This window comes from Bufo gargarizans, chromosome 6 (genome assembly GCF_014858855.1).
Source record: "Bufo gargarizans isolate SCDJY-AF-19 chromosome 6, ASM1485885v1, whole genome shotgun sequence".
NCBI lineage: Eukaryota > Metazoa > Chordata > Amphibia > Anura > Bufonidae > Bufo > Bufo gargarizans.
In genome coordinates, this window is record NC_058085.1 from 90700692 (window position 1) to 90989049 (window position 288358).

The 288358-nt window shown below is 43.0% G+C and overlaps 1 protein-coding gene across 1 annotated transcript; it reads right to left on the minus strand.

The window, feature by feature from the left end:
- Window positions 1–24048: 24048 nt before the first annotated feature.
- Window positions 24049–228264, minus strand: RALY (RALY heterogeneous nuclear ribonucleoprotein). Its single transcript, XM_044298986.1, is given in 10 exon segments — window positions 24049–24376; window positions 30835–30983; window positions 31528–31641; window positions 32859–32889; window positions 32891–33020; window positions 40781–40828; window positions 52465–52537; window positions 65659–65928; window positions 155860–155931; window positions 228136–228264. Coding segments are annotated over 8 exon segments (810 nt in total). The 5' UTR covers window positions 65915–65928; window positions 155860–155931; window positions 228136–228264; the 3' UTR covers window positions 24049–24367.
- Between the last annotated feature and the right edge of the window lie 60094 nt (window positions 228265–288358).

Sequence of the window (288358 nt, forward strand, 5' to 3'; positions counted from 1 at the left end):
TGGCCCAAGAGGAGCTGGTTCTCGATCCTAACCAAACTCTCCCCACAGGAAGCATTTATTCTCCCAGGGAGAAAGGATATCCTGATCCAGGGGCCGGTTCTCCACCCTCATCCGGAAATCTTCAGCCTCTCGGCCTGGATCCTGAGTCCAACCTCCTAAGGCAGAGAGGTCTCTCTGAGGGTGTTATATCTACCTTGAAGGCCAGCAGAAAGAAGGTGACTAACTCCATTTATTTTAAGATCTGGAAAAGATTCTGCACCTGGTCAGGCGACGAAGCCCCAGATCAAACCAGACCAAATATACAGAGGATTCTGGATTTCCTTCAGAAGGGACTAGAGTTAGGGTTAAGTCCTTCTACCCTTAGAGTCCAGGTCTCAGCACTTAGCGCCTATTTCGATTCCGAATTGGCCAGCCATAGATGGATCCAAAGATTCCTAAGGTCCGCAGCCAGACTAAGACCGGCCCTCAGATCAAAGATGCCTACCTGGGACTTAAACATTGTCCTTAGAGGACTCACAGGTCCACCGTATGAACCCGTGGACGCAAGTTCCCTGAAGAATCTTTCTCAGAAGGTGGCTTTTCTTATAGCCATAACGTCAGCAAAAAGACTGAGTGAGATCCAAGCATTGTCAATAAGACAACCATATCTCACGATACAGGAGGATCATATCACCTTGAGGCTAGACCCTACGTTTTTGCCAAAGGTAGTAACAGACTTCCATAGAAACCAGGAGATCATTCTTCCCTCCTTTTGTGTAAATCCTAAAAATTCTGGAGAGGAACGTTTCCATACGCTAGACGTCAGACAAACAGTACTAAAATACCTAGAAGTCACTAAAGACCTGAGGAAGGTGGACAACTTACTAGTGCTCTTCTGTGGTAAAAATAAAGGGAAGGCAGCTTCCAGATCTACCATTGCCCGTTGGGTAAGACAGACTATTACAGACTGCTACAAGATCGAAGGCATCAGTTGTCCAGAGGTCATTCGGGCTCACTCCACAAGAGCTATATCTGCCTCTTTCGCTGAAAGGGCAGGAGCTTCCCTAAATCAAATATGCCAGGCTGCAACCTGGTCTAATGTTAACACCTTCATTAAACATTATAGGCTCGACTTATCCAGGTCTTCCGACCTCGCATTTGGTCGCAAGGTCCTTCAGGCCGTTGCCCCACCCTAAGTCGTATATAATCTGTTATGTCTCTCTGGGCCATCATGGTGGTGAAGTGGAAAGCCGGAATTAGACTTACCGGTAATTCATTTTCCACGAATCCACCATGACGGCATGATATCCTGCCCTAAAAAAGAGAAAAAAAAAAACTTTTGGTATGAGTTAATACAAAAAAAAACAAAACACTTTGAGTTGTCTCACTTGTAAACTGGTGGTTGTAGCACTATAATCTGGAACTCACTGGTGAATGGTGGTGGGAGGGGTCCTTTTAAACTTGTCTCTGTTCCTGCCCCTACAGAGGTCAGGGGTCAATCTCTCTTGGCCGTCATGGTGGATTCGTGGAAAATGAATACCGGTACGCCCTTTTTCCCGAGTCCTTAAGGACTCAGGGACGTACCGGTACGCCCTAACTTTAAATCGGGATTCCGGCGCCGCAGGGGTTAATCGCAACGGGATGCCGGCTGAAATCATTCAGCCGGCATCCCGTAACAACCCGTATCGGCGATTGCAGAAAACCGCAGGTCCATTCAGACCTGCATTTTTTTGCGTTTCCGGTCCATTCGGGTGTCCTGTGACCGATGAATTGGAAAAAGACTGCGATCGGTGGCGTGATTACACACCACCAATCGCAGTGCGAAGATTTGGAGAGGCGGTGCTGGCCCTGGTGCTGAACACTGCTGTCCAGGGTGCTGATTGGTGCAGGGGAGAGAGGTGCGAGATTCAAACTTTCTGCGCTCCTCTCTCCCCTCCTCTTCCTGTTCTGCACGAGCACCCGGCAGCATCGTCCAGCACCAGCTCCTGAGTCCCCCTAATTGCCATCCATCACCCTCCTGCACCCATCGCCACCCAGGTAGGTTAGGGTCAGTGAGGGAGAGGCACCGTTAGGCAGGGAAAGAAGGGAAAAGTTAGTTAGGAAAAAAAAAAAGCACTTTTATTCAAAACTTTCTTTGATCCATCAGACCCCAGACCCCCCCCCCTGCCACTTGCCCCCCCCCCCCCTTTCACCAGCCCCCCCACCACCAAATTCTTGGAGGCCTACGTACCTGGAAGGGAGGTCGCGGTTGATGAGTCTCTCGTTGCGTTCAAGGGGAGACTCAGTTTCCGCCAATATATTCCCACAAAGCGGGCGAAGTGTGGCGTGAAGCTATACAAAATTTGTGAGAGTACCTCAGGGTACACTTACAAATTTCGTGTGTACGAAGGGGGCGAGATTCCCGAGATGTCCCCCCACTCTGGGTGTTAGCGGGAAACTCGTGTGGGACCTTATGTAGCCACTGCTGGATAACAGTTACCACTTGTACGTGGATAACTTTTATACCAGCATTCCCTTGTTCAGGTCCCTTGCCACCAGATCCACGTTCGCTTGTGGGACCGTGCGGAAAAATCAACGCGGCCTCCCTGCCTACCCCCTCCAGGTACCTATCCCCAGGGGTGAGACCCATGCACTTACCAGTGGAAACCTGTTGCTGGTCAGGTATAAGGACAAGAGGGATGTCCTTATGCTGTCCACAATCCACGGTAACAGCACCACCCCAGTCTCTGTGCGAGGTACCACGGCAACGGTCCTCAAGCCCGATTGTATCGTCGACTACAATCGGTATATGGGAGGAGTTGATCTCTCTGATCAAGTCCTCAAGCCATATAACGCCATGCGCAAAACCCAGGCATGGTACAAAAAAGTTGCGGTCTACTTGGTGCAGGTTGCCATGTACAACTCTTTTGTACTATCCCGAAGCGCTGGCAGCACAGGGACATTCCTCCAGTTCTATGAGGCAGTCCTCAAGGCCCTGATCTTTTCGGACCGGGAAAGAGCAGGCCGGAGTACCTCGGAAACTGGAGGCGCCCGGATTGTCCCTGGCCAACACTTTCCAGGTGTGGTCCCCCATACTGGAAAGAAGGGACGAACCCAAAAAAAGTGCAGAGTGTGTCGCAGGAGGGGGATACGGAAGGACACCACCACTCAGTGCGACACGTGCCCCAATCATCCGGGCCTCTGCGTTATCGATTGCTTCAGGGAGTATCACACTTCCATGGAGTACAAAATTTTTATAATCCCCAACAGTCCACTAGAGAACATAAAAAACTATGGCTCTCAGACTTTGGAGACACGGAAACAATTATTTTTTCCCCAAAAAATATTCGTTTTAGTGCAGGCATCCTCAAACTGCGCCCTCCAGATGTTGTAAAACTAGAACTCCCAGCATGCCCAGACAACCTACAGCCATCAGCAGGGCATGGTGGGAATTGTAGTTTTACAACATCTGGAGGGCCGCAGTTTTAGGATGCCTGCCTAGTGTCTCCAAAGTCTGAGAGCCATACATATTGGGCATCGTCGCGTGCGTAAAAGTCGTCGCTATAAAAATAACTTTTGACCAAACGCCTCGGATGAACGGTGTTAAAAATATAAAATAAAAAAGGTGCCCAAAAAACAATTTTTGGGCAAAATTTCCATTTGAATCCTTTTTGCCGGTAATAAAGCAAGGGTTAACAGCCAAACAAAACAAAATATTTATTGCCCCAATTCTGTAGTTTGCAGAAACACCCCATATGTGGTCGTAAATGGCTATATAGCCGCACGGCAGGGCATAGAACGAAGGGAACTCCATACGGTTTCTGGAAGGCAGATTTTGATGGACAGTTTTTTTTTTTTTTACACCATGTCCCATTAGAAGCCCCCCTGATGTAGCCTAGACTAGAAACTCCAAAAAAGGGACCCCATCTAAGAAACTACACCTCTCAAGGTATTCAAAAGTTACTTTACAAACTATGTTAACCCTTTAGGTGTTCCACAAAACTAAATAGCGAATGTAGAAACAATTTTAGAATTAAATTTTTTTGTTACATTGCCTCAAAAAGAGTAATATAGAGCAACCAAAAATCATATTTACCCCTAAAATAGTCCCAAAACGGCAATCACCTTATCCCGTAGTTTCCTAGATGGGGTCACTTTTATGGAGTTTCTACTCTAGGGGTGCATCAGGGGGCTTGAAAGGGTACATGGTGTAAATAAACCAGTCCAGCAAAATCTGCCTTCCAAAAACCATATTACGTTCTCCTTCTTCTCTGTCCTGCCGTTTAGCCAAATAGTAGTTTACGACCACATATGGGGTGTTTCTGCAAACTACAGAATCAGGGCAACCCATTTTGAGTTTTGTTTGGCTGTTAACCCATTTTTTCCAGTAATAAAGTAATGGTTAAAATAGAAATTTCTAAATTGTTTCTCCATCTGCCATTAACTCTTGTGGAACACCTAAAGGGTTAACAAAGTTTGTAAACCCAGTTTTGAATACCTTGAGGGGTGTACTTTCTTAGATGGAGTCACTTTTTTGAAATTTCTATTCTAGGGGTGCAACAGGGGGCTTCAAATGGGACATGGTATAAACAAAACCAGTCCTGAAAAATCTGCCATCCAAAACCCATATGGTGTTCCCCTCCTTCTATGTGCTCCCGTTCGGCCAAACAGTAGTTTATGACCACATATGGGGTGTTTCTGCAAACTACAGAATCAGGGCAACCCATTTTGAGTTTTGTTTGGCAGTTAACCCTTGTTTTACTCCTGGAAAAAATTGATTATATTGGAAAATGTTCCCAAAAATTGAAATTTTGAAATTGTTTCTCAATCTGCCATTAACTCTTGTGGAAGACCTAAAGGGTTAATAAAGTTTGAAAAAACAGTTTTGAATACCTTGAGGGGTGTAGTTTCTATAATGGGGTCATTTTTGGGAGGTTTCTATTATCTAAGCTTCACAATATGACTTCAAACCTGAACTGGTCCATAAAAAGTGGGATTTTAAAGATTTCTGAAAAATTTCAAAATTTGCTTCTAAACTTCTAAGCCTTGTAACATCCCCAAAAAAGAAAATATCATTCCCAAAATGCTACAAACATGAAGTAGACATATGGGGAATGTAAAGTCATTACAATTTTTGGGGGTATTACTATGTATTACAGAAGTATAGAAACTAAAACTTTGAAATTTGCTAATTTTTCAAAATTTTGGGTAAAATTTTTATTTTGTATGCAAAAAAATTAACTTTTTTGACTCAATTTTAGCAGTGTCATGAAGTACAATATGTGACAATAAAACAATCTCAGAACGGCCTGGGTAAGTCAAAGCTTTTTAAAGTTATGAGCACTTAAAGTGGCACTGTTCAGATTTGCAAAAAATGGCCAAGTCCTTAAGTTGAAATAGGGCTGAGTCCTTAAGGGGTTAAGGAAAGTTTGTCAGAAAGCGTGGAAGTTAGGGAGCAGCATGGCAGACCTGGAGGTTCTGATGGTGGCGGTGAGGGATGCGGCGCGGCAGCACGGTACTGCGTGGCTGCAGGAACATCTCACTGGGGCTCTGAGCGGGGTTCCTGCCCCGAAAGTATCAGGGGAGGTGAGGACGCCGATCGGTTTCCCCGGAGCGGCTCAGCCCTGAGGAGACCCCACGGGTCAGGAGGCGGGTACAGAGTCCTTCTCGTGACCCACAGAGGCGATCGGCGGAACCTGCTCCCTACTCGGCACCTCGTCGCAGCGGGAGGTCAGTGGCGGTGCGTGTGGGGTCTGCGGGGGAGGCTCAGTTATCTGCCGGGCCTGCCCCCCAGTCCGGGAGGGAGACACGTGGTGGTGTGAGGCCCCTGCGATCCGCAGGACTGTGTGAGCGGCGCACAATGGCGGACTCACCTGCGGCTGCGGGGGGAGTCCTTCCGGAGAGTGGAGGTGCGGCCGGGCGGGAATCCGCTGCGGCCTTTCTGGACGAGGAGGTGGAGGTGGGATCGCGGGTGGAGGCCCCTGTGCGTGGAGTCGGACGGGCGCCGAGTGATGCAGCAGGGAGCAGCCTGGACGATAGTGCGTCGCGACCCCTGGTGGTGGGCCGGCGACAGGTACGGGCAGCGTCGACTAGTGGGCCTGAGTTGCCTCCGCCCCTTGTGCGGCGGCGCAGCGGGAATGGAGCAGGAGAGGAGGGGGTGATGTCACCGGCAACGAATACAGCTGGGACAGCGGTGACTGGGGCCAGGAGGTCCTTGGGGTCATCAGGCCGGCGCGGACGCATGGAACAGGGGTCCAGTTCACACACCCTCGCTAGGAGCCCCAGCGGTGGGTCATCATCTGGACGGATAATAGAAAGTTTGGAACCGCGCTGCTTTAGACTAGATTCCCCGGTCACTGATGGATGGCATTGGACTCCAAAACCTTTCCTTATCACCCCAACAAGGTCCGGTCTTCCACAGACAGTAGCCTCTATGAGGTTCAAAAGAATAGGCAAGATAGTGAAGCACCCCTTGTCAATTGGTTTTAAAACGTTTTAATCTACTCACAAGAGTTGTTCAACAAAAAGCATGTAACAGTATCGTTTTAAGATCGTCTCGTTCCTGCCCGACCCGGGTTTCGCTGCCTCGCTTCTTCAGGGGCGAACTGCGCATATGCGCATTAGGGCTCTTTAAATAGCCCAGCTGTCTCATTGCATCACTCAATGCTTATCCAGATCGTATCCGGAAAATACACAACACAGTTTTACATTGTACACTTTCAAAAACAGCATTATTTTTATCAAGATATTTACTATAATCAACCTGATCATAATCCATAACCACTCTTTTCTTATAACACAGTTTCACTATTATCGGCCTGATCGTAATCCATGACCACTCTTTCTTTATACCACAGTTCCACCTAATGGCTACATCTTCTCAAAACACACATTTTTCAAATCACTATTGTATATTATTCTCTCATCTCGTAGTCTTATTCCTCATCTTCTAATATCCCTTATATCTATCAATATTCGGGTTATCGTCATATAAGTTCCACCCTCTCCTGGAGCGTCATTCGAGTCCACCCGATCCCGCCTTCCTCATTACCTCTACCGCATCACACTGTAACGCCGCCCTATCAGGGCAATCCCACCCCTTGACGTCACTCGAAGGTCCTCAAAAGGCGAGATGGGGAGGAATCAAATAGCGCAACCAGGCTGAGTTGTTTCACAATATACACGGTTTCAGATCAAATTCAATGTTTAACCCACCTGGCTGCAGAGTTCCTAACTGATAGATCCACTCAACCTCTTTTTTATTTATTTGTGCTAGTGAATCCCCTCCTCGCCAATGTGGCTTAACGATCTCAACTCCAGCAAATTTCAAACCCCGCGGGTTTTTCTCATGTGCAAATTTGAAATGGGCTGATACACTATGGGTAATTAGACCTTTTTTAATGTTTCGTAGGTGTTCTTGTATTCGAACCTTAAGCTTCCTTATTGTCCTGCCCACGTACTGGAGCCCACATGGGCACTCCAGTACGTATATGATGTTCTCATTTTCGCATGAACAATTCCCTCTTATACGGAATTCCCTTCCATTTTGATTGGATATTATGTTCTTACTATTCCTCTGGCGTTCCTTTGTATTCCGGTTTTTGCAACCGGAATACAAAGGAACGCCAGAGGAATAGTAAGAACATAATATCCAATCAAAATGGAAGGGAATTCCGTATAAGAGGGAATTGTTCATGCGAAAATGAGAACATCATATACGTACTGGAGTGCCCATGTGGGCTCCAGTACGTGGGCAGGACAATAAGGAAGCTTAAGGTTCGAATACAAGAACACCTACGAAACATTAAAAAAGGTCTAATTACCCATAGTGTATCAGCCCATTTCAAATTTGCACATGAGAAAAACCCGCGGGGTTTGAAATTTGCTGGAGTTGAGATCGTTAAGCCACATTGGCGAGGAGGGGATTCACTGGCACAAATAAATAAAAAAGAGGTTGAGTGGATCTATCAGTTAGGAACTCTGCAGCCAGGTGGGTTAAACATTGAATTTGATCTGAAACCGTGTATATTGTGAAACAACTCAGCCTGGTTGCGCTATTTGATTCCTCCCCATCTCGCCTTTTGAGGACCTTCGAGTGACGTCAAGGGGTGGGATTGCCCTGATAGGGCGGCGTTACAGTGTGATGCGGTAGAGGTAATGAGGAAGGCGGGATCGGGTGGACTCGAATGACGCTCCAGGAGAGGGTGGAACTTATATGACGATAACCCGAATATTGATAGATATAAGGGATATTAGAAGATGAGGAATAAGACTACGAGATGAGAGAATAATATACAATAGTGATTTGAAAAATGTGTGTTTTGAGAAGATGTAGCCATTAGGTGGAACTGTGGTATAAAGAAAGAGTGGTCATGGATTACGATCAGGCCGATAATAGTGAAACTGTGTTATAAGAAAAGAGTGGTTATGGATTATGATCAGGTTGATTATAGTAAATATCTTGATAAAAATAATGCTGTTTTTGAAAGTGTACAATGTAAAACTGTGTTGTGTATTTTCCGGATACGATCTGGATAAGCATTGAGTGATGCAATGAGACAGCTGGGCTATTTAAAGAGCCCTAATGCGCATATGCGCAGTTCGCCCCTGAAGAAGCGAGGCAGCGAAACCCGGGTCGGGCAGGAACGAGACGATCTTAAAACGATACTGTTACATGCTTTTTGTTGAACAACTCTTGTGAGTAGATTAAAACGTTTTAAAACCAATTGACAAGGGGTGCTTCACTATCTTGCCTATTCTTTTGAACCTCATAGAGGCTACTGTCTGTGGAAGACCGGACCTTGTTGGGGTGATAAGGAAAGGTTTTGGAGTCCAATGCCATCCATCAGTGACCGGGGAATCTAGTCTAAAGCAGCGCGGTTCCAAACTTTCTATTACCTGTACTAAGTGTGAACACCTACCACACTATCCCGGAGCCTGCAGCAGCGCAAGTATTTGCCTTTATTGGGACTCAGGACTGACTTGCATTGTGTGTTTTTTCTGAATCATCTGGACGGAGCATGGAAGAAGGAGAACTGGAAGCGGAAACTTCTCAGGCGCAGGTGTCCCGATGGAGGAGGTGGTGCCGGATGCTGTGCCGAGTTTGTTTGGGGTCCCGTCTGCGACATCTAGTGGAGGAGTTGCGGCTGCTGGGTCTTCTTCCCAGGGACGGCCAGGTGAGAGGACGTCTGGACAGGCTGCTGTGGGGGCAGGGGTTGGGGGTGTTTTGACAAGTCATGTGGTTGGGGGGGTCTGCGGGTTTAGCGCAGGAACTGTTATCCGGTATGTTGTCTCTTTTGTTGCGTTTGGGGCAGGGCACCTCCTTGTCGCCGGCTGCGGTCTGGGCTCCTTTGTCAGTAGTTCGGGTGTGGTGGCTGGGGCGGAGGGCCTGGGGGTCCAGTCTGGGTCAGCTGCGTGCGCCGCGGTGGGGGAGACAGCTAATCAAGGAAGTGTGTTGGGAGACGGGGTTCGGTTGGCGGACACGGCTAAGGGTGAAGTTTACGTTTGTTTCGAGGGTCTGTTGGGGGCTCACTTGAAGCAGGAGGTTAAGGACAAAATATGGAGGGATGAGTATGTAGAGATTTTTTCACTGCTTCCGTTGGAGAAGTTTAATTTGGATAGGGGTAAACCGGACGAAAGTAAGCGAGAGGAGGAAAAGTGGAGGTATAGGCTCATTCCGCGTACTTTACAGAATTGGCTTCAGGCGTTTGCCATTTTTGCTAGTGTGATGGGGGAGAAGGCACCGGAACATTGCTCTGCGTTGTTCTGTTATATGGATGCCATTGGTGAGGCTCATCGGGTGTATGGGGGTGTGTCCTGGCTCAGGTACGATGAGCAGTTTAGGCAGAGGAAGGCGGTCAGGCCGAGCATCCGATGGGATCACAAAGACATTAGTCTTTGGATGAGATTGATGACGGCAACTAAAATGGTGTCTTTGCCCTTTTGTGGAGGGGCCGGGGAGGGGCAGGGGGTTGGGAGAAAGGGTTGTTGCTGGCAATACAACGAAGGTCATTGCCGGTTCATGGCCGACTGCCGGTTCAGACATGAGTGCTCCGGTTGCGGAGGCGCCCATAGTTTGTCCAACAAGGGACCCGAGACTGCTTCGAAGAGGAGTGACGCCGGTGAAGGTGGGAGAGATGGTGCCTTATTTAACCCCTTAAGGACACATGACGTATCGGTACGGCATGTTTCCCGAGTCCTTAAGGACACATGACGTACCGGTACGTCATGTGTTGTTCCGATCACTGCCGTGCGGCCGGCTGTGATCGGAACAAGGTGCCTGCTCAAATCATTGAGCAGGCACCTCGGCTAAATGCGCGGGGGGGTCCCGTGACCCCCCCATGTCCGCGATCGCAACAAACCGCAGGTCAATTCAGACCTGCGGTTTGTTGCGCTTTCTGCAGTTTCTGATCGCTGCGGTCCCTGACCGTGGCGATCAGAAACTTTAGTGTGGCGAAAATATATATTTATCACCCCCCCTGCACCTCTGAATGATTTTAGCCCGGTGGGAGGTGCAGGGGGGGTGTTGCGGGCGGTGGGGGCGGTGCGGGAGGCGGGCGGTGCGGCAGGCGGGATCGCGATCCCCCGCCCGCCTCCTATTGCGTAATCGTTGGTGTAGAGTGGGTATACCAGGGTGCCAGCACATTGCTGGCACCCTGGTATAAACGGCTGACATTGGTGATGCGATGTCAGCCGTTTAACCCTTTCCATACAGCGGTCCGTACGGACCGCTGTATGGAAAAAGTTAACAGTAAGAGGGAGCTCCCTCCCTCTCCGATCGGGGGGCTGCAGTGCCTTTGCAGCCCCCCGATGGAGAGGGAGAGAGCCCCCAGACAGCCCCCCCAGAGCCCCTGTCCTTACCCTTCCCCGTCTGCGCAGTTCTGACCATAACTGAGCAGACGGGGAAGGTTCCCATGGCAACAGGACGCCTCTCAGGCGTCCTGCTGTCCATGGTGCTGAACAGATCTGTGCTGAAAGCATAGATCTGTTCAGTGTAAGTAAAATATAGTACAGTGCAATATATATTGTACTGTACTGTATTATACAGACATCAGACCCACTGGATCTTCAAGAACCAAGTGGGTCTGGGTCAAAAAAAAAGTGAAAAAAAGGTAAAAATCAAAAAACACATTTATCACTGATTAAAAATTAAAAAAATAAAATTCCCTACACATGTTTGGTATCGCCGCGTCCGTAACGACCTGATCTATAAAACGGTCATGTTACTTTACCCGAACGGTGAACGCCATAAAAATAAAAAATAAAAAACTATGATGAAATTGAAATTTTGTCCACCTTACTTCCCAAAAAAAGGTAATAAAAGTGATCAAAAAAGTCGCATGTACGCCAAAATTGTAACAATCAAACCGTCATCTCATCCCGCAAAAAATGAGACCCTACTTAAGATAATCGCCCAAAAACTGAAAAAACTATGGCTCTTAGACTATGGAAACACTAAAACATCATTTTTTTTGTTTCAAAAATGAAATCATTGTGTAAAACTTACATAAATAAAAAAAAAGTATACATATTAGGTATCGCCACGTCCGTATCGACCGGCTCTATAAAAATATCACATGACCTAACCCCTCAGGTGACCACCGTAAAAAAATAAAAATAAAAACGGTGTAAAAAAAGCCATTTTTTGTCATCTTACGTCACAAAAAGTGTAATAGCAAGCGATCAAAAAGTTATATGCACCCCAAAATAGTGCCAATCAAACCGTCATCTCATCCCGCAAAAAATGAGACCCTACTTAAGATAATCACCCAAAAACTGAAAAAACAATGGCTCTTAGACTATGGAGACACTAAAACATTTTTTTTGTTTTAAAAATGAAATCATTGTGTAAAACGTACATAAATAAAAAAAATTGTATACATATTAGGTATCGCCGCGTCCGTGACAACCTGCTCTATAAAATTACCACATGATCTAACCTGTCAGATGAATGTTGTAAATAAAAAAATAAAAAACGCTGCCAAAAAAGCTATTTCTTGTTACCTTGCCGCACAAAAAGTGTAATATAGAGCAACCAAAAATCATATGTACCCTAAACTAGTACCAACAAAACTGCCACCCTATCCCGTAGTTTCTAAAATGGGGTCACTTTTTTGGAGTTTCTACTCTAGGGGTGCATCAGGGGGGCTTCAAATGGGACATGGTGTAAAAAAAAACAGTCCAGCAATACCTGCCTTCCAAAAACCGTATGGCATTCCTTTCCTTCTGCGCCCTGCCGTGTGCCCGTACAGCGGTTTACGACCACATATGGGGTGTTTCTGTAAACTACAGAATCAGGGCCATAAATAATGAGTTTTGTTTGGCTGTTACTTGCTTTGTAACTGGAAAAAAAAATTAAAATGGAAAATCTGCCAAAAAAGTGAAATTTTGAAATTGTATCTCTATTTTCCATTAAATCTTGTGCAACACCTAAAGGGTTAACAAAGTTTGTAAAATCCGTTTTGAATACCTTGAGGGGTGTAGTTTCTTAGATGGGGTCACTTTTATGGAGTTTATAATCTGGGGGTGCATCAGGGGGGCTTCAAATGGGACTTGGTGTCAAAAAACCGGTCCATAAAAATCAGCCCTCCAAAAAACAAACGGCGCACCTTTCCCTCTACGCCCCGCTGTGTGGCCGTACAGTAGTTTACGGCCACATATGGGGTGTTTCTGTAAACAGCAGAGTCAGGGCAATAAAGATACAGTCTTGTTTGGCTGTTAACCCTTGCTTTGTTAGTGGAAAAAATGGGTTAAAATGGAAAATTAGGCAAAAAAATGAAATTCTCAAATTTCATCGCCATTTGCCAATAACTCTTGTGCAACACCTAAAGGGTTAACGACGTATGTAAAATCAGTTTTGAATACCTTGAGGGGTGTAGTTTCTTAGATGGGGTCACTTTTAGGGAGTTTCTCCTCTAGGGGTGCATCAGGGGTCTTCAAATGGGACATGGTGTAAATAAACCAGTCCATAAAAATCAGCCTTCCAAAAACCAAACGGCGCACCTTTCACTCTACGCCCCGCTGTGTGGCCGTACAGTAGTTTACGGCCACATATTGGGTGTTTCTGTAAACGGCAGAGTCAGGGCAATAAAGATACCGTCTTGTTTGGCTGTTAACCCTTGCTTTGTTAGTGGAAAAAATGGGTTAAAATGAAAAATTTGACAAAAAAATAAAATTCTCAAATTTCCTCCCCATTTGCCAATAACTCTTGTGCAACACCTAAAGGGTTAACAACGTATTCAAAATCAGTTTTGAATACCTTGAGGGGTGTAGTTTCTTAGATGGGGTCCTTTTTGGGTGGTTTCTATTATGTAAGCCTCGCAAAGTGACTTGAGACCTGAACTGGTCCCTAAAAATTGAGTTTTTGTAAATTTCTGAAAAATTTCAAGATTTGCTTCTAAACTTCTAAGCCTTATAACATCCCCAAAAAATAAAATATCATTCCCAAAATAATTCAAACATGAAGTAGACATATGGGGAATGTAAAGTCATCCAAATTTTTGGGGGTATTACTATGTATTACAGAAGTAGAGAAACTGGAACTTTGAAATTTGCTAATTTTTCAAAATTTTTGTTAAATTTGGTATTTTTTGGTGCAAAAAAAATAATTTTTTTGACTTCATTTTACCAGTGTCATGAAGTACAATATGTGACGAAAAAACAATCTCAGAATGGCCTGGATAAGTCAAAGCGTTTTAAAGTTATCAGCACTTAAAGTGACTCTGGTCAGATTTGCAAAAAATGGCCTGGTCCTTAAGGTGAAATAGGGCTGTGTCCTTAAGGGGTTAAGGACGTACCCAAATAGGGAGGCGGCTGAATTGTTGCTTGCAGGTTTTCAGTGGGGTTTCAAAATTCCGTGTCAGTTGGTGGGTGATGGTACCGTTCCGCGGAACTTGTCCTCGGCTTTGCGTTATCCTGGGGTTGTGAGCGAGAAGATTGCTAAGGAGGTTGTGGCTGGAAGGGTCATGGGCCCTTTTATCAGTCAGCCGTTGCCGGAATTTTGGGTCTCGCCGTTGGGGTTAGTACCAAAAAAGGAGCCCAATAAATTTAGTTTAATCCACCACCTGTCCTTTCCGCCGGGTGGTGCGGTGAATGATGGAATAGCGGAAGATTTGTGTTCTGTTTCGTATACTTCTTTTGACGCGGCCGTGCGGTGAGTCCGTCACTTTGGGCAGGGGGCTCTGTTGGCTTTTCGATTGCTGCCGATCCATCCGGAGAGTTTCCATTTGTTGGGTTTTCAGTGGGAGGGGAGTTTTTATGTAGATTGTTGTTTACCGATGGGTTGTGCGATTTCATGTTCCCTGTTTGAATGCTTTAGTACTTTTTTGGAGTGGGTAGTAAAAAAGGAATCGGGTTGGAATTCGGTATTACATTACCTTGATGACTTTTTGTTTATCGGCCCTGCTGGTTCGCGGGTTTGTTTGGTTTTGTTGCGGACTATGGAACGGGTGGCTGCTCGTTTTGGTGTGCCGTTGGCCCCTGACAAGACTGAAGGGCCTTCAACGGCGCTTAATTTTTTGGGGATTGAAATAGATAGCATGGCTATGGAATGTCGGCTGCCGGTTGATAAGGTGGGGGATTTGGTGGAGGATTTGGCGTTTCTGGTGCGGGCTAGGAGGGTTCAGTTGAGGAAGGTTCAGTCGGTGCTGGGCAAGTTGAACTTCGCTTGCAGGATATTGCCAATGGGACGGGTTTTCTGTCGTTGGCTGGCGCAGGCCACAGCTGGAGTGTTAGTTCCGTTACATTATCTGCGATTGTCCTCTGAGGTGAGGGAGGATTTACGGGTGTGGCAGGCCTTTCTGGTGGATTTTAATGGTCGGGCTATGTGGATAGAAGCGCCAGTTTCCAACGTGGATTTGGATTTATTCTCGGATGCGTCCGGTTCGGGCAGTTATGGGGTTTATTGCGGGGGGCAGTGGAGTGCGGGGCCTTGGCCGGTGGAATGGCGGGAGGCCGGTTTTCTTGGGAACTTGGTTTTGTTGGAGCTTTTTCCAATAGTGTTGGCTACGGTTCTGTGGGGTGACAGGTTACGTAATAAGCGGGTAAGTTTTTACTGTGACAACCTGGGGGTGGTGCAGGTGATTAATAGTCAATCGGCCTCGTCGCCTCCGGTGCTGAGATTGCTCAGGCTGTTGGTGTTAAACGGTTTGCGGTTGAATGCTTGTTTTGTTTCTGTTCACCTGCCGGGGGTGGAGAACTCCATAGCTGATTCTCTTTCTCGTTTCCAGTGGGATCGTTTTCGCGGATTGGCGCCAGAAGCGGAGGTTCAAGGGCTGTCCTGTCCCCAGTGGCTCTGGAGCGTGGTCTTGGGGTCTCAGCTGACCTGATTCGGCGGTCTGTGAGTAGCGGGACATGGTCGTCTTACTCGGCGGTGTGGTCTCTTTGGGAAGGTTTGTTGGAACGAGTTGGGGGATGTAATTCGGTTGAGGAGTGGCAGACGTTATATTGGTTGGGGGATTCGTTCAGTGACGGGTTGTCCTTTTCGGTTGCTTCCAAGAGATTAGCTGCAGTGTCCTTCTGGTTGCGTTTGCGAGGTTTGGTGGACGTGACTAAGAGTTTTCTGGTGCGGCAGGCTTTAAAAGGCTATCGCCGTGGTGCTGTTCGCAGGGATTCACGGCGCCCTGTGTCTTTCGAGGTATTGTCGCAGTTATGGGAGCAGGCTGGGGTGATTTGTGTTTATTCTTTTGAGGTCGTACTATTTAGGGTGGCTTTTTCCTTAGCTTTCTTCGGGGTGTTTAGGATCTCAGAGTTGGTTTCGGCTACTCGTAAGGGGGCCGGAGGTCTGTTGCGGGAGGATGTTAGTATTTAAGATGGAGTGTTGCGGTGTAGGTTGTGTAGGTCCAAAACGGATCAGGTGGGAAAGGGGGCGGTTTTGTGGTTACGTCCTCTGGCGGAATCTGTGCTTTGTCCAGTGCGCTGCGTGGAAGAGTTTTTGGCGGTGCGGCCTGGCGGTTCCGCTTCTTTGCTGGTGCATCAGGACGGATCTAGTTTGTCTGTTTTTCAGATTGTGGCAGTGTTTCGGACATGTTTGAGGGCGGCGGGGTTGCCGGCTTAGGAATATGCGTCGCATTCGTTTCGCATTGGTGCAGCGACCGAGGCGGCCAGATGGGGTCTAGGGGACAGTGTTATTAAAAGGATTGGTCGGTGGGAGTCGTCGTGTTTTCGGTCATATGTTCGACCGCATTTGTTATATGGAGGTAAAAAGTAGATGTTGCTCTGGGGAGTTGTTCTGATGTTTGATGTCGGTTGTTCTTGTTTTGTTTTGCAGAGCCAGCGACCTGTTTGGCGTAGATTTTCAGACACTCTTACGTCTACTGGGGAGCCTTGCGGGCGGACGTGCGACGGAACGGTCGTCGTTTGGGTTTTTCTCCTGCGATGTTACAAGTACGGTGGATTGGGTTGCGGGGCCTCATGTGGGGGCGGGTGCTGCCGGAGTTTCAAGCTTACGTAGCATTGGATCGGGCACCTGACATTGTTGTACTACACGTGGGGGGGGAATGATTTAGGCGTGCGCAGGTCACGAGATGTGATTAGAGATATTAAGCTGGACCTGCTCCGATTGCTGTCACAATTCCCGGACTTGATTGTGGTCTGGTCCGATGTAGTTGCCAGGAGGACATGGCGGTTCGCGCAGTCAGTGGACCGTATTAATAAGGCCCGGGCGAAGTTGAACAGGGAGGTAGGGCGTTTTGTTCGTCGCCTGGGTGGTTTGGTGGTTCGGCATCAGGAGTTGGAGGCTGCCTCGCCTCAATTTCCGAGGGCGGACGGGGACCATCTTAACGATCTGGGGATTGACATGTGGGCTTTGGGTATTCAGGAAAGGTTTGGAAATGGCTCTCAAGGTGTGGCATGACTCCCACAGGTGAGGTGTCACCGGTGGTCGTTGGTGGCGGTTTTTGATGTGGGATCCTGGGGGGCAATTTATGGTTAAGAGATGCGTTAGATGGTGGAATGCGCGTCTATTGGAGTTAAGAAGCTGGTTAATGCGCCTCCTGTTCGGCCTAAGAAGGCCTAGGGGAGTTGTATACTTGAAATTGGTGGATCTGGTGTCCTTGGGTCGGTGAATGCGGCCAAGGGCAAGGAAAGTCATAAGTAACGGAGATTGGAAATAAGACGTGTTTGGGGTTGCCTCCCAGGATCTCTTTGAGGGATAACAGCCGTTAAAATGTTAAGATGATGTTTTGATATTATTGTTAGATAATATTTATGTTTAAAAGAAAGGTTGTAATTTTATATGTTAAATTAATAAAGGTGGCCTTTACGGCCATATTTTACCAACAAAATGGTGGTTTGTGTCTTATTAGGAAAAGGGGGGCTGTGTTATGGGAATGGGGTAGCCGGAAGGAGTTCTTCCATCCCATTAAGTCAATAATTGCACGCACTTCATACGTTTCAAAGGCTTTTCTCGACAATTACATGACATTTATGCAAAGAGTCAGTATTTGCAGTGTTGGCCCTTCTTTTTCAGGACCTCTGCAATTCGACTGGGCATTCTCTCAATCAACTTCTGGGCCAATTCCTGACTGATAGCAACCCATTCTTTCATAATCACTTCTTGGAGTTTGTCAGAATTAGTGGGTTTTTGTTTGTCCACCCGCCTCTTGAGGATTGACCACAAGTTCTCAATGGGATTAAGATCTGGGGAGTTTCCAGGCCATGGACCTAAAATGTCAACATTTTGGTCCCCGAGCCACTTAGTTATCACTTTTGCCTTATGGCACGGTGCTCCATCGTGCTGGAAAATGCATTGTTCTTCACCAAACTGTTGTTGGATTGTTGGAAGAAGTTGCTGTTGGAGGGTGTTTTGGTACCATTCTTTATTCATAGCTGTGTTTTTGTGCAAGATTGTGAGTGAGCCCACTCCCTTGGATGAGAAGCAACCCCACACATGAATGGTCTCAGGATGCTTTACTGTTGGCATGACACAGGACTGATGGTAGCGCTCACCTTTTCTTCTCCGGACAAGCCTTTTTCTTGATGCCCCAAACAATCGGAAAGAGGCTTCATCGGAGAATATGACTTTGCCCCAGTCCTCAGCAGTCCATTCACCATATTTTCTGCAGAAGATCAATCTGTCCCTGATGGGTTTTTTTTTGGGAGATAAGTGGCTTCTTTGCTGCCCTTCTTGACACCAGGCCATCTTCCAAAAGTCTTCGCCTCACTGTGCGTGTAGATGCGCTCACACCTGCCTGCTGCCATTTTTTTCCAAGCAGGTGTAGCCACTTTTCCCTACACATAATATTCTTCTTATGTGTGATAATATTAATCTACAGTCCACAAATGGGACAACTAAGTCCACACTGGTTATTCATGGGCTGTCCGCTATGGCAGAGCTGCTGCCAGTAGTGCTGCCCTGTGGTATTTGGCGCTGCTGGGGAAAAGTAGAGCCAAGCATGCAGGCACAAATTCATAGACCTCTGAGAGTTATAGGCTTCTGAAGAGTTCTGGCGACAAATGTAGGGGCTCTGTGCTTCTGTCTTTGTTTTAGCAATCGGTGGGGGTCTGAGCACCTGGACCCCCACCAGTCATAATTCCTGACATGCCCCTATAATATCGTAAAGGTTTTTAAAAGGCACAATTTAAAGGAACATTCTGAGCGCAACTGATACACTGGGAAATGTAGCAAATCTACAGTAAGGGAAAAATGGAGTAGTTGTCCGTTGCGGTCAATCCCCTTCCAGATGACTTTTTTTATTTTTTTTAATCCCTTTTGAAAATGTAAGCAGTGACCCGACTGGTGGTTATATATGACCCTACTTCTCCTTTTCACCAGTGATGATTTGCATATCGGCTCATGTCCGCTAAATCAAAGACGTCGCAAAAAGGAGTGACCGATCTGTAGATGGCTGTTTCGGGGTCAGTACAGAGCAGGGTACTAGTTGGCTGGATGTGACGCTTTACATACAGCTTAGGGGAAGAGTCTCTCGTCTGGTGTAAAGTAGAACTGGCTTAGTTGCCAATAGCAACCAATCAGATTCCACCTTTTAATTTGCACAGCTCCTTTTGGAAAATGAAATTTGGAATCTGATTGGTTGCTATGGGACAACTAAGCCAGTTCTACTTTACACCAGTTTGATAAATCTCCCCCAAGGTTTTACTCTTTGGAATTCTTTGAATCCATGTGTCATGCACCGCCCCTTTGGACGCCACTTGGGATAGCACATTTCCGTGTAGAGTATCTAATATATATAAAGCTGAGTATATGTATGTTCGCTAAAGGAATCCGCACCCTCGCATTTACAATCACAAAATTTTGCACAGCCGCCTCCTGTAACTCGGGGAACGTCATATACTATGTTTTGAGTGGAAATTTTCACCCCGCGCTTTCCAATTATTTGCCCAAAAATCTGCTTAGTAACCTAACCTGTTGGCTGTTGTGGCAGTTAGCCTGGATATTAATCAGGTTGCATATAGCAACCAATCACAGCTCAGCTTCTATTTTGCTACAGGTCATTAATATGAGCTCTGATTGGTTGCTATAGGCAATGAAGGACATTCTTAGTATAAGACAGCTTATGTGTAAGTTAATATGATTTTGATTGTGACGCTTAGCCAGTATTGTTGTAGAGGCTGATGTAACTCACATGACCTTAAGTGTATACTAATTATGTGGGATTTTATATACTGTCAATTAAAGACAATAATGCCCCGTAAGAAAAGGAATTTGATTGGGTGATTGTCATGAGATTCTAAGAGAAAAGCCATATAAGGGGGTGGGTTATTATGGAAATCATTGTTAACGAGACTGGGTACTGTGGAGATCACTGTTAAAAGGGGTGGGTGCTGTTGATGTTACCGTTAAGGGGACAGGGGACTGTGGCGGCCACTGTTAAAGGGACAGCTGCTGTGGAGGTCAGTATTAGGGGGCGGGGTACTGTGGAGGTCACTTTCAAGGGAGCGGGGTATTATGGAGGACACTGTTAAGGGAGCGGGGTACTGTGGCAGTCACTGCTAAAGGGGCGGGCGCTGTGGAGGTCTCTGTTAAGGGGGCAGAGAACGGTGGTTGTCACAGTTAAAGGGACAGTCTGCTATGGAGGTCAGTGTTAAGGGGCGGGGTGCTGTAGAGGTAATTGTTAAAGTGGCGGGCCCCTGTGGAGGTCACTGTCAGGGGGTGGGGTGCTGTGGAACTCACTGTTAAAGGGGCGGGTTGCTGTAAAGGTCAAAGTTAAGGGGGTGGGCTGCTGTGGAGGTCCCATTTTAAGGAGGCAGGGAACTTTTGGCGGGATAAGTGTTAATGGGTGGGGGGCTGTGGCGTTCACTGTTAAGGGGGCAGGGTGCTGTAGAAATCAACCTTATGGGAGATACTGTTGATATCTTTTAACGACATACAGAAACATTAAATGGAATAGATTAAATATACCCGTGCAAAGCCGGGTCCTTCTGCTAGTGTGTGTGTATATATAATATATATAGTGATGGCCAGCTTGCATGTGTTCGCGGGCGAACAATGCGAACTTTATATATAGGCTATCTGCCACTGAACCCTAAGCGGAGATTTAATCTTTGGGGGGAAAAAACTGCTAAAACAGTGACTGTGACTGAGGAATTGCGTTATCAGTTTTTCTGTTGGAATAATGATCCCCCAGACTTTTTTTTTTTCCAGGATCCTTTATTTACAGAATCAGATAGCACAGATTTTACACGCTTTCCATAGGTAGACACAATAAAGTTTTTACACACAAGTATATACTGCAGATCAGTGTGATCCTATCCTTCTCCACCCGAGTTTGGTGATCACCATCAGCTTTTCATTGTTATCACTATGCACTCACTTCCCACGTCACAAGAAAGACCCAGATTGTAACAGTACATTTATCCGTATTGAAATAAGGTATTTAAAAAAAGTTAGAAAACATTTTTTTTTTATCTTTATCTGTAATTACATCCCTTATATTTACATACAGCAGCTCATTTCTACCCTCGTGTAAATAAGTGACACTGTGTGACTTCCGCGTGACCAGTGCAAAATGAAGACATCACGACACAAACCTGCTTATTCTAAACCTCCCAAATCGGATGTGCGAAAATGTCTCATAGACCAGTGCAGGGCAATTCTGGATCGGTGTGCTGAACGATGGGCGAAATTTACTATGACCAGTGCATCCGTTTTCCAGCATAACAAAGTTACACACTTTCATTTTTGCGCTGAAATTTTTACATTTTCTGTCATGGCACGTTTTAAAAAGTGGTCAGGGCTTAGAAAAGGAGTGGCTTCTTCTGCTCAACAGATTTTTCGCAATTTACGCCACAAAAAAGCTGAAGTCTACACCAGCTAACGTAGGTTTCAGTTAATGACACACAGGCCGAAGACGCATCAAATTTATTAAGAGACCTGTCCCCTTAATAAATTCGGTGCATCTTACTTCAACAGACTTTTAACTGAGACTAGTGTAAGAAAACGTATAAAACCTCATTCACACGTCAGTGTTCCACATACGTGTTTTCCACAGACGGCACACGTACACATTAATTTTAACGTGTACATTCAAACATCAGTGTTTAAGCACAGATGCATGCAGTATTTTGTCCGTGTGTACAGATCCCTCATGCCCATTTTAGTCTATGGGTCTGTGAAAAACACGGATGCCATCTGCTTTTCATCCGTGTTTCACTGATCATAAGGAAGAGATGGTTTGAAAATTATTTTTCAGCTGCACATTGTCCTTGGAACAGGGAGGACACGCGGACCACACGCGGATCCATCATGGACATCTTCACGGAGGCATCACTTGCCACCTTTTCATGGATTTGAGCACGGACACGGACTTGCGTATGAGGCTTAAGTGCGAACATACCCTTTTACTTCTAAAACGCATCTAGAAAAAATGCATTGAAAACCGCATTCAAATCTTAAAAACCACATGTGCTTTTAAGTGCTGTTTTTGATGCAGTTCTGACCGCATAGTAACTACACCACACAGCGGCCATAGTGTATTTTACTGCCAAAACCATAGTGATTTCTTGGCAAGTACAGGTGAAGTATGTGGTTTGCTTGTGTTGTTCTCTACTGGCTGCAGCTACTCTATGGAGCCCCGGCCTTAAAGAGTAACTGTTTCATTTTTTTAATGAATAGTACAAGTGAATATAAGAAACTTTTAATATATCTTATCATAAAGATGCTTCTTTCTCCTCTTGTTAGGCTCCTCTCCTGCTACCCCTTTCTCTTTATTAACTCTCAATTTACTGCTCATATCAAACTTTGGTGAAGATGGGACGTCTGCTCACTGAAGGACCAGATAACATAGAAGTCTGAGGGGAGGAGGGGGAGGAGCTGCCGCAAACAGGCAGAGGCAGAGAGACTCACACACAGACTGCAGCTTGTTCGTAAGTGATTTACTCTTATTCACCTTTGTAATGTCTTCCATTACTGCTGCTGCTTCGGAGAGTGTGTTAGAGAGAGAAAGTGAGCAGTATCACATTATTCCTGTCCTGTGTATGGGCAGAGATTTCAGTCTCTGCCCATTAGCTAATAAAAAATAGAATTACAGATGGCAGAGGGAAAAACTGCTGTAAAAGGCCAGATGCAAATCATATAATGTCCAGAACAAGTGTAATCCTTCATGTGCACCCACAAGGCAGCCTTTTCTGAAAAATTATCTGAAATAACAGTTACACTATTAAGTCATCTGCCCAGTGTCTAAGGCAGGGGTCAGCAACCTCTGGTACTCCAGCTGTTGTGCAACTACAACTCCCAGCATGCTCTATTCACTCCTGTTGGAGTTCTGAGGAGCAGCTGAGCAAATGTGCAGGGGAGTTGTAGTTTCAAAGCATCTGGAATGCCATAGGGCTGCTGACCCACTGGTCTAAGAGTATGTTCACACAATGCCGTTTTGATGCAGTTTTTGCAGGTGAAACATGTTAAAATGTGTTTCAGCTGTGAAAATCGCTACCACAGCAGTGATTCGCATGCATGTGCTGTAAGGGACAGACTGGTTATAGACCCTAAAGGGAAATTTCCAGGTGGGCCGATGCCCAGGGGCCTGCCCGAGCCCTCCTCATGCCTGCCAGCTGGGTATATAATGATCTGATGCACATGGATCCCCTCCTGAATTCAACTATATCACCATCCTCTGGACAGTGATAAAGACTTGTTGCAGGAGTATTTTGTGGTATTTTGTTCTGCACTAAGATATTGCTGGCCCTGGCTTTTTCTGTTGCCCTATCTTCTGTAATTTTGGACCCACCTACAACATGGGGCCACTTTTAGGCCTTTTTCCAGGGCCTTGTTCTCAACAGACAGCACACAGGTCTCTTGAACTGTATTTGTGTGTTCAGATGTCTGCATTCTTCTGCAACCATTAGTCCACATGAATAACAAGAGGGTATCTACTGCTTTGGTCCATTTTGTAGACAGAATGTGACCATTCTCTTCAGTGGGTCAGTGAAAACCACTGTAAAAAAACACGAAGACACTTCCTGAACTCAGACCTTTGCGGATGCAAAACTCAGATGCCAAATGGTCCAGAAAACAGACACAGATGTATTAACCCTAAAGGTATTACCATCCAGCTCTCCATCTGTCACACCTGTAGAGTTAAAGCTACCCTCTGGTTCAAGAAAAAAATTCACATTTGCTGAGGAATGAACAGAACATTTACCTGGTGACCTCAGTTTTATGTTTTTAGTTGAGATGATGCTGGTAATTTTCAGGCTCCTCTTTTGGCATCCAAGATGGCCTCAGCATTTCTCAGACTGATGCACATTATGCATGGATAGTGCAAGATATCTCCTACTTGTCCAACCCTGCTCTTGGATTGGCCAGCACTGTTCATGTGAGCAGTTCTGGCCAATCCACGGGAACCGGGGAATGTCTTGGGATACCATATGCACAGTATGTCTGAGAAGTGGTGCATCCATCTTTGATGACCAAAGAGGAGCCTGGAAATTGATGGATCTGCATAAAAAAATTAAAAGGAGGTTACTGGGTAAGTGTTCTGTTTTTTCCTCAGTTAATAGGAATCTTTTTTTTTTCCTGAACTGAAGGGTCTCATTAATGATCATTTAACCTGGTTACCAGATTTCAGAACCATCTTCTACATATTAACAGCCCTGCATCTCAGTATCCTGGCGAAGACAGAGTGGCTTGTTGGAGCACCCAGCATTGATGCCCCACTTGTACCCCTAGCTACATGCCTGGTGTAAAGAGCATTAAGAGTCTGTTTGGTCATCATGAAACATATGAGAACGTATGTTTGAAGGTTTGGCCTCTGGTTCTCCATCGGTGCAGGTAAGGGTGTGTGCTTCCTTCACCGGACTGGTCACCGCTGTCTCATATTATAAAATGATAAATAATACTTCATGTTTTTACATCTTCAGAAAATCCGGCCAACACTCTGGTTTCTCCAGGAGGCAGAATATAGGAGTCCATATACAGAACCATAGCCGTTCCTCCTCAAAGATCAAAAGCAGTCTAGTGCAGCTGCAAGGACAAACAGAACTCACTTACCACATAATCATACAAGCTGGGATGCAGTCATGCTTTAATTGGTTTTTATTCAGTGTAAATTACTTAACTTGCATAAGAAGATTGAAAGCATGGCAACAGTATTTTATTTCTGTTTCCAAGGCTGCCCGTACACAATGCGGCCTCGGCAGCGGGATCCATATGCGGCACACCACTAATTGCCGCCTGGCACCTGTACATGCTGTTTGTTTCAAATAGCATTCACTAGCACAAACTGGAAAGTACAGGTGTGGATCCCGCTGCCGGGTCTACATCCTGTACGGGCAGCCATGTGGATTTTGTTGCAGGTTTGCCCTAGATTTCAATCCTTGCATTGTTTGGGGAGGAGGGGGGGGGGGTACTATCTCTCCTTGGGGAGAGCACCTTAACTGGCACAAGGAGACCACTTATAGACCATACATGCTCCTCTGGAATTCTGGGAAAAAACAGCTGTTACCAAGCTCTTCCTCTAATGCCACCCGATGTATGGCCTTACACCTGGAGGCATTAGAGGCAGAGCTTGCTAAGAGCTCATTTGCACCCCTTTCTTTCTAGAATCCTTGCATTTCAGAAAGAATTGAAATGCTAAAGATGTCAAAATCCACAGCAGAGGTCAATTTATGTGTGCATATGAAATCTTTAAAATCTCATCTAATTAGCTGGTATTATATTACACTGCACCTTAGGGTGCCTTCACATGCAGCAGATATTGTTGCATTAAACGTCTGGGACTGAAAATCGGTTCCATTCACCTGAATGAGGTTTGTAAAAATCAATGTTCTTGCCAGTAGAACAATCCCATGCAGATGAACTCACAACCTAGTGGGTTTCTTCGGAATGCTGAAACCGATTTTCACAACACAAGTGTCATAACAATCAACAGGATTAAGCCTTCCAGGTAGTATGCCTAGTTAATAGAGTTGATCCTGCTGACAGGTTCTCTTTAAGATCTCCATTCAAGTGATGAAATTGACTTGACTTATTTGACATTAACCCCTTTGCTATCAGTGCCGTACTGCGCTGGAGTGTCCAAATATGGCGCCCGCTCGCGTGTCCAGCAGGCATCATGGCCGTTCTCCACTGTTTTAAACAGCAGAGATCTGCGGCTAATGACTTTATTGCCGGTCGCAGTCATAAAAGCCTTTAGATGCCATGATCAAGTGAGATCACAGCATCTAAAGGGTGAAAACCCGGAAGATTCCGGGCTTCTTACTGGCACCCTCTGCGGCCGAAGAGGATGACGGTAATTTATTTTAATTTATTAATTTATTTTTACACTATTTAGACATAAAAATCTATACATATTTGGTATTGTTGTATTTGTGTTGACCCATAGAATGAAAGGGCACAGAGAACATTTGTCGCAAACCGAATGCCATGGGAACAAAACTTGTAAAACGGTAGAAGAATTTAGTGTTTTTTTTCCCAATTCCACCCCATTTGGATTTTTACATTGTATGCCATATTAAATGGTGGCATTAGAAAGTACAACTTGTCCTGCAAAAAATAAGCCTTCATACAGCTATGTGACCAGAAAAATATAAAAGTTATGTCTCAAGGAAGATAGGGAAGAAAAATGAAAACACAAAAAACCTCTGGTATCCTAAGAGTTAAGAGAACTATATAATTTGCAGCTTCAGTGTTTTTCAATCTTTTTGTCAGATGTTTCTATGGTATACTGAAATACAATTATAAGTCTTCTATAGGTTTTTACATCAAGTTTATGCAAAGACTCAATATTTTCTGTGTTGACCCTTCTTTTTCAAGACTTCTGGCCCTGGTATGCCATCAGCTTCTGGGCCAAATCCTGACTGATGGCAAATCATTCTTGCCTAATCGGTGCTCGGAGTTTATCACAATTTCAGCGTTTTTGTTTGTCCTCCTGCTTTTTGAGGATTGACCACAGGATCTCTATGGGATTGAGATCTAGTGAAGCTCCTTGGCCATGGACCCAAAATTTAAATTTGTTTTTCACAAGCCACTTAGTTTTCACTTTTTCCTTGTGACATGGTGCTCCATCATGCTGGAAGGAGCATCGTCTATCACCAAATTGCTCCTGAATAGTTGGGAGAAGTTGCTCTTGGAGGATGTTTGGATACTTTTCTTAATTCATGGCTGTTGGGCAAAATTGTCAGTGTGGTCAATCCCTTGAAAGAGAAGCAACTGCACACATGAATGGTATCAGGGTGTTTTACTGTTGGCATGACACAGGACTTGTGGTAGTGCTTACCTTTACTTCACTAAACAATCATTTTTACAGATGTCCCAAACAACCCATACATTTGGTTGTTCTGCAATGGGCCCACGGTTCAGCGTCCGGGGTATCCCTCGCCCCTTAGGAGGTTTCGACGAAATATGTCCTTCTTATAGAGCAAGTAAACATGATGCCAGATGCGATTAGCAGTGGAAGCACAAGGCTCTCCTTGTAGATGGTAATGTTGGTACCCAGAGGTAGGATTGCCAGAGTGGTGCAGGGTGGCCTACAGTCTCTGTAGATGTTATATACACGTGTCACGGTGTTCCTACCTGGATATCCGTGAATCCCAGATGTGATGTGACCCGAAGCAGTGCAAAAGGGGTAGGTGAACTTGGATGGTGGATGAGTAAAATAAATGGAGTCCATACTTTGTAGTAACATTGAACAGTTGCTTTTACTTGGCAGAAATTGATAATACAAACAGCTCCCAAACGATATATTGGTCATCAGCAGGGATTGGTTTTAACTTTGGCAGACAAATACTTCTCTATGACAATCTAAGCTCTGCTATGCTTGGCTGGATAAAATAGGAAACTCTTCCTCTTCTGCTGGAACTTAAGTTAGCTGTAGTCTGTCTCTTAGGCCTAGTTCACACAAACGTTTTTTTTGCGGGTGTACGGGCCGTTTTTTTGTGTTCCGTATACGGTCCGTATACGGAACCATTCATTTCAATGGTTCTGCAAAAAAAACGGAATGTGTTCCGTATGCCTTCCGTTTCCGTTTTTCCGTTTTTCCGTTCCGTTGAAAGATAGAGCTTGTCCTATATTTGGCCGTAAATCACGGGTCAAGTCAATGGATCCGCAAAAAAAACTGAACACATACGGAAATGCATCCGTATGTCTTCCGTTTCCGTTCCGTTTTTTCTGAACCATCTATTGAAAATGTTATGGCCAGCCCAATTTTTCCTATGTAATTACTGTAAACTGTACATGGCATACGGAAAAAACGGAACGGAACAACGGAACGGAAACGGAAACACAACGGAACTCAAAAACGGAACAACGGATCCGTGAAAAACGGACCGCAAAAAACTATAAAAGCCATACGTTCGTGTGAACTAGGCCTTACTTATAGTCCTAGGAACTTCTTGTCCTGGATTTAGAGTACCTCAAGCTTCGGCTCAGCTTGGGTGAAGGCAATGCAAGCCCAGGAGGGGTCAAGCAACCATGTACATATCGCAGGCAGGGCCTGCAGGCCTAGCAGAGCAGGCAGTGCTCTGCTAGCCAGCACACAACCTCTCCCTAAGGAGGGTGGACTAGACACGACCTGTCCCCACGGAGGGGAAGGCTGAACTGCCACTAACCTCTTCCTAACACAGAACTCTTCCCTCTAGCTACAGAGGGCCGGAAGGAAGCAGAAGGTTCCTCTCCAGATAAACTAATCCTGCCAGTGGTGCCACCATCTGGTAATTACACTTGAACATAACATTTTCAGGAATAAATATGCACATTATTAGGCAATAACATAAAATACATTGGATGTTATATATTAGCACATAGAAAATGGTAGCAAGGTGCCAAAAGAAGTGGTAATGGCACTCTGGGTCATTACACTTCTCATCCAAGGGAGTATCCTCACTCACAATTTTGCCTAAGAACACTGCCATGAATAAAGAATGGTATCAAAATATCTTCCAAAAGCAACTTCTCCCAATGATCAGGAGCAATCTGATGATGAACAATGCTTTTTCCAGCATGACGGAGTTCCATGTCACAAGGGAAAAATGATACTAAGTGGCTAAGTGAACAAAACATTGAGATTGTGGGTCAATGGGCAGGAAACTTCTTAAATCTCAGTCTTAGGCCTCATGCACACGACCGTTGTTTCATTCCGTATCCGTTGTTCCTTTTTTCGTGATTTTCTGCGGACCCATTGACTTTCAATGGGTCAGTTGAAAACTCGGCTAATGCGCCGTTTGTCATCCGCGTCCGTGGTTCCAGTCCGTCAAAAAAATATAACCTGTCCAATTTTTTTTTTCACTGAAAACGGTTCGCGGACCCACACAAGATTGTCATCCGGGTCCGCTTCCGTTTTTTTCCTATCATTTGCACGTCAAACTTGACTTAGACTTTTTTTTTACTTTCCTGGTCTGGTGATCCTCCAAAAATAAAGGAAGACACACGGAAACAAAAACGGAAACGGATCACGGAACAACGGAACCCCATTTTGCGGAACGGAACACCACAACGGTCGTGTGCATGAGGCCTTATAGAGAACCTATGGTCAATACTCAAAAAGCAGATGGACAAAGAAAAACACAGAAGTTGTGATAAACTCCAAGCACTGATTAGGCAAGAATGGGTTGGCACCAGTCAGGATTTGGCCCAGAAGCTGATATCCAGCATGCCAGGGTAAATTGCAGAAGTCTTGAAAAAGAAGGCTCAACAATGTAAATATTGAGTCTTTGCATAAACTTCATGCATTTGTTAATAAAAGTTGAAAAACTTATAAAATGCTGATAATTTATGCCAGTATACCATACAAACATCTGAAAAAAGATCAAAAATTAATAAAGCAGCAAACTTTGTGAAAAGTTAAATTTGTGTCAATCTCAAAACTTTTGCCCATGACTTCTACAGGTGGTACTGTTCTCACATGCCCATGAAAATTAGGCTAAAAAGGGGTCAACAGTTTCCTGTTAATGGTCACCCACCATTCACTGCTCTGTTAATAGGGCACTAGTAAATACATTGCATCTCCATGGAGCCCTACATATAGCAAAAATCCACTCCTTTACTCCAGTTGCCCATGAAATGGACATAATAGGGAATGTGATGAAGATGGGAGACTTATAGAGCTCAAATATTGTAAAAAAAAATAAAATATTCAAATCCCCTTTTTTTGTAAAAAAAAATAAAAATTCAAATCCCCTTTTTCCCAAAATAAAAAACAGTCTCCATTATAAAAAAAAAAATACACATCATGGGTGTCGCTATGTGTGAAAACGCCCATACTATAAAAATTATATGTAGACCTGTAGAATAAAAGTAACCAGTCAGTTTTATCGCACATTGAACTAAATTTAAAACCCGTAAAACTGTGGTGGAATTTCTATTTATTTTTTGCAATTTCACCCTATTTAGATTATTTTTTCCCGCTTCCCACTACATTATATGCAATATTAAATGGTGGCGTTGGAAAGTACAACTTGTCCCGCAAAAAACAAGCCCTCATATAGCTTTGTGAACAGACAAATAAAAAAGTTATGGCTCTGGGAAGGCAGGGAGCGCAAAAAGAAAACGCTAAAAAGAAAAAAACCATCCGGGCCTTAACAGGTTAATAAGTGTGGGAAATTTTCAGAGGGTCATTTCTCTAACAAGGGATGAGAAAGTGGTCAGCAGCAGATCAGTGAACACCGGAGAGGTATGATGGCAGGAATCGGCAACAGGCAGATTATACCATTTTTATTTGGACTATAGGTTGCCCTCTCCTTTAAGTATAGCCATAAGTAACCATGAAAGCTTATTGTCTATATTTAGACCAAAGCTCTGTGGCGATAAATTATGCAAATTATCACATTATATCACAGTGTGAAATTCCACGTGATATGTTATGTATCATAAACACAGAAAACACTCAACATTGTTGGATTCTTTAGCACTATAGTATTTAAAAAACCTTAAAGGGAAGGTAGTTAAAAAGAAAAAAAACAAGCACGCCAGAGTCTCTATAGTCAATATCACGGTCTCCTGCATATGCTGTGATTTTCTCCTGCACCTCTATGCTCACGCCCTGTTTTTGTTTTATCTTAAGCTACTAAGGCCTCTTGCACACGACCGTATGTATTTTGCGGTCATCAAAAAACGGATCCACAAAAAATACGGATGACATCCATGCGCATTCTGTATTTTGTGGAACGGTACAGCTGGCCCTTCATAGAACAGCACTATCCTTGTCCGTAATGCGGACAATAATAGGACATGTTCTATTTTTTTTTGTGCAACGGACATACGGAAACGGAATGCACACGGAGTAACTTGCATACCCATTGAAGTGAATGGTTCTGCATACGGTCCGCAAAAAAAAAAAACGGAACGGACACAGAAAGAAAATACGTTCGTGTGCATGAGGCCCAAGTCAAATTACTGTCAAATCACCAGCAATGTACTTGGCTGACTTTCGTAGGTTCTTATGGAGGATTTGCTGTTCTTGTCTTTCTCTACAATGCAGTTCATACCAGGTCATCTGTGCAGTCATCATGTACAAGCTCTTCTCCCTCGTCTCCATTAAGAGCCTCATCTGTGACGGTGTCGCCCGCTTCTGATGTGCTGTCATCTTGGGAGAACTCACTCCGGCTGCAGTCAGATTTCTTCCGTGATGCTATAGCTGGAGTAAGCAGCAGATGTTAGCATGCACTAAATATGCTGAAAAATATTTAACTATCCTGTAGGGTTCATGCACATGAAAAATACGGCCGTGTGCATGGGGCCTTACCAAACATCTACACAGAGATCAAGAGCTAATTCTGCACAGTTGTGGCCATATCGGAGCTTACTGCTAAAAAAAACAGTTAGGGCTCATACGTATGATCATAGCTTTCATTTCTATGGGTCTGCAGTTTTGAGTGATAAATTGCCCAACATTTTGCCTAAAAAGTTGCACTTCAATAGAGACGTGCGCCTATTTTCAGCTAACTTGTACAATATTTACATGTACATACAAATTAGACCAGTCTTAGTGAATACGAACCTGTCATACTTAAAGAGAACCACCAGACTAATAGCAATACACGTATTCTAATTCATGAAGTGCTGTGAGACAGACAAAGCAAATACGCGAGCTTGATAAATGTGCCCCAATGTTTATAGGGGGAATCCAGAAACATTTATTGAATATACCGTGACTTTATTCTGATTCCTAATCAACAAACCTGTGCATGGCTTCTGTTCATCCGTTATCTGCTCCAGCCTTCCTAGAAGAGCGTCAATGTTTGTCTTGATCTGGGTGAGTTCTGACTTGATGGCCTGAATCTCATTGCTTCTTACTGCAAACAGCAAGGGGAATAACAGAACGATGTGAGCATAGTTTAGAAAAATGTGGTTATGCCTCGAAAAGTGTATGATAGATCAGGAATAGGCAACCTCTGGCACTCCAGCTGTTGTGAAACTACAACTCCCAGCATGCATACTTTCTCTACTCTTTTCAGAACTCTCCTAGAAATGAATGGTGCATGCTGGGAATTGTAGTTTCACAACACCTGGAGTGCCGAAGGTTGCTATTACATCTAGATGATACATATCGGATCCAGGGTTGGTCAAACCGCTGGAACCCCTAGAGATCCTTAGAGCGAGGGATCTCCAAGTCCCCTCTCTGAATGGAGATGTAGTGCGCATGTCGATCCACCGCTCCATTAACTTCTGTAGATAGTGTTCAACCAGTCCATAAAAAAATGAAGCGGTAGATTGATGTGTGCTACTACACCATTCAGAAAGGGGATACCTCATTCTCATGATTGCTGGGGGTCTCAGCAGTTGGGTCCTCTGTGATCTGATATTTATCACCTTTCCTGTCCCTTCTGGGATAACCCAGTTAAAGAGGTTCTCTGGGAATTAAGAAAATGAAAATACTTAAATATTACTTTATTATAAATATATTCTCAAATATCATTCATTAGTTATAATGGCTCCTTTTGTCTGGGGGACAATCATCAGGGGAAACAAAATGGCCGCTGTTCCATTAGTTCACACAAAGCTTGTCCTGATCACACAGGAGGACAAGTTACTTTACAACTTTGAGGTAAAGAGCTGCCTCATCCTCCTCTCTACTTGTCAGGGATTATGATCCTGAATACAGATAAGAACTTTAGCTGAATCTCTGGGGAATTTAGTTCATGAGGAGACATGAAGTAGAGAGAGGACTGACAGAACAGGCTGTGGTAATGGAGACTGTAAACAAGTGCTGCTGCTCATTAGCCACACCTCACCCTCCTCTCAGGTCTCCTCGTCATCTCCATTCTCACAGAGATTCAACTGTATTCAGGATCATGATTCCTGACAAGTAGAGCAGAAAGGAGGATGAGACAGCACTATCGCTCATTGTGGTGAAGTAACTTGTCCTGTGTGATTTAGGACAGGTTTTGTGTGCACTAATAGGACGGCGGCCATTTTATTTCTCCTAATGATTGCTCCCTAGACAAAACAAGTCTTTTAATTCCTGGAGAACCCCTTTAAGCCACTTTCCAGGTCCTAAATTTATACTTACATCTCAGCTTAGCTGCATTCCCTGTAATGGCAGGCTGATCTTGCTAACAGTTTGACGGGAAGAGCTGATTTTACTCGTCGTACGAGGGGCACTGTGACACGTGGGCGCTTCACTGGCACTGCCCGAGGAGCGGGCGACACTCTACCTCGATACTCAAACAACCTAGAAGGAAGGGAGATAAAGAAGTCATGTTAGGGGGACATTATCTTATGTTTATTTACTCTGCAGTTATCTGTTTATAGGGGAATGCAAACTTATTCTCTGAAAGCAGCCATTTTCACATTTATTTTAACATTTCTAGAAACATTTCCATACCATATCGAACAATATTACTATGTTGCATTTTGCATACTTTAGGTTTTGAGTCTGGTTACAATTTTAATTTTTTTATTTACAGGAATCTGAGCCTGTTTAAAAAAAGAAAATGTATTGGCGGTATAATCCCTTTAAGGCCTCCTTCACACCCATTTTATTTTTTTTTATGATTGTTCACATTAATTTTAAGTATTTTTATTAGTGTTCACAAGCATTTTTGTGGGCTTTTTCTATCTGTCAGATTAAATACGCATTTTATCTTTAAAGCGACACTCCAGTTCAGGAAAAAAAAAATCTCATTAAAGGGGTTTTCCAGGTCCAGAGCTGAACCCGGACATATTCCCATTTTCACCCAGGCAGCCCCCCTGATATGAGCATCGAAGAATTTCATGCTCTGATGCTCTCCTTTGCCCTGAACGGAATCGCACAGGGAAAAGGCTTTTTTTTTTTGTAGATCCGGTGTCGTACAGGGCTCTCCATGGGGACTGCTAGGGGGAGTCTTCCGCCTAGCAGTGAGCCCGGTGACAGAACCGGCACTAATGAGTGGGTTTTAGCGCTACCCTAGCCTGTAAAAAGGTGTTAGTGATGTCACTGGCCACACTGCTAGGCAGAAGCCTCCGCCTAGCAGTGTAAAAAATATAAACAAACAGCCCTTGCCCTGCACGATTCAGTGCAGGGCAAGGAAATACATTGGAGCATGAAATTCTCCGATGCTCATATCAGGGGGGGCTGCCTGGGTGAAAATGGGGATATGTCTGGGTTCAGAGGTGTGAACCCCTTTAACTGGGGAAGAAACAGAGCACTTACCCGGTGCCCCTTTTTTCATTATTTTAGTTGTGGATCCATACATTCTCGGGTTCTTCTGCCACTATCCAAGATTGTGAGCATTGACAGCTCAAGACTCTTCCTACTTGTCCAGCCCTGTTCATGTGAGCTGTGCTTGCCAATCCAAGGGCAGTAGGAAGTGTCTTGGCATGCCAATTGCAGAGTATGCATTACATTGTCTGAGAAGTGCCCATCTTGGATGGCAAGAGAGGAGTCCGGGAATAGGCGGATCTGCAGCCGAAAAGATAAAAAAAGAGGTCACCGGGTAAGTACTCTGTTTGTTCCCCAGTTAGGTTGCGTTCACACGACCATTTCCGCAATGGACCAGAATAGGACATGTTCTATTTTTTTAAATTTATTTTTTGCAGGGTCACTGAATGGACATACGGATGCGGACCTATTGTAGTCCCATTGGTATGAAAAGGTCCTTATCCGATCCACATTTGAAATGAATGCCCCTTACATGTGATTTCTTTTTGTTCTTGAAACAGAGGGTTACATTGAGTCCTATAGAAAAGCCTACAGGAAAATGTCAGAAAAAACAAACAAACATATGGGTCACAGCGTTTTTGCGCAAAAGAACCCACACAGACACTTTTCAGTAAAACGCAGTGTGTGAAAGCAGCCCTGGGGCCCATGCACATGGCAGAACGCTGTGCACAGAGCTGTACATACTCCGTCCACCACTGCTACAGACTCTACAAAGAGATGTTCTCTCCTAGAAGTAATATTTCAGGATAGAATACCTCTGCACATTTGCAATGCGATGGAGCATTTCACAATTTTGTTGCATTCATACAGAAATATATATGATTCACAATTAAGTCGTGTCCACAAGAACTTCTCTCCAGCAGTCAGCAGGGGGAGCTGTGACTCCACACCTACATGTGATACCAGTGTCTGACTATCAAGCTGCAGTTTAAAGGGCTGTTATACATAGATGACCATTTTCATTTTATAGATAAATTCCTTCAGTATTCTCCCCCCCCCCCCCCCTCACCCTCACGTTTGACACCCATGGTTACTTAGAAAATTGCACAGTGGCTGACATGTTTGTATGCGAGCTATTCAAAGGTGAAGAAAGCACCTCGCTGGCCATTACACAGATCTTATACACATCATCCCCTGTGGGTCTACAATATATTGTTGTTACCTGCTAGTTAATGAGTCTGGCGCAAATATGTACTTCTATACTAATATGAACTTAAATGATAAAATTAGGGACATCTTCAATAGATACAGTATGTCTTCTACTGCTAATATCCAGTACAGAAATGTGGGCAATGTCATGATAAAACTATCGAAAGGGGGCAACATAGGGGCAGAGGTCTTATGGTCTCTGAGACATACTGTATGTCCTCTGACCTCTAGGGGAAACAAATGAGATTTGACAACTTTGGATCATAACCAACACTTAAAGAAGCACTAGCACAACATTTTTTATTTTGTTAGAAATTGTAGTGAAGGTAATATTCTTTCTAGTGACTACTTGTGAGTTATAACCTCCCTTCTGATCCTCAGCTGTGTCATGTGATGAGTTTTTTCCTCTAAAATTAGGAAAATAGGCTTCTATCTCATGAGTTTTTTTTGCCTTCCTCTAGATCAGGGGTAGGCAACCTCCGGCACTCCAGCTGTTGTGAAACTACAACTCCCAGCATGCATACTGGCTCTGCTCTTCTAAGAACTCACATAGAAATGAATGGAGCATGCTGGGAATTGTAGTTTCACAACAGCTGGAGTGCCGAAGGTTGCTGATCCCTGCTCTAGATCAACTGGATAAGACTGAGTTCACATCAGCAATGAGCATTTCCAATCTCCTGCTCGGTTATAGGAGCAGGAGAACGGAAAGGACGGATTCGGCACATAACTGAACCGAACGGGGTCTACAGGTCCTGTAACAGAGCAGAAGAACTAAAAGGTTGGACCAGGGGTGTAGCTAAAGGCTCATGGGCCCAAGTGCAAGAGTTCAGCTTGGGCCCCCTCCCCCTTCACTCAGCGCTGGTGCACCTAGCTTTTCTGCTGCCCGAGGCAAAAATTGAAACCCCCCCTCCCCCCCATGCCAAATTCTCAACCTAACCCCTTCCCTTCAGTCCTGCTGTTGAAGGCATTGTCCTCTTTTTACTACTGATGACCTATCCTCAGGACAGGTCATCAATATCAGATCGGCAGGGTCCCCCAGCACACCTGCCGATCAGCTGTTTGAAGAGAGGGCAGCGCTCATATGAGAACTGCTTTCTCTGGTCTGTTCACCTGCTTGCCGTAGCATTTGCAGTGATGAGCAGAGAAGGCAGTGCTCGAAAAAAACAGCAGACAACCCCTTTAAACACATACAGGTCCTTCTCAAAAAATTAGCATATTGTGATAAAGTTCATTATTTTCTGCAATGTACTGATAAACATTAGACTTTCATATATTTTAGATTCATTACACACCAACTGAAGTAGTTCAAGCCTTTTACTGTTTTAATATTGATGATTTTGGCATACAGCTCATGAAAACCCAAAATTCCTATCTCAAAAAATTAGCATATCATGAAAAGGTTCTCTAAACGAGCTATTAACCTAATCATCTGAATCAACTAATTAACTCTAAACACCTGCAAAAGATTCCTGAGGCTTTTAAAAACTCCCAGCCTGGTTCATTACTCAAAACGGCAATCATGGGTAAGACTGCCGACCTGACTGCTGTCCAGAAGGCCATCATTGACCCCCTCAAGCAAGAGGGTAAGACACAGAAAGAAATTTCTGAACGAATAGGCTGTTCCCAGAGTGCTGTATCAAGGCACCTCAGTGGGAAGTCTGTGGGAAGGAAAAAGTGTGGCAGAAAGCGCTGCACAACGAGAAGAGGTGACCGGACCCTGAGGAAGATTGTGGAGAAGGACCGATTCCAGACCTTGGGGGACCTGCGGAAGCAGTGGACTGAGTCTGGAGTAGAAACATCCAGAGCCACCGTGTACAGGCGTGTGCAGGAAATGGGCTACAGGTGCCGCATTCCCCAGGTCAAGCCACTTTTGAACCAGAAACAGCGGCAGAAGCGCCTGACCTGGGCTACAGAGAAGCAGCACTGGACTGTTGCATGTCATTCGGAAATCAAGGTGCCAGAGTCTGGAGGAAGACTAGGGAGAGGGAAATGCCAAAATGCCTGAAGTCCAGTGTCAAGTACCCACAGTCAGTGATGGTCTGGGGTGCCATGTCAGCTGCTGGTGTTGGTCCACTGTGTTTTATCAAGGGCAGGGTCAATGCAGCTAGCTATCAGGAGATTTTGGAGCACTTCATGCTTCCATCTGATGAAAAGCTTTATGGAGATAAAGATTTCATTTTTCAGCACGACCTGGCACCTGCTCACAGTGCCAAAACCACTGGTAAATGGTTTACTGACCATGGTATTACTGTGCTCAATTGGCCTGCCAACTCTCCTGACCTGAACCCCATAGACAATCTGTGGGATATCGGGAAGAGAAAGTTGAGAGACGCAAGACCCAACACTCTGGATGAGCTTAAGGCCGCTATGGAAGCATCCTGGGCCTCCATAACACCTCAGCAGTGCCACAGGCTGATTGCCTCCATGCCACGCCGCATTGAAGCAGTGATTTCTGCAAAAGGATTCCCGACCAAGTATTGAGTGCATAACTGAACATAATTATTTGAAGGTTGACTTCTTTTGTATTAAAAACACTTTTCTTTTATTGGTCGGATGAAATATGCTAATTTTTTGAGATAGGAAATTTGGGTTTTCATGAGCTGTATGCCAAAATCATCAATATTAAAACAATAAAAGGCTTGAACTACTTCAGTTGGTGTGTAATGAATCTAAAATATATGAAAGTCTAATGTTTATCAGTACATTACAGAAAATAATAAACGTTATCACAATATGCTAATTTTTTGAGAAGGACCTGTACTTGGAAAACATTACATACAGCGCTACAGAACATACAGGGTAATTTAGCCCCACATATGTACCTCTTTCATCCAGTGACTTCTCTTCTCTGATGTAGATATTCTCTTTTCTCTTCTCCTGTCAGACCAGACCACCGTGGTGACTTCTTTCAGCCGCGCCTCGTCTCTGCAGAGTTTAACAGACATCTTACTTTCCTACTTTTCCATCCTCCTCCTCACCTTCTCAACACCCCATCCTTGTCACCCCCAATACTGTGCCCACTGTGCTCCCAATGTTATCCTGCAGAAACAGTCCCCCTGAAAATACTGGTACCACACAGAGCGTCAGTACAAAAACACCCCTTTATATTGTGCGCCAGTACAAAAAATACCCTTTCAGATCAGAACCCCATATAAAACCCTAAATGAAACCCCCAATCTCAGACTAAACCCCCTTTAGATCTCTATGTCAGACCCCAGTTTTAGACCTCAAATCAGACCCCCTCATTAGACCTCCATGTAAGACCCCGACCCAATATCAGACCTCAGATAAGACCCCAATTAGACCTCCAGACCCCCAATCAGACACCTATACCCCATTAGACCCCTTTAGACCCCCAGTCAGACCTCCAGACCCCCCATTAGGCCTCTTCAGACTCCCAATCAGATGTCTATACCCCCATTAGACCTCTCAAGACCCCCAGTCAGACCTCAAGACCCCCCATTAGACCTCTCCAGACCCCCAATCAGATGTGTATACCCCCATTAGACCTTTCCAGAACCCCAGTCAGACCTTTAGACCCCCCATTAGACCTCTCCGGACCCCCAGTTAGACATCCAGACCCCCCCAGTGAGACCACTCCAGACCCCCCCAGTAAGACCTCCAGAACCCCCATTAGACCTCTCCAGACCCCCCCTGGGAGACCTCTCAAGACCCCCCAGTCAGACCACTTCAGACCCCCCAGTAAGACCTCCAGACTCCCCATTAAAACTCTCCAGACCAATAAGACCTCCATGTCAGACCTCAGATCAGACTGTAAAATAATAAAATAACTTACCTCTCCTGTCTCCTGCCGCCACTCTCCCTATCCTGGCTCTCTTCTCAGGGCCTTCGCTGCAGTCACCTGACCTCCTGCAGCGCCAGGTCAGAGTGCGCTCTGTACGTCCTGATGCTGCAGGCAACCAAGACACAGCAGCGCGGGCCCTGAGAAGAGTAAGCCGGAGGAGGGGTAAGTCCATTATGGAAGCGCTCATGGAGGGGTAAGTTCCATTATGGAAGCGCTCACTAGTATTACCTTTATAAGATGCACTGCATCTTATAAAGGGAAAAATACAGTATCACTGGGAAGGGGGGCCTCCTGGCTTAGGGGCCCAGCCTCTACTGCGACCGCTGCGATCCCTATAGCTACGCCACTGGGCTGGACTCTGATGTGAACTCAGCCTAACACAATGAACTTGATGGACATATGCATTTTTTCAGCCTTACAAACTATGTTACTTTGTTACAACGTGATGATGGGTGGTAGCATTCTCTTTTGTAAAATACCAACTCCCGACTTACCATTCCTATAAGGCTGCTCATACCTTTACTGTTTCCCACTTTATCCAGTTATATAGCATGGGCTAACCTGAGTAAGCTAATTGTATCTTTATTGAGCTGTTTTTAATAGGGTTGTGTCTCTTCAGCAAATAGCATTTATCATGTAGAAAGTTAATACAAGGCACTTCCTAATGTATTGTGATTGTCCATATTGCTTTGTTGGCTGGATTCATTTTTCCATCACATTCACTGCTCGTTTTCATGGTTATGACCACTCTGCCCAGCAGTGGTGGCCGTGCTTGAACACCATAGAAATAATAAGTACTAGCCTATGCACACTCCCACAGGCCCGGCCACCAGAAAGGCCGGCACTTTTTCCTTTAGTGTGTAAACACAGCCACCACTGATGGATTGCAGGGTGGTCGTAACCATGGAAACAAGCAGTGTATAATATGATGGAAAATGAATCAAGCCAGCAAAGGAAGCAATATGGATAATAACAATACATTAGTAAGTGCCTTGTATTAACGTTCTCTACATGTTAAATGCCACTTGCTGAAGTGAGACAACCCCTTTAAGCTGGTGCATTATGCATGTATGTATGTATGCTCGGTTCTGCTGCTGAATATATTTACAGTGCTTGGATCTGGTGCTGTATTTATATAATGAGCTTGGTTCTGGGGACAAATTTATGTTATGAGCATGTTGTGGCACCATATCTGTGCTATTACCTATCTTAAAGGGGTTGTTGCATCTAAAACAATGGGGGCATATCGTTGGCTCGGCTATTTCCGTTGGGCCCACAGTGAATATGAGCAGTGAGCAGGTCATGCGCGGTGTGCTCCCATTCATTTCTATAGGGAGAGCACTTGGTGGTGGCCGGACTGAAGTCCTCCAGCAACATGGCTGACCTAAAATGGTTATATAATTGTCCATATGTATTTTCATCTTTAAACATATCACAGCTGAAGTACTTCTCCATTCAGTGTTACCAATGATGCAACACATGCATCTACATGTGTTCAAGGTATTGTTAGAAGCAAGGTATGGCTGTTTTATTCCTTCAAATTCATAAGATGGATGTTTTGATCTGCAGGACACTCGCCTTCCCCCATGATGCCCTTTGCTCCTATCCTAAATATGATTAACACGTCCACATAGATCTTGTCAGCTCTCTCTTTCTGGGTTGGTTGGAGGAGTGAGCACAATTTTGTCGGCCCTCCTGTCGTGCTGCCTGACAATGCAGAGATGTGATTGCATTTTATAGGCTCTGATTTCTCTCCTCCCCCCGCCGCTTGAATGCAATTCACACTGTGACGGAGAACAAAAATAGGTCAGAGTGCATCCACGTAAGCTCCACTCACCTCTCATAAAAGTCATCTCTGTAGTAATCAAAGTCAAAATCGTAGCCGCTGTGGAGAGAATAGACAGAATTTTAAATTGCAAGCACACTGGGCCAAAGAGGCTTTTCTAGCTAGGTAGGGAGGCAGGAAGATGTCTACAAAGCAAATGATCTCCTGCAGCCTACTTCACGTACACGTTACCCCTGTTCCCCAGAGGATTCCCCCTGAGCCTTCCATTCCGTCAGCTTCACAGTATTGCCCCTGGTATCTGCAGAGCACTAAATTACACATTAAAGATGTCATTTATATGTAACCTCTTGTCTGCTGGGAGACTCTTCTGGCATTCCCGTCACATTTTGAAGCTAGGAAAAATATCTCTCGTCCTCTTTCCCACATCAAAGAACAATTCAACATAGCTTTCTCTATACTAAGGACTTATTAGAGGCCTAATGCAACACACCACAATTTCTTCTTCCTGATACATATAGAAGTGTAAGTATTGTATTAGGGATCCATCAATGGAATCCATACTACAAGCGCGTTGCAGATTTCAACCATTGTTACCTTTTGCATCTATACGTCAAATTTAGATATCAAGAATGTTGGTCTTGTTGAGTAGAAGTAATGTGATGTGGGTTCTCTTAGCATCCTAGTAGGGAACTGATACTGTATGTAGGCAAAACCCTGATATATTTTAAATGTCCGCACTCTTTTACTGTTGTCTACAAAAAAGTCTAGAAATGGTCATCTGTAGCTTGGTGATGGATTGACAAGTCAACCATAGGAAGCATAAATTTGCCCAACTGCTCTACTAAAGAAAGGTGAGATCATTAAAGAGCATAGTACTAATGACTAAATATTGACTTGCCCAAGGCAGGATCTCCTCCAAATCAAAGAGACACGGTCTCATTTTCCTATAGTGTGCAAGCACGTCCACTGCTGCTGGATTCCAGGGTGGTCATAACCATAGAAACAAGAAGTACATGATGTGATGGAAAAATGAGCCTAGCCAGCAAGGAGGGTATTATAGACAATCACAACACATTGTAACTTTCTCTAAATGATAAATGCCATTTGCTGACAGTAGACAAAACCTTTGAGGTTTTACACATATGGCAAGCTTTATGGAGCTGTAATAAGCACAAGAGATGAGCAAATTTCTCAAAAATGTTATTCTGCTTGTTCTCCAAATTTTCTGAAAATATTGGATTCGATCTGAATTTATTAGTGGTGAATCACGTTAAAAACTGCTATTTCCTGGCTGCAGAAAGCCTGTATAGTTGTGTAGAACACTGTGCCTTGCAGTTGCCTACACGCATAGGGAGTCTGCTGTGGTAGTGAAACAATACTGTCAGTCAGTATGACACGCACATGACAGGCGTAGCTCTTAAAATCACGGATTTAGACAGTTATAGGTCTAAAACTGACCAAATAACTCAAGTGTGAACTCAGCTGATCTGACCATGGAAAAAATTATGGGCAAGGGCCTGTTGCTGAGCTGACCATCTCAAACATTAGGGGTGAGGGTCTGCTGCTGAGCTGACCATCTAAAAGATTAGGGGTGAGGGTCTGCTGCTGAGCTGACCATCTAAAAATTTGGGGGTAAAGGTCTGCTGCTGATCTGACCTTCTAAAACATTAGGGGTGAGGGTCTGCTGCTGAGCTTACAATCTAAAACATTATGGGCGAGGGCTTGCTGCTGAGCTGACCATCTAAAACATTAGGGGTGAGGGACTGCTGCTGATCTGACCATCGAAAAAATTATGGTTAAGGGTCTGCTGCTGAGCTGACTCTCTAAAACATTAGGGGCGAGGGCCTGCTGCTGATCTGACCATGGAAAAAATTATGGGCGAGGGCCTGCTGCTGAGCTGACCATCGAAAAAATTATTGGTAAAGGAAGTCTGTCACCTCCATATGGCCATATACAGTACTTACATGGCTCTGTAGCACATCTATACAGGATTGTAACGGTACCTTTGTTCTTTTCTTTAGACTTGCACCAGCAGAAAAAACAAAGTTTCATTCATATGCAAATAAGCACTCGCAAGTGCCCAGGGGCGGTGTTCAGTGTGTAGGTGCCCAGGCTGCCCTGCCTTCTTTTCACTTTACTCCTCCCCAGCCTCTGCCTTTGTCCGCCCTCCAAGTCTCTTGCCTCATCGATAGGTCCGGACTTGGAGGGCGGGCAAAGGCAGAGACTGGGGAGTCTCTATCACCCTGTGTACTGTCTTTCCCCATTTCCACATGCAAAGCGTCTGCCTTCATTGTGAGTATAGCGAGCATTTCAGTAAACACAGAAGTGGGATGGTGACGCTGATAATAGCAGCATCACCGCTCGCCATCTGTGTTGATTCCTCAAAGTTGCGTAAAAATTCACAGAGGTCAGACATCCATGCCCACTCGTCGCTTGTGAAGAGTGACAGTTGACTGGAAAGGCGACAACCATGTTGCAGCATGGTATTCCACTACTGCCCTCTGCTGCTCACAAAGCATGGCCAACATGTGGAACGTGGAGTACCAGCGTGTGCTCATGGTGCACAACAGTCGGTGAGCTGGCAATTGCAAGCGCTGCTGCAGCGCTGCCAGACTGGCAGCAGCTGTAGATGACTTTCAGAAATAAGCACACATGTGGCACACCTTCATTAGTAGCTCAGGCAAATTGGGTTAGGTTTTGAGAAACTGCTGAACCACTAAGTTTAACACGTGGGCTAGGCATGGTATGTGTGTGAGCTTGCCGAGCTACAAAGCCACCATCAAGTTGCAGCCATTATCAGACACAACCATGCCTGGTTGTAGGTTGAGTGGCGAGAGCCACAGCTCAGTCTGGTCTCTTATACCCTGCCATAGCTCTGCGGCGGTGTGCTGTTTGTCACCTAAGCAAATACGTTTCAGCACGCACGGCCTGTTGCTGCTTCCCCACTGCAGTGCTACACTGCTTCCAGCTACTGACTGATGGCTGACTGATGTTGCAAGATGACAATTCAGAGGTGGAAGTGGATGAGGAGTAGAAGGGGGGGGGGGGGGGTTGCAGCCACTAATGTAGGTGATGTAAGTAGGGCCCGCAATCCTTGGTCGTCGGTAGCACTTGCGCCATCCCGTATGACTCGCTCCCGGCCTCCACAACGTTCACCCAGTGTGCTATAAAGGAAATGTAGTGTCCCTGGCCATAAGCACTTGTTCATGTGTCAGTCGTTAAGTGGACCTTCCCAATAACTGCGTTGGTTATGGCACAGGTGATGTTACTGCTGGTGTAAGGCGGGCCGGCACACCGGGCAAAATAGTGGCAGCTGGGGACTGAATGAGGGATGGCCGCCGCTATCAGGCTGCGTAAACTCTGTGTCCAGAAGCCTAAATGGCAACAGTTTCAGGGCCAGCAATTTGGAAAGGTGCGCATTTAGTGCTATGTCCTGTGGGTGGATGGCTGGGTATTTGCGCTTTCGTTCAAAGGCCTGGGGTATGGACATCTGTACGCTGCGCTGGGACACAGAAGTGGATGTGCTAGCTGATGGTACTTGCAAAAGTCCAGGTGTAGGGCGGGAGGCATTTGGGCCTGCGTCTTGGACAGGGGATTGGCCAGCACGTAACACAGGGGAAGAGGAGGCAGTGGTGTGACCTGCAGACACTGATTGTGGACCCAGGCATTCGGCTCACCTATTAGGGTGCTTTGATGCCATCTGACTGATCATGCTGGTGGTGGTGAGGTTGCTAGTGTTCACGCCCTTGCTCATTTTGGTACGGCATAGGTTGCAAATGACAATTCTTTTATCGTCTGCACTGTCCTTAAAAAAGCGCCAGACTGCGGAACACCTACCCCTTGGCAAGGGAGATTTCTGCAAGGGGGTGCTCCCTTTTGCCACCCCACTGCCTCTTCCAGCCTGTTGCGGTGCTGCGGATTCCTCCACCTCTGTAATGCTGTCCTCGCTCGACTTGCCACCTTCCCATATTGGGTCAGTGATTTCATCATCCACCACCTCACTCATCCACCACTTCCTCACTCTGGTCATCCTCCTGACTTGTTGACCTAACAACAACCTCACTTATTGACAACTGTGTCTCATCCTCATCATGAACCGCTTGAGACACTTATTGCGGTTGACTTATTGGCAACTATGTCTCATCATCATCATCCACCTTGTGAAACAGTAATTGCCGTTCCCCACCGCCATCTTCTTCTGACTGGATGCTCAAGAATTTGGGAATCAGGGCACAAGATCTATTGATGGTCCTTTTCAATCGGGTTTGGCGAGAGGCCCAAATTAAGGAATGGCGATGAAAAGAGCTCCTCGGAATATCCGAGTGTGGGATCACTTGTTTGTAAAGACTCTCCATGGTGGGAAAAAGGAGGATCATGGTCGAGGATTCTCTTGACCAGACTCTTGGCTACTGAGACTGGACTTTGTGGAAGACAGGATAGTGCTTAATAGTGTTGAGCGAGCATGCTCGGCCGAACACCACATGTGCTTGAGCCAGTGTATTTAAATGCAATTTAGCATCTATTTCTGAAAAGTTTATGCTGGGATTTGAACTCCCACAACCCCTTGTACAATAGCAGTAAGGACCTTATCCACTTAGCTATAAAGCTGAGTGCTAACTGTGTCAGAAAAACCCCATAGTAGTTTCTGATGTAGTGAATATTCCTATTCAGCAGAATATTTATTTTATATTTCTGTGCAGGTTAACATGTAGCTGTATAGTGTATATATATATTTTAGTAATGACACATTTATTTTGTGCCATACATTTTTTACAATTACAAAAATAAAATATAAAATATATAAATTAAAACTCTATTTCTGAAATGTTTCTGCCTGGATTTGAATTCCCAACCTTGATACTTTAGAGGCAAGGATGTTAACCTCTACACTATACAGCTACATGTTAACCTGCAAAGAAATATAAAATAAGTCTTCTTCTGAATACGAAAACTCATTACATCAGAAACTACTATGAGGTTTTTCCTGACACAGTTTAGCATTCAGCTTTATAGCTGAGTGGACAAGGTCCTTGCTTCTAATGTACAAGGGGTTGGGATTTCAAATCCTGGCAGAAACTTTTCAGAAATTATATTTAATACACTGGGGTGTCCCCAAGCACTGACTCCATATATATAGCTATATATGGAGTCAGAGCAGGGACTCCTAAGCCAAACTAGAGTCCCAACACCCTCCCCTCTTCAGAGCAGGGGTGCCTGGGGGTACTCCCATTGACGTCCATTGTGCTCGGGTGCTCGGTAGAACACCCAAGCATCGTGAAATGCTCTATTAGAGCACACTAGCACTTTTGTGCTTGATCAACATTAGTGCTTAACCGACTGGAAGCATTATCTGCTGCAATTCAACCGACCACCTGGGCGCACTGGTTTGACGTCAAGAGTGGTGTCCTGCACTGCCCTGCAAACTGGGGCATGAAGCTAGTTATCGTGTATGTTTCTTGTGCACAGTTTCACCGCGCACAGGGCCACGGACTCTGTGTGCACCATGAGTAGCACGGCCACTTCCCCGTCCCTTACTGCTCGCATTCCGCATGTTAAATGGTATATATACTTGCAAGTATGTCACACGTACAGTAGCACAGGTTTTGTAAGTGTTTGCGCAAATAAATTTGACTGAATGTCACTGATATTTAGGATGCACTAATGTTATACTGGAGATGTAGCGCAGGTAATGTTGTGGCGGTAATGCAGGGACCAAACAATTGCACGCAGGTTACGCTAAAAATATATATTGCTGCCAGATACAACAATAGTCCTTAATAGGAATTTTGGGTCTCTACAATAGCACGCAATTTAACCAACATGGCTACCGCATTACAGTGAGTGGCAGTACTTACCTGCACGTTTATTGGCTGCGTAAGAGCCAACAAACGTGCAGGGAGGAGACTCGAGCATTGCGCTTGAGCACATGCGGTATTCGGCCGAACACCGCAATGTGCCAAGCATCGCGATGCTCGAGCCGAACTGGTCTTCGGCCGAGCATGCTCGATCAACACTACTCATCACTACTTGCCAGCCTACCATAGGAAGCAGCGGATGTCTCCTCCAGATCTTGGCTGGGCAGTAGCTGCTGACTGTCCTCTAGTAGCTTATCCTCACTGTATAGTGGAGCTGAGCCCACAGCATATAATACTTGTCTGGCTGAGGAAACAGAAAAGGACAGAGGCAGGTTGAGGACAGGTGAGGGCACAGGGCCTGCTCCCAGGCCATGCCAACTAAGGGTTCTGTCTGACGAACCCACCGAATCTTGGCTGGAGGTGTCTGATGTCACTTGGGATGAAGTACATGACCAAGTCAACTATTCAAGCACCGCTGGGTTGCTGGTCAAGAGACGACCTCTAGATGACACCTGGAACTCAGGTCTCTCGCTGCAACCCCTGCTGCCATGCCCCCTTACTCTGCTGTGACCTGTGCCTGCACCTGAAACATTTAGGCCTCTGCCCCTCCCCTATGCAGGGCCTGGCACTTCTCTGTCTGACATACTGTTAGATCAAATAAATAAATATAAAGGAAATAAATACACCCCAAAAAAGGCAGTCATTTTGTCACTTTACCGCTCAACGGCTAATAAGCCATTTTTTTCCCACTAATACTCCACAAAAAAGGCTTTAAAACATATAACTGCAACACTCAATGGCTAGTAAGACTTTTTTTCCCCACTTATACACCACAAGAAAGGTTTTAGAACATATAACTGCACCGCTGAACGGCTAACCAGACCTTTTTTTCCACTAATACCCCCTAAAAAATGCTTTAGAACATATAACTGCACTGCTGAACGGCTAATAAAACTTTTTTTCCCCACTAATACACCCAAAAAAGGCTGTAATTTTGTCACTTCACCGCACAACAGTTATCAAGCCTTTGTTTCACTAATACACCACAGAAAAAGGCTTTAGAACATATAACTGCACCTCTGAATGGCAGCTCTGAATTTTTTTCACTAATACACCCCAAAAAAGTCAGTAATTTTGTCACTTCACCACACAATGGCTAACACTTTTTTTCCCACTAATACATCAGAAAAAAGGCTTTAGAACATATAACTGCACTGCTGGGTGGCTAATACGTTTTTTTTTGCACTAATACACCCCAAAAAAGGCTTTAGAACATATAACGGCACCGGATTGTTCCTATTACCCAGGCTGTACACTCCCCTTTTGAACCCTGTTCTCCTTTTATAGTGTGGAATAATTCCTCCCTATCCTTTCCCTACACTTCTAATGATCTTTCCCTGAACTTCTATTCAGCCCAAAAAAAGTTTTCCAGTTTTTTTCAGGCACTTTCCATAGCGCCTGCTAACGTCTCTCCCTGCACTAACTATACTGGAAAATGGCAGAATCCAAGATGGCTGAGGCTATTTATAGGGCTGTGACATCACAGGGCTGGCTGGCTGCTGATTGGCTGCATGCATGGCATTATGGGTGATCCCTCGTTCCCAGAGTTCTTTGCTCCATGTCCTAACATGTGCAGCAGCCATTTTAGGAAAAAAATGCGAATCGTTACCACAAAATGCGTATCAAATCATCAACTTCGATTCGCTCATCTCTTGAATGCCTCTGATTTCTTACAAACTTTTTTTTTCTGTCATATTCAATATGAATGATAAAATCATGCTAGGCAACAATGTCATATGAAAGACGAAATGGCCATTCCTGGTACAGAGCCGCAGGTTTTCCATGTGCTGCCGTACAGTGGCTTGCACATGGCTGTGCTATGCAATGAGAGATAGCGCTTTGAATCTTAGGAGATTGTTGGTTGAGCTGCAGCTTTTGCTGTAATTGTGTCTACCATTGCTGGAGCTGGGGGCAGGGTCGTAATTGTAATGCGGCCTTTCATCTGCATATACATATTCTGTGCTATGCATCACGCTTCCATCCCAAGCCCCTATTTGATTCCCGACCTCCGCACAGCATGATGTGGGTTACTGTAATGACACAGTTTAACCAATTCTCTTTTGAAGTCATCCGTAATTTACACTCAAAGCGGCGAGATTTTACAACTTAATGGGATTGGGTTTAGATTTTTTTTTTCTACCAAGGCCCTGATAAATCCTTAATATGAGAAATCCAATAATTATTTTAATTGCTTCTGAAATTACTGCAAGGCCGCCACCGATTTCTTTTATACTTTCAGCTGCACTAATTGGTTTTAAAGGATAATTGTGGCACGATAACCCTTTTACAGCCAAAGGGAAATCTCAGGCCTTTGCAAAAAGGGTATTTTATTGTAGCTTCCCGGGTTCTGTGTCAGTGGTTCTCAGCCGTAGTTTATCCACCAGCCTCAACTGAATGATGCTTTGGGGGTCATTTATCAAACTGGTGTAAAGTAGAACTGGCTTAGTTGTCCACAGCAACCAATCAGATTTCACCTTTCATTTTGGACAGCTCCTTTGGAAAATGAAAGGTGAAATCTGATTGGTTGCTATGGGTAACTAGGCCAATTCTACTTTACACCAGTTTGATAAATGCCCCCCTTGGTTTGAGCTCCCAGCCAGCCATGATCACTAGACCACAGGAAGGAGCTTCTGGTGTGTCACATAAGGCCAAATGGAAATTTTTAATGACATATTTTAGCAATTTTTAGCAAAAATTATCAATTTAGATTTCCTGGTGAAAGTCACAGCTATAGGCTGAGATAATAATAATTTCCTTCTCTTCCCATAGAACACTGACACAAAAAAGGTCCTGGATTAGAAAAAGGGGGCCTGTTTTTCCTCCCAAAACAGCGCCACTCCTGCCCATCGGCTGGTTGTGGTATTGCAGCTCACACTCAATAACTCAAAAGATAAAAATGATGGGAAGCAGCCTTCTCCCACATGTATGTTGCTTTACTAGTTGTGTTAAGTGCTCCCCTATTCATGACAGGTTGTTAACCACCTCAGCTCCCCTAGCTTAAACCCCCTTAATGACCAGACCACTTTTTACAATTCTGCACTACACTACTTTCACCGTTTATTGCTCGGTCATACAGCTTACCACCCAAATGAATTTTACCTCCTTTTCTTCTCACTAACAGAGCTTTCATTTGGTGGTATTTCATTGCTGCTGCCATTTTTACTTTTTTTTTTATATTAATTGAAATTGACCGAAATTTTTGCAACAAAATGACATTTTTAACTTTCTGTTGTAAAATTTTTCAAATAAAACTACATTTCTATATACATTTTTCTCTAAATTTATTGTTCTACATGTCTTTGTTAAAAAAAATGCAATAAGTGTATATTTATTGGTTTGGGTAAAAGTTATAGCGTTTACAAACTGTGGTACAAAAATGTGGATTTCCGCATTTTGAAGCAGCTCTGACTTTCTGAGCACCTTCATGTTTCCTGAGGTTCTACAATGCCCAGACAGTAGAAACACCCCACAGATGACCCCATTTAGGAAAGTAGACACCCTAAGGTATTCACTGATGGGCATAGTGAGTTCATGGAATTTTTTATTTTTTTGTCACAAGTTAGCGGAAAATTATTATTTTTTTCATTTTTTTTTCTTACAAAGTCTCATATTCCACTAACTTGTGACAAAAAATAAAATTTTACATGAACTCGCCATGCCCCTCACGGAATACCTTGGGGTGTCTTCTTTCCAAAATGGGGTCACGTGGGGTATTTATACTGCCCGGGCATTTTAGGGGCCCTAAAGCGTGAGACGTAGTTTGGAATCCAAATGCGTAAAAATGCCCTGTCAAATCCTGAAAGTACTCATTGGAATTTGGGCCCCTTTGCGCATCTTGGCTGCAAAAAAGTGTCACACATGAGGTATTGCCATACTCAGGAGAAGTAGGGCAATGTGTTTTGGGGTGTCTTTTTACATATACCCATGCTGGGTGAGAGAAATATCTCTCTAAAAGACAACTTTTCCCATTTTTTTATACAAAGTTGTCATTTGACAGAGACATTTCTCTCACCCAGCATGGGTATATGTAAAAATACACCCCAAAACACATTGCCCTACTTCTCCTGAGTACGGCAATACCACATGTGTGACACTTTTTTGCAGCCTAGGTGCGCAAAGGGGCCCAAATTCCAATGAGTACCTTTTAGGAGGGCATTTTTAGGCATTTGGATTCCAGACTTCTCACGCTTTCCGAAATGGGGTCACATGTGGGTTATTTATACTGCCCTGGCATTTTAGGGGCCCTAAAGCGTGAGAAGAAGTCTGGAATATAAATGTCTAAAAAAATTTACGCATTTGGATTCCGTGAGGGGTATGGTGAGTTCATGTGAAATTTTATTTTTTGTCACAAGTTAGTGGAATATGAGACTTTGTGAGAAAATAAATAAATATCAATTTCCGCTAACTTGTGCCAAAAAAAAAATCTCTGTGGATCCGCAAAACACATACGGATGTCTGAATGGAGCCTTACAGGGGGTGATAAATGACAGGGGGGTGATCAGGGAGTCTATATGGGGTGATCACCCCCCTGTCATTGATCACTCTCCTGTAAGGCTCCATTCAGATGTCCGTATGTGTTTTGCGTATCCGCAAAACACATACGGACGTCTGAATGGAGCCTTACAGGGGGGTGATCAATGACGGGGGTGATCAGGGAGTCTATGTTGGGTGATCAGGGGTTAATAAGGGGTTAATAAGTGACAGGGGGGGGTGTAGTGTAGTGGTGTTTGGTGCTACTTACAGAGCTGCCTGTGTCCTCTGGTGGTCGATCCAAGTAAAAGGGACCACCAGAGGACCAGGTAGCAGGTATATTAGACGCTGTTATCAAAACAGCATCTAATATACCATTTTGGGGTTCACTTCTGTATTCGGCGCAGGCGCAGTGAGTAAATGATGCGCTCCTGGTGCCGGATTCCTCACTGCGCCTGTGCCGACTACATCACAGTGAGGAAGCCGGCATCAGGAGAGCGGCCTTCACTCACTGCACCTGTGCTGTGCTGAAGACAGAAGTGAACGGCGCAGGCGCAGGATTTCATCAACGATGCGGTGGACCGTGGCATCAATCAAGAGGAGCCTCTAGGTGCTGATTTTACGCCCATATAGCACCTAGAGGCTCATTAGCATATTATAAAAGTGCTTATTTTACCAAAACGGCTGCAGGGACAAATGTTAGAAGCATACTGTTATGTAATGCTGACATTAGCGCATCGCTATATCAGTCAGATATATAACAGTATTTCTGGTGGTAGAAGCCCTTTAAATCTTCTGCCATGTTACTATAATCATTAGGTAGTGATATATCTGATGCCAGGGGCATAGCTATAGGGGTCTGAGTGGTAGCAATTGCTTTCAGGCCCCATAGCTAGGGGGATGTATCGCTGTCCTCAGGACGGCGATGGAGTTAGATACTGCAGCTGGCTATGCTCAAAGCCCTGCCCATTTCCATTAAGACCTGTCAGGAAAAAAAGTGTAGAATCTCTAGTTGCACCAAAATTGCACCTATTTGCTCTACTTTTTAGACAGATTTTAGGCACATTAGTAAATCTGGGCCATAGTTTGCACAACAAACATATCTGTTCCAATCATCTCCAGGAGGTTAAATGCACCACACACGGTATCTTCCTGTGGAAGGGACAGGAGAGCCAGGCTTACATGGCAGGACAGTCCTATACAGATCAGCCAAAATACCTCAAGGATGGGGCACATGTGGACAGTGTTTTTTTATTGAGAAAATTGATCATTTTATCTCCATTATGGAGGACTGGACTTAGTACAATTATTTAGTATTGGCAGGATTTTGTTTTGGGTGTGATCTCTTACCTGTACAGGGCAGCAGTGGCACGTTTCAGTACTTTGGGTCTCTGCGGCTTGGGCTCCCCAGCCATGTTGATATCTGTTGAGAGAAAGAATGACTGAAATTGAACTTCTGTAGTTTTCCACCAACAGAGCACAAGTGGATCCTCCATTGGATCTGGGTTCTGACCCAGATAGGCTCCACTGGCTACATAGTGAACCATGCCATTTAAAGCAGTTGGGGACAATTCTTATTGAGTTGATAGACAAGTGACCTAGTAGAAGTTATCAACGATAGGACCAGTGTGCACAGTGGATATATACAGTAAATGTTATAACAAGATGGTGTAGCCTCCGAAAAATCTTCTCTGTTGGGCTCAAGTTACTCCAGTTGCATCCTGCACCAGTTGGTGTCCACGAAACTAAGCACAAGTTGTTGGCCGCTCATGGTTCTTTTTAACTCGTTCTTATGCCTTGAGAGGACCTGTCACCTCTCCTGACATGTATAGTGGAGCAACTACTTGCATTCACCATGTAACAGCAATTCTGGAGCAACTATTCTTATAACTCTATGATGTGCTATTCCTTTATTATTCCTTCTAGAAGTTCTGAATGAATTACTAGCAGGTGTTACCAGTTGAGGGTGTGTCCCTGCACAGTCTGACACTATCCAATCAGTGCTGCCAGTGTCAGACTGTGCAGGGACACCCCCCCAGCTGGTAACACCCATATGGATCTTCATTGCAAACTACTAGCAATTCATTCATAACCTCGAGCTGAAATAATAACGGAATGGCACATCATACAGTGATAAGAATAGATGCCCTAGATTTGTTATTGCATGTGGAATGTAGGTAGTTATGGTTGAGGTAAAAGAATCCAGGAAAGCATGGTGGTTTCAGCAAAGTGTAGTTTGCTGAGGCACTTTTATTTAAAGTATTTTGTGTGCCTAGATTGTTATGGAATGGCATGTAGGTGTTGGTAGTGGGATGTGCCACCCCCCCCCCCCCCATTCCACTCCAGTACGAAACTTACCCCTAGCCTGAGGCAAACCCAGGTGTAACTGCTGGCCTCGTTACAGGGCTGAAATGTTCTGTCAGTATCAGAAGTCTGAAGGCCATGACCTTTTGGCTGGAAGGGCCCTGGGATAGTACCCTGCGCACGCTGCAATTGGCATCATGAACAAATATAGACTATTGTCAACTCGTACCTGCCCACTGCATAAGTGGCGTCAGCGTTACCCAAATCCTGCTCTATTGCATATGTGGCAAAAGTATGTCCTGTCCTTCTTCTTTGTGTCTTTAGGTTAGGGCTACACGGTGACAAAATGTGTTGCACAACAAAAAGGGTACAACTACATTACATGTGTCGTGTGACATTTATTGTAATGATAGTCTAAGGTGTCGCACTACGCCATGCTGCCACTGCAACGCGACAGTCGAACAAAAATCCAGCTAGGATGGATTCTTTGTGACTGTCGCGTCGCAGTGCGATGCCATAGACTATCTTTGCAATAAATGTTGTGTGATATTGGTGCAACACATGCCGTGTAGCCCTAGCCTTACTAAGCTGCTACACATTTGACGATGATTACACTGCTAGTGTTCTGTACATGCTGGTGCACATTGTAGCAGAACGCATGCACAGGATTTCATTCAGTGCATTCTGGAGGTGAGGCTATCAATTAAGTGCAGAGAGGTAACGTTGCTGGCCAAGTTCATGAATACGACTCTTACTGTGGATTCCTAACTGGTCATTTACACGTAGCACGGTAAAGTTTGTGGTTATAGAAGAAATGGGGCTTACTAGAATACTTCTCATGTGGAAAAATAATCTTTCCTTCACCGTACAGACTGTATCACATTCTGCGTGTTGAAACAGATGTGACAGGTTCCCATCAACAAGTTTGGTTATTCCATTTCATATCAGCTAATGATCATCTGGTGGAGACTTTATACTGAACCTCAGACGTTACAAAGTGAAAGAATCTATATAATCTAGAACAGGGATCAGCAACCTCCGGCACTCTAGCTGCTGTGAAACTACAACTTCCAGCATGCACACTTACTCAGCTATTCTTGTAACTCCCCTAGAAGTGAAAGGAGGATTCTGGGAGTTGTAGTTTCAGGACAGCTGGAGTGCCGGAGGTTGCTGATCCCTGATCTAGAAGCTACAATCCAGGATGAAGTTATACAAACCTGCAATAAGGAAGAAGATGGATACACCTGGCCCAGAACACCGTATAACAAAGTCTTAATGCTGAAAGGTAATTTTAAGAATGACTGAGCAAGAGGAAAGTCTGGGAATTGAAACTAAGAACTTTCCACCCATTGACACAATGACTTCATCTAGCACCTCAAGCACATGACTGTACAGCAATGCTCAGAGGCTGCATGGCTTCTTATTAAAGGGGTTGGCCCCTTTCTGATTACTGTTGTTTGTGCGATGATTATATGGCACTTATTAATACAGTCTTTGTTGAAGTTCTGCACCATTTTCTACATTTCATAAGGCATGTCCCCTTGTTTACAAAGCCTTCTCTGCTGTCCACACAGAGATCCTATCCATAAGATGGCTTCTGGTGGAGGGTTATGTGACCTCCATGTGATGTGTCCTCCATTCCAATACACTGAACGTTCTATCTGCACTTGAAATGGTGGGAGTTTAGGGCAGGTGCAGTGTGTGTGAATAGAGATAACACCACATGGAGTTGATTTGCCCGGTCACATGACCCTCCATCAGCGGCCATCTTAGGGACTGGACTTCACAGAAGATTTACCTAAAAAGGGGACATGGCTTATGAAACATTGCAAATGGCACAGAATATGAACAAGGGATATAATAGCAATTGCTATATAGTCTGGAACATGCCATCATTTCTTTGCTGTTGGATTTGTAGAGATTCCAACAGAAAAAACTGCCTAAAAAACTTCAAATTCTTTGGAAGCCTTATTATAGCTCTGTACATGTGGCTTTATTGCAGTCACATACATTATTCTAAATGCCTACATTTTTGGCCCACCCCCATGGACAAACTTCACAACTCTGCCCCACAGTAGACTAACTCCAGATCCCAACAAACAGCAATGTAGGCTATCAGGTATTGTAACTTCAATGGTAAAGATACGTCTGCCAATTGTAATGTTTTTGTTAAATAAGGTATAATTCTTACAATAATTTTCTTTTTCTCAGATAATCTCTCAGTTATTAATTCAGATAGGAGCATATATTTCCTCATATGATTGCAAATTGATAGACAGCCATAAATGTCATGAAATGTAAAGGGGTTCACCAGGATTTAACAATTGATGACTAGTCCCCAAGACAGGTCGTCAATATCAAATTGGAGGGGTTCCAACATCCAGCACCCTTGCCATTTATCCGTCTGCGTATTACACAGACGGAGCTACTCCAGAACAGCTGATTGGCTGGTATTAGACATCCTCCTGATATTGATAACTTGTCCCATGCATGAGACATCAATATATAAATCCAGGAAAATCCCTTTAAGCTGGCCGGATAGGAGCCATGTTACATTAAGAGTTTTTTAAGATGGAAACAAAGAAGGAATAAGTCACTTTCAGCAGTATTAAATGGTGTTTTACTTGATTGCCAGTTGCTCTACACATTTTTGACATTCATTGTGTTACGTTATAAATGCTCTGTCTTTTGTTCTCATGATCATGTCTCCAATGCTGACCTTGCCATGGCCCCTCTGATATATGACTTGCTGCTTGCTCCAGCTTCTGTCCTGTAAATCATGGCATGAAGCTGACAACCAGCTCTACAGCAGTAATGTGAGCATGGTTGTGCGTGCCAGGCCCAGAAAAATCTGCCATATATTATACCAGGCACTGCCAGGCCATGGAGGGCAAGCATATCATAGAGTGGAGAATCCTGCATTGGCTTGCAGAGACAGATTTAAAACATTCTAAGGAGTCGTTCTGAAGATTGACTGCTCTGTCCACAATGACCCAGTCACTGTGTCAATGTGGGTTTATAATATTTGCTTAGAAGAAGCTAGAGGAGCTATAATCTGTAGGCCTTCCCTAATAGCGCAGTGAAGAGCGAAATGTGCATCGAAATCCGAGAGTGGTTATAAAGTACATAGCAGATGAAAGGAAAAAAATCTTGAGGGTGTTTTAGCTCCAATTATGTGAGAGACCTAGAAAGCGATGAGCTTTGTTAAATGAATGCAAAGGACTTTTTAACAAAAATGTGTGGGTAGTATTAGCAAGTCTATGCAAATGTTATAGGGACTTCACCAAGACATTAGAAGTTATTTGGCAGGAGCACATTGACCCGAGTTTTATGAAATGAAATGGTGTGAACTTAATAGCGATGCTTATAGTCCTGAAAAGTTAACAAGTCTGCCATTCTACTTTTTTCTCAACAAAGGGTAAATCAGTAGTATTGAAATTTGCTGAGCCTGAGGTCCTAGACAGACAGAGTTATGGAAGTAATTGTCTAACACAGGAGAGCTGTAGAGGTTTTGGCAGGGCACATCAAGATTGGAAGACAGTGATTTGGCCCACACAATAGAGATGATCTGGCAACCATTTGAAGTAATGATTTTTTTTATAGATCTGAATATACAGCATAACAATAAAACCGCCTGCCTAATGTTGTGTAGGTCTCCCTAGTGCCACCAAAACTGCTCTGACCCTTCGAGGCATAAACTCCACAAGAGCTCTGAAATTTCCCTGTGCTATCTCACACCAAGACGTTTTCCTGAGCACAATTAGCTACTATGATGTCTCCTATACACAGCATACAAAGAAGAGATCCTGCTCCAATCTCTCTCTCTCACACACACAATCAGAAGCAGCAGAAGCATGGAGAACATCATGCAATAGTACTGAGAGGTGTAGCTGTGAATCAAGCATTGGGCGAGATAGAAACCTCACTATTAAACCTCACGAGTTAGTAGCAGTGTGTGTATGTCTCTCTGCCTCTCACATTGGATACCTTTCCGGGTACTAGGCTCTGTTGCTCATTAGCTGTTCTGAAGAATGTATTATTCGAACTATACGGCTGTGGTCACGGTATATATTTTTTCTTTTTGCCATGGTTCCACCTCTACCACCTGCATTTTCACACCCAGAGCATGTTCTAAATGTAGACTCTTTTAGCAGTGGAGAGGCATAGCATGGGAGGACGGGTCTGCAGCTGTACATCCCCATGTCTGGTCTTGTATGCATCCCCGCTTATTTGTATCAATTAACCTTGGGAATCCAGGAAGCTTTCACCAGTTGTCCTTCCAGAAACACTGCACACCAAAAACACCCTACTGTTTTGGAGATTTTTTGACCCACTAGTCTAGCCACCACAATATGGCCTTTGTCACAGATCCTTATGCTTGCCCATTTTTATTGCTTTCAACACATCAACTTCAAAAATAGACTGTTCTTTCTGCCTCACATATCCCATCCCTACTCAATGTTTTTTACTGCGCCTCACAGTGGTTTAAGGCTGGGGCTACTCAGAGATCTTGGGTGCAGCAGGGTTGGATCTTTTACGTGGGAGTTTCACTGCTACTGCATTCATTTTTTTGGTATCAATGCTACACTAAGATATTTGGTGGCACCCAAGATTGCAGTATAGCTTTAGCCTTAGGGTGGGTTCACATTAGCGTTATGGATACCTTTTATGTTTTCTGTTATAACATGGTTTGACGGAAGTCAAAACGCAATCCTTTAAGAGGCATTCCGTTTTGATCCTTCATAATACAAGTCCTGGTTTCCATTATGCAGGAATCCAGTCCTGCATAACGGAAACTAGGATGGATCCGTTATGCTGCCCATAGACTTGTATTATGACGGAATGCAAAACGGAAGCCTTTAAAAGGCATTCCGTTTTGCTTTCTGTCATAATAGAAGTCTAGGGGAATCATAAGGGATCCTTCTGGTTCTCGTTATGCAGAATGGACTTGGTTTTCCGTCTTGCATAACGGGAACCAGATAGATCCGTTATGATTCCCATAGACTTCTATTATGACGGATCAAAACGGAATGCCTCTTAGGCTACCTTCACATTAGCGCTTTTCTTTTCCGGCATAGAGTTCCATCACAGGGGCTCTATACCGGAAAATAACTGATCAGGCATATCCCCATGCATTCTGAATGGAGAGTAATCAGTTCAGGATGCATCAGGATGTATCAGGATGTCTTCAGTTTAGTCATTTTGACTGATCAGGCAAAAGAGAAAACCGTAGCATGCTACAGTTTTATCTCCGGCAAAAAAACGGAAGACTTGCCTGAATGCCGGATCCGGCATTTTTACCCATAGGAATGTATTAGTGCCGGATCCAGCATTCAAAATACCGGAATGCCGAATCCATCCGTCCGGTCTGCGCATGCACAGACCTTTAAAAATGAGAAAAAAATACTGGATCCGTTTTGCCTGATGACACTGGAAAAACGGATCCGGTATTGCAATGCATTTTTCAGACTGATCAGGCATTTTTCAGACTGATCAGGATTCGTATCAGTCTGAAAAATGCCTGATCAGTCAGAAAAAATGACATGCGTTTGCATACAGTTTGCATGATCAGGCAGTCAGTTCAGGCAACGGAACTGCCTGATGGAATCAAACAACTCAAGTGTGAAAGTACCCTTAAAGGCTTCCGTTTTGACTTCTCTCTTATGGATTCCGTTATTTTCCGTTATGACCATGTTATAACAGAAAACAAAAACAGAATCCATAACGCTGATGTGAACCCACCCTTAATGTTATGGCTGGTCGGTGTAAAGCCCATGACTTCAGAGGTCTAATGACCAAAGTGGATATATAATATGTTCCATACAATGTTCAAATTTATGATATTTTGCAATTGTGGCAAAAGTTGGACACTGTTATTGAACTCATTCCACTTTTATCATGGCTATAATCATGCACAGTGATGCTCATTAAAAGTAAAGGAGTACCCTTGAAGACGAAGCTGTGTAGGCCACTTATACACGTTAAACTGCTTGCCATATTTATTACACTATTGCAACACAGCCATTCTTCTCTGCTGCTAGATGTTTCTGTCTACTACATTTTGGGGCAGATTTACTATTAAGAATACTCCAGTTTTTTGGTGCATTTTGCATATAAACTGGCACGCATGCTTTGCATTACATTTACCAACTGTTTTACACACTTGGCGGCATGGCTTCACAGGGAAGGGACGTGGCCTAAATGAGCCGCTGAATGCCCAAAAATGCTCCAAAATTTGGGCACATTTTGGGAGTGCAACTACGCCAACTTATAGGTGGTGTAAACTGAGATTAGACTTGTGTTTGCACACTGACCCTTTTTTAGAGCATAGGCATATCTTTGCTGCAAAGACAGAACTTTTAGGAGCACAGACAGTTTTTTTTGGTGCATGGACAGAATTCTAGTGAAAATCTAACACAGAATTTATGACACTCCGAATTTACAAAGGTCCATGCACCATAATAGTAAATGTGTCTAAATGGGATTGGTATAGCAATGCACCCTGTGAGCCATCATATTAATATACTGCCACTTGCGTATTGTACACAGTTTGCTACTTCCATACTACAGTATTTCGTGGTCCCCACTATCCTTATACCAACAGGAAAGGATGGTTCTATAGGCTTGTTCACCACACCTAGACCCTGACACCTGCAGGAAGTAACAGATGAGATAATACTTTAGATAACCTCCATACACTGCCACGCAGTCACTGAACGATGCCCAGATATGTAGTGCACACATTGCCTACAGTAGTGTGGTTTTCAACCAGGGTTCCCAAGAATCTTGGGTCTCCGTGTGCCCTGATTAGGAGTTCTTTAGAAACGGCAACAACAAAAAGTCTTCCTTTTACAATAGGTAAGACAATCTGAGTCCAACTGTTCAAAGATGGTTTTCAAACCAATAAACTTATCTCTGCCAAATTATAGCACTGGGCAAGAATTATAATATGTTTTACCCACCTCTATACAAAGCTTCTTTGAGGCAGGAATGGCATTTGGGTAATAAGAATGGAAATCACTGACACTACCCCCCCTTCCCCATGTCCTGTATTACAGGGCACCCACCAGGTATCTGCTTCCACTTCATGTGCTACCTCTGACGAACAATCCCATAAAAAATTTTTATCACACATTAACAGCAAATATGTGAATATTTCACTTTTTATTTTTTATGAAGAACAGGTGGATGATTTGCTGGTTATAATTTTTGAAACCACTCCATGTACTGGAGTATCTACTTTCTGTCCTGGCTCGTTAGCTTCTTTCTTTGTTTGGACTCTTAGGCAGGTGTAATTACATCTCAGCCATGCGATTCACTTCTATGGGACGGCTCCTTACTGTTCAAATAAATAGAAAGGAGCCATCCCATTGAAGTAAATGGAACGTCTGAGATGTAATTACACCTGCTCACTGCTCCAGTTGTGAAGGTGAGCAGGTTCACAATGAAGAGAACACAGGGGCTCCCCAAAAAACAGCAACAAAAAATATCTTCCTTTTACAATAGGTAAGACAAACTGAGTCCAGATACAGAATGAAAAGAAGGCAGCGCTCTTTTAACAGCGGATCAGCAGGGTGCCGGGTTGGCCTTTCACTGATCTAATATTGATGATCTATTGATGAACAATAGGTCATAAATATAAATAAAGCGGACAACCTATTTAATCTGCAAGCGAATGTCTTATTGACAGCTGATTGACCATCTATTGACTGAGTTCTCTTGGATCAAATAAATTTTAGGAGCAATGCAATTCATACATATTGGATACTAGGGAGTATAAAGTGTAGTAAACAGAGCTGGTGTCAAAAGTCTGACAAATATCTAATATAGTTAAGATGGCTTTATCATGGGTAAACCCTTTGATACACTACATAATGATTCTGATGAGAGTAATCTACCATTAAGTGACTCATTTACAATGTAAAATGCAATCTTTCGCTAAATTTGTCCAAAAAGAAGATAAAAAGAAAATTTACAACACTGCTTTATGACATCTTATTGGAAATGAACACATGACTCAAGACAAAAGCATTACATGCAAACATTATCTCACCACCACAGATTATCTTGACAGGCTAGACAATAAAGTACCAGTGTTCATGCAACTCCATACTTGTCCTGAAAAACCCATCATTTATTGAGAAATATGTTTTTAGGAATGCTAACCTCAAGCTGTCCTACCTTGAAAAGGTTCTACACATTTAAGTAAATCCATACCTTCCTAGGAAAGAGGTGGTTATAACAAAGTACTGCTGTATTCCTTCCAAAGATCATCCACAGAGAGACCAAAGTGTTCATTGTCTCGAAATGGCAGAAATAAGAACTAATCAGCCTCACATATCAAAAGTGTCTCAAGGAAACAATGTCCTTGTTGCTCTGGACAAACAATCAGAATGGTTTATAGTATTAAAGCTGAACTTTGGTTGCTATGTGTAAGAAGATCATTTATTCTCTGAGACGTACAGGAGATCCAATGTCTGTTGAAGGTTCAGTTAACACTAATGTATGGTCCGAGCAGCTGGAAAAATTCTCTTCAAGTAAGACCTCTTAAAGACATTGGTGAATCCTGGAGGTGTGAAAGCCTTCAAGCATTAAGAAGAAAAACATGTTCATATCCACTTATTTCATATTTACAAAGTGACCTTAGCTGTTCACACCCAATATGTCACTTGTATCTGGAGGACAGACACACATTGAGGGACATTTCTTAAAGTACTTCTCAAGATAAACCTTCTATTCCTCTACTTTACATCTGGGCCATTTTTTTTATTTTTTGTAATGGAGAGTTGTTAGCTAATGGAGCATGACACATAGATCCTATAGAAATTGTAATAGTCACATTTAATCCTAAACAGAAGGAGACTTCCATTAGCATGCACATATGCAACCATGGCGTTCCTTCATGCAACTTAACTTACATAAACTAATTAGATTTCAGATAATCTGAGTTCAGATGGGACCCTGGAAAACAGAACGAGACCAGCATCTCTAAAAGGCTCTGCTGATGAAGAGGTTATTTAAGCAAACTGTATGTATCTTTGGCCTCATACATGGAATCCCTGTGGTTCTGAGCTGCAGAGCCCTGAGCATGCCATGTGCCATTGTATGCTGTCATATTAGACTTTATCCTTCCCTAGAAGCTCCATATTGTGGTTTCTAAAAGAGCATGCTACAATTTGTTTTTTCTCGTAGAATCTGACTGAGAAATCATTTGTATGAAATTGAAAGCATATAGTGGTATGGTAGTACAGTAGTAGTCTACTAGTACTGTATTATGGCTCAGGTGTTGTACTGAGCTATATTACCCTTTAAATAAAGTCCTAAATAGTAAATATAGGGATAAAAAATTAATGGGAAAAAATAACTCAAAACAAAAGATGCAGATCTAGTGTCTATCTCTTTAGAAACCTATGGAAGTTACAGTAATGTATATGCCAACCATAAACTGAAGTGTTCACTGAAGAAGATTAGCAAGGTTACTGAATTGCTCTTGTATATAAAAAAAAATCAATTGGAAGAAGTTGTTAGGGGAATAATAGAGGGATGGAGGAAAAATAACTTGAGTCCAGACCTTGAGATGAAGTTTAATGGCAGCTTTACTTGAATAAATGTTTCTCCAAAACAGTTTTCAGGCTTTGTCTTGGTTCAAGTAGGCTTTAGCATTAAACTGGCAGGCAAACTTAACTCTGCTATATCTTTCTCTCACTCTGCTGTACTAACAAGCTGACTGGATAACTTGGCTTCTTCTTTATGTTGCACTTCTCTCTGTAGTCAGTTATGTTTCAGCCAAGGAACTAATCTCCTGGCTCCTGAGGCTTCTATGCTTTAGCTTACCTGGCCAGCAGAGCTTAATGTGCTCTGACTGGTGTGGGCACACCTTCCCCTTGCAGGGGGTAAACTACACTACTTCTAACTGGTCCCCACCCTTCCTTCAGGAAATAGGGCTAGCCCACTTCCCTACGGGGGGGGGGGGGGGTTAGAATGGAATGGAACACTCCATTCTACCCACATACCACTCTGGGGTGTTACATGTAATAAGCTTTTAATTGTCTCATTAACTGGGTGACAACCAATATAGTTCTCAAATGAGTTATTGCCTTACTATCCAGTTAAATGGGTTGTCTGGTTTCAAGTAGATTGACCTGTAATAAATAATAAGTGATTATTCACCTGACAGATCCTGCGCCGTTGCTTCGGTTCTCAAAGCAGAGCTCTGTTTTCCCAGCTCCTGCGGTGATGCCACACTGACAACATGTGACAGCTACAGCCAATCACTGACCACTGAGGTCAGTAATTGGCTGCAGAAGTCACATGTTGCCAACGTGACATTAACGCTGCAGAAGCCCTGCCGAAAGAACTGGCAAAGGATCTTTCACATAAGTAATCATCTCTTCTTTATTATAGGTTGATGCCTTGAGTCCAGTATCCTCTTGAAACACAATAACCCCTTTAAGAAGTAACTGTGATTTTTTTATATAGGCAAATAAATATAAGAAGCATTGCAATATATGTTATCAGAGAAACATGCTTCCTTCTTCTCTTATCAGACTCCTTTTATGTTACTTCTCCTTCACTAATTCAGTTCACTGAAGATGGGCTGCCTGCTTACTGAAGGATCAGATTACATAGATGTCTATGGAGAAGTGTGGGTGAGAAGGAGGAGAAAGGTGGGGCCCATCACATTACTTGCTGACTTCTATATATTGACATATATGGTGCTATTGCTGCTTCTGAGTGAAAGAGGAAGGCAGAATCTATTTTCTACATATACAGTCTATAGTAGACATTATAGCACATAACAATTTGAGCCATTGTCATATAATAGCCAGATATAGTAATGCATAAAGGGGTTGCCCCCTGAGACATATTGTAAATTGTAAAAATACATTTTTTTAACTGCATCTAATTAAAAATTTAGTAAAGCCACAGAGTTACTCATTAAAAAGTATTTGTATAGTCTAGCTACGTTCACGGACAAAAAGTATTGGCTCAATAATACGTCTCAATTATGAGAAGCAATCACGGACTGAAATAGAGAAGCTAAAACTACAACTTTATTGGATATACACTAGGAATTTTAGAAATAGGTCTTGAGCACAGGGGGTGGACAAATATAATGCTTGTGAGTCACTACCCACCAGTTACTGCCACTGGGGTGGGGTGGGGGGAGGGGTTGTATATGCATATATCAACCTGGCTGTTGATCTATTACACTGAGCCCCGGCTGTATAGTGTAACTTCACTCGCAGCTGAGCCAGATGCCAACGCCAATATGACCTCAATTTTAGTGTATATCCAATAAAGTTGTAGTTTTACATCATTCCGTGATGTAGTCTAGCTACAGTTTTTTTCTTTCTTATTTCTCTGTTAACCTCTGTTAAACATTGCTAAGGGTGGACACACATGCTCAGTTGCATCCTTAAACTGCTGCCAGCCATATCCTCTGTTAGAAGCTGTGAAAGTTGCAAGGAGTGAGATCCATCACAAAGGACATGTGCCCCTGAAAAGGACAATCTCCCTGAGCTGTGATAGAGAGAACTATAGCAGAAACGACAAGCCCTATTAGAAAGGCACACGTATCTTGAGCTGCCAGCTTGAAATAAATCTATCAGAACAACTGAAGCAATGAATGAGATCTCTGGATCCAAGTGAGGTACAGGTTCTAGCTTTGAAAGATGTTCTCATCTACTACATGTCTGCTTTTTATTGGTTAGAATAATCGTTTGAAGCACATGAAAGGTTATTTTGAAAAAGCACCTGGAAGACCTGGTACACTAAGGACTTACTTTTAAAAGGTATGTTATCCTTTTTTATTTGAATGTCCTTTAATAACTTTTCTAAACTTATTATGCTCTCATGAAAAAGTATAAAGCATTCTTACTTCTAGGTAAGATGGTGGTATAGTTTTTTTTTTTTTTTTATCTTTTTTTTTAAATCCTGGGGCATGGTGAACTAAGAGAGGAGATCCCTGGGCTAAAAATAGCCCCAATGGCTAAGCACCACTGGGACAGTAAGAACCTCAATTGATGTCAATGAGTGCCCTGTCATGCCATGTTTTATCTTTAGGGTTCGGGTTTCACATATTCAAACCCGGGCAGAATGAACTTAGAAGAGCAAAGAGTCTACACATAGTAGTTACCTAGTGGATGGGGTCCTGCATATAGAAAATATCAAGTACAGGTATACCAGAACAGGGGTTATCTACTGGTGGATTCCATTGCTAGGGCAGTTTTTACATACCTAGTGTCTGTCCAGCCAGTACTCGTCCATTCTCCCCAAGAACAGCTCCTCGCGCGTGCCTCTCATTCATATACTGTACAAAAGCATATCCTTTATGCACCGAGCAGCCAACCACGCGGCCATACTTTGAGAAGATTGATTCCACATCACTCTTCTTCACCACTGCTGTGTTTAGGTTGCCAATAAAGACTCTTGAATTCAGGGATTTGGGATCATTTTTGTTGGTGATGTTGCTAGTAGCGGCTTTCAGGGACATTTTCTCCCCCGAGGCTGAAAATACAAAGAAGGGGTTAAGTGGCAGGAATAATTAGGTATGTGCTCTACTGTTAATAACATAGTTGCACTTTGCATGCAAAACTTGTGTGTGTGGACCTACAAAAATTAGTGACTGATAATTTGCTCTAGAAATCAGTCACCTGGACTCAAATTGTATGGTTTTGCACAAATTAGAACCACATTCTAGCATTTTTCTTTGAATTTTGCAAGACCTTTGATCTAAGAAGGTTTATAATCTGTATTTAATCAGTCTTCCACTCACCAGACTCTCCCCTCTCTAATCTATCCTGAACACAGCAGCCAGGCTCATCTGTCAAACCGCTATTCTGATGCCCCCTGCCCTGTGCCAGTCATTACTATGGCTGTCTGATACATCCTCCCTGTGGCAGTCATTACACTGGTTGTCCATACAGTATAGGATTCAATTTAAACTCCTTACTCTTACCCATAAAGCTCTCCATGGTGTTGCACCCTCTATTATCTTCTCACTAATCTCTGTCTACCATCCTACCCCTGCTCAACACTCTGCAAATGATTTAGGACTAACATTCACCATATTCCAGACCTCTAATGTCTTCCGAGCTGCACCAATTCTCTGGAACGTCCTACTCCAAGCAATTACAATTCCCAACATCCATAGTTTTAGGCGCTCCATGAAAACACATCTTTTTGGGTGGTTTATATCATCCCCTAATCTAACTCTTCTCAACTCACCTCCCCCCTTCCCTCAACCTCATCCTTCAGTCTGATCCATCATCCACCACAACCCATGTACTCAGAACCACTACAGATATCGGCTGGTGACAGCTCATGCTGCTTTATATCTGCTCCCCTATTGTGGTTGGATCTTTGTAAAAAAACAAGCACTGTATACCTTCGGTGTCTGCTCATAGATTGTAAGCTCTTGTGAGCAGGGCCCTCATTCCACTTGTTTTAATTGGTGACTTGTTTGTTGCTATATGATGTTGTTTATACATCCTGGAAGAGGTTGCCCACTATGAAAAAAGGAGATCTACTGTTGTGCATGGGCTGTGTGTGATATTGCAGCTCTTGCATAAATGTTTCTAGGCTGGGGAGCAGATTATAATTTTTTGCTAATCCTGGAAAACCCTCAAAGTGATACAATTCTATCTGCATGCAGCCATCTCTAGGGGTAGTTTTCTGCACACTGTTTTAATTCTTCATATCGATATATAATAGTATGCATGGGGCTCCTAATCTCCCTCTAGTGGTGGCTGCAGGCAGCTTAAATTTATCCTTTATTCATGTTAAATGACTTTTTAATTAACCATCAATTAACGCATTCATATTCAAAATTGGATAGACAGTCAGAAAGAGATCATATTGACCCCTTAAGACCAAGACAAGTTTGGAAGTAACATTTTTATTTTTAAATCCACCTGTTCCAAGACCCATCCAAGTTTTCCACTAAACAAACCATATGAGGGTATGATAAATAGACAACCCATCTTGTAGCATATATTATATGTTATGTTTTTGATGTTTTATATCTCATATTGTACTGAGTCTTATGTATATGGTAATGGAGGCTTCATTCCTCTGGCAATAACAACTCTGGAGCATCTATTCTTATGACTCTATGTCAGGGATGCTCAACCTGCAGTCCTAAAACTACAACGCCCACCATGCCCTGCTGTAGGCTGATAGCTGTAGACTGTCTTATCATGCTGAGAGTTGTAGTTTTGCAACAGCTGGAGGGCTTCAGGTTAAGCATCCCTGCTCTATGTGGTTTCATTCCTTTATTATTCCTTCTAGACATTCATGAATGAATTGCAAACTACAATAAAGGTCCAGCTGGGTATTACAATTTGGGGTTGTCCCTCCACATTTTGACACTAGCAGCACTGGTTGGATAGTATCAGACTGTGTAGGGACCCCCCCCCCCCCCCCAATTGAAAACACCCTTCTGGACCTTCATTACAAACTGCTAGCAATTCATTCATAGCTTCTAGAAGGAATAATAAAGGAATGGCACAACATACAGTCATGAGAATAGAGGCTTCAGATTTGTTGGGGAGGAGGGCACAAGTAGCTACCAGAACTGTCATGTCAGGAGAAGGGACAGGTCCTCTTTAAAAGTAGTCAGTTTTGCTGTATTTTGGTTGCTTTAGTCTTCCACCCTAGGTGGCAGATGTTCTGCATTACTGAATGGGAATTTCTGGTAAATTTGCATTACCCATTTGCATTGCAGCACAACAGTATTTGCCAGTACCAGGAAACAACAGGAAAAAGTGCAGCCATAAAAAGTGGACAACCTGGATCCATATAAGAGTAGAATATGCCCCAAGTAGTAAATGTTCTAAACATTGTACAACCACACTACGTCTCCACACCGCACTGGTAGATGGTAGATCAGTGTAAAAGAAGTGAATCCAAGAGACGTCGCTTCTACTATACCGTGCGGTGCATGCATGGCTGCTTCCATTGTTTATAAAGCGATAACTGGAAATTGAAATAAACATGTCATCGTCTTCAGGCTTTTACAAGACAATTAGTGAGATGTTTTAGAAGATTGAATTATCCTGCATCACTACACAGTTACATAAATTGCAGGCAGGGATGGACAAATCCCAGGAGCTAATTAAAAGACTTCCTGAAAATTACAATTTCTGGGGGTTAAGTACAGATACAGATCACACAACGGTCCTTTTGGCTGCATGTATGGTCAGTACATTTCACCAAAAACTTTAAAGGGGTTATCCGGGATTTAAGAAAATTAAACTACTAAAATATTACTTTATGATAAATAAATTCCCAAATACTTTTCATTAGTTTTAATGGCTCGTTTTATCTGGGGAACAATCATTTAGAGAAATTAAATGGCCGCCATCCTATTAATACACACAAAACTTGTCTTAATCACACAGGGGGACAAGTTACTTCACAACACTGAGCTAAAGAGCTGCCTTATCCTCCTCACTGCTCTACTTGTCAGGGATTATGATCCTAAATACACATGATAAGATCTTCAGCTGAATCTCTGTAGGAATGGAGTTCATGAGGAGACATGAAGTACAGAGACGAGGTGGGGGGATGGATAATGAGCAGCAGCACTTATATGCCGTCTCCATTACCACAACCCCACATTACCAGTCTGTTTTGTTCATCCTCTCTGTACTTCATGTCTCCTCATGAGCTCCATTCAGAGATTCAGCAGAAGATCTTATTAAACTGTATTCAGGATCATAATCTCTGACAAGCAGAGAGGAGGATGAGGCAGCTCTTTAGCTCAGTGTTGTGATGTAAGTTATCCCTCTGTGGGATTAGGACGGGTTTTGTGTGTACTAATAGGATGGCAGACATTTTATTTCCCCTGATGATTGCCTCCAGACAAAACAAGCCATTATAACTAATGAAAGGTATTTGGGAATATATTAATAATAAAGTAATATATAAGTATTTTTACTTTCTTAATTTTCGAACAACCCCTTTGAAGGGAATGTCAAGGGTTTTTGTACTGATGAGTTATCCCCAGAATAGGTCATCAATATCTGATCGGTGGGGGTCTGACTCCTGGCCCCCTGCCCATCAGCTGTTTAATGTTCTCTTCTTAGGCCACTGACATCACTTTCATTGATCACATAGCATATGTGCACAAGTGAATGGGCTTGGGCTGCAATACAATACACAGCCACTATATAATGTACAGCACTAGAGCGCCTCAGCCTTTTCAAAACAGCCGTAGTGCTGGGAGTCGGACCCCCAACCTATTCTAAGGGCAAGCCATCAATATACAAATCCCGGACAACCCCTTTAATCGATCCAAGCAGGAAGTAAAATTTAAGTGAAGGGAAGCAGTGATAGACAGTTGGATGGCAGAGAATTAGCAATGTATTTATGTCACTTGTCTGATGTAAATACATAGAGAAATATGCTGTTCAGAATGAGCGCCATATTTTTGAAGCATCTGTTCCACTTTTTCTAACATAGAAGTCAGAAAAAGTAGGTGAGACCAAAGGCGACTTTTTTTTATTATCTTTTTAATTAAAATTTCTTCCATTGAAAATTAAATGAATCAGAGGTTAAATGAATCAGAAATCTGGGGCATTGTGATGTGAGTTCTTGGAGTGTTTTGACGCATGTGTACTGGCAGATGCATACAGGGGGAGGGGAACATACAAAATTTTGCTATGGGACCCTATACGATTTCCACAGTGGAAATCCGCAGCATTAATTGACCTACCATGAGCTTAAAATTTGCACTGGAGGTCAAGTTACGGGCAGAAATTACAAAAATGTTTAAAATCTTATTTTGCTGCTACTATAAACACTGTGAACTTTATGCATGTAATTCCACTGTGGAAACTTTGTAGCATATCCATCACCAGTAGCCGTGCCATAACAAACTGCAGAATTGTGGATCACCTATGGCTAGTGTTGAGCGAATCGAAGCTAAATGAATTGACTTTGATCCGAATTTCAGGAAAAATTTAATTTGGCGCAAAGCCGAATTTCCTTGAGCTCCTCTTATCGATTTGCTCCCTGAGAGAGGCCATCACAGTCATCTTGATTGAAGATACTGTGCAAAATCTCTCACGTGGGGACGTATGACATCCCTAGGCCACTGCAAGATTTTGCGGGTTTCTTTAATCTCCCTGAGCAAATGGATAAGGTGATTATGTTTTTCTTGTTTTCCCCCCGATTAATCCTTAAAAGCCCACAATTGTAGCATCAGATGCCGCGATCAGTGATGAATGCGGCATCTGAGGGGTTCAATGGAGGGGGGCGGCATAATCGCCATTTACCGTCATTGCGTCAGCTGCATATAAAGGAATGCGCTTTGTGACAAACTAATTAATCACAAATTGAATTTCTTTGTGAAATTCGGCAAAGCAAAGCGAAATTTTCATAACTTCACTTGTCAGTACCTATGGCCATGAATCTCCATGCACTTCCCAAAGGGGTAATCTGCCTACGCTTCCTGACAACTCCTGAGGGGATTATGAAGAAAATGTCACCCTGCAGGTCCTGCTCCCTTAGTCCCCACAAAGCGAAGCAAAGAGCAGACAAAGGCTGACAATAATCTGCAATAATAAAAATAATGAACGTGATGTCAGGTCCTGTTTAGAGGTTCTGGGAGATTAAAGGACCTTTCTAGGAGTTCAGAATTGATGACCAATCTTCTGGATAGATAATTAATGTCTGGTCAGTAAGGGTCCAATTTACAGCTCCCCTGCAGATCAGATATTGATGATCTATCCTGAGGCAAGGCTATCAATATTAAACTCCCGGAAACCCCCTTTAAGGAAAAACCAGTACATACATGATATCTCAATATCTCATTACGTTTTCTCAATATCTTATTAATGTTTGCCTTCTCGTTTGTGCATGACTTATCGATTTGTATCCTGGCCGCAAACACATCAAATTTATGAGCAAAAGGACAAGTAATTCACTCTTCTACCTAATGAATGTCAGCAAGACCGATGCTGATTAGAGTTGAGCGAACACCTGGATGTTCGGGTTCGAGAAGTTCGGCCGAACATCCCGGAAATGTTCGGGTTCGGGATCCGAACCCGATCCGAACTTCGTCCCGAACCCGAACCCCATTGAAGTCAATGGGGACCCGAACTTTTCGGCACTAAAACGGCTGTAAAACAGCCCAGGAAAGGGCTAGAGGGCTGCAAAAGGCAGCAACATGTAGGTAAATCCCCTGCAAACAAATGTGGATAGGGAAATTAATTAAAATAAAAATTAAATAAATAAAAATTAACCAAAATCAATTGGAGAGAGGTTCCATAGCAGAGAATCTGGCTTCCCGTCACCCACCACTGGAACAGTCCATTCTCAGATATTTAGGCCCCGGCACCCAGGCAGAGGAGAGAGGTCCCGTAACAGACAATCTGGCTTCATGTCAGCAGAGAATCAGTCTTCATGTCATAGCAGAGAATCAGGCTTCACGTCACCCACCACTGTAAGAGTCCATTTTCATAAATTTAGGCCCAGCACCCAGGCAGAGGAGAGAGGTCCCGTAACAGACAATCTGGCTTCATGTCAGCAGAGAATCAGTCTTCATATCATAGCAGAGAATCTGGCTTCCCGTTACCCACCACTGGAACAGTCCATTCTCAGATATTTAGGCCCCGGCACCCAGGCAGAGGAGAGAGGTCCCGTAACAGACAATCTGGCTTCATGTCAGCAGAGAATCAGTCTTCATATCATAGCAGAGAATCAGGCTTCACGTCAGCCACCACTGCAACAGTCCATTGTCATAAATTCAGGCCCAGCACCCAGGCAGAGGAGAGAGGTCCCGTAACAGACAATCTGGCTTCATGTCAGCAGAGAATCAGTCTGCATGTCATAGCAGAGAATGAGGCTTCACGTCACCCACCACTGCAACAGTCCATTTTCATAAATTTAGGCCCAGCACCCAGGCAGAGGAGAGAGGTCCCGTAACAGAGGATCTGGCTTCATGTCACCAGAGAATCAGTCTGCATGTCATAGCAGAGAATCAGGCTTCACGTCACCCACCACTGCAACAGTCCATTTTCATAAATTTAGGCCCAGCACCCAGGCAGAGGAGAGAGGTCCCGTAACAGAGGATCTGGCTTCATGTCACCAGAGAATCAGTCTGCATGTCATAGCAGAGAATCAGGCTTCACGTCAGCCACCACTGCAACAATCCATTGGCATATATTTAGGCCTAGCACACAGGCAGAGGAGAGAGGTCCCGTAACAGACAATCTGGCTTCATGTCAGCAGAGAATCAGTCTTCATATCATAGCAGAGAATCAGGCTTCACGTCAGCCACCAATGCAACAGTCCATTGTCAGATATTTAGGCCCAGCACCCAGGCAGAGGAGAGAGGTCCCGTAACAGAGGATCTGGCTTCATGTCAGCAGAGAATCAGTCTTCATGTCATAGCAGAGAATGAGGCTTCACGTCACCCACCACTGCAACAGTCCATTTTCATAAATTTAGGCCCAGCACCCAGGCAGAGGAGAGAGGTCCCGTAACAGAGGATCTGGCTTCATGTCAGCAGAGAATCAGTCTTCATGTCATAGCAGAGAATCAGGCTTCACGTCACCCACCACTGTAAGAGTCCATTTTCATAAATTTAGGCCCAGCACCCAGGCAGAGGAGAGAGGTCCCGTAACAGACAATCTGGCTTCATGTCAGCAGAGAATTAGTCTGCATGTCATAGCAGAGAATCAGGCTTCACGTCAGCCACCACTGCAACAATCCATTGGCATATATTTAGGCCTAGCACACAGGCAGAGGAGAGAGGTCCCGTAACAGACAATCTGGCTTCATGTCAGCAGAGAATCAGTCTTCATATCATAGCAGAGAATCAGGCTTCACGTCAGCCACCAATGCAACAGTCCATTGTCAGATATTTAGGCCCAGCACCCAGGCAGAGGAGAGAGGTCCCGTAACAGACAATCTGGCTTCATGTCAGCAGAGAATCAGTCTGCATGTCATAGCAGAGAATGAGGCTTCACGTCACCCACCACTGCAACAGTCCATTTTCATAAATTTAGGCCCAGCACCCAGGCAGAGGAGAGAGGTCCCGCAACAGAGGATCTGGCTTCATGTCAGCAGAGAATCAGTCTGCATGTCATAGCAGAGAATCAGGCTTCACGTCAGCCACCAATGCAACAGTCCATTGTCAGATATTTAGGCCCAGCACCCAGGCAGAGGAGAGAGGTCCCGTAACAGACAATCTGGCTTCATGTCAGCAGAGAATCAGTCTGCATGTCATAGCAGAGAATGAGGCTTCACGTCACCCACCACTGCAACAGTCCATTTTCATAAATTTAGGCCCAGCACCCAGGCAGAGGAGAGAGGTCCCGCAACAGAGGATCTGGCTTCATGTCAGCAGAGAATCAGTCTGCATGTCATAGCAGAGAATCAGGCTTCACGTCAGCCACCACTGCAACAGTCCATTGTCATAAATTCAGGCCCAGCACCCAGGCAGAGGAGAGAGGTCCCGTAACAGACAATCTGGCTTCATGTCACCAGAGAATCAGTCTGCATGTCATAGCAGAGAATGAGGCTTCACGTCAGCCACCACTGCAACAATCCATTGGCATATATTTAGGCCTAGCACACAGGCAGAGGAGAGGTTCATTCAACTTTGGGTAGCCTTGCAATATAATGGTAAAATGAAAATAAAAATAGGATTGAATGAGGAAGTGCCCTGGAGTCCAATAATATATGGTTATGGGGAGGTAGTTAATGTCTAATCTGGACAAGGGACGGACAGGTCCTGTGGGATCCATGCCTGGTTCATTTTTATGAACGTCAGCTTGTCCACATTGGCTGTAGACAGGCGGCTGCGTTTGTCTGTAATGACGCCCCCTGCCGTGCTGAATACACGTTCAGACAAAACGCTGGCTGCCGGGCAGGCCAGCACCTCCAAGGCATAAAAGGCTAGCTCTGGCCACGTGGACAATTTAGAGACCCAGAAGTTGAATGGGGCCGAACCATCAGTCAGTACGTGGAGGGGTGTGCACAGGTACTGTTCCACCATGTTAGTGAAATGTTGCCTCCTGCTAACACGTTGCGTATCAGGTGGTGGTGCAGTTAGCTGTGGCGTGTTGACAAAAGTTTTCCACATCTCTGCCATGCTAACCCTGCCCTCAGAGGAGCTGGCCGTGACACAGCTGCCTTGGCGACCTCTTGCTCCTCCTCTGCCTTGGCCTTGGGCTTCCACTTGTTCCCCTGTGACATTTGGGAATGCTCTCAGTAGCGCGTCTACCAACGTGCGCTTGTACTCGCGCATCTTCCTATCACGCTCCAGTGCAGGAAGTAAGGTGGGCACATTGTCTTTGTAGCGTGGATCCAGCAGGGTGGCAACCCAGTAGTCCGCACAGGTTAAAATGTGGGCAACTCTGCTGTCGTTGCGCAGGCACTGCAGCATGTAGTCGCTCATGTGTGCCAGGCTGCCCAGGGGTAAGGACAAGCTGTCCTCTGTGGGAGGCGTATCGTCATCGTCCTGCCTTTCCCCCCAGCCACGCACCAGTGATGGACCCGAGCTGCGTTGGGTGCCACCCCGCTGTGACCATGCTTCATCCTCATCCTCCTCCACCTCCTCCTCATCCTCGTCCTCCTCGTCCTCCAGTAGTGGGCCCTGGCTGGCCACATTTGTACCTGGCCTCTGCTGTTGCCAAAAACCTCCCTCTGAGTCACTTCGAAGAGACTGGCCTGAAAGTGCTAAAAATGACCCCTCTTCCTCCTCCTCCTCCTCCTCCTCCTGGGCCACCTCCTCTTCCATCATCGCCCTAAGTGTTTTCTCAAGGAGACATAGAAGTGGTATTGTAACGCTGATAACGGTGTCATCGCCACTGGCCATGTTGGTGGAGTACTCGAAACAGCGCAACAGGGCACACAGGTCTCGCATGGAGGCCCAGTCATTGGTGGTGAAGTGGTGCTGTTCTGTAGTGCGACTGACCCGTGCGTGCTGCAGCTGAAACTCCACTATGGCCTGCTGCTGCTCGCACAGTCTGTCCAGCATGTGCAAGGTGGAGTTCCACCTGGTGGGCACGTCGCATATGAGGCGGTGAGCGGGAAGGCCGAAGTTACGCTGTAGCGCAGACAGGCGAGCAGCGGCAGGATGTGAACGCCGGAAGCGCGAACAGACGGCCCGCACTTTATGCAGCAGCTCTGACATGTCGGGGTAGTTGTGAATGAACTTCTGCACCACCAAATTCAGCACATGCGCCAAGCAAGGGATGTGCGTCAAATTGGCTAGTCCCAGAGCTGCAACGAGATTTCGCCCATTATCACACACCACCAGGCCGGGCTTGAGGCTCACCGGCAGCAACCACTCGTCGGTCTGTTGTTCAATACCCCGCCACAACTCCTGTGCGGTGTGGGGCCTGTCCCCCAAACATATGAGTTTCAGAATGGCCTGCTGACGTTTACCCCGGGCTGTGCTGAAGTTGGTGGTGAAGGTGTGTGGCTGACTGGATGAGCAGGTGGAAGAAGAGGAGGAGGAAGCCGAGAAGGAGGAGGTGGCAACAGGAGGCAAAGAATGTTGCCCTGCGATCCTTGGCGGCGGAAGGACGTGCGCCAAACAGCTCTCCGCCTGGGGCCCAGCTGCCACTACATTTACCCAGTGTGCAGTTAGGGAGATATAGCGTCCCTGGCCGTGCTTACTGGTCCACGTATCTGTGGTTAGGTGGACCTTGCTACAGATGGCGTTGCGCAGTGCACACTTGATTTTATCGGATACTTGGTTGTGCAGGGAAGGCACGGCTCTCTTGGAGAAGTAGTGCCGGCTGGGAACAACATACTGTGGGACAGCAAGCGACATGAGCTGTTTGAAGCTGTCTGTGTCCACCAGCCTAAATGACAGCATTTCATAGGCCAGTAGTTTAGAAATGCTGGCATTCAGGGCCAGGGATCGAGGGTGGCTAGGTGGGAATTTACGCTTTCTATCAAATGTTTGTGAGATGGAGAGCTGAACGCTGGCGTGTGACATGGTTGAGACGCTTGGTGACGGAGGTGGTGGTGGTGGTGTTGGTGGTACATCCCCTGTTTGCTGGGCGGCAGGTGCCAACGTTCCTCCAGAGGCGGAGGAAGAGGCCGAGGCGGCAGCAGCAGAATAGGCCGAGGCGGCAGCAGCAGAAGAGGTAGCAGGGGGAGCCTGAGTGACTTCCTTGGTTTTAAGGTGTTTACTCCACTGCAGTTCATGCTTTGCATGCAGGTGCCTGGTCATGCAGGTTGTGCTCAGGTTCAGAACGTTAATGCCTCGCTTCAGGCTCTGATGGCACAGCGTGCAAACCACTCGGGTCTTGTCGTCAGCACATTGTTTGAAGAAGTGCCATGCCAGGGAACTCCTTGAAGCTGCCTTTGGGGTGCTCGGTCCCAGATGGCGGCGGTCAGTAGCAGGCGGAGTCTCTTGGCGGCGGGTGTTCTGCTTTTGCCCACTGCTCCCTCTTTTGCTACGCTGTTGGCTCGGTCTCACCACTGCCTCTTCCTCCGAACTGTGAAAGTCAGTGGCACGACCTTCATTCCATGTGGGGTCTAGGACCTCATCGTCCCCTGCATCGTCTTCCACCCAGTCTTGATCCCTGACCTCCTGTTCAGTCTGCACACTGCAGAAAGACGCAGCAGTTGGCACCTGTGTTTCGTCATCATCAGAGACATGCTGAGGTGGTATTCCCATGTCCTCATCATCAGGAAACATAAGTGGTTGTGCGTCAGTGCATTCTATGTCTTTCACCGCTGGGGAAGGGCTAGGTGGATGCCCTTGGGAAACCCTGCCAGCGGAGTCTTCAAACAGCATAAGAGACTGCTGCATAACTTGAGGCTGAGACAGTTTCCCTGGTATGCATGGGGGTGATGTGACAGACTGATGGGGTTGGTTTTCAGGCGCCATCTGTGCGCTTTCTGCAGAAGACTGGGTGGGAGATAATGTGAACGTGCTGGATCCACTGTCGGCCACCCAATTGACTAATGCCTGTACCTGCTCAGGCCTTACCATCCTTAGAACGGCATTGGGCCCCACCATATATCGCTGTAAATTCTGGCGGCTACTGGGACCTGAGGTAGTTGGTACACTAGGACGTGTGGATGTGGCAGAACGGCCACGTCCTCTCCCAGCACCAGAGGGTCCACTAACACCACCACGACCATGTCCACGTCCGCGTCCCTTACTAGATGTTTTTCTCATTGTTATGGTTCACCACAACAACAAATATATTATTTGGCCCAATGTATTGTATTCAAATTCAGCGGGATATAAATTTGAGGCCTAGTATTTAGGCGCTGGGTGACCGGTATGGATTTAGTGACAGAATTAGACTTGGAAATGCACAGAAGCGTGTGTGTGTGAAGTTATTCTGAATGACCCAATGTGCACCTTGAATATTATATACCCTTTTAGGGATAGATTTCAAATAGCTCTGATATAGCAGAAACCACTAAATTATGAAATTGCTAAATTGGGAATTGTATTTCAACCCAGAACAAAAAATGTGCTTTGACGGACACTAAATATCTTGCCCAGCAACAACAGTACAGCGGTAACGAGAGATTTAGCAGGATATAAATTTGAGGCCTAGTATTTAGGCGCTGGGTGACAGGTATGGGTTTAGTGACAGAATTAGACTTGGAAATACACAGTAGCGGGTGTGTGTGAAGTTATTCTGAATGACCCAATGTGCACCTTGAATATTATATACCCTTTTAGGGATAGATTTCAAATAGCTCTGATATAGCAGAAACCACTAAATTATGAAATTGCTAAATTGGGAATTGTATTTCAACCCAGAACAAAAAATGTGCTTTGACGGACACTAAATATCTTGCCCAGCAACAACAGTACAGCGGTAACGAGAGATTTAGCAGGATATAAATTTGAGGCCTAGTATTTAGGCGCTGGGTGACAGGTATGGGTTTAGTGACAGAATTAGACTTGAAAATACACAGTAGCGGGTGTGTGTGAAGTTATTCTGAATGACCCAATGTGCACCTTGAATATTATATACCCTTTTAGGGATAGATTTCAAATAGCTCTGATATAGCAGAAACCACTAAATTATGAAATTGCTAAATTGGGAATTGTACTTCAACCCAGAACAAAAAATGTGCTTTGACGGACACTAAATATCTTTCCAAGCAACAACAGTACAGCGGTAACGAGAGATTTAGCAGGATATAAATTTGAGGCCTAGTATTTAGGCGCTGGGTGACAGGTATGGGTTTAGTGACAGAATTAGACTTGGAAATACACAGTAGCGGGTGTGTGTGAAGTTATTCTGAATGACCCAATGTGCACCTTGAATATTATATACCCTTTTAGGGATAGATTTCAAATAGCTCTGATATAGCAGAAACCACTAAATTATGAAATTGCTAAATTGGGAATTGTACTTCAACCCAGAACAAAAAATGTGCTTTGACGGACACTAAATAACTTTCCCAGCTACAACAGGACAGCGGTAACGAGAGATTTAGCGGGATATAAATTTGAGGCCTAGTATTTAGGCGCTGGGTGACAGGTATGGGTTTAGTGACAGAATTAGACTTGGAAATACACAGTAGCGGGTGTGTGTGAAGTTATTCTGAATGACCCAATGTGCACCTTCAATATGATCTACCCTTTTAGGGATAGATTTCAAATAGCTCTGATATAGCAGAAACCACTAAATTATGAAATTGCTAAATTGGGAATTGTATTTCAACCCAGAAGAAAAAATGTGCTTTGACGGATACTAAATAACTTTCCCAGCTACAACAGGACAGCGGTAACGAGAGATTTAGCAGGATATAAATTTGAGGCCTAGTATTTAGGCGCTGGGTGACAGGTATGGGTTTAGTGACAGAATTAGACTTGAAAATACACAGTAGCGGGTGTGTGTGAAGTTATTCTGAATGACCCAATGTGCACCTTGAATATTATATACCCTTTTAGGGATAGATTTCAAATAGCTCTGATATAGCAGAAACCACTAAATTATGAAATTGCTAAATTGGGAATTGTACTTCAACCCAGAACAAAAAATGTGCTTTGACGGACACTAAATATCTTTCCAAGCAACAACAGTACAGCGGTAACGAGAGATTTAGCAGGATATAAATTTGAGGCCTAGTATTTAGGCGCTGGGTGACAGGTATGGGTTTAGTGACAGAATTAGACTTGGAAATACACAGTAGCGGGTGTGTGTGAAGTTATTCTGAATGACCCAATGTGCACCTTGAATATTATATACCCTTTTAGGGATAGATTTCAAATAGCTCTGATATAGCAGAAACCACTAAATTATGAAATTGCTAAATTGGGAATTGTACTTCAACCCAGAACAAAAAATGTGCTTTGACGGACACTAAATAACTTTCCCAGCTACAACAGGACAGCGGTAACGAGAGATTTAGCGGGATATAAATTTGAGGCCTAGTATTTAGGCGCTGGGTGACAGGTATGGGTTTAGTGACAGAATTAGACTTGGAAATACACAGTAGCGGGTGTGTGTGAAGTTATTCTGAATGACCCTATGTGCACCTTCAATATGATCTACCCTTTTAGGGATAGATTTCAAATAGCTCTGATATAGCAGAAACCACTAAATTATGAAATTGCTAAATTGGGAATTGTATTTCAACCCAGAACAAAAAATGTGCTTTGACGGACACTAAATAACTTTCCCAGCTACAACAGGACAGCGGTAACGAGAGATTTAGCAGGATATAAATTTGAGGCCTAGTATTTAGGCGCTGGGTGACAGGTATGGGTTTAGTGACAGAATTAGACTTGAAAATACACAGTAGCGGGTGTGTGTGAAGTTATTCTGAATGACCCAATGTGCACCTTGAATATTATATACCCTTTTAGGGATAGATTTCAAATAGCTCTGATATAGCAGAAACCACTAAATTATGAAATTGCTAAATTGGGAATTGTACTTCAACCCAGAACAAAAAATGTGCTTTGACGGACACTAAATAACTTTCCCAGCTACAACAGGACAGCGGTAACGAGAGATTTAGCAGGATATAAATTTGAGGCCTAGTATTTAGGCGCTGGGTGACAGGTATGGGTTTAGTGACAGAATTAGACTTGAAAATACACAGTAGCGGGTGTGTGTGAAGTTATTCTGAATGACCCAATGTGCACCTTGAATATTATATACCCTTTTAGGGATAGATTTCAAATAGCTCTGATATAGCAGAAACCACTAAATTATGAAATTGCTAAATTGGGAATTGTACTTCAACCCAGAACAAAAAATGTGCTTTGACGGACACTAAATATCTTTCCAAGCAACAACAGTACAGCGGTAACGAGAGATTTAGCAGGATATAAATTTGAGGCCTAGTATTTAGGCGCTGGGTGACAGGTATGGGTTTAGTGACAGAATTAGACTTGGAAATACACAGTAGCGGGTGTGTGTGAAGTTATTCTGAATGACCCAATGTGCACCTTGAATATTATATACCCTTTTAGGGATAGATTTCAAATAGCTCTGATATAGCAGAAACCACTAAATTATGAAATTGCTAAATTGGGAATTGTACTTCAACCCAGAACAAAAAATGTGCTTTGACGGACACTAAATAACTTTCCCAGCTACAACAGGACAGCGGTAACGAGAGATTTAGCGGGATATAAATTTGAGGCCTAGTATTTAGGCGCTGGGTGACAGGTATGGGTTTAGTGACAGAATTAGACTTGGAAATACACAGTAGCGGGTGTGTGTGAAGTTATTCTGAATGACCCTATGTGCACCTTCAATATGATCTACCCTTTTAGGGATAGATTTCAAATAGCTCTGATATAGCAGAAACCACTAAATTATGAAATTGCTAAATTGGGAATTGTATTTCAACCCAGAACAAAAAATGTGCTTTGACGGACACTAAATAACTTTCCCAGCTACAACAGGACAGCGGTAACGAGAGATTTAGCAGGATATAAATTTGAGGCCTAGTATTTAGGCGCTGGGTGACAGGTATGGGTTTAGTGACAGAATTAGACTTGAAAATACACAGTAGCGGGTGTGTGTGAAGTTATTCTGAATGACCCAATGTGCACCTTGAATATTATATACCCTTTTAGGGATAGATTTCAAATAGCTCTGATATAGCAGAAACCACAAAATTATGAAATTGCTAAATTGGGAATTGTACTTCAACCCAGAACAAAAAATGTGCTTTGACGGACACTAAATAACTTTCCCAGCTACAACAGGACAGCGGTAACGAGAGATTTAGCAGGATATAAATTTGAGGCCTAGTATTTAGGCGCTGGGTGACAGGTATGGGTTTAGTGACAGAATTAGACTTGAAAATACACAGTAGCGGGTGTGTGTGAAGTTATTCTGAATGACCCAATGTGCACCTTGAATATTATATACCCTTTTAGGGATAGATTTCAAATAGCTCTGATATAGCAGAAACCACTAAATTATGAAATTGCTAAATTGGGAATTGTACTTCAACCCAGAACAAAAAATGTGCTTTGACGGACACTAAATAACTTTCCCAGCTACAACAGGACAGCGGTAACGAGAGATTTAGCGGGATATAAATTTGAGGCCTAGTATTTAGGCGCTGGGTGACCGGTATGGATTTAGTGACAGAATTAGACTGGGATATGGCCAAAAAATAACCACACTATTGCTGGTTAAATGCACTTGGTGACGGGCGCAGCTTGCCCCTGATGTAGTATATGGCCAAAAAATGAACAGACTATTGCTGGTTAAATGCACTTGGTGTCACAGCTTGACCAACCACACTACTGAGGGTTAAATGCACTTGGTGACGGGCGCAGCTTGCCCCTGATGTAGTATATGGCCAAAAAATAAACAGACTATTGCTGGTTAAATGCACTTGGTGTGACAGCTTCACCCTGATGTAGGCTTTAGCCAGAAAACAACCACACCATTGAGGGTTAAATGCACTTGGTGACAGGCGCAGCTTGCCCCTGATTTTGTATATGGCCAAAAAATGAACAGACTATTGCTGGTTAAATGCACTTGGTGTGACAGCTTCACCCTGATGTAGGCTTTAGCCAAAAAACAACCACACCATTGAGGGTTAAATGCACTTGGTGACAGGCGCAGCTTGCCCCTGATTTTGTATATGGCCAAAAAATGAACAGACTATTGCTGGTTAAATGCACTTGGTGTGACAGCTTCACCCTGATGTAGGCTTTAGCCAAAAAACAACCACACCATTGAGGGTTAAATGCACTTGGTGACAGGCGCAGCTTGCCCCTGATTTTGTATATGGCCAAAAAATGAACAGACTATTGCTGGTTAAATGCACTTGGTGTGACAGCTTCACCCTGATGTAGGCTTTAGCCAAAAAACAACCACACCATTGAGGGTTAAATGCACTTGGTCGCAGCTTGTGCTGGCGCACCACAAGACACAAAATGGCCGCCGATCACCCCAGAAAAATGTGACTGACAAACGGTCTGGGCAGCCTAAAAACAGTGAGCAATTGAGGATCAGCAGCTCAATGATCCACAGCTGCAGATCGATCAGTTAATCAAGTCCTTTGGAGGAGTTAATCTGCCTAATCTCGCCCTACTGTCGCAGCCGCAACCTCTCCCTACGCTAATCAGAGCAGAGTGACGGGCGGCGCTATGTGACTCCAGCTTAAATAGAGGCTGGGTCACATGGTGCTCTGGCCAATCACAGCCATGCCAATAGTAGGCATGGCTGTGATGGCCTCTTGGGGCAAGTAGTATGACGCTTGTTGATTGGCTGCTTTGCAGCCTTTCAAAAAGCGCCAAGAAAGCGTCACAAAAGCGCCAAGAAAGCGACGAACACCGAACCCGAACCCGGACTTTTACGAAAATGTCCGGGTTCGGGTCCGTGTCACGGACACCCCAAAATTCGGTACGAACCCGAACTATACAGTTCGAGTTCGCTCATCCCTAATGCTGATAACTGGGTCACCATTTTCCCAAGCTTCTCATAACCAGAGGTGTAGAAGGAGGAGATGGGGCTCCGTGGCAAAGATTAAAAAGGGCTCCTCATCTGAGGCTCGTTAACATTATCACACCCTCTAAACACCTAGGGCAGGAACACTTGGTGCTTGTTTGCCCCCTTCTCCTTTTCATATTTCTTGTGTTATTTCCTTATACACTGGTTTGCAGGACCTGTGGAGAGGAGATCTCTATGGTGGTTCTCTTCAACTGATTGGGGCCCTCTAGCAGCCGCATGGTCTGGCTTTATGGTACATGGATAAAGCTATTGTGACTGCCATTTATAATTTTCTATGATATTTTCCCTTAAATTTTAACTGCAGGGGTTTTCCGAGACTTTAGAACTGATGACCTATCCTCAGTATCTGATTGTTGGGGGTCCAACACCCGGGAACCCCGCTGATCGGCTGTTTGAGAAGGAAGTGTTGCTCACAGACTTCTGTCAGCTTTTCCTAGGCCAAGTGAGAACATGTTCATTGGTCACGTGGCCTAGGCGCAGCTCAGATCCATAAAAGTGAATGGGGCTGAGCACGATACCAAGCACAGCCGCTATACTATGTACAGCACTGTGCTTCGCAAGCACTGAGAGTGCCGGTGCCTTCTGGTCCTGGGTGTCAGGCCACCACTGATCAGATACTGATGACCTATCGTGAGGATAGGTAATTAGTTCTAAAATCTTGGAAAACCGAGGACCTGTCACTTGTCCTGATGTGTCTGTTCTAATAACTACTTGCATTCCCCATGAAATAATCCCCAATGCCACTGCTTTATTATTCCTGCTGTAAGTTATGAATCAGTTGCTAAAGGTTTGAAATGAATGCCCAGTTAGGGGATGTGTCCCTCAACAGTCTGACACTGGCAGCACCAATTGGATAGTGTCAGTCTGTGCAGGGAACCCCCCCCTTCCCAACAGATAACATTAATCTGAACTTTCATAGCAAACTTCTAACAATTGATACATAACTTCCAGCAGAAATAATAAATTAATAGCACAACATAGAGCCATAAGAATAGATGCTCCAGAATTGTTATTACACGGGGAATGCAAGTAGTTACTAAAACGGGTATGTCACGGCATGTCAACCAGTTTTTGGTGTAAAGTCCCAAAGAGTCAGCAATTGCACAAAGTGTTTGCTTCTTACAATATATTCACCAAGTGTAAAAAGTGGCTGTGGCTTACTACTAATGTTAATACTAAAGCCAGAAAATTGTGCCGACTGGTGCAAATCTACACCTGCTAATAGTAGGGTAGTTCTAATTTTCCAAAATGTGTCAAATCTATTAACAAGGAAAGGAGTGTCCCACGGGGCAAAAACCACCCGATGGTTCAATTGGGATGCAGGGTTCTTTATTGAGCAAGCGGTACAACGCGTTTCGGGGATATACCCCTTCTTCGGGGACAAATAACTTGCAAGTCATTTGTACCTGAAGAATGGGTATATCCCCGAAACGCGTTGTACTGCTTGCTCAATAAAGCAAGTCATTTGTACCTGAAAAAGGGGTATATCCCCGAAATGCGTTGTACTGCTTGCTCAATAAAGCAAGTCATTTGTACCTGAAAAAGGGGTATATCCCCGAAACGCGTTGTACCGCTTGCTCAATAAAGAACCCTGCATCCCAATTGAACCTTCGGGTGGCTTTTGCGCCGTGGGACACTCCTTTCTTTGCTGATCTACCGGCTTTCTGAGAGATTCTAGGCATCCCTGACCAGAAGTACTTGCATCCCGGGCTGCATACCATCCGTTATAAGGGACTCTCATTAACCCCGCATGTGCCTACACTAGAGTTGTGCCTATGTCTAGCACAACTCTGCAAGGTGAGCCTCCATTTTTGGAGATACTATTCCTTTTGCTTATCAGACGTTATTACCCTATGGTGCGCCATTTTTTGTTCTACAGCTGAACAAAGCCTTTTAGAACCACAAATCTATTAACAGGCATGCCCACTTTATCAGGGTCATCCTAACAAAAGTATTGGTATGCAATGAGTGGGGCATTTCTTGCTTTTTGTACATTACATTTTTCCCTTTGGCAGCACCCCCTGCTGTTTATCCTTCTGCTGCATTCAGAGGTGGACTAACATGCCCATCAGCTTCCCTGATCTCTTCTTCCTTTCAGTGCTGGAGCAGTGTTCTCATGGCAAAGCAGGTGAAGTGTTCCAGACACCTTCATTCATCCCTACTTCTAAATTCTGAGAAATGTATCTACTACCTCTCTAGACAGCGGAAAAATAAATTGTGGGGGCATTACATACAGTATGTATCTATGGAGCTACAGGTAAGGGACTATTTTCTATGCAGGTGAGAAAGGGGTTAACAAAAGCTAATTGCGATGCATCCTTGGAGATGCGGATGCTTGATTATGTCATTTGAGCTTCTGCCCACCCGCAGATAAGGAAGAAAGTCCTCAGCCTCAATAAAAGTCCTCCAGATATCATCCTAAAAAAAATCCTCCAGATATCAGCCTAAAAAAATCCTCCAGATATCAGCTTTAAAAAAAATCACAGACATATGTATTTTTTTTCACGGACTTTGGAAAAAAGTTCCTTATTTTTTGCGGACTGGTTGGCAACTCTGCACTTACCATTCATGAGTGCATGTAGTGGGGCATTGACTAGAGTAGGCCTGACATCCTGGGTTGACAAGGAGAGTAGGCCCAGGGATGGACAGGGCGAAATTAGAGGGGTTAGGGCATATTTGGATGTTGAAGTAGAAGGACAGGGAGCAGTGATGTATACCCTGAATAGAAGTTTTTAATTGTTGAGAGGAAGAGCGATAGTTTTCCACCAGAACAGCAACAGTTCGCCGTCTGCTCGTTCATATTTGATGGATGAGCTTTGTTTCTTCTTAAGGCCCCTTTACATTGGCCGAGTATGGTGCAGATGTTGGAACGCTTATTAATCTGTGCGAAACGCCCGTTCATCGGGTAATAAGATTGTTTGAGCGCCCCCTAAATTGTTGTTTGCCAGCAGCAGATCGTGCAGTCTGAACGGTATTCTGATGCCTGCAAACAATGATTCTGTATGAGAATGAGTGATGGCTAGTGTTGAGCGAATCGAAGTATCCAAAGTGGATTTCGATCAGAAATTCAGGGAAAATTTGATTTGCCCTGAAGCCTAATTTTCTTGTGCTTCATGATAACAAAGAAATTTTGGCTGAAATGGCGGTAAAAAAAAAATACTACTAATCTCATCCATTTAAGTGCGAAGAGGCCACTGCGGCCATCTTGATTGAAGATCAAGACATCTTGACTGAAGATCCCGGGCAAAATCTTGTGCGCAGCGACATATGATGTCATCATACACCGTGCAAGATTTTGCATGGGATCTCCAATCAAGATGGCCATGGCCTCTTCGCGTTCAAATGGTTAAGCTGAGTATTATTTATTTATTTTGACCGATTAACCCCTGGAAGCCCTTTTTTTTTAAAATCTCAGATGCCGCGATCAGCGATGAACGCGGCATCTAAGGGGTTCAATGAAAGGGGTGGTGCAATCGCCTTACCCATCATTGCGCCTGCTTACTTACAAATAAATGTGCTTCGTGATGAAGTCATTCCTCACTAAGTGAATTTCTTTGTGAAATTCGGCGAAGTAGCTGAATCTAATTTTTCAAAATTTCGCTCATCTCTAGTGATGGCATTAACGACCACTCCATGTAAATGTGGTCTCCTTCACTGATGAGCAGGCAATTGCTGGGAAGGAGTGCTTCCTTCCCAATAATCATCTGCTAAATTGGTTATGGTACCTCTGGTTATGGTCAGGGGCGTACATAGAAATCACTGGGCCCCATAGCAAGAATCTAAATTGGGCCCCCATTCCCCTTTTATAACCCCTCTCACTACCCATTCCAGGCCTCTCCCTTTGTTCCATGAACTATTCTTGCTGCTGTGTTTTATAATTTATGCCATCAGGGCCGGATTGGGATTACAGAACAACCCTGGCACACAAGAGGTATAATAGATGCAGTGTGTACAGATGTATAGTGTATACAGCAGTGTACTGTTATGTGAGGTACGAGGCATATTAGATGCAGTGTGTATAGAGTTATTGTATAGACAGCAGAGTACTGATATGTGAGGTACAAGGTATAATAGATGCAGTGTGTACAGATATATAGTATATATAGTATATACAGCAGTGTACTGATATGTGAGGTACAAGGTATAATATATGCAGTGTGTACAGGTAAATAGTATATACCGTAGTGTACTGATATGTGAGGTACAGGGTATAATATATGCAGTGTGTACAGATATATAGTATATACAGCAGTGTACTGATATGTGAGGTACGGGGTATAATATATGCAGTGTGTACATATATATAGTATATACAGCAGTGTACTGATATGTGAGGTACGAGGTATAATAGATGCAGTGTGTACAGATGTATAGTATATATAGCAGTGTACTGATATGTGAGGTACAAGGTATAATAGATGCAGTGTGTACAGATATATAGTATATATAGTATATACAGCAGTGTACTGATATGTGAGGTACAAGGTATAATATATGCAGTGTGTACAGGTAAATAGTATATACCGTAGTGTACTGATATGTGAGGTACAGGGTATAATATATGCAGTGTGTACAGATATATAGTATATACAGCAGTGTACTGATATGTGAGGTACGGGGTATAATATATGCAGTGTGTACATATATATAGTATATACAGCAGTGTACTGATATGTGAGGTACGAGGTATAATATATGCAGTGTGTACATATATATAGTATATACAGCAGTGTACTGATATGTGAGGTACGAGGTATAATAGATGCAGTGTGTACAGGTATATAGTAAATACAGCAGTTTATTGACATGAGGTATGAGGTATAAATTACAGCTCGTACCTCACATATCAGTCCACTGCTGTATATACAATATATCTTTACACATTTAATCTATTATACCTTGTACCTAATATATCAGTACACTGCTGTATATACTATATATCTGTACACACTGCATATATTATACCTCATACCTCACATATCAGTACACTGCTGTGTATACTATATACCTGTACACACTGCATCTATTATACCTCGTACCTCACATATCAGTACACTGCTGTATATACTATATATCTGTACACACTGCATATATTATACCTCGTACCTCACATATCAGTACACTGCTGTATATACTATATATCTGTACACACTGCATATATTATACCTCGTACCTCACATATCAGTACACTGCTGTGTATACGATATATACCTGTACACACTGCATCTATTATACCTCGTACCTCACATATCAGTACATTGCTATATATATTATATATCTGTACACACTGCATATATTATTCCTCGTACCTCACATATCAGTACACTGCTGGATATACTATATAGCTGTACATATTGCATCTATAATACTGTGTAATATATGCGGTGTGTGTATATATATATATATATATATATATATATATACAGAGCAGTGTATCGATGTGAGACATACAAGGTATAATACAGTAGATGCATAGATGCAGTGTTTACAGAAATATGTGGTCAGTTATACATTATGGTCACTGGGTGTGTGAGGTACATGAGGTAGTGGTCACTGTAACTGTCTGAAGTTTTATACATGAGTGAGCAATGAGTAAAAACAGGGCATGGGGGGGGGGGGGGGGGGGGGTAAAGGACAAGAAGTGTAGGACCTCCTCTTACCACTCCATTCCAGTCTGTATGGATCAATGCAGAGCTGATTGTGAAGTTCTAATACTTGCTGTTAGTGGTTGAAGGACCTGTGATGGTGTCAGATGCACTGTTCTAACCTGGGAACTACACTTTACACTGTGCATTTCCCTTACAGGACCTGCGATTACATCATAAAGGGCCTTTAGCTTTAGAAAGATAGACAGGAGCAATTAGAGGGGGCCTGTGGGCCCCTCTTCCTCATGGGCCCCATAGCAGCTGCATGGTCTGCCTATATGGTAGGTACGCCACTGGTTATGGTAAATATGGAGCTTAAAGGGCTTATCCCATGATTAATGTAAAAAATTAAAATCAGACATGATATAGGATATGGCAATCTCTAACAAAGCTAGAACCAGCCATGTACCTCACATGGATCCAGAGATCTCCCCATTCATTGCTCTATTGTTAGCCGGAGCATGTGACAACCTTGTCATGACCGTGTTCTGCTTCTGAAGGAAATTAAAACGGTTACAATGAGCAATTTATTAAAACAGAAAGGAAGGCAAATGATTAGATTTTGGGCTCAGGCTGAATGTGTCAGTCATCAATTAAGCATAAAAAACACTCAGTGAACTGATGGCTTGTTAAATGAAAATCATTTCGTGACAAGAGGCAAAGCTTTTAGGAATGTATTATTAAATCACCCAATTATGGGATTTCAACTGATGAATGAGAGACATTGATCTGTGCACTGTGAGCATGCAGCGTGTCTGCAATCCAGGAGGAGGAGCAGTACACATTATACACCCTGTAGGTATGGGACCTGCTGACACCAGGTTTAAAGGGGATGTCCCACGGAAAATATTCTACAGGTTTCAAACAAGCACCTGGATCTGAATACTTTTGTGATGGGATGTAATTAAAAATGTATTATTCAATAAAATATATCTGTATAGCGCCACTTGCTGTATTTTTTTTTTCTCATTTCTTTGACCTGCTCACTGAGATGGCCGCACATGCTCAGTTTCATCCTTCAACTGCCTCCTGAGCTGTGATAGGGAGAGCTGAGACACGCCCCCTTAGCTGTAGCAGAGAAGACACTCCCCTTGAGTTTTTTAGCTTGATGTAAATCTAGCAGAGCCAAGAATGGGAAGATCTCTGAAATCATGTGAGGTACCGGGCTGGTTCTAGCTTTGTTAGAGATTGTTATGTGCTATATGATTTCTGATTTCATTTTTTACATTAATCATGGGACAATCCATTTAAATAATCTACCTAATGGTATAAGGAGACTGTATGAGAATCAGCAGCTGTGAGTGTCGATAAACCAAAGCAGATATAATATAATGTTTACTTTGTAATATGCTAAATAACATTATTATACATGGAAAATTCCTTTAAAAAAAAATTAAGAAAATTCAGGTTTTAGGTAATGTTGTGGTACTCCTCAAAGATTTACTAGTCTCTGACTCCCTGCTCTGGAGATCTATAGGCCAGAACTAAATCCTTTAACATGGGCATTGCCATACCTCCTAACTTTAGAAAATTGTAAAGTAGGACAACATGTATGGAGCGCATAGCGTGCCACAGCAATTGTTTTCCTACTAGGCCCAGACTCGGACTGGCCCACAGGGGTACAGGGGAATCCCCTGGTGGGGCCCTGAGCAAGGTGGGCCCCTAATCCCCCACCCACTGCACAAGTGGCACATAACACAGTAGACTTACTGCACTACATACATATATTCAATGTACAGCACCTCAACCAGCCTATATTTATATAAAAAACTTGTTAGATTATTTATTATATTTTAATGTATCCGTACGGTGGGCCCCAAAAATAAATTTTACTTGTGGGCCCTAGGCACCCCAGTCCGATACTGACTAGGCCACACCTTTAACTCTCCCCAAAGCATAACTATACACACCCAGTCCCCTTGATTCCCCCACATAGTAATTATTCCCCCTTTGTGCCAGCACACAGTAATGCCCACATTGTACCTCTTTCAGAGTAGTAATGCCAACATTGTGCCCCTAATCGTAGTTTTCCCACATTGTGCCCCCTTTACAATAGTAATGCTCACATGTGCCACCTTCACAATTGCTATGCCCAGATATGCTGCCTCACAGCAGTTATGCCCAGATGTGCCCCTTACAGTAGTTATGACATATATGTGCCCCCTCACAGTAGTTATGCCCAGATATATGCCTCCTCACAGTAGTTATGCCCAGGTATTTGCCCCCCCCCTCAATAGATATGTTAAGATGTGCCCCCTCAGAGTAGTCATGCCAAGATATGTGCCCCCTTCACAGTAGATATGCCAAGATGTAGTAGTTATGCCCACATGTGCCCCCTCAGAATAGTTATAACCAAATGTGCCCCCCAGAGTAGTTATGCCCACTTGTGTCCCCTTCAAAGTAAGTAAAAACAAACAAACTGTTAAATACTCATCTAGTTCCTCCGATGATCAAGGCTCAGATGCTGGCACTGACAGACAATTTCATAGATACAAATCTGCTAACAGATGCCCTTTTATGGTGCTACAACCCTTTTAAGCTGTGTTTTTATTTTATATATTATATACTAACAAATTATGAATAATTTCCAGACCTAAGTGGTAAAATATTCGGTGTAAAGCCATGCCCCCAAAATTATACCCCATGAAAAACTGACCAGTGACTTTTTTGGTATGCAGCCAATATACAGTTGGAGAAGTTGATCACAATGGTACCTTGCTGTAATATGTCATATCTCTTATATATATAAAGATGAATTTCTGTCTGTCTGTTCTTTATGCACGGCCAAACAACTGGATTGATTTGCACCAAATTTGGCACATAGGTATAACGGGTGCTCTGTAATGTTTTAGACTCTTTAGGACGTACCATTACTAAGATATTCCTAAAAAAAATCACATCACATGACCTGTATTATCCAATAGAAGCTTGCAGGTCTTTCACTCATATCCTGCCATACACATGGTCACATGACCCTTATTGGCCAATAGAAGCTTGCAGGCCTTTTAGTCTTGACATACCCACAGTTTTACAACAGGTTTCCATAACAACCCATTTTTATTCACTGCTTTAGGCATTCTTTAAGGGGGAGGGGAACTGTGGAGGTCACTGTTCAGGCAAGGTGCTATGAAGGTCATAGTTAAGGGGGCAAGCTGCTGTGAAAGTCACTGGTAAGGGGGTGGGGTTCTGTAAAGGTCACTGTTAAGGGGTCAAGCCTCTTTGGAGGTCACTGTTAAATGGTAGGGCTCTGTAGAGGTAACTGTTATTGGAGCGGGGTGCTGTGGAGGTCACATTTTAAGAGGACGGGGCACTGTGCAGGTTACTGTTAAAGGGGTGGGCCACTGTAAAAGTCAATTTTAAGGGGGTAGGGGCTCTGTGGAGGTCACTAAGTTGACAGGGTGCTGTGGAGGTCACTGTCAAAGGGGCTGGGTTTTGTTGGGGGGGGGGGTCACTGTTAAGGGGGTGGGCCGCTGTGGAGGTCACTGTTAAGGTGGCAGGTTGCTGTGGAGATCACATTTTAAGTGGGTGGGGCACTGTGGAGGTCATTGTTAAGTGGGTGAGATGATATGGAGGTCACATTTTAAGGGGGTTTGCTGCTGTGGAGGTCAATGTTATGGGGGCGGGTCTCTGTGGAGGTCACTGTTAAGGCGGCAGGATGCTGTGGGGGGTCACTGTTAAGGGGGTGGGCAGCTGTCAAGGTCACTGTTAAGGGGGCAGGGTGCTATGGGGGTCACATTTTATGGGAACAGGGCGCTGTGGAGGTCACTGTTAAGGGGGCAGACAACTGTGGAGGTTAATTTTAAGAAGTGGGGTACTGTTGATGTCAATGTTAAAGGGGTGGCGCACTGTAGCAGGGGGGCAGTGTTAAGGGGCAGGTCGTAGTGGAGGTCACTGTTAAGAGTGACGATGAGCTGTAGAGGTCACATTTTAGGAGGGTGGAGCGCTGTGAAGGTTGCTGTTAAGGGGGCGGGCCACTGTGGAGGTTAATGTTAAGGGTGTGTGGCACTGTTGAGGTCACTGTTAGGGGGGCATGGTGTTGTGGGGGGTCACTGTTAAGGGGCGGGGTGCTATGGAGGTCACATTTAAAGAAGGTGGGGCTCTGTGGAAGTCAATGTTAGGGGTTGGGCCACTGTGATGGTCACTGTTAAGGAATCGGCGTGCCATGAAGGTCACTGTTAAGGGGGCAGGGTGCTGGCTGGAATGTCACTGTTAAAGGTGTATTCCCATCACAGACAATGGGGGCATATCACTAAGATATGCCCCCATTGTCTGATAGGTGCGGGTCACAACTCTGGGACAGCGCAGTGCAAGTCAACAACGTTTTTCCTACACAGAGTACACACTGCAGATTTTTTCGTGCGGATTATGTTTTGAAATCTGCAGCATGTTGATTAGGGTACGTTCAGCATAAGAACAGAATTATGATATGAACCAATACGTTTTATTTTGTTGGGTGGGTTAAAGATGTCCAACTCTTCATTGGGAAACTCAAGTGGCATAAGTTTTATAAAAAAAATCATAACCAAGAGGAATGTAACAGACTGGGTATTCCACCTGAGGATCTTGAAGGGATGCGCGTGGTGGAATCCTTATTGTTGGAGAATGAAAAAAGTCAAGGCCAAGGTCGATTTACCAACCTTAGGCCCAAGAGTACTAAGATGCCTCCCACACAGGAAACATCTGTTATTGATATCTTCTCCTGGTTGGTTATTGAAGGCCTGGAGAAATTACCATGGGGAACAAGTGGAACTAGGAAAAACTTGAGGGGTGATGAAATGAAATAATTGAGGAGGCTTAAACAGGATCCTGAAATTATCTGCAAACCTTCAGATGGTCACTGTTAAGGAATCGGCGTGCCATGAAGGTCACTGTTAAGGGGGCAGGGTGCTGGCTGGAATGTCACTGTTAAAGGTGTATTCCCATCACAGACAATGGGGGCATATCACTAAGATATGCCCCCATTGTCTGATAGGTGCGGGTCACAACTCTGGGACACGCACCTACAACGAGAACAGAGCGAGGAAAGCTGTAGCTGGAGGACCCTGGGTTTCCTGGGGTCCGTCCACCACCAAGCGCTGCTCCCTGCTGCTCCCATAGAAGTGAATGGGAGCGCACCACACCTATTTAGGTAGCCCCATAGAAATGAATGGAGGGCGGCTGCCCATGAGCAGTGCGCCCTTCGTTCATTTCCCTGCTTCGTTCTCCTTGTTCCACCTCTGGGACCCGCACCTATCAGACAATGGGAAAATATCCTAGCGATATGCCCCAATTGTCTGTGATGGGAATACCCCTTAAAGAAGGTGGGCTGATGTGGAGGTCAATGTAAGAGGTGGGGTGCCGTAGAGGTGACTTAAGAGGGTAAGGCATTGTAGAAGTCACTGTTAAGGGGGTGGGGCGCTGTGGATATCTTTTAATCACACACACAAACAAATAAAATTGACTAAATATACCTGTGTGAAGCAGGTTCTTTGTGCTAGTATGTCATATGTATCTATGTTCTATGTTGTGAGGCTATAGATACAATTAAAAGTAGTGCCTGCTTGCCCAGAGAACTGGGGCATGCACTCTGGACTGGATACCCAGCGTTAGAAATGCCACTGGGACTGGGCATTTATTTTTCAATAAAATAGATGACCACCCCACACTTCGGTCTCTATTTATCTTAAAAGCGGATCAAGCATGTTGAAATCCAACAATGGTGTAATCCGTAATCACTGAGAAAGTAAGCAATTTCCCCAAAACAGAGTTTATAATTGCTGGATGCAATGTATTCTCTTCTCCTTTGATGCTCCTAACTTTTTTTGGCATTGGTAAGGCAATACAGGTTCAGGGCACTAAGTGCAAGAGGGGGGTCGCTCTGTGTGATCCAAGTCAGACTTGAACTGATCCAGTCATTTCTATAAACTATTCATTTCACATTTGGCTCCCGCTAATGATCACCTTTTCCTCTTTACTCTAACAAGCTCTTAATGAGCTTCAGGATTAAGGACATTATTGCTTCTCAGTTGATTCTTCTATGTATATTTCAGACTTAATGTTAATAGCAAAACTTTCATGACAAAATTATTGCAATACATTCCTATTAAAATGCGCAGCACGCTCCCCGGGCCGCAGCTCTTTTATAGCTTACATTCTAATATGCTTAATGTAAGTCTACACGGGACAACCAGTCTACTTCAAGTTCACATGTCATGGATTTGCGGCGCAGAATTGCATTGCAAATCCACATGAAATTCCAGCACAGTGCAAGTCAACAACGTTTTTCCTACACAGAGTACACACTGCAGATTTTTTCGTGCGGATTATGTTTTGAAATCTGCAGCATGTTGATTAGGGTACGTTCAGCATAAGAACAGAATTATGATATGAACCAATACGTTTTATTTTGTTGGGTGGGTTAAAGATGTCCAACTCTTCATTGGGAAACTCAAGTGGCATAAGTTTTATAAAAAAAATCATAACCAAGAGGAATGTAACAGACTGGGTATTCCACCTGAGGATCTTGAAGGGATGCGCGTGGTGGAATCCTTATTGTTGGAGAATGAAAAAAGTCAAGGCCAAGGTCGATTTACCAACCTTAGGCCCAAGAGTACTAAGATGCCTCCCACACAGGAAACATCTGTTATTGATATCTTCTCCTGGTTGGTTATTGAAGGCCTGGAGAAATTACCATGGGGAACAAGTGGAACTAGGAAAAACTTGAGGGGTGATGAAATGAAATAATTGAGGAGGCTTAAACAGGATCCTGAAATTGTCTGCAAACCTTCAGATAAGGGGGGAATATTGAGTCATTCTATGTATTGAAAGATGTTCTACTCCCTCCTAGACAATAGGGACTGTTACAGTATTCTCCCCTCTGATCTTACAAATGCAATTGCGGACAAAAATAAGCAGTTCTATGGGGGTGCCGGCCGGGTGTATTGCGGATCCACAATACACTACGGACGTGTGAATGGACCCTAAGTCTCTTGGAGTAGGAGCTCTTAACTGTGTTTCCTTCCTCCACACTGTCCTAGCTAAGACTCCTCCCCCTGTCAGGAAGAAGTACCAGCCCACTCCTACCAAAAGGGGAGGAACAGGGTGGTTAACCCTATTCCTGCTAACCATGCCTTGTCATGCTGGTGTATGGTACATAACAATACATAACATAACTAGCCAAACAATTGCAGATACCCCAAGGTCTGGGGGTACTGCACGTGATGTTTGCTGATTGAACTTTGTGTCAATGGCAACAGGTTCCCTTTAAAGAAAAATGAAGGGAAGAGTTTAATCATATTCCTGTATATCTAAGGTCATTACAGACCCTGAATATAATAGGCTTCATTCACTATCATTCACGCTCGGTGATTGTATGCATATTTTACGTGTGCTTATAATCATTCATTTCACTGCCTTTTTAATTAAATGAAACAAGTATATTCATGTCCGTATTCCTTCACCTCCATGCGTTATAGCAGGCTTTATAGCAGGAAGGAAATTTGTTAACCCAATGATGTGTTACTCTGTGCTTATTTAGTCTAAGAGCTATATAACATATCACTGCTCCGAGTTTACTAGCGATAATGGTGTAATGAGGTAGCATGCTAGCGCTATGCCATAGCCTGTGATTATGTTTGCTGATGGCATTTGGTCATTTGTCTGTCTTATGATAGTATTGCATAAAGTGCTTGTTTATTGTATATGGCGGTTGACTCCCTTTAAAGGGGTTTTCAGAGACTTTAATACTGATGACCTATCCTCAGGATAGGTCCTCAGTATCTGATCGGCGGGAGTCTGACACCCGAGAACAGTGTTGCCAACCGTCCATAAATTTCTGGACAGTCCGTAAAAATAGGCCACTTTTTTCTTGTGCCTGGGGAAAAAAAATGTGTCCGTGATTTTTTTGAGGCTGGTGGTAGTTGACTAGGGTATTTTGGTGGTAATTATCATCATTTTAAAGCTCAGAGTAAATACAGTTATTTAGCTCTAAGCAGTATATTAAAGGGGTTATCCAACACTATCAAAATGTCCCCCATATGCCGGACCCCTTACAATGAATATACTTACCTGGCTCCCCGCTCCCTGCGCCACTCCTGGTCCCCGCACCACCGCTGCTGCTTCTCCCCGTGAGCAGATAAAAACATCTTGTGTCGGGGAAGGGGAGCAGCCAGCGGCAGGAGGTGATGGGGACGAGCCTTCCTAGCATCACGTGTGAAGCTAGGGAGGCTCGTCTCCATCACCGCCTGCCACTGGCTGCTCCCCCCGACACTGGATAGTTTCATCAGCGCACAGGAAGAAGCAGCAGCGGTGGTGCAGGGAGCGGGGAGCCAGGTAAGTATATTCATTGTAAGGGGCCTGGCATATGAGGGACATTTTGATAGTGTTGGATAACCCTTTTAAGCTATAGACATGTACTGTATTACTTATAATCTTCATAGTTTATTATGATTTTCTAACTTGTCGTTAGAAGTGAATGTTGGCTATCCGTGATTTGAATTGTCCAGAAAAAAAGAACATTTCTGTTTGTCAACCCTGCACGAGGCACCAATGCCTTCTCAAACAGCTGATCGGTGGGGGTCCTGAGTGTTGGACCCCCACCGATCAGATACTGATGACCTATCCAGAGGATAGGTCATCAGTTGTAAAGTCTTGGGAAACCCCTTTAAGTACATTGCAATGGGTATGTGTGTGTGAAAATGACATTAGCACTGCTTCGTTTTTTCGGATCTGACACTTTCTGGAAGTTAAAAGGTTTCGCTTAAACCTATTTCTAATCTCCACTTCAAAACAAATATTGTAGACTACAATACCAGTCCCATTAACTAATAATAGGGCTGATTTGTGGTTTCCATAGTAACTGCATCTCCATGGCCTGAGGCCTACAAGCTTCATCTGTTTCCATGGTGACGGAAATGAGCCTTGTCACTCTTTCATCATGCAGTTTTGTGGCCTCATGCACACAAACGTATTTTCTTTCCGTGTCCGTTCCGTTTTTTTTTGCGGATGGGATTTCAATGGGTCCACAAAAATGAGGACATCACACCGTGTGCTATCCGCATCCGTATGTCCGTTCCGCAGCCTCGCAAAAAAGCCTCGTCTTCCACTGTATGCATTAGGGTCTATTCACACCTTTCTTGGAGTGTACGTTCAGCAGTTGTGCTCCTGGCACACACGTCAAAAGTGTTCATAGACTCTTATGGGCCAGATGAATGCAGAAAGAGTGTCCTTTGGGCATCCACTGGGCTGGTATATATATCAGTATACCTTGTATAGAAAGGCGCTAATCACTGCTTTTTTTCTTATCCAGTAGGGCTGGATGGATTTTTTTTACAGGGGCTTTTAGACGACACTGAAGCATGTGTCACAGACATCTTGCAGTTTGAGTGAATTGATTCGACCGGTTCAGAATTTGTACCACTTTTCCCATACGGTTCAAATTTTAACGAACCAGATTTTTTGCGATTCTTTTTTAACGAATTACAGAGAGAGAGAGGAGAGAGATAGAGACATGTTTTCACACGTGGATCTCTCCTCTTGATTTTCCTGAAATGAACTGCAAAATATTTTGGTTTGTTAGAATCCAATTTTTTTTAAAATCAGGATGAATTCCATATTGATAGAACAGATTTGCTCACCTCTAGTATCTACATTTATAGATACCTCCATGTGCTTGATTGATGAATTTCCCCACTGTTTTTGGTGGTAGCCGCAAACTGTTCAATGGGTGCTTTTTTTTAAATATGATTTTATCTGTTGCTGTGTTTGCATTTCCATATAATGATTCTCTGAAAAAGAGACATGCAAGCTAGTCTCCTTTCCAAAAGAAAAGAAACTGTCTCATACCAGGAATCCAGCTCTTCTGGGTAACTTCCCTTTGACAATGCTGAGCAAAGAAACTTTGCTTGGCTGCCCGAGAGGCTTTGGTTGGGGTGCTATTTCTTTTTATGGAGGTTGCTGAGTATGAATGAGGAGCATCATAAGCCAGCCAACTATCCTCTAGTTTTCTGGGGAAAATATATGAAAATTTGCATTTTTTTTTTTAAAGGTACATTAACAAAACAGTAAGACCATACATCAGACAAAGGATAAACATACAAGTATATACAAAAGGCATATGGTCAATGCACTCACGTATAACACAGAAACTCTAATTGAAAGGTGTACAGACGTAAAAGGCAGTAAACCTGTAATTTAAGGTCACTTCAGCATAGCGTCAATATAAAAAAAAAGTTAAGAACTTGAAAAAAGAGATCCTAATTTAGGGAAAAATAATAGACAAGGGAGGGAGGAAGGTTAACCCCTTAGTGACCACCCATATGTGTTTTTACGGCAGTCACTAAGGGTCCCCCGTGCAGCGGGGACCCGGCTCTCACATGAGAGCCGCAGCCATGCCCTAACAGCCCGGACCGGCAGGGCTGTTTAACACTTTACATGCCGCGGCCAATGGTGCCCGCCACATGTGAAGTGCTGTCAGAGGGAGCGGACTCCCTCTGTCTCCCATCGGTACCCCGCAAATGCGATAGGCAGATAGGCTTAGGAAAGCTAACTTGAATATCTTTCCCAGAAACCCAGAGGGGCCTTGCCTACAATACTCCACACTTGTACTATGCATATTCTCCTTACTGATAAAGAGTACCCCCAGACAATGCATATATATCGTTAAGAAACTCAAAGTAGCATACTAGGCTTTCTCTGTCTCTGTCTCTCTTGGGTGAAAGTGGCCTCATCCCTTTCTGAACTTGTGCTATGTCCTATTTTTCTACATGATCAGTGACAGTACAACATTTTACTGGTGTATTTTGTTCTCGTATGTGGTTTATTATTGTAGCTTAAAGGATTTGTCTATGATATTTAAAAAATCCCATCGAAAGCAGCAGATAAGAGAAAAAAGTATTATTATGCCTCATTTACACAGTCATTGTACGGTCAGTGATTTCCATCAGTGATTTTGAGCTAAAACCAAAAGTGGAGCCTCCACAGACAGAGGGTATAAGGGAAAGATCTGCAACAGTTCTGGGTTTAGAACCGAACCTGGTTTTGGCATAAAATCACTGATGTAAATCACTGACCGAACACTGACATGTGAATGAGGCATTACTCACCTAAAAAATCCTCCACCACTTCAGTGCTCCTCCCGGTCTCTATTGCTGTTTTGCAGTGACAATATCACGACTACTCACAAGTGACCTCTACAGCTATTTTGATTGGCTGCTGCAGTCAACTGCAGGTAGTCACAACATCATTACTGCAGAACAGCAAGAGACCAACCGGAGCACTGAGGTGACGGGGGATTTTCCCTGTGAGTAATACTTCCTGTATTTTATTACATCCTCTATTTTCTGTAAATTCTTAAAATGTTCTGGACAACCCCAGTAACAGGAATCCAATAAAATTGTTAAAAATCAGTACAACATAAGTAATGTATATTTTTCCAAAGATATGTAGATTGGGCCCCTTTAAGCAGCATTTTACCGTATACAATATAATCAGCATAAAAAGCTGAGTACATTTGCAAATACATGACATTATTATAATATAGCCACATTCATAGTTCCATAGGGCGTAGCTATAAGGGAATCAGGGAAAGCGGCTGCTTTGGGGCCCATCCAGGAAGAGGACCAAAAGATTTTATTGTCAGAGCCCCCTCAACAGTATTATAAAATGATATAATATACAGGGACACTGTAGGAAACGGACGGAGTGGCTGCCGGGCTGGTCTGAGAGAACGATTTTGACTAGCCACAAGAGTGGGGGTTGCACGGGAGGAGGGTGTTGTGAAAAAGTTGCTTGTGGGGGGGGATTAAAAAATTTGCTATATGGGGTGCAGTCTAGTTACGTCTCTCTACACAAGCTTGGCACTACGTCCAGCAGGCCGTACCACAGACTTAACTCCATGCCAGCCCTCTTGCTGGCATAGATTCTAAGCTATTTACCACACTAAGAACCGTTGTGGAAATTGATAAATGAGTTGGGCCAGACGGCCTGACCGCTTCTCTGCCCACTCCACACTTTGGAAAGTGGCATAAGCAGGTAAAAATGAAAAAAATGTACATGGAGTGCAACAAAATTAGCGATGTATTTGCGCGACTAACGTGGCATAAATAGATTAGTAAATGTCTCCCATAATGCCCAGATTCACTGTGACTTATATGAAGCTCCTGCTTTAGTTTTTCAAAAAAGTTCAGCAGAATTTGTATGAAAAGAATTATGAGAACTTCATAATGTGCTAAGAAATGAACATTAATAAAATTAGAACTGCTGGTCAATGTGTAGAATTAGTATCAACACCAACACATGCATTAATACTGTACCATAAAATAAATAATATTCTTAAATAAATATGTATCTGTAATAATAGTATATACCTTATTTATATATAATAGTAGCTAGAATGCCAGGCAGTACAGTGTTCATACCACAAAATAAAATTGCTGTTAAATACTGTTAATAATTTAGTGTTCAATAAAATCACAATTTTTATTGTGCAATAAAATAAGTACAATTATAATTACATTAGCGTTATCACCCTGGAGTCAAATGAAAACACATAAAATTAGCATTTGTACCATAGCATAAGTAATAAAATTGGTGCCATTGGCACCATTATGCAGTACAATGAATAATTAAGGACTCTTTCACACGACTGTTTCTTTTTTATGTTTACAGGCTGTTTTTTGCGTTCCATATACGGTCTGTATACAGAACCATTCATTTCAATGGTTCCGCAAAAAAAACGGAATGTACTCCGTATCCATTCCGTTTCCGTATTTCTGTTTTTCCGTTCCTCTGAAAGATAGAACATGTCCTATTATTGCCTGCAAATCACGTTCCGTGGCTCCATTCAAGTCAATGGGTCTGCAAAAAAAAAATGTCTTCCGTATCCGCTCCATTTTTGCGGAACCATCCATTGAAAATGTTATGCCCAGCCCAATTTTTTGTATGTAATTACTGTATACTGTATATGCCATACGGAAAAACGGAAACGCAAAAAGGGAGCAGAAACGGAAACAACGGAAACAAAAAGTGGAACAAAGGATCCATGGAAAAACGGATCTCAAAATACTGAAAAAGCCAAACGGTCGTGTGAAAGAGGCCTAAGGGCCTAAGGGTTCATTCACAAGTCCGCAAAAAAAAATATGACAGTGGAGAACGGCAATTAGTGCTTCACGAGGTGGATGATGATGATGATGAGACACAGTTGCCAATAAGTCACCTGCAATTAGTATCTCAAGAGGTTCATGATGAGGATGAGACACAGTTGTCAATAAGTGAGGTTCTTGTTAGGTCAACAAGTCAACCCGAGAAAGGACAGCAGTACAGAGAGGGATGTATCCGCAGCACCGCAACAAGCTGGAAGAGGCAGTGGGGTGGCAAAAGGGAGAAGGCGAGCCACACCAAACAGGCCCACAACTGTTCCCTGGAGCACCCCCTTGCAGAAATCTCCCGTGCCAAGGGGTAGGTGTTCCGCAGTCTGGCGCTTTTTTGAAGAAAGTGCGGACAATAAAAGAATTGTAATAGTAATATTCTTTCCATAGGCCTATTGTGCAGCAAATTCCACTTAGGTCCCCACAGTAGTAATCCTTTGTATTAATACATTGTTAGTCCTCATTAGGCCCATGCCCCAGCCAGGCCTCATTGAGAATCTCAGAGAGCAATTTAATTGTATTACTTTCAGTAGTGCTTGAGTTGAGGCATGCATGGAGCAAAAATGGGAATTAGGAATAGATTAATGAACCCCCTTGCACCCCTGACAGGGTATGTAAAGTAACATGGAACCCTGTATGTTATGAGATCCTGCAATGTGTCCTAATTAGGATGCCATGTTTTAAAAGGTTGTCTCACTTCAACTATAACTTGTCCTGCAAAAAATAAGGCCTCATAAAGGTATATTGATGAAAAAACAAAAGCTATAGCTCTTGGAATGCAATTTTGAAAAAAATTGTGTGGTCACTAAGGGGTTAAGAAGTGGTAATACCAGTCAGTTTTTTTTTTTTTATGAAAGTGCGGACAATAAAAGAATTGTCATTTGCAACATGTGCCGTACCAAAATGAGCAGGGGCGTGAGCACTAGCAACCTCACCACCAACAGCATGATCCGCCACATGGCATCAAAGCACCCTAATAGGTGGCACGAACGCCTGGGTTCACAATCAGTGTCTGCGGGTCACACCACTGCCTCCCCTGTGTTACGTGCTGGCCAAGACGCAGGCCCGGATGCCTCCCGCCATGCACCTGGACCTTTACAAGCACCATCATCTAGCACATCCACTTCTGTGTCCCAGCTCAGCATACAGATGTCGATACCCCAGGCCTTTAAACGAAAGCGCAAATAACCAGCCACCCACCCACAGGCCATAGCACTAAATGTGCACCTTTTCAAATTGCTGGCCCTTGAAATGTTGCCATTTAGGCTTGTGGACACTGAGGCTTTCCGCAGTCTGATGGCAGTGGCCGTCCCTCGTTACTCAGTCCCCAGCCACCAATATTTTTTCTGGTGTGCCGTGCCCACCTTACACCAGCATGTGTCTCGTTTTAAAGGGTCAGCTCAGCAGCAGACCCTCACCCCTAATGTTTTAGATGGTCAGCTCAGCAGCAGACCCTCACCCCTAATTTTTTAAATGGTCAAATCAGCAGCAAGCCCTTGCCCCTAATGTTTTAGATGGTCAGCTCAGCAGAAGACCCTCACCTCTAATGTTTTAGAGGGTCAATAGCATGCCCTCGCCCAAAATGTTTTTGATGATCAAATCAGCTGCAGGCCCTCGTCCCTAATGTTTTAGATGGTCAGATCAGCAGCAGGCCCTCGTCCCTAATGTTTTAGAGGGTCACTAGCAAGCCATCAATCATTATTTTTGCAAGGGTGTGTATGATGCCCTCATTTATGTGTAATAAAGGACCTCCTTTATGTGATATACAGGTTGTATCGGAGTGTCTCTTCCTTGTAATTTTTGGCAGCACTTGCACTTTATATACAAGTAAATATACTTCGGTTTTGTGCATATTATTGTCAGTCTGTAAAGGTGGCATACTACACGGACAACATCTTTCCCAGCAGCAACCTGGGAGTCCAAGATGCATCCAGACATCCTCCCCATGCTGTTCCTGAACCATTTCAGTGGTGTTTCCATCAATTTCTGACCTTTTCCTGTGAACCAGACACCCTCCCTTCTTCAGAGCAGGGGGCGCCTGGTTTAATGCTCGAGTTCTCCCATTGACTTCCATTATATTCGGGTTCTCTGTAGAGCACTCGAGCATCCCAAAGTGTTCTACTCGAGCACCAGAGCACCCAAGCACTTTGGTGCTTGATCAACACTAGTATTAACATTATATTATTGACTGCTATATATTACCAAATTATCATCAAACATGGTTCCATGAGTGGACGAGACAACCCCTTTCCATATGCCTTAGGGCGGGCTCGCATTGGCGTTACGGAATTTAGTTATAGGTTCTGTTATAACTGAGTTAGGGCTCATGCCCACAAATGTAAGGGCTCTGTGCCCGTGCTGAGGACCGCAAATTACGGTCCGCAATGCACGGGCACAGACCTTGGGGCAGTCACATGTGGATCGTAGACCCATTCACTTGATCCGCATCCGATGGTCCGCACCGCAAAATATGTATGCGCTACTTTTATGCAGTGATTGCGGACCCATTCAAGTTAATTGGTCCACGATGCGGAATGCACACGGCCGATACCTGTGTATTGCGGACTCGCTGTATGCAGGCCGCAATACGGCCACGGGGGGCACATGGTCGTGTGCATGAGCCCTTATAATGGAATATAACAGAATTTTAGGACGGAGTGCAAAACAATAGAACTATTTTTTTCCGCCATGTATAACGGAACAGTTATGTGTCCCCATAGATATGTATTAGGACAGAGCAAAACGGAATGCCTTTAACCCTTAGGATACCAGCGTCGTACATGTACAGCGCAGAAATGCGGGACAGAAATCCCAATGCAGTACAGGTACGGCACGCTGATCGGGCGGATGCAGCTCTTGCACCCGCCCGATCAGAGGCAGGAGTCCGGCTGTCACTGATAGACCCCTGCTGTATGCTTTGGCATCGGTGAAAACACAGATGCCGGCGCATTTACCCTTGCACGGCCGCAGTGTCCATGGTGTCCATGGTGTCCCCGTGCTGCTGTGACGGGGACCCCATGGCAGGAAAAGCTGCCCAATGCCTTCCTTAAGCATCGTTGCTACCTTTCGGGAGAGCCTGTGAGATCCAGGCCCCTGGATCTCACAGGAAGCAGGCTGTAAGCATATTACAGTGGTATTACACTTACAGCCAATGCATTACAACACAGAAGTATTGTAATGCATTATAAAGGGGATCAGACCCCCAAAAGTTGAAGTCCCAGAGTGGGACAAAAAGTAAAGTGAAAAATAGAAGTAAAAAAATAAAGTTTTACCAAAAAATTAAGAGTCCTTTTCTCAAAATAAAGTTTAAAATTTTTTTGAAAAAAAGAAAAGTAGACATATTAAGTATCGCCGCATCGTCTCTCTAAAAAAAACTGTGCCCCAAAATTTTTTTTTGTCACCTTATATCACTAAAAGTGCAACACCAAGCGATAAAAAAGGCGTATGCCCCCCAAAATAATACCAAAATTTAACCATCCCCTCATCCCGCAGAAAATGAGCTCCTACCTAAGACAATCGCCCCAAAAATAAAAAAATAAAAAAATCTATGACTCTCAGACTATGGAGACACTAAAACATGATTTTTTTGGTTTAAAAAATTATTTTATTGTGTTAAATGTAAAAAGAAAAAAAAAAAAGTAGACATCCGTAACAACCTGCTCTATAAAAATACCACATGAGCTAACCCCTCAGGTGAACCACGTAAAAATAAAAAAAAAATGTCAAAAAAGCTATTTTTATATCACAAAAAGTGTAATACCAAGCGATCAAAAAGTCATATGCACCCCAAAATAGTGCCAATCAAACCGTCATCTCATCCTGCAAAAATGATACCCTACCTAAGACAATCGCCCAAAAATTGAAAAAACTATGGCTCTCAGACTATGGAGACATAGTCAGGATTCTAACCATTTTATTTCACAATTAAGATTTTAGGTGTTGGAGCAGGTTAGAAGACATAGGAGAGGTGGTGACAAAATAACCACTGCGTAGAGAAGCTTATTCATACCCTGGGCACATTGCAAATTTTGACTTAAAGTTACCTTTATTCAACCAGCAAGTAATTTTTTGACGGGAAATGACATAGGTGTCTCCCAAAAGATAATAAGACGATGTACAAGAGGCATTATTGTGGAAAAAAACATTTCTCAGCTTTTATTTACATTTGAGCAAAAAATACAAGATGTTCCGCACTGTGGAAAATCTCAGAGGACGTGGTCGGAAGCCAAAAGTGACACCTGTGCTGGCCAGGAGGATAGTTAGAGAGGTGAAAAAGAATCCAAGGATCACCACCAAGGCCATCCTGGTGAATCTGGGCTCTGCTTGTGCCAATGTCTCAAGGCAGACAATCCAACGGACACTGCACACTGCTGGGTTCCACTTCTCCAGATAAGGCACACAAAAGCTCGCTTGGCCTTTGCAAAAGCTCATCTGGACAAAGAAGACTTCTGGTCTTCAGCGTTATGGTCAGATGAAACAAAAATTGAATTGTTTGGTCACAATGATGTTTCCTTCATTTGGCGTAAAAAAGGAGACGCCTTTAACCCAAAGAACACATCCCCACTGTCAAACATGGTGGTGGGAACCTAATGCTTTGCGGGTGTTTTTCAGCCAATGGACCAGGGAACCTAATCACAGTAAATGGCACCATGAAAAAAGAGCAATACAGCAATACATGAGGATTCTCAATGACAACATCAGGCAGTCTGCAGAGAAACTTGGCCTTGGGAACCAGTGGACATTTCAGCATGACAATGACCCAAAACACACAGCAAAAGTGGTGAAGAAATGGTTAGCAGACAACAACATTAACATCTTGGAGTGGCCTAGCCAGAGTCCAGACTTGAATCCAATTGAGAATCTGTAGAGGGAGCTAAAGATCAGGGTGATGGCAAGAAGACCCTCCAACCTGAAAGATTTGGAGGTCATTGCTAAAGATGAATGAGCAAAAATACCTGTGGAGACATGCAAAAAGCTGGTCTGCAATTATAGGAAGCGTTTGATTGCTGTAATAGCCAATAAAGGCTTTTCTATTGTTCTGCTTTCCAGAAACCATATGGTGTTCCTTTCCTATTGTACAATGCAGTCTGCCTGTTACAGCAGTTTATGACCACATATGGGGTGTTTCTGTAAACTACTGAATCAGGGTAATAAATATTGAGTTTTGTTTGGCTGTTAACCCTTGCTTTGTTAGTGGAAAAAAAAATGGATTAAAATGGAAAATCTGCCAAAAAAAAGGGTTGACAAAATTTGTAAAATCAGTTTTGAATACCTTTAGGGGTGTAGTTTCTAAAATGGGGCCATTTGTGGGTGGTTTCTATTATGTAAGCTTCACAAAGTGACTTCAGACCTGAACTGGTCCTTAAAAAGTGGGTTTGGGAAATTTTCTGAAAAATTTCAAGATTTGCTTCTAAACTTCTAAGCCTTCTAACGTCCCCAAACAATAAAATGGCATTCACAATATTATCCAAACTTGAAGTAGACATATGGGGAATGTAAAGTAGTAACTATTTTTGGAGTTATTACTATCTTTTATAAAAGTAAAGAAATCATTATAAATAAAAATGAAAAAATTTTTTACTCAATTTTACCACTGTCATGAAGTACAATATGTGACGAGAAAAAAATCTCAGAATGGGCTGGATAAGTAAAAGTGTTTTAAAGTTATTACCACATAAAGTGACACATGTCAGATTTGCAAAAATCGGCCTGGGATTTAAGGTGAAAAGTGGCTCGGTAGTGAAGGAGTTAAAGGCTTCTAGTTTATATTCTATCCTAAAATTCCGTTAACTTTGTTATAACGGAACCTATAACAAAATTCCGTAACGCCAATGTGAACCAGGCCTTATTGGAAAAACCACAGCAAAGAGAACCTCCCACTCTGGAGGACTCAATGTGACCTTAACTTTCACTCACAAAAGCGTCAGAGCTTCTATTTTTATAGGACCCATGATGGATGCAAAAAGATCTATTTAGAATCTATTTTTTCTGTCCCATTGGGGTTTTTATGGGATAGAACACCTCAGCATGCTGTTGAGACAAGCGAAGTTATCAAAAGTTCGATTCACCTGCTTTGTCAAAGTTCACAAAGAAATTTGATTTGTTATGAATTACTTAGTCACAAATCACTTTCCATTGTATGTATTGGGTGCAATGATGGAGAGAGGCGATCACGCCACCCCCATCATTGAACCCTTCAGCGCTGATCACAGCATCTGACAGTCAACATTGAGGCCTTTCACGGGTTAATCATGGGTTAAAAAAAAAAAAAACATACTCACCTCATCCATTTGCTTGCAGCCAGCGTGATGATGTCATCACATTAGAACGCACAAAATTTGGCAACTTTTCTTAAATCAAGATGGGCGCAACAGCCTCTCCACAAGCAAATGGATGAGGCGAGTATGTATTTTTTGTTTCGTTCACATGAAGCTCAAGGAAATTCGCTTTCGCAAGTAATCAAATTTTTCCTGAAATTTGGATCGAAGTCCACTTCGTTAACTTAGATTCGCTCAACACTATGACCATCGAGAAATAATGGAAACCTGATGGAAAGAAAAATCAATGCAGATGAAGATCCTTAGGTTGCAACATGGGTGAGTGGCGGCCTTGTTCCGCGTGGCCATACCAGCCTCAGTGGGCTCCAATTAACAATTAACTAATTAATAGTTAATTGTTTTAATATATGCAAATGAGCCTCTAGGAGCAACGGGGGAGTTGCCGTTACTCCTATAGGCTCTGCTCTCTCTGCAACTGCTTCGCCCTCTGCACTTTGAATGACAGAGGCAGGCAGTGATGATGTCACACCTGGTCCTGTCAATCAAAGTACAGAGGGCGTGGCATTTTCAGAGAGAGCAGAGCAGAGTGTAACGGCAACTAACCCGTTGCTCCTAGAGGCTCATTTATTAAAACATCATTTCTCTCAGCAATGTGGGCACGTATGAACATGGGACCAACACAGACACCTTCAGCTGCCAAGTGCACATGTAACAGGTCAGCCAGTTTCATAGGTACAAATCCCCTGACAAATACCCTTTAAAGTACTGTGTATGTAAAGAAACCCATACAACGTCATCCATTTATATGAATGGGCGCCATGTTCGAAGTACTACTAGGGCAATATGTTAATGGACAGACGTTTCCCCTTGATATAAGAATGACAAAGTGTATACTGTTGAGTGATCATTCTGAAAAATGGAATGGGTGTGTTCCATGTTATATCTAGTTTTTCCCAGCATACTCCATTATAATTTCAAGCTAGTGACTTTAAATTACTTAAATTTTGTCATATATGGATTTTTCCTCAAGCATCTAACTTTCAAAGGCTCGATTGTGTTGACCTGAGGCAATACAGCCTGTAGTTTTGAGTCACTGTGTTTGGAGTTATGCGCTCGATGGAGCATTAGGCTGCGCAGGTGCTGGTGAACTGAGGCTGCGATGGGCAGTTGGCTGCACTTGTGCTATCTAGCGCTGTCAGTTGCCTGTTTGGTTTGACTATTTTTATCTCTTTTTGCTGAGGTTGGAGTCTTGTAATACTATTTCATATCTATAAAGTCATGTCCATATAGACATATTTTACAAATAAAATAATGTATAAATCTCAGCTTGTTTCCTATGTTGTGGCACAATAGACACATTGGCCCATATTTACTATGCTACGATTGCCACTTTTTTCGCAGTGTTTGAGTAACATTTTTTGTGAATCTCACTGTTATTCAGAGACACCAAATACAGTGACTTCTGACATCCGCAGCATTTCCTCGTTTCAGGCTACAATGGGAGTGTGGCCAGCTTCTGTCCACCTTCTAGATATATTTATAAATGAGATGAGAAATTAGATTCGGCTGCTTCTCCGAATTTCACAAAGAGATTTGCTTTGTGATTAATTACTTTGTCATGAAGTGCATTTCTTTGCATGTAGCGGGGGCAATGACGGGGAATCGCAATTGCACCCCCCCCCCCCCCTACCATCGTGGCATCTGAGATTATAAATGAGGCCTTTCAGGGATTGATCAGTAAAAAAAAAAATACTCACCTTATCCGAAATCATGCATGGTGACGTGGTGACGTCATACTTCACCGTGCACGAGATTTCGCCCGCTATCTTCAATCAAGATGGCGGCGGCAGGCTCTTCCTGTGCAAATGGATGAGGTGAGTGTGTTTTTTTGTCTATGGCTATTTTAGGGAAAATAAATTTGTTACCACGAAGTGCGAGGAAATTCGGCTTTGTGATTCACTGAACACTATTTATGAAGTTAAAATTCACGATTTTGGACATCAGACTAACCTGGCAGATCTGTTTACTTTCCTAGCTTCCTGTTTTGTTGAATAGGTAACTTTATTGATAATCGCGAATATTGGCACTTTGAGAATTCGCAAATATCTAGAATATAGTGCTATATCTTTGTAATCGCAAGTATTCTAGATTTTTTTTTTTCATCAGTACCCATGATCCCTTACTGCTTCTGGCTTGTGGGCCAATGAGAAGGCTGCAATATCTTTGACTTTAGGAGTAGTGTTGATCGCGTATTGCGAATGTTTTTATCGCAAATTTTCTGGTTGCCGATTTTCACAATCAAGAAATGACTGGAGATCACGAATTCTCTTCCCTCACCATCTAGTAGTGCACTAAACAGCTTAAATCAGCAAACATATCCAATCACGTGTATCTAATCCTATCATGTACAATACAGCCTGCCTGATAGAACATAGAAGTCAATGGCTGAGCAAAAAAATGCATGGTGCACACGGACTGTATACTTATTTAGCAGATGGGCATCTTGCAAAGCGCAAAACCGATATGGTCATGTGCATGAGACCCAATCCTATAATTTTCAGTCCTGTCTGTGTAAGGGTTTATCTTGGCCTTGTGATACGACCATGATCAGCCCGGGGAACACGGTCCGTTTGCAGGCTTTCCTGACCCAAACTGACTTTATCACAGAAATTTATGATAGAGCCAGTCTCTACCTGATCGGGGGTAAGTACATGATGAGGTGAGTGCACAACAACTGATCAGATAAAGACTGGTTGTATCATACATTACTATAATTCCCTCAGTGTAGGTCAGGGAAGCCGTGGTCGGCCTAAAAAATGTGTCTGACACATGGACCGGGACACATGCACCAGGACATGAGTGTCATCCACAGCGCCCCCCATTACAGTGTCATCCACAGCACCCCCCCATAACAGTGACATCTACAGCGCTCTCCATTACAGTCAATTCCACAGTGCGCCTACAACCGTGACATCGAGACATCCAGTCGTGCGCAGGCATCAGGGCAAAGAAAGGCAGACAGGAGGCGGTGATGTCAGTGATGACGCGCTGTCTCCTGCTGCAGAAAAGAAGATGGCGAGGATGCGGAAGAGCTCAAATAAGAGAAGGGCAAAAAAACATCTGGAGAACCTCTCTAAAGGAAACCAAATTGGGAAATAAAACCTTTTCTGACATATTTAATCATGATTGTTTTGTTTAGTAATGTGAAATTGAGCCATACTTGCATCCTGTACTTCCTGACAGAAGTATGTGATGCTGGTTGAGCCTTTCAGTGCTAGCCCATTCATTCACTTTAGACTTCAATTGAGGTCCTGCTACTCTGGGCATAGGTCGGGTTAGGTTTCAAGCAATATTTCTAAGATGTGGGTCCCCTAATAAAGACCTCTAAACTGGCAGCAAAATACATGGTTTGTGCATCTGCCAGCATGGCCAAGGCACAGGGGCAAAGGACGTGGGTCAAGAGATGTGACAGTCTGATAATAGCTAGAAGCAAGACGGAGAAACAGAGGTCTTGGGCTCAGTTTTTTTTTCCCCAGTAACTGATGTAAACTGGTGACAGTGATATCTACTTACATCAGTTTTTAAATCCAGTATCTATTGGCTACAAAATAAAATGAACAGATCATGAGGAGTTCTGTAAATACAAATAATCGTGTCACTATGATGCTAAGCTGGAACTGATGAAGACTGAAACGCGTGAATATTGATAAGTTGTATACGAAGCGCTGTAATTGTTCATCTGCCCTAATGTATATCGTGTTGCTTATATTGCCCATCATATGCTACAACACTATGCAGAGACCATTGTCACTACTTACCTATACAGTAGGTAGATGGCAATAGAAGGCTCAGTTCACATTATCCCTTATAAAATAGAACCCTGAAGGCTATAGTAGATCAGTTTGATGGTAGCTCAAATTGATACTGAGAAATTTAGTGAGAATTAATTTACTCTTAAAGGGTTTGGACACTCTCTTTTGGCGGGTTTAGCAAACCTCCCCTCCTGGGCAGACCTGTAAAGGGAAGCATTCTTATCTTCTCTTCGATGCTGGGCTTCTCGGCTCCATCTCTACTCGGCCTCGATTGCCTTGTGTAGGATCCCCCGCTGTCAACATCCACTTTGATGCCGCTGCAGCCAATCACTGGACCACTTGTGTCATGTCAAGCAAGGGGGAAGGGGGGAGAAGGTCACCATTGCACCAGCGATTGGCTGCAGAGCTGTCATAGCGGATGTTGAAAGCAGGGAACCCAAGTGAGGCAGCCGAGACTGGGAAGTAAAGAAGTTGGGACCCACACAGCTCCATAGACATAACTATAAAAAAGTTAGGGGGGGGGTCAGAATATGGCGATGCAAAGAACATTTTTTTCCATAGTTGTTGTTCTTTTCAGCATTAACCCGTAGGATACCAGAGCCGTACATGTACGGTGCTGAAAAGTGGGACAGAAATCCTAGCACTGTACAGCTACGGCGCTCTGATCAGGCAGGTGCAGGAGCTGCACCTGCCCGATCAGCTGCAGGGGTCCGGCAGTCACAGATAGCCGGACCCCTGATGTATGCGCCGACATTGGTGAAAACACAGATGCCGGCTTATTAACCCTGGTACTGCTACGGTCAGCACTGACCGCGGCACGTGCGGTATCCTGCCGGGTGCGGAGTGTCCATCGGGTCCCTGCGCTGCTGTGACGGGGACCTGATGGCAGGGAAGGCAGCCTGATCTAACAGGCAGGAATCTGTAAGTGTATTACAGTGTAATACACTTACAGCCAATGCATTACAATACAGAAGTATTGTAATGCATTGTAAAGAAGATCAGACCCCAGAGTGGAACAAAAAAGAAAGTGAAAAAAGAACTTAAAAAAATTAAGTTTTTAAAAAAAAAAAATAAGTTGCAAGTAAAAAAAAGCGTCCTTTACCCAAAATAAAGTACATTTTTTTAGATAGGTAGATATATTAGGTATCGCCGCATCCGTATCGACCGGCTCTATAAAAATATCACATGATCCACCCCGCCAGGTGAACACTGTAAAAAAATTAATAAAAACAGTGTAAAAAAAGCCATTTTCTGGTCACCTTGCCTCACAAAAAGTGTAATACCAAGTGATCAAAAAGTCTTATGTACCCCAAAATTATACCAATCAAACCGTCATTTCACTATGCAAATATGAGCCCCTACCGAAGACAATCGCCCCCAAAATAAAATATATAGGGCTCTCAGAAAATGGCAAAAGAAAAAAACAAGATTTTATTCTGTTAAAAAATGATTTCACTGTGTAAAACTTAACATAAATAAAAATTATAGACATAGTAGGTATCTTCGCATCCATAACAAAATACTCTATAAAAATATCACATTATATGCCTCCCAGGTGAATGCTGTGAAAAAAATTTTTTTTTTAAACTGTGCCAACTCGCCTTGCCTCAAAAAAAGTGTAATACCAAGCAATCAAAAAGTCTTATGTACCCCAAAATGGTACCGATCAAACTGTCACCTCATCCTGCAAAAAATGAGCACCCACATAAGACAATCACTTAAAAAATAAAAAACAATGGCACCCATAAACCTATCCATCAAAATTTGTGCTGCAAAAGCCATATGGCGCTCCTTCCATTCTGAGTCCTGCCACAGCAGTTTACCACCACATATGGAGTGTTGTCGTATTCAAGAGAAAATGGGTAAAAAATTATGGGGTGCTTCCTTTCTCCTGTTACCCCTTGTGAAAATGAAAAATTTGGGGCTAAAGCAGCATTTTATTGGAAGAAACAAAACTTTTAATTTTTACAGCCAAGTGTTTTCAAATTCAGTAAAATGCTTAGGGGGTCAAAGTGCTCAGTGCCCCCTTAATATATTCTTTAAGGGGTGTAGTTTCTAAAATAGGGTCACTTTCTGAGAGTTTCCACTGTAGGTATACGCCAGGGTCTCTTCAAAGACAAAATGAAGCCTAAAAACCATTCTGGCGAAATCTGCCTCCAAAACTCCAAAATCCATATGGCACTCCTTTTTCTTCTGACCACTGCCATGTGCCCATACAGCAGTTTACCGCCACATAAGGGGTATTTCTGTAAACTGCAGAATCAGAGTAATATATAGTGATGCTAATTTTCTGTTAGCCCTTGCTGGGTTGCAAGAAAAAAATTATTAACATAAAAAAATCTACCAAAAAAGTGAAATTTTTAAATGGTTTTGGAAATTTTCTTGAAAATTATAAAAATTGCTTCTAAACTTCTAAGCCTTTTAACGTCCTAAAAATAAAAATGACATTTACAAAATTATACAAACATAAAGCAGACATATGTGGAATTTTGATTGATAACAATTTTATAAGGTATTGCTATCTGTCTTAAAAGTAGAGAAATTCAAATTTAGAATATTGTGAATTTTTCCAAATTTTTGGTAAATCTTGGATTCATTTATAAATAAAGGTGAAATATATTGACTCAATTTTGCCACTGTCGTGAAGTACAATGTGTCATGAGAAAACATTCTCAGAATGGCCTGGATAAGTATAAGCATTCCAAAGTTATTACTACATAAAGTGATGTATGTCAGATTTGCAAAAAATCGGCCTGGGATTTAAGGTGAAAAGTGGCCCAGTACTGAAAGTGTTGAAACACAAGAAAAGCCATGTAAAAGTGGTATCGCTGTAATTGTACTGACCTACAGAATTGAGCCTACATATCAGTTTTACCACATAGGGGGCCTATAAAACTGTAGTGGAATTGCGTTATTCTTACAATTCCACCCCATTTGTAATTTTTTTCAAGCTTCCCACTACATGGTATGCAATAGTAAATGGTGCCATAAGAAAGTACAACTTGTCCCACAAAAAACAAATAATAAAAATAAAAATTTCAGCTCCAGGGAGGAGCAGGAAGCAAAAAATGAAATTGCAAAATCAGAAAATTGTCAGAGGCTGAAAGGGTTAATGGCATCTGTCAAATTTCCAAAGTTCTGGTATTTTTGACAGTGCTGTTATTCTTGCTTTTAAAGATACCTAAATTCTGATGGTCTTAAACACTGCCAGTGTGAACAGCGCATTAGTCACTGTACATCTAAATATGGACTTCTGTCAGGGTGGAGCTTAAAGGAGTTGTCGGGATTTTTTTTTTTTCATAAACAATGCCACTAGGCTTGAGCAAATTGAGCTTTAGATCATTGATCCGAAGTCGATCTGTTCAAGAACTTTGTTTTTGATGCTGTTTCCGTAAATAATTAAAATGTATTGGCTCTGAGTAGGTAAAGTTCATATTGCCAAACTACTTTGGTATTTCTATCTGCGTCTTTAAAAACATTTTAAAATAGTAATCGAAGTCGGCTCTGGTACAGGTTTGGTACCATGGTATGAACAAAGGAGATTTTGGACGACCTTGGTAAAAGAGTTGTTGTTGCTCATTGGGCCGGAAAAGGTTGTAAAATCATAAACAGTTTGAACTTCAACAATCCACAATCCGACAGATTGTGTACAAATGGAGGAAATTCAAGGCCATTATTTCCCTCCCCAGTAGTGATTACCCAACAAATATCAAGCCAAAAGCAAGGCATATAATAGTCAGCAAAGTCACAGAAGAAACCAAAGTAACCTCTAAACAACTAAATGCTTTGCTGAAGATCACCTGGACAAGACTGAGAGCTATTGGAACAATGTTTTGTGGATGGATGAGATCAATAGGACTTTAAAGGGAACCTGTCACCTCAAAAATACAAATAAAACTGCTAGTATTACCTTATAGTAGCCCCCAGTCTGTTCATAATCATATGTTTGATCCGGTAGTTTAATGCTGAATATCTTAAAAAAAACAACAACGATTTTTTAAGCGCCATCAGCGCTATCTTGCCGGTCAGCTTCAAGTCAAGGGGGCAGCGGCTTCCTTGCTTCAAGTCAAGGTAAGCACGCCCCCTAACCGTCCCCTCTCTTGTTTGATTAACTGCCTGAAGTGCGCTGCGGGATCGCATAAGCCTCACGAATGCGCGGTGCGCCGCTGAAAGTCGGCTAACAGCGGCAGCTGGAGACAGGATTGCACCTTACCAAGGAGCGCACCGCGCATGCACGAGACTTCTTGCTGTCAATCAAACAAGAGACGGGACGGTTAGAGGACGTGCTTACCTTGTCTTTGAGCAAGGAGGCCGCTGCCCCCTTGACTTGAAGCAAGATAGAGCTGATGGCGCTTAAAATATCGTTTTTTTAAGCTATTGAGCATCAGATTACCAGATCAAACATATGATTATGAACAGACTGGGGGCTACTATAAGGTAATGCTGGCAGTTTTATATGTGTTGTTGAGGTGACAGGTTCCCTTTAAATGAGAAGCTTTAGGTTAAATAGGTTTAAATGAGAAGCTTTAGGTTTTCAAACAAAGCAAAACATTGGCATTCCAGCATAAAAACCTCATCCCATCTGGGAAACACGGTGGTGGTAGCATCAAGGTTTGGGCCTGTTTTGCTGCAGCTGGGCCAGAATGGCCTGCTACGGTATCATTGATGGAAATAAATTCTGAATTATACCAGCTTCTAAAGGAAAATATCAGGACATCTGTCCATGAGCTGAATTTCAAGAGAACGTGGGTCAGGCAGAAAGACAACAACCCTAAGCACACAAGTCATTCTACCAAAGAATGGTTAAACAAGAATAAAGTAAACATTTTGGAATGGCCAAGGCAAAATCCTGACCTTAATCCGAAATATTGTGGAAGGAGCTGAAGCCAGCAGTTCATGTGAAAAAAAAAAAAACCATTAACATAACTGACATGACGCTGTTTTGTATGGAGGAAAGGGCTACAATTTCTCCAAGCCGATCTGCAGGACTAATAAACGGTTATTGCTGCACAAGGGGGTCACACCAGATACTTAAAGGTTCAGATACTTCTCCTATTCACAGACATAGGATCATTTTCCTGAATAAATAAATGACCAAATCTAATATTTTTGACTCATTTCTCTGAATTGGTTATCTTTATCTACTATTATCTTACTTATGTAAAATTCTGATGTAGCTTTAGGTGAAATTTATGTAGAATGATAGAAAATTCTGAAGAGTTCACAATCTTTTAAGCACCACTTTAGAGTCCAGGCCGGAAACCATTCAGTCAAATGTTCAGATTTTGGAAACCATTTACTGTGTGTCTTTATCCCTTAGTACATGGAGAAGATTCCTCATGAAAGGTCCACACATCTTGCTTATATTTCTACAAATGATTTTCATAGTTCTTGAACATTTCGTTGATACTCGGAAGCAATGCTAAATGTTCAATGTCTCTAAAGGCCAACCTTTGCCAACATTCTCGGCATTGGCTCACAAGGGTTAATGCCTCCTCCCTTCCTTCACTCCTAATAGCATCTGGTCCTCGTACTAGATGATAAAGTGTACTGCTGTCTCCAAATGATTTAATGGGTCGCTCGCTGTGGTTTGCTGAGCTGTGCAAGCAGATCGCTGTATTTTTCTGGCAGCTCGATTAAATCATGGAGAGGGGAGAACAGATCCATCTCTAACAAGCTGGATACAAAAACCATAATTACGCTGTGCAATTTGTTTTCGCAACCCTACTTAAATTGAACACTTGTTGACACATTGAAATTTGTGTGTGAAAATATTGGTCATTAGTGACTTCAGGTCCCCGCTCATTCAGTAGAGTCTCCTCAATGGCTTTTATGCCACTATCACTTCTTTCCAAATTTGTTTTTAATCTGTGTGATGTCGATGGTGTTTAGAATCCTCCTGTACACGGACAACTGTGCGGTAATGTAATGGCAAAGGAAGCCTGCTATTTGGATCAAAATTCAATGTGCACATGTTAAACAGCACTTACCGGTTGAATCCAGGCGTCACAAAACTCTTGAGCTACCAAATGGTTCTAGGTCTATTAATCTTGAAATTCGATGGAGCCACTCTAACAATTAACCACATATTTTTGTCACTCTAAAATAATTTTTTGAGATGTATTATTTAAAAATAGCAAGACATTCCTATGTGTATGGAAGATAGTGGTAAAAGCAGCTCTCTCCTCTTCCTCTGCTAGACGAGCAAGGATACCGCACCTGGCTGCAGTTGAGCAAATATTGGAAGAAAAATGTCATGAGGAAGGACCAAAATTGTCATATGGTCTGAAACGCGTTAACGAAACTGTCCTGTATGAAGATTTTAATAAAATAAAAAGTATTTTCTGCTTAGACGTGGAGCTGGATTTTTCTTCCAATATGTGTATGAAAGGGTAAATATGATGGTTCTCTCGTGTTAAGACCAGCTAATGCAGTAAACAGATACCAAAATCATTATCTATTGAGCCTAGCACTGATGAGAGTGATACTATGTTCTTTAATGGTTAAAGGGCATCTGTCAGCAGATTTGTACCTATGAAACTGGCTGACCTGTTACATGTGCGCTTGGCAGCTGAAGGCATCTGTGTTGGTCCCATGTTTATATGTGCCCACATTGGTGAGAAAAAAATATGTTTTAATATATGCAAATGAGTCTCTAGGAGCAATGGGAGCATTACCATTGCACCTGGAGGCTCTGCTTCTCTCTGAAACTGCTGCACTCTCTCCACTTTGATCGACAGAAGCAGGCAGTGAAAATGTCATCATGCCTGCAATGTTACAGAGTTGTATCTCAGAGGCTGTCCTAGACCCCTTAAATCCCATGAAGGGAAATCTTTTGGGACATTTTGGACAATGGTATGCTTGCAACCAGACTAAAAAATAAAAAATAAAACACTTTTAGAAAAGTTTGTCCTGGGATTTGATCTCATGACCTCTACACATCAGAGGCAAGGCATATGCCCTCACAGCTATGAAAGCTGTCTAGCTAGGAACTTAAAAAAAAAATATATAAGACTTCTACTGTAGGTAACTTTGCCCACTGTGTATGGATGTAGCAGAGCAGGGTGTGTTGGGGCAGCTGTCATGTGTATGGTTGTACACTAGGTATCAGTAAACTAAGTATCAGAAAAAAAAAAAACACTTTTAGAAAAGTTTGTCCTGGGATTCGAACTCATGACCTCTACACATTAGAGGCAAGGCATTTACCCTCACAGCCATAAAAGCTGTTGAGGTAGTTGCTTAAAAAAATAAATAAATAAGACTTCTACTTATACCTAGTGTACTGATACCTAGTGTACAACCATACACATGACAGCTGCCCCAACACACCCAGCTCTGCTACATCCATACACAGTGGGCAGCTGTCATGTGTATGGTTGTACACTAGGTATCAGTAAACTAGGTATCAGTAGAAGTCTTATAAAATAAAAAAACACACTTTCAGAAAAGTTTGTCCTGGGATTCGAACTCATGACCTCTACACATCAGAGGCAAAGCATTTACCCTCACAGCCATAAAAGCTGTCTAGGTAGTTGCTTAAAAAAAATAAAAATAAGACTTCTACTTATACCTAGTGTACTGATACCGAGTGTGCAACCATACACATGACAGCTGCCCCAACACACCCAGCCCTGCTACATCCATACACAGTGGGCAGCTGTCATGTGTATAGTTGAACACTAGGTAGCAGTACACTAGGTATAAGTAGAAGTCTTATATATTTTTTTTTATTTTTTTTTTTAAAGCGACTACCTAGACAGCTTTCATGGCTGTGAGGGTAAATGCCTTCCTCTGATGTGTAGAGGTTGTGAGTTCGAATCCCAGAACAAACTTTTCTGAAAGACATTTGAAATGATCTTGTAGTGAAGGAGATGATGTCATTAGGGGCGGGGTGCCATGAGAGGAGTCACAGTGAGGCAGTTGCAGGCAGCAGCACCGCACAGACAGCTTCCTCTCAACTGAAGCCGCCCCTCCTCCCTTAGCCTGCCCTGCACAGTGCGCTCCGTCTCCCCCTGTGAATCTGAATCTGATTCAGCCGCGTTCTCCTGGCTTGAGGCTGAAAGGGAACGGCGTTCCTGCCATGAAAAAAGTGCAGGAACGCCGTTCCCATGCGTTCCCCCTCCACTCGACCCCTGCTTGCAACCTTGTGAGAACAGTCTATGGAAGGCCCATTTTTTTCTGTTTCAGCATGGCTGTGCCCCAGTGCACAAAGTAAAGTCCATAACCTGAGTGAGTTTGCTGTAGAATGTTAGAACAACTGGCCCCCACAAACCCCTGACCCAATTGAACAATTTTGGGATGAACTACAACAGAGATTCTGAACCAGACTTTTATATCCAACATATGTCCTCACAAATGCTCTTCTAGATAAACGGGCAAACATTCCCACAGATATAGTCCAAAATCTTGTAGAAAGACTTCCCAAAGGAGTGGAAGCTGGTTTAGCTGCAAAGGGGGACCACACCATAATATTGTCTATGGATTTAGAATAGATTGTCATAAAAGCTCCTGCGTCGCGATACTTTTGTCTATATAGGTCCTCTAGAGCAGCCATGCTCAACCTGCGGCCCTCCAGCTGTTGTAAAACTACAACTCCCACAATGCCCTGCTGTAGTCTGATAGCTGTAGGCTGTTCTGACATGCTGGGAGTTGTAGTTTTGCCACAGATGGAGGGCCGCAGGTTGAGCATGCCTGCTCTGGAACAAAAGATGCTCTTTGCAGTCACTCTCCACTCTGGCTAAAAGGTGAAAGTCCAGAACTCCTCTCTGTTAACTTCAATCCCCTAATATGATATTTCAAAACTATTTTCTAGACTAGACAAGATCTTTTTTTTCTATTGAGTAACAAACCATGTTGCCTTAAGTTGCATGCATTTGGGTATGTTATCCACATGTACTTATTAAATGTTAACTAGTTTTCTACATATTTAGTTTCCTGTCTGGACAGTGACTTAAAATCTCTTGTATGAGAGAGTGGGTGATGACCAAAATGGCCACCATTGTGGCACTTATTGTCACCCACACTCTTGAATGAAAAATGTGCTTAGACTTAAACAATTTTGTTTGTTTCCATATTTTTTTGGATGGACATAATAGTAGTAGTCTACAGCAATTTATTATTTGGATTCGGTTTACATCATTAAAATGAATGGATTTGTTGCAGTATACCTATGAATACTGTTTTTGTTATTCAATCCCCCAACAGAAAGGCCAGTGGAGGTCTAAAATGTGGTGTGAATACATCCTTCTCTTACAATACCAGAGAAGAACTTGCATAACCAATTATGCATTTCGAGACGCTTTGAAACTAGGGTGTGAACTTCATACAGATCACTAGCCAAATAAGTTGTAAGCCAGCTTTGCCACAAAGAGATACTGTATCTCTGAGAAACAGCTAAACCACATTGTTAGCAACGTAATCTAACAGGAGAGAATTCAAGTGCCTGTATTTACTGGTGGAAAGTTATTTTATTCTTCTTTTGAATCTTCTTCCAGAGATAAAGGTTGCTTTTAGAATTTAAGACTTACACAGTAAGGGCAGATACCCTTCCTAAAGAATCGTACTGCTCAACCTTGTAAAAGCCTTCTTATGCCTACACTGTTTTGAGTTACTTGACATTTACTAACATTTAATATTTACCTCACTTGCGTTTTAACAGTTCACTTTTTTCACAGATTTTGTTTCCCACGTGATTTTCTCTTTGACCTTTCTCCTCCAAAAAAGTTCAGCAAGTTCAGACAGAAATTCGGTAATTTATACTGATCTCACAAAACAATGCCAATGTTTGCTGGTGGTTCTCAATGGTAAAGTTTCTAAATGATCTCTGCCATTCACCCTAGGATTGTCCCATCCTCCCCTGGTAAATACTTATGAGTAGAGATAAGCAAACTTCTGTTTTCAAGTACGATGTACAAGCTTGTGGTTTAGGTTATCTAAGAATTCCGTTATGAATTCCGCTATGACGGACTAAAACTTACGGTCCGTGGTAGCGGAATCCATAACGGAATTCTTAAACTTGAAAACAGAAGTCCGCTCAACACTACTTATGAGCTGTCTCAACTTGATAAATTTGTAGCTTCTAGGATGAACAAACTAGGCTAAGTTAACATCTGCATCGGAGGTTCCTGCACAAGCCAGCAAAATACAGGCTAAAATGTTTTGTCCAGCAGAATACCGATATTGATGGTGGAAACTTGACAGACCCTATTATAGTAAATGAGATCCATTAGGTGCCGGGAGTGTCTAGTATATACCAGATTTAGTGATTTCAAAACTCTTGCTATGCCTGAACAGAATACCATATGTGAACATGGCCTAACTTGTAGCTCCTGGGCCACAATGCAAAATATATCACAGACCACCCAACTTCCATGTGCAGTTAATTATACTAATGTCTTCTTATATGGCCACCTTTGGGCCGCCAAGACCCACATCTGTGTGGACAGACCCTATACAGGAGAACAAGGAGTCCCAACAGGTCAGTATGAAGCCCTTTTTGACTTTATGATGACCCATAATCTAACACACAAGCAATACTACTGGGGAAGAATACCTCTGTAGTATAGCATTCAATACTGTGTGCCACACTTATAACAAATCCATGGGAAAAATTCTATAAGCTGGAGTAAAACATTTGAATATATGGAGATACAGTATGGGCCCATATTGGGCTATAAATACCTTATTACAAATCTACAGGTATAGAGAAAAAGAAAAAAAGCGAGGGTTAATCCAATCTAGTGGATGACTCCAAGACATAGGATATAACTCGAGGCGCCAGTGGATGGAGAACAGAAAAAAACTGAGGCAGGAAGAACAAGTATAGCAGGGGAGGCAGCTGAAAGGGGTGTTCACACTGAAAGAGATCAGTGTGTAGGAGGAAGTAAACTCATAGTGTATCACGCCACTTTGCTCTAAAGCATCAGGGAAATTCGGCTACCCTAAAAATGATTCCTCTAGAAAATGTATCTTCTTTTAAGCAACTCAGCCTTAAAGAGATGTTTTGGCTATATCACCTTAATACACTAAAGCCCTTTGGCCTAAATGAGGCACTCGAATATGTTAACTACTGATGGGAGTCTTTTTTAGGTAAATTATTTTATTATTATTTTTTTTTTAGGCATCCTCTAACTACCTCCAAGTAACTATAGTAATATAACATTTCATGGCATTTTTTTTATATAATCTTATCTCATTCTTTTATATAATCTTATTTCACTTTATATGGGAGGATTAAAATACCTTTTAATAGTTATAATAGTGCTAATATTCTTAACCATAATACTGGGGCCAACAAAATTCTTCCTCATATTTATGTTTCCCTTTTTATTATTCTTAATGTTTTTTATCTATGTATATACATATGTATTTTTTGATTGTGATAATATGTGCGGATGTATGCATGCGCATGATCGCTATGGGCATGTATATGTATGCACATATGGGGACATATATGTCTTCTATAGTTTTATGAGATATGTATGTCTATGCATTTTAGGTGTACATTAATATCCGGCTCATATTTATGTGATTCCGATATGGTCTTAAAAGTATTCACACTAGTCCCCTTTTCAACTGTATTGTCCCCAAAAATTTGTACCACTTACCGGTTTCATCGCCGGACCGGAAGTCCATCTATGTGGTCCAGCGTGAGGCGCACAACAGGAACCGGAAGTCCAATATTGCGCATCTCGAGGGAGGAACCGGAAGTTTTCAGTGCTTTCCAAGTTGGAGCGCTTGCCGGGCCGGAAGCTCCAGATGCGTTCCAGAGTGGAGCGCATGGTAGACCGAAAGTTCGGCTTCCGTACCTCCTTTCAATTGGCTAAAGCCGCGAGCGCGCTTTCTGAAGGAGGCGGTCCATTATTCTCAGCGTCCCATGTGTTCCTCCTGGGCGCCAAAAGACAACTTATTGGCATTTTTACAGCCCTATATATAGGGCCACCAGGTAAAGACTATTATTGTTATCATAGGCATATGTCTATCTGTACCTGCTCCTGATGAAGGGGTTTGCATACCCCGAAACGCGTTGAGCCTTTTTTATAAACCTTTTTCTACATTAAAGAAGCCAAAGCCTTCAACATTAATACTGAAGTGAAGCCTTTCTTTCCATACTGGGCAACTATCAGTTTTGAAGACTCTACAGGCGCTCCTGGCTGGGGGGTTAGTGGTCCATGCTGGTGTCTTGAGTTTATCCAGCTGGCCACCCCCCGTGAAGTGAGTTAATTATTATCTTTGGCTACTTCATTATACCTACATATGGTTAATATATGTGATTATTTCCACTCACTGTGATTATAGGTATGCTATAGTGGTGTGTCTATTGTCCACTTACTCCCCTTTTTCCTTTTAGTCACCCTGATTAGGGTGAACGCCCAACCTTTATCTACAGCTAATTACCATTTGATCACTTTATTACATACAAAATATTTCTCTGATAAATTTTTTGGGTTTTGGCGCTTCTTATAGGGGTGTAAACTCCTTGACTTGTTAAGTCACTTTCGTTTATTACAAATCTGACATTTTTAACAACATGCATTTTTTGTTTCCTACGACGGTAAAAAGTAGAGTACAGCTCTGTACTGCCAGGAAGTAAAGCTTTACGACAGTTCTTCACTCCAGTGGTTTAGTCTTCTTACACATATCACCACATTAGGGTACGTCCACACAGGATGGACAGTGGAAAATCCTCAGTGCACCTGCTGGAATTACGAAACAGCAAAATCCGCCCACAAATGTGTTATTTAGTTGCAGAATTTATTATGTTAGTACTGTAGGTTTGCCACTGATTTCCCTCTTTTCTTTGAAAAGGGTGAAATCCACAGCAATAATTGATATTCCATGAATTTAAATTCTGTACTATAAGTCATTTGCTGATTCCATTGTGGATTTTTTCTGCAGCGCCTGGATTGCCTGGATGAATTTTCATAAAATCACATGTTACTGGTACTATAATATATATGGATGTATGGATTTCCTGCATGCCAATTAATGATGGAAAATCTGCAGAGCATATGCCTTTTGTGGAGATGATGTCCCCTACCTCCTCTAGCACAGGCTATATCCGTATCATATGTACTTGAGTACCAGTATAGGTGGGAGAAGTAATTACAACCCTTTTCTATCATACTTTTTTCATTATGTTGTCTTGGTAATGTCGACCCTGATTTGAGAACTGCCATCACATTTGGCATCTGTTTTTGAAAAACTGCCAACCTCTCTACTTGTGAAGGTCAAGTCTGAACATCACCTACTTTAATATTCCCTATAAAGTCATGTTTTCCGACAATTCCGAATACCACCAGGGTCCTACAGAAAACAGATTTTTGTTTTTATTTTTGCATTTCCGAAGAAAGAGTTAATTAGCGAGCCCATTTCTTCCCATAACACCAAACATCTCCCATCTGCTGGAGACTCATTTGTACCTTTAATTAAAACAAAAGCAGCCTTTGCTGAAGGTAATTACATTTTGGCAGCAGTTTCCTGGCCGGGTTGTTTGAAGTGCGCATTTCTTTGAATTGCAATCTGTCTGGGCCACCGGATCTGTGCCAGGTAGAAGAGTAGGTGGGCATTGTCCTGGTAACATATGAAATCTGTTTGGGGCCACTGTGTACTTAAGAGGCACACACAATAAATTGCATCCCTTCCTTCTAACATCTCCTAACCTAGAATTATATTACATAGGAGATGAGTTATGTTCTTCTTTGTTTTAACAGGGGAATATATGTTTTTTGTGGGGAAAGTTGGACAAGCTCATATTCCATTTCTGAGATAAGAATTAGAATTAACGTGCCGAAATACTACTGGCTCCTAACGCCAAAATAATTTATGGCTGGACGATAAAGGCATCATTTTAATTAGAAGATGACTCCGAGATGATGTAATTGGAAGGCAATTAATATAAAATGTTTGCAGTTTTAGCTTAGACATGTAACATTTAAAAGAACATCACCACAAAATAAACATGTGCCTATTGCAAAGCTCTGTACCAGTGGTTATTCCATATATTTCCTTTAAACAATATACCTATAGTGAGTGAGAGGTAACAGTCACACCTGGCCTTTGATCCTGAGAGGGCCTTATGGGCCCCTGTGCTGCTTGAGGAGACATTAGTATTATAAATGGCACATGACAGGCGTGGGTCCTTGTGCAGAGATTTTGTAATGGATCCAACACCTTAAAGGTGTTTTCCCATCTCAGACAATGAGGGCATATAGCTGTCTCGTAAACCCAGCCAGCAAAGCGAAGGAGGGCGACTGCGCATGGGCGGCTGCCCTCCATTCATTTCTATGGGCACGCTCGGCTATTATGGCAGGCCAATAGGAATGGCATTGCCGGCTTTATTTTTAGAGATAAGTGCAGATCCCAAAGTTGGGCACAGCACCTATCAGATAATGGGGGGCATATCCTAGCGATATGCCCCCATTCTCTGAGATAGGAACAATCTTTCAGATGGTTTCATGAAAAACAGTTGCCACAGAGAAGGCTTTAAAAAAAAACGGAAAAAAAAAACCTTACCTTTTATGTCCTTCAGGTGCAGCAGCACACTCCAGTCCCCACTGGTCCCATAGTAATGACATCACTGGCTTCGGTGACCAAGTGTACATAGACCGCACATGACTGCTGAGGCCAGTTATTTATATATTATGTATTATACAGCCCCTGCTCTGGACTAGGTTTTAAAAATCTCAGAAAACCACTTTAAATCGACTCCTGGCTTTATAATTCAGGCTACACGTGAGTTCTCCAGCATCTATCAGGTTGGACCAAATCTCTTTTGAGGTTTTCCTTTTCCAGAAACACTACTGATGGAATCTGTGTAACCCTTACAAGCTCAACTCTTTACTTTCTGTTGCACCAACATATTCTGTAGTGCTGTCCCCAGATTTCGATCCCTCAAATCACCCCCTGTGCCCAATGATGTCTCACATGCTTTAATACTTTTTCATTTAGTTTTTTTTTACATGTTTTTGATACATGTAGTTTGGACTGTAGTTGTCCAGTTGATTCAAATTTATACAACAAAGGCTCAGAATGGCATAAAATGATAAAATCATAGCAATAATACTCACTTTACTAATACCCTACCACTCCCCATCCCACCCTTGTGACCCCCTTGTCCGCACTAATCTCTACTTTCTGATCCATCTCAACACAGAAATACACAGTCAATCAACTGGCTGAGATGAGACAACACTGTGTACAGTGATTGGATGAACGTTCACATTTCCTGTGCTGTGAGGGACTAGAAAGCATTGGAACTGGGGCAGAGAGGGATTCATAAGGTTGACATTTTACTTTTGAACACCATTATGAGACAGGCTCTTTAAACAAGAGATAAGCTGTCTACAACATATTACTTTCCTAGGGTCATGGGCTTGGCTTCATTCCTAGTTACTATGACATGCTTGATACACATGGGCCTAAACAAAATTATTAATTACAATGCATGGTGTGTATTAGAGATATATTATACAAGATACAAATAAGATGCAAAACCTGGAAAATGTAAACAATTTTTTTTTGGGGATTTCTTTCACAAAACCTGTTGTGGTGATGTGTACGGGAGTGGATATCTTACTCAGATACCTCAGCTGAGTAGGATAGTTAGAATCCAGAGGGCTTCATTTTGTTTCAGCAGAACATCATTTTCTGGAGCTCTTTATTTAAGTTTGTATGGGCTGGATTTCTTTGGACTGGGAGATAAAATTGGCAGAGGGTTTTCCCAGTCTACACCCTTCCATCATAAGTGTTTCCTATAGCCCGAGGAATGCTGGGGAATAAATCAGATCTCAGAATATCAGTCTGGAGAGCTGAACTGTGTAGTCAGAGCCTGGAGACTGGCTGGCCGTGAGGCTGAGTGAAGCCTGATCTCCCCTTATGTGAACAGGACTCTATAGATGACACAGGAATTGCCTGTGGATTAGGTAGAGCCCAGACGGGCAGGTATTTATTTTTGCTTTATGTTATGTCATGCCAGTGCTGTAATTTCACTTCACCAAGTGACATCTGTATTTGCCGACCCCACTGCGAGTACAGATCCCTACACCGTGATTTTTAAATATATGCAACATTTGATGAACATTTGGTTGACTATTCAGTTTGCTGATTACTTAGTTGGCGCCAGGTATCATTAGTCTTAATTAGTAAAATATTGGATGTAATATGCTTTAAATTAGAATATATTTATGCAAAGTTGGAAAACATCACACTAAGGCCTCATGCACATGACCGTTCAGTTTTTTGCTGTCCGCAAACCGCGGATCCGCAAAAAACGGAAGCCGCCTGTGTGCCTTCCGCAATTTGCAGAACGGAACGGGTGGCCCATTGTAGACATGCCTATTCTTGTCCGCAAAACGGACAAGAATAGGACATGAAATAGAAAATAGCCAGCAGCACTCCGAATCAATTAAAAAAATGGTGGCTTATTGGACCCAAAGTCAGGCTATATTTTTTTTTGCGGAGCCTCGGAACGGAGCAACGGATGCGGACAGCACACGTAGTGCTGTCCGCATCTTTTGCGGCCCCATTGAAGTGAATGGGTCCGCACCTGGGCCGCAAAAACTGCGGCTGGGATGCGGACCCGAAAAACGGTTGTGTGCATGAGGCCTAAGACTACTTTCACACTCGCGTTTTGGGCGGATCCATCATGGATCTGCAAAAACTGATCCGTTACAATAATACAACCGCATGCATCCGTCATGAACAGATACGTTTGTATTATCTGTAACATAGCCAAGACGGATCCGTCATGAACTCCATTGAAAGTCAATGAGAGACGGATCCGTTTTCTATTGTGCCATATTGTGTCATAGAAAACATATCCATCCCCATTGACTTACATTGTGTGTCAGAACGGATCCGTTTGGCTCAGTTTCGTCAGACGGACACCAAAACGCTGCAAGCAGTGTTTTCGTGTCCGCCTCCAACGCGGAATAGAGATGGAACGGAGGCAAACCGATGCATTCTGAGCGGATCTTTTTCTATTCAAAATGCATTACGTCAAAACTGTTTAGGTCCGTTTTGGACCGCTTGTTAGAGCCCTGAACGGATCTCACAAATGGAAAGCCAAAACGCCAGTGTGAAAGTAGCCTTACAAGTCTATCACTTTGAAATATAGGAACTAACAGGGTTCTAAGGAGCCAGGAATGATGTTCATCACTGGCATCAATACAATTAACCAAAGGCACAACAATACCTTAATTCATGTGATCTCCAGCTTTCTGTTGGCTTGTTTCAATGTAATGATGCATTTAATTACTTTCATGGATTGATTACCTTGCTTTGCTATTTTCACCTGAAGGTGTAGCAAAACGTCTCTTTTCCAAACTAGCTACTGCCTTACAGCCGTATTTCTCCTTTCTGAAAACATATTTTTTATTTTTTATTATAAACAGGGCTGTGGAATTGGTAAACCAAACTTTTCATTCTCTGTTTTTACACACTTCAACTCCAGCTCCAACTCTTTAAACGGTTTCTCCGTTAATTAAAAAAATGAAAAAAATTACATATTACTTTATTATAAATATATTCCCAAATACCATTCATTAGTTATCATGGCTCATTTTGTCTTGGGAGCAATCATCGAGGGAATAAAATGTCCGCTGTTCTATTAGTACACACAAAACCTGTCCTAATCACCCAGGAGAACAAGTTACTTCACAGAACTTAGCTAAAGAACTGCCTCCTCCTCCTCCTCCTCTCCTACTTGTCAGGGATTATGATTAGTGATGAGCAGCAGGTGCCATATTCGATTTCGACGAAATTCGTGAATATTCGATAGAATATTCGTTTTATATTCGTCGAAATCGAATATTCGTCATTATTCTAGTTATCGTGATTAATATGCGATTTAAATAATCGCGTATTGCGATTTTAACTTAAAGGCTACTCTCCTATTGAAATAGCAATGCAATTAATTCAAGTTATAATAATCGAATTGCGATTTCAACTTGGACCTGGTTTACTATGGTTGGCTTGGTAGAATTAGCGAATATGACGAATGTATTCGTCATATTCCACAAAACGAAGATAACGAATGTATTCGTTATATTCCACAAAACGAAGATATTCTCCATCTTCGTTTTAGCTACCTATTCATCAACTTCGCTAATTCTAGCAATCGTATAGGAAAGTTTACTATAGAGACAGCTAAGTTTAATTCGCTATGCGATTATATTACTTAGCTTTTTTTTTTATAAATAGAATAATTATAATACCTGATAATTATTATAATTATTATATTTATAAAAAAAAGCAAAGTAATATATTCGCATAGCGAATTAAACTTAGCTGTCTCTATAGTAAACTTTCCTATACGATTGCTAGAATTAGCGAAGTTGATGAATAGGTAGCTAAAACGAAGTTGGAGAATACTTTGTTATCTTTGTTTTGTGGAATATAACGAATACATTCATCATATTCGCTAATTCTACCAAGCCAACCATAGAAAACCAGGTCCAAGTTGAAATCGCAATGCGATTAATATAACTCGAAGTAATCGCATGGCGATTTCAACTTAGTAATGCTATATTCCATATTTGTTAATTCTAGCCTAATATGGAATATAGCAGTGCTAAGTTGAAATCGCAATTCGATTAATTCAAGTTATAATAATCGAATTGCGATTTCAACTTGGACCTGGTTTACTATGGTTGGCTTGGTAGAATTAGCGAATATGACGAATGTATTCGTTATATTCCACAAAACGAAGATAACTAAGTATTCTCCATCTTCGTTTTAGCTACCTATTCAACTTCGCTAATTCTAGCAATCATATAGGAAAGTTTACTATAGAGACAGCTAAGTTTAATTCGCTATGCGATTATATTACTTAGCTTTTTTTTATAAATAGAATAATTATAATAATTATCAGGTATTATAATTATTCTATTTATTTTTTTAAAAAAGCAAAGTAATATAATCGCATAGCGAATTAAACTTAGCTGTCTCTATAGTAAACTTTCCTATTTGATTGCTAGAATTAGTGAAGTTGACGAATAGGTAGCTAAAACGGAGATGGAGAATACTTTGTTATCTTCGTTTTGTGGAATATGACGAATACATTCGTTATCTTCGTTTTGTGGAATATGACGAATACATTCGTCATATTCGCTAATTCTACCAAGCCAACCATAGTAAACCATGTCCAAGTTGAAATCGCAATTCGGTTATTATAACTTGAATTAATCGAATTGCGATTTCAACGTAATTCTCAAATCCAACAGTACATTCTAGTATATGGAGACGTTCCCATGGTGATGGGGACGCTCCATGAGCACGGAAGTCAGCAGAAGCGGCAACGGGCACTGACTGGAGCAGCCAGGAAGCCAGGAATCCTAAGGACAGGTAAGAACAACTTTAGGGAAGTGGGAAAGAAAAAAATATAACAAAAAAAACCCCGAATATTCGAAATATCCAATTTATAGCACTATATTCGAAATATTCGTGAATTAGCATAGTGCCAATATTCGCTAAAAGAATTCGATGTTCGAATATTCGCGCTCAACACTAATTATGATCTTGAATACTGCTGATAAAATCTTCATCTAAACCTCTGTAGGAATGGAGTTCATAAGGAGACATGAAGTAAAGAGAGGAGGGTAGGATGTGGCTACCTGTCCGTCCTCTCTATACTTCATGTCTCCTCATGAACTCCATTCAGCTAAATGTCAGCTGTATTCAGGCTCACTGGCGTACTGACCATAGCGGCAGACCACGCAGTTGCTATGGGGCCCGGGAGTTTGATTGGCCCCACCCCCTTTCCAATCAAAGTATGTCTCCCTTCCTCCTTGGCCCTGCAGCCACCCACCAAATCCTTTTGTCTGCTGTGCTCTGCTTCTTCCCCTGCCTAGTATCGCTTCAGCAGCAGAGCACTGTGTGTGAGAGAGAGGGCCCGGCAAGGTTAGCAGCACTTCACTGCTCTAACCTCCCGACCTCCGACCACTGACCTGGAGAGCCCTGGCCTGCAAGGTAGTATAAACTCCATGGGCTGTTGGGATTCCCACATCTCACAGCGATGTAAACAGCAGACTGCATACTCTATATGACCGTTATGTAGGAGCAGTGAGTTAGCAGTTGTGCTGGTGTGTGTGTGAATATGGCTTTTGTTTCAAGATAACGCGATGAGTTAAGACATTTGCATTTGAGTTAAGAATGTGTATGTTACCCCTGCTACATCTGTATTTATATATATATATATATATATATATATATATATATGCCCGCTAAAGGAATCCACACCGTCGCATTTATAATCACGAAATTTGGCACACTGGTACATCAGGTGTCCGGGAAGGTTTTAGATCGGGTCTCAGCTCTCCAGCACGTACTGTTCCTGAGATATTCCCCAAAAATACAAATATGGCACATCACATGACCTACATTAGTCAATAGAAGCCTGCAGGTCTTTCTCTTCATATCCCAACTGCAATATGCACGGTCACATGTCCCTTATCAGCCAATAGAAGCTCACAGGTCCTTAGTCTTCACATACACACAGTTTTACACCAGGTTTCCATAACAACCCAGCCATTTTTCTTCACTGCTGCAGGTCAGCTTTAAAGGGGCAGGGTACTGTGGATGACACTGTTAAGGGAGCGGAGTGCTGTGGAGGTCACAGTTCAGGGAGCAGGTAGGATGACCATTCAGGCCACCCTCAAAAGACGGACTTAAAAAACACGCCCCCAGGTCCCGCTAATCCACGCCCCAATCTGGTTAGGCCATGCCCCTCCCACTCCGCTGCTGACAGGGATTGAAAAAATGAAGGTAAAAATCAACTTGTCAGCTGCAGGGATGGGAGGGAGGGTGACTTTCTCCCTGCAGCTCATGCTCAGACAGCACAGTGCTGCTGTCTGAGAGTAAGCTGTTCAAAAGGACATCCCTGCGTGAGATATTCCCGAAAAATGCATTAGGCAATAGAAGCCTGGTCACATGGGGCTCGCAGGCCCTTAGTCTTTACACACACACAGTTTTACACCAGGTTTCCATAACAACCCAGTCATTTTTCTTCACTGCTGTATGTCAGCTTTAAAGGGGCAGGGCGCTGTCGATGACACTGTTAAGTGAGTGGAGTGCTGTGGAGGTCACAGTTCACGGGCAGGTAGGGTGGCCATTCTGGCCACCCTCAAAAGACGGACTTAAAAACCCTGCCCCAGGCCCAGCTAAGCCACGCCTCCTCCCACTCCTCAGCCGATGGGGATTGAAAAATGAAGTTAAAAATCAATTTCTGTCAACTGCAGGGGTGGGAGGGAAGGTGACTTTCTCCCTGCAGATCATGGTCAGACATCACAGTGCTGCTGTCTGAGAGTAAGCTGTTCAAAAGGACGTCCCTGTGTCTGTCCAGGCCCTGCTACGGACGGAGGACAGGGAGTCTGAAAGCCAGACTGTCCGGCCTAAAACCGGACCTCTGGCCACCCTAGGGGTAGGCTGCTGTGGAGGTCACAGTTAAGGGGACGGTGTGTTGTGGAGGTCACATTTTAAGGGAACAGAGCTCTGTAGAGGTCATTTTTAAGGGGGCAGGTTATTGTGGAAATCACTGTTAATGAGAGGGGGTACAGTGGAGGTCACTAATAAAGGCGTGGCTGCTATGGAGGTTACTGTTAAAGGGGAGGGCGCTGTGGGTGTTACTGTTATTGTGGATACTGTCGATATCTTTTAACATTAAATTAAATAGATGAAATATACCCGTCCGAAGCCGGGTCCTTCTGCTAGTATATATATATATACACACACACTCAGACCTGTTCACAGCTTATTCACCTCACAGTAGCTTCACATAGACTTCAAACCCCTCTAGGCATATGCTTGACATTCTGAAGGGGGGTTTGGTCCCTGCTCTTGCCTTATTACTATTTCTAATAGGGCAATGAGCGGCAGGACTGAATTCCTCTCAGAATTTGAAGTACGTATATGTCTATGTATTATTATTAATGTTGAGTGGACTTTGAGTGGTTTTGAAGTTCGGCCTACAAGGTTTAGGTTATCTAAGAATTCCGTTATGTATTTCGCTACCATGGACCATAAGTTATGGTCCGTAGTAGCGGATTCAATGACGGAATTCTTAGATAACCCGAACCTTATACGCTAAACTTCAAAACGCACGTCCGCTCATCCCTAACTATTATGTGTGTGTGTGTATATACAGACGTGGACAAAATTGTTGGTACCCTTTGGTCAATGAAAGAAAAAGTCACAATGGTCACAGAAATAACTTTAATCTGACAAAAGTAATAATAAATTAAAATTCTATAAATGTTAACCAATGAAAGTCAGACATTGTTTTTCAACCATGCTTCAACAGAATTATGTAAAAAAATAAACTCATGAAACAGGCATGGACAAAAATGATGGTACCCCTAACTTAATATTTTGTTGCGCAACCTTTTGAGGCAATCACTGCAATCAAACGCTTCCTGTAACTGTCAATGAGACATCTGCACCTCTCAGCAGGTATTTTGGCCCACTCCTCATGAGCAAACTGCTCCAGTTGTGTCCGGTTTGAAGGGTGCCTTTTCCAGACTGCATGTTTCAGCTCCTTCCAAAGATGCTCAATAGGATTGAGGTCAGGGCTCATAGAAGGCCACTTTAGAATAGTCCAATTTTTTCCTCTTAGCCATTCTTGGGTGTTTTTAGCGGTGTGTTTTGGGTCATTGTCCTGTTGCAAGACCCATGACCTGCGACTGAGACCAAGCTTTCTGACACTGGCTAGTACATTTCTCTCTAGAATTCCTTGATAGTCTTGAGATTTCATTGTACCCTGCACAGATTCAAGACACCCTGTGCCAGACGCAGCAAAGCAGCCCCAGAACATAACAGAGCCTCCTCCATGTTTCACAGTAGGGACAGTGTTCTTTTCTTGATATGCTTCATTTTTTCGTCTGTGAACATACAGCTGATGTGCCTTGGCAAAAACTTCGATTTTTGTCTCATCTGTCCACAGGACATTCTCCCAGAAGCTTTGTGGCTTGTCAACATGTAGTTTGGCATATTCCAGTCTTGCTTTTTTATGATTCGTTTTCAACAATGGTGTCCTCCTTGGTCGTCTCCCATGTAGTCCACTTTGGCTCAAACAACGACGGATGGTGCGATCTCACACTGATGTTCCTTGAGCATGAAGTTCACCTTGAATCTCTTTAGAAGTCTTTCTAGGCTCTTTTGTTACCATTCGGATTATCCGTCTCTTAGATTTGTCATCAATTTTCCTCCTGCGGCCACGTCCAGGGAGGTTGGCTACAGTCCCATGGATCTTAAACTTATGAATAATATGTGCAACTGTACTCACAGGAACATCTAGTTGCTTGGAGATGGTCTTATAGCCTTTACCTTTAACATGCTTGTCTATAATTTTCTTTCTGATCTCTTGAGACAGCTCTTTCCTTTGCTTCCTCTGGTCCATGTCGAGTGTGGTACACACCATATCACCAAACAACACAGTGATTACCTGGAGCCATATATATAGGCCCAATGGCTGATTACAAGGTTGTAGACACCTGTGATGCTAATTAGTGGACACACCTTGAATTAACATGTCCCTTTGGTCACATTATGTTCTGTGTTTTCTAGGGGTACCATCATTTTTGTCCATGCCTGTTTCATGAGTTTATTTTTTTACATAATTCTGTTGAAGCATGGTTGAAAAACAATGTCTGACTTTCATTGGTTAACATTTATAGAATTTTAATTTATTATTACTTTTGTCAGATTAAAGTTATTTCTGTGACCATTGTGACTTTTTCTTTCATTGACCAAAGGGTACCAACAATTTTGTCCACGTCTGTATATATATATATATATATATATATATATATATCTATATACACACACACACACTACTTATGACATCTGCATGTACTTTTTATGGTGGGGGGCCCAATTTTGAGTTTTGCTATGGGGCCCCATGATTTTTATGTATGCCACTGTTCAGGATCATAATCCTTGACAAGCAGAGAGGAGGATGAGGCAGCTCTTTAGTTCAGTGTTCTGAAGTAACTTGTCCTGCTGTGTGATTAGGACAGGTTTTCTGTGTTCTAATAGGATGGCTGCAATTTTATTTCTCCTAATGATTGTTCCCTAGACAAAATAAGCCATTGTAACTAATGAAAGGTATTTGGGAATGTATTTATAATAAAGTAATATTTAAGTATTTTCATTTTCTTAATTCCTGGAGAAACCCTTTAATAAATGACAGATGTCTAATGAATGATTAGCAATAAGAAATTTACTGTAAAATATGCTTATCACAGTTTTTTTTCAAATAAGCAGGGGCCTTAAAGTGGTTATCCTGAAAATGTAAAACTCTTTTTACAACTCTTTTGCTTGTACTTCTTGTGTTCTCTCCATCTACTAACCTACTTAAACCTGATATCTCCCTCTCGGTGTGCAACACCATGATCACTCGTAGGCAGCAGACCCGCTGTCTTGATCTTACGTTTGACGCTGATCTTTCCTTTACCCCCCTATATTCAGTCTCTCGCTTGCTCATGTTGCCTGCACCTAAAAAACATCTCTAGGCTCCATCCGTTTCCCACTAGGGAAACAACAAAAACTCTCATTGTCACCCTGATCCATTCCCACCTCGATTACTGTAACTTTCTATTAATTGGCATTCCTCTCACCAGACTCTCCCCTCTCCAATGTATCCTTAATGCAGCAGCCAGTGTCATCTATCTGTCAAACCAGTACTACAGTGCCAGTCATTGCACCAGTTGCTCATCCAGTGTAGATTCCAATTTTAACTGCTTGTTCTCACCCACAAAGCTCTTAACATTGCTGCACCCCCCTACATCTCTTCCCTCATCTCTGTCTACCACCCTTCCCGTGCTCTTTGCTCTGTAAATGATTTACGACTGACATCCACCATAATACAAACTTCTGATTCCTTGCTCCAAGACTTCTCCTGAGCTGCTCCAGTTCTCTGGAACGCCCAAACCCAAGAAATTTGGTTAAATCATAACATACACAGTTTTAGGCGCCCCCTGAAAACACATCTTTTTAGGGTGGCCTATCACATACCCTGATCTAACTCCTCTCCTTATATAGCCCATTTATCATTTCCTAAACCTGATCCTCCACCAAACTCTCCACTGCACCCATGCACCTATAAGCATTTCATATATTGGCTGGTGACTGGCTCATGCAGCTTTATATCTGCCTCTTTATTTTCCCAAGATAGGTGGACCATTGTACAAAACAAGCACTTTTACCTTTCGTGTCACCCCTACCTCCTTATAGATTGTAAGCTCTTACGAGCAGAGCCCTCATTCCTCTTGTAATTATTGACTTGTCTGTTGCTGTGTTATTTATGACTGTTTGTACATGAACCCCTGAACTGTACAGCACTGTGGAATATGCTAGCGCTATATAAATAAAGATTATTATTATATTATAGTAGTGCAGTGTTTGGAGTAAATGGGGGGAATTTATCATGAGGGGAATATTTGAAGTCAGTTTTGCTTGAGTCTGCATTGGAGAACTTTGTGCCACATTTATCAAATCTCCCAGGTTGTTTGATAAATTTGGCTTGTCCTTAAACCTAATATTTTTGTCTAGAGAAGCTACTCCAGTTTTCCTCCTCCACCCTCCTCGTGGAGTGAGATTGTGACTTTTTTGCGACTTTTCAAAAAAGTCGCAATGATAAATCTGGAGTGAAACTCATTAACATAGCTGACCACACAAACTACAAAACTGGAGTGAATTGTGTAAAAATGCAAAAAGTCGAAAATTTCTGCGCAAATGCATGTAAACAGTTGCAAATGCCCTATTTTGCGACTTTTTGACAGCAGAATTCTGGAGTGAAGATATGATAAATCAGGGCCATTGCCTTGGAGTAATACAACACATTCACTAAAATGAGCTATAGTAAAAACAGCGGTCCCTCAAGTTACAATATTAATTGGTTCCAGAACGACCATTGTATGTTGAAACCATTGTAACTTGAGTAATCGGTTCCAAAGCCCCAAAATGTCATCCAAGATAAGAGAAAATAAAGATTTAAGACAAATAGGCAGATAACTAAGATGAATAAAACAAGTCCTTAACATTCAAGAATAGCTAATAGCTAGCAACTAATACAGATATTTTACGAGAGAGGTGGCCTTGATTGGTAGAATCTGAGTCTCAAGCATTGTATGTTGAGTTTGGTTACAACTTAACGATGGGTCAGAAAAGACCATTGTATGTTGAAAATATTGTATCCTGAGGCCATTATATCTTAAGGGACTACTGTACAGTTTTTGCAGTGAAACATGTTCACTAACAAGGGTCTGGTAATGTAGTGTTTCCAGTAAAATGCAATTGCTGTGACTAAATGTGTCTAGAAGAAATACAAAACATTCACTAAAACAGGTGCTGTTTTTGGGTGATTCATCCAAAACTAATAGTCAAAATGTATTTGGCAAAAAAGTTTGTGTAATTTAAGACAAATCTGATTAGTTTAGAATCAGTTTGTTAATCTTTAATACAAAATATATCTATATGATGAAAAATTTCTAAATGTTCCTACATTTCTGTGAAGGTAAATAATCAATAAACTGTGCATTTAATAAATCAAATAAAATATTAATAAGAGATAATAGTTAATATTTTTTATTTTGAATCATAAACTGACAGTCCAACTCCACAGCCCTTATTATAATCATAAATGGTGGCGAAGAACAATTCCACAAAGAAGGGGATTCATTAAATTGAATGAGATTCTTAAAAGGTCTGTATTTTTGGTGACGGAACTGGGTTCAGCAGGTGTTCTGTGAAAATCCAAAGCCTAAGTCATAATAATAGTGCTTTGATTTAATAATGACCTAAAATAAAGTTATTTCCTTTGAGGATGAGCTTATAGCCTTTCCTTGATGCTTCTACTCCTCTCAAGTTCTGGTAGACTCTCATCTTCATACAAGGTATTTGTAACAGTTAAAGGAGATAGATGTTAAACGGTGCACTAAAATATGCTTCAAGAGGAAATAGGTGAACATATGCAACAATAACTACTTCTTTTGCAGAGATTTCTAAAACTAAATTTCCCCAATGTTTTATTTTTTAGTTACTATTAAAGGAAATGTGTCACTAAAAAGTAGATCTGCCAGTTAAAACCAGATAGCAGCACATATCCGCCTTTCCAAATATCTTTTTGAATTTTCTGAACATGAATATGGAGGTGGCCATCTTGCCTGAGCTGTTCTTAACTGCATTTTTTAACGGCATTAAGAAAATTGCTTTACGGTAGCCACATGGGCCATAGACACAGTGGTCAGGAGGTGACCCTATTGACTTCTATGGGAGAGTCTTCTAGGCATGATCTGTGACCTGTGCATAGGTCATTGTACAAGGAAAGAAAGCTCTGACAATCACCTATTGTGAATGGGGGATCCTGTCTTATCTGTAATTCTAACCCTGCCTGTAATGATATCACCTCTGTGTATATGTACTGCATGTTTCAGAGACTGTACATAGCCCTCTCCTGAGGGTTGTGGCGTAAGCTTTATTTGATTATCACATGATAAAATCACACTTGTACGAGTAGTGGAGATTTCCTCCAAGAAAAAAATAAAGTTCCTTGTGTAGGCACCTAAGCAGCAGCAAATAGAGTACCTACGAATACATATTATGGACCCATAGGAACTTTGGGGGAAATTTATTAAGCCTTCTACACTACAAAACTGGTGTTAAAAGTCACACATTATGGCACACTGTGACTTTTTGAAAGGAGGCCACCTTAGAGTGCCAGATTTACTATAAGTTACACATGAAGCTGGTGTATGCTATACCTCAAGTCTACCCCAGCTCCTAGCTTGTGTATTTTTTGAGTTTCCAGTGCATGGAGGTCCAGAGATAGGTCTAGTTTATTAAAAGGCATCTGCCTTTTAATAAACTAGGCACATCTCACTCTAGCACACAGGAGATGCAGACTGTCTTAGGAAGTGCCAGTCTTTATAAATCTCCCCTTTTGTTCCAAAGCAAATCCTTCCACATTTGCTTTACCAACCAACAAAGCCTTTAGATGAGTTAAAAGATATGGAATTAAATGTACATGTGAAAATTGACAAGTAGGTTCACGATTTACATGCTGTATACTACTTCTGTTAATGAATATTAGCAGTATATAATAGCCGAAGTTCCTCCATCCTACGAAAATTACATTATGTTGGGTCCAAGAATCCATCTTCTAAACCATAATCCATAGGACATATCCACCATGCCTGCTGCAATAAAATCTGTTGAGGCTGTATTACATGTGGATTTTGCTCTGGTTCACAATGGAATTTAACAGCACTAGACGGAAAGGGGTGAAATCCTCAATGAAAATTTGCTGAAAGAATTGGCATGCTGTGAGTTTGAAATCTGCACCGTTTGTCAATTTCCCCTCTACTTTGTTGTCTGCAGTGCATGGATGAGATTTGTTAAAAGCTCATCCACTTCGCTGCTACTGTGATATCATACGGATTTGCCACCTACAATTCTGGATCGAAAATCTTCAGTGTCTACCATGTGTGAATTACCAAATCCAAAAGCCAAAGGCTATCTTTTCCTGTTTGAGGTAATTTTTTCCTATTTGTTATAAAACATAACATTTAACATATATTTATTAAAGGCACATCCTCAGAAATCTGGCACCCGCAAAAACCATGAGTTACTTTGAATCAAACTGTGTATGCTCATATATTCGTCGACAGTTTATAAGGAAGAAATCAGGGGTCAACGCACTTACAATGGTTTGAACCACCTGACTATTCTGGGACACATCGAATACTTGAAATAAGGAACTATATAACTGCTACTAACCATTTGAAACCTGTGACTAACGCGGACATACTAATATATAGACACTATCCATCAGTTGATCTAATCAAGGATACCAAGTTTTTACCCATTTTTATTTCTCAATAATTTTATTGATAACTTTTGTCCTATATGGTATTTTAGCAATTTATGTATATTGTACTATTGATTTTTTTAAATATCAAATTGTAATAAATATAGTGTATCCAGGTGTTAATAGCGAGTGCCTGCTACTTCTTTTTTATACATATACAGTACAGACCAAAAGTTTGGACAAACCTCTCATTCTCAGTTTTCTTTATTTTCATGACTATGAAAATTGTAGATTCACACTGAAGGCATCAAAACTATGAATTAACACATGTGGAATTATATACATAACAAAAAAAGTGTGAAACAACTGAAAATATGTCATATTCTAGGTTCTTCAAAGTAGCCACCTTTTGCTTTGATTACTGCTTTGCACACTCTTGGCATTCTCTTGATGAGCTTCAAGAGGTAGTCACCTGAAATGGTCTTCCAACAGTCTTGAAGGAGTTCCCAGAGATGCTTAGCACTTGTTGGCCCTTTTGCCTTCACTCTGCGGTCCAGCTCACCCCAAACCATCTCGATTGGGCTCAGGTCCGGTGACTGTGGAGGCCAGGTCATCTGGTGCAGCACCCCATCACTCTCCTTCATGGTCAAATAGCCCTTACACAGCCTGGAGGTGTGTTTGGGGTCATTGTCCTGTTGAAAAATAAATGATGGTCCAACTAAACGCAAACCAGATGGAATAGCATGCCTCTGCTAGATGCTGTGGTAGCCATGCTGGTTCAGTATGCCTTCAATTTTGAATAAATCCCCAACAGTGTCACCAGCAAAGCACCCCCACACCATCACACCTCCTCCTCCATGCTTCACGGTGGGAACCAGGCATGTAGAGTCCATCCGTTCACCTTTTCTGCATCGCACAAAGACACCGTGGTTGGAACCAAAGATCTCAAATTTGGACTCATCAGACCAAAGCACAGATTTCCACTTGTCTAATGTCCATTCCTTGTGTTCTTTAGCCCAAACAAGTCTCTTCTGCTTGTTGCCTGTCCTTAGCAGTGGTTTCCTAGCAGATATTCTACCATGAAGGCCTGATTCACACAGTCTCCTTTTAACAGTTGTTCTAGAGATGTGTCTGCTGCTAGAACTCTGTGTGGCATTGACCTGGTCTCTAATCTGAGCTGCTGTTAACCTGCGATTTCTGAGGCTGGTGACTCGGATGAACTTATCCTTCGCAGCAGAGGTGACTCTTGGTCTTCCTTTCCTGGGGCGGTCCGCATGTGAGACAGTTTCTTTGTAACGCTTAATGGTTTTTGTGACTGCACTTGGGGACACTTTCAAAGTTTTCCCAATTTTTCAGACTGACTGACCTTCATTTCTTAAAGTAATGATGGCCACTCGTTTTTCTTTACTTAGCTGCTTTTTTCTTGCCATAATACAAATTCTAACAGTCTATTCAGTAGGACTATCAGCTGTGTATCCACCTGACTTCTCCACAACGCAACTGATGGTCCCAACCCCATTTATAAGACAAGAAATCCCACTTATTAAACCTGACAGGGCACACCTGTGAAGTGAAAACCATTTCAGGTGACTACCTCTTGAAGCTCATCAAGAGAATGCCAAGAGTGTGCAAAGCAGTAATCAAAGCAAAAGGTGGCTACTTTGAAGAACCTACAATATGGCATATTTTCAGTTGTTTCACACTTTTTTGTTATGTATATAATTCCACATGTGTTAATTCATAGTTTTGATGCCTTCAGTGTGAATCTACAATTTCCATAGTCATGAAAATAAAGAAAACTCTTTGAATGAGAAGGTCTGTCTCCATCCCTATTGTACTATGCATTCTGTATTCAGAATGCTATTATTTTCCCTTATAACCATGTTATAAGGGGAAATAATACAATCTACACAACCTTGAACCCAAACCTGAACTTCTGTGAAGAAGTTCGGGTCTGGGTACCACATTCAGTTTTTTATCACACACGTGCAAAACGCATTGCACCCACGTGATAAAAACTGAACAATGGAACGCAATCACAGTAAAAACTGACTGCAATTGCGTACCTACTCACGCAGGTTTGCGCAAAGCATCCGGACCTTATCCGGAGACGCTCGTGTGAAAGAGGCCTTATAGACTACAAACGTGCTGAGGGCAATTATGGAATAAAGTAGGGAAACTTTGTTGCAACAATAGCAGCCAAATACTGGTATAATTCGTTATAGAGTAATTAGGTAATGAATACCGCCACAGCACAGAGACTAAAGGGGATATGAAGGTAATATCCCTGCTGATCTCTCATAACAGTTAGAAAAATTACAGCAACAAAAAGCTAAATGAGGACATTCAAATGGTCACTTTTATTTTTAATACTGTTAGGATTTTGGGTGAACAAATATTAAAAATGACCTCAAACAGGAATAGATAGCCTTTGGCTTTGGGATTTGGTAATTTGAATGATTCCTGGGTCACATTTAGGGGGTGAGCATTGAATATACATTGTGTGAACATACCTAGATTTTGGTAAAATGTGCTTCCATTTGTTTTATAGCAACATTTTGGTATCCCAAAATTGATGAGCTAAAGGCATAGTTCAGCTGTGGTGAGTTATACCCTATGGATAACTATTAGATCTGTAGGAGTCCTACTGCTAAGATCTTCCGTGATCTTGAGAACAGGAACCCTGTACTCCTAGGGTCCCCATAAAATAAGTGGAGCGGCAGGTTGGGCATGTGCACTGTGGCTCCTGCTGCTCCATTTATCTCTGGGGGGGGGGGGGGGGGGGTATGGAGACAGACAATGGAGATGAATGGAACAGCAGGAGCGGCAGTGCACATAGCCAACCTGCCACCCCGTTAATTTAGGGGTGCTCAGAGGAGTACAGGTACCCGTTTTGTGATTGGTGAAGGTCCCAGCAGTAGGACCCCCACAATCTAATAGTTATCCCCTATCCTGTGGCTAGTGGATAAATTGCCACAATCGGAATATCCCTTGTATATATGCCGTGGCCCATGAGGAGCAGAGGATGGGAGTGGTAGTGACTGTGGCTGCAATAATAATTCACAGTGGCAATCCTCACAACGACCCTTTCTTGGGCAGTGATAGGACGGCGCACCCTTCCCTCAGGGCACACCCTAATATTGGAGCTCCTGTCTGATGGGAATTGGGTGCCCTTGGTGTTATGAGTGTTGTATAGGTGCAAGGCAGGAGATGTAGGTGCTGTGGCCAGTGAGTAGTACTGGAGTCAGTAACCAAGTCGATTACAGAAAGTAAACAAATCTCCCTTTAAGATGATTGGAGTAGTAGTCTCTGATCCACTTCTAAACACTTTGCAAGCCATTAACACACATAGCAAGAAAGTATGGTAGGCGCCAGTCTACAAACCAAAGTGAAAGCTCTTGGAGATGATCACCCTGAACTGTATTAAGAAGTGGTCTTCTAGAGGGGTGGTGCTCACAAAGAAGATGAGTATTAACGGGATTTGATGGAACGGAAAGATTGTCTAAGTCTAAATATAAGGATAGTCTTCTCAAAGACATGGAAAGGTTGTGCATGTTTCAGGTATGGGCTGCTATATCTGAGGTAGAGTGATGTGAGTTCTATGTGTATCTTTTAAGAATTCCTTTACATTTTTATGGACAAACTCATACAAAGTGGAACCTAAACTAAACATAAGACTGCAAGTTCTACTTGGATAAAATCCTATGCGCGGACAGACACAAACTCATGTTTCTTTGCTTCAGCACTGCAACAGTCTCTAGGCGTCTAATGCATATATCGTTAACATTTAAAAATTGTTGTTTTAGAGAGATTGTTGCTGAGAATAGATCTCACTATGAGATTTCTGGAAATAAAAGTGGCATATTTTAATCCATCAGTCTGTGTAGCGCTGTGCAGCGAGGAACCAACATCAGCAATCCTGCCAACTGGCGAGACGTTACATCTCTGGGAATGAGCGCTGGCCATGTCCCAGACAAATAAACCACTCACTACATAAGTTGCCTATGCAAATCAGTCTCATTATGTAAATTAAGCACGCGGGATGCCTAATAGAGTCCTGTGACAGGGATATTCCCTGCTGTGACCGAACTGGGTTTGTGTCTGCCAAGGACACGTACAAAGTAGATCATGGTGACATGAACCAGCGCACTTGCACCTCCCAACCTTTTCTTTGCCAACGTGTCTGCTAATGGCATTCATAGAAACTGTTTGTGCAAATCAAATCAAAAAAATTATTACATTCTCACATTTAACTTTTTCATAACATGCTATCCCTATTTAAATTGACATGAATTAAGATAAATGTGCCAATCCTGCTAACCCCCTCCCGTCGTCGACATGCCCCCTTTTCTCACCACATTAGAAAAGTGGCGAGGAGGAAAAGTTAGTTATGCTGCCAAAATGGCATGCAAAATAAATAGCAAATTTTTTACGCCACAGTAGTGGTGTAAACAGCATGTTAGATGCCACCCAATATTGTTAACTATATACTGTGCATACACATGACCACATGCCACTTAGTAATGGCACATCACTCATCTGCTCTTTCTTTGACCTACAGTCCCTCCAACCTCTTTACTCAATACCCTCAAATCATCTTCATGAAAGGTTAACCAGTTCTGATATTAGGGAGGGGGTTGTTGCTCCTGTTATTGCACACGTGCCATGCAAGGTATAATGAGTATAATGAGTATGAGTAAGTGTTAGTCCCACTGAGCCATATTTTCATTCTTCCTCCAGCTGAATTTAGATAAGAGAACCCTCGGCACAGGACAGGGGTGAACAACAAACACATATGGTCCCTGTTCAAGAACAGTATATGGGCCCCATGTTTTCTGATTGACAGCCAGCAGGATGCTAGGCTCATGGCTGTCCAGAAAATGCCTCACTGATGTGATGACCCACCAGTAATTGTGAGACCTGCATGACAATTAGCATAGATCTTTACATGTGATGTACAGTATACAGCAAAGGTTCATTTGCAGTACATGCGCTCACCGAGTAGACACTTATCGGAAAGGGATTGTTGCTATCAGGTTTTTAATCAGTGTAGTTACACGTGTAATGTCCCAGAGTGTCATTACCACTCCTTTTGGCACCTTGCTACTTTTTCCCATGTGCTAATTTATATTACCTACTGTACCTCTTGTCATTTCCTAGTAATGTGCATATTCATTCATGTACGGATGTAGCAGGGTTAACACACATGCTTTATGAGACATGTTATCTAAACTAAATGCAACTAAATGCGTTAAGCAATTGCTTTTTAATGGCTTTTGTTTCAAGATAACGCGATGAGTTAAGAAATTTGAGTTAAGAGTGTGTGTGTTACCCCTGTTACATCTGTAACTGGTTAAGTTCATGTAATTACCTGGTACACCAGTAGATGGTGGCAGCATTGGCAAGATAGTTTCCCTGGAGAGGAACCTCCTTACAGTATTGTGCAAATTAAAGGGAACCTGTCACCAGTTTTATGGCGTACTAACTAGGGGCAACATAAATAAGTGACTGATTCTTTTAGCAAAATGCTGGGTCACTTTCTTTAATTGACCCAGTCAATCTGCCAACATCTTGTATTGAAAAGCTCCAGCTGATAATGATGAGTCATGAATATTCATGAGCTCCTGACTCCCTCCGCCCACCGGCTGCTGAATGACAGTTTGTTTCCATAGGAATCAGCAGCAGGTGGGCAGGGGAGTGGCTATAGCTCTGAATTAAATATACACTGGACTCAATGACCTCACGCTGGACTCACTGACATCACGCTGAACTCAAATCAGCTCATTAGCATGCAGCATCTTTGTGTGTATATTATGAGGTAACCATCTGTCACACCAGTAAGTGAATACATCTAAGGCACTTTTTAGTAGTTAATGATTGTATATAATTAGTTAGATTATAATCAAATATCCACATGACAGGTTCCCTTTAATGTGAACACAAGGATTTTTTTCCCGTAAATATTGTTTATTCGAAGTAAAACTATTTATAGACTTATAAGCAAGGTTTAAATACTATTATTTTATATGAACTATGTCCTCCCTTTGCTGTAATCACGGCTTGAACTCGGCTCGGCATGGAGTTAATGACATTTTTACAATTATTCTTGATTACCTCCTCTCAAAACCATGCCTGAATTACTGCTTCCACCATCTTGTTTTTCGTCGTACAGTCCATCTTTTGTAATTTGACCTTGCAGATCGCCCATAAATTCTCAACAGAATTGAGATCTGGTAAATTTCCAGGTCAGTCCAAAATACTAATCTTCCTATCCTTGAAATATTTCACCATAGTCTTACAAATATGGCATGGAGCTGAGTCTTTTTGGAACATTGCATTACCGTTGGCTTAAACTTTCTCCAGCTCCTGAGCCAAACATTGATCTAGCATTGCTTTATATTTTTCACTATTCATCATTCCTTCTACTGGAATAAGTTTGCCAGGTACCGAGTAGGGAAAACAGCCCCAGAACATCTACATAACTGGATGTTTGACAGATAGAACAATATGGGCTGCAGTAAGTTTTTCATCCACCCTGTTACAAACAAATTTTGATCGCTGGCCCTGCACTAGAAAGTGTGTCTCGTCTGAGAACAGCACCTTCCTCCAGTCATTTTTGGTCCAATTGGCATATTTTCTGTCCCAATTCAGTCTCTTTTTCATCATAGGGGCAATCAAGAGTTGTTTTTTCTGTGGCCTCATGGCTTTTCTTCCATCTTTCTTCCAGAAATGTATTATTTCAGAAATTAGAAATGATCGAATATTATTGCAAAAATATCAAAAACGCTTAAACATAACCTAAAAATCATTATTAATTGTACGTGTTTTTGGTGGTAAGTAATGGCAATCATAAGGTTAAATGATTTACCATCAAGACAACTGTTAGAATGGACATAACGGTGTTGCCATAACCAAAATACTCATTATTTGGTCTTGTTCACAATAATGTAGTTCCATTCCAGCCCTCTCTAGAGAGGGAGGAGTTTAGTTAGTGAGTAGGTCAGTCTACCCTACCCCCTCGTGGGGAGAGGTTGTGTGAGGAGTCTTGTCTGACTTAACCCCTGCTATTTGAAGACAACAGGCCTGGTCCTGTCTGGACAGGTTCTGTTAGTCCTATGCCAGCCTTATCACTGGAGGTTGTGCAGTAAGCTTGAGGTACTTCAAAGCAAGGACAAGAAGTTCCTCTGATTCAAGTAAGAGACAGACTACAGCTAGACTAAGTTCCAGCTGAAGAGGAAAGTTCCTATTTACTCCAGCTAGCATAGCACAGCTGATATTGTTGCAGAGAAGCATGTGCCTGCCATTAATGCCAATACCTACCAAAATACCAATTGGAAACTGGATCACCATTTATGCCAAGTAAAAGCAACTGTTCAACGTTACTCCAAGTCTGGACTCCATTTATTCCACTTTCATTATCCAAGTTCAACTACCCTTTTTGCACTTGCTTCGGACTACACCACGTCTGGGATCCACAGACATCCAGGTAGGAACACCATGACACATGTATATACCATCTACAGAGACACCGTAGGCCATCCCTGCACTACTTGGGCAATCCTACCCTGGGTACCAACATTACATCTATAAAAGGGGACTCCATCTCCTCGTTGCTTAATCACAACTGGCGTCACGTTTACTTAATAAGAGGGACATATTTTGTAGAAACCTCCAAAGGGGCAAGGGAATCCCCCACTTTAAAGGACCCCTGGTAGAACCCGGTCCGTTGCACATGCAGCAATCTCCTCCACTGAATGGTGACGAGTGATGGCTACTGCCATAGCTCGTCTTCATACAGATTCATCATTCCTGAGCAACAGATCCCCGTTTACACACCACAATCTGCTGCCCAGAAATGTTGATTGAGGTGTCCGCACCAAAGATAATTTCACCCGATGAACAATCACTTTGCTTATTCATTGGGTCATCTGTGGTAGCGATGGGCCACCTTTGTCTTTTGGATATGGGTGTCCACCCATTTTATAGTGCTCCTCTTCCCAACACCTCAAGCTCTGCTTCCAAACTTGTTGTTCCTTGCAGCTGGTCCTACACAGGGTTTTGGTTGAAGGAAAACTTCTGTAAAGCATTTCTTCTCATAAGTCATTACACATCCTTCCAGAATCAATACACAGTTTGAACTCGATAAAGAACTTCATGCAGTCCCAGGGATGCACCTAGCCTTTCTGCTGCCTGAGGCGAAAACTGAAATGCCCCCCCCCCATGCCAATTTCTTAACTTAATCTCTTTGCCACAATGAAAGTGCTCATTGACCATGGCCCTTCTGCTGCCCCCCTCTTGCCTCTACCTGGTGCTGCCTGAGGCTTCACCTGGCCTCATTGGTGGTGCACCCCTGGGCAGTCCATGGACTCTTGTCACATTGCCCCTCCAGGGCCCATAAATCTATAGTACATCTTCTGTGCCATATCATAAATTCCTCTTGGGTGACACCACATTCCTCAAGCTGGAGAATATTCTGGCCCTGTGATAAAATAACTCCTTTTAGAGGTTACAGAGCCCCATAACACTAGCCAGAAGACATGGACATTGCAAGAAGACCACCACAACAAGTGTTTCCATTTGCGACCCTGCCTTGGCTGCCACAGTGAACAGGCCCCATCTCCAAAATCACTCCTATTAAATATTGTATGTACAGTCATAGAGGGAAGGCTGTCAGTCACTGATAGGACCACCTCCTAGACTTCAAAGCCTAGAAGGAGCAGCAATACAAATTAATTATATATAGGTTATACTGAATCTGTTCCTGCAAAACGATGGAGGTATGTTATGATTAGATATACGCTACTTTTTGGCATATATCTGTAGCAGATTTTGGTGCAAAGGTTATTTGCGGCAAAATCTGCAACTTTTGAGCCAGTGGGTACGGTGTGGGCATGCAAGAAGGCGGCCTGTTTCATTTTATTTGGCATAGAAAATAACTTCAATCTACGCCAGCAAAGGAGCTGGCGTAGATATAAGCAATATGCATGGCCAGTGCCTAAGTTATGTAGAGTCTGGCGCCTCTACATAACTTTGGCACATCTACCACTGACGCAGGGGTATTAAGACTGGCATCTAAATCACCAGCCTTAAAGGGGTTGTCCCACAAAAAAAATCTTCAAATTTTTTTTAGACTGGCACCTGGATCTGGATTCTTTTGTAATTGCATGTAATTAAACATTTAGCATAACCACCGAGTTATTCAATAAAATGTATCCGTATAGCGCCATCTGCTGTTTATTTTTTTATTTCTTTGACCTGCTCACTGAGATGGCCGCACATGCTCAGTTTCATCCTTCAGCTCCCTCCTGAGCTATGATAGGGAGATCAAGGACACGCCCCCTGAGCTGTAGCAGAGAAGACACACCCCTTGAGCTGTCAGCTTGATATAAATCTAGCAGAGCAATGAATGGGGAGATCTCTGGATCCATGTGAGGTACAGGGCTGGTTCTAGCTTTGTTAAAAAGAGGTTGTCATGTACTATGTGATGTTTGATTTTCATTTTTTACATTAATCATGGGATAACCTCTTTAATAAATGACTCCATATGTATCAATCTGCTCAGCTCCTTGCACTCTATAACATGCTGCCTTCAGATTACACTGCATTTTCATAGTGGTAGGTTCCCTTTAAATAGCCTATACAGCACACATATAGAGGTCAGTTATGGCCTTATGGATAAAACAGACCTGACTGCCATTGCTGACACTTTTTATAATATATCTCCAAAGCCTTCGTAGATGTGTTTTGGGCAATTGAACAAAGTCGTACCTAATATATACAGATACATAAACATTTCATTTGTATTGCTTTCATGTTTTAAATATTACTCTGTTATAATTACCACCTTCACCCTATTTGAGATAAGTATAAGCCAGCTTATTCAATTATTTTTCCATGTGAATTACCTTGAGTTTAATTAATTTCTCTTTAAGAAAAAATAAAAAACGAAAGAAAAAATCTAAGCAAAATATTCCAATGTTTTAATATATATTTTAAACAGTGCTATGTTAAAAAAAAATGCAAAAAATCATCTTTACCTGCTCGCTGAAGGAGCCAGAGAACATTCATATTTAGTAGGTCAAGTTCTATGCTGGGTTAACACATAAGGAATTTGAGAACTTCACTCTTTTGCTTCACATTTGGATGAACTTTTCTCTTGTACGTTCTTTTTGATCAAAGAAGAACCAGATCTCAGAGTAAAATGCACTCCGGCTCACTTGTACTGACATCTGAATAACAACATGTACTGGTGGTTGGATGTGCAAGGGGCAAGCAAGCAACAAAAGCTCCACGTCTTATAGAAAATTCAAATGTCTCATGTATATAATTTTAGATTCAATAATTTGATCTGTAGTCAGGGGCGGACTGGGAACTTAAAGTGGCCCTGCAAAAAATACTAAAAGTGACCCTTTTTGTAGTCGGGTCCAGACACAATTAGACAGGGCCAGCAATACCATATTGCGGCACATTATACCACCCCAGCAAAGCCAAATACCACAGCCCATCACAAAATACTGCCAGCAGCACAAAATGCATCCCCCAAAACTTCCCCTTGCTGTCCTTGAGGAGGGGTTGGGTGGCCCGCTTGACCATCGGCCCACCAGGAATTTTCCCTGTAAGGTCTATGGCCAATCAACCCATGTCTGTAGTAGATGTGTATAAGACAGCACAGATTTACTAATCCTGTTTAATATGTTGATGGTGTGAAATATGTGCCAAATTTATCACAGTGGCTCAGGCTGGATGATACATTTGGTTCATGGCTAGACTCTTTTGTCCATCTTTTTACCAACCATTGGTTGGCTTACTTTATGCCAAAACGTTGGCTCATGTTGTCTCATTTTGCATTTCTGCTAAGCCACAAGCTGGAAACCTGAAGCAGATGAGCTAGGCACAGCGGATTATTTTTGGCACCTTTACCATGAGGTAGAATCCAATTTTCCTCATTTTAAATTAAAATTAAAGGGCATCCATCAGCAGATTTGTGCCCATGAAAGTGGCTGACCTGTTGCATCTGTGCTTGGCAGCTGAAAGCATCTGTGTTGATCCTATGTCCATATGTGAATAGGAGAAAATGAAGAAAAAGGGGGAACCAATCCTTCGGCACTGCAAGCATGTAGAGAGAGGTCTTCAAAATAGTATTGATATTCCTTTATTTACAGTTAACGCGTTTCAAGGGTGAAACATACATTTTCTCCTCTTCAAGTTTCTTTGGTGCTCCTGTAATTGAGACCAGAAGGGACCAAGGCAGCAATCCCCTGGTGCTGGTAGGGCTATATACCAGCAAGGCGATAATAGCTGGTGTGACTCCTCGCAACAGCCTTCGGTAAGCACAACCATTACCTTTATTTACATACTTACCCAGACAATACCACATATCAGGCGCTCTTTTTCCCCCCAAGTTTTTTATGTATATGTCCATATGTGCTCACGTTGCGGAGAAAAATGATATTTTAATGTATGCTAATGAGCCTCTAGGAGCAATGGGTGTGTTACCATTACACCTAGAGGCTCTGCTTTATCTGCAGCTGTCGCACCCTTTGCACTTTAAGAGAGCCATGCAGGCATGATCACGTTTTCACTCCCTGGTCCTGTCAATCAAAGTGGAGAGGTCACGGTAGTTGCAGAGAAAGCAGAGCCACTAGGTGTAATGGCAACGCCCCCATTGCTCCTAGAGGCTCATTAGCATACATTAAAATATATTTTTTCTCAACACAGACGCCTTCCGCTGCCAAGTGCACATGTAACAGGTCAACTAGTTTCACAGGTACAAATCTGCTGACAGATGCCCTTTAATTCCTGACTCCAATTATTTCAATTAAAATGAACGCCTGGATAAAGGATCTATCTCCATTATTCTTTGGCATATGCAATTTTATTACTTTTAATATTTTTATATCCAGGCCCCATCAAACTCTATCTTGACCGCCACCACTACTATAGAGCTGAATTTAACGCTCCTACTTTATAATAAAAATTGAGATGACTCTGTCCATTCTCTCCCAGTCTATACAGCAAACATGAAAACTGAGCTACAGGAAAAAGAAGTGTCAGCCTCTCATGATTGCTCTAGTGGTTTCCTTTTTTATGAAGATTGTAACAGAACTCACTAAAAAGTTTTAGAAAATCTGTTTATAAAAAAGACATGATTTGAAGAACCAGGCAGCATGTGGCAGTGAAAGGCATTGATCGCTGTGTTACTTATGTGTAAATATGTTTACGTTTTCTAGAACTTTTGCAAAATGGTTTATTTCAGCATGATGCAAACGCATCGGGGGTCAGGCATTGTTTATGAGCGGCAGGCTCCTCTCGTACTCTCTACTGATTGACTGTTTTCTCCCTATGCACAGTAATATTTTAAGTAGTATATTTCTACAAGGCTAAAATATATTGACATGTGACCCACTTTTGAAATCAAACTTTGTCAGAGAGGGGTGCGTAAACGATAGGTTCCCTTTAAATAATATGCCATTTCTAGGTTTGTGTGGGACTACTGTGAATATACTGTACATCCTCAATGTGGGATCTCTTTGGTTTCGACTGCTTACCCTAAGAACAAAAGATCCCCTGATAGCGGCTCAGGAGAAGAATTTTTTGTGATATCCAATTTTAATAAAACCACTTTATTGCTAATTAAAAGACAATTTAAGAAAATGTTTAGAATCATTAAACCCCCTATAAGAAATTCGAAACTCGAAATCTCACTTTCAATTTATGTGGATCTTTCTATTAGTTAATGGTACAATATTTTTTTTTTATGTGGCATCATGCCGTTTTTTTTTTTAAAAGGAAAAACCTTTTACAATGATATATGGTCTGCAGAATTGTCTAAAGTGAATGTGATAAATCTACCTTAGTAATGTGGAAACTAAAACAGTAATACGTTCTCTTCATCATTTCTCCTCTCCTTCACCAGCAGTATCATCGGTCACCCAACTCCTCTCGCCCCTTCCACGAACACACAGTCCCCTATCCCTTATTTGCAGTTATGATGGATGAGACTAACTTTCCTCATCCATCCTATGAGCGGGTTCATTTAGGCAGGGGTACTGTTTTGGGTAGACTGTGCTCTATTTTTTCCCAGCTTCCTCTGGGTTGGCTCGATGGATGCGCTTCATTAAAGTCTTTTTTTTTTTTCCTCTCCCTTTTGTTGAGGGATCAATATTTTCATCATTACCACACTCACTCTCCTTATAACCCTTCCCCCCATCTGTACACTGTGCTGAGAGAAAAGGTTACAGAGAGTATATAGAAAGCGACAGTGAGGTTTGTCCAAGTTCACTGGTCACATAAACGTGTCAGCTTGTCAAAGAATACATGCTGTCGTTTACAGACCATTCACCGTGACATGGGCACATGAACGGTTATCTCTGATTACCTGAGGTACGAGTTTTTATCTTTGGTCTCCTTCATTTGCAAGAGTAGTGGCAAAAACTATGCCTCATTAGTGTTACTTAAGGTTTGTTTCCTTAGGACGCGCAATAGTCAGTTTTTTCTACTTGCATTTTTATAATCAGCTTTGGCGCCCGTTTTGTGAGACAACAGGAAGTTTATCCTTTTTAGTTGCTTTTTATTATAATTGGCTGCCAGAAAGACCCGAGAAAGGGTGGTGATGGTGTGTGTGCGCGGTGGGGGAATGACTCACTAATGACAGCAAATATTAACTTAAAAAAAACTAACATGGCTGACAATTAGATGACTTTCCATTCTAGAAATTGGAGCCATGAAAAGTCTAGAGTGATGGATTTCAGGAGTAAAATAAAATAAAAATAAAAATAAAAAAATACTGCTCTCGCATCCAGCAAGACATGATTCCAACTCCTGTCATACGTCTAGCTGTATTACACAGGCTATAGACCACAGTTGTAGACTGTGTAGACTTTCTGGACATTATATTACATTATGACATCATGAATCACATTATGACACTATTATGTACTGTATAGCGCTATTATTTAGGCAGTATTCTGACTATTACTCTGCATTTTTTTCTCCGTGTATGTATGGGTGAGGAATTGTAGTCATGGGGAAATGTGAACATTGATAGATCAGTGGTACTACTGCCAGTTTATACTTTGTGTGTCAATATATATGCTATTAATCTACAGTATATTAATTATATATTATAATTTATGCGCTAGATGTTAAGGGCATAACTACACTGCAACATGTGTTCCGCGACTATTTTTATAACGGTAGTCTATGGTGTCGCACTGCGACATGCTGCAACATGCTGCGACTCCATCTTGAATGGGGTTTTAGCGTGTCGCAGTCGCAGCATGTTGCATGTCGCGGTGCGACACCATAGACTACCATTATAAAAATTGTTGCGCGACATTGGTGCAACAAAATGTCGCGTGACAAATGTTGTCGTGTAGACCTAGCCTAATGTTATGCTTGTTTTTTTTTTATGGATTACAGACAGGATTACAAACTTCTTGAAAGATTGAATTATCTGTGCATCTGGCAATTACCCAGCAACACTGAATTTTGATTAATGAGTAACTAAACCCAAATGTAATGTTTCCTGACACTGCTGTCAGTTGATCTGGTGTTCGTTGTTCATGCCCTTCAGTAAATTTCTCCTATAACCAACTGATTTATGACCTACAATGAATCATCAAGCAATTTAGACATGATCTGTCCTGTAAAACCTGGATTATTTAAAATACAGTACGTTGGGTTGGAGTCTTGTCATCTAAGTGCCCAATGGAACAATCTTTAGGGACAGAAGTAAGTTGCTGGAAAGTACTAATTTGGTGACATTTATGCCCCTGTGAAATCAATGTCGCCCTAGGCGAAGGCTACTTCTGAAGATAATATACCATATGTTCAGTCTTACCTGGTATGGATTGTCTGCTCACAAATGCAGGGAAATATTTGATCTGAAGACACAGCAGATTGCTTATCACACCTATAAACAGAAGGAAAAACATGTCTGCTTAGATGAAAGGTGTATAACAGTGACAAAGAACCACTTTGTGGTCTGAACATTATTATTTTTTTATTCAGCTATATGAATAGGCAAATAGTTCTTATTGTGAGAAGGGGACTGGTTCACCGTGAGAATGTATTCTATAAATTATAGCCATTATGTTCTTCTCAATGATAGTGGTTGAGGTTAAGCAGACGAGAAGATCAGACTTTTGTAGATCGAGAAGATGTTTTTTTATGTGGAATAAAAATTATTTTAAGACCGTGATCTTCATGAATCTCTTGGTAACAAGCTTGTGGGTGAAATGAAATGCACTTATTTGTATTAGTAATCCATTAATGCTAATATGTAACATGTGGTCCTCTCCATTGAAGTTATGGAGACAGCCAAGCCAGTGACTTGAATTCAAAAGGTAGAATCACATTCAAGAGTGGTCACCTGTCCCAGGGGTGGATTGGGCATAGACCTTACAGGGAAATTTCCCGGTAGTCCGATGCCCAGTGGGGCCAAACAAGTCCTCCTCTCTGCCACTGGCTGGGTACATAATGAGGTCTCAATGGTAATTAACTATGTAAGAATCATATACCCATGTACATAACCAGTGACTGTGCACCTGACTTCAACTGTTGTAGCTGCATCTTACCTCCTAACAGAGATAACTGGAGGACAGGAGCTATTGATGGCCACCACATAGGGACAGCCACACATTGGGGCAATATGTGAGGCTGCACTGTGGTTCATGGTTTTTCTGGGATTGTATTTTACGCTGTGGTATTGATAACCCCATCTAGTTATGTTGCCCCCGTCTTCTGTTAATTTAGACCTGTCTACAACATGGGGCCAATTTTAGTTTTTTTTCCCCCAGGGACACTTTACGTTCCCAGTCCGTCCGTGACCCGTCCTCTTCTTCTCAGCTGGGTAGTATCACTGCAGGACCATCATATCACTGTAGGTCCATCATATAAGGTGGATTTGGAAGCCCCCAGGTCCATAAGGTGTTGAAGACACCAGCAATTTATGCAGCCTGATGAATATATAGCAGCAATAAGAAAGGTATGAATGGTTCCACCTTTTTGGTGTTGGTTCAAGTCTCTACACCCAGTGTAGACCTAAATATTGTTGGTCTGTCATCTTTCTTTCATGTTAGACAAAAGGGTAGTTGAAATTTGGGTTGTTTGGTGGTGGAGTAGGAAAGGAGTTCTGCTTAGGTTCTTACCTCCCTTGGGGAAGAGAGATAAGACCAACCTGTGCTTGGTGCCTCCTAGCAGCCTGGGAACTTATTGCACATACAGTTACATTCTTCAAACACTTCTACTGTCGGTTTGGAGGATACCTTGGTTTGTTCTATTGAAAAACTACTCAATTGAATGTAATACTGTATGCATTTCACATAGCTTTTCTCAGAACTGTGAAAATGAGAAGTACATCATTAGTGGTGTATATAGAAAAGCTTCATAGCAAAGATTTAACTACAGCTCCAGTTATGGTGCAGGACTTTGCCAACCAGGACAGAAGAACCTGGTGTTTGCTTCGTCATCCATGCTCAATGACTCTTAAACCTTAACACCATGATGACGATGAGGATTTTATTATCAGGAAGAAGTAGGCAGGAATGGACTTTGCGATATTTGCATTGCTGGAGATCAGGTAAGTAAGGTATAGAAAGTACAATATGTTCCATAACCCTAAATGGAACACTGTATGTGTTGAGCCTAAAGGCCCCATCACATAGGCTAACAGACCATACAGTTATCAGGAATTAACCATTTTTCCCAATAATTGCCTGATCATGACCGGAAGTAAGAGCTGCATTTACATGCAGCAATCATCTCCTCTGTATCATATAGATTCTTTGTTTCTGGGCAACAGATCCTTACTTACACAGCATGATCTGCTGCCCAGAAACAATGATTGTGGGTGCCGCATTAATGATACCTCGCCCGATAAATAAGCGTTTGCTCATTTATTGGCCGATTGTCAACATTTTACCAGTGTAATTAATCAGGAATAAGCATTTGAATGAACATTTGTTCCTGATAATCAACCCTTGTAAGAGGATAACCTGTTAAGTTAAGGTAACCTACTGTATAGTCAGTAAATACTGATCAACTGTAATCATCTCAGGACAGCCATGACCTAGTGCGGTGAAACCATTCTAAAGCACACATGAGATTTTTAACATTCATTGGTGATACAACCCATTCTCTTTTAATATATCAATGTCATAACTGTGGATATAAAAGCAAATACAAATACTATACAGTCATACTCGCATATAATTGTGGTTCATACACTGTCTATCTTTGTCATATCACACATAAGCAGCTCTCAGCATCACAGAGGGGCCTCTAGCAGCTTTCTGACAAGTTGCATCTGATCTGACATTAGAATTTAAATCCATCCAGTAAATCTTTCCTCCTTTCGGGCAGAGGTATAACAGGCTACTAAACACATCCCACAGGACCCAACACTTTGGACAATAATGTTGGCGAACCTATTCAAGTTAATGGCAGACGTGATCTTTTACTCTTCAAATACTATTAAGCTATAAGAAAAAGATATTCTTGTGAAGATCATATAGAGATTCAAGTGGTACTGTTCTATGTAGTTCAAGGGCATAGAAGCCATAGGCAGGTATTATAACTATTCATTTTCAATAAAAGGAGAATACACTTTAAGTGAAACAACTGTTTTGAAGCAGCTTCAAAGAAACAGCAATTCTTTAATAGATGTTGTAATGGGAAAAGCTCGTAAGAGTGTATTGATCTGCTTAAGAGCAAAAAAAGATGACAAAGTAGGGTTAATTGTACACTTTTATGTAAGTATGTGGATCATGGTAGAACCTATTCATTTTTATTGGACTCAAATAAGTGCCTAATGCCGTTTAATGCAAAATTAGTCTTCATCCATGGGCATAACTATAGGTCCCTCTGCCCCATGTGAGAAGGTCTGTACTATTAAAGGTGTGTAAATGTTGAAGGGTCCTGTAACAGATCTTGCATCAAGGCCTAGGAGCTTAAAGTTTCAGTCCCCCACCAATCAGATACTGATGACCTATCCTGAGGATAGGTAATCAGTACTAATAATTACTCTTATAAGCCCTTTAATAAGTCGGTCCTTCTACACCACTATTGATTGCACTTCATCATACATACACATACATCTACCCAAGAACTACTGTATCAAACAAGCAATACAGGAGCAGATTTAGACAAAGTGGGCAAAAATAAAAGTGGGCCCCAAGGTGAAATATGGTACGAGCAGCACAGTCACATATTATAATACTATATGTGGTAGGCTTTGTATTTGGCACTCTGGTAGTGGAGGGTGCTCTGTGGTAGGGTGGCACTCCCATATATATTAAAGGGAAAAAAAACTGTACAAAGACCAAAATTACCACCATTAATACTGCCACACTATGACCATTACTGTTACACCTAAATGGTGACTGAATAATTCCACCTTACTGCTACTGAATAACAACTGATATACACAGATAACCAATTTAACCACTATACAGTGACCGAATAATGGTAAGTACCAGTTCTACACAGGCGCTCTGAAGGCCATCTGAGTGAATACTGTACAGGTAGCTCCAGTGACAGGTGACGGTAACAGTAGTAGTGCCCCTGTTAGGCTACCCTTGTGTCCCCCTACATAGTAATAATGCCCCCATTGTAATAATCCCTTTTGTGCCCACAACACAGTAGAAATGCCTATCTTTGTGCCCCCTATAAGGTAATGTTTGTTTAGTGTCCCCTTGAAAATAATAAAGGTGATCATTTTAAACCTGTTGGGGCACACAGTGGACTTTCTGTCATAAAGCCCACATTGTGTCCCCCACAATAAAAATGCCTACCTTTACACCCCATAATAGTTAATACTGACCCCTCATATCCAAGTAAATACTGCCTGCTCATGGCCAAATACACAGTTTCCCCTCAGAACATTAAGTGTGGGATGCTTCAAAGATTTTCTGGACATGGACATTCCATTTTGTATGGAGTCACGTCTCTTTTGTGTGATGCTCCTCCAATTTGTATGATTCTCCACTAATTTTGTGTGTCGCCCCTCACCCCACTTGTAAACTTTGGGTGCCAGGGCTGCATCTAATGATGTAGAATCACAGGACCACACACATTTACAGTACATGGGTAAAAGCAGCCCTCCATGCCATGCCTAGGAAATTTGGCAGCTGTTCAAGGACTCCTTTAACTGGAAGAGTTGGCAAGTATCAGTTTTACTTATCTTTCCCCATTCTATGACTAGTACATCGTCTGAGGACTCATCTGGCCAGCAAAATCAGGGCCAAAGCACAGGTAGCTCAACGTGATGAGGTCATTGAGCTGCTTGTGCCAGGATGTTGCCCTCCTGTGCAAGATTCTGTAGTTTGTAGGCCATAGGCCTAAAGTGGCGTGTGGCATAGAGAATGGCAGGGCCTATGGTTCTCTATGATAGGTTTCAACTGTATGTGGGTGAAGAAAGTGGTGCTCGTGTGGCACCAGGTCAAAAGTTTGGTACCCCATATTTCCAGGTGGTACTCCTGGGAATGGGCATCCTGGCAATTTGCCACCTCCCCATTTCCAGCCATGAGGTAATAAAGGGACAATCCTGGATGACAAAAAAATGGTCTACACTTTATTCTTAGAAGCAGCTCCAGTCTTTTCCATAGGCTGTGTCTGGTAATGCAACCCATTCACATACACTTAAATATAATGCAAAATCAGGCATAACCACAAAAAAACAACAACTTTTTTTCCTCCAAAACCATCTTATAAAACTTGCAATTATGTAATTTTATAGTGAAGTGCACCTTTCGTATTTCTTTGCCGAGTTTCTGTTGATGGTATAGAAGTGTAATGTATTACAGCAAAAGTGCAGCCTCAATTTAAGGCTACTTTCACACTCGCGTTTGGTGCGGATCCGTCATGGATCTGCACAAACGCATCCGTTCAGATAATACAACCCGTTCAGAACGGATCCGTTTGTATTATCTTTAACATAGCCAAGACGGATCCGTCTTGAACACCATTGAAAGTCAATGGAGGACGGATCCATTTTCTATTGTGCCATAGAAAATGGATCCGTCCCCATTGACTTACATTGTGTGTCAGGACCCGTTTGGCTCAGTTTCGTCAAGCGGACAGCAAAACGCTGCAAGCAGAGTTTTGGTGTCCACCTCCAAAGCGGAATGGAGATGGAACGGAGCCAAACTGAAGCATTCTGAGCAGATCCTTTTCCATTCAGAATGCATTAGAGTAAAACTGATCAATTTTCGACCGCTTGTAAGAGCCCTGAACGGATCTCACAAATGGAATGCCACAACCCAGTGTGAAAGTAGCCTAAGACAAAACCTCTTCTTTTGATTTTGACCTTAGTTGTTTACATGAAAGAATCAATGCTGTTAGCTTTCCCACATTAACAATGCTATAATCTACGGACATAAAACAGGCCAGAAAAAATGCTAAGAGAATATCTGCTAATGGAAGCACAGTAGAGTCTTCCGTTGTGCTCTTCCCGACCTTTGTATGGTAACCTACGTCAGCATATATCTTGTGTCAAGGCTGCTTGTCTGTTGCCTAATGTCTAGCAATTCAATAACTGTAATTCAATGCAATCATGGCGGCCCCTCGCTTTTCTAACTTGATGATGTATGTGTAGAGATTGATTGTCATCATCGGATGGGCCAAAAAAAAAAATAATTCTGGCACTATACCCACTGAACTTGTGTTTTTCCAGAAATCTTTGTGCAGAAATCCCGGCAATAACAGTGCAGTCTCTGCAGCACAATCCAGATCTGGATGCGGCTTCTCAAAAAGATGGAGAGAGATGGATATTGACTAGTGGTTATAGATAAGTGCTGCCAGACAGTGAGCAGCCTCAGATAATCATGCTATATGAAGAGGGATCTTCCCTTTGTCTGCTAACGCATCACAGCAGTGCAAGATAGATGAACAGGAAATATCTGAAGACCAGCTGGGTCCAGCGCTCTATCACCAAACGCAAACACTAATTAATCCCTGGAGAAATCACTTGTTAAGCTCATTAATCAACTTCCCCAAAGATCCTACTTAGAGAAAAAACACTAAAGGGTGTTTGAGATGTGTGCGAAGCAATGCGGTCAAGTAAATAACATTTCAAGAGATTCTCCAACAGCCCCAGAAAATAATTACGCTTCCTTCTCAGGGTCACTGGGTACAGCTTTATGGTTCTGCCATTGTTGGTTACAGCTTGAAATCCCTCAAGTACACGATGTAATTATGAAACATTCTTCTACTGATGTTATTTCATTTGAAAAGAAGAAATAGAAAATTGTAGATCTGTCCAAACCACAACTGATTTCACCATGGAAGTGGCATTTGTAGAAAACAGAACATATCTAAGATTTTGGGGAGAGGGATTGCTGAATGTAAATACAATTTGAAGCCATGAAAATAGCATATAAAGTATTCTTGGTCCTACTTTAGTGTGCAGTCTATCTCTATGTATGGCCCATGGACTCCTGAATTTGTGAGGGCAGTAGGTCAACTTGTTGCAGTTTTTCCTTAGGCCTTTTGGTCTATATTTTTCAATTATTTTCATGGCCATAAGACATGACATAGACACCAGGAACTAGAAGGTCTTTAAGTGAGGACTGCAGGCTACTATTCTGTTGCTGCATTTACAGTATTTGATTTTTGTCCAGTCTTCCAGTAGATCTTCCGGCGGTGGGCTTCTACACAAGCTGACTCATCATCATAGAGTAGTCCAGGCTGCTATAGAACAATGTGTTCTTGGTTGTCCCCAGTGATTCCAGACAGTGGTGGACGCAGCAGGGCAGGATTTTCCTCTGTGTGAGGTTTTATGTGGCTGGTGTACATTCTTGTGAGAGGTTGCAGAACAGAGGCTGTAATATGAAGAGTTTGCTTTTTGGCTCCAGTTCCTCTTTGGTTCTGTAATGTCTTCTATATGATGAGACATATTACTGCCCTCAGAGATTCAGGAGCCCATGGGCAGCAGGTGGACATAGACTTCACAGTACAGAAGCACAATCTCCTTTACAAAGCTGCCCAAAGGCCACACTGTATCACAGATCTATAGGCCCAAAACTGTACCAATATTTGTCACCAATTTCATACCTCACATGGATTGCCACCTCACAAGGATCCAGATATCTCCCCATTCATTGCTTTGAATGCCCCACTAGATTAATTTCAAGCTGACAGATCAGGAGTATCCTTTCTCAGTGGGCATGTACTTTCTCATGGGGCATATTATTTCTGCTGCAGCTTTCTTCCTAACATAGCCAAGGTTGCCACCCATAATTTTTCTTTTTTTAGACAATTTATGACAACTTATGCCAAAATCATAGATTTTTACGGACAAACTGAAAAACCATAATGGATGATAAATATCAGAAAATGGAGGGGGGATGGCTGCTTTAGATGCTGCTATTTCCTGAATGGTAGCAGCTAACAATAACTAGTCTTATTTAAAAGCTGACATTCCAGGTTTTCATACAAGACCAAAATGACAGCATTAGCCCAAGCAACAGAGGAGAAATCACGTCGGGAATAATCGCGGGTAAAATCTTCTTTTACTTTCACTTTCAGCTGCATTCACAGCATCCAGTTTTCTATCATTGATATCTTCCCCTGTACTGAATGTATTGCTATCATTCTAGTTTTATTCTGAAAGCTTGGAATGCCAAGTCTGGAGGAGAATGAGGGAGAAGCTGGAGAGCTGACAGCTGCAGGAGGAGAGAAAAAAACTGTAAAAAATGTATAGAAATGTTGTATTATCATACATTTTATGACCCACATAATAAAATTACGTTATTTTTACCACACAGTGAACATCATAAGAAAATTCCACAAAACAATGTAAAAATAGCTTTTTTTTAAATCTATCCCCCTAAAAATAAAATGTGTTTAACACTTTCATGCCCAGCGCCGTACATGTACGGCGCTGGGTGGGTGTTTAAAGATGGTACCCATTCCTGCCTGCTGCGGGCGACATATCCGAGGGTGGCCGCCTGCTTCTTTTAGCAGACACCCGCGGCTAATGTCTGCATCCGGCAGTAATGCCGATCGCGGACATTTAACCCCTTCTATCCTTACCACAGCATCTGAGCGCACTTTTGGTTATGCTCCAGCTTCCCCGTGTGGCGATCGGAGGAGCCGGAGCGTGTATGCAGCAGCCCCTGTCTTTATGAATGACAGGAGGCTGTGGCATAGTATTTCCTATGGAGCCCTGCCTGTAATAGGGCTCCAAAGGAAAGTAGCTAAATCTTCATAGATTCCAATGCAAGTCTATGATAATAGCAATCAGATGATTGATTGTTATAGTTCCCCTTTAAAAGAAGTTTAAAATAAATAAAAATAAAAAAACATAAAAATTAACATAAAAAATCTCCCCTCTTTTCCCAAAATAAGTGTCGCGATGTGCGAAAACACCAATAGTATAAAAATATAAAAATATATTCCCCATACGGCAAACAGCAAAACAAAGCATCCAAATGGCCGATTCGCCGTTTTTGGTTGCTTCATTTTCTACAAAAAAATGAAATAAAAAGTGATCAAAAAGTCATACACACCCCAAAATAGTATCAATGATAAGTTCAGATCGCCCTGCAAAAAATGCAGATCCGTACATAATTAGAAAAAAAGTAAAAGGGATCAAGATATGGCGACAAAAAAAATAAAACCCACTTTTCCCACTTTCTTTTTTTTAGCATTATCAAAACGCAAGAAAAACTGTACATATAAGGTACCTCCAGATTCTTACTGACATGTAGAATAAAAGTAACTGGTCAGTTTTATCGCACATCGAACGTCGTAAATAAAATCATTTTGAATTTTTTTCCCGCCTCCCACTACATCATATGCAATATTAAATGGTGTAGTTGGAAATTACAACTTGTCCCGCAAAAAACAAGCCCTCATATGGCTATGTGAACAGACAAATAAAAAAGTTATGGCTCTGGGAAGGCAGGGAGCGCAAAACGAAAACACAAAAAAAAAAATACCTCTGGCCTGAAATGATAATACACTATATAACCCAAAATGGTTCCTAAAAAATCTACAAGTAATCCCACTAAATAAATAAAAAAATTTGAAGAAAGAATAAAAAAGTTAGGACTGCTAGATCACAAAGGGAGAACATATTATTGGTCCTTAAATCAATGATGTCACTAAGGGGTTAAAATGCAATAATGTTCCCTGAGTTGTGCACCAACAAGATTTACTGCAGACACACATTAAAAATCTGCAATAAAAAAGTGACATTTTTAGGAAGGGTTTTTCCAATTTTAAGGTGACTGTTAGGAGGTTAAACTGAATTTTCAGAAATTTCGGTGATAGCTCAAGAGGTTATAGCTTCTAACAGATAAGGCTGGTGACAGTTTAAATGAAATGTCCCCAGGAACCTGTGCAGTGTCCCACTGTTATGACAGTACTCCACTGCAAAAAATGTTTTTATGCACTGTCTGTATGTAACTTGCATAGGAAGTTAACAGGCCTTAGCTGAATTGAATGAATAAATGAGTGTCTAGACAGACAGTAAAGTGTGTGGAAGCAGAAAATACAGATCTCAGAAATAACCAGCAAAGAAAAGCAAAGGTGTAAAGAGAAAATGTAAAAGACAGCTTCTGAGAAAAAAAGAGATTTGAGGAGCAGTCCAATGTTAAGAGGTGGTGCGAGCAGAAGCTCTGTGGAGATAACTTGTCTAAAAAGACTTTCGGACTCCGTAGCTAACGTGTCCAGGAGATGAAAGGCTTTGAGAGACTGAACATCTTTTACTTTACATGCAGGCTGTGGATCTGCTAAGGTCCACATCCTGCTGAGGAGATTGTGGATTTGTTTACTGTGAGTACAGAAACCTGGATAAAGGAACATAACTTAGTCTGTCATAAATATGGCGCCAGCCCATGGTTGCATACAGAAATTAAGAAGGGCTGCACTCCTATTTCTAAATGTGGGATAGAAAAGTGCAGACTGCAGAGTGAGGAAAATTGCTTCAGAGAAAAATCTTGGCCTGTTAACTACCTTTGCAGTAGTAAAAACTGTAAGATCAGTGAAATTACAAAACTGTGGAAGATCTGCCTGTCCATACTGACTCTGAACTTTGAATGCTGTATTGTGAATTTATCTGTAAGTAAAGAACTGACGCAAGGGGCAGGGCTCCGTCCCTTTGCATCAGCTAGTGGCTGCACCCCCTCTGTTGACGGGTGTTGTTTTCAGCAGGCAAGGGAGATGCAAAAATTGTTGTGGAGCGATCAAGGAGAAAAAAGGTGTCGGGGACCAGGTAAGTATGCTTAGTGCTGCGGGTCTGAACATTGTAGTAGGGGGGAGGTTATTCAGTCTTGGATAACCTCATTATCTTAGCATGTGTATCCAGTATTCAGATCCAGATTCTGGTTACCAAATACTGACTATTTTTCATGGGACAAGCCCTTTAAAAGAGTTCATGGGGAGAAGCTACAATACCCGACACAACCCATAGGCAAGATTAACAATGTCTCTAGAAATAACAGAAAAAAATATTCTTAGCATCCTAGACAACCCCTTTAATGTGTTAATTCCAGTTCCTGGTTGCTTTGTATAAAATATTAGGGAATTGCACAAGCACATATCCAAAAATAGCCATGGGCAGCTTAGAAATCCCTTTTTCAGCAAGTTAGCAGACTGATTTAGACTATATGCCAGGGGCAGACTAGAACTTCTTAAAGTGTGCCTTGCCTTAGCAGGTAATCACAAAAATGGTATATTACTTTATTTATTTATTTTATAACATCATTATATTAGGAGGACAATGAAATATGTAAAAAACAAGGGATGTGTGTCCCCCTTTAACCCCATGATTCCACCCCACTACGTGAAATCTGTCTTTGTATCCGAGGTACGGATTTCACGGCTTATATAAGCTCGGACCTGTTTCTTCTCCCGTGTCCCCAGGCGATGATGCAGATAGGGCCTCGGTGACATTTCTGGTATCTGCAGGTGGGAAGTCTGGGCACTGTCTGACTGATTCTGGCTCTTGTTTCTTCCCATCTGACATGACATTAATTGCTGTTAAATATTCTTATCTCCTTCACACAGCTCCCTTTGCAGAAAGGTCAGCTTCTTACAGGAGAACCGGAGCTGCCTATCTGTCAGCACTTCATTTCATTTTCTCCAAATCCCAGCATGCCAAGTTAAAAATGCTTTCTGTCTATATTCTGCCCTTATTGTGAGGGCCATAGGCATTCGACACCTAACGTCTATTCATATCCTACATTTAAATAGGTCACATATTTTTGTAGTGAATTACAGGGTATTCTATTTAATTGCCAATGGTGTAGCTAAAAGAGGTGCATAGGTGGCAGTTACAGCTTAACCCATGGTTCCCTGGTACAGATAATTGCAGGATGTACTACAACTCCTATGTGGTGCACAGTAAAGACTTTTGTTAAGTTCAATATAGACTGGTTATTGACTCTCCTGACACCCCACGCTGGCCATTGCATTATTTCATGCCCTGCCTTGCACCCACCCGGACATTTAACATCAAGGGCATTCCAAACTACCATCAGGCAGGTGCCCAAGCTACAGGGAGTGCCCTGAGGGAACATAGGGTGCCCCTCCTTCACTGCACCAACCTTATGGTGTGATGGCCTGAGAGAGTACAAGGTGACATATCATCCTCAGGATCACTACCACTCCCATCGTCTGCCCCAGCTCCTCAGGCGCTTGCTGCATTGCCAAGTAAGGCTAAATTCCAGACTAATACATTAGGATAGATTTATTAATCCTATAGATTAAGCTTAGACAGGCTGTCTAGACCTGCACCAGGTTTATCAAAGGGGTTGAGGCTGGATGATATATGTTGTGCAGGAATAGACACTTTTCTCTGACCAACTATTGGTTGGCTTACTTTAACCCTTTCACCCGCAGAACATGTTTGTGTGCTGATCACATAAAATTTCCCCCTCAGATGCCATGGTGAAATGTGACCACGAAATCTGAGCAGCCCGTCTGAGCCACGCACCCCCGCACCTATAACAGTGTTCCCCGTCTGAGATCGGGGAACCTGTTACAGTAAACTAATAGCGTGAAGCGTCAAGCAGGCTTTGGCGGTTATTAGAGGAATTTACCAATACAGGCCACTAGGTGGCAGCAGTCTATTGTTATATTGAAAATAAAGTGTTCAATGATGGCTAAATAGCCATCAACGAACACAATTGGCAATCTAATGATTGCCAGTTATAGTCACCCAGAGTGACTTAAAAAAAGGAAATTAAAAAGTTTTCACAAAAAAATTATATATATATATATATATATATATATATATATATATATATATATATATATAAACGTTCAAATCACCCCCCTTTCCTTAAAATAAAAATACTTAACCAATAAAAAAAATAAACATCATGGGCATCGCCGCAGTAAAAAACGAAAACGCAAAAATGGAAAATAGCAAGGGTTAAGATGGAATTGTAGACCAGGATTGTGGAATAATTTTGGAGCAAACCGTCACATCCTAGGAAATGCCCCTTTTCCTATGGACCCCATCTCTTCCTGTCAAGCCCAGACTCTTTCCGAGCAAGTTAAAAAAAAATCTGAGAAACCCTAGCTGCACCAATTTACTTCACTGTGTAGACAGATTTTAGGTGCACGCACATTAGTAAATCTGAAGCACTGTGCCTATAGTGATACACTGCAACTAACTGTGAGACAAGAGGTTTCTGCAGCTATTGAAAACTACGGAAGTATAGTGAGGAGTATTCCATCTGTAGGGAGTTTCAGATTCAGGAAATTGAAGCAGAAGGTTATATTAGAAAGTTGCATAATTTTATCACTCTATAAGATTCCGCATGGATTTTCAAATGACTTTCTCTGCATTTTAATGCCAAACTTGCACCGAAATCTGCATGTGTCCCCTGCGGATTTTGCATGGCAAAGGATGATATCAGTACCAAAAATCTGCACAAAAAATAGACATGCTTTGGATTTTGAAATCTGCAAAGGCAGGTCAATGTCCGCAGAAAAGCAAAAAAGCAAAATGTACATGAACTTTGTCAAGTTAAGGCTTATTGCACACGAACGTGTGTGCTACGTGGCCGTACTGCGGACTGCATTAGTGGATCCGCAATACACGGGCACCGTTCCGTGTGCATTTCTCATCACGGATGCGGACCAATTCACTTCAATAGGTCCGCAAATCCGGAGATGCGGAATGGTGCGGAACAGAAGCATGGAACGGAACCCTACGGAAGCACTACAGAGAGCTTCTGTGAGGTTTCGTCCCGTACTTCCTTTCTGCAAAAAGATAGAACACGTCCTATCTTTTTGCGGAACGGCCAGATCGCGGACCCATTAAAGGGAATGGGTCCGCGATCCACTGCGGCTTCCCCACGGTGGGTGTGCGTGCAATGCGGCTCGCAATTTGCTGGCCGGAGCACGGCCACGAGGCGCACACGTTCGTGTGCAAGAGGCCTAATGGAGCGGCTCAGCGCATGCCCGACTATTTTGGGGGATCATGGGGGGACCCAGTAGTAGGACCCCCACCAATCGAATAGTTATCCCCTATCCTGTGGATTAATATAACCAGAATACCCACTTAGGTCACCAGGACATTCCCCTTCCATCTATTACATCTGTAATTGGTTTGATACACAAACCTGGTTGGCGGCAAATGAACGTTTTAACCCCCCCCCCCCCCCCATCCTTCGTCTTCCAAACAAAAAGTGCCGAGGCTGAAAATGGCTGGCTTCTCAAATATAGTTCATGGCATTTAGTTGAGCGAATAGAAGTCATGCACATGCCCTAATGTAGATGGAGCCTGTCCTGGGGACACATTCTCTCTAAATGCACAAGGTCTACTGTAAGCAGCCTGCTGGTCGGGACATTTAAATTGATCTTTACTAAAAGAACTGCATTAAATGGGCACAGAATGGCTGCATCACTGTGCATCAAGGTAAGTGCATTATGGCTTTCCGATGAATCTACTTTTCATGTAGTCATACAAAAAAAATGTGCTGTTATTATTCTATAATAGAACTACTATACCATAGCCTTCAGAAATACATTTATAAAAGTAGTAGTGCTCAGATGAATATGGAAATAGTTTTAGCGTCTTTAGGTGCGATGTTGAATATCTGGCTATCCGTTAAAAGCCATTTCATGTTGTGGATGATTGCAGCATTTCTTGAAGTCTAACGTCAAATGATATTAAAATTCAGATATTTTTTTTTACAGTTTGTAGGTGCCTATTCACTCCAGACCTTGGCACCTAGGTATCTGCATGCTGTGGTTTACTATAAATTATGAGGTAGATCATGAACTGACTGTGCATACCCATAGACCAGTGGATTCCAACCTGTGGTTCTCCAGATGTTGTAGAACTGCAACTCCCAACATGCCCTGACAGCCCGTAGCTCTTCAGACATTTGGAAGTTATAATTTCACAACAACTGTAGAGCCACAAGTTGGTGATTCCTGCTGTCAATGGTCAAGGTTGGTAAAAGGTGATGCCTAAGAACCGTTCAGGTCAAGTGTGGGCCACCTTTTTCAATTGGCACCATGCTTAATTTCCCCTGCAGTAGTCTTGCTCTTGCTGGTGGGTTCCTTCCAGGGGCATAGCTAAAGGATCATGGGCCCTGGTGCAAGAATTCAGTTTGGGCCCCACTTCCCTCAGTGCTTTGTGGCCAGGGACAGGGGAGCACATAACCTTTTTGCTGCTCCTCCCCATGCCAAGTTCTTGACCTAACCTCTTCCCTCCAGCCAGAGGTGTAACTTGACCTGCATGCACTTTCTATACCAGTGTTTTTATGTGGCACAAGGCTCTTTGGGCCCCCTCAGGCTCTTGGGCCCCCCCGGCCCAGTAGCAACTGCTACCTCTGCACCCCTGGTTCCTTCACAGTTCACAGCTGGGGTTTTAGCCACAGGGCATCTTGTCATCAGCTTATCTGGGCCTTTATTACAAAGAACAATATTCTGATGCAGAGGTAGCAGTTACACCTGGGCCATAGTATCTGAGAGGGACCAAAGTTTCCTCTACTACACAAGAAGACCCCAGTATTGCAACTGGCAAATAGTAAGTGGAGGCATTGTTACAGATTTTGTTGCTGAATTTCCAGCTTCTCTAGTGCTGATGCTTCAGTGGAGAGATGATTTGCTGTTATGGATTGTGTATCCACAGAGGTTTCGGCGGATCGGTGAAGGATTTTACAGGTGATCATTGTTTGTTGTTTTTACTTTATAACGTTTCCCAGTTTAAATCCTTAAACCATGGGACCTTTAAGAGAATTATATAACTGCAATCAAGTGACTACTCTTCTTTTTCGAATATACTTTTGTGCTAGCAGAGATGCCTAAACCTTTCTGTAAATTTAAAAATTTGGAGTCCCCACAGTGAATCATATGAAGCAATGACCTCAATCATTGGAGGCTGGTACCTCTCTGCTGGAAATCCACACTCTAGATTTCTAACAAAATATAGCCCTCAAAAAGAATATGCCCGAAAACCTGACACATATACTAGCTGCAGAAACATCCCATTGTAATAAGATTTCATGGAACATAGCCTTTGATCTCAAGGGTTTAACATTTTTTTCTTTTTCATTGTTTTCCAAATATAATGTCTTCCAATACAGGGATATACTGTACATGCTTGCATAGACATAGACGGTGCTGGCTTAGCCAATGGCTCTCTATTTCTGTTGAAATGATAGCGGAAGCTCCACTTCTGGGACCATGGAACCGTCTCTGAAATATGGACGTCCATAAGATTTCACATTTGAAGTATATTAACAAGTTAATGAAAAACTTTTTTTTGCTGTTGCTTAACTTTTTGCTTATACACATTTTGCTGATAGACATGAGCTAGATTTATAGGTATCTATGTACATATCCCAGTCCATAGGTATCTGTGTATTGAATTTATGGTACATCTTAGCAGCCTTTAAGTACCAAATATTTTGTGCTCTGTGTATGCCTCTCCTATTGCACCAAAGCCACTCGCCTTATGAATATTTACATGCAAAGTTAGCCTAAATATTCTGTATTATCAAATAAGAATCTCAACCTGTAAAGAATTCCTAAATCGAACCATTCATATGATATAACACCCGCTGCTTACTGCTTAACTACACTCCTCAACATTAAAATTGCAACACCAAAAAGGAAAAGTCATGGAATTATGGAAATCACAGGATTGATAGACACTTTAACGATATGAAATGATAATAAAATGAGGGCAAAGTATTCAAAACATCTTGATTTATTCAGTACCGAGTATGGGTGTCACACGCAGAAATCTCCGCACTTACCTGCCGTGGGAGGCTATCAGTGAGGTTGTGAGGTTATAAATGATTGTCTAAGGAATGCACCTAGGCACGCAAATCATCAAAATCTGCTGCTGGAAGCTCCTTTTTCAATTGCCAAATAATGAGGTCCCAGATACGATTGATGTGAGACAAGTCTGAAGATGCTGCAAGCCATGGTAGCACATTTAGGCCATGCAGACTGCTCACAGTAGCACAAGCAACATGCAGCCTGGTGTTCTCCTGTTACAAAACAACTCCTAGGACACTTTGGAGAAACTGAGCTGTTAGTGTACCTCAAATGACTAGAGAGGTCCGGCTACTATACATCATTTCACCCCACACCATAATCCCAGGAGTATGATTAGTGTTATGTTCCCTAATGAAGGCCTCTCCATGGCGTTCCGTGGTCTCCAGACCAATGTCTGGCTTTCATTGCATCCAAGACAAAGTGGGACTCATTGCTGAAGAAGATAGCCCTCCATTCCAGTCTCCATTGCCATCTTACTGTGCACCATCATAACCTTTGAGAGTGGTGGCAAGGTCAATAGAACATCTGTAGCTGGACTTCTGGCTCATAGCCCAATGTTGTGCAAATGCCTTTGTGTAGACACTATTTGCCTAACCAGGCTTGGGATGCGATGTCCAATTTCACTTGCAGTACAGAATCTGTACTCGCTATTCTTTTAATCAGATGATCCATCCATGTAGAGGTTCACCTCTGTCCCCTTTTGCTTTTATTCCAGTTTGGGGTTGTTCTCCCAACCCCACGCAACATTGAACAGAGCCGACATCTCGGCCTAGATGCGTAGTGATCTGCTGGAGTGACAAACCAAGGTCTCTCATTTCAAGGATTCTGTTCCTCTCTATTTGCGACAAGTTGAGATAACTGGCACAATGGCGAACATCATCATAATCAAGTTGACTTAAATTTTCAGGTTTCATGTGGCTAAAAAAAAATTCAATCTGGCTATTATGCCCCTCCCACATGCCATGCATTGGAGCTAGGTGCTTAAAAGTCCTTCTTGGTGTAGCAATTTCAATGTTCAATGTGTATGTTTCATTTTTAACCATGATGAACAGCTGCTATTCTTCATGGAGTCACATATGGTTATAGGCATAATAAGGACTGTACAAAGACCCTATAGAAAAACTTAGCATGGACCAACCTAGAGGCTCTGCTCTCTTTGCAACTGCCACAACTGGCACAAAATATTTTTTGTTCCTTGCATCACAAGAGTGGTGTTGTATCGGTTAAAAAGTAGACTTTATTTGTCTTACTTGTCTCGTACATCTCCTTAAGGACCAACTCACAATAACCTACATTAAATAAAAATGAGTTGACGTGATGAATACTGCAGTGATTTAAGTCTGTCAATAGTAACATCAGTCCCCTGTAGCTTCTCATAGAATGTATGGTTGCTTTAACAATGTAACGCAGAGCTGTTTGTGCGTATTTTATGTGCAACTGCCAAATACTTAACGACAACGTGTGCGAGAATATGGATGTAGTCTGGATAGACCCTATAACATTGATTCATCTTGTCATGATTCACCTCCGGGCTGCAGATATGAAAGCTTTTTATTATTTGGAACTGCACTTTAAATACAAACTTCAGCTTTTTTGAGGCATTTGTTTTAATCTGAATTGTATTTATTGACCGGAGGGTATAATATGCTCTTATCTTCTCCTATCTAGGATATTACAAATGTCCATCTTGGTCCAGCACATGCATGGCAAACAGAAAAATTATATATGAAATGGACCTTTCAGTCATACCTCTCAGGGATCAGGACCATGTTTTTCTTGGTGTAGAAAGTAGACACCCCTCCCTCAAGGTGGAGAGAAATGTTTATGAAGCGAGGGGGAGGATATCTTTCTTTTGCACAGTTTTCTGGTTGATTTAGATGTTTGCATGTGTTCAGTAGGGATATGAAGATTGACTTAGTGCTCTTGAGGACTCCTTACCAGGGTTTTAGTTCTTTCGAGGTGGATCACTAAACATACACTGATTTTTTATTATATCCTATAATAAGGCTGCCTTCACAGTTTTTAGTGTTTTTTTTTCTTTTCTTAAAGAATGCCATGAAATTTATCTGGTTTTTAATTTACACAGTTTTTAACATGCGTTCTCTTCAGGCTTTTATTCACCTGAAAAAGCCTAGAGCAGTGATGGCTAACCTCCAGCACTTCGCCTGGGGTAAAAGTACGTCTCCTAGCATGCTCCATTTATTTCTACGGAGTTCTCATAACAGCCAAGCAAGTGTACATCTTGGGAATCGTAGTTTTACCACAGCTGGAGTGCCGGAGGTTAGCCATTACAGGCCTAGAGCATGCTGCATTTTGAAAAGCAAGCCAATGACCAACACCCCCTCCCCCCCCCCCCAAAAAAAAAAACAATCACAAAAATGAGGGTCCGCAAATGCCACTGAGTGCCCCATGTGAATGGATAGCATGTGTGTCCACCAGTCTATTCCTGTTGGTGGTAGACCCATAGAAGTGAATGGAGAGGTGGTCATGAGGAACTGGCCAGTAATTGCAAACCCCCACTGCAGACCCCCGTTATTGTGATTAATGGGGGTCATCGGTGGCTAGAGGACAGACACTTTATGGTTAACTTCCAGTTTTGGCTATCATTTAACCATCTGAAAGATGTTGAAGCCAATTTTCATGTATACAATTAAGGAAATCTAAGCTAATAGAGGGGTCTCCGTTCAAGAGCATTATCTCATTCCCAGAGTAGAGAATAGTCATAAAGAGCATCTCTGTCTTCCTGCATTAATCTTGTGGTGCATCAACAGTTGTTGCCCCAGTAGCGGAAGCAGAGACTCTGCATTTGGGCTGCTACTTGGAGCAACGATGCAGGTATGAGATTGTCAGGGACATGCAAAATGTCCTGCCCTGTCAATTAAATGGCAGGTGGGTGCCCCTTCATTGGCGGGGACAGCCCCTCACAAGTGAAGAACTCTTGGTGATGAGACAAATCGATTCCCTAGAATGTATTTGCTAATCCCTTTCCCTAATCTATTATTTTTCATCTGTGTGTCACATCATAATTTGTCCCTAAGATAGAGCAAAAGTCCCCCATTTTAGGGCTACAATCCTTGGCCACTGCATCCATAAGTGCACAACATGGCAGCATTAGCATCATTCAAACACATTACCATTGTCTGTGTTGTCCCTGGATAGATCCTGTTCCTGCTCATGTTCTAAGCAGTAAGCGAGACCAGATGTATTCGATACAAAAAATAGAGAGCCTTTTGGAAACTATTTTTACAAATTGGCCAACCCCTTTAAAAAGGGTTATCCCATGAAGATAGATGATAATCAATCTACAGGATAGGTCATAAGTAACGGATCTTTGGTTGGTCTGCTAGGACTCTGTCCAATCACAAGAATAAGGGGTCCTCCAAATGAAAATCAAGCGGTGGACCAGCATGCTCACTGCTGCTTTATTCAGAGAGTGGACTCAGGATTAGAACGTCTAGTTTTTGGAATAGGTGAAAAATAATTTTAATGGAATAACCCCCTTTAACGGAGACTTTTCTAAGAGTTGCATATTTTTTTTTGCAAAAACAGAAATTTTTTCAAATGGGTTGTTCACCCCTGGGGGCCTTTTGGGTAGGCCCCCCTACATGGCCAAACCTGAGGACGGTATTAAACTTACCCGCTTTGTGCAACTGGGTTCCACCTCCTTCGCTCCATGCTGGCACCTCTACTTTCTACTTTCCCTGTGTCAATATCCAGTTTAAAAACAGGTCACGAGACTGGCTGCAGTGGTGACATGTCCCCCATGCATCACGTTACCCAGTGACACATGGAGACACGTCACTGCTGCAGGCAGTCATTCGCTGCACTGGGAAGAGCAGATGCGGTGGAACCTAGTGGCATGAAGCAGGTAAGCATGTTTCCATCCTCAGGGTAGGCCTTGTAGGGGGGTCTGCCCGAAAGTCCCCAGGGGTGAACAACCCCTTTATAGATACCCATAAGCCACTATACTCGCTAATTTTGTACGTTTCGGTTCTCTTAGTAGAAGTAGCTACATCCTGGTGCTGATTATTTACAAAGTGTAATTAAAGGGTATTCAAACTAGCAACACGTGAATTAAGGATGCCTGATCGGTGAGGGTGTTATGTGGACATCGAGTTGTCCTTACACACTTTAGATTAATGTTGAATCCATAAGCAGATACCAGTCAAAATTATGAGACACATCTTCAACTGCAAACCTTCACAGTAGACTTCTTGAGGACTCTGGAAAATGCTGCAGCTACAGTATGTAGTCCTCCAAGTCTACGCAAGCACTGTCCAACTGGTGGTCCCTGAGTAAAGTACATCTCCGCTTAGCTGTTGCTTTGACTTGTAGCCCTATAATACTAGGCATTTGCAAATTACATTTTTTAGCTGTTTTGGTAGAAGAAAGATGCCTCAGAGCATCTGTGTTTTCACAGACGCGTCATGCCGTGATAAAAATAACTTGTAGATCTGAAATTTACACTAGGAAAACAACCTGCTCTTCGCTTGTGTGAAACCACTTTATATAACACCTCCTCACTGCACTGCATTGACGTAGAACCATTTTTTTCTTGAACGCCTGCGAAACCCAACTACCTAGATATAGTAACGTACAGGCAGATGTGTCGAATTTTCTCTAGAGGGGTTCAAGAGGTTGTCTGGGTCTGGGAATAGGATCTGCAGTCTTCCAGAAATAGCACCTCTCTTGTCTATAGACTGTATCTGGTATTGCAGTTCAGCTCTATTCACTTGAACGATAGTGAGCTTCAATACAAAACAGAGGTCATGAACAAGAGTGGCGCTGTTTCCCAGAAAATGTTTTTTTTTCTTTTCTTATCCTGGCCAACCCCTGGCTAAGATGATTGTCTGTTTCATTTGCAATCCCCTTTCTTAGGATGTCCATTTGGATCACAGATAATGCTATACAGAATTAGAGAAATGAAAACAGCACCACTTCTGTCCACAGGATGTGTGTGGTATTGCAGTTGAGCTCCAGTCGCTTTAATGGAGCTGAGCCACTATACCAGGGGTGCACAACGTTTCCTGGTTGGGGGCCACATTGCTAGACTAAACCAATGACGAGGGCCGAAATAAAAATTAAGGTGTATTAACAACTGAAATATTGTACTTATGGCATATTGAACACACATTATATACCATTAATGTCTAGTTACACTTCCAGGACTCCCCTCTAATGGGAGAAATACATAAAAAAATACATCTGAGCAGCCACAAGACATAGGCATACATGTCTGTTACCAGATGGTTGGGGGGCCAGACAGAATGGCATCAAGGGCCGCATGTGGCCCCCGGGCCGCAGGTTGTGCACCCCTGCACTATACCAAACACAACCCAAATGTGGAGCTGTTTTTAGAGGAAAGCAGCCATATGTTTTCTAATCCTAGACAACACTGTTAGGCCTGTTTCACACTGGACAGGGAACAGCCTGCCGGATCCGTAACTACGGTGTACATCTGTGAGCTGCCAGAAGTCCACCTGCCTCAATTACTATAATGGGAAGCGCCGTGGATCCGGTCTCAGCACAGAAAATATGCCGAGAAGCAGCCAGACAAGTACCGTGAATGGGGCCGGGCGTACTTCTGGCAGCTCATGGATGTACGCTGTAGTTACGGATCCGGCAGGCTGTTCCCCTGCCTTAACAACTGCCAGAACAAGTAAATGCCAGTGTGAAAGTATCCTTAAGTGGATTTTCCAGGCTCCTGATATTGATGACATCCTCCAGATAAGATCTTAATATCCCATTGATGAGGTCCAACACTACGCTCCCCACCAATCACCTGTTCCCTGCAGCTTCTGTCACTGGAATTAGAACTTTGAATGGAACAGGACTCACAGCTCAGTTCAAAGCCTAGTGGCCACATCGGGTTACTGCAGCTCACCTCCCATTCACTTTAATGGGAGAGGAGCCGCACTAAACCAGCGCAGCCATTACATTTTGAATGGAGCTGTGTGTCCTGTTCCAGCTGTGTGTCCTGAAGCTGCAGAGAACAGCTGATTGGTGGTGGCCCCTTAGGCCTCTTTCACACGAGCATGACGGATTAGGTCCGGATGCGTTCAGGGAAACTCGCACCATTTTGCAAGGAAGTTCAGTCAGTTTTGTCTGCGATTGCATTCAGTTGTTCAGTTTTTTCCGCGCGGGTGCAATGCGCTTTGATGTGTTTTTCACGCGCGTCTTAAAAAAACTGAAGGTTTACAAACAACATTTCCTAGCAACCATCAGTGAAGAACACATTGCATCCGGACTTGCTTCCCGATGTAATGCATTTTTCACTGAAGCCCCATTCACTATAGAACATGCTGCGCAGAACTGATGCGTGAAAAAAACGCTCATGTATAGTACACAGACCTATTGAAATGAATGAGTCAGGATTCAGTGCGGTTGCTATACGTTGCACCCGCGCGGAAAACTCGCTCATGTGAAAGGAGCCTTAGGCCTCTTTCACACATGCAATACGGATTGTGTTCGGATCTGTCAGCAAAAAACAGATGGTTTTGCAGGCAAGTTCAATCACTAATACATTCCTATGGAACAAAATGCCGGCATTCAGGCAAGTCTTCTGTTTTTTTTGGCCGGAGATAAAGCCTTAGCATGCTGTGGTTTTATATTTTGCCTGATCAGTCAAAATGTCTGAATGGAAGACATCCTGATGCATCCTGAACGGAATGCTCTCCATTCAGAAGGCATGGGGCCAGGGCCGGTGCAAGGATTTTTGCCGCCCTAGGCAAAGATCCATTTTGCCGCCCCCTCATGTCACTCACTCACTGACAGACACACACACACACTGACAGACACACACACACTGACAGACACACACACACACTGACAGACAGACACGCACTCAGACACTCACTGAATGACGTACACAAAAACTCACTGACAGACATACTCAGTGACAGACACACATACACTCACTGACAGACAGACACACACTCACTCACTGACAGACATACACCTACCCACTGAAACACACACACACACAGAAACTCACTGACAGACACTCACTCACTGACAGACAAACACACACATATACTCAATGACAAACACACAGACACTTACTGACCGACAGACATCCACACTCACTGACATACACACAGACACTCTTTGACAGACACACATACATCTACTGACAGAAAGACAGACATACATACACTCACTCACTGACATAAATACACAGGCAGGCACTCACTCAGTCAAACACTTAAACACTCACCTCCCTGGGGTCCAGTGTGGTGCAGCTCCTCAGTCCTCCAGCGCGCCGTTTAGTATGCCGGGGCCGGAATGACGTCATATTCCAGCATCACAAAGGGCGCACGAGGGAGGATTGGGGAGCTGCTAGAACAGCCTCCCTTGCCGCCTGCCTCCTGTCCTCCGGTAATTTACTGGCAGAACAGGCACCTGCCATCAGGGTAAGCAGATGCCTGCTCTGCCATATTTAAGAAGGACCTCCACCTCCTGGCCCCCCTGTAACGGCGCTAGGGGCGGCTCAAGAGCCGCTCGCCCATGGCTGCAGCCCCAGTCAGGGGGAGCCCACCAGGGTGCCCCCAGCAGGTAGGCACCCTACGCGAACGCCTAGTTTGCCTATATGGTTGCACCGGCCCTGCATGGGGATATATCTGATCAGTTCTTTTCCGGCATTGAGCCCTTTTGATGGAAGTCAGCGCCGGAAAATAAAAACGCAAGTGTGAAAGTACTCTAAAAGTGCAAGGCGGTTTTCCTCAGGCTATGTTATGTTATGTTACTAAGTCCTTATATAGCGCTCTAGAGGAACTCAATCCGATCGAAGCGCTTGTCGACGGCTATATTGGTGGGCCCCTTGTCATCCTACACAAAAAGCCAGGTCTTAACCAACCTCCTGAATTCCAGGTAATCTGATGTTGTTCTAATGTGTTCTGGGAGGGAGTTCCAGATTTTGGGGGCAAGCCACAAAACAAGCCACAACTGCGCCGTGTTAGTCGCAAATAAACCAACACTGTTGGAATTTTGGTCACAAGTCTTATGCGACTTTGCTATCATAGACCACAATGCGATACCTGAGCCTTTTCTATGCGTTTAACCACCAAACCACAGCTCTAAAATAGTCAGACAACAGCAAGTCACACAAATGTTTTCGGCTGAACAACTCTTCTGCCAAGTGACAAGTGCGAATGGACGCACATAGGAGAGAAAGTATTTTTTTGCACTATTACATGCCAGTTTTTGGGCATATAAAAGTCAAACTTTTTGACACAAGTACCATTTAGTGCCAAAACTTGTGACTTTTTTCTCTTTTACACTACCCTTGCCACTTTTAGGGCTCATTCACACAACCCTATGAATGGGTCCGCATCCGTTCTGCAAGTTTGCTGAATAGGTGTGGACCCATTGATTTCAATGGGGCCCCAAAAGATGCAGGCAGCACACTGTGTGCTGTCTACATCCGTAGTTCCGTGCCACAGGCATGCAAAAGATATAGAGCATGTCCTATTCTTGTCCACAATCACGGACAAGAATAGGCATTTCTATATAGCACCTGCTACTGTGCGTTCTGGAAAATGTGGAATGCACAAAGCCGGTATCTGTGTTTTGGGGGTCTGCAATTACGGACCGCAAAACATGGCACGGTTGTAAAAAAATGAAAACCAGATAATATATAATAATATATAGTACAGGACAACCTTTTTCTAACAAAGCTAGAACCAGCCCTGTACCTCCCATGGATCCAGAGATCGCCCCATTCATTGCTCTGCTAGATTTATATCAAGCTGACAGCTCAAGGGGAGTGTCTTTTCTGCTGCAGCTCAGGGGGCGTGTCCATGCTCTCCCTATCACAGCTCAGGGGGCGTGTCCATACTAGCCAGGGCTGGTTTTAGACAAAATGTGGCCCTAGGCAGAATTAAAAGCGGGGCCCCAAATTCTGAAGTACTGTCACATTTATTCACTTGACGCAAGAGGAAAAGTCACTGCCGTGGCCCACGATTGGTTGCAAGCAGCTTTAATCCAGGGACCTGAGCAAAGTTGATTTGTTTGGTCAGTTATTTCCATCAGTTATTGTGAGCCCAAACCAGTAGTGAAGCCTCCACAGAGATGAGGTATAATGGAAGGATTTCCTCCTTTTCTGTGTTTTTGATCCACACCTGGTTTTCACAATAATTGATGGAAATAACTGAAGTGTGAACTCAGCCTAAGACTCAGGGATGTCAAACTCGTGGCCCTCCAGCTGTTGCAAAACTACAACTCCCATCATGCCTGGGCATACTACAGCTATCAGGGAATGATGGGAGTTGTAGTTTTGCAACATCTGGAGGGCCATGAGTTTGACATCCATGGCCTAAGTGCTCATGTAGACGGCCGTTGCCCGACCGACTGTGTGCTCATGATATCAAGGATGCGGACCCATTCACACGGATGGTGCCCGTGCAGTGGGGACCACAAACCGCGGTCCCCAATTCCCGGAACGGCCGGGGCACGTTTGTGTGCAGGAGCCCTAAGTGCGCTTCCCTAAGCAAGTTTGCCCAGGAGACCTGCTTAACCTTGTGAAATAATCAGAAAAGACCTGTATATAGAGACAGCAGGGACATGGAGATAATGTGTTCTCTGCTAGTGTTGAGCGATCTTGTGTTTAAAGTTCGGCGTCCAAAGTTCGGGTTCGGGTTATCGAAGAATCGCGTTATGGATTCCGCTACCACGGACCATAACGGAATTTAGAATCCATAACGGGATTCGTCGATAACCCGAACCCGAACTTCAGACGCCGAACTTAAAAAACAAGTTCGCTCAACACTATTCTCTGCATTCAAAGTAAAAAAGTAAATAAGGAATAGAAAGAAATCTGAAAATAAAAATAAAAAATGCAAGTAAAAATTAAAATAAATAAATATGGATTCCTTTATTTAGCCAAACACTCAATGGCATATATATATTTTTTTTAAAGATTTCTTTCTATTCGTTATTTACTTTTTTTTACTGTGAATGCAGAGAACAAATTATCTACACGTCCATGCTGTCTCTATATACAGAGCGCTGGTAACAGTGACTATTTTCAGGTGTTTTCTGATTATTTTTATATATTTTTTCAGATTTCTTTCTATTCGTTATTTTCTTGTTTTGCTGAAGTCAGAATGCTGCCTTTTTTCCATAATTTTTGATAGGTAGAGATACAGAGAGATAGCTAAATATAGATAGATAGATAGATAGATAGATAGATAGATAGATATGAGATAGATAAATATATATATAAGATAGAGAGATAGATAGATAGATAGATAGATAGATAGATAGATAGATAGATATAAGATAGATATAAGATAGATATAAGATAGATAGATATGAGATAGATAGATATAAGATAGATAGATATAAGATAGAGAGATAGATAGATATGAGATAGATAAATATATATAAGATAGAGAGATAGATAGATATAAGATAGAGAGATAGATAGATATGAGATAGATATAAGATAGAGAGATAGATATAAGATAGAGAGATAGATAGATATGAGATAGATATAAGATAGAGAGATAGATAGATATAAGATAGAGAGATATGAGATAGATATAAGATAGAGAGATAGATAGATATCTATCTCATATCTATCTATCTATCTCTCTATCTTATATCTATCTCATATCTATCTATCTCTCTTAGATAGATAGATATAAGATAAAGAGATAGATAGATAGATAGATATAAGATAGATAGATAGATATGAGATAGATATAAGATAAAGAGATAGATATAACATAGAGATATAGATAGATAGATAGATAGATAGATAGATAGATATAAGATAAAGAGATAGATATAAGATAGAGAGATAGATAGACAGATAGATATGAGATAGATATAAGATAGAGAGATAGATATAACATAGAGATATAGATAGATAGATAGATAGATAGATAGAATAGATTATAGATAGGTAGACAGATAGATAGATATGAGATAGATAGATAGATATGAGATAGATAGATAGGTAGACAGATAGATAGATATGAGATAGATAGATAGATAGATAGATAGATAGATAGATAGATAGATAGAAGATAGAGAGATAGAATAGATCAGGGGTAAAGTCCTGGGAAAAAAAGTGTGGGAACTCACCCAAAAAATAAAAAAGCACAGAAAATCTAGCATGCTGTAATTTGTGTCGCTGCGGACAAAAAAAAAAAAAACACTTTTAGAAAAGTTTGTCCTGGGATTCAATCTCATGACCTCTACACATCAGAGGCAAGGGCATATGCCCTCACAGCTATGAAAGCTGTCTAACTAGTTACATAAAAAAAAAAAATATATAAGACTTTTACTGTAGGTAACTTTGCCCACTGTGTATGGATGTAGCAGAGCTGGGTGTGTTGGGGCAGGTGTCATGTGTATGGCTGTACACTAGGTATCAGTAAACTAGGTATCAGTAGAAGTCTTATAAAAAAAAAAAAAAACACTTTTAGAAAAGTTTGTCCTGGGATTCGAACTCATGACCTCTACACACCAGAGGCAAGGCATTTACCCTCACAGCCATAAAAGCTGCCTAGCTAGTTGCTTAAAAAATAAATAAATAAGACTTCTACTTATACCTAGTGTACTGATACCTAGTGTACAACCATACACATGACAGCTGCCCCAACACACCCAGCTCTGCTACATCCATACACAGTGGGCAGCTGTCATGTGTATGGTTGTACACTAGGTATCAGTACACTAGGTATAAGTAGAAGTCTTATATATATATCTATTTTTTTTTTATTTTTTTATTTTTTTTTAAGCAACTACCTAGACAGCTTTTATGGCTGTGAGGGTAAATGCCTTCCTCTGATGTGTAGAGGTTGTGAGTTTGAATCCCAGGACAAACTTTTCTGAAAAACATTCTAAATGATCTCGTAGCTATGTGTCAGCTGCGAACGCGCCGACAGAAGAAGTGAAGGAGATGATGTCAGTAGGGGGCGGGGCGCCATGAGAGGAGTCACAGTGAGGCAGTCGCAGGCAGCAGCACCGCACAGACAGCTTCCTCTCAACTGAAGCCGCTCCTCCTCCCTTAGCCTGCCCTGCACAGTGCGCTCCGTCTCCCCCTGTGAATCTGATTCTGATTCAGCCGCGTTCTCCTGGCTTGAGGCTGAAAGGGAACGGTGTTCCTGCCATGAAAAGAGTGCAGGAACGCCGTTCCCCCTCCACTCGACCCCTGGAATAGATTATAGGTAGATAGATATGAGATAGATAGATATAAGATAGAGAGATAGAATAGATTATAGATAGGTAGATAGAGAGATAGATAGAATAGATGATAGATAGGTAGACAGACAACTGTGTTCAGCAAAAAGTAAAAAAAAAAGAAAAGAAGCTACAATGGGGTAGAAGGGGAGGATAGGTCCTGTGTATTCTCTGCAGGCTGTCTCCCTTCTTGTTAGTCCGGGGTCTGGACTGTCCAGCTGTACCTCTCGGGGCACATCAGCTAACAAGCAGCCCTTGACATTTATTGCAGCACAGAGAGAGGAGAGAGGGGCCGGCAGCAAATATGTCAGGTCATTAGAGGGCGACATTCTGAACTCAGCAGTACAGCTCGGGAGCAGGCTAGAGGAGGCTACTACATTCACAGTGCAGGGCCTCCGGTCAGAGAGGAAGGGGGCGGGGCCAAGGTCTGCCTGACTGCTGTGGAGCCAATAATATGGATGCAGCACCCAGCTCCTCACTACAGCATGAGGACCCTGCAGGCTACAGTTGGCGGGAGACCAGGGACCAGCTCTCCTTGCTGTGCTGTCTGTGCTTTTCTCAGGTGCGACCACCAGCTCTCTTACACATCTGTCTGGGCAGCTCAGCAGGGGGCCCCATTTAGGGATGGGGGCCCTGGGCACTTGCCCTGTTTGCCTCCCCCCCCCTCCTAACGCCAGGCCCTGATGCTAACCCTATCACAGCTAGGGAGGCAGTTAAAGGATGAAACTGAGCATGTGCGGCCATCTCAGTGAGCAGGTCAAAGAGATAAGAAAAAAACAAACAAACAGCAGGTGGCGCTATACAGATATATTCTATTGAATAACTCAGTGACTATGAATTTTTTTAATTACATGCAATTTCAAACATATTCAGATCCAGGAGCTGGTTTGAAAACTGTAGAATATTTTTCATGGGACATCCACCTTTAATTTTGGAGCAATGTACTGTATGCCAGTGGGGTTTGCTTTTAAGACTGGCGTGAGAAATCCCAATCTTATTACGTTCCTCCATCGCGACCGGCGACAACTGCGGCACACTGTCACACAGAAGAGTAGTCGTGGGAAGAGCTGAAATTTGGTAAAGGAGAGGCAAAACCATAGGAGGATAAAAGTGGTGTATGCTTATTAACCAAAATGTCTGTTCTTATTACTCACCGTTGTATATTGGCAGTAGGAGGTGCCCAGATTATAACCCCCCAGGTCCAATTGCATGAGCCAGTGCCATGTTTTTTTTTTATTTGCAGTGTGAATATTTCCAGCCTACTGATGGCAATCTGTGCGGATACAAGTAATTACAGCAATGTAATTACCCTGCCGCACAGCTAAGGCGCGCGCTGGAACTAATTGCTGTGCAGCTCTGGTAATTGGAATGGTGCAGCTAATTGCAGTTTTCACTGCTTCTTAGTTAACACTTTACGCGCCATGGTGTAAAAACAGGCTGCTTTCAAGACAAGAAGGGCAGAGAACGCTTGGTGGCAGATTTTCTCATCTGTGCAGCTGATCTATCCATCGAGCGTTGTTACTTCTCAACAGGAACTGATTGCAGCTGAGAAGCTGCCTGGTTTTTAGCGTCTTGTTTTCCGTGGAGTTATTGGGGGTCATTTACAAAGACTGGCTTTTTACAGTCTTTAGGGCACATTTATTAAGACCGGCGTTAATAAAGCCTTAAACTGGCGGTGGATATGCCGAAGGTATGAAAAGGCGCAGGCCTCTCCATAACTTCGGCACATTCAGCGCCAGTTCTAAATGTAAGCTTCCTAGCTGTCTTACATTTAGACCTTTTTCTACGCTTAAAACAGGTGTAGAAAAGTGAATGAAACGGGCATACCTTCCCCTCCACACCCACTTTTTTAGACCTGGTGTGAGCGGGGAAAAGTCGCAGATTCTGCACCAGAAATATGCCTAATTTAGGTGTATTTCAGCATAGTAAATGACCCCCTTTGTTTCCTTCCTGTGCTGGCAGAGAAAGCGACTGATTTACGACGAGGCTCGGGCGGCACAAAAACGCCGCAGTTGTGCGCGGCACAATAGTTTGTCGCACGAGCGTTCAAAAAAGGTTCTTGCGACAATTTTTATGCCTAAAGATAACCTAAAAATAGCCGTAAATGACCCCCATTGTGTTGTAGAAGTTATGTTATAGTGATTTTACAAGCACAATACAGGTTCAAGGAAAATTTGGTTGTGTTTCCCATGCAGTAGGTAGAGAAAAGCTACAGCGCAGAGCTTCGGTTCAGCTGCTCACATAAATCCATTGAAGAATAAGTCAAACTGACCTGGCAAGGTAGAAACTGAAATAAACTTAAAGGTAAAAAAATTAAACCCACAAAACCCACAGGTTTCGAATCAGCCCTTGCATATGAATACCTTTGTAATTGCATGTAATTAAAAATTTTGCATAGCCACTGAGTTATTCAATAAAATGTATCTGTATAGCGCCACCTGAAGTTTGTTTTTTCTTTTTTTCTTTGGCCTGCTCATTGAGATGGCCGCACATGCTCAGTTTCATCCTTCATCTGCCTGTGATAGGGAGAGCATGGACACGCCCTCTGAGCTGTGATAGGGAGAGCATGGACACGCCCCCTGAGCTGCAGCAGAAAAGACACTCCCCTTGAGCTGTCAGCTTGATATAAATCTAGCAGAGCAATGAATGGGGAGATCTCTGGATCCATGTGAGGTACAGGGCTAGTTCTAGCTTTGTTATAAAGAGATTGTCATGTACTGTATGATGTCGGATTTGCATTTTTTACACTATTAATGTGATAACACCTTTAAGGGTCCCGATTAGAGATGAGCGAATTTTTACGCTTATGATATTCGTTCACACTTTGTTTGTTGGTTAAAGGTGAATTGTGTTATGGATTCCGTTACCACGGAAAATAACGCAATTCTATGACGGAATGCATAACAGAATGCCTTTAGAGGCATTCCGTTATTCATTCCATCATAATAGAAGTCTATGGGCTGCAAAACGTATCTGTCCCATTTCCGTCATGCAGGGGAGGACTCCCTGCCATCTTGCTTGAAGATCTGGTGCGAAATCTCGTGCGGACCGAGATGACATTGTCACGCTGGCCAGCGTGGTGACATCATACGGGATTTCGGCTAAGATCTTCAATCAAGATGGCAGCAGCCGACCTGTCGTGAGCAAATGGAGGAGGTAAGTATGTTTTTTTTTTTTTTTTTTTTTTACACTATTTCAGGTTTATTCGATTCACTACCACAAAGCACAAGGAAATTCGGCTTCGCGGCAAAATCGAATTTATCCTGAAATTTGGATCAAATTCCACTTCTCAACTCTAGCGTATGGGTCGTGTTCATTAACAGCTGACAAATGTCTTTCAGCCAGAAATTTCTCTGTTTTTATGTCAGGAATTTTGATCATTAGAGACAGCACAGAATGTGCCTTTAAGAATACATGTTAACCATTAAAATCACCTAAAAGACAATATTGAAGCAGCATAAGTAGCCAAAGAAAATCTAGTGAGCAGTTTCCACGGCAACATGACCCAGCAGGTCACAAGACATCAAAGATCCTGGCCTAAGAGAAAGCCTGTGATGAATATCCTTCCAAGAAACCATTCATGGCTTTCATGTTTCTGACAGAGACAACAAAACCCGTAATGTTCTGGTCTGTTTGCATATCCATGGAGTGACCCAGACAAACATGACAGTTCTTTGTGGCGCTAATGATTAAGTGACTGATATAAACTAATTGCTGATGTCTGCTACATTTCCATGGTATCCATATATTGCAAATATCCAAGATATGCACCTGCCATATCCGTATGTGAAGCACGCAGATGAGCTCTCATTTACTCTTTTGCCACTTATCTTATTCCGTGTCATCTTCTATTTTCGAGTATATTATTGCGAGCCTTGTCTCATTTTCCCTATTACTTAGGTTAAAATGACTCTTTTCTCTCGTCCGTACATTTAAATTCACACAGGGCACAAAAACACACAGCAAAATCTGCAAAAGTAAGGCCTCGTCCACATTTCCGTTTTTCACTGACGTGTTCCTGCCGCATTTTCCACAGACAGCACATGCACCAATTGATTTAAATGTGTCTGTTCACATTTCAGTATTTTTTTTTTTTTTTACTGACAGTGGGTCAGTAAAAAAATCACCGAGATATGCACTACTTTGATCCGTGATGCGGACCAAGCATGCCCATTGAAGTCTATGGGTCAGTGAAAATCACGGACAGAGCATGGATGGCATCCGTAGTGCGCCTTCTTTCACTGAAGACTGATAGGAGATTCTTTGGAAGTTAAAGGGGTTCTGCACTGTGTTTAAACTGATGATCTATCCTCTGGATAGATCATCAGCTTCTGATCGGCGGGGGTCCCGGGTGTTTGAGAAGGTCCAGCTGTTTGAGAAGGCCGCGGCCTTCTCACTGTTTACCGCTGGCCCAGTGATGTCACGATTAGTATCAACTCGCCTGGGCGGGGCTAAGCTCCGTTCACTTGAATGGAGCTTAGCCCCGCCCAGGCAAGTTGATACTAGTCGTGACGCGGTGCTGCTGGAGCGCCGCTGCCTTCTCAAACAGCTGATCGGCGGGAGTCCCGGGTGTGGGACCCGCACCGATCAGAAGCTGATGATCTATCCAGATCTATCAGCTTTAATTTTCAGCTGAGCAATATCAGTGAATTACGGATGACACACGGATGGTAAAAACGGACGTGTGGAACAACCATGGATCCTTCTCGGACATAGTCACGGATGAAACACGTATGTTTTTTTTCACTAATGTGTCACTGACACGGAAATGTGGATGATGCCTAATTCTGCAGCCAAGAGCGCAAGTAGAATGAGGAGAAATCCATATGGGATGGCTGCCTGTAGCAGATTATGGCAAATCTCATCTGCATGCTTCAGAATTTTTCTTTACAAATATTGACTTGAGGTTCAGATAGATGCCATAGATTCTGCAGGAAGAGACTTGAGAAAGATAGAGAGGATCTGGCCTGGTTATTGACTCCTGCACCATATGCCGGCCATTGCACTCCACACTCCCTGCTTTGTACCAGTTCAGACACTTAACATGACTGGCACCCCAACTACCACGAGGCAGGAGCACCAACATCGGGTGTGTGCCCTGGGGGAAAAAAGAGTGTGCCTTCTTTTCACAGCAACTGTGTAGGGATAACTGCTGTGATTGACTGTGACAGCCAAAGCCAATACTGCTCCCATCCTCTGCTTCTTATGGGCTAACTGCATATATACTTAAATATACAGTACAGACCAAAAGTTTGGACACACCTTCTCATTCAAAGAATTTTCTTTATTTTCATGACTATGAAAATTGTAGCTTCACACTGAAGGCATCAAAGCTATGAATTAACACATGTGGAATTATATACATAACAAAAAAGTGTGAAACAACTGAAAATATGTCATATTCTAGGTTCTTCAAAGTAGCCATCTTTTGCTTTGATTACTGCTTCGCACACTCTTGGCATTCTCTTGATGAGCTTCAAGAGGTAGTCACCTGAAATGGTTTTCATTTCACAGGTGTGCCCTGTCAGGTTTAATAAGTGGGATTTCTTGCCTTATAAATGGGGTTGGGACCATCAGTTGCGTTGTGGAGAAGTCAGGTGGATACACAGCTGATAGTCCTACTGAATAGACTGTTAGAATTTTGTATTATGGCAAGAAAAAAGCAGCTAAGTAAAGAAAAACGAGTGGCCATCATTACTTTAAGAAATGAAGGTCAGTCAGTCCGAAAAATTGGGAAAACTTTGAAAGTGTCCCCAAGTGCAGTCACAAAAACCATTAAGCGCTACAAAGAAACTGGCTCACATGCGGACCGCCCCAGGAAAGGAAGACCAAGAGTCACCTCTGCTGCGGAGGATAAGTTCATCCGAGTCACCAGCCTCAGAAATCACAGGTTAACAGCAGCTCAGATTAGAGACCATGTCAATGCCACACAGAGTTCTAGCAGCAGACACATCTCTAGAACAACTGTTAAGAGGAGACTGTGTGAATCAGGCCTTCATGGTAGAATATCTGCTAGGAAATCACTGCTAAGGACAGGCAACAAGCAGAAGAGACTTGTTTGGGCTAAAGAACACAAGGAACGGACATTAGACCAGTGGAAATCTGTGCTTTGGTCTGAGGAGTCCAAATTTGAGATCTTTGGTTCCAACCACCGTGTCTTTGTGCGACGCAGAAAAGGTGAACGGATGGACTCTACATGCCTGGTTCCCACCGTGAAGCATGGAGGAGGAGGTGTGATGGTGTGGGGGTGCTTTGCTGGTGACACTGTTGGGTATTTATTCAAAATTGAAGGCATACTGAACCAGCATGGCTACCACAGCATCTTGCAGCGGCATGCTATTCTATCCGGTTTGCATTTAGTTGGACCATCATTTATTTTTCAACAGGACAATGACCCCAAACACACCTCCAGGCTGTGTAAGGGCTATTTGACCATGAAGGAGAGTGATGGGGTGCTGCGCCAGATGACCTAGTCTCCACAGTCACCGGACCTGAACCCAATCGAGATGGTTTGGGGTGAGCTGGACCGCAGAGTGAAGGCAAAAGGGCCAACAAGTGCTAAGCATCTCTGGGAACTCCTTCAAGACTGTTGGAAGACCATTTCAGGTGAGTACCTCTTGAAGCTCATCAAGAGAATGCCAAGAGTGTGCAAAGCAGTAATCAAAGCAAAAGGTGGCTACTTTGAAGAACCTAGAATATGACATATTTTCAGTTGTTTCACACTTTTTTGTTATGTATATAATTCAACATGTGTTAATTGATGCCTTCAGTGTGAATCTATGATTTTCATAGTCATGAAAATAAAGAAAACTCTTTGAATGAGAAGGTGTGTCTAAACTTTAGGTCTGTACTGTACATTTGGCATATCTGGTAGTGGTTTCTGCCTCTAAAAACTATAAGCTTTTTGTGTGACATCAAGCCAGTTATATGACAAACTAAGTGCAGGCCTCAGACAGCCCTTCAGCTTTCACTATCCACGGTGTAATCCTGTCCCCAAGGTCGAAGTGTTGAGAACTTGGATCAATGTTCAAACTGGATGAAAAGGATGAACACTTTCTTTACAGTATTTGAGTCAAACATCTCAATCCACTTCAGGCTCCATGACAGCATTAAGGGAAGACCAGGCTGTAACTGATCCTTTTTCTAGGATGGCGGTCATAGCTGCTAAAATATTTGGCCGTTGGCCCATTAGCTCGCAGTTTGGGTATGCATCCACATGCTTGTGTCAAAAGATGTGGTGGTCATGACTAAAGTAAATAATTTTTGCTTACAAAAAACATGACCTGCTGTTGATAAGGTTTACACATTTTTGTATAGCACTCCCAAGCCACAGTATGGCAATATGCTGATCATCCAGATTATTGAAGCAGTAGTATCGTAGCTCATACACAGGGTCAAATAAGAAATGTCCCTGAAGTCCAACCTATACATTAAATTAGCATTAAAGATCAAGAAAGACATTTGATTCCGGGAGAGAGAGACCACCATGTGTTAGATATCAATCCAATGAGTCAATCCTTTTTAAACAGGCCTTTAAGCATAACTTAGATTGCCCCTCTAGTAAAATGCCTTGGTCAGAATCTGGGGGGGGGGGGGGGGGTACTATTTCTCCTTATGGAGAGAGCCTATTAGGTGTGAGCGTAAGAAGTATTGTAGGCCAGGCAATGCTCCTCTGGGTTTCTGTAAAAAATATATGCAAATTACCTTTCCTTTTAAAAGAAAAAGGCTAGCTTGGAAGGAAAACGAATTTGCATATCCTTTTCCCAGAAATCCAGAGGAGTGTTGCCTGGCCTACAATGCTCCTCAAATTACCACCTATTAGGTGATCACCATAAGGAGAAATAGTACCCTTTGATTCCCACCCAAAGTCTCCAACCTAGCTAAGCTAGTTTTCTTTGCTTGGTACTGATGAGGAGCAATCTAATGTATCCTTCATGGTCTATTCAAAAGGCTAAACATTGACTTATTGGACTGATACATAGCATGTGATGGGATGAGAGACTTTCTGCTCTTTTTGGAAGGAAACCAAGAGGAACATTGTTAATTGCTGTAAGACTCTTCTCAAATCTCAAACAATTCTGATTCTAATGGGAAATTCGGGATGACTTAAAATTTGGTAGAATTGATTCACTCATTTCTAGTTCGTATTTTCTACTGGTTTTCCACAAGGTCCTTACATTACTTCCCGTTCTCTAAGAACTGGCTTGGGTTGTTTCATTTTTATGTGTGCCTGAAACTTGCATTGAGTGGTTCGGCTACAATATATAATCTTTACAGTGGGACTTGTTGATGCTTGTAAGTGCATTAGTAAAATCTGATTAGTCTCTAAATTCCTCAAGCCATCGGGCTCTTAATTCCAAAGTTAAAAAAAGTTGGATCACTGTATACTCAAGATGACTTCATAACAGCATTTTGCTGAGATGAAACTTATTATTTTATTTTTTTTTTGTTCTTCTGCCTACCTGTGATGCTGCTAATGAAATAAATATGAGGCATCTGACAATCTCCATTTTCCTTGGTTATGTTCTTCTGGGGATGACATAATATGCACAGTATGGTGCGCTAACATCAATCTGTTCCTCTTCTCAGGTGAGGGCAGTAGATATCCTAGTGCTGTATACTCAGAACGTCAGATATAATTGGAAGTGACACAAACTGGTGCTGGAGCTGACCAATAATTGAGTCTTTCACTCTAATCGACATGTGTCGTGTAAATGATAAACCATGCCAGGGCATACTTGTTGACCTAGGTAAAGCCATTTTATACAAAAAATCTAATGGCAAGCACATCTGTAGTCTAGGCCTGACATATGCAGTTTGAGATTTTATTTTCCAATGTACAAATAAATTCTGAAATGCACGCTAAATGTCAGGGCAAAAGATGACGCTCCCACCGGTAAAGACAAAGCTCTGTACTGTATGCTCTGTCACTAAATATTATTAGAATGCCATCACTACCAGACCGGGGGTAAATGACAGGAGGACAGCACTGTTATACTGCCTAAACCAAGATAAGCAGCTTTAACACATTAAATTAAACAATCCAACAGGCAGTCTGTAAAGACATTTTACGTTGCACAGAGGATGCGGAATTGTGCCATTAAAGGGACGCCTCCTTCAATTTTTATTTTTTCTGACACATTAAGGCTACGTTCACACTAGCGTTCGGGTGTTCCGCTTGTGAGCTCCGTTTGAAGGGGCTCACAAGTGGCCCCGAACGCATCCGTCCAGCCCTAATGCATTCTGAGTGGATGCGGATCCGCTCAGAATGCATCAGCCTGGCACCGTCTGTCCTCCGCTCCGCTCAGCAGGCGCACACCCGAACGCTGCTTGCAGCGTTCGGGTGTCCGCCTGGCCGTGCGGAGGCAAGCGGATCCGTCCAGACTTACAATGTAAGTCAATGACGGATCTCAGACGGATCCGCTCTGAACGCAAGTGTGAAAGTAGCCTAACAGCCTATGTGTGAATATTATATGTCTGTTGGTGTCCCGCAAGGCTCTGTCTTAGATCCCCTGTTTTTCTCAATTTACACTTTTGGCCTGGGACATCTCATAGAATCACTCTTATGCTGACGATACACAAATCTACCTCTCTGGTCCAGACATCACCACCTTATTATCTAGAATCCCACAATGTCTATCTTCTATATCATCCTTCTTCTCCTCTCGCTTTCTAAAACTTAACATGGATAAAACAGTATTCATCATCTTTCCCCCATCTTGCTCAACCCCCCCCCCCAACAGACCTATCTATTATGATCAATAGCTGCACACTCTCCCCCGTCAAAGAATACATGCAGTGACCTTGGATTCTGCCCTCTGCTTTCGACCGCACAGCCAATCCCTTTCCACCACCTGCCGCCTCCAACTTAAAAAGATTTCCCGCAACTCTGCTGCCCGACTAATCCACCTCTCACCCTGTTACTCCTCTGCCTCTCCCCTCTGCCAATCCCTTCACTGGCTCCCCATTGCCCAGCTAATTCAGTTCAAAATACTAACAAATACATACAAGGCCATCCACAACCTGACCCCTCTCTACATCTCTGAGCTACTTTCCCGATACATCCCCACACACAATCTCCGATCCTCACAAGACCTCCTTCTCTCCTCTCCTCTTATCACCTCTTACCACAATCAACTCCAAGATTTCTCCCGTGCATCCCAAACACTCTAGAACTCGCTACCCCAACATATCAGACTCTCATCTACAGTAGGAATCCTTCAGAAGAAACCTAAAAACCCACCTCTTCATACAAACCTACAACCAGTGACCCTCCTGCCTCTATACCGCCATGACCAACTTCACCCGCACCTACTGTGTCCTTCTCCCATACCATGTAGATTGTAAACCCTCACAAGCAAGGCCCTCTCTCCTTCTGCACCAGTTTGTAACTCGTCTTGTTTATGCTTAGTGCAATTGTCTGTATTATGTTTGTGTAGTGTACGGGAGAGTAATACCCCGTCACTACAGAAGGGTCACTTGGGTACTGTCGTTCCCCCTGTATTTATGGGGAGGTTGGTATAAAACATCTTGTTAATGTAATGCTATGTACTTCCTGTTACTGTGAAATGTGCATGTGCAGGCCGGCTAGGGTGTCATTCCAGCTCTGAGTCACTAGAGGGAGCTAGGGAACCCTAGTTTATATAAGGCCCAGTCAGGAAGTAGTAGGGAGGCAGACAGTGGGAGAAGGAGTCTGAGATGATCCTGTGTCTGAGTCAAGGCCAGGCCATGGGCCTGTGAGAGTAAAGCAGGCCTGAAGCCTGCCGACTAGGAGAGGGTAGTATAGGCCCTGTAACCGGGTTCCGGATCCAAGGAAAAGGTTCCCCTCCTGAGTCATCATCCGTTTTAGCTGAAACATCATAATCAACCAGCCGGGACACAGAATACAACAGAGGCCAATCTGATAAAGCAAGAGGTACTCAAGATAACAGAGGAGGTACTTGATAAAGACAGATTCAAGGATACGCCAGAGATAGGGCATTAGACCTTGGAGAATAAGTCACATGTTTCAGGACCAGTCAGGAATAGAGTGCAAGCCGCCTGTACTGCAACTCCTGTGATTAACACTCTGTAAAGAACATTGCTATAACCGGCCAGTCTGTAACTTCTATGAACCAACTGTATTCAAATGCAAACCAACTGTCTTCCATGGAACTGCGCTTCCAATTATGTCCATGCATGATTATTACTGACATTCAGTAAAGTTCCAGTTTTGGTTGGCTATCCCGTGGTTGTTCCGTTATTCCACATTACTTTACACGGCGTGTCACCGTTTAATTGACACTGGCGTCACGAACATTAAATACCTGCCTGTTCCCGTATCTGCCCAGATTGAAGACGACAGTGACGGTTAGTGGGTTACTCTGCACTACAAAGCCCAGCATACACTACTGACCCCCTGGGACACTGCATCTGTATACCCATTTTACATATGTACAGCGCTATGGAATGAATGGCGCTTTAATAATAAATAATAATAATAATATATATATTAATATTATTTTATTTTAATTTTTTTACAAAAAACAGGTGGATGGTTCTTTGGATTTTTAAGTCCCTCCATTTTTTTTATTACATTTTACTCATTTTTCACTAAAATCATATGTTCAATTGGCCTTTATTAAAAATATTAAGCCATTCTGTCACGAAAGATTAACTGTTTTTCTAACTGTGTGACTGATATTTTCACTTTCTCTTTGTGCCAGTCATCTAATAACCCTTATCTCTAAACTACTGAGAGATCATAAACACTCATTTAAGCCACATTCTTATCAGTAAGATATGGATTGAGCTTTAATGACTTTTTATAATGTCAGAGAGCAGAGATGAGGAGTCCATCTGCTCCCCACATGACGGAAAAGACAGAAAATGAGCAGGCTGCTGGTACAGCATCTCAGCTATGTACAGAGAAAAGGATTCCATATTATTAATAAAGACCAATTGCAATAATGATTTTTAGCTTAAAATAAGTAAAATGCAATAATTTTAAAAAATGCACCCAAAGATATACATAGCCTTCAAAGGGGTTTTCCAGGGCACTGTAATTGCTGAACTATCCTCAGTTTGGTCATCAATATCCAATCAATATGGGCCGGACTTCCTAAACCCCTCCAATCAGCTGGTCTTTGCAGCCTCCGGAGATGAAATTAGCACTTTGAATAGAAAAGGAAGCATGGCCCTGTTCAAAGTTTAGTGGTTGTACCGGGTTACTGTAGCTCAGCTTCCATTAACTTTAATGGGAGAGGAGCTGCAGTTACCCACCACTGCCACTAAATTTAAAATGGAGCTGGGCTTACTGCTCCATTCAAGAGTTAGTTCTGATGCCAGAGGCTGCAGGGAACAGCTGATCGGTGTGGGTGGGGGGGAACATCACATGTCCCTGCCTTCAGCAAACTACTTCTGTGTATTGCAACATGTATGTGTATATATAATTTTAAGCAGTGTGTGAGATATGTGCATCCTGATTATTTTTGAATGGTGGCTTTAATGTCTATTCATTGAGTACCAACACACCTTAGATTGCTAATCATGCACTGTTTTGTGGATATGGTGGCATTTTTTATACCGCTTACAGCAGGACATTTTATTTTTTCTCTGGCAGCTTTTTCAGCAGATCAGAAGAGGTTGTGCTTTGCAATACGCCTAGCTTCTGATGCTGATGTCGGTAGACAGCAGGATACACGGTCCATGGGAGACACAAACTCTCCATGTCAGGCCCTGCAGGGTGTTTAAGACACAGCATAAAATTCAAGACTAAGGCTCCAGAGAATAAGGTGGGGGCTTTCATGCTAGGAACAAATTTCTTTCATGTGGGGGCAAAAGCGATGGTCTTTTGATGTTAAAGAAGGACATGTTATGTTACCCTCGAACTGCCTATTCAATTTATTTTCATTGTATCATAGAGAGGCCTTCTGTGCAAAAGATCTAAGATATTTAGGCTTTTATATCCCTGCACCATGTCCTAAAAGTTTGTGCACATTTCAGGACTATGCTTAATTCAAAGTAACAGAGAAATCACAGTTGAGCTTGCAAAGCAACAAGAAAATAGTCTTGAACTTTTAAGTAATGTCCTAATGGGGGCAGTGCTTAGTTCTTCTTCCTAGTGTTGGAAAATATGGTTGTCTCTAACATTCTAGGAAAGAACAGAGATTCTATAAAACAAACTACCTGTGTTGGTCTCCATCTACAGGTACAGTCCTTCGAAAAACCCTTCCTTTCCTCTCCTCGGTCTACTGCAACTCTTTTAATGGTGTCTAATTTTACTCCTGGCAGACAATCCCCTGTGGGAACAGTTCACAAACCAGTATCTATGAGCAGGCTCCCAACTCCTACACCTTCTGTCTTTATTTTTAAGGAACTAAAAATTAATACTTGTTCTTCTGTATAGCTCAAGAGTCAAATAAATGGTTAAGGCAGAAAGCAACATTATAGGTAAATGGGGGAGGGGCGGGTTGTCTGAGATTGCACACATGGTACTGCTTTCTATGAGAAAGTGGAAGAAGATGATCCATGGTACCTATTGTATAAAAGGCGCTGCAAAGATAAAGAGTAGGGATGAGCGAACCCGTGGAAGTTCGGGTTTGCCGAGCTCGGTCAAAGTTAAATTTTGGGACCCAAACCTAAACCCCATTGAAGTAAATGGGGTCTCGAACTTCACTTTATTATTTTCCGTTATAACATGGTTATATCGGAAAACAACATAATACTTAACATGGAATGCAAAAGGGACACATTTAGAGGCATTCCGTCATAATAGAAGTCTATGGGAGCATAACGGATCTGTCTTGGTTTCCGTTATGTAGGACAGGTACCCAAACTTCTATTATGACGTAATGCAAAATGGAATGCCTCTAAAGGTGTCCCTTTTGCATTCCGTGTTAAGTATTATGTTATAATAATAAAGTAATTCATAAACCCCAAACCCGGACTTCAGCAAAAAAGTCTGGTTTCGGGTCCAGGTACCCGAACTCGCAAAGTTTGATACAAACCCAAACTTTGCAGTTCACGTTCGCTCATCCCTAATAAAGAGCAGTATTCAAGCCCAACAGAGTTGGCTTGAAAAGGCGAGATGTTTTCTTTTAGACCTAGGCCTCTTTTCATGGGCAAGTTTGACCCATTCATTTCAATAGGTATGTGCATATCAGGATTTTTTTTTATCAGTGATCATCTCTGCATTCAAGAAAAATCTCAACATGTTCTTTATTGCGCATTTTTCATCCAGGCCTTGCCAACTAGAAATGAATAAAACTTGCGTGAAAAAGGAAGGCATCCAGATACTATGCGTTGTTCACTGAAGGTTGCTAGTGGATGTTGAGTTTTATTCTTCAGTTTTTCTTCACAAAAATGAGAAAATGCATCAAAACTGTGTGTAGTCTGATTCTGCTGTCATGTTTTACACTTTCTTCACCCAACTTCTTATTAAACTACAGCAGTGTTTCCCACCCAGGGTTTCCCAGACCCCTGGGATTAATTAAAGCCCCGATCAGAGGTTCTCCAAAATCTAGCAGTTACAACATTGGTCAGTTCTCCATTCTCCAACACTGAAAACAAACTGATTTGCCAAATACTTCTATCCCCAGAATCTGCTACCAGAGATTAGTTGGGTGGTTCCCATATATATTACTTGGCTTACCCTGCTTAATCAGTGGGTTCAGTGAAATCCAACATGCCGAATACCTCTATCCTCAGCATCTGCTATCAGAGAATGGTTGGGTGGTTTCCATATACAGGCTCGGACTGTCCCACAGGGGTACAGGGGAATCCCCCGGTGGGCCCCTGAACAAGGTGGGCCCCTAGTCTCCCACCACCCAACACATAACACAATAGACTTACTGCACTACCTACATATATTCAATGTACATCACCTCAACCAGCCTATGTCCATCTAAAAAATGTGGCAGATTATTTATTATATTTGAGTGTATCTGTACGGTGGGCCCCCAAAATAAATTTTACTGGTGGGCCCTTGGTACCCCAGTCCGACACTGTCCATATATATTATCTGCGTAATCAATGGGTCCATCTGCCTTTTGTCTAATGTATATGACCAAATTGAGTTACTTATTTGCTCGACAAACATGGCTTCTTTGTACATGGCTGTGCATCTCCTCCACTGCACCCTGTACAGTGCTAGAGAAGATATAGTCAAGTAACACCCGCACAAATTAATGGCATTGGTTAAGACAAACTGGTTGAACCTTTTTATTCACCAATGAGGTTTTTACTAGAAGTGGCTACAGGTGGACTAAAACAGGCTCCAACAGTTTTGCCACTTCTGAAAGAATAACCTGGTGGTCTATTACTGAGATCTATAAGTCCATGCTATGAGGTCTACTGATAGATCATCATCTACTATTTGGCCATCACTACGTTATAGTGGCTCTGCTAATTTATAAGACAAACCTGAGTATTATGGAGTTAAACGGGACAGAACATTTACATTTCTAAACCATCGGCATACTGTGAAAACAAAGCTTAAGACAAAGAGGCTGAATTTGTATTGCTGAAATGTACAGGCCCCGGATTACAGCTGGATTATTCTATAGTCACATGTGTGTGAAGTACAGATGCATTTCAGGTTTCTACTTTGGCACATGAGAACATCTGATCTGATCTAAAGTTCTATGTCCTATTATTGTGAGTCATTTATAGGCAGATAAATGATGTGTAACCTTTGGCTACAAACCCTCTGAAACAGACAGGTACAGGGCTCTTGTTTGCTAGAGAGTAGAATATAAATTGATGCCGTGTTGTCAGATGCTCTTCTAATGGCTTGTTCACACGACCGTGTGAATCCCGTGCCCGTACCGTGGACCGCGACCGTGGCCCAGCCGTATTGGGATCGCAGACCCTTTCACTTTAATGGGTCAGTGATCCGTCCCTTCCGCAAAAAGTATTGCGGATTGTATTGCGGATCCGCAAATGCGTATGAATGAGCCCTAATGCTAAGCAATGTATTGTTTGACTTTTTTAGTGTGGTTTCATCTGAAACTGTTATTTGGCATTAACCATAGTACGACATCCCACTTTAGCTGTCGGGCTTTCTATTGCTATTGTTTACTGCGCTAAGTTGATGTATTTTATAGTTCCCAAAAAAACTTCATTTTGTGCGGAATGAATTGGTTTTTTTTTTACTCACCGTTGTCTCTTTTATGCAGTACTTGTCATGTCAATATGCATAATTAAGTTTCTGTCTGCAGGAGATTCTTATGTGTAGTGTTGAGCGAATTGAAGTTAATGAAGTAGAATTTGATCCAAATTTCAGGAAAAATTTGGCTCGTCACAAAGCTGAATTTCCTCGTGCTTCGTGGTAACGAATCAATTTTTCCTGAAATGGCGTTAAAAAACTAAAAAATATACTCACCTCATGCATTTGGTCGTGAAGAGGCCATCACGGCATTCTTGATTGGAGGAAATGCACCAAATCTCTTGTGCACTGCCTTATGATGTAACCACATCATCACACTGGCACAGCTGGTCATCACGTCAGCTCATGCGAGATTTGGGGCATTTTTTTTAAATCAAGATGCCCATGATGGCCTCTCTGCGAGCAAATGGATAACTACATACAGTCATGTGAAAAAATTAGGACACCCTTTGAAAGCATGTGGTTTTTTGTAACATTTTTAATAAAAGGTTATTTCATCTCCGTTTCAACAATACAGAGAGATTAAAGTAATCCAACTAAACAAAGAAAACTGAAGAAAAGTCTTTTCAAGATCTTCTGTAAATGTCATTCTACAAAAATGCCTATTCTAACTGAGGAAAAAGATAGGACACCCTCACATGTATTCCCTCTTAAATTGGCTCAGATCTCACACAGGTATATCACACCAGGTGCACATAATTAGTAGATCGTTACTCTGCATGTTGAATGAGGCTTGCCCTATTTAAACCTCAGACATTTAGTTTGGTGTGCTCCTGACTGTTGAAGTGAGAGTGAGCACCATGGTGAGAGCAAAAGAGCTGTCAGAGGACTTCAGAAAAAAGATTGTAGCAGCCTATGAGTCTGGGAAGGGATTTAAAAAGATCTCAAAAGATTTTGAAATCAGCCATTCCACTGTCCGGAAGATAGTCTACAAGTGGAGGGCTTTCAAAACAACTGCCAACATGCCCAGGACTGGTCGCCCCAGCAAGTTCACCCCAAGAGCAGACCGCAAGATGCTAAAAGCGGTCTCCAAAAACCCTAAAGTGTCATCTCGAGAACTACAGCAGGCTCTGGCTACTGTTGATGTAGAAGTACATGCCTCTACAATCAGAAAGAGACTGTACAAGTTTAACTTGCATGGGAGGTGTGCAAGGAGGAAACCTTTGCTTTCCAAGAGAAACATCGAGGCCAGACTGACATTTGCCAGAGATAAAGTTGACAAAGACCAGGACTTCTGGAATAATGTTCTTTGGACAGATGAGTCCAAAATTGAATTATTTGGACACAACAGCAGAGGACATGTTTGGCGTAAACCAAACACAGCATTCCAAGAAAAGAACCTCATACCAACTGTGAAGCATGGAGGTGGAAGTGTCATGGTTTGGGGCTGCTTTGCTGCAGCAGGACCTGGTCAGCTCACCATCATAGAATCCACGATGAATTCTACTGTGTATCAGAAGGTGCTTGAAGAACATGTGAGACCATCAGTTAGAAAATTAAAGCTGAAGCGGAACTGGACCATGCAACATGACAATGACCCAAAACATACTAGTAAATCAACCAAAGATTGGCTGAAAAAGAAGAAATGGAGAGTCCTGGAATGGCCAAGTCAAAGTCCAGATTTGAATCCCATTGAGATGCTGTGGGGTGACTTGAAAAGGGCTGTACGTGCAAGAAACCCCTCAAACATCTCACAGCTGAAAAAGTTCTGCATTGAGGAGTGGGGTAAAATTTCCTCAGACCGATGTCGAAGACTGGTAGATGGCTACAAGAACCGTCTCACTGCAGTTATTTCAGCCAAAGGAGGTAACACTCGCTATTAGGGGCAAGGGTGTCCTATCTTTTTCCTCAGTTAGAATAGGCATTTTTGTAGAATGACATTTACAGAAGATCTTGAAAAGACTTTTCTTCAGTTTTCTTTGTTTAGTTGGATTACTTTAATCTCTCTGTATTGTTGAAACGGAGATGAAATAACCTTTTATTAAAAATGTTACAAAAAACCACATGCTTTCAAAGGGTGTCCTAATTTTTTCACATGACTGTATATATTTTTTTACCCCAGATTAACCCCCTGAATGTGACCCTCAGATGCTATGATCAGCATTGAACACGGTATCTGAGGGGTTCAGTGATGTGGGGTGGCTTGATCACCATTCCCCATCATTGCACCTGCTACATACACTGGAATGTGACTCGTAATTCGTCACAAATCAAATTTCTTTGTGAACTTCGACGAGGCAACTGAATTAAATTTTGCCAAACTTCACTCATCTCTACTCATGTGTTAAATGAATTAATCAATGTGAAGACATTGTTAGGATCTGGTGCCTCATTTCACTGATCTGCAAGCATCAAGGTTTCAGATGGTACTATTTCTCCTTATGGAGGGCGTCTAGTAGGCGTAAGGAGTAAGGTTGTTATTGGACCCTTCCAGAGAGGGAGCTTTTCCCTGTTTAGTCCTACCACCATTCTTGCTGTGTGGTGAGAACATGCTAAAGATGACCCTCTTCAGAGGAACTGCATTGTTAGCAATGAGGCCATAGAAAACTAGTAAAAGGTTAAGGGGGGGGGGGGGATTTATAATTGTAGGTTGATTTGAGGTTAGTTTTCAGTTTATAGTTGCTTTGCTCCCTACATTTGTGGAAATGGAGCACATTAATAATAAAAATGTGGTTGCACTTATTTCAATAAAAGCATAACTGGGGAATGTCTCGCGTGGAGTTGCTACTTTTTGCAAATTCTTCTTACCAAAAGGAGGAGATTTATAATACCCCAGTCTATGATATCCCCTGTGCTGCCAGAGGTTGCACTGAATTTATGATAAGGCACATTCCTCCAGATATTAGGCACATCCTCTGGGGATAAATCCTTCCCACGGATTTCCACCCTGGTTGCAAATGTGTCACCAGAATGGGTAGTCATTATGTACTGTCCTCCTGTGTGTGCCTAGTGATGTCTGTTAGCTCAGCTGGAAGAGGACCACATACATCTCAGTGAGGCCAGTAATCTCTCTTGAATAGATGGAATGGATTGTAGCACACACTGACTTGGTTGTTGGCTTCCAATGTGAATATTTAACCTTTTTAATATCCAAACTTAAAAAGTCAGAGGACTTGTTTATTCAGTCGGTGTGTATAGTATTTTTTTTTATACTCATGCTAATGTTTTATGTAATCTTCCATTTTACCTATTAATGTAGAAGTGCTACTTTGTTCATTCCCTTAGTCTACAAAATGCATTGAAGGCATTATGCACTACTACATGTAAGGGCCAAGAACAGGGATTCCTCCTAAAAAAATGTGGTTGCTAGTGGAGTTATATTATTCTTATATAAAGTGGTATAAATTCACACTTCTGGGTCCCAACATAATATAGTGTCCGCATCTGGTTAGTTCAATTTTCAATATTGGTGTCATCGTATGTGGCAAAGGGACCTTTGGTCCATCCTAGGCATTCTATCCTGGGTGCGACTGCCATCACTGCATCCCATACAGCTGAGTATATTAACATCACAATATACTCCACCTCTATGTCAGACACTCTGGCAAGCCTCATTGGGCACCAAATTTAACCAATTCAGGGGAAATAAGGAACCACATGCATCTTCTCCAGGTCAGCAGACCATCTTACCGTGGCCTTTAGTCTGCAATCTGTTCTTAAAGGGACTGTCTGTATCGTTTGGTGACAATGCCAAAAAAGTATGGAAATTTGGGAAATCAGAGACTATGAGGACAAAGCTCTGTGAACTTATGGAAATCAAACACATGGAATGAGGCTGTAGGCCAGTTAATTTAGAGTAAGTCTGGGCTGGTAGCTTGCCCAACTGCATATGAAATGTATGGTCAGGGATCCTGCTTTCTATAGGCATGGTGGAAGATATTTTCTGTTTAGGATTCTACCGCCATACTGTGCATTAGAAATCAAATTATTTTGGGTGTACCTGTTGTTTAGTCATGATGTACCCCATATTTTGTGAAGTGTTGTAGGCCTGACCTACACATCTAGGCTTTTGTGTCATCATTATGTGCTTGTATATAACCTGCAGAGTAAGCACAGACAGAAGTCTTAGAGTAGTAAAGTGTAAATGCTGACTCTTCCTTTTCCATGGCATTTAATGTAACTTTAGTCGTATAGTTGCTCTTTAATTAAAAGGCCTGTGAATATGACCTGCAGTTTTCCTTATTGCACATAAATTGTTTCGAGCAACCATTTCTGTATTTTGTGGTACAGGCATGATAACAAATATTCAGCAGCTAATTGTAATATCAGCTCTCCAATTATTGAATATTATTTGCACATACTGTTCTCTTAAAGAACTTCCATTAATTCTAAACCTGTAAAAAAAAAAAAAAAAAAACAGCAGTAGATTGTGATTCAGGCATTTGTGCTCCGAGAAACATAGAAAATATATATAAAATTTCCAAGTAAAGAAGATTAAGGTATTAGCCCTGTTTTTTTCCTTTCACAAGTTTATCATAGGCTGGTTTGAGACATAATATTGGCACATTTTAACAAGAATATTAGACCTGCACATTAAAACAACCGCTAAGGGGTCCACACTAATAACAGGAGGATGTGGTGCTTCCTTCCTTCCATCCCTTTTCCAGAATGTTTGAGTTAGTTGCCTTAGGACTGTTTACTATTGCTTTTGGGCCTAAGAACTGGAGATCTACTGTATATGCAGCGTCCCGCAAATGTGTGTAAATGGGACACTTTAAACATCTGCTTATTTATGCATTTATTTGCATTGTATGGTATTTCCTATTATCAGGCTGGCAATGTCATTTCACCCATTCACACCTAGGTGGTGCTGGCACCCTATAATATCAATAGCTTGGGGTATGTGTGTTAGAACAGTGTAGAGAGTAGAACAGGAAGTGAAGTAGTTAGTGAGAGGAAGTGAAGTTAGTACAGTGTGTATGGAAGAGAGAAACAGGCATTGTCCACCATGTAGTCTGCTATTTCTACCCCTTGGTCATGGCCAGGCTAAGAGAGTACAACTAACATTTATCTACAGCAGCAAAGCACAAGACCAAAGTCTATGTCTAAATATAAGGCAAGCCTAGTGAGGGTTACAGCTGAATCTAGCTTATGGACCTCATCAGCACAAGTGCCCTAGAACAACTTTCCAAGTGCCGGGACACGAATGGATAATTGATCTGCAGAATTGTCCTTATTCACTAGAGGCCTTCCGGGATATAGTGGAAACCTAAAAACCTGATCACTTCAGGAGAGCATCTTGCAAATAATGTAGCAGAAGACTGATGCCTGGCACGAGGGAGAACGCCTATTGGATAGCTCAAGATAAGTAAAAAACAGCATATTTAGTACCAGAGTGCTACAGTTGGGACTTAAATAAATATACTCAGACTTTGTCTGTCAAGTAACAGCATTAGAAAATCCCTCTAGTGATAATTGCCTAAACCTGATACAAGGATTGCAATTACCTTAACATCTGAATCATTACTGGTGCCATATAAATGCACTTTATTGATGGCTGACAAGTAAATGTTCAATTGTTTTACAACTGACTCTTCATTATTACTACTACACTCAACATTTGCACCTTACGGTGCTGGCATCACAAACTCAGGGGCCCAGCCACCAAAGCACCCTAAACACTTATACCATCAAGGGCACCTCAACTTCCATCTGGCTGGTGTTCCCTGCAATAGAGAATGCCCCGGAGGATTTAGTGCTGTCCTATCCACTGCACGCCGCCCCCAGGGGACAACTTAACTGTGAGTACTACTATCCTAGGCACCTCATCACTAGTACACTCACTCAACCACTACACCCCTGTGACTCGGTCGCCGCATATTACACATAAAGGAGGGCATCATACACACCCTTGAAAATTATGATTGATGGCCTGCTGGTGACGCTCTAAAACATTAGGGGTAAGGGTCTGCTGCTGAACTGATCCTCTAAAACAATAGGGCGAGTGCTTGCTGCTGATCTGACCATCTAAAACATTAGTGGCGAGGGCCTGCTGGTGACCTTCTAAATTATTAGGGGTGAGGGTCTGCTGCTAAGCTGACCCTCTAAAACATTAGGAGCAAGGGCAGCCTAATAAGCATGTTGATATGATGGAGGAGGAGGATGAGAAAAGGAAGTTGAACCATATACCCTTTTTTGTGGTGGAAGGGGTGCATGGGAGCAGCAGCCAGCCCTGTGATGTCACAGCCTTATAAATAGCCTCAGCCATCTTGTATTCTGCCATTTTCCAGTGTACTTAGTGCAAGTAGAGACGTCAGCAGGCGCTAGGGAAGACTTCACTCGTAGGAAAGACTTTATTGTCCTAAAAAAAATGATTTACAAGTTCAGGGAAAGATTATTCAAGGTGTAGGGAAAGGATAGGGAATTATCATTCCGCAGCATTTATGTAGAACAGGGTTCAGTAGGGGAGTTTAAAGCCTGGGTAATAGGAACAGTCCTATTACACCTTGCTTCACTGACTGTGGATCCAAATTGCCATTATAGAGCTCTGTAATTCCAGCAAACCGTTCTTGTTATTGGGGTGCAAGTGCTGTTTTCTGTTGCCATTAATAGGGTTTATTACAAGGAAATATTTCTATTTGTCTTATTTGCCCTTCTGCGGTACAGTTATATGTTCTAAAGCATTTTTTGGCTTGTATTAGTGGTAAAACCAGGGCTGTGGTGAAGTGTGAAAATTAAAGCTCTTTTTGGCGTGCATTAGTGGCATAAAAAATAAATATTTACCGTTCAGCAGTGCAGTTATATGTTCTAAAGCCCTTTTTGTTGTGTATTAGTTGCAAAAGAAAAATATATTTGCCGTTTAAATGTGCAGTTATATGTCCTAAAGCCTTTTGTGAAGTGTATAAGTGAAAAAATATATATATACAGGTCCTTCTCAAAAAATTAGCATATTGTGATAAAGTTCATTATTTTCTGTAATGTACTGATAAACATTAGACTTTCATATATTTTAGATTCATTACACACCAACTGAAGTAGTTCAAGCCTTTTATTGTTTTAATATTGATGATTTTGGCATACAGCTCATGAAAACCCAAAATTCCTATCTCAAAAAATTTGCATATCATGAAAAGGTTCTCTAAACGAGCTATTAACCTAATCATCTGAATCAACTAATTAACTCTAAACACCTGCAAAAGATTCCTGAGGCTTTTAAAAACTCCCAGCCTGGTTCATTACTCAAAACCGCAATCATGGGTAAGACTGCCGACCTGACTGCTGTCCAGAAGGCCATCATTGACACCCTCAAGCAAGAGGGTAAGACACAGAAAGAAATTTCTGAACGAATAGGCTGTTCCCAGAGTGCTGTATCAAGGCACCTCAGTGGGAAGTCTGTGGGAAGGAAAAAGTGCGGCAGAAAACGCTGCACAACGAGAAGAGGTGACCGGACCCTGAGGAAGATTGTGGAGAAGGACCGATTCCAGACCTTGGGGGACCTGCGGAAGCAGTGGACTGAGTCTGGAGTAGAAACATCCAGAGCCACCGTGTACAGGCGTGTGCAGGAAATGGGCTACAGGTGCCGCATTCCCCAGGTCAAGCCACTTTTGAACCAGAAACAGCGGCAGAAGCGCCTGACCTGGGCTACAGAGAAGCAGCACTGGACTGTTGCTCAGTGGTCCAAAGTACTTTTTTCGGATGAAAGCAAATTTTGCATGTCATTCGGAAATCAAGGTGCCAGAGTCTGGAGGAAGACTGGGGAGAGGGAAATGCCAAAATGCCTGAAGTCCAGTGTCAAGTACCCACAGTCAGTGATGGTCTGGGGTGCCATGTCAGCTGCTGGTGTTGGTCCACTGTGTTTTATCAAGGGCAGGGTGAATGCAGCTAGCTATCAGGAGATTTTGGAGCACTTCATGCTTCCATCTGCTGAAAAGCTTTATGGAGATGAAGATTTCATTTTTCAGCACGACCTGGCACCTGCTCACAGTGCCAACACCACTGGTAAATGGTTTACTGACCATGGTATTACTGTGCTCAATTGGCCTGCCAACTCTCCTGACCTGAACCCCATAGAGAATCTGTGGGATATTGGGAAGAGAAAGTTGAGAGACGCAAGACCCAACACTCTGGATGAGCTTAAGGCCGCTATCGAAGCATCCTGGGCCTCCATGCTGATTGCCTCCATGCCACGCCGCATTGAAGCAGTCATTTCTGCAAAAGGATTCCCGACCAAGTATTGAGTGCATAACTGAACATAATTACTTAAAGGTTGACTTTTTTTTGTATTAAAAACACTTTTCTTTTATTGGTCGGATGAAATATGCTAATTTTTTGAGATAGGAAATTTGGGTTTTCATGAGCTGTATGCCAAAATCATCAATATTAAAACAATAAAAGGCTTGAACTACTTCAGTTGGTGTGTAATGAATCTAAAATATATGAAAGTCTAATGTTTATCAGTACATTACAGAAAATAATGAACTTTATCACAATATGCTAATTTTTTGAGAAGGACCTGTATATTTGCCGTTCAGTGGTGCAGTTATATATTCTAAAGCCCTTTTTGGCGTGTATTAGTGGGAAAGAAAAGGGCTTATTAGCCGTTGTGTGAATTGAGAAAATAACTGACTTTTTGGGGGTGTTTTAATTTGCTATTTATTTATTTGATCTAGCAGAATGTCAGACAGAGAAGGACCAGGCCCTGCTCAGGGCAGTGGCAGAGGCCTAAATGTTTCTGGCGCAGGCACAGGTCGCAGCAGAGTAAGGGGGCATGGCAGCAGGAGTCGCTAGCCAAATGTGCCCGAAGTAGACTATCCGCTTCGCAGGAGTCTACCTGCCTGGAAAGTAGTAGTGCATGGGTTCACAGAAGCAGCAGCGGTAGCAGTAAGTCAGTGCATAGCGTTGGGGGTAAAATCACTGCAGTGTGGCACCATGGCCCTGTGTCAACATATGCAGCGTCCCCATAAAGTGGCCTGGGAGAACAGTGGCTCTGATATGGTGGTCCAGCCTGCCACAGCAACCACTGCATCAGCCATTGGCATGCTCCCAGTTTCAGGCAGTCAAGGCTTCACCACCTCAGCTGAAGAGAGCGATCTGTCCTTCCCATCATCTGCTGGTCCTGATGCTCCGATCGATCACCAAAGCGATTGCCAAGAGACAACAGTATGCGTGCACTCAGCCAACGGCACAGAAGCTGAATGTGCTCCTGTCCACGTTGCTGGTGCTGCAGTCCCTCTCTTTCCAAGTGGTGGACTTCACCTTTCAGAGAACTAATGGATTGCGCCGAGCCGAGGTGGAGAGTCCCAAGCCATCATTTTTTTGCCAAAAAGGCAGTACCAGCCCTGCATATACATGTAGAACAGAAGGTGGGCCAGTCCTTGAGACTGTCTGTGTCTGCCAAAATGCACTGCAGCGCCGAAGTGTGGAGCTGCAACTATGGTCAGGGACAATACATATCCTTTACGGCCCACTGGGTGAATGTGGTTCCTGCACAGCCACACCAGCAATATGGCCAGGTGACGCTGCTTCCGCCTCCACGTTCTCGCACCGTTAATCCTGTGAAAATGTCCGCCTCTGCCCCCTCATCCTCCACCGTGTCCTCAGCCTCTACTGCAGGGACAATTCACAGTGCCCCTCCAGCATACCACATGTGCAGGGCATGGTGGTGTCATGCTGTTCTGCACCTCGTTTACCTGGGCGAACAGAGTCACACAGGGGAGAAACTGCTCCGTGTCCTTCATCAAGAAATCAAATCCTGGCTTTCTCTGCGACAACTCAAAATCGGAACCATGGTGATCGACAACGGGAAGAACATGGTGGCGGAGCTGCGTCAAGGAGGGCTGAGCCATGCGCCCTGTATGGCACAAATGTTCAATCTGGTTGTCAAGCGGTTCCTGAAGTCTTCCACCCATCTGCAAGACATCCTAAAAATGGCTAGAAAACTTTGCATGAACTTCAGCCACTCGTACACTGCAAAGCGCAACCTCCGTGAGCTGCAGTGGCAGAACGGCATCCCCCAACATAGGCTGATATGCAATGTGTCCACCTGTTGGAATTACACCCTCCATATGTTGGACCGCCTATGCAAACAGAGAAAGGCCATAAATCAGAGCGGACCTGCCTAGTGAAGAAACTACTTACCAGCAGCAGCAGCTAGACCTGGAGCAAAATCTGAACCAGCAGCTGGTGGCAAACTTAGACAGTACCCTGCCACCCCATATTGAAGATCCGCTGGACTACTGGGCAGCCAAACTGGATTTGTGGCCGCAACTAGCAGAGTGTGCCCTGGAAAAGTTGTCCTGCCTAGCCAGTAGTGTGGCATCAGAGAGGGTGTTTAGTGCAGCGGGGGCCATTACCCCAAGAAGAACTTGCCTGTCCACCCAAAATGTGGAGAAACAGACCTTTGTCAAGATGAATCAGGCGTGGATCAGCCAGGATTTCCACCCACCAATGCCTGATGCATCAGACTAGATCATCCATGGTGCCACACCAACACTTTGACAAAAGAGACCAGTTTCTTCTGGCTACCTGCCTCAGCTACTATTCTGATGCTGCCTGCCACACATCTGATGCCAAGTGCTCCTTCTTTCACCCACCATCTTTAGCTGGTACTTATATTGCCACCCGCCTCCCCACTCTGTCACAGGGTCACTCTGTGGTCTCCTGATGCTGCTGCCACCTCCTCACTATGTCACCTTGCCACTCTGTGGTATCCTGATGCTGCTGTCTACTCCACACTATGTCACCTTGCCACCCTGTGGTCTCCTGATGCTGCTGCTGCCACCTTCACACTCTGTCATTGTGCCAATCTGTGGTATCCTCATGCTGCTGCCACCTCCACACTCTGCCATTGTGCCACTCTGTGGCCTCCTGATGCTTCCGCCACCTCAACACTCTGTCATTGTGCCGCTCTGTGGCCTCCTGATGCTGCCACAACCTTCACACTGTCATTGAGCCACTCTGTGGCCTCCTCCTGATGCTGCTTCAACCTCTAGACTCTGTCATTGGCCACTCTGTGGTCTCCTCATGCTGCTTCCACCTCACCACTATGTCATCGGGCCACTCTGTGGACTTCTCATGCTGTTCCCACCCTCCCCACTTAATGACTTGCTGACATCGTCATTTATTTGACCCTTCTTCTGATCTGTCAGAAGGAAATAAAAATGTGATGCAAAACTGATCCTGTCTATGTACCAGCTGTAAGGCCTGCATGACATGGTCCCTATTTTGCATCAGAATTGGCTTATAATTTGGTAGCCAAAAGCAGGAGTGGGTACAAAACACAGAAGACATGCAAATATTCCATTCACATGTCATCTCTGTTTTTGATCCACTCCTGTTTTTTTGGGCCTTAGCAATACTGATGGATTACTGACCAAATGCTGACCGAGTGAAGGCGGATGCTTAACAGACAGGATCCGTTTTTGGGGGTTTATTGTTCTAATGGATTAGAGGATGAGCAAAATAATCAGTGACGTCAATACAAACTTACTGCTGACACCCACTCTATCGGGGGGGGGGGGGGGGGGGCTCTACTTGTATAAGTTGTTGAATAGAACAGGTTCTGTAGACATCTATGTGGAATCAGCTGGCGACGATGTAAAGGGAGTGCGCTTCTTCTTGGCTCTAACATCGACCTGTAAGGCTGAGTTCATACTTGAATTATTTGGTCAGTTTTGTCCCCGTGACTGCCCAAATAAGTGAGGTGTGCGGTGATTCTAAGAGCGACTCCTGTCCTCTGCATGTCATACTTACTCACAGTATTATTTCACTATCAAAGCAGACTCCCTATGCATGTTACTGCAAGGCACAATGTTCTACACCACTATAAAGGCTCTCTGTAGCCAGGAAATAGCTGTTTTTTAACATGATTCGCCATGAATAAATTCATATAGAACCAAATTTTTTCAAAAAAACAGCCAAATCGAATTTTTGAAAAATTCGTTCATCTCTATTTATTACCTAGTCTTCATTTTGTAGTAACATTTGAAATGCAAAAGAAGGCGCGTCACATGATTGATTACTATTTGATAAAAGGGCAGTTCACAGGGTAAAGTGGAAATTGGTTCTTATTGAGAAGCATTGCCCATTGTAAAGCATATTAAATTAATTGAGAGTTAAGTATCTATTAAGATGTCTTTTAGGGGATTGATTTCAAATCGGTATTAAGATAATAGCTCCAGAAGAGCATATTACGGTTTTAATTGCCGTCATACTACAGTAATCATATATTGTATTATGTAAGCTTTGTGCTATTTCGGTGTTAGGGAGTTTTACCTCTTTGTATGTTTAGGGATTAATTAGCAACTGTATAATTTATATACATCCATATTTCTCAACCCACATTTCTCATTGCTTGCCCTTTCTTGTTTTATCTGTCTTTATGCCATGGAAGAGTGTAGATGAGCAAAGGCTTCAGGAGTGGATTGGCCATAGACCCTACAGAGAAATTTCCTGGTGGACCGATGCCCAGGGAACCACTTAACCCCCCCTCACAAACGCTGGCTGCTCACAACATTAATGATAGGAGCACCAGGTAGACGTGCACTTGGCCAGCGGCCGCAGGAGCCCTCGTGAATTCAACTGTATCACCATCCTGATGGTGATAAGGCAGTATTTTATGCTGCATTGTGGTATTTGGTTTTGCTGGAGCAGTATTTTGTGCTGTACTGTTGTATTGCTGGCCCAACACAAACATAGAAGAGGATTCTTCACGGTAAGAGCAGTGAGACTATGGAACTCTCTGCCTGAGGAGGTGGTGATGGTGAGTACAATAAAGGAATTCAAGAGGGGCCTGGATGTATTTCTGGAGTGTAATAATATTACAGGCTATAGCTACTAGAAAGGAATCATTGATCCAGGGAATTATTCTGATTGCCTGATTGGAGTCGGGAAAGAATTTTTTATTCCCCTAAAGTGAGGAAAATTGGCTTCTACCTCACAGGTTTTTTTTGCCTTCCTCTGGATCAACTTGCAGGATGACAGGCCGAACTGGATGGACAAATGTCTTTTTTCGGCCTTATGTACTATGTTACCTACTTCTGTTGTCCTGCCTAGTTGTGTTTCTCCACCTTCTGTTCAAACTCGTCTACAACTTGGGGTCACTTTTTTTTTCCAGGGCCACATTAAGTTCCCAATCCGCCATTGAAAGGCTTCATACTTCTTACCAGATTCCTTGGAAATGCCAAACTTTGTGATTCAAGAATAAGAAAGATTTTTTTGCCCCTTTGTAAGTGATGGTCCAAGATGAGATGTATCAGTAGTTGATGCTGAAAAGATTAGTATTGTGAATACTTTTTAAGCAATTTTACTCACAATGCTCCTGATGAAATTACAGCACAAGGTTATATACAACCAATGTATATTTATGACTATGTTGGCCAATTGGCTGTCCTGTGACTGCATTCTGCCCTGAAGTACTATCTCTATGGCCCAGGGTGCACTCACTCGGCCACATACCTATTTTACATAGACATTAATGAAGATCGGGCAGTGTAATACCTCCTTTAGTTCTTTTTCTTCTTGACTTCATGGTTTATTTGGCAATCACATAAGACCAAAGGTTAAGAAGATCTGTTACACTGAGGATCAGCAAACAAACTCAAGGTCACAGAGGCCTAAGTGACCCAGTCCTTGTCAATACTCCTTCCAAGCACTAAGTATCTAATCACTGTCATCTGTAATATGCTGGCTGCTTCTGACATTCTAAGCTTCATCAAGATGGAACTGACAGCACAGAACAAAGCCAGGGACATCCAAAATGAATGCAGGGAATATAAGGAGTGACAACCTATTAAGTGGAGACTGTTCTATATAAAATGCCAGGCTTTTTTATATCTTAGAATTTGTAACCTACAGACAGAAGGGATCAGCAAAAGAATTCTTGGAAAGACTGCAGCCCATGAAGATGCCCAGAAATTATATCCATCTTTAATGGGAAAGCAGTGAGAGACTTGCATTCTTATAAAATCTTGTAAGAATATAGAGTTGCCTTACTTCATAAGTGTCTGATAGACTTAAGGTGGCCATACACATTAGTCTAAAGTTGTTCAAAATGGACAATTTCAACCAAAATGAACATTAGTTGGAAATTTAACAACCATCCATCGTTGACAGATGATAGACCCTTATGGATTGAAAAGAAGTCAGCCGCATTTAATATTTTTGTCTTTTAGTTGGACGCAAGATCTTTCGTCCATCACTTGGTTTCATTGAACATTGTTGTGGAAAAATTATTGTTCGCCGTATGGTCGCCATCTATCCTATGGAGATGCGCAGATTCGTTCGCATTCGCGTTCGCATCTGCGCACAGACTTTCACACGATGGTCCGGTCGTCCCGACCTGTAGCTGATTTGTGCCCGGCCTGGTATTACTGCAGGATACCAGTGTCATAGCGCCGGCTGAGGGAGGAGGGATGGGGACCGTCGAGCGGGGGTTTCTTCATCCACGAGGATAAGCGTGGCAATGGAAAGGGCGCGAATATGTGTGTGAACGCGCGAACATAAGTTTGCGCGATCATTTACATGTTCGCCAGCCAATCACTTCATACCATAACCTGTCTCCTCATTGGTCATGATTGTAAGACCGCCTTCCAGCCAATCACTTCATACCATAACCTGTCTCCTCATTGGTCATGATTGTAAGACCGCCTCCCATCTTCTGGTATAAATAAACCACGCCTAGCCGCTGGGAGGCAGGCACATTATTGGAACCTACTTGAGAACGTCTCTGTGATGTTATTTTGGAGGAATTGCGCACACATCGATGCACACTACACCAGGGATTTCCCGATTGTACTTCTGGCGGTCGTTTTCGGTTGTGAGAACGAGACAAAGGAGCACACGGAGACATCAACATGTATGGGCAGTTTGAAATACTGTAACAGGCCATATGAAAGTGTGCATAGACGTGTCTGTGAAACGTTCACTAGATGTTTGTTCGACTGTTCAACCATCAACCAACTTCTGTCTAATGTCTGTGGTCAGCTTTATCGCTGAGTGCTAAGCTGACCATATACATTCAATAAATGTTGATCATTCGGCCAACAGCTATCTCTCCTGACATACACATGCCCTTTTGGGTCTGGCGAACGTGTATGAGTGTTCAGTAAGGAGAGAGCCACTGCCGGACACCTCTGGTGGCAGCTTATTATTTAGAATAAGAAAAGAATCAAGTGAAGAAAATTAATTTCAGCCCATCCTACTCTCTCCTAACATCATCTGCCAGGGGAGAGTTAGGAGCTCCCCATACACACATTAGAGTGTCGAATGGTGGGTTTGACTGACAACGTGCTAAATGTATACAGTAGGCTGTCTATACACTCTGAGGCGGACATAGACAGTAGATGATCCCTGTGTAAAAATAGTAAGTGGACCCCTTACTGTTTATTCATCATAGTGCTTCTTGGCCCTTACTATGGCTACCTAGTGTATCCTTTATCTAATATATCAGAATCTACAAGTAATTTTGAGCCAAGGGAAACTTGATGCACATTTTTAGTTAGTGGTAATGCCCCCCACCCCCACCCTGTGAATAGTGACCATGTTGGGCTGTACAAATAATTAGTCCACCCCTGCATACAATACAGATAGCTATTGACTGGCATCATATTATCTTCTTTGAAACCCAACATGCTCAACCCTTCTTCCTCTTGATATCTGCAACCGGGGAGAGTTTGAACACTTTCATACCCATAAGTTGGTCAACCAGTCCCACTGGTTCCGCCAACATTAATCTACTGCCTTTTGTCCATGGCCATAATAGACATGAATCCAGTAATGAAAACCAGTGCTCATTAAAGGAGTCATCTCATCATTGAAATCCTCTCTAATCTAAGAGTCAATGCAGTGATCTCTGCTAGTTCAGCTACTAAGATGGCTGGAGGACAATTCAGCCAGCCATGTATCCATGGTTCACATGCCCTGACATATGGACAAGGGCTATGGGGAGTCATTGTAATTTCATGCAGTGAGACAGCCAGATTTGAGAACTTTAGGCTACTTTCACACTCGCATTTGGTGCGGATCCGTCATGGATCTGCGGAGACGGATCAGTTCAGCTAAAACAACCGCATGCATCCGTTCAGAACGGATCCGTTTGTATTATCTTTAACATAGCTTAAATGGATCCGTCTTGAACACCATTGAAAGTCAATAGCCTTACATTGACTTACATTGTGTGTCAGGACAAATCCGTTTGCCACAGTTTTGTCAGACGGACACCAAAGCGGAATGGAGACGGTACAGAGGCAAACTGATGCATTCTGAGCGGGTCCTTTTCCATTCAGAATGCATTAGGGCAAAACTGAACGGATCTCACAAACGGAAATCCAAAACGCCAGTGTGAAAGTAACCTTAGTTGTGTGACAGTGTCATGATAATGGTTATAGTAAATGTCCATACAGATACTAATATCTTTACAGTGCTCATAGATCTATTTTTCTGAGACAGAGTCCAAATCCTTCTTATAGACATAGAATTAAATTAGATAAATTGCCGCTTGAAGCCACCACTAAGGAGACATTAGGAGCTAGCAGCATACTGTTTGTACATTAAAGAGCTTTTCCAGGAGTTCAATATTGATTATCTATCCTCATAATTACTCATCAATATCTGATCGGTAGGAGACTGACTCCCAGCACCACCACAGATCAGCTGTTTGAGGAGGCCACTTCTCTCCAGAGAGTGCTGCAGCTTCCTCACAGCTCACCAAGCACAGCACAGTGCATTGTATAGTCACTATAGTGGCTGTGCTTGGTATTGCAGCCCAGGCCCATTTACTTCAATGGTGCAGAGCTGCAGACAGGCCAGTGACTGATGAATGTGACGTCACAAGTCTATAAAGAGGTTGTGGCACTCACCTGAGTGCAGCTGCCGCTTCAAACTAATGGTCGTTGGGCTTGCCAGGAATTGAACGGCCACCGATCAGAAAATAATGACCTATCGTAAGGAAAGGTTATTAACCTCTCCCGACCTCAGCTGTACATGTACAGTGGAAATTGTGTCTTTAAAGATGGCACCTGCTGAAAAGAGCAGCGGGTGCCATAGCCACCAGGTTTCTGCTGTTTCACACAGCAGACAATCAAGGCCAATGTCTGCGTTTGTTAAAGTCCCTTAAGGGGATTCAAAATATGTGTAAGAAAAAGTAAAAAATATAAAGAAAAAATGTCTAAAAATTCTAATCACCCCCCTTTCCCCATAATAAAAAACAATAAAAAATACTGTAAACGCCATAACAGAATTTTTTTTTTAAATGGCCACCGTGGTAGCACTGAAAACTGCAGATCGCCCTGCAGAAAATGAGCCCACACACAACTCTGTACATATAAATATAAAAAGATTATGGGGGTAAGAATATGATGATGCAAAGCAAAAATCTGTTTTAAAACAAAAAAAAAAACACACGTGTTATCACTGTAATTTTACTGGCCCAGATAATGATGGGAACAGCCAAACTGTAAAGGGAACATTATAAAAATTAAATCCATGAAACTTTAGTGGCATTGTGTTTTTCCCCCCAAATTTTACCCCATTTTTACAAGCCCTTATACGTCTTTGTGAAAGTAAAAAAAAAAATAAAAAAAATATGGCTCTGGGAAGGCAGGGAGTGAAAAACTAAAATGCAAAAATGGAAAATCCCAGGGTCTTTAAATTAGTAGGCAGTAAATCCCTGAACTCCCCCTTGTGGTGGCTACTGGAAGTGAGAATTTTAGTATCTATTAAAGGATAACTGTCGTATATATATTTTTTTTTTGGAGTATTGGATTGTGGTGATTAATATCTCCTTGGTGGCCCTATTTCAACTTTTCACTGTGTATTCAATTACCCCTTATTTCCACAGTTTTGTTCCCTGTACTGCCTGCTTTTACCTGTGCTTAAAATAAGGTTGCTAGGCATGGTCCATCTATTTGTTGAAGGACGGAGGACGCAGAAGCACGCAGCGTGCAAGGTCACATTACAGACAGCCAGAGACTGTGTGTAAATTATTAAAGCCAGGTCCTCCCCAGCAGCTGATAACAGTGCCTGGGCTGTGTGCACTTCTCCCTGTCCCTGCGCTTGGCAGACGCTCCCTCACTCAGCAGAGCTGGAGAATGCAGAGCTGAAGCAGCGCAGAGCAGGGAAGGGAGATCTGCCATCTGCTCAGTGTATAAAGTAAAGCAACATGTGATAAGAGGACCCCTTTGTGCTGCAGGAGATTAACCCTTTAGGAGGGAGGTCTCTGGTTACTGACACTTTTGGGGGGCTATTGTTACTGGCTAGTGCATGTGAGGAGCTCAATGCATTGTGGGTAGTGAGGGCAGGCGGGATTAGCCTCAGGGTGAGGGCAGTGGCGGCCATCTTAACTGAATAGTGAAATTGCAGTTTTATGCAGACTGGTTGCTAAGGGCTGAATCTTATTGAATATGGGGTAAGTCAGTCTAATAGTAACTGATTCTGGAATATCATGTTATTAGTAACTACATATATGAAAATTGAAATTAGGGTCTAAATGTGACAGTTATCCTTTAAGGGATTTTGAAGCTCTGTATCAGAAAAGTGGAGCTCCTGCCTCTACAAAGATATTTTTAGAAATTAATTGGCACAGAATGACCTAAAACTGTCACATTGTTAAAAACCGGACATTCAATTTAACCATCTCCTTTGTAGTAGAACTGTAGTTGCCTTCCCACCTGACTTGAACATCCCTGAAATTCATTTTGTCACCCAATCTAACAGGCAATAGCTCCAATTGCCAGAGAAGACTGGTTAGGATGATGCCAAACTTAGGGCTCTGGTAAGAAACGTAGCGGAGTTTGTAGCTGTCTTTCTCCTTTGAGGGGTTCTGTCGTCATCCCAAATTTACGAAAAGGCAAATTTATTCTGAGATATTCAAAACTGTATAGATGCACATATTGCTAGTTTGTCAGCTTAATTTGATCATTTTATATTATGGTGACAGACGTGCAACATTCAACATTACACTGCAGCGACAACAACAACAGCCGCTGAGTGTAAACTCTAATGATGTACAGTATTTACTGGAGGTTACTGAGCTGTGACGTAACTTGTGCTGTAATCCTCAATGGGGCATAGGGGCACAGGGGAAATCTGTAGTAAATGAATGGTACCTACTACCTAGGTCCAACAACATGGCCTAGCAGGAGGTGTTCTTTTTCAATATGCAAAACTTATAAATGTCAGAAAAAGTGGTGGGAGTTTCAATAATATGATCTTCAGTCTGAGCACTTTTATTGTCTATGCAAATTTGCAAAAAGTAATTATTAAATTTATAAATATGCCCCTTTATGCCCTGGGTATTTTGGCACAGCATATGGCAGGAATGTTAATATACACGTTATGGGAGATGGGCTGAGTACCTGGTGTACTCACTTTAGAAGATCAGTGGTTCTTTGAGGAGTTTTCTGATACTTAGATATTGATAGCCTTTTCTCACTATAGCTCATCAGTATCAGACACTTGGAGGTCCAACACTTGTCGCCTCCACCTATCAGCTGTTTCCAGAATCTGTAGATGAAACCAGAATCACAAGGTTCAGGTGAATGGAAGCTAAGCAGAACACCAGTACTGGAAACTACATGGTAGATGGAGTCACCCATCCACTGCTTGGTTTCTGCTGCCAGTAGCTGCCCAAAACAGCTGATCATTGGGGGTTCTGGGTGTCATACCACCACCCAATTGATATTGATGACCTACCATGAAGATAAGCATCACTTGGAAAATTCCTTTTAATGGTACACAATAAAAGGAATGAGGTTAGACTCTAGCAAATAAAATTGACCTTTTCTGAAGATGATTTTTTTTTTTTTCACCAAAAATAAGTTGACAGTGACACACTTAGCCTATTGCATGAGTTCCATAGAGATTCTTCTTATGCGTGTATATGCTTGCTTCAGTTTAACCCAGGGGTATAACTAATGGTGGTACAAAGGTGACACTTGCACTTAGGTTCTGGTGACTGAAGGGGAACATGTAAGAGGATGTTTGTGCATGTGTGTTTGGGTTAAATACAATGCAATGTGAAAAATATTTTGTCTGCAATGCTGGATAATATGTTGACACTCCATGAATATCAAGAAATATACTTAACAATCACAAGTTAAACACGGAGGTGTCTCATGGTGTAACTCCCCTGACCTGTCAGTAGAAATAAGTCAGAGACACTGACTGGGTATTTTTTTCTTGAAGACATTTTGCTAGTCATCCAACTGGCTTTTGATGTTAGAATGGCTTGCATGAGAAATCGCTTGCATTAAAAACTGGTGACTTGCACTTCAGTTATGTATGGTGTTGACTGTATATGCATGACTGAAGCTATTGGGAATGAACATAAAGCCCTGGTGTGAAGTGAATGGGGGTAGGCTGAGATACCAAGCACAGCTGCTATCACATCGATGGCACTGTGCTTGGTGAGCGAAGAGAAGGCCGCCGTGCTACGGAGGATAGGTCATCAGTGAAAATATTTCGGAAAACTCCTTTAAATTGCAGAAGCAAAACTTGAAAAGAGGTGGTGGTTTGCAAGATCTATTGTCTGCCACTAACAATGCAGCTCTAAAACATTTCCTGAGGCAGATTAATCACACCGAATAGCTTCAGTCATGTAAATGCAATCAATGCCTTATGTCTATGACTGAAGCATGAGTCACCCGTATTTAATGAGGGAGAATTTTCATTCAAGCTATTCTAATTGAGAAAGCCAGTCAGGTGACTAGTAAAACTTCTTCAAGAAAAAAATACAAATCCAGTTGCTCTGACTGATTTGTACTGATACACCATGACCTGGATAAATGAGAACCTTCACAGACATATTCCCTAGTTGATGAACTTCATATGCCACAGGTCTGCAAAACAATTCAATTTCCAAGAGTCCAACAGTTGTAACAAAAATCAGACCAAAAGCATAAATGGTGCCCAACAATGGGTTACAAGGTAGGAACTAAGCTAATCCTTGCAGGTATGGAAGTGTCATGTGCAAGCTATTCTATATTCCGGGATTGGCCACCTTTTGTATACTATTTAAAAAAAATATTGTACACTGTCAAGCTCATTTAGGGGACCACATTTGCACCCAAGTCCTAGTACTTGAAGGGGCCTAAAATCCGCTCTACAGCTCATTTAGAAGACCACATTTGCACCAAAGTCTTGGTGACTGATGGAGCCCATTGGCTACCACAATTGCCTCCTAATCTTAGTGCCTGATGGAGCACAATAGCCACTCTACTACATAAGAGAAGACCCATAAATAAATCTTGATGATTGGGGGGATATGGTACTGATTTTGCTTTGGGATGCAGGATCTTCACATTATTCTTCTGTCTGCTAGTGATTATTTGATCTAGATATTGAATAATAACTTTCCTGTCTAACAATCAAAATTTGTATTTACCGAAGCAGCACAGGGAAGCTATATTTCATCTAGTTTTCAGTTCTGCACTGTTTTATTCCCAGCAATGGATTACTCTTCCATCTTCGCTTCATTATGCTGTCCTATAACCAGGTCAGGTACACATGATGCTTCAAATGTGGGTTTAATTTAGTAGAAATCCAGTGCTAATATACCATGGTGCACTATTCTAACGTGTATATGTGCTTCCACTTCAAAAGAAACCATGATATGAAAACACTCGGCAGCCATCCTGTCCATTATGTACATGTCAAAGACAGACATCTGTTGTAGGCAGTAAAGTGCTATCGCATCACAATAGCGTGTCCCCATTGGGGATTTGATTTACTTTTCATGACGTTCATTAACTACTAATTATAGGAACTGTCATTTACAACAGGATTAAACAGAGATTATTATTCTACACCTCTTTTTATTTTTATTCTACACCACTTTTTAACGGGCAGTCATTTGGTATGAAGGTGTTATCAAAACTATTGTACTCTGTTTGTTTGGTTATAAATCAGATTCCACTATTATGTATGGGAGGATATTTGGAAAATTACAGGGGGAACCCATAGGTCCGTTTCTTTGAAAAATGAAAGGGGGAACAAATGCAAAATCTGTACCATTTATGATACTTGTGTTTTCTTATGGCAGAGGGGTCTTTGAGCCTTGTCACGTGTGCCACGCACTACATACGTGACTTGAATGCAACTGGAAGGGGTTACTCTGCTGCCCATACTACACAAACCATTTGTACAAAGCGGATTGTTACAGTCAATGCGATGCCAACAGTTTAACACACTGGTACACACTGTGCTCTCTAGCATCAGGAAGGTTGACTTCTAGCACAATGGCATTTAAAACGTTAACATAGGTCAGCGATACTTTTTATGCAATAGTACAGTGCTTATGAAAGGTTACAAAAAATGATTAAATAGCAAATGACATACACATTAGGCAAAACAGTTGTAGAATAAAGGGATAAAAAAAAAAAGAATAACAGACCTCTTACTACATTGGTTACATCCTGTCCTCTGACTAAATGTATTTTAAAATATAAGATTTTTTAAAGGGTCTTAGCCAGCCCTTCTTACCCTCCTTTTAGGGTACTTTCACACTAGCTTTATTCTTTTCCGGCATAGAGTTCCGTCACAGGGAATCTATACCGGAAAAGAACTGATCAGGTATATCCCCATGCATCAGGATGTCTTCAGTTCAGTCATTTTGACTGATCAGGCAAAAGATAAAACCGCATCATGCTACAGTTTTATCTCCGGCGAAAAAAACTAAAAACTTGCCTGAATGCAGCATTTTTTCCCATAGGAATGTATTAGTGCAGGATCCGACATTCAAAATACCGGAATTCCGGATCCGTCCTTCTGGTCTGCGCATGCGTAGACCGAAAAAAAGGTGAAAAAAATAAATGCCGGATCCGTTTTGCTGGATGACACCGGAAAGACGGGGACGGCATTTCAATGCATTTTTTTGACTGATCAGGCATTTTTACCATCAGTTGGCATCCGTTTTGCCGAAACTGCTTGCCGGATGACTAGTGTGAAAGTAGCCTTAGTCAGGTGACAGGAAGCTAGCAAATTACATGCACAAAGGCAAAAACTATACAACAATTCTAATTTATGATAAATTTCCTTGTGGGTATCTCCTAGCAATATCACCAGAGAGTTTAACAGTATATTTTTTAGCAATATGGAATATTACATTTTAATTATTCCATCCCATATGTAATTCAGTGGGTTCCCTAAAGCCAAAAAGCCATGTGTTTCTTGATCATATTAGGGGGATTATTTTGAAACATGGATTATGACAATGGTGGCTTTGGGGCATTATTTTTCTTCGTCCCACGTAGCCACCTGTTTGGTATGTTGTATGGTATTAGTGTCTCCCAGTCTGGCCTTACAGTATATGCATTTCCTTTGTGACATTGGGGTAAACTGTGTACCCTATTGAGAACATTTGGGGGGTAATTTCCTAAGCTGAAATACACCTAAATTAGGTGTATTTCAGGCACAAATGGTGACTTCTCCCCACTCATGCCAAGTCTAAAGTGTGGGGGCGAGGCACGGAAGGGGACGGGCTAACAGGTCCGTCTCATTAATAATTTTCTATGCCTGTTTTAAGTGTAGAAAATGGTCTAAATGTAAGACAACTTGGAAACTGTCTTACATTTAGAACTGGCGCCTGCGGCTCTTCATAACTTCGGCATAACCACCGCAGTTATGGGCTTTATTAAGACCAGAGTCTAAAATGCCGTTCTTAATAAATGTGTCCCTTGGTCTCTAATGTTTATCTACTAACAAATGTAATTACCCTCTCCCTGGGATACAATACCATGTAAGTAATCGTCCAACATTTCTCCAGAAATGTTTTAAGGTAAAACCATAGCTCAAACAGGTCCAAGAACAGTGGGCTTGGCTGACAGTCTAATGTGTATGGGATGCTCCTGACTCTCCCCCGACAATTGATGTTGGTGAAGAGGAGGATTGGGCAAAGTGAATTCTTTTCATCCAATCCTTTTGTTCTCCCATGAGATAAGATGCCGCCAGAGTCACCGGGCAGTGGATTTCTCCCCGTCTCCCCATTAAATAGACATACACATTCGGCCGAATGTCTATGGGCGAGCATGGAGGGAGTCAGGAGAGATAGCTGCCAGCTATTGAACGTGTAAGGCCATCCCAACAGGTCCCTTCAGTCTACAGGGCTTGGGAGCAACTGCAATTAATTTGCACCTTATAGAATCAAATGGGTGATTCAACTGAATCAGACCGCAAACAAATTTTGAGGAATTCATTAATCTCTAATTTTCTCTCTGTTACATGGGTCCATATATTTTGGATATCTCCCATGCTCCAACATTATTATTTTGGCTTATTCAAATTTTCTTACAGTATGCATGTGTACAGGATTTATTTTTATTATGAGCCCTACTGTGGACCCAATGTGCAATCTGTATATATAGGGTGATAAATAATTCCTATATGGCCAATGTATTTCTATCAAAATGAGGTTGTATTCTAAAAATACTGCTACCTTGGCAAAATCTGTTCTTTACGCCATGTCCATACTTGTGGTCTCCTGGCCAGTATAATAGAAAGGATTGGGAATATGATATATTTCACAGATCCAATGATAAATTATATACACATATTCCCTTAAGTGTCAGAAGTAAGGTACTGATATATAATTGGCTCCAAGTCCCTTATTAGAACAGGCAGCAGGTGTAATATCAGTTCCCAATATCCAGCAGGAGAAGGTTCTATAATGATGGAAACAGAACTGCTCAGTCCCTGGAATGATACTCCCTGGTGCCCACATTATGTGATTAATTACACAATTCTCTGCTGACATTTTCAAGTCATAAAGTCCCTACTATGGTTATGGGAAATAGGGAAAACACAGAGGGTGGTGATGAAGATAACATTCTTACATGCTAGAATGACTGTCCTTAAGACACTTTCATGTCCTTCTACCAATAGGGCCAACCATGTTCATGTAGCAATTATTATAGCGAAGGGACTTAACTTATACATGGGCCCTTGATCAATGTAGTAAAACGATCCAGCACTTGGTAAAATTGCAAATCTTCTCTTCGTTTCAATTCATCTTGAGAAAACAAACATTCAATTGTATTGGCAGCCCCATAGGAAGTAGCCTACATTTTTGCAAACACTATCCACGTCCTTATTCATGAGCCATGGGCCATGAGTCATGAGTAAGGACACGGAAAGCATTTGAAACATGTAGGCTACATCCCATGGGGCTGCCAATACAATTGCTATATGGATGTTTGTTTTATCGAGATGATTTGAAATAAAGAGAAGATTTGCAAGTTTACCAAGTGGTGGATCATTTTACTACATTGTTCGGGTGAATGCCGCAGGTCTGGTGGGGTCTACACACTGGTAAGACTCACTTTCCTAAGGAAACCAGTGAGCTGGTGTTTGCTATTTGTTAGCCCTCGTTCTTGACCCTTAAAGGGAGCTGTTAGTACATTAAAGATTTCATTATGATAAATATCCAGCATTAAGAATAAATAAGTATTAAAAAGGGTTGTCTGAGTTCAATAAATATGCTAAAAAAACAAAAGAAGTGCCCCTTTTTGCCCTTACCACTTTCAGTGATGAGCTCTGGTCCTCCCCAACGCTGATTGTTTTCCTGGCTGCAGCAGTGACATCCCATGTACTGCTGAGACCAGCGATTGGCTGCACCGTGACTTGTTTGCACGGAACGTCACTGCTGCAACCAGGAAGATGAGGTCAGTGGCGGGGAGGACCGGGCGTAGCATTGGAAGCTGCAGTGGAGAAAAGGGGTAAGTATCGCTTCTTTTGTTATCTTAGAACCTTTACAGGGGCTGCCAGGAGTTTTCATTGAACTTGGACAACCCCTAGTCAGGGCTAGCTTTAGGTGGGATAGTGCCCTATGCAGTACTATCATGTGAAGCTCTCCCTCCTTATAGTACCCAAATAATACAAGCATACAGCGTATAAATGACCATACCATACAGTGCCCAAATAAGACTGATACCTGCCTAAATGATATTGCCCAACCAATAAGCTAACACAAGTAGTGGAAGGTGTGCCTTCCAAAAGTTCAAATCCCAAGTGTGGTATTAACGTTGCGTGCTTCAAATGTCTATGTTAATCAGGGCAAGTGGTGATAGCACAGGATGAGCACCCCTAGGTCCGGGCCCTGAACTCAGCATAAGTTATATATAGTAGGCCACATGGTAGATGTTTCATTTAACATAATAAGTATTTCATTTTGACTCTCTTTTAATTTAATTGCAGTAAAATCTTAAGTTCCCTGTAGATGTTGTTCTTCACAAGGGTGATTGGCACACGCAGCATTCAGTCTGTATCACTCTGTGGACATTACAGATACATCATGCCAAGGTGAACTTTTCAATTCCTCCTGTTCATTTCTGCCGTCTTTCCTTTTTTTCTCCCATATCACGCCCATATTATTAATTGGTGCTCAGACAGAAAGAAAAAAAAAGAAAAAACAAGCTAAATCTAATTACCTCCTCACTAAGATGGATCTAGCAATATCTGACAACCAGAGTCCCTGTTACTGATACAGAAATACATACAACACTCTAAACGCTCGTCAACATGGTCAAATAAAACAAAATCCGCGTTATTTGAGCGAAGCACATTTGGCATACATTGCATCTGGACTGCTGTTCCATTCAGGTAAGAGGAATGGAGATCTATAGATGCTTTTATCCTGATACTAACAAGGGAAGGCATTGTCGTGATAATTCAATAAGAGGCATTTCTACAGAGTGCCTATACAATGAAGAATTCTTCTCAGTATTTCCTCTATCCCATTAGGATTTTATTACTTTGGGATATTTCTGAATAAAATCTCTCAAAGTATAAAAATCCATCTACTAACTCAGCAACACCAAAGACTGCACCACATTTGACAACACAAAAAAATTCAAAATGCTCCTTGAAATCTCCAATTTGTGCAAAAATTCATACAACCGCGCTGTCTGGTTAATGCATATTTATTGCAAATTTTCTCCAACGGTTTAACAGGTTAAAATGCAATTATTAACACTTTCTCCGTAATGGGTTGGATTTAACCCTTAGTATTTGAGCAAAGGCCATAAACTGAGTGTTCAGCAATGCAATGCAAGGCCTATGTGTCACCAGAGCTGTCCATTAAATATCCTTAATGTTGGGTTGATATCAGATAGAAAATGTTAAAAATCACTTGATGTTGCAGAGAATAAAAAAATAAAAAATTGTCACATTGATAAGCCACATGTATCCACACAAATACATTTACTTATACTTGTTCCAAAAACTCAAAACAAATCAAATTTATTTTCTTTCAAACAAGATTAAAAATGTAAATGAAAAAAAAAGAAAAAAAAAAAGAAAAATAAAAAAAAAATAAAAAAAGAAAAGAAAACAAGACAGCAGTAAAGGAAAAAAAAAATAAACAGAGAAGATTTTAATAATATTAATGTTATAAAAAAAAAGAAGCTCAAAATTACCTGGGTTTAAAATAAAAAAAAATATCCCTTTTTTTCTAGAAGGAATAAAGAAAAATTTCAGAGCCTAAAAGTTGTGACAATCATTACAGCGCACAGCAAAATTGTTGATGATTTTGTCCCTTTTTTTTGAGAAAGAAAAAAAAAGAAAAAGAAAAGAATGTAAAAAAGGCAAAAAAGTACTCACCAGGCAAGAAAATGTCAGAGGTAAAAAGGTCACAAGAAGAAGAAGAGAGTTAATAGGAGCAAGGCAGGAGGAGAGGTAGGAGTGTAGAAAAGGGCAGATGCTCAGATACAATGTATCAGCTGCTGCACCAGGCTGGATACAAAGTAACAGCATCAAGGGACTAGAGGCTGCATACTACCCACTGGATCAAACCATTGTATTGATGTGGGGGGTGGCAGGGCATACAGGGCACTTCAAACCACTGGTAATCAAGGCTGTCTATGCCAGCATTAATGCCCATGTAATGCAAAGGTTATATACAATTCATGTTATGGCTACGATAGTGAATGATGAGAACTATGGGAGTCGTGTTTTCCCTTTTCATCTGTCCAACCCCCCGCTCTTTGCTGCAGTTGTGGTCAAATCCAGTTGATGCCTTATTAAATAGCTGGAGCTGTATAATGTTGAGCTTCAGATGAGAAAGGAGGGGGAGAGAGGTGGATCTGCTTGTGCGAGCTGTCTGTGCATGATTAATCAAGACAAAATAACACTATTTGTATGCCTGTTAGACTTGGGTTCATTTGTGTGTCTGTGGGCATGTGTGCGCCTGTGTGCTTAATGGAAGAATACAAATGAATGCATACATTCACACACAAGAAAAATCGCTAATTGCTTGGTACATTAGGATTCCTGTCCTGAGGTATTATTTTTCACCATGACGTTGGAAAAAGTTGCACGGGTTGTGGCTAGTGATGAGCTTTTATATATATATATATATATATGTATATACACACTTATGTACAATACATATGTACAATACTTTGCTCCTGGTAGACAGAGTTACCTTACTACAAACGTGAAATTTATTTTATAAAATATATAGGTTCCATATGCACATCAATATTAGTTGGAAGTTCTGGGTATAGAATTTGCACTGGGGACCATGATATCCAAGCTTCATCTCTGATTGTGTGGACTTCATCTGTAGTCCATACCCATGGGTTAGACAGTATCGGTACAGTATTGGGCCAAAAAGATCCAGTAGAAGACAATCCCCTTTGAAGAGCACTGAGAACCCATCACTTTGATTTCATTCACAAATAACTTATTGCAATGCATTAATGATTACATAGGCCTTGCAAATAGTTTCCTGGAGTGGGATCGGGTCATGCCACTCCAGCATTGTTTTCCTGACACTGATAAAGTTCCGTTGGTATTGGATAAAATTATTAGTACATACTATAGACAAGTGAATTAATTCTACCAAATCAAGAGAGACAAACACACAAATTAAATTTCTTTGGTAGCTACTCGTTTTACTTTAGGGCTGTTTCACACGAGCGGATGCCAAGCGTGACATCCGCTCCGTGAATGACAGCCAAGACCTGATGTGGACAGCAGAAGCATGGAGCATTAACATGATTCATAATGCTCCGTGCCTCTCTGTGATCTCTTTACTACGAAATCACAGAGAGATAAAGTTGTCACTGTGATTTCGTAGTAAAGAGATCACAGAGAGGCACGGAGCATCAATGCTCCATGCCTCTGCAGTCTGCATCGGGTCTTGGCTGTCATTGACGCAGCGGATGTCACGCACGGCATCCACTCGTGTGAAACAGCCCTTACTCTCCTCCTTGGTTAATTTGGAATTATTTTCAGAAAATATTATATGAATTGAAATGTTCTACCAAAAAAAGATGAGTTCCATCATCCCAGGGACAATTAGTAGGTGACCTACTCCACAACTTGTACTCAAGGTTTTTCCTTCTTTCCTATCACAGCATATTATGATGGCTGATACCAAGGGATCAACACAATTTTTTTTCATAAATGAAATTCTGTATATTCGAGGTCTCATGGGCTGTCACTCTGCCTGAAATGCAATCTGGTGATCATTATTCTAAACTTCTTTATATGTTTTATATTGGCACAAGCATTATGTTCTACTGGAATACACTAAAAATAGGAGAAGTACTACATGTTTGATGCATTCTGTTCATTGTAACAGACAGGCTAAGTCTGTGGGGGCATGGAAATATGTTTCATATAAATGTGGGTCAGTCCTGTATTAAACTACTTACCCCCTGCCAACTTCTGCTCTCAGTACAGGTCCAAAATAGATCCAACTTTGATGTTTTAAACTATGGCTGTCTGCTGAAGACATATCTTCTGAAAGGAGCAACCTGCAATTTTCTGCAATTAGATATTCAATTTGTAAAAAAAATAAAAAATCACACCCCTGGGAGAACGGAGAGCAGCATGCTACATGGACTGACTTGCAGTGTCTGTACAGAGGAGAACCCTAGGCAGATTCTCACTGCTAATGGCAGTCGAATGGGAAACCTGCTCTGCATGGGCCCACTAGAAAGCTGAAAAGCTGCTTCAATGGTAAATTCTACCTTCGTATAGGGGTTCTATGAGATTCCTCCCAGAAACAGCACAACTCATGTTCATGGTCTGTGTCCAGTTTTATAGCTCGCTTCCACTGACTTGAATAGCAAACCAAATTCTAATCCTGTGCAGCCAATTCAAATACATAAGTCCTGTAACAATGACTGTCCACTCGCCATAACCTATTGGAAGGGCAAAATGATGGTTCATAGTGGGCTCCTGCCTGTTTAAACAGTTTTCCCAGAATCAAAACTTATCTATGTCTACAGAATAGAGCATAATGGTTTGATTGCTAAACCTCAACAGTTCATAAGAGTGCATGCACACTGCTACTTCATTCACATCTATTGGACTGATGCATATAGCCGGGCGCATTAGTAAACCATTTTAGTCAGTCAGACTTCGAATAGATTGGCAACGGGCAAACTTGTCCACTGTTCCCTTCACTTGGGTACATGGGGCCTTATTGTGGGTGTGCCAGCGGTGGAACCCCTGCACTCAAGCACTGATTCTGGGAAAAATCCTTTAAGTGGGACCATCAATTCCAGTGAGGCCATTAGTTTTATCAGAAACTAGTCTTTGGCCACACCAATGTCTTAATAAGGTATGCACATATTGATGTCAAATATTTAGTTTCCGCATACAGAAATAAAAGCAAACACAATGCAACAGAACTCAAGCATAAAACATGGACTAATACTATATTTGTTCTATGAATATATAAGGTACTTAGCAAATATGTTTTGATCAAAATCATTTGTGCCCATCCACCGCGGCAAGGTGACCTCAATCTGGATGGGACCCTACTCTATGATACCTCTTTCTGTGACAACTGCGCTCTTAATTTAGGCAAACCAAAGTCCACATTGTGTTTGCTCTGTTTGTTACCTCGCTAGGTGCCAGCAGGTCTCAAAGTAAATTCAGGGAGAGCAGACTACAGCTGAATATTGCAGTAATAAAAATTAGCCTGTAGATAAGATGGGCTAGTTAGGAGTGCATTAAAATCAATATGTAAAGGTAGACCAAATAAGACATTTTCATGCTTATTACAAGACCTAACAATGGAGGAATGAATGATCCCAGGTTCTTCAAATCTCATTTACATCATATTTTATGTTCACAGCATGAATGTATCTTATGTATAATGACTGGATTACATGTCAAGTTGTTGCATCATCATGAAGTGAAAGCTCAGTGTTACCTTTGAATCATGCATGATAAACAGTCACCCCCATATAGAGGCAGTTGTCTATTAATGCATCCTTTGCTGGCCTTATCCCTATGGGTGATGTGACAGGAAGGAAAGGGCCCAGACGGTATTCGGGAATGTCTGCCTCAAAGTGCTAATTATTTATGAAGTTATTATTACAGCAGTCAGTGGAGTCTGACTGTTCTGCTCCGACATAAGCTTTTATTCTGCATTTTTTTCTTCTTTTGACATCATCGCTTTGTCTCGGAGAGTTTTGGATCTTATTGCTGTATTCAGCAAAGTAGTCCTGTGGTGGAGCTAAGACATCACTCACGTAGTCAAATCTTTAAGGGATTTGTGTGACGTTACAAAAATGACCCTAAATTTTTTTTCAGCTCTATTTAATAAAATAGGCATGGTGAAGCCTGTTAGTGATGCCAAACGGCTGGTAAACCACTAGTCCCAGCTGATATTAACAATCAGGAGCTGGTGGTTGTGAAAAGTGTTTTTAGCAGCAAGTGCCAGTAATTTTGCTTAATCAGACAGTTGGTGTGCAATCAGGTTATTTCCTACATGGATTCAATTCTCCTCCATTACCTGGTTCCTAGGACACCAGTCCTACACTACCTCAAGTGTAGGACTGGTGTCCATGGGAGATTGCAGTACGCAAAGCAGCAAAGAGCCAGAGAGCCTCCCATTCAGCAGCCAGGCATGGGCACGTAGACTGTGTATGCAGGCCTAAGAGTCAAGAATAGACCCTGTCAGAATACTGATTTACAGGCAGTTTGTCTATGCACCTACACTGTTTGAAGTCAACATATTGACAAGCATTTTTTGCCATGATTTATGTAACAAAACTGGTGCAATAAACAACAACATTGGCGCAGGTAAATCAACACCTCAGATGCCGCTATCAGTACCTAAGGGGGGCTTTTTGATTACAAGGGTTGACTCAATTAGGTAAGCAATAATGTAAATAAGTAATGATGCCTGTAATGGCATTTTGTAAGGCTGGGGCTACATGCCGACTACCACCATGACACATGTAAGAGATCATGCTGTAGTGCTGCTTACATTGCAATTAGTGAATGTGGTCAGGTTAAGAGCTGCAAATTGCCCATTCGTTGCAATAAATCTAGCGGACTAGGTTTTCTTGCCATTGTAGGGCCTTGAAGATATAAACTTGCAATGTGATACCATCTACTTTTACTAGTTGTGATAAAGGCAGTGGTACCCAGCATTCTGTGGATGTGTGACCAATGTCATTGTGCTGCCCCAGCCTAAATGTGCCCTAACAGATGCCTGTGCCTTTTACATTTACAGATAGTAATATATTGGAGTTACAGATAAATGATCATAAGTAAAAGTAGTTGTCTGGGCCATGGCGAAAATTGGGGATGGCCAGTGTCACAGCCATGGTCATGGTCGTGACTCCTGAGCCGCACGCTGTTGCCTGCAGTTTGGTTTAGGTTGTTCAACCACAGGTGAGGGCCGCTAGTTTGTTGCCTCACTTGTGGTTGCCGCGGGCAACAAGTTGTTTTGTATTGTCGCAGTTTAGCAGCCTGAGCTGGTGCTAGGCAGCTTGCTGCAATGTGCATGCGGTTGCACCTGGCAACCTGTCTGTTAGGTGTGTCTTTTGTATGTCTGGTGTGCACAGGGTTTTGTTATGTGTGCACTTTCACCTTTAACTGGTTTCACTTCCCTGGTTAGTGTTGGAAGGGTTAATTCCCTCTCCTGTGTGTGTCTGTGTAGGTGTGGCCACTTTGGGCTATAAAGCCTCTTTGGAGATCTGAAGCTGAGGGGTTCTTCAGCCATGCTTTGCTGGAGACATCCTCCTGGTAATTCCATCTGCCAGTGGGGGCCACCCTTGTGGTCATAAGTTTATGTGATGTTCTGTTGATGTTTTCCTTTTGTTATTTGGTGCAGCTATGGATCTGGGTTCCTGTGTGTGGATGTGTGTGCTGTGTTCATTTTGTATTGTGTGGACATCAGCTTGCCAGCACAGGGCTCCAGTCAGCAAGGCTGTGGCAGGTGGCTGGAACTAGTGCAGTTCACCTGCCATATCCATAGGTCTGTTTGTGTTCCCCTCTTCCTTGCAGCTTGGCCAGTGAGACTCCTGTTCCTCCGTATCCAGAAGGAACAGGTCGTCTTACCCTGCTCCTAGTTCAGGGATCGGCGGGGGTGAGTAGGGATCCGAGGTTCCTGAGCATGGGCCCTCCTACCTTCAAGGTCGGCCGATGCAGCTAGGAGTTAGGGTCGGATTAGGGATGCGTTAGGAGGTGACCTGCTCCCTAATTCTGTCGTCCTGGCCGAGCAGCCATTAACATCTTCCATCATCGCACGGCTGAGGGTTTTCCCCATCCTCAGCCGTGACAGCCAGGTACAGAGTGTGAGTAAAAAATGATTCCACTAACCTGCTCTGGTCCCCACTGCTTCTTGACCCCATCACTTCCAGTCCCCACCTGTATTGAATTGCAATGTGCCAACTCCCCACACGTCATCACAGCTGGCCAATGATTGGCCTCAGTGGTGATGCATTTAGGGACGGCACATGACCGCTGAAGGCCACTGTTTTCCCAACAGCAGTGACATACAAAGAGTCGGCAGTTCGCACTTCTGGCCAGTCGAGGGGTAGAGGCGGCACAGGAATCAGGACAATCAGATCAGGGTTTTCTTTTTTGACTCACACATACTGTGCCCGGCCAGCCTTAATTTTTTCAGGCTCCGGACAACCCTAATGGGATAAAAACATAAACAAAGTGAATTAAGCATCACCTAAAAATATAGTCACGTGTGACAATAGACTAAACACATTTTTTTTAATAGGCCATTTGTATTAAGCAAATGTCACAAAAAAAAATCTTCTAAATGTTTTATATCTTTGTATCCATAACAACCCGTGCTAGAACGCTAATGTCTTATTATTGGTAAATGGTGTGAAAGAATAATGCAAATAAAACATGTCAAATTGTTTATTAATTGCATTCCACCGACATAAACAACTATTGTCAAAATTAATTTTAGTTAAATTTATTTATAATATACCTCAAAATGATGCCTAAGGCTAGGGCTACACAGTGATATGTGCCGCACAACAAAAAGGGTACAACTACTTTGTGACATGTGTCGCATGACGTTCATGTCGCACTAATCTTGCACCACATTTTTTATAATGATAGTCAATGATGTCGCACTGTGACAGGCGACATGCTGCGACTGTGATGCGACAGTCTCACAAAAATACAACTAGGTTGGATTTTTTGCATCTGTCGTGTTGCAGTCACAACATGTCGCAGTGCTACATCATTGACTATCATTATAAAAATTGTCGCACAACTATTCAGCGACAAGGAGTCACGCGATGTTGTATAGCCATAGCCTAAAAGTTCATGCAAAAAATTCAACTAGAAAAATAAAAAAGTTATGGCTAAGAGATAAAAACTAAAAATCACCTAAAAATCTAATGTGCTGTCTAAACTGGAACATTAAAGGCATATCGCTAGGAGAATACACATTGCCCTTTGTCCTGAGAGACAATCGAATTACAACTCAGTTGTCTCCAGGACAGAGGACAATCGCCAATACACACAGAGAGACAATGGAACAGACATCACTTACTCAAACATACAATGTCCCACCCTTTACAATACACATAGACATTTAACACATCCCAAAATGGCACGAATTAGACCAGGAATTCAAAAGTTAGTACAAGTCTCTTTGGCCTGGATGTACTTATGGCTTTTCTGCACAAAACCGGTGCATTCAACATGGGACCATAATCGCATGGTAAGAGGCGGGCAAGTAGTCCTTTCCAAGCACTCGTGGCAACCTCAAAAGAGGGGAGTTTGTCACAACACCAATCTGACATTGCTCGCATAACCTAGCAGTATGCCAAAAATGTTCCAGGTGAGACAACTCCTTTAAGGAGTCATTTTTAGCTTTCATCTCTTAGCCATAACGTTTATATTTTTCTATTTGAATTTTTTGTGGAACAACTTATAGAACTTTTAGACATGCCACCAATGTCCCAGATGAGACAATCATTTTAATGCCAAAATTTGCCTTGTCCACAAGGGTTAACACAAATTGAAAGGACAGTGTTGACTGCATAATATGCATATTTTTGGTTCTGCATTTACTGTAATCATAATTGAAGATGAGACAAGTTGACTAATTATTCTTGCTTCTTATTTATAATGACTTCATGCAAAATACACAACATAAGCAATTCCCAAGTAATTGATGATGGAGCGTCCTGACATGCTAGGTGCTTTCTAAATCTCTTCCGAGGGGTCAACACAGAGATGAGAGAATTACCGGACGTCCTCCTTATTTATCTTCCTTGTTTCCTGGCAGTAGACAACCTTGGGAGTCTCTTTTCTCCTTTTTTGGTGGAGGCAGAAGACAACAAATGCTTAAAGAGGATTTCCACCTAAAAACTAAAAATGTCCATAGACTAGTAAATCAGCAATTCCTTACAGAGATGCAGTATTGTCATTTTTTTCCTATACAGTTGTGGCAACCATTCCCGTAAAAACAGGAAGTACAACCATATTGATTGTCACTTTTTAATTGTCTTATAAGCAATCTGTCAGTGTAGCTTGGATATGTGGACAAAAGCACAATGTTCTCTGAATTCTCTGAAACAGTTATAAGATTAACAACCAATATGGCTGCACTTCCTTTTGTCACTTGTGCAAAATTCTGCGGCAACTGAATGAAAAATGCCAATATCTACGTATGTAAGTAGATGCTGAATTATTAGTACTAGTCTATTTTCACATTTTGGAAATCCACTTCGGGCACATCCACTGATGAAGCTGAGGAAAGTACACTCCACTATACATGCACAGTGAATTGAGGTCATGAGGTGTACTGTTCCGTGGGATCATTGTGAATTGAAGATGGGTCCCAGACTTATCTTCGGTAATTTATATGTTCTTTAAAGGGTAACTGTCATGTTTTCATAAAAAAATAAAATAATAATTTTAGCCTATGTTACTGCTTCAGCAGCATTATGCATAAAGCAGTTTTTGGTTTCTTTACATACCACAGTTTTCTTAGAGTTTTTCACTTAGTTACGGCTGTTTAAACATTTACAGTATGAGGACCTTCTCAAGATGGCTCCTCTGCCAGTTCTCTGAGGCCAAAACTGCTTTCCCTCACTTCCCATACACACTTGCTGTAGCCAGCAGCTCCCTGCCAGCCAATAAGATTGGATTACTGAGATACACGCCTCCTCACTCTGAAGCCTAATGCAGGAATGCAGTGTGAAGTACTGCCCCTCTGACTTCTGTTTATATTAAAAGGAAGACAGGCAAGCCCTAGCAACGGTCTTTTAATTGAGAAAAAGGACAGAGGACATTAATGAAAGCGGTTATTATAAGGTGTGGCAATGTGAACAGGTGAGGCCTGCTGTAATCAGGCCGACATAAAGCACCTTCCAGTGTGTCAGTCTAGGGAGAGAGTGAGTGTATGTGGTCTCAGTCAAGAGGACTGGGTGGCCACGAGGCTGTGTAGCCGAATCTCTTCCCTGTGGGGAACGGTGTGTGGTGTAGTGACAGCCTGAAGGCTGCTGGACGATTGGCTGAGAAAACTGCCCCTGAGACAGTGTGTGAACTGTGCTATGTAGGTGAGTCCGGGAGACACGTTATCTGCATTAGTTAGAGCCTAGCCAGGCAAGTGCTTATTATTTTGTGTGGATGTCACACGTAGGTGAAGCTGTGACTTCATGATGACCTGTATTGGTTGGAGTGTGTAAAATAAAGCACGAGTTTGGACAGTATATCTGTGTCTGGCAAAGTAACCTGTGATGACGACCCCCGGAAGTAAAGTGATTCCTTACAAAGTTAATCACAGATCTTTTGACAATCATTGACAAACTCAGGTATACATGCCTAGCTCTAATAAACTAGCAAATAAATAATAATATGACAGTTACCCTTTAATTTAGCAACCCCTCCTCCTACCGACTTTCTAGTTGTGGCTATGGTCCCTCTCTTATACTCCCTCATGCAGTCCTCCCCTGACCTGGTGTGGTATGGCCTGTGCATGAAATTTCTGTTTCCTCCTACACTTAAAGGGCATCTGTCAGCAGATTTGTACCTAGGAAACTGGCTGAAGGCATCTGGGTTGGTCCCATGTTCTTATGTGCCCGCATTGCTGAGAAAAATAAAGTTTTCACATATGCAAATGAGTCTCTAGGAGTAACGGAGGTGTTGTCGATACACCTAGAAGCTCAGCTCTTTCTGCAACTGGTGTGCCCTCTGCACTTTGACAGGGCCAAGCATTGTAAACATCATAACACCTGGCCTTGTCAAAGTACAGAGGGCGTGGCACTTTCAGAGAGAGCAGAGCCTTTAGGTGTAACGGCAACTCCCCCATTGCTCCTAAAGGCCCATTTACATATATTAAAACATCATTTTTCTCAGCAATGTGGGCACATGTGAACATGAGACCAACAGGTCAGCCAGTTTCATAGGTACAAATCTACTGACAGGTAGTGATGAGCGGCTGGGGTCATATTCGATCACTGATATTTCTCAAATATTTTGTAGAATATTCATTGAATATTCACAAATTCTAATATTCGTTACATTCTACATTATTTTTTTTTACTTGAAAATCGGCAAGGTAATGATAGCAATAGTGCTATATATTCTTTTTCGAATATTCGTAATTTTTTTTCCATCTGAAGTCATGATTCCTCCCTACTTAAGTTGCTTGTGGACCAATGACTCATTGGCCCACAAGCAAGAAGCAGGGAGGAATCATGTGTTCACATTTTTTATTTTATTATCTTTGTCCTGAGTAAATCTACAACATGTTTGTGCTCTCCTTATGTATCAAGATTGTTTTCTTATCTTACCCTCTTTGAAGCCTTTTGCTGAGATGATTTCATTTCAGACCCCGACCAGTATCTATTTTACCTTATTGAATTGCCTTTTCTATACCCTGCTTATCACAGTGACGTTCACGTTTTTTTATTGTTGTATGTAACAATTGCATTTATATGTGTGTACGGACGCGTGATCAAGTGTCCACATGGAACGCGCAGACCTGTGATGATCATGGCTTTATGGAAGCTTTTTTACTGTTATTGCACAGGGCTTTGTAGGGGCCGCCTGCTTTGCTCGCTGCAGATTTGCTTTGTGTTGGGATTTAGAATTCTTTTACCTACAGTTTCTAGATCGGTTGTTTTTGTAAAGCCTGAAATCATTGCTGTGTTTTTTTAAATAAAATTATATGTAAGTGAATATTGTATGGTTCACCTCCTCCATCTTCCTCTTCTCTGTCCATTATCTATCATCTTTATTCCTTTCTCTTCATGTCTCCTGTGTCATTTTTCACGGCTTGTTTATCCATCTCTGTCTCCTTCCAACATTCCTCCTCCCTTTTCTCCGCTACTTCTCCTCTTCCTTTCTCTCCTCTCAGTTTCCCAGGCTCCTGTCTAACACGTCCACCTCCATCTCTCCCATGCCTTTAATCTATCTGTCTGTTTATCTTCTCAGACACAGAGGAGGGAGAAAAGAAGGTCTCTCCGAGAAAAAAAAAAAAGAGCACATTACAGCTTCATTATATTTTCTTATTACAGGCACGTGGTGTGCATGTGTTCCAGGTATGTGCTTTTCATTCTCCACTGCAGTAGCGGCCTATAGCCAAATATATTGCACTTTATCATAGCTGGCATTTAGGTAGTTAAAACACGCTAACCTGCACTGAACATAAAAATGGAGCCGAATAAGGCTGGGTTCACATCTCGTTTGAAGCATACCTGGAAGGTATACTCTGGGAGTGTTCTCCAAACATACCGTTGACACCACTATATAGCCATATAATGGCATACCGCCACTGTGCTGTGCTTTGTAATACAGTAAAAAAAAAGGATGCCAGTCCCTAACAAAAGAGGAACGGTGGCCTATGACTATGTCCAACTATGCACCAGGAGCTTTCCCGGCACATACACTGACAAGTTAGAACAAAATGTTAACAGCATGCTACGGTTTTATCTCCGGCCAAAAATCTGGAACACTTGTCGGAATGCCGCAGTGGCGTAGGGATCGCCATAGCAACCATAGTAGTGGCTATGGGGCCCTACGCCACTGGGGGCCCGTCCGGGCCGCCTTCTGTTGATTTTTTTATTTACACACTACACCAGTGCACGTCCTGCTGAATCGCAATCGCTAACTCTAATAGTAATCGTTCGCTGCAGCTGCGCCGGCACTACTGACCTCAGTGTCAGACAGCCGTCTACTCTATAATGAGAGTCACAACTCACAGATGGGGGCGGCGTTCGGACCCAGCGGACTCGCGGACGCGGAGGCAGAGCGTGCAGGGCTTGACGTCACGGTCGTCAACAAGTAAAGCTGTGCTGCTGCGTGCCTGGTTCCCGCCCGAACAGACTTTGCAAACTGCTGCGCTGCGAAGTGCCACAAGTGAGTAGTGTGAGTGATAGACTAACTGAGTGCCTTCAGTGTTCTCTCTGCTCTTGGACCTGTCCTGCGTGCTGCGTCACTCTGCTAGGCTAGCTACTAGTGACTTCTTAGACTGTGTTGTGATTGTGAGCCAGCGGCTGTCTGAGCCCTCAGCCTGGCCCTGACCTCAACTGGCTGTCTTCTACAGGTGCCCACTGTCTTGGGCTAGATGGCCTAGCCCCAGCTTAGACTGTAAGGAGAGGAGGAGGACTGGAGAGTGGAGACAGGAGTGGACTCACTCAGTCTACTGTGGCATTGCAACCTCTGAACTCTGCCTGAAAAAGTAAGAATAAAAAGTATGTACCCATATATCCCCACTACCTCGCCTTATGGCCTGCCCTGAGCCCTCCCTCCTTCTTGGTTTGCGCCCAGCCCCTCCTCAACCTGTCCCTGATATGGTTACCCCTATAACTTAGGGTATCATGGTACATTATGCAGGGGTAATATAACTAAGGACCCCTGTATAATGTCCCCACTCCCCTGATGGCACTGAGTCCTCCTCAGTTATATTACCCTTGTATAATGTACCCTGACTGATACCCCTCAGTTATATAACTTAGGGTAATCAGGGTACATTATACAGGGGTAATATAACCAAGGGGTGTCAGTGTACATTATACAGGGGGTAATATAACTTATATTACCACCGTTCCACTGTATAATGCCTGATAGGCCTACTGAGTTATATTACCCTTGTATAATTATGTACCCGGATACCCCTTAGTTATATGATCTCGGCGGGGTCATATAACTAAGGGGTATCAGGGTACATTTATTATACATGGGTAATATAACTCAGGAGGCCTATCAGGCATTATACGGTGGTATTATAGCTTACATTACCCCTGTATAATGTCCCATGATAGCCCTCCTCAGTTATATTACCAATACCCTTGTATAATGTACCCTGATACCCCTCAGTTATATTACCCCTGTGTAATGTACCCTGATATCCATTAGTTATATAATATAACTAAGGGGTATCAGGGTGCATTATACAGGGGAAACATAACTGAGGAGTGCTATCCTATCAGGGACGTAATACAGGGGTAATGAAAGCTATATTACTAGGCGGCGCAGGCGAGTGACGTCAGTGAGTGAGCGCCGCCCGCCCGCACTGCCTGCTGTTACCGTTGCCGGAGCTAAGACAGAGTAAGGTATCCAAATCCAATCCAAGTAAAGAGATCAGCAATGTCAATGATTAAAGTTACTGATTAGTTTATAAATGTACTCCTGTGAGCATCGGGGAGGGGTATCTGTGGATGGCACTGGGGGGGGCCCATAAAATTATTTTTGCTATGGGACCCATGCATTTCTAGCTACGCCCCTGGAATGCCGGCATTTTTTTACATAGGAATGTATTAATGCCGGATCCGGCATTCAAAATACCGGAATACCGGACCCGTCCTTCCAGTCTGCGCATGTGTATTTGCATTCCATTTGCTCATCCTCCAACCAGTATAAACCTATCTGTCCTGTTCCTTTAATGGTCCATGTGCGGTAGACCTGGGGTCATCTGTAATTGTTTAATGTTTTATGTGCAATGTTATCTAATGTAATGTGATGCTATTCCATTTATTCTAGCAGAGGAGGTAATGGTTGGCAGGAACAGGGCTAACCACCTTGATGTTCTCCTGTATGCCAGAAGGGGGAGCGCCAGTCTAGTGAGAAAGAGAGAGAGGAGAAAAGATGCGAGTTCCTGTTTGGATTGTGGGGCAGTGAGGAAGCACATATCAAAGCTTTCACTCCAAGGAATTGCATCTTATTCCCCTGTAAAAGCATCACTCCAGAGGAAAGCTCAGGAACCAGATATTCTTCTCCTGTGAGAACAATTTAAAGGGGTTGTCTGATTTTTTTCTATTGATGACCTATCATCAGGATAGATAATCAATAGGAGATTGGTGGGGGGTCCGACTCCTGGCACCCCCACCAATCAGCTGTTTGAAGAGAAAGCAGGGCTGCCTTCTCTGCTCTGTTTACCTGCTCACTGCAGCAATTGCAGTGCTGAGCAGGTGTAATTACAAGTATGGTGTCCCCATTCACTTCTATAGAAAGGCTCCTTCCTATGCAGTTGAGCAGACAGAGCCATCCTGTAGAAGTGAATGGGGATGTCATACTTGTAATTACACCTCCCCACCACTACAATTGGTGCAGCGAGCAGGTAAACAGAGCAGAGAAGGCAGTGCTGCCTTCTCTATAAAACAGCTGAAGGGGGTGCCAGGAGTCGGACCTCTGCTGATCTGATATCGATGACCTATCCTCAAGATGTCAGGCTACTTGCCCATAGCAACCAATCAGATTTCACCTTTCATTTTTCAGAGCTCCATTGAAGACATGATAAGGGTAAGATGACTTGCTACCATCACCTCTCTTTGTATGATATGAGCGTCAGCTTAGTGCCATGTTGGCCACTGGTCGATAGAGCCACCCATTTGTTCACGACTCTTGGTGACTGTTACTTTACTTAATCTTTGTATATCTTTGTATATATCGTGGTAATGTGAACATTGAGGTGTTGTTTCCCCAGGTTCCAGTCCGGGACTTGATGCATGCTCATGTCCAGGGATCCTATTAAATCCTGCTACTGGATCTTGGGTGTGGCTCACTCTGGAGTGTCTTGTGAAGCAGAGTCCTGGTGAGGCTCTGTGTGAGTGGTCCCAGCCGGGTGGGCTGAGGGGCAATGAGGCTAGGCGATAGCCTGAACTTTGGGGGGACGCAGTGACGCCTGTGAAACAAGGATCACGAGGACCAGAGACGAGAGGACTACTGGGCCACAATCCCCCAAAAGGTATTGAAGTGTCACAGCCTGGAGGTTGCTGGACTGTATGGCTGAGGAAAGCCGCATTTGTGTTCCATGTGTGACCAGGGCTCTCTAGGTGAGTCACGGATACGCTTGTGTTTAGTTAGAGCCTAGCCAGGCAAGGGTTTGTTATTTTGTGTGGATGTCACACGTGATAAGTTGAAGCTGTGACTTCGTATCCTGTACTTTGCTACAGTGTCTGAAATAAAGCAAGAGTTTGGACATTATAATCGTGTCTGCGAAGATATCTGTGAGTGTGACCCCCTGAAAAGAGACGATCCCTTACAATATCTTTTGTCATCATAGTTTAGTAAAGTGTAAGTCGTGTTAAGTCTAAGTTTCCCCAAACTTCTGACCCCACCATAACACATTTGGTACCAGAAGTGCGGTTTGGGCAAAATATAAACGTATTGTTTATGAACTGATACAGAGAATTGGTATGGTCTGGTTGTCAATGGATGGGACCCCCAGGCATCGATTAGACAAGGGAAGTGTGACTGCGACATGGAATCTCTACAAGTGGCTATATATATATATATATATATATATATATACGTAGAGATAATTGATATAGTCTGTAGGAACTTGAGCAGTTGAGAGTCTGCTCTTTGTAGATATTGGAGTTCATCCAATAGTTAATAAGGAAGCATGCCCAGAAGTTAAGGAAACATCAAAAAAAGCATCTGTGTTTTAAGCTTTTAGAGCCCTGGTGCAGTAGATCCAGGACTTGCACTAGAGAAAGGGAAACATGTAAATATTCATGTAGTAAAAGTATTAGGGAAAAATAAAGGCTAAAGGAGTTGTCCAAGTTACATTTTTTGGTGACCTATCCTCAGGATAGGTCATCAATATCAGATAGGCAGGGGTCCTTTTTAAGTGGGGTTTTGAATCTTCATATGGCCTCTCCCCGATTCTGCACTTGGTATGAGTTCATACAAGTACACACATATATTTTGGTTTTGAGTCTGCGCCGTTACTTACATCTGATTGTTCAGAGGAAAGAAAGGGGTGGGGGGGAGACAGAGAGCCGGGGAACCAACTATGCAGAAATAAGAGAAAATGTAGTGATGAGTTAAATAAGTAATTAAGGTTACATGCACACGGCCGTATGTGTTTTGTGGTCCACAAATTGCAGATCCGCAAAAAAAATAAAAACGCATGATATCTGTATGCCATTAGGTTTTTTTTGTGCGGATCCAAAACGGATTTTTCCGGGGATACGGAACGGAAATACTGATGCGGTCAGCATCCTATCCGCAATAAACAGAATGGACACAGAAACAAAATACGTTCGTGTGCATGAGGCCTTAGGCCTCTTTCACACGGGAGTCGCGTGTGAGGGCCGTATAGGATGCAGGTGCATTGCTCGAAAATGCACGATTTTTCCTAGCGAGTGCAAAGTGTTTTAATGCGTTTTGCACTCGCGTGAGAAAAATCGACATGTTTGGTACCCAGACCCGGACTTCTTCACAGAAGTTCGGGTTTGGGATCGGTGTTGGTGATGAATCATGTGATGGACCATGTCATGAGCGCAGTGACGTCACCAAAGGTCCTTTTCTCCCAGGTCCTCAAAGAAGAAGAAACAAGAAAAGTCGGGCTGCGCAAACAAGTGGGTGAGGTGAGTTGAAAAAACATTTTTTAACCCCTCCATTCTTAATTTACTTTGCATTGTGTATTAGGAATGCTATTATTTTCCCTTATAACCATGTTAGAAGGGAAAATAATAGAGATCGGGTCCACATTCCGATCGTCACCTAGCAACCATGCGTGAAAATCGCACCGAATATGCACTTGCTTGCGGATGCTTGCGTTTTTCACTCATCCCCATTCACTTCTATGGGGCCTGTGTTGCGTGAAAAACGCACAATATAAAGCATTCAAGTGATGCGTGAAAATCACAGCTCATGTGCACAGCCCCATAGAAATGAATGGGTCCGGATTCAGTGCGGGTGCAATGCGTTCACCTGACGCAGTGCACCAGCGCGGAAAACTCGCCCGTGTGAAAGGGGCCTTAGACTTGAAATGTTGCATTTGTTAATTGTTTTTGTTTGGTTTAATACAGATTATACACAAGAAAAAACAGAGTGATAAGTTATATATATATATTTTTTCTTTCACAGTCAATGCTACATTCCTATCTTTTAGGGAGGATGTGCAGCATGTGTAGAGGGAAAAAAGGAGAAAACTGTATTTATATGTGGGCTTTTAATGCTAATTGTTTGTATATAATATGGGATATCCCTTATGTACTAATTATAGTCCACGTGGCATTGTATTGATTTTGTTAGTCTGTTATATGCACTTATTAGTGTTTTGTCTTGAATAATTGGCTTGGCATCGGTCTATATAACTTTCTGTTTGTAGTAGAGAAGATAAGGAAAATGTGTATTATGAGCCAGAAACAGGCAATTGTTTATGTTTTTCTCTCTCTTTCTGGAAGCTATGAATAGCTGTGTGTGAATGCGTTGTTAAGTTACAGGAAAGCTGGGTAATTGCATGAAGGGATGCAAACTGTGTGTACATATTGACAATAAGGGTTCATGCACACGACCGTTGTTGTTTTGCGGTCCGTTTTTCTGAGGTTTTTTTCTCTGATTTAAGTCCCCTTTGTAAGACACTCAGGGGTCCTAGTGGGGCTCGGCCTGCGGGGGACCCCGTTGGAGTAGCAGAACAGGTCACGCGTGTGCCTGGGGAGTCTTCAGTTCCGACTCCTTTGCGGGCAAACGCGGTAGTGCGTCTGCATGTTCGCCGGAGGGGAAGACCGCCGGGGTCTCGGAGGCAGATTGACCGGACTGGTGGCTGCACGCAGAGGCCAGTCCTGTCTCCGGTATCACCTGTGGGTTCCGTTCCGGCGTCCTTGCCGACACGATGTGTAATCATGCTGGGACGCTCGAGCATCCGCGTGCACGCTCAAGAGGAGGTTCGCAAAAGGATATGCGGCCGAATGTACGTGCATCATATTCGCTACACCGGCCGCTGACTGGGAAAGGCATGGGTTAAGTGACTAAGGACCAGCCTAGGCCGCACAAGTGTCAGGGATTAGGATCATTATATGACCTATGAGGAATAGACACATGGCACTTTGTGATTGGCTAGCAGGTACTTAAAAGGTGATCTCCCTGGCTGGTCCAGTGCCCACTGTTGTTTTGACAACCCGGGTGTAAGTTGCAGTTCATATTCCCTAGCCTTACCTGTGCATGAACAGTTTGTCTCGTGTATGACCTTGGATCGGACCCTGGAAATCCTGACGTCTCATCGCGTCTGGTACACGTTACGCAGACTAATAATGCGCATAAAAACTTTGGCCTGGTCACTGGATGTCCCCTTGGTGTTTCCCTGCTCAGGTTATTATTCGGGCTGGTAACCTGTATATGCTTACTGGTTTGGACTGTACTTCTGTTTATTTAATAAATCCACTATTGTTTAACCTCTGTCTGGTTGCTTGGGGTTCTGTGTCATTACACTCTTCCGTTCCGTTATTTCACAAAACATATAGGGCTGGGCATAGCATTTCTACAGTATGGATCCATGAAATACAGATGACATACAGGTGTGTTTTCCTTTTCGTATTTTTTGCCGAGCATTGACTTGAACGGGGCCTCAGACTGTGATTTGCAGACAATAATAGGACATGCACAACTTTTTTGCGGACCAAAAATACGGAAACGGAATGCACACAGAGTACCTTCCGTTGTTTTTGCTGACCCATTGAAGTGAATGGTTCCGCATACGGTCCGCAAAAAAAAATGGAACAGAAGCAGAAAGAAAATACGTTTATGTGCATGAGCCCTAAGGCATATTAACAGCAAGGAAAAAGAGTGCTAAAATTGAGGTACTGAGTGTGTGGAGAGGAACCACTTAGGCCTAGTTCACACTTCAGTGTTTGGTCAGTGATTTCCATCAGTGATTTGTGAGCCAAAACTTGAAGTGGAGCCTCCATAGACATTAGGTAGAAGGGAAAGATCTGCTCCTGTTCTATGTTTAGAGCTGCACCTGGTTTTGGCTCACAAATCACTGATGGAAATCACTGACCAAACACTGAAGTGTGAACGAGGCCTTACACTTTTATAATGTTTTATGTGTATTATAGAATGTGCATGGGTGTTTTGTTTTATTGGAGCTCCAAGGATTTTTATGAGTTCAAAGAACTCTGATGTGTGTGTGACATGGGAGCTTAATGTTTGTCTGTTTTTATGTCTGTTCAATTATTATGTTATGTTTGTTACTCAATATACAGTCAGGTCCATAAATATTGGGACATCGACACAATTCTAACATGTTTGGCTCTATACACCACCACAATGGATTTAAAAAGAAACGAACAAGATGTGCTTTAACTGCAGACTGTCAGCTTTAATTTGAGGGCATTTACATCCAAATCAGGTGAACGGTGTAGGAATTACAACAGTTTGCATATGTGCCTCCCACTTGTTAAGGGACCAAAAGTAATGGGACAGAATCATCATAAATCAAACTTTCACTTTTTAATACTTGGTTCCAAATCCTTTGCAGTCAATTACAGCCTGAAGTCTGGAACGCATAGACATCACCAGACGCTGGGTTTCATCCCTGGTGATGCTCTGCCAGGCCTCTACTGCAACTGTCTCCAGTTCCTGCTTGTTCTTGGGGCATTTTCCCTTCAGTTTTGTCTTCAGCAAGTGAAATGCATGCTCAATCAGATTCAGGTCAGGTGATTGACTTGGCCATTGCATAGCATTCAACTTCTTTCCCTTAAACTCTTCGGTTGCTTTTGCAGTATGCTTTTGGTCATTGTCCATCTGCACTGTGAAGCGCCGTCCAATGAGTTCTGAAGCATTTGGCTGAATATGCGCAGATAATATTGCCCGAAACACTTCAGAATTCATCCTACTGCTTTTGTCAGCAGTCACATCATCAATAAATACAAGAGAACCAGTTAAATTGGCAGCCATACATGCCCACGCCATGACACTACCACCACCATGCTTCACTGATAAGGTGGTATGCTTAGGACCATGAGCAGTTCCTTTTCTTCTCCATACTTTTTTCTTCCATCACTCTGGTACAAGTTGATCTTGGTCTCATCTGTCCATAGAATGTTGTTCCAGAACTGTGAAGGCTTGTTTAGATGTCGTTTGGCAAACTCTAATCTGGCCTTCCTGTTTTTGAGGCTTACCAATGGTTTACATCTTGTGGTGAACCCTCTGTATTCACTCTGGTGAAGTCTTCTCTTGATTGTTGACTTTGACACACATTCACCTACCTCCTGGAGAGTGTTCTTGATCTGGCCAACTGTTGTGAAGGGTGTTTTCTTCACCAGAGAAAAAATTCTTCGGTCATCCACCACAGTTGTTTTCCGTAGTCTTCCAGGTCTTTTGGTGTTGCTGAGCTCACCGATGCATTCCTTATTGTCCCAATATTTATGGACCTGACTGTAAGCGGAACATTGCTCTGACCTCATACTGTGTCAATGACTGGTGGAGGGAAGATCGCACAGCCCAACCAGGAGGGGTAGACTTAGATGATGTAGAGGTGATGGAGAAGAAGAAAAGGTGGATAACACAGGACCTAAAGACAACCTCTTTTGTTCATCCTTTAACTACAGGCTGCCCCCATAAGAAATAATTTTTTTTTTTTTTTTAGGATGTGTGTTTGGTGAGTATACACCTGATATGGCATAGACACTCAGTGTTGTCAAGTGTATTGTGACTATATATTATTATATATGTTTGTATGGAAAAGGACAAAGCTTTTAATTAATGATAGGGAAGCTGGATCTATCTGCAAATAAAATAACAACCGATATAAAGTATGAACCAATATACAACATTGGGTATATTAGAAGATTTATAAATAAATGTGTAATATTAATGGTGTTAATTGCTATGATCAATAATCAAGGGTATATCATTAAACTGATATTATTGTTTAACCACCTAACTGTTTTGCTGAGACCAGCTTAGCAGTGGGAAAATTAGTTAACTGTCCTGCCTAAAATGACAGCATTAGGCCTCTTTCACATGGCCGTAGTGCTCCCGTGGCGTTATTGCAGTTCCGCAATACACGAGGCACCGGTCGTGTGCATTCCACATCACGGATGCAGACCCATTCACTTGAATGGGTCCGCAAATCCGGAGATGTGGTGTGGAATGGAACAAAAGCTCGGAATGGAACCCCACGGAAGCACTACAGAGTTCTTCCGTGGGGTTCCGTGCTTCCATTCCACAAAAAAATAGAACTTGTTTTATTGTTTTGCGAAACGGACATATTGCAGACCGCATTCAAGTGAACACTGTCATGTGCAAGAGGCCTTGGTCTCAGCCAAACAGGGGATATCACTGTTAGAAATCAAGTCATAAATAATCGTGGGTAAAACCTGCTTTCACTTTCAGCAGTATTCACTGCAACCAGATTTCTATCAGTGATATCAGCCATATCTCTAGCTGAACAAAATAGAAACCCTAAACATTGATCCCTCTTGCTTACATGCCAGCATCAATTTTGAATCCCTTTATAGCAGCATTCCCCATGAGAAGAGACTCACAACAGTGGCACACTATCTATACACAAGGGGGGGGGGGGCACTGTAGGGCACACAACTATTTTGCAAGTACATTCCTTGAATTTACTCTCACACATAATTTTTTTTATATTTGACACGCTGTTCTACCACCAGCTCAGGGGGATGGCAATGGGGAGCCCCCATGTGCCCACGTCTGCCCACCTCTTCCTGGGCTGGTTAGAGGACAACATCATATTTCCAGACCACGAAATGTGTTGGAACGAGAAAATAGCATTCTGGACACAATACATCAATGTTTTTGTACTCTGGAATGGGAGTAAGGAGGAGTTCATCAGCTTTGTAAACACCCTGAATGTTAACGGGATTGGCCTGAAATTTATGTATGACATACAGGTTGAATGTATCACACTCTTAGACGTAAAGGTCTTTAAACAGGGGGAAAGAATTGCCACCACAATCTTTAGAAAATCGACAGCCACAAATGCAGTTTGGCCTTTCTATCACCACTCTATAATTTATCAACATTATAGACATTTTCATGGTAGGGCAAGTATTCATTGAGTGAGAGTAGGGATATAGGTAACCCTTTTTTGCATTTGAAGATTTGGTTATCACGTACGTTTTATTTTTTTATTTTGAATCCCCATTTCCACCTGGGTAATTATACTTATACCTATGATTTCAGGTAATTTTATTTATAAGCGTAATTAAGAATGCTTTTTACCTTTGGACCACTCTGGTTGGTATAGACCTCAAAAGAAAGGTCCCTGGTCATTAAGTTTGGTGACAATTGTTAATGGCTTATTGTTACACACCATCGTCACCATGTCAGTTATTTTAGATCGTCACTTGGAGTAATGTACGTGTCTACATAGTAGTTCTAACCTCCTCTTGTCTGGCGACCAGGGATAGGTTGAGAAGCATGCGCTTCATCGAACCGGAAGTGATGCATGCGTTCCACCTACCACAAAGTCGTGCGTGGCATGCGTTCCACCAGCCAGAAGTGCCCTCAATGGCAAGAGTGGGACACACGCCGCTCCACTATTTAAGGCCAGTTATTTCACCCCTATCTCTCTGCACTATCTAGCACTCTCTAGGCGGCTGGCTTCTCAAGGGAACCCCACATGTAGGTAGGAGTCTTTTTATCAATACCAGCAACTCTGATGTCAATATGTTATTCTCTTATGGGCTGACATTTTTTGCTTTTTAGATAGTATCTCCTGCCTCCAGTCCATCAGGAACTACATGTGATGTATCAAACTTTTTCACTTATTAAAAAAATTTGTTTAGCCAGCCTCATATTGTGACTTTCTATGGGCTTTATCTGACCTATATCGACCCCCTGAAAAATCCATCTGGGGGAAACACATCTGGGTGATACTGAAACAAAGGTCTAACCATATAGGGCCATCCAGGGTATACTAGGACAGGTACGAAGACGGAGAGACTCCACCACCAGGGGTCGTCTCCCGGCTGAGGTTAGACTAGGCTTTCCGCAGGGAAAGCCTCCCCCTAGGATACCCTACCTCCTCTATATTGTACCATCTCCATCTCCCCTGGGTCTTTTTTTGCTTGTTTTTCTTTCTTCTATCTCTATATACTAATTGTTATTATCATTTGTGATACCGTACCATTAGGGCTGTTTCGGTCCCTCATGGTGACCTGTATCTGTAGGTCCATTTTTAGGGTCCCGTCTCCTTTTTGTAATTAGTGTATTTAGTTTCTTAGGACACTTCCACTATCTATGATATCGCATCTTTTGTTGTTTGAAGTACTAAACCAGAGATTTGAGCAGCTAAAGCAGCCTCCCCCGATTCCCCTTCAGTCTGGAGGAGAATGAGGGAGTAGCCAGGTGAGATCAAATACCAGACCAGAGTTTAAGTGCCGATCCGGGTTTTGGCAGCACCTGACTGTCCTTTAAATAGGCAGCTGGGTTCAGAATCTGAGTCTCTGTCTTGGGATCTGAAGCATGGTGCTGTGCTGGAAGTTTCAGAGCCGCATGAGGGCTATATGCTGGGAAACAGGCCCCTAAAGCCTGCTGTGGACTGCCGGGGATAAAACTGCTAGCAAGGTGACATGTCTGTTCTATGGACTTTTCGTTGTTTGAATTAACACCAAGACTGTTATGAGTTGTTTTTCTTTTTCCTTTTGTGTGAATAAACACTGACATTTTTTATTTACGAACTTGTTTTGCCTCTGTACTGCGTCCATTTACCTTGCCTACCAGAGCAAATCCTCACACCCCCTAAAAATACAAAAATAAAAGTTATTTCATACACAATATAGACCCCAAAAAGCCTACAACTAATGCCGCAAAAAAAAAAAAATTTGAAGAAAAAAAGGTTATGACGCCTAGATGTCACGGATGGTGTTACAGAAAACTAGAAGACACAAATGAAGATCCGACTGACTTGATCCAAAACTAAGGAACAAAAGGGTAAGCCCTGTAACAGCCCTAGCTCTCTCCCGTACTGCTCAGCCTATGCAAAAATCTCAATGGTAGAAAATTGCATACCCTTGTTCCTCGACTGTATGACACCTGAACACTCTATAATAGTGAGGAGACACGACCACCGGCTCCCTACACTTAATACGGAGGGAGTCAGGGTCACCTAGGATCAAGCCCACAGGAAAACAGAAATAAAGAAACAGACTTATCTTGTGGATGCAGCAGTAACAGCTTCTAGCATCAGCACACTCCAGGAAGTTGTATAAACTGCAAGGTAAGGCAGTATGGGGAGGAGATATATAGGGAGGCAATCACTGCTAATAGATGCCAGCTGGGAGAGGGAGGAGAGATGTCAAAATGAAAGCAAAACAAAAGAAGATCATGCAGAAGGTACTAAAGAACATCTAACAGAACTTCTCAAAGATCTGGTGGTGACACTAGAACACAAAGGGGTGAAAATATTATTTGTCCTTTTAAGGGGTTGTCCCATCTCAGATAATGGGGGCATATAGCTAGGACCCGCACCTATCGAGAACGGGGCCCCGCAAGTGAAGGAAGCCGCACTGCGCATGCGTAGCCGCCCTCCATTCGTTTATATGGGGCCGCTGAAAATAGCCGAGCGCTGGCTCGGCTATTTCCGTCGGCCCCATAAAAATTAATGGGAGCCTGGGCCGCGCGAGCACGGTACGCTCCCATTCACTTCTATGGGAGCAGCGCTTTGTTGTGGACGGACCAGCCACAGCCCCGCTCCGTTCTCGCTATAGGTGCGGGTCCCAGCAGTGGGATCCGCACCTATCGGACAATGGGGGGCATATCCTAGCGATATGCTCCCATTGTCTGAGATGGGAATACCCCTTTAAGGCTTAAATTATTGATTCACTAGGGGGTTAAAAATACAATAGTGTTCCCTGAGCTGTGCGCCGACAAGATTTACTACAGACACACGTTAAAAATCTCAAATAAAAAAAGTGACATTTTTGGGAGAGTTATTCCAATTTTAACGTGACTGTTAGGAGGTTAAAAGGTTTACACTGAAGACATCAAAAGGTTTATATTGAAGAAGATATCAACAAACGAAAAGACATTCAAGCAAATGTGTTTTTATTTGACACCACAATGTGTTATGAGTAACTAAAAGGAAGTGATAAATGTTACAGTGTTGTCACAATATACACTCACCTAAAGAATTATTAGGAACACCTGTTCTATTTCTCATTAATGCGATTATCTAGTCAACCGATCACATGGCAGTTGCTTCAATGCATGTAGGGTTGTGGTCCTGGTCAAGACAATCTCCTGAACTCCAAACTGAATGTCAGAATGGGAAAGAAAGGTGGGCTACAACAGCAGAAGACCCCACTGGGTACCACTCATCTCCACTACAAATAGGAAAAAGAGGCTACAATTTGCACGAGCTCACCAAAATTGGACTGTTGAAGACTGGAAAAATGTTGCCTGGTCTGATGAGTCTCGATTTCTGTTGAGACATTCAAATCGTAGAGTCCGAATTTGGCGTAAACAGAATGAGAACATATATCCATCATGCCTTGTTACCACTGTGCAGGCTGGTGGTGGTGGTGTAATGGTGTGGGGGATGTTTTCTGGGCACACTTTAGGCCCCTTAGTGCCAATTGGCCATCGTTTAAATGCCACGGGCTACCTGAGCATTGTTTCTGACCATGTCCATCCCTTCATGACCACCATGTACCCATCCTCTGATGGCTACTTCCAGCAGGATAATGCACCATGTCACAAAGCTTGAATCATTTTTAAATTGGTTTCTTGAACATGACAATGAGTTCACTGTACTAAAATGGCCCCCACAGTCACCAGATCTCAACCCAATAGAGCATCTTTGGGATGTGGTGGAACGGGAGCTTTGTGCCCTGGATGTGCATCCCTCAAATCTCCATCAACTGCAAGATGCTATCCTATCAATATGGGCCAACATTTCTAAAGAATGCTATCAGCACCTTGTTGAATCAATGCCACGTAGAATTAAGGCAGTTCTGATGGCAAAAGGGGGTCCAACACCGTATTAGTATGGTGTTCCTAATAATTCTTTAGGTGAGTGTATATATCACCAAAAAATGGACATGACTTTCACATGTATGAAAATCCAAAAGGCTTTATTATAAATATACACATAAAAAATACATACATACATAATAATAAGAAAGGCAGCACAAGGCGGGACACACGGATGAGGAACAGGACCCAAGGAGAGGTTGGGAGATCAGTACACCAAGAGACAGGGATAAAGAATACTGGCTAGAAAACCATACCAAAGAACCTCATGGCAGCAACGCCCCAAACATAGTACAAGAAAGGCGGTTGTAAAAATATTGAGGTTAGGTAAGAGGACAGAATTAACATACCCTGTGTGGTGTATCGATCTCTCGGCCAACTCCTGACCCGTGTTGTCACAAGACAAATGCCATCCAAGACCATTGGTCTGCCATGCTGAACAAGGCCTTGCTGCTTGCATTACTGTTGTCTGGGGGTGGATTGCACAGATAATAATCTGCCCAAGACTTCCTGCAGTACACCAACCAACCAGGAGGGCTGAGGACCTTATAACAACCTGCAGACCAGTGAGGGGACGAGCTCCCGGATTCATAGCTCCTCCCACAGAAAAGGTTATGGACTGTCCTACAATCATTGATAAAAGGCTATGAAACCTGCATTTAGGATTGTGAATACACCTGCAATTCCCTCATACATCAGCACAGAGAAAGGAGGGGTAAGTGACTGAGCTAGACAAAGTCACAAAGGCTGGACTTTTAGGAAGAGCATCTGAAAACCAGGAAAGTTCACATCTTTATCCTGGTATGATTGTGCCCCACTGTCTGGTGTACAGAGCGCCAGTAAATGGGGAATCGACTTTGTTACTTGTGAGTAGGGATGAGTGAACCCGAACCAGAATGTTCGGGTTCGTACTGAACATTGCGTGGTCCGAGCACCCGAACAAAGGCTTTGCCACGGAAGTTTGTGTTTGAGTTTGGTGTTCAGATTTTAAATAATGCTGGTTGAAAGGCTGCAGCGCAACTAATCAACCAGCTTTTAAGCTGTGGGCATGACTGTGATTGGCCAGCGCATCACGTGACCCGGCCTGTATAAATGCTGGATCACGTGTTGCGAAGTTGTTCTGCTCTAAATAGTGTAGGGATAGGACGCAGCTGCAGAAAAAGGCAGTGTTAGGCTTTTTTTTTTATCTGTCTGTTAACTCTGTGGGTGACCTATAGCCATTTTTCGGGGTGTAATACACCTTCTTTGTGCCAGTCACACAGAAATACAATACATAGGCCTAGTTCACACTTCAGTGTTTGGTCAGTGATTTCCATCACTGATTTTTTTTTGCCAAAACCAGGTGCGAGTCAAAAACAGAACAAGTGTAGGTCTTTCTACCTTATCTATAGAGGTTTTATTCCAGGTTTTGGTTTGAAAATCACTAAAGTGAGTACTAGGCTTTAATTTGACAGGTAATTCTGTCAGTGACCTTTAGCCTTTTTTGGGGGTGCAAAACACCTCCTTTGCATCCATGACAATGAAATTGAATAGTTAATAAGGCTAGTTTCACACTAGTGGCAAGTAACTCTGGCAGGCTGTTCTGGCGGGTGAACAGCCTGTCGGATCGGTGCTGCCGCTAGTGCACGCGTGTCCCCGGACTGAGCCCAAAGTCATGCAGCAGTCATTTATGTTTTTTGAGTTCCGTGGGCCATGCACCAGAAGTGGAAGTGGAAGAGGTTGAGGGCACTGATGCCCAACCACTTATGTTTGAGGATGAGAACGTGTGTAGAACCACTGCAGCACGTCTATGATGATGATGAACCACAGGTGTCAGCTGCTGTGGATTTCTGCAGTGCACAGACCGGCAAGGAGGGCAGGGGTGAGGAGTGGGTGGAAGATAATGTGGAGGATGATGAGATCCTAGACCCCACATGGAATCAAGGTCATGTGCAGTTTGGAGGAAGAGGTGGTGGTCACGCAGTGCCACAGCAAAAGAGGGAGCAGGGTGCAAAGCCACAGTGGCCGGCCCCTAGCCAGTACGCCTGCCACTGCCCACCGCTCCGAGAGACAGAGCACACCAAAGCCAGCTCCCGAGTAAAATGGACGTCATGGGAGAACCCGAGCATTAAACCAGGCACCCCCTGCTCTGAAGAGGGGAGGGTGCCTGGTTCATAGGAAAATGTCAGAAATTGATGGAAACACCACCAAAATGGTTCTGGAACAGCACAGGGAGGATGTCTGGATGCATCTTGGACTCCCTGGTTACTGCTGGGAACAATGTTGTCCGATTTAGTACAGCACTTTTACAGACTGACGATAATGCGCACAAAACCGAAGATGAAATCGATTTTAGAGGAAACATTTTTAGGAAACATTCTTTCCTGTATATTTACTTGTATATAAAGAGCAAGTTCAGCGAAAATTGTTGTTAATTTTTGGAAATTGAGCCATGATTAAGAGGGATGGCCGGTGGCATCCATATTGCGCCGCTATAGGTGAAATTCGTGGAGCGGCGCAAGACGAACCACAGTGAAAGCATTCGTTTTCATTAACCAACAACGAAAGTCAGAGGTTCGCAGATGATCCGACAGGCGATCCGGCGGCGTAATTCCCATGACCCGCTGAGCAGCTTTAAGGAAACTAAAGTCTTTGGGTTCCAGGGGGAGTATGGTTGCAAAACTGAAACTTAAACTAATTGACGGAGGGGCACCACCAGGAGTGGAGCCTGCGGCTTAATTTGACTCAACACGGCAAACCTCACCCGGCCTGGACACGGAAAGGATTGACAGATTGATAGCTTTTTCTCAATTCTGTGGTTGGGGGTGCATGGCCATTCTGAGTTGGTGGTGAGATTTGTCTGGTTAATTCCGATAACCAACGAGACTCCTCTGTGCTAATTAGTTACGTGACCCCCAGCAGTGAGGATTGTGTTGACCAAGCTCTTATGGGAGAGTGTCTGCTGCTTAGCTGACCATCGAAAAAATTATGGCTGAGAGCCTGCAGGTGAGCTGACCATCGCAAACATTATGGGCGAGGACCTTCTGCCACTTTGTTGACTCTAGATAATTTCTGCCTGATCGCATGTCCCTGTGATGTCAATAATCCATTTGGATGTCTGCCCTATCAACTTTTGATGTTCCTTTATGCGCCTAACATTGTGACCACGGGTAACGGGGAATCAGTGTTCGATTCCGGAGAGGGAGCCTGAGAAACGGCTACCACATCCAAGGAAGGCAAGCGGGGGCGGGGGGGGGGGGGTGCAAATTACCCACTGCAGATTGTCAGAAGAGGACACCGTCTATTGAAAAATGAAATTTTATGTCACAGAATTTTTTTTTAAGCACACACGTTACACAGCAGATGTGGGCCTGGTCACTGTCAGAAGAGGACACCATCTATTGAAAAATTTAATTTTCACTTTGTGGGGCTTACATAGTGGATACCCCTATAAATGACCCCATTGTAGAAACTACACCCCTCAAGTTACATAAAACTGATTTTACAAACTTTACAAACTTTTTTAACACAAGAATTAAAGAAAAATGGAGATCAAGTTTTAAAATTAAATCTTTTTTGGCAGATTTTCCATTTTAATCAATTTTTTTTTCTTTAACACATCGAGGGTTAACAGTCAAACAAAACTCTATATTTATTACCCTGATTCTGCACTTTACAGAAACACCCCACATGTGATCATAAAGAAAAGGAACGCCACATGGTTTTTGGAAGGCAGATTTGGTGAACTGTTTTTTAGATGCCATGTCCCATTTGAAGCCCCCCTGATGCACCCTTTCAGTAGAAACTCCCAAAAAGTGACCCCATTTTGGAAACTAGAGGATAAGGTGCCAGTTTTATTGGTACTATTTTTGGGTACATATTATTTTTTTGATCATTCATTATAAGACTTTACGGGGCAAGGTGACCCAAAAATTGGTTGTTTTAGCACAGTTTTTATTTATTTATTTTTAAAGCGTTCACCTGAGGGGTTAGGTCATGTGACATTTTTATAGAGCAGATTGTTATGTATGTGGCGATACCTAATATGTATACTTTTTCTTATTTATTTAAGTTTTACACAATAATGGCATTTTTGAAACAAAAAAATTATGTTTTAATGTGTCTATGTTCTGAGAGCTATAGTTTTTATATATTTTTTTAATGATTTTCTTACATGGGGCTCATTTTTTGCTAGATGAGGTGACTTTTATTGGTGCCATTTTGTGGGATATACGCATTTTTGATCACTTGGTGTTGCACTTTTTGTAATGTAAGGTGAAAAAATTTATTGAATTTAATGAATTTTATTTTTATGGTGTTTATCAGACTGGGTGGATCATGTGATTTATTTATAGAGCCGACCATCACGGAAGCGGCAATACCAAATATGTCTATTTTATTTTTTCTATTTTTAACATTTTTTTTTTATTCCTTACTTGGGGATTTATTTATTTTTTATATGTGAAACCTTTTTTTATTTTAACACTTTATTTTTATTTTATTTTACACTTTGCATCCCCCATAATGTCATACAAGACCTCTGGGGGACATTTAATGTCACTTTTTTTTCACTATTGATTTCTCCTGTAACTGGGGCTGACATAGTAGCCCCAGTTACAGGGGAAATACACACCCCAGAGAGGTTGTACAGCGGTACAGCGGCCGGGCCGGAACAGGTGAGCGCTATCAGAGATAGAGAACCACCTCCCGGATGCTTATAGTCAACGGGCGGACGGGAGGTGGTTAAACAGGAGATGTGGCGAGGATAATTTAACTGTCTGCAGCGGACACAGTCTTCGGAAAAAGTGCAATGAATGTTACTGATATTTTAGGGATGCGCACACTTCAATCAGGAGATGTGGTGCTAATAATTTAACTTTCCACAGGGGACACCGTCTACGGAAAAAGTTCACTAGAGGTCACTGATATTTTAGGGATGTGCACACTTTAACCCCTTAAGGACCGGGCCATTTTTCACCTTAAGGACCAGACAGATTTTTGCAAATCTGACTTTTACTTATCCAAGCCATTCTGAGACTGTTTTCTCGTCACATATTGTACTTCATGACAGTGGTAAATTTGATGGACCATGGGGATTGACCATGTGACGGACCATGTGATGAGCGCAGTGACGTCACCAAAGGTCCTTTTCCTCACAGGTCATCAAAGAAGAAGAAAGAAGAGAAGCCCGGCTTTGCGAACAAGTGAATGAGGTGAGTTTAATTTATTTTTAATTTATTTTTTAAACCCTCCATCCCTATTTTACTAAGCATTCTGTATTAAGAATGCTATTATTTTCCCTTATAACCATGTTATAAGACATGGTCGTTACAGACATGGTAATACCAAATATGTATACTTTTTTATTAATTTAAGTTTTATACAATAACAGCATTTTTTAAACAAAAAAAAAAATCATGTTTTAGTGTCTCCATATTCTGAAAGCCATAGTTTTTTTTTTTTTTTTTGGGGGCAAATGTTTTATGTAGGGGCTCATTTTTTGCGGGATGAGATGACCATTTGATTGGTATGATTTTGGGGTGCTTATGACTTTTTGATCGCTTGGTATTACACTTTTTGTTATGTAAGGTGATGATAAAATTGCTTTTTTGACACTGTTTTATTATTTTTTGACGCGTGCGCTCCTGCACTCAGCAGGAATCCAGGCCGCGGTTTCACGGACCGCTCACGGCCGTGAACAACAGCCGTGTGCATTCGGCCTAAGTCTCAGTTCTTAACATCAGCCTGAGGGATTGGCCAGTGCTGTCAGTTGCATATCATTGTGGTGCACCTTTCGCAGTGATTTATGTACATTCCCTTCTGACCTGATTTCTTTTTCACAGCACCGAACCCCACGGAGTAACGGCCTGATGGTGTATTAGGCATCCCCAGCAATATATAGGGCCATATTGTACCACCATATCCCTCCAATTTCATATAGCATTTTTTCTGTAGGAATCTGAAAAAATTCATAGAATGCGCTATATGATGCTGTATCAGATCATACATATCGGATCATACACATGAGACAATCCCACCCTTAAGCCGAATGCACACGGCCGTGTTTCACAGCCGTGGTTGCTATGACGCCGTGCTCTTCATGCCGCCGCTGCACTACAGTAATACACTCGTATAGATCATACCAGTGTATTACTGTAGTGCAGCGGCGGCATGAAGCGCACGGCGTCATAGCAACCAATGATGCCGTGCGCTCCTGCTCTCAGTAGGAATCCAGGCCGGGTTAGGTTACTTTCACACTTGCGTTCGGGGCTCCGCTTGTGAGTTCCGTTTGAAGGCTCTCACAAGCGGTCCCGAACGCATCCGTACTGCCCTAATGCATTCTGAGTGGATGCGGATCCGTTCAGAATGCATCAGTCTGGCAGCGTCTGTCCTCCGCTCCGCTCAGTAGGCGGACACCTGAACGCTGCTTCCGCTCAGCAGGCGGACACCTGAACGCTGCTTGCAGCGTTCGGGTGTCCGCCTGGCCGTACGGAGGCAAACGGATCCGTCCAGACTTACAATGTAATTCAATGGGGACGGATCTGTTTGAAGTTGACACAATATGGCTCAATTTTCAAACGGATCCGTCCCCCATTGACTTTCAATGTAAAGTCTGGACGGATCCGTCTGAGCTACTTTCACACTTAGATTTTTTTCTAAAATATTATGCAGACGGATCCGTTCGGAACGGATCCCATCGTCTGCATTAGATGAGCGGATCCGCTCAGAACGCAAGTGTGAAAGTAGCCTTACCACGGACCGCTCACGGCTGTGAAAAACGGCCGTGTGCATTCGGCTTTAATATGCCAGACTAAACTGGCCAACCAGGGAGTGAGTTTTAAAAGAAAACCGACTTCTTGGTCCTTGAGCACAGTGGCAAGTGATTGGCCAAATTTGATTGAACATGCCTTACACATGTAATCTCAGCTGACCACAGGCGTAATTTATTGACCTTCCTGATCACATTTTTTTAGACAACAGTCTGCTATCGTTAATTTAGATAATCATGCTAATTGGCTATTTCAGACAACTCGTGTATGGCTAGCATTACAGCATTGCTCCTAAGGGAGAATATCTCCAAAGCACATTGTTATACAGGGACACAGAGAGTGCTTATGGCTCTGTAGTATGCAGCCGTTGAATCCATATACTACTGCACAGGCTCAGTGCACATGGTTCTACCATGTTCAATTGACCCTACATGTTGACAGCAGCCTCTTGTAAACATGATGGAGAGCAATTGTGTCCTCAGATCTCTAGGGAACTGTTCAGTAAATTATATTCAACTAAGAGCAAAAATAGACCAATAACTAGTAGTTCTGGGTACAGCTATGGAAAATGTGATTGGTTGCTAGGGGCAACAAGGATACTTTTGATAAATGAGGCCTTCTAGAGCTCTTATTATTGCAAAGCTTGCCTCGTGTAATTCAAGTTGTTCAACCTTCCTGTTTTGAGCATCCAAATTCAGAAGTAATATTTATTGATTACCTAATCTAGACAACAAGAATAGTTAATGATAATGATTACTGAGTGATAAGTACGTGTTGCTTAAAGGGAACCTGTCACCGGGATTTTGTGTATAGAGCTGAAGACATGGGTTGCTAGATGGCCGCTAGCACATCCGCAATATCCAGTCCCCATAGCTCTGTGTGCTTTTATTGAGTAAAAAACCGATTTGATACATATGAAAATTACCCTGAGATGAGTCCTGTCCCTGACTCATCTCACATACAGGACTCATCTCATATAATGTAACGTAACGTTATGTAATGTAACGTTAATATGCATATGTATCAAATCGATTTTTTTACACAATAAAAGCACACAGAGCAAATGTGTCCGCATCCATTCTGCAAAATCGGGAACGGGTGGGGACCTATGTGCTCTCCGCATCTGCATTTGCGGAGAGGGCCCCGAACTTCCAGGACGCGGCACTGCCTAAAAAATAGAACATATCCTATTCTTGTCCGCAATTGCGGACAAGAATAGGCAGTTCTATAGGGGGTGCCGGCCGGGTGTATTGCAGATCCACAATACACCACAGATGTGTGAATGGACCCTAAGGCCATTTTTTTTTACATTCCGTTTTTTGCGTTCCATATATGAACCGTATACGGAACCATTCATTTCAATGGATCCACACAAAAAACGTAAGGTACTCAGTATGACTTCCATTTCTGTATATCCGTTTTTCCATTCTGTTAGAACAGAACAGAAAGATAGAACATGTCCTATTATTGTACGCATAACGGACAAAGATAGTACTGTTCTATGAGTGGCCAGCTGTTCCGTTCCGCAAAAAACGGAATGCAGGCGGATGTCATCTGTATTTTTTGCCGATCATTTTTTTGCGGACCGCAAAATACTGAAAAAGCCATACGGTCATGTGCAAGAGGCCCTACAGGTCGATGTTGGCATCAAGAAGAAGCCCTCTCCTTTTACACCGTCGCCAGCTGATTCCACATATATTTCTACAGAACCTGTTCTATTAAACACTTATACAAGAAGAGCCCCCAACAGAGTCGAGAGGGTGTCAGCAGTAAGTTTGTGTTGACGTCACTGATTAAGTTGCCCTTCCTCTGATCCGTCAGAATAATAACCCACAAAAAACGGATCCTGTCTGGAGCATGCACCTTCACTTGGTCAGCATTTGCTCAATAATCCATCAGTATTGCTAATGCCCCCCAAAAAAACCACAGGAGTGGATCTAAAACAGAGATGACACGTGAACGGAATATTTGCATGTCTTGTGTTTTGTACCCACTCCTGCTTTTGTCTACCAAATCATAAGCCAATTCTGATGGGACCATACAGGTTTTACAGCTGCTACACAGACCGGATCCGTTGTGCGTCTCATTTTTCCTTCCTTCTGACAGATCAGAAGAAGTGTCAAATAAATTATGTAAGCCAGGCCGAATGCAAAATAGTGGCTAAGTCATGAAGTGGGATGGGTGGGAACAGCATGAGAAGACCACATAGTAGCCCTATGACATAGTGGTGAGGTGAAAGCAGCATGAGGAGGCCACAGAGTGGCACAATGAAGAGCCTAAAGGTGGAGGCAGCATCAGGAGGCCACTGAGTGGCACACTGACCGAGTCTGGAGTTTGCAGCAGTATGAGGAAGCCTCAGTGGCACAATGACACAATCTGGAGTTGCTGGCAGCATCAGGGGGCCACAGAGGGCACAATGACAGTAACAGCATCAGGAGGATACCACAGAGTGGCAAGGTGACATAGTATTGAGATGGCAGCATGAGGAGACCACAAAGTGGCAAGGTGACATAATGTGGAGATGGCAGCAGCAGGATACCACAGAGTAGCAAGGTGATATAGTGTGGATATGGCAGCAGCATGAGCAGACCAGAGTGGCAATGTCACATAGTGTGAAAATGGCAGCAACTTGAGGAGACCACAGAGTGGCAAGGTGACATAGTGCGGAGATGGCGACAGCAGCATCAGGATATCACAGAGTGACAAGGTGACATAAGGTGGAGATGGCAGTAGCAGCAGCATGAGGAGACCACAGAGTGGCAAGGTAACATAGTGTGGAGATGGCAGTAGCAGCAGCAGCATCAGGAGGATACCACAGAGTGGCAAGGTTAAATAGTTTGGAGGTGGCAACAGCATCAGTATACCACAGAGTGGCAAGGTTAAATAGTTTGGAGGTGGCAACAGCATCAGTATACCACAGAGTGGCAAGGTGACATAAGGTGGAAATGGCAGTAGCAGAAGCATGAAAAGACCACAGAGTTGCAAGGTGACATAATGTGGAGATCACAGCAGCAGCAGGATACCACAGTGTGGCAAGGTGACATAGTGTGGATATGGCAGCAGCATGAGCAGACCACAGAGTGGCAAGGTGACATAGTGTGAAAATGACAGCAACATGAGGAGACCACAGAGTGGCAAGGTGACATAGTGTGGAGATGGTGGCAGCAGCATCAGGATACCAGAGTGACAAGGTGACATAACGTGGAGATGGCAGTAGCAGCAGCATGAGAAGGCCACAGAGTTGCAAGGTGGCATAGTGTGAAAATGGCAGCAACATGAGGAGACCACAGTGGCAAGGTGACAGTTTGGAGATGGCAGCAGCAGCTGCATCAGGAGACCACAAAGTGACCCGCTAACAGAGTGGGTCGGTGGGTGGTAATACCAGTACCCACTGACGAAGGTGGGTGAAATAAGGCACACTTGGCATCAGATGTGTGGCATCAGGCGGGTTGCAGCATCAGAGTAGTATCTGAGGCAGGTAGTCAGAAGAAACTGATCTCTTTTTATCAAAGTGTTGGTTTGGCACCATGGATGATCTAGTCTAATGCATCAGGAATTGGTAGTTGGAAATCCTGGCTGATCCACACCTGATTTATCTTGACAAAGGTCAGCCTCTCACCTTTTTGGTGGATAGGCGAGTTCTCCTTTCGGGCAACTATGGCCCCCACCGCACTAAACGCCCGCTCTGATGCCACACTACTGGCCGGGAAGGACAGCTTTTACAGGGCAAGCTCTGCTAGTTACGGCCACAAATCCAGTTTGGCTACCCAGTAGTCCAGTGGATCTTCAATGTGGGGTGGCAGGGTGCTGTCCAAGTATGCCACTACCTGCTGGTTCAGGTCCTGCTCTAGGTCTACCTGCTGCTGCTGGTGAGTAGTTTCTTCACCATGCGGGTGAAGAAAGCTACTCAACAGCGACTGTAAACTCAGGCTGCTGCTGATGGAGCTGGTACTGCTCTTGACACCCCACCCCTCCCCAACAGCCATGGCAGTGGAACGTGAGTGCAGAGGGCCCACCCAGTCAGACCTGCGAGCGGATGGATGATGGCGCAGATGGGTAGCGTCCAAATGACTACTTAGGATGTCTCTGTAGTAGTTAAGTTTGTCCTCCCTCTTGGTGGGTGTAAAAAAAAACGCCCCCAATCTGAACCGGTAGCGAGGGTAGAACAAGGTGGAGAGCCAGAAGTCATCCCCTTGCCGAATGGTGTCAGCTGAGTAGAAAAATCACCCATTTGGCTACACATTGCCTGTGCTCCAATGTCCTCCTCCCCCTCCTCCTCCTCTTCCAGTTAAGCCCCCCACAGGGCTCATGTGGCCGTGAGATCGAGGCACCACATCTCCTGTCCCCTGACCAGCAATAGTTACCAGCATCTGTTCCAGGACATGAACAGTGGAATGCGGTTGTTCATTCTGTAGTCCTGGCGACTGAAAAATAACGTGGCCTCAAAGGGCCTGAGCAAATGGCAGGTGTCACGTATGAGCTGCCACTGGCTGACATCGAAGTTACATAGTGGAGTACTCCTATCCGCTTGCATCATCAAGAAATCATTGATGGCGGCCTTTCTCTATTCGTATATTCGGATCATATGGAGGATGGAATTCCAACAGGTGGAAACGTCGCATATCAGCCTATATTGGGGGATGCCGTTCTGCTCCTGCAGCTCGAGGAGGGTGTGCTTTGTGGTGTACAAGTGGCTGATATGCATGCAAAGTTTCCTGGCCATTTTTAGGATGGCTTGTAGATGGGTGAAAGACTTCAGGAACCGCTTGACAACAAGATTAAACACGTGTGCCATGCAGGGTGCATGGCTCAGCCCTCCTTGACGCAGCACCGACACCATGTTTCAGTTGTCGCAGAGAAAGCCAGGATTCGATTTCTTGATGCATCACACAGAGCAGTTCCTCCCATGTGTGACTCCATTCGGCAAGGCAAACCAGGTGCAGAACAGCGTGACACCGACGATCCCTGCACATGTGGTATGCTGAAGGGGCACTGTGACTTGTCCCTGCAGTGGAGGCTGAGGCAGACATTGTTGCAGGACCAACGGCGTGACAACGTGGAGGCGGAAGAGGCGTGACCTGGCCAAGTTGCTGGTGTGGCTGTGCAGGAACCACATACACCCAGTGGGGTGTAAAGGACAAGTACTGTCCTTGACCATAGTTACAGCTCCACACGTCGGCGCTGCCGTGCACTTTGGCAGACACCAACAGGCTCAAGGACTGGCCCACCTATTGCTCGACATATTTGAGCAGGGCTGGTACTGCCTTTCTTGCAAAGAAATGACGGCTTGGGACACTCCACCTTGGCTCGGCACAAGCCATCAGTTGTCTGAAAGGTGCCGAGTCCACCACTTGGAAAGGGAGGGACTGCAGCACCAGCAACTTAGACAGGAGCACATTCAGCTTCTGCGCTGTTGGATGCGTGCACGCATACTGCTGTCTCTTGGCAATCACTTCGGTGACCGAATGCTGACAGAATGACTGATGAGGAGTAGGAGCAGGAGCATCTGGACCAGCAGAAGATGGGAATGACAGACCGCTCCCTTCGGCTGAGGTGGTGGAGCCTTGACTGGCTGAAACTGGGTGCGTGCCACTAGGTGATGCAGTGGTAGCTGCAGCTGGCTGGACCACCACATCGGTGCCACTGTTCTCCCAGACCACTGCATGGCGACACTGCATATGTCAACACAGGACCGTAGTGCCAACATAGGCACCCTGGCCACGCTTCACCTTCTGCCCACATATTCTACATGTGGCCACGTTCACCTCCTCTGGCAGCTTAATAAAAAAACTGCCACACCGCCGAGTTGGTGATTTTCCCCCCAACAGTCTGCACTGACTGACTGCTACCTCCGCTGCCTCCGTGAGCCCCTGTACCACTACTTTCCGGGCAGGTAGGCTGCTGCAAAGCAGGTGGTCTACCCCGGGCACATTTGACTCCTGACCTGCAACTGCTGCCAACCTGCTGACTCCCAGCCATGCTACCACACAGCTGGCTCAGCCGCTGCCTCACAGGCAAGCTGCTACCCTCTTCTCCTGATGATGATGAAGCCCCTTTTGCACCCAGCTCCCAAGTGCGATCTGCATCATCATCATCATCAAGTAGTGTCTGCATGTCAATGTTGTCCTCTTCAACAGTCTCTGGGTCAGGAGCCTGTCCGCTTGCAATGCAAGCTTCTGCACCACTCTCCTCATTATTGCTTGCCCGCCTAGCAGAGAAAGCGGTGGATGTATCCTCCACATCTTGGCTGGCCAGTAGCTGCTGACTGTCCTCTAGTATTTCTCTTCGCTGTATAGTGGAGCTGAGCCCATAGCATATAGCACTTCTCGCGGTGAGGGAATAGAAAAGGACAGAGGCAGGTTGAGGACAGGTGAGGGCACAGGGCCTGCTCCCGGGCCATACCAACTAAGGGTTGTGTCTGACGAACCCACCGACTGTTGGCTGGGGGTGCCTGATGTCACTTGGGATGACGTGGATGACCGAGTTAACCAATCAAGAACCGCTGGGTTGATGGTCAAGACATGGCCGCTAGATGACACCGGGAGCTCAGGCCTCTCGCTGCGAGTCCTGCTGCCACACCCCCTTACTCTGCTGCGACCTCTGCTTGCACCAGAAACATTCAGGCCTCTGCCACTCCTTTGTGCATGGCCTGGCACTTCTTTGCCTGACATACTTATAGCTGAACTACACAAAGTAAACGGACATAAAACACTCCTAAAAGTGACGAATATATTTTTCTTTTTGTACTAAAATAGTCCACTAAACGCTTTAATCACAATTAACTGCAGAAATGCACTGAGAATATATTTTTCTTGTTGTACTGAAATACACCCCTATATGCTTTAAACAGAAATAACTGCAACAGTGCAGTGCGTATATATTTTTCTTGTAGTTCTGAAATATGCCCCTATATGCTTTCACCAGAAATAACTTCAATAGTGCAGTGCGTATATATTTTTCTTGTTGTACTGAATTACTCCCCTATACGCTTTCAACACAAATAACTGCAGAAGTGAACTGAGAATATATATTTCATGTAGTTCTGAAATATGCCCCTATACGCTTTCACCAGAAATAACTGCAACTGTGCAGTGCATATATATGTTTCTTTTTTTTACTGAAATACGCCCTATACGATTTCAACAGAAATAACTGCAGAAGTGAACTGAGAATATATTTTTCTTGTTGTACTAAACTACACCCCTACACGCTTTCACCAGAAATAACTGCAACAGTGCAGTGCGTATATATTTAATTTTTTTAATGAAATACGCCCCTACACGCTTTCAACAGAAATAATTGCAGAAGTGAAATGTGTATATATTTTTCTCGTAGTGCTGAATAAGATACTAAGATATAAGCCACTAAAGGATTTTCAACATAACACTTTCAGTCCAATAACAAAAAGCTGGAATGACAGAGCTGTCTAATGACCATTTGGATCACCAAATAATCATTCCCTGCACTTGTAAATCACTTTCTGCCTTCTGATGTCTCTCCCTACACTAAGATGCTGTGAAATTATTCCTCCCTATCCTTTCCATGCACTTATAAATAGTTTTTTCTGTCTTTTTTTTATTTTTTTTCCACAATCATTTTTTCAATAGCTGTCCCTAGTGCCTTCACACGTCTGTCCCTGAACTCTGAACGCTGGAAAATATCTGACTGTAAGATAGCCAACGTATTTATAGGACTGTGACATCACAGGGCTGGCTGCTGATTGGCTGCATGCAGGCATGTCAATCTGGGTGATCCCACCTTCCCAGAGTTCCTTGCCCCATGTCCTCAGTCCTCACATGTTTAGCCGCCATTTTAGGAAAATTGTGATTCGTTACCACGAAGCACGAGAAAATTTGCATTCGTCAGCTTCGATTCACCCATCTCTAGTCTGCACCCTTTCTGCAAAAATTGTGAAACGGTTGCGGATCCATTCATATGGTCGTCTGAATGAGCCCTAATGAACATAAAATGCCAGGAGTAAACAAATAATTCTGTGTTCTGTATTTTATATTTCCAATTGTCCTTCAGCTAACAACTGGAGCTGGCATTTTTACTGCAAAAATAAAAGGCACCAAAAAGTGCAAGTGCAAAAAACACCTCAAAAAATTTAGGAGTGCAGGAAAACTCCAGCAAAAATCTATGCGTGAATGCATCCTCAGGCCAGTTTTACACAAATGTAACACAGGTGCACTTCTCATTTGGCATTTCTACTGTATGTCTGATCATATGAAATAACAGAATCACAGTTCCATATGATATTATTAATCTGAGTGCTGGAATTTCAGTTGTAATACTGGTGCAGAAATGTATCCATGTTACATTCGTGTCAATGCTACAAGTCAGTGGTCTATGGGATTTAAAAAAAAAAAAATATATATATATATATATATATATATATATATATATACATATATATATATATATATATAACTAAAAAATGTTCAGAATAAAAATTATTTTCTATAGAGAAAATATTTTGTTTTGTGTGTGTCCCAATAGTAAACGGTTAATGTAATACACATTGGATTTCAGATTTCCAGCTTTGAAGATCTACTGTCACTCCCATGTGGTCCTATTGAACAAGAACATGGTGATCTAAGTCTTGTTCAGCCGAAATTCAAGTAGTTCAGGTGTTGTATCCATAATAGTGCCTTTAAATGTTGCATATTTTGTTATATATATGGACTAGTGTTGAACGAGCATGCTCGGCCGAACACCAGTTCGAGAAGTGTTGAGCATAGCGATGCTCGAGCCGGAGTTTGGCCAAACACCACGTGTGCTCGAGCCAGTGTATTTAAATCTAATTTAGCCTCTATTTCTATGCAGAAGATCGCTGTACATTGAGGGAATCCCTCAGTGTGAGTCCACGGCTTAGGAGTCCCTGCTCTGACTCCATATATAGCTATGTCCATATATGGATTCAGAGCTTGGGGATACCCCAGCGTATATAAATTTAATTTAGCCTATATTTCAGACAATTTTCTGCTGGGATTGAAACTTACAACCTTTTGCATTAGAGGTAAGGCACTTTACCACTCAGCTATAATACTGAGCCAATTACTTAAAAAAAAAATGAGACTTCTACTGTACTGTACTTCTACTGAGACCTATACAGTAGAAGTCTTTTTTTTTTTTTTTTTTTTAAAGTGACTGGCTATGCAGCTATATAGTGTAGTGGTTAAACTTCTGGGCTACAATGCAGAAGTTCAAATCCCATCACAAACTTTTTCAGAAATAGAAGTTAAATTAGATTTACATATGTTATATTTTTTTTTAGTAAATGTGTAATTACTAGAATATTTTTTATATAAAATCATACTTCTGATATATATGAATGCATAATATGTGGGAAACTACTATATATATGATTTAAATTAAGTTTAGCCTCTATTTCTGAAAAAGTTTGTAACCAGATTTGAACTCACAGCTTCTGCATCACAGCCCCAAACTTTAACCACTACACTATATAGCTGCATAGCCAATTACTTAAAAAAAATAATATGAGACTTCTACTGTATAGGTCTCAGTAGAAGTACAGTAGAAGTCCTATATATATATATATATATATATATATAAAAATCCAGAAAAAGGACGGCACTCCGGCTAGATGAAGGTGAGGTTATTCTTTATTCAACCAAACGGTGCAACGTTTCGGCTCCAAAACTGAGCCTTTCTCAAGCAAAGGTACAAATCAAGTGACGGCAAATATATAGGTGAGTTAATCAAAGTGCAGATCATGTGATCACGCCACACCCAGGGGGCGTGTTACAAAAGTGACAATTACAAAAACATAGGATACAATGGTACAAGTGCATAATAGGGCAAATGAAATAAATTACATATATCTAGTATTTGCATACCTAACTGTAAGAACATCGATCAGGCATACATATTAAACATTTGCATACTTAAGTGGGGGGGCGGACCCATCGATCAGGTACATTAGAAAAGTAAACAATCGATGGATGCGTCCAGTGAATGTAAAAACATACCGAGGGAGGAGCAAAGGGACGATCCAGAGGACACATGTTAGCGGTGAGGGATCCAATCTATGCGATCATTTAGACAAAGATGAACATACCACTGCTCTGGAGCGGCGTAGCATCAAACAGGGGGCAGTGGCAGCTGTAGGGCGCCGAGCATCATCAAAGCCGGCCTCCTCTCCTGCGTCACCACAGCGCCACTATGTTCGGCCTAGGTGCATTACGGCGCATGCCCAGTATGCATCCAATCTCAGGACGCCATCTTAGAAACTGGAGAGATGCCCATATCCTGTATTCAGACACCAACATTGTAGTACAGCCTGGTATTGCGATCCAGACTAGTGCAGACGGCCGGGAAACCAGATCGTCCCCATACTATATCCTGACTGGATCCCACTAACACCACGGTAAACCGTGATGTACAGGGGGGGTATCCGTCAAGGGTGTCCGGTCGCTCTCATACCCAGGAGGGTTCTCCTCCAGCTAGTACCCAGGTATCACAGGGAGCAAATCTATACCAGAAAGATGATATGATTACAATAGCACCATCGCGGCCCAAAGAATGCATACAGGGAACAGTCCCCCAGTGTGCACCGGATCCGGCAGTGGAAAAAAAATTGAACATATAAAAAACAAACCAAAACATTTTTTGTAAAAAGAGAAAGAACGTATAGTTGCTAGAGGTATCCCCCTCCCGTATAGAATGATGTGTCTGCTTCATCCTTGAGCTCCATCCCTCAACATAGTGAATACAGGTGATCTGTGAAAGAAACAAAAAAAGGGATAAGATTACTGTTGATCCAACAGATTTTGAAATAAATACATACTCTCAGTGTGTACACAAAAAAACACCATAGCATAGCCTGCTAGACATAGGAGGCAAGCCAATCCTCACAAAACCTCCCCAAAGTTAAATTCTATGTTCAATCCATTAGGTCTAAGGCTATTGAGCCTATGGATCCAGCCAAGTTCCCTACGCTTAAGTAGCTTAGACCTGTCACCGCCACGTCTGGGCTGAGGCACATGGTCGAGGATCCAAACTGTCAGATCACCCTCCCTGTGTCCAGCCTCAGAGAAATGCTTAGATACCGGTAGATCGAGGCGTTTCTTCTGGATACTTAAGCGATGGTTGTTCAAGCAGGTCTTAAGGTCAGTCGTCGTTTCACCCACATAGAGCAGATTGCATGGACATGAAAGCACGTAAATAACGTAGCTAGAGTTGCACGTGAGATGAAACAAAATGTTGTAAGATTCACCTGTAAGGGGATGTACGAATGTTTTCCTTTTTCGGATGTATCTGCAATTAACGCACCCCAGGCAGGGGAAACAACCCAAGCCCGGCTGTGTTAATGCAGTTTGTCTGGAGGACCCCTTGGGGCCAATGTCTGCCTTGACCAACTGGTCCCGAAGATTTCTTGAACGGCGGTAGGAGAACAATGGTGGACATTGAAACTCTGGTATCTCCTTGAAACACGATCCAAGGAGATCCCAGTGTATTGATGGAAGGGCTGAGCTCACTGTAAACTGACACAAACGGAATCCTAGCTGCTTTCTGCACAGTTTTCCGCTGGGACAACAATGCATCCCTATCAAGACCGTGTGCCCTGACCATGTGCTGGTCTAATAGTCGTTTTGGGTACCCTCTGTCACAAAACCTCATTGCCATGGACTCCAGGGTTGCATTGGACTTGTGTTCATCAGAGACGACACGATTAACCCTCAGGAACTGTGAGAAAGGAAGTGACTGTACCATTCTCCTGGTGTGAGAGCTGTTATAGCACAGGAAGGTATTGGTAGCCGTGGGTTTGGTATATTATTCCGTGTGTAATGCACCACCATTGAACACAACCCTGGTGTCCAAGAACTGAATGTCCGTTCTGGAATGGACGAGAGTGAACTGCAAATTGGGAGCATGACTGTTTAAAAAGGCATGAAACGCAATCAGCTCCACCTCGCTGCCTGTCCATATGAGGAAGATGTCGTCGATATATCTCCACCACCTCAGCACATGGCTGAAGTGGTGGGACAGATAGACGACATCCTCCTCATAACTATGCATAAAAATGTTCGCATAAGTAGGGGCCACGTGGGACCCCATGGCCACACCCCGCTGTTGCAAATAATAGACATCCTTAAAAAGAAAATAGTTATGATGAAGAACACTATTGAGCAAATCAATGATGAAATCTGAAGCACAAGAGGTGTAAGGGGACTTCATAAGCATTTTCCTGACTGCCTGGACACCACTCTCATGTGCTATAGACGTGTAAAGTGATGTAACATCGAATGATGCCAACATCATTGAATCCACCTGTGACACATCAGTATCCCGTAACTTTACAAGAAAATCTGATGTGTCCTGTATATAGGAGGACCCACCGGTAGAGAATTCCCGCAGTACTTTGTCCAGAAAGATAGCAATGCTGCTGAGGATGGAATTCGACCCCGAGATGATCGGACGTCCCGGGGGATTAATGAGGGTCTTGTGAATCTTGGGAAGCACATAAATCACAGAAGTGACTGGATGTGCCACCTCAAGAAACTCACAAAGACCCCCATTGATAATACCAGCAGCCATGGCATCCTTCAGACAACTGCGGATAACGCCAGCTATCTTGAACCTGGGATCAGAGTCCAAGACTTTATAGACATGTGGGTCACCTAGTTGTCGCATAACATATATATATATATATTATTTATTTACAGTATAGACCAAAAGTTTGGACACACCTTCTCATTCAAAGAGTTTTCTTTATTTTCATGACTATGAAAATTGTAGATTCACACTGAAGGCATCAAAACTATGAATTAACACATGTGGAATTATATACATAACAAAAAAAGTGTGAAACAACTGAAAATGTCATATTCTAGGTTCTTCAAAGTAGCCACCTTTTGCTTTGATTACTGCTTTGCACACTCTTGGCATTCTCTTGATGAGCTTCAAGAGGTAGTCACTAGAGTTGAGCGAACACCTGGATGTTCGGGTTCGAGAAGTTCGGCCGAACATCCCGGAAATGTTCGGGTTCGGGATCCGAACCCGATCCGAACTTCGTCCCGAACCCGAACCCCATTGAAGTCAATGGGGACCCGAACTTTTCGGCACTAAAAAGGCTGTAAAACAGCCCAGGAAAGAGCTAGAGGGCTGCAAAAGGCAGCAACATGTAGGTAAATCCCCTGCAAACAAATGTGGATAGGGAAATGAATTAAAATAAAAATTAAATAAATAAAAATTAACCAAAATCAATTGGAGAGAGGTTCCATAGCAGAGAATCTGGCTTCCCGTCACCCACCACTGGAACAGTCCATTCTCAGATATTTAGGCCCCGGCACCCAGGCAGAGGAGAGAGGTCCCGTAACAGAGAATCTGTCTTCATGTCAGCAGAGAATTAGTCTGCATGTCATAGCAGAGAATGAGGCTTCACGTCAGCCACCACTGCAACAGTCCATTGGCATATATTTAGGCCCAGCACCCAGGCAGAGGAGGGAGGTCCCGTAACAGAGAATCTGTCTTCATGTCAGCAGAGAATTAGTCTGCATGTCATAGCAGAGAATGAGGCTTCACGTCAGCCACCACTGCAACAGTCCATTGGCATATATTTAGGCCCAGCACACACACAGGCAGAGGAGAGAGGTCCCGTAACAGAGAATCTGGCTTCATGTCAGCAGAGAATCAGTCTGCATGTCATAGCAGAGAATGAGGCTTCACGTCAGCCACCACTGCAACAGTCCATTGGCATATATTTAGGCCCAGCACACACACAGGCAGAGGAGAGAGGTCCCGTAACAGAGAATCTGGCTTCATGTCAGCAGAGAATCAGTCTGCATGTCATAGCAGAGAATGAGGCTTCACGTCAGCCACCACTGCAACAGTCCATTGGCATATATTTAGGCCCAGCACCCAGGCAGAGGAGGGAGGTCCCGTAACAGAGAATCTGTCTTCATGTCAGCAGAGAATTAGTCTGCATGTCATAGCAGAGAATGAGGCTTCACGTCAGCCACCACTGCAACAGTCCATTGGCATATATTTAGGCCCAGCACACACACAGGCAGAGGAGAGAGGTCCCGTAACAGAGAATCTGGCTTCATGTCAGCAGAGAATCAGTCTGCATGTCATAGCAGAGAATGAGGCTTCACGTCAGCCACCACTGCAACAGTCCATTGGCATATATTTAGGCCCAGCACACACACAGGCAGAGGAGAGAGGTCCCGTAACAGAGAATCTGGCTTCATGTCAGCAGAGAATCAGTCTGCATGTCATAGCAGAGAATGAGGCTTCACGTCAGCCACCACTGCAACAGTCCATTGGCATATATTTAGGCCCAGCACCCAGGCAGAGGAGGGAGGTCCCGTAACAGAGAATCTGTCTTCATGTCAGCAGAGAATTAGTCTGCATGTCATAGCAGAGAATGAGGCTTCACGTCAGCCACCACTGCAACAGTCCATTGGCATATATTTAGGCCCAGCACACACACAGGCAGAGGAGAGAGGTCCCGTAACAGAGAATCTGGCTTCATGTCAGCAGAGAATCAGTCTGCATGTCATAGCAGAGAATGAGGCTTCACGTCAGCCACCACTGCAACAGTCCATTGGCATATATTTAGGCCCAGCACACACACAGGCAGAGGAGAGAGGTCCCGTAACAGAGAATCTGGCTTCATGTCAGCAGAGAATCAGTCTGCATGTCATAGCAGAGAATGAGGCTTCACGTCAGCCACCACTGCAACAGTCCATTGGCATATATTTAGGCCCAGCACCCAGGCAGAGGAGGGAGGTCCCGTAACAGAGAATCTGTCTTCATGTCAGCAGAGAATTAGTCTGCATGTCATAGCAGAGAATGAGGCTTCACGTCAGCCACCACTGCAACAGTCCATTGGCATATATTTAGGCCCAGCACCCAGGCAGAGGAGGGAGGTCCCGTAACAGAGAATCTGTCTTCATGTCAGCAGAGAATTAGTCTGCATGTCATAGCAGAGAATGAGGCTTCACGTCAGCCACCACTGGAACAGTCCATTCTCAGATATTTAGGCCCCGGCACCCAGGCAGAGGAGAGAGGTCCCGTAACAGAGAATCTGTCTTCATGTCAGCAGAGAATTAGTCTGCATGTCATAGCAGAGAATGAGGCTTCACGTCAGCCACCACTGCAACAGTCCATTGGCATATATTTAGGCCCAGCACCCAGGCAGAGGAGAGAGGTCCCGTAACAGACAATCTGGCTTCATGTCAGCAGAGAATCAGTCTTCATATCATAGCAGAGAATCAGGCTTCACGTCACCCACCACTGTAAGAGTCAATTTTCATAAATTTAGGCCCAGAACCCAGGCAGAGGAGAAAGGTCCCGTAACAGACAATCTGGCTTCATGTCAGCAGAGAATCAGTCTTCATATCATAGCAGAGAATCAGGCTTCACGTCACCCACCACTGTAAGAGTCAATTTTCATAAATTTAGGCCCAGAACCCAGGCAGAGGAGAAAGGTCCCGTAACAGACAATCTGGCTTCATGTCAGCAGAGAATCAGTCTTCATATCATAGCAGAGAATCAGGCTTCACGTCACCCACCACTGTAAGAGTCAATTTTCATAAATTTAGGCCCAGAACCCAGGCAGAGGAGAAAGGTCCCGTAACAGACAATCTGGCTTCATGTCAGCAGAGAATCAGTCTTCATATCATAGCAGAGAATCAGGCTTCACGTCACCCACCACTGTAAGAGTCAATTTTCATAAATTTAGGCCCAGAACCCAGGCAGAGGAGAAAGGTCCCGTAACAGACAATCTGGCTTCATGTCAGCAGAGAATCAGTCTTCATATCATAGCAGAGAATCAGGCTTCACGTCACCCACCACTGTAAGAGTCAATTTTCATAAATTTAGGCCCAGAACCCAGGCAGAGGAGAAAGGTCCCGTAACAGACAATCTGGCTTCATGTCAGCAGAGAATCAGTCTTCATATCATAGCAGAGAATCAGGCTTCACGTCACCCACCACTGTAAGAGTCAATTTTCATAAATTTAGGCCCAGAACCCAGGCAGAGGAGAAAGGTCCCGTAACAGACAATCTGGCTTCATGTCAGCAGAGAATCAGTCTTCATATCATAGCAGAGAATCAGGCTTCACGTCACCCACCACTGTAAGAGTCAATTTTCATAAATTTAGGCCCAGAACCCAGGCAGAGGAGAAAGGTCCCGTAACAGACAATCTGGCTTCATGTCAGCAGAGAATCAGTCTTCATATCATAGCAGAGAATCAGGCTTCACGTCACCCACCACTGTAAGAGTCAATTTTCATAAATTTAGGCCCAGAACCCAGGTAGAGGAGAAAGGTCCCGTAACAGACAATCTGGCTTCATGACAGCAGAGAATCAGTCTGCATGTCATAGCAGAGAATCAGGCTTCACGTCAGCCACCACTGCAACAGTCCATTGTCATAAATTTAGGCCCAGCACCCAGGCAGAGGAGAGAGGTCCCGTAACAGACAATCTGGCTTCATGTCAGCAGAGAATTAGTCTGCATGTCATAGCAGAGAATCAGGCTTCATGTCAGCCACCACTGCAACAGTCCATTGGCATATATTTAGGCCTAGCACACAGGCAGAGGAGAGGTTCATTCAACTTTGGGTAGCATCGCAATATAATGGTAAAATGAAAATAAAAATAGGATTGAATGAGGAAGTGCCCTGGAGTCCAATAATATATGGTTATGGGGAGGTAGTTAATGTCTAATCTGGACAAGGGACGGACAGGTCCTGTGGGATCCATGCCTGGTTCATTTTTATGAACGTCAGCTTGTCCACATTGGCTGTAGACAGGCGGCTGCGTTTGTCTGTAATGACGCCCCCTGCCGTGCTGAATACACGTTCAGACAAAACGCTGGCTGCCGGGCAGGCCAGCACCTCCAAGGCATAAAAGGCTAGCTCTGGCCACGTGGACAATTTAGAGACCCAGAAGTTGAATGGGGCCGAACCATCAGTCAGTACGTGGAGGGGTGTGCACACGTACTGTTCCACCATGTTAGTAAAATGTTGCCTCCTGCTAACACGTTGCGTATCAGGTGGTGGTGCAGTTAGCTGTGGCGTGTTGACAAAAGTTTTCCACATCTCTGCCATGCTAACCCTGCCCTCAGAGGAGCTGGCCGTGACACAGCTGCCTTGGCGACCTCTTGCTCCTCCTCTGCCTTGGCCTTGGGCTTCCACTTGTTCCCCTGTGACATTTGGGAATGCTCTCAGTAGCGCGTCTACCAACGTGCGCTTGTACTCGCGCATCTTCCTATCACGCTCCAGTGCAGGAAGTAAGGTGGGCACATTGTCTTTGTAGCGTGGATCCAGCAGGGTGGCAACCCAGTAGTCCGCACAGGTTAAAATGTGGGCAACTCTGCTGTCGTTGCGCAGGCACTGCAGCATGTAGTCGCTCATGTGTGCCAGGCTGCCCAGGGGTAAGGACAAGCTGTCCTCTGTGGGAGGCGTATCGTCATCGTCCTGCCTTTCCCCCCAGCCACGCACCAGTGATGGACCCGAGCTGCGTTGGGTGCCACCCCGCTGTGACCATGCTTCATCCTCATCCTCCTCCACCTCCTCCTCATCCTCGTCCTCCTCGTCCTCCAGTAGTGGGCCCTGGCTGGCCACATTTGTACCTGGCCTCTGCTGTTGCAAAAAACCTCCCTCTGAGTCACTTCGAAGAGACTGGCCTGAAAGTGCTAAAAATGACCCCTCTTCCTCATCCTCCTCCTCCTCCTCCTGGGCCACCTCCTGTTCCATCATCGCCCTAAGTGTTTTCTCAAGGAGACATAGAAGTGGTATTGTAACGCTGATAACGGTGTCATCGCCACTGGCCATGTTGGTGGAGTACTCGAAACAGCGCAACAGGGCACACAGGTCTCGCATGGAGGCCCAGTCATTGGTGGTGAAGTGGTGCTGTTCTGTAGTGCGACTGACCCGTGCGTGCTGCAGCTGAAACTCCACTATGGCCTGCTGCTGCTCGCACAGTCTGTCCAGCATGTGCAAGGTGGAGTTCCACCTGGTGGGCACGTCGCATATGAGGCGGTGAGCGGGAAGGCCGAAGTTACGCTGTAGCGCAGACAGGCGAGCAGCAGCAGGATGTGAACGCCGGAAGCGCGAACAGACGGCCCGCACTTTATGCAGCAGCTCTGACATGTCGGGGTAGTTGTGAATGAACTTCTGCACCACCAAATTCAGCACATGCGCCAAGCAAGGGATGTGCGTCAAATTGGCTAGTCCCAGAGCTGCAACGAGATTTCGCCCATTATCACACACCACCAGGCCGGGCTTGAGGCTCACCGGCAGCAACCACTCGTCGGTCTGTTGTTCTATACCCCGCCACAACTCCTGTGCGGTGTGGGGCCTGTCCCCCAAACATATGAGTTTCAGAATGGCCTGCTGACGTTTACCCCGGGCTGTGCTGAAGTTGGTGGTGAAGGTGTGTGGCTGACTGGATGAGCAGGTGGAAGAAGAGGAGGAGGAAGCCGAGAAGGAGGAGGTGGCAACAGGAGGCAAAGAATGTTGCCCTGCGATCCTTGGCGGCGGAAGGACGTGCGCCAAACAGCTCTCCGCCTGGGGCCCAGCTGCCACTACATTTACCCAGTGTGCAGTTAGGGAGATATAGCGTCCCTGGCCGTGCTTACTGGTCCACGTATCTGTGGTTAGGTGGACCTTGCTACAGATGGCGTTGCGCAGTGCACACTTGATTTTATCGGATACTTGGTTGTGCAGGGAAGGCACGGCTCTCTTGGAGAAGTAGTGCCGGCTGGGAACAACATACTGTGGGACAGCAAGCGACATGAGCTGTTTGAAGCTGTCTGTGTCCACCAGCCTAAATGACAGCATTTCATAGGCCAGTAGTTTAGAAATGCTGGCATTCAGGGCCAGGGATCGAGGGTGGCTAGGTGGGAATTTACGCTTTCTATCAAATGTTTGTGAGATGGAGAGCTGAACGCTGGCGTGTGACATGGTTGAGACGCTTGGTGACGGAGGTGGTGGTGGTGGTGTTGGTGGTACATCCCCTGTTTGCTGGGCGGCAGGTGCCAACGTTCCTCCAGAGGCGGAGGAAGAGGCCGAGGCGGCAGCAGCAGAATAGGCCGAGGCGGCAGCAGCAGAAGAGGTAGCAGGGGGAGCCTGAGTGACTTCCTTGGTTTTAAGGTGTTTACTCCACTGCAGTTCATGCTTTGCATGCAGGTGCCTGGTCATGCAGGTTGTGCTCAGGTTCAGAACGTTAATGCCTCGCTTCAGGCTCTGATGGCACAGCGTGCAAACCACTCGGGTCTTGTCGTCAGCACATTGTTTGAAGAAGTGCCATGCCAGGGAACTCCTTGAAGCTGCCTTTGGGGTGCTCGGTCCCAGATGGCGGCGGTCAGTAGCAGGCGGAGTCTCTTGGCGGCGGGTGTTCTGCTTTTGCCCACTGCTCCCTCTTTTGCTACGCTGTTGGCTCGGTCTCACCACTGCCTCTTCCTCCGAACTGTGAAAGTCAGTGGCACGACCTTCATTCCATGTGGGGTCTAGGACCTCATCGTCCCCTGCATCGTCTTCCACCCAGTCTTGATCCCTGACCTCCTGTTCAGTCTGCACACTGCAGAAAGACGCAGCAGTTGGCACCTGTGTTTCGTCATCATCAGAGACATGCTGAGGTGGTATTCCCATGTCCTCATCATCAGGAAACATAAGTGGTTGTGCGTCAGTGCATTCTATGTCTTTCACCGCTGGGGAAGGGCTAGGTGGATGCCCTTGGGAAACCCTGCCAGCGGAGTCTTCAAACAGCATAAGAGACTGCTGCATAACTTGAGGCTGAGACAGTTTCCCTGGTATGCATGGGGGTGATGTGACAGACTGATGGGGTTGGTTTTCAGGCGCCATCTGTGCGCTTTCTGCAGAAGACTGGGTGGGAGATAATGTGAACGTGCTGGATCCACTGTCGGCCACCCAATTGACTAATGCCTGTACCTGCTCAGGCCTTACCATCCTTAGAACGGCATTGGGCCCCACCATATATCGCTGTAAATTCTGGCGGCTACTGGGACCTGAAGTAGTTGGTACACTAGGACGTGTGGATGTGGCAGAACGGCCACGTCCTCTCCCAGCACCAGAGGGTCCACTAACACCACCACGACCATGTCCACGTCCGCGTCCCTTACTAGATGTTTTTCTCATTGTTATGGTTCACCACAACAACAAATATATTATTTGGCCCAATGTATTGTATTCAAATTCAGCGGGATATAAATTTGAGGCCTAGTATTTAGGCGCTGGGTGACCGGTATGGATTTAGTGACAGAATTAGACTTGGAAATGCACAGAAGCGTGTGTGTGTGAAGTTATTCTGAATGACCCAATGTGCACCTTGAATATTATATACCCTTTTAGGGATAGATTTCAAATAGCTCTGATATAGCAGAAACCACTAAATTATGAAATTGCTAAATTGGGAATTGTACTTCAACCCAGAACAAAAAATGTGCTTTGACGGACACTAAATATCTTGCCCAGCAACAACAGTACAACGGTGGGTAACGAGAGATTTAGAGGGAATTAAATTTGAGGCCTAGTATTTAGGCGCTGGGTCACCGGTATGGATTTAGTGACAGAATTAGACTTGGAAATACACAGTAGCGGGTGTGTGTGAAGTTATTCTGAATGACCCTATGTGCACCTTCAATATTATATACCCTTTTAGGGATAGATTTCAAATAGCTCTGATATAGCAGAAACCACTAAATTATGAAATTGCTAAATTGGGAATTGTACTTCAACCCAGAACAAAAAATGTGCTTTGACGGACACTAAATATCTTGCCCAGCAACAACAGTACAGCGGTGGGTAACGAGAGATTTAGAGGGAATTAAATTTGAGGCCTAGTATTTAGGCGCTGGGTCACCGGTATGGATTTAGTGACAGAATTAGACTTGGAAATGCACAGAAGCGTGTGTGTGAAGTTATTCTGAATGACCCAATGTGCACCTTCAATATTATATACCCTTTTTGGGATAGATTTCAAATAGCTCTGATATAGCAGGAACCACTAAATTATGAAATTGCTAAATTGGGAATTGTACTTCAACCCAGAACAAAAAATGTGCTTTGACGGACACTAAATATCTTGCCCAGCAACAACAGTACAGCGGTGGGTAACGAGAGATTTAGAGGGAATTAAATTTGAGGCCTAGTATTTAGGCGCTGGGTCACCGGTATGGATTTAGTGACAGAATTAGACTTGGAAATACACAGTAGCGGGTGTGTGTGAAGTTATTCTGAATGACCCTATGTGCACCTTCAATATTATATACCCTTTTTGGGATAGATTTCAAAGAGCTCTGATATAGCAGGAACCACTAAATTATGAAATTGCTAAATTGGGAATTGTATTTCAACCCAGAACAAGAAATGTGCTTGAACGGACACTAAATAACTCGCCCAGCTACAGCACTAGGGACAGATTTAGCTGGATATAAATTTGAGGCCTAGTATTTAGGCGCTGGGTGACAGGTATGGGTTTAGTGACAGAATTAGACTTGGAAATACACAGTAGCGGGTGTGTGTGAAGTTATTCTGAATGACCCTATGTGCACCTTCAATATTATATACCCTTTTAGGGATAGATTTCAAATAGCTCTGATATAGCAGAAACCACTAAATTATGAAATTGCTAAATTGGGAATTGTACTTCAACCCAGAACAAAAAATGTGCTTTGACGGACACTAAATATCTTGCCCAGCAACAACAGTACAGCGGTGGGTAACGAGAGATTTAGAGGGAATTAAATTTGAGGCCTAGTATTTAGGCGCTGGGTCACCGGTATGGATTTAGTGACAGAATTAGACTTGGAAATACACAGTAGCGGGTGTGTGTGAAGTTATTCTGAATGACCCTATGTGCACCTTCAATATTATATACCCTTTTTGGGATAGATTTCAAATAGCTCTGATATAGCAGGAACCACTAAATTATGAAATTGCTAAATTGGGAATTGTACTTCAACCCAGAACAAAAAATGTGCTTTGACGGGCACTAAATAACTTTCCCAGCTACAACAGGACAACGGTAACGAGAGATTTAGAGGGATTTAAATTTGAGGCCTAGTATTTAGGCGCTGGGTGACAGGTATGGGTTTAGTGACAGAATTAGACTTGGAAATACACAGTAGCGGGTGTGTGTGAAGTTATTCTGAATGACCCTATGTGCACCTTCAATATTATATACCCTTTTTGGGATAGATTTCAAATAGCTCTGATATAGCAGGAACCACTAAATTATGAAATTGCTAAATTGGGAATTGTACTTCAACCCAGAACAAAAAATGTGCTTTGACGGGCACTAAATAACTTTCCCAGCTACAACAGGACAACGGTAACGAGAGATTTAGAGGGATTTAAATTTGAGGCCTAGTATTTAGGCGCTGGGTGACAGGTATGGGTTTAGTGACAGAATTAGACTTGGAAATACACAGTAGCGGGTGTGTGTGAAGTTATTCTGAATGACCCTATGTGCACCTTCAATATTATATACCCTTTTTGGGATAGATTTCAAATAGCTCTGATATAGCAGAAACCACTAAATTATGAAATTGCTAAATTGGGAATTGTACTTCAACCCAGAACAAAAAATGTGCTTTGACGGACACTAAATATCTTGCCCAGCAACAACAGTACAGCGGTGGGTAACGAGAGATTTAGAGGGAATTAAATTTGAGGCCTAGTATTTAGGCGCTGGGTCACCGGTATGGATTTAGTGACAGAATTAGACTTGGAAATACACAGTAGCGGGTGTGTGTGAAGTTACTCTGAATGACCCTATGTGCACCTTCAATATTATATACCCTTTTTGGGATAGATTTCAAAGAGCTCTGATATAGCAGGAACCACTAAATTATGAAATTGCTAAATTGGGAATTGTATTTCAACCCAGAACAAGAAATGTGCTTGAACGGACACTAAATAACTCGCCCAGCTACAGCACTAGGGACAGATTTAGCTGGATATAAATTTGAGGCCTAGTATTTAGGCGCTGGGTGACCGGTATGGATTTAGTGACAGAATTAGACTGGGATATGGCCAAAAAATGAACAGACTATTGCTGGTTAAATGCACTTGGTGTGACAGCTTCACCCTGATGTAGGCTTTAGCCAAAAAACAACCACACCATTGAGGGTTAAATGCACTTGGTGACAGGCGCAGCTTGCCCCTGATTTTGTATATGGCCAAAAAATGAACAGACTATTGCTGGTTAAATGCACTTGGTGTGACAGCTTCACCCTGATGTAGGCTTTAGCCAAAAAACAACCACACCATTGAGGGTTAAATGCACTTGGTGACAGGCGCAGCTTGCCCCTGATTTTGTATATGGCCAAAAAATGAACAGACTATTGCTGGTTAAATGCACTTGGTGTGACAGCTTCACCCTGATGTAGGCTTTAGCCAAAAAACAACCACACCATTGAGGGTTAAATGCACTTGGTGACAGGCGCAGCTTGCCCCTGATTTTGTATATGGCCAAAAAATGAACAGACTATTGCTGGTTAAATGCACTTGGTGTCACAGCTTCACCCTGATGTAGGCTTTAGCCAAAAAACAACCACACCATTGAGGGTTAAATGCACTTGGTCGCAGCTTGTGCTGGCGCACCACAAGACACAAAATGGCCGCCGATCACCCCAGAAAAATGAGACTGACAAACGGTCTGTGCAGCCTAAAAACAGTGAGCAATTGAGGATCAGCAGCTCAATGATCCACAGCTGCAGATCGATCAGTTAATCAAGTCCTTTGGAGGAGTTAATCTGCCTAATCTCGCCCTACTGTCGCAGCCGCAACCTCTCCCTACGCTAATCAGAGCAGAGTGACGGGCGGCGCTATGTGACTCCAGCTTAAATAGAGGCTGGGTCACATGGTGCTCTGGCCAATCACAGCCATGCCAATAGTAGGCATGGCTGTGATGGCCTCTTGGGGCAAGTAGTATGACGCTTGTTGATTGGCTGCTTTGCAGCCTTTCAAAAAGCGCCAAGAAAGCGTCACAAAAGCGCGAAGAAAGCGACGAACACCGAACCCGAACCCGGACTTTTACGAAAATGTCCGGGTTCGGGTCCGTGTCACGGACACCCCAAAATTCGGTACGAACCCGAACTATACAGTTCGAGTTCGCTCATCCCTAGTAGTCACCTGAAATAGTTTTCACTTCACAGGTATGCCCTGTCAGGCTTAATAAGTGGGATTTCTTGCCTTATAAATGGGGTTGGGACCATCAGTTGCGTTGTGGAGAAGTCAGGTGGATACACAGCTGATAGTCCTACTGAATAGACTGTTAGAATTTGTATTATGGCAAGAAAAAAGCAGCTAAGTAAAGAAAAACGAGTGGCCATCATTACTTTAAGAAATGAAGGTCAGTCAGTCTGAAAAATTGGGAAAACTTTGAAAGTGTCCCCAAGTGCAGTCACAAAAACCATCAAGCGCTACAAAGAAACTGGCTCACATGCGGACCGCCCCAGGAAAGGAAGACCAAGAGTCACCTCTGCTGCGGAGGATAAGTTCATCCGAGTCACCAACCTCAGAAATCGCAGATTAACAGCAGCTCAGATTAGAGACCAGGTCAATGCCACACAGAGTTCTAGCAGCAGACACATCTCTAGAACAACTGTTAAGAGGAGACTGTGTGAACCAGGCCTTCATGGTAGAATATCTGCTAGGAAACCACTGCTAAGGACAGGCAACAAGCAGAAGAGACTTGTTTGGGCTAAAGAACACAAGGAATGGACATTAGACCAGTGAAATCTGTGCTTTGGTCTGATGAGTCCAAATTTGAGATCTTTGGTTCCAACCACCGTGTCTTTGTGCGACGCAGAAAAGGTGAACGGATGGACTCTACATGCCTGGTTCCCACCGTGAAGAATAGGCGAGGAGGTATGATGGTGTGGGGGTGCTTTGCTGGTGACACTGTTGAGGATTTATTAAAAATTGAAGGCATACTGAACCAGCATGGCTACCACATCATCTTGCAGCGGGATACTATTTCATCCGGTTTGTGTTTAGTTGGACCATCATTTATTTTTCAACAGGACAATGACCCCAAACACACCTCCAGGCTGTGTAAGGGCTATTTGACCATGAAGGAGAGTGATGGGGTGCTGCGCCAGATGACCTGGCCTCCACAGTCACTGGACCTGAACCCAATCGAGATGGTTTGGGGTGAGCTGGACCGCAGAGTGAAGGCAAAAGGGCCAACAAGTGCTAAGCATCTCTGGGAACTCCTTCAAGACTGTTGGAAGACCATTTCAGGTGACTACCTCTTGAAGCTCATCAAGAGAATGCCAAGAGTGTGCAAAGCAGTAATCAAAGCAAAAGGTGGCTACTTTGAAGAACCTAGAATATGACATATTTTCAGTTGTTTCACACTTTTTTGTTATGTATATAATTCCACATGTGTTAATTCATAGTTTTGATGCCTTCAGTGTGAATCTACAATTTTCATAGTCATGAAAATAAAGAAAACTCTTTGAATGAGAAGGTGTGTCCAAACTTTTGGTCTGTACTTGTATATATTTTTTTTTTTAAGTAACCGGCTATGCAGCTTTTTTAGCTGAGTGGTTAAGTGCCTTGCATCTAGTACAGAAGGTCGTGTTCGAATCCCAGCAGAAACATTTCTGAAATACAGGCTAAATTAGATTTAAATACACTGGGGTGTCCCCAAACACTGACTCCATATATGGACATAGCTATATATGGAGTTAGAGCAGAGACTCCTAAGCTAAACTAGAGTCCCGACACCCTCCTCTCTTCAGAGCAGGGGGTGCTTAGGGTTCTCCTATTGACTTCCATTGTGCTCGGTAGAACACCCAAGCAACGCAAAGTGTTCTACTCAAGTAGACAAGCACTTTGGTGCTTGCTGAACACTAATAGGGACTTGGGAAATAAATAAAAAAAATCACAATAATTCTTAATATATTTAACATATAAAACTTGATAGGTCGAACAATAGGTCATTTTCTGATGACACATTCCATTAAAGTGTGTATAACACATAATTCCTATCCTGTCTACCTATTCTGTTAGGCAGAAATCCAACATACAGTTTTTATGCAGTTTCAAACTTTTCATTCTTTTAGAATCCACTCCTGGCTTTGGCTAAAAAAACTGACACAAAAACTGCCTGTGTGATTCCAGCCTACCTCATTAACAATCCTTACAAAGTGGCCATCACTCGTCTCGAAGACAGCTCCATTAACAAACAAGCCACCCTCCTTCTCCAGCCTGAAGGGTTAATTACCCGACACATGTAACAGAACTGCACCCATCAATTTCAATCCACTCAAATCATTCCACGCGGGGAGCACCCAGAAAGGTTCCTTCATTAGCGGAAATGTCACAGATCCCTTGGAATGAATCTCTCCCCCGCCCATCAATTTCTTCTCTCCTAATCTCCTTCTGCATGAGTGATCCAGATCATAACGAGGAGGTTTAATTAAGGTGGTTAAGCCTACTTTCCCTTTGGAGTGGCTTTTGTTAGATTCATCTTCCCCTGGGATTGTATTAAACTTTCTTAAACCTTTCACTGCTTAAGTAATTTTGAAGTCAATATTGGACTGAATTCTTTGTACTGCTTGACATTTAAATTTTCTTAGAATGCCGATGCATCGTAGCAATCAATTATCCTTCAATAAGAAAATTAGTTTGCAAATACGGTATGCCAGTGTCTAACAGTCTGAGAAGTTAGCAATTATATTCCTATAGGAATGTTCCTAAATGATGGGTATCCTAAAAAGTCAATAAAATCGGTACTGAATTGGTCATATTAGGTTTGTGAGTGGTTAAATGGGTTGATGTTGATCTGTGTACAGCTTTACATCATTATTGTTGCCACCAGGCTGATAACTAGAGATGAACCAATCGAAGTTGACGAAGTGGAATTCGATCCGAATTTCCAGAAAAATTTGATTCGCACAGAATCCGAATTTCCTCATGCTTCGTAGTAACGAATCACATTTTTTCCTAAAATGGCTGCTGCATATGTTAGGACATGGAGCAAGGAACTCTGGGAATAAGGGATCACCAACAATGCCATGCATGCAGCCAATCAGCAGCCAGCTAGCCCTGTGATGTTACAGCCCTATAAATGGCTTCAACCATCTTGGATTCAGCAATTTTTCAGTGTACTTAGTGCAGGGAAAAACATCAGCAGGCGCTAGGGACAGTGGTAGAAAAGACTTCAAAACTTTTATTTTGCTATATAGAAGTTCAGGGAAAGGATAGGGAGGAATCATTCCACAGTATTGAAGCAAAACAGGGTTCAGTAGGGGAGGTTACAGCCTGGGTAATAGGAACAATCCTATTGCACCTTGCTGCACTGACTGCGGATCCAAATTGGCTGACTGCGGATGCCATTATACAGCTCTGTAATTCTAGCAAACCATTCTTGTTATTGGGATGTAAGTGTTGTGTGATACAACCATTAACAGGTTTTATTACAAGGAAATATTTATACGTCCTATTTGCCCTTGTGCGGTGCAGTTATACACTGCCCGTCCAAAAATAAAGTCACCACCAAAAATATTTTGTTGGACTGCCTTTAGCTTTCATTACAGCATGCAATCCCTGTAGCATTGTTTCGATAAGCTTCTGCAATGTCACAAGATTTATTTCCATCCAGTGTTGCATTAATATTTCACCAAGATCTTGCATTGATGATGGAAGAGTC